The sequence below is a fragment of the Limanda limanda genome, chromosome 16 (assembly GCF_963576545.1).
Source record: "Limanda limanda chromosome 16, fLimLim1.1, whole genome shotgun sequence".
Taxonomy (NCBI): domain Eukaryota; kingdom Metazoa; phylum Chordata; class Actinopteri; order Pleuronectiformes; family Pleuronectidae; genus Limanda; species Limanda limanda.
Genome location: NC_083651.1, coordinates 20,367,859 through 20,656,216, shown reverse-complemented (window position 1 = coordinate 20,656,216; position 288,358 = coordinate 20,367,859). Strand labels below are relative to the sequence as shown.

The window sequence follows — 288,358 nt, the reverse complement described above, 5'->3', positions numbered from 1 at the left end:
GCTTTAATATTAAGTATTGTAGCAGTGTTGCACTTATTATCTTACCTTATTTCTGTGAAAACACATAGCTGCAAATTCCTGCAGCTAATCACTGTCCACAGCCACAAACCAATTGTATCAAACAGAAGTATGACAAATTCCTTTTCGGATAATTATGAGCCATTTATACAGTCTCCTATATCTCAGCTGAAACAGCATGTGCACACTAAGCGATGCACGGGGGGGGGCAGCGCAGCGCAACCCGATACCCACTGTAGGTTTACTTAACCAGCACTATAAGCACAGTGCAATTATACCTGTTTTCGTGTTATAATACCACCTGTAACACTCATACAGGCCTCCCTCAGTCCTTTCCCCTAAAATTATTACCAGACCAAATAGACGCATTCAGGGGAGAAAGGCAATACTGTTTGTTTAGCCTGTGACCAGCGATGGTGGATCCCCTATGCGCCGAGCATGCGGCCACATGAGAAAAGAGTGGGAGCCAACGGAGGAGAGGGATCGCCGACGTGAGAGGGCAGCGTTGGGCTGAGGGCGGACATGTGTAACCCATTTCACAGAACCCCGCCATGGGAAATATCCAGCTTACTCTCAGCTCCGATTTCCATAAGATTAATTCAAGGAGAAATGAAAACAAAACTGCAGCACTTGTTAATTGGGTCATATTTCAGCACTTGCACAAACACGTCCATTAATGATATTAAAACACACAAGAGTTAAATGTTTTTCTCATTTCTCACCAAGGTAGGCGGCTTCCCTTCCACGCGCACACACACACACACACACACACACACACACACACACACAGACACACACAGACACACACAGAAAAGGTTGGTCCAAAACAACCTGCTCAAGCATTACACAAGCCTAAATCCAGTCCACAGAGAAGTTTGTAAAAGCCTTTACATCTTTGTGGGAATTTACAGTAGAAGACAGAGTGGATCACTTGCTCATTTCCTCTTTTCCTGTTTCTTTTCCTCTGGTGCAGGTTTGTGCATATGTGTGTGTCTGACTCCGTTGATGTCTGAGCCTGGGTAGTGGTCATTAACAACAGAGCGCGTTATTGAACGCCTCAGTGGTCATTTCCCTTCCTAAGACCGGCATTTACCACTTGAGCCTTCAATTTCCACCCCTTAGCCAAATACGGGGAAAGAGGGAGAGCAGAATGGAGAAGGAGTATCCCACTACCATTCACACAGAATGAGAAGCAGCTCATAATTTCACACGTTATAAAGTTACTCAAAAGAAAAAAAACACTTTTTACCCACCATGGAGGCTGTTCTCTCAAGGAAAGTCGGCATGGACATGATAAAATGAGTGATTACCCTCCATCAATCACCACCAATTAGCTATTCAACCACCCAAAAAATGATGTTACAGTTATAACCCTGAAGGTTTTCATCATATCAAATTAAGTTTTTGACAATAATTACGAGTGTATTAGCCATCAAATGTATCCACATGCACAAGAGATGCACAGGAAGCAATGCATGTACAGAGCTAATGAAAACTAACAGACAAGAGCCTCTCTATGCCAGTAACGTTAATATATTTGGTCGAGCAGGGATTAAAAAGCTGTGACATACTTGTGGATGGGTAGCTGGGGCTGAGGTTCTGGAATCCATGGGTCAGCCCCCTCACAACAAACAACTGGCCTAAACTCCCATTAGCCATGCAAATCCAATCTGTGGGTGTTGATTGTCTAAATGAGAGGGTGGGGGGGAAGCTGGAAGTCTTTAACCAGGATGCAGTTCAGCCTTTACCCTTGCTTTGCCTCTCTTTCTCTATCTCTCTCCCCTTTTCGGCAGCTCTGTGTTGCTCATCTCCCACATTGCGGGTGTTTTTGTGCTCCTCTCCCCTCGCTGGAGCCCGGTTTAACCAAAGGCTTTGTCCTGGCTCCTTAAGTAATTTCTCTCCCTGCCACTGTTGCACAATGCCCCCCTACCAACAACTGTGTTACGGCTGCTCAACTGTACGGGTCCCGCTATGCCAGGGAAAATTGAGACCGTGCTATAAGAATTAGTCACCAACACACACACAAACATACACACACATACACACACACACACACACACACGTACACACACGTACACAATGACAACAAGTGGTACCTGCACGCACACATATAAACACTCACAAAAAAAGTACACCCATCCTGCCAAGTGAATCGCTGGATTTGCATCTCATTTCACCGGTGTGTGCATTACTTTTAGTGTGTGTGATTTTTTTTTTGTAGCTCTTTGAATACCTTGGTGGCACACAAAGGCTCTCTCTCTCTCTCTCTCTCTCTCTCTCTCTCTCTCTCTCTCTCTCTCTCTCTCTCTCTCTCTCTCTCCTTCTCCCTCTCTCTCGCGCTCTCTCTCGCTCTCCCTCTCTCTCTGGAAAGGCCTGCACCAGTGCAACAGGGAACAGATTTAGATGCGCGGTGACAGCTTAATAAACTGGATGTCTTTGGAAGCCTCCATCTGCAGGAGGAGGTGTCTGGGTGGCTCGGGGAGCTGCTCAAGAAGCATCAATAGGAGGAGGATCTTTCTCTGGTGGTGCTATAGGGCTGCACAAAGCCCACACTGGCTGACCTACAAAATGGTGGTCAAGATGGGGCTTTATGTTGGAGGGCTGAAAGGGAGGAGAGGTCTGATTAGTAGGTTAGGGAGAGTTCAGTGGCTCTGTAAGGCCCTGGAAGACCTGCCGACTGGGCGTTGAATATGCCTGGTGGCATGGTAAGCAGGCTTAATAGGAATCCAAGGCGAGGGGAGGGGACCAACAGTGCCGGATGGGAGGGGAAACGCTTGTCCGGGTTCAGGGAACCCTCACAGGCGCTGTGTAGAGGGCACTGGCCCCGGGTCTGGTGCCCATTGAGGCTGCCGCTGTGCAGAAACAGGGCTCCATGGAACGGTGTTAAACCAATCCCACTTCACAGCTCACCTCCCGTTCATTCACCACAAAGCAGCAGAAGGCCTGGTCAGAAGAGCCAAGTGGAGCCAACTTGTTGTGAATCATATTTATTACACAAGACAGGAGGACACAGAAAACCCTCCACATCAGGGTTGATCACCTTGTCTCAATATTTTAAATCCATTCTGCAGATGATTTTTTCCGTGCTAACCAAGTATAATCCAATCAAAAAATATCATCACTGTCAAGCTTTTATGTTCTGTCTTTTATACTTTAATTCTCCTTTTATGTCTGGTATTAGCCCTCTCTCTCTTTCTCTCTTTCTCTCTCTTTCTCTCTCTCTCCCTCAGACACACTTTTTTTCTTCCACCTGCCCACATTTCATCAAAACTCTGCACATCTCTGGTTTTGCTTTAAACCATTGTCCAACCAAAAATTGGTTTGGGAGTCTCTGGGGTCCCATTTGTGTCCAATGCAATGTAGCGTTATCTACTTTTTTCATTAAATTCAAAATAGGACCCATCCCAGGAGGAGAGGAGGATGGAGGGAGGGAGGGAGAGAGAGAGAGAGAGAAAGGCTGCTTCAAACTATTGTACTCAGCCACATAAGTAAGATGAAATAGCTCTCTCTTTTTCTCTCTATCAGGCATTGTGATAGTTGGAGGGGGGGCAGACTTGTTGTAAAGCTTCTTTATTAGGATGATTATGAGGTGCAGCCGGTCTTGTTCTCCCTAAACTTGCCCATTTATTTGCCTTTTATCAACACATTTTTATTGATAAGAATTAATCATAACTTGTATTATTTTCGAGCGCTTAATAATACCAGTGTTCTCTCCCTGCTTCAAGTCTAACCAGCGCTGCTGCTCTTCATCCTTGCACTTCTGTATCCTCTCTAACGGCCTTACCAAGAGACCCATCCATTCTATTCTCCTCCATCCCAGGGTCATTCATGGAGTTCACAACCAGTCCTACCAGCTCAATCAGAGTGAATTAGGTGAGCTGGAATGGGAATGGGGGGGAGGTTTCTCAGTACCTTCTGCTGTGCCCCGGTGTCCAGCAATTATGCTAATGCCTCAGCAGCGGCCCCCCTATGTGCAGCCCCGGGCTAGTGCAAGTGGACCGGTCCCCCCATTCAAGCGCTTAACCCTAATCTAATGCTTCATTTGAGGCACACTACTATATAGCTCTCTGTTTAAATACTAACTGGCTGCTTTTCTTGTGCAGCCCGGCCAGGAGCGCACACAGAAGTCTGTTTGTAATCCATTCTTTAAGTCTCAACATGTGTTTGGGTGAATGGCTTTCCATGAGAGCAGAGCGAACAATGGTATGATTACCATTAACATTTTGGTTCTGTGCAAATGAGGACATACTGAACAGGGATATCGGAATGGAGTGTAAAGACGCCTATTGTTTCTGTGTCTCCGCGTGTGTGTGTGTGTGTCAGTCTGTGAGATCGGTGAGAATGGAGCTGTGTGCTCAGCGTTAGAGGCATCGTGCCTTTCTATCTAAATTCTGTGTTGTTGTTCGAGGGAGGACGGTCAGCGTCTCACTCTTTGCTGAAATAACTCAAAACACTTCAGTGTCCTAGAAATCTGCTTTAAAAGAAACAACTTCAACAATCTGCTCCCTTCAACACAAAACATCCATTATTCAAGTGAAATCTTACCCAGGCAGCCTGAGTATTAGCACTGTCATGACTCTAACATCCCAGCCATGTGTGGACATCGTCCTAATGACTCTGTCTGGGCCTGTTTTCCCATAATATCATTGAATGCTACCTAACACTGTGACAACACCCGTCTGGAGACCTATCTTTTTCTTTTTTTTTCCTCCAGAGCGAGACGGAGTGGAAACCATTATTAAATTCCAGCAGAGATTCTCATTCTGAGGCAGACTCAGCTCATTTAATTAAAACGACGAGGATCTTTGTTTGCTGCAACAACAGAAGAGCCTGCTAATTGTCTTTTCTGATATGAGCAGCTCTCGATCTCAAAATAAATCAATCCTACTTTTTAAATAAGCCACGGGAGCCGAGAGGCGCCGATTTCCAGCGCAGCATGTGAACTTACAGCCATGTAGAAGAGTAAATTCATTGTTAATGGTGTCTTGTCTTGGGGGGTAGAGAGGTGCACTGCTCGGTTCCTGTGTGAGGTTCTCACAAGTGTCATGTCTGATATTATTCTGACTTCTGCAGCACAGAATAAAAAAAGATGTTAGCCGAAGGGTTAAAGATAACAGAGGATCCACTTGAGGAATATATAAGTCTGATCGAGCCTGCATGGCCTTGTTCATTTGTTTTGGACAAACTAGAGTTCACTGTGGTTGGGCTGAACCCACTAGCCCACATCTCTTGGCTCGCAGGGTGCTCCCGTGTGTGTGTGTGTGTGTGTGTGTGTGTGTGTGTGTGTGTGTGTGTGTGTGTGTGTGTGTGTGTGTGTGTGTGTGTGCGTGTGTGTGTGTGTGTGTGTGTGTGCGTGCGTGAGGGCGTGCAAACAGGATTTATCTAGCATGTCGTTCACAAGGTTGTGGTAACTGGCAATCCGGATGACCACAGTGGGAAAGTAAGCCTCACAATGTAGAATGGACTCTCTCTCTCTCTCTCTCTATCTATCTCTCTCTCTCTCTCTCTCTCTCTCTCTCTCTCTCCCTCTCTCTCTCTCACTGAAATTGCATGCACGCGCACGCGCACACACACACACACACACACACACACACACACACACACACACACACACACACACACACACACACAGACAAACAAACAAATAGACACACTGGGGAGAAAACAGCAAAAGGAAGATGCTAGAAAATCCTATTTGCTTTGTGCTCGGACATGGTATCCTACATCCACACAAACACTGCTAAAAACGCTAAGCCAAGGCTTTCTCCTCCTGTCGTAAAAACACACAAACACACACACTGTGTGCTGGGTCGTGCTCAACAGCTCTACAACACTGTGATTATATGGTTAGCACCACTGATAAGGAGGCAGATTGCGATGAGTAAATGTGAGAAGTGCTTTATCAACATTTGCATTTCCGCACATGTAAACATCAGGGTTGGCGGAGTGGGGTCACCTCCCACCGAGAAGGTTGCCAGTTTGAATCTGAGATATCTGTGTGGAGTTTGCTCTCCCTGTGTCTACGTGGGTTTTCTCCGGGTACTCCAGCTTCAGGCTATTTGGAGAATCTCTGTTGTCAGAGTGTGAATGGTTGTTTGTCTCTGTATGTTAATTCTCTGGCAACGGGTCCTGGGTGTTCCCCAGCTCTCGTCAAAGGTCAGCTCCAGCTTCCCTGTGATGCTCAGAAGAGATACTGATAATGGATCGATGGAGGGATCATCAAATTGTATCATACCTGTTTCCCCCATCCAAGCCAATTTTCAGACATAGATTCTGGAGGATGTCTGCACAATTGGGTCCAGACTTTCTCTGAAGTTTTTCCTTTTACATATGAACAACGCAACAGGAGATTCTCCACACATTCACGTTCACAACAACAATCTTCGGAGGTTCTCCTGCTCTCACATCAGCTCATTCAGACGGAGAATGTCTGAAGCCAGTTTCCTGTATCCAACATACTTGTGCATTTCATAGTTTCTGTATTTCACTGGACTGTCTTTTTTTCTCCTTCTCCTTCTTGTTTTTTCAAAGCGTCCACTTAGCATTTATAAGCTCACTGTATTCATTACTTCCCACAACATTTCAAGAATCCACTCCCAGCTCACACACTCGCTCTCTCTGCAGCTTCACGTCTCTATTTCGCTTACTAAATATATGCTGTGTTTATAAGAGCTGTTCAAACCAACAGTCATCAATTACCACTTCAGTCTTCCCTCTCCTCCTCGCTCGCTATCCCGTCCTTCAGTCAGCTTCTCTCTCTCTCTCTCTCTCTCTCTCTCTCTCTCTCTCTCTCTCTCTCTCTCTCTCTCTCTCTCTCTCTCTCTCTCTCTCTCTCTCTCTCTCTCTCTCTATCTCTCTCTCTCTCTCTCACACACACACACACACACAAAGAGAGAGAGACGCACACACTTTCAAAGGTTTTGGCCAACGCAAGCAGAAATACACCTCTACACAAGGACAAAGTAGCTGTTTTCCATCCCACTGCTGCTCCAGTCAGCGGCAAAAGAAAAATGAATATTCTCTCACGTCAAGCTGTACTCGAGGAGCACGTGAAAGGAGAGGGGTGTATTAATAGAGACCGGTTTGACATGCAACCTTTTCTTTCAGCTTCTTCCTATAACCCTACAGGTCGAATCTAACTATCTATCTATCTATCTATCTATCTATCTATCTATCTATCTATCTATCTATCTATCTATCTATCTATCTATCTATCTATCTATCTATCTATCTATCTATCTATCTATCTATCTATCTATCTATCTATCTATCTATCTATCTATCTATCTATCTATCTATCTATCTATCTATCTATCTATCTATCTATCTATCTATCTATCTATCTATCTATCTATCTATCTATCTATCTATCTATCTATCTATCTATCTATCTATCTATCTATCTATCTATCTATCTATCTATCTATCTATCTATCTATCTATCTATCTATCTATCTATCTATTCAAATGTTAACACAAACAGCACCAGTGGATTGAATTGGGAACAAGATTGCCATTGCCTCCTCTTGTATATTACAATTTAATGGGGAAGACAATTGTGCACTCCTGACTGTCACACTAAAACTGATGACACTAATGCACAGTGGAAATGAAAAAACTTTTGCTAAATAGCTGAGGGCTCCGTACTCAGGCAGAGTGGTAATTTGAGTTTAACACCAACTTCAGCATGTTAACAGGCTATAAATGGAGGCAATTAAGACACTTAATGTATTTGGCACGATTAGTGTAAAAGAAACCAGCATAATCAGATTAATAATGACGCAAATATGAAGATTCATACAGGACACGAACATCTCTAGATTCAGCCTGTCTTATTCTTTTCAAATATACAACATCTCCGAGGTGCTCCTTGTGACTCAAGAACTTGCTTGAGAATGATCATAAATCTTCAGTATCAGTGAAATCCAGAAATAGTTGTCATTTCATCCATGGTGGAATGCTAACAGGAGCTGCTAACAGTTAATTCAGCACATGTTTCATGGTACCACTTTGCCAAAATGTGAACAAATACCGGCTGACAACAGGCTCAAGTTGGAGTCTTCACTTTAACTCACAGAAACAAACTTCCTGTTTATGTCCGCCAGAGCATTATGGGAAGTGGATTTTTGTATGAAGTTGAAGCAGGATCCTTAAAGGTTCAGTGTGTAGAATTTAGTGACATCTAGTGTTGATGTTGCACGTTGCAGCTGAACACCCTTCGACTCCCCCTCCTCTTCCAAACATGTGAACCTGTGGGAGCCTTCAGTCGTTATAAAAACTCAAAAGGTGTTTAGTTTGTCCAGTTTGTGAAAAACGTGGTCACTTTTTCAATATTTTCATAAATATTTCAGAGAATATTTTATGGATAAAATAAGGTTTGTTTTGAAGACTGGGGATTTTGTGTAAATTTAGTACAGATCTGTGGGGCCTTGATGGAGGTAAGCACTCTACTACTGTTACCTCCAGTTCACTAAAAATAGAACAATTAAGACAGAGGAATTATAACAGGAATTAAATCAATTCTATAAATATTAACTCTATAGATGTTTGTTGCATTACGAATGTTTTTTAACAACATTGAGGCAGTGGGGTGCCGATGACAAGGGTTGTTGAGGGCTTAGTAGTCACAGTTTCACCAAAGTCTGTAGAATCCATCAGCACAGAACCCTGAATGTTTCCAGCAAAATTTAGTGCTTCTCGTAGGTGTTGAAATGTTTATCTCCATATGAGCCCTGGCAGCTGCAGGGAGCAACAAAGCAAACAAAGTTGCCCACGTAACTATAACCTCCAATTTAAATTATATTGAAATTCAAACAAATACTAAAATGCAGCAATCAAAGTTAAAACTAGTGCCACAACAAAGCCAGAGTTGGTCAACTTTTGGAAAAGCACACAGGCTTTTGGGGATATGTTATTAGAACAGCACATGGCGTATATATGTTTTAGCCAGTGAAGTGGTATTTTGCGTTTTTATGTGCGTTAAGGGGAGTATGGTAGTTTAGTTTAGTGGGTGGTTCTAAAGTAAATAAAACACTATCGATGCCTCGTTTCTTCTGATGTGTGCACTCTCCTTTTTTACAGTCTAATGCTAAGATTACAGTAAGGCCCTGCCCTTCCTGTGAATGACAGAGGGGTCCACCTTAGGAACAGCTCGCCTAGCTTTAACACACCATGTTAGCAGCTTTGAAAAAAAAAAAAATTGCTGTGAAAAATTAGCAAAAAGGTTTTTCCACTGCAATGATATACTCTTTGGGATAAAGGGTAGAGCTGAGCCGAGTGTTGGTTTGTGTTTGGGAATGTGAGCGGAATGCAGCTGCATCCAAACCAGACAGGGACAAAAAAGAGAAGCGGAAGATTTACGCAGGAAGCAAACAACTGGTGGCAATTTGCATCTATTGTTCACTCTTCAAAGTGAATCATGTATGCTGTGTCCTCGCCTTGTTGCTCCCAACAGCCGATGTGGAGATGAAGACACAGGGAACCAAAGACAACATTTCTCTTTCTCCCTTTCTCACCCTCCATTTATTCCTTCCTTCCCACTTTCTCACAAAGGATGTGACCATTACAAATGTCACGCTGACAGGTGGGAGCTATCCATCACCCTATTAGAGCTCGGGTTAGTGGGATTTGTAGCCCCCCAGTTCACAGTGCTGCTGAAGGGTGGGTGGGCTAAACAAGCAGAAGCACAATCAGACCAACTCATTGGTTGGGAGGGAAACAAAATGCAGGCGGAGAAGTATTTGAGTGCTATAGTTTAAATTCAACTTACGTATATGTCAAATGTCTGATCTATAGGCTGCCTTATTTCGGGGTAAATATTAGCATGGTTCAGAAATTCAACTCAGAGCTTTGATAAACCAGAGGAGAAAGTGTGAATTCAATATTTTCCACTCAAAGCCCAAGAAGGAATTAATTTATTTGTAATTAAAATGTACAATACATAATTTAAGCCACTAGGGGTCACTTGATCAAAACAATAACAGTAGACCTAGCTTGATGATGCCGTGAAGCAGCCTTGGATCATAAGAGTTGTCTTCTCTACCATTGCTCATGAACATCTACCTGCACTTCCAGTTTATGAGGGCTTGGCTCTTAACTTTTGCAGGTCTGGAATTTGTTTCATTGGACCTTGATTATTAAAACATTAGACAGGTGATGAAAAAGTAAGGGTGCATGTGGAACTCCTAATTGAATCGTACACCTGTGTACGCCTGAAAGCATCTGGGAGTACGAGATCTGTGTGTGAACAAGGCATAAGGTAAACATTATTATGGGTTATGATTCCAGAAGCTGTTCTGCTTACTACAGATAGTTTTCAATAAAGACACCCAGAACAGTATTACCCTGATCCATCACTCCAACGTAATTACTGCAGCTCCCTTCCTCTCATGTTGGAGGAAAGAGAGATTGGTACTTGAGGCCACAATACTCTGATTGAAACCAGGTGATGAGAAGGAGCAGAGTGATGAAAGCTAAATGTCCCTGGGTGATGGAGTGAGCAAAACAAACTGAGAGAGGTGGTCAACTAACTTGAGGGCTAATGAATCATCCTGTGGTCCCAGTCATTAGGTGTCAAAGCCTGTAAAACATCTCCATATGCATAATGTATCACATATGAACCATCACAGAATTATTTACAGCCGCCATCTTGCACTTTTCTAATCGACGCAGGAGCAATCAGGAGATGGAGCCGCGGTAGCATCCAATAAGTAATTAAAACCAAATTTATCTTAAGAAATGAGCAGTTGAACATACATTAGTGGGATAAGACCTACATAAAATGACAGAAACTGGCTTGATGATAGATGTACTTTGTGTTTACATTAACTCTTTAGATTGGTCCCTGTCCCATCCGTTTATATGGTGGACACAGGACTTATGGCGTCACCCAGCCAGCCACCAGTTGGAGATCAAAACACTTTGGCTTCACTTCTTCAGCATCAAGATGCCAAAGGTCAATAAGATTCACCCTAAAATGCTGAAGGCTTTGGATGTTTTCATGTAGAACTAATGGGAAACTAAGCTAAGTGTGGATTGGTATAAAAGTACATTTTTGTAGATTATTTGCCAACAAATGCCTCCAATGCTCTGTCATTCATATCTCAGATTCATTTTAGATAAAAACAAATGATGGTCGAAATTCAGAGGAAACAACGTGAACTCCTTGTTGGGGAACAGCCGACGAGCAGTCATGTGAGTTTGAGGTCTTTGCTCCGAGCCATCCGGTCGCTGTACAACTGAAACCCGAGTCTAGTTCTAAGTGGGTGTTCGACTGCAGAGGCTGCGCTTGGTCACTGATTCGATTAGCGATATCTATTCTCAAGGTGCAGCCAAGGAAAGGAGACTGTTGTGTTGTGTTCCCAGTCGTTAATGAGGACCAGTAAAACGGAGAACGAGATGAACGGGGGGGATTTGTGCAGCATCTGCTATAATACAGTTTGGATAGAACCATCGTGATGAAGAGATGACTGGGATGGTAACTTCACTGGCGGTCATACATTCTTAGGAATAAACAAAAGAATAAAAGCGCAGGCACAAGTGTGTGTTCTTACTTTCTCACCACCGACAGAGAATTCAGGATCTGGTCAAGATTCTTTCTGGATGTTTCCCCTGAGTGAGTGAAGTCTGTATCTCACTCAGGCCAATGCTGTAGAGAATGAAGGTTTAGCAGCGAACCAGAGAGGGAATTTAAATATGTAGGTTAGGATCATCTTAAACTATGTCGACCTCACCTAACTCTAATTTTTAATACTACTCAGTTTTTTTCCTTTCCTCTCTTTTTCATCTCCTCATTCAAAACTCTATATTGAACTTTCATTTTTAATCTGAAGGTAATTCACAGCCTATGAGTCATATATAATTGAGTTTATCTGTAGCCTACTATATACTTAATCTTTACGCAGCTAATAAAACCGAAAGAAATTATTTCAACATAATCTTTGAGTGTAAGTTGTAAATCAAATCGTTTTCTCAAAGGCTTTTTTTTTCAATATGAGGCTGTTTGCCTTAAACAAATATCAGTTTACCCACTTTTTTCAATTTAAAACCCATCTACTCTCCATACAGGTCGACAAATCCCTACAATTGTTCTCATTCGTAGTACCCCCCCCCCCCCCCCTTTACACTTCGTGTCGCTGGCCCAGCTGGCAAACACAGGGTCAGCCCAGGGTCTCGTTTCCAGGGATGTGATACTTCACTACAGACGAGAATCACTAAGCTTCCCTCAGGAGGCTGAGACAACCCAGACGAAAGGGCACGGCAAGATTGCAAGGTAATGAGTCCATTAATTAAAAGGATTCTCAAAACCGGCTGCCGTGTCTCGGCCACACGCACGCCGCCGTGCACAGACACACACACATACAAACACACACACACGGACACACAAAGAGAAAACACTGTCCCTCTGGTTTGCAGCTGCAGCACAGGTGACCGCTCAATCCGCGTCTCCCAGTTAAGCAGCAGATTGGTGACCGCTGATTTAAATGAGGTGGGTGAAGTGGCCTCGTCCGTGAGCAGATGAATGAAGTGCAAATGCACCCGGAGGCAGGTGTTGGATCTAATCTGGTCCACGGCCGCCCACTCAAGGAGGGAATTGAACAGCATCAGGAGCCGTAATAATAACGCTGGACTGCACATGAGCCACTTTAGACCCCTGCTCTCAGTGTGGAGGCCAGTGGTGTCCATTCAACTGCTCTCTCTCACACACACACACACACACACACACACACACACACACACAAACACACACACACAAACAGTCCCCAAGGTGTAGGGATTTGGCAGAGGTGACCTGTCATTTCCATTTCTTCGCTCCTTGTTCAGTGTCTGATCAGTGAGCTTCGATTTATCTGCTGCTATAAGTGTGTGTGTGTGTGTGTGTGTGTGTGTGTGTGTGTGTGTGTGTGTGTGTGTGTGTGTGTGTGTGTGTGTGTGTTTGTGTGTGTGTGTGTGTGTCTGTGTGTGTGTCTGTCTGTGTGTGAGCTGTGTCTTGAAGTAATAAAGGAATAGACAGTTAGGCTCCATAGTCATTGATTGGGACCGAGCAGACCTGACCCTCTTAGATCCAGCGACCAAAAATCAGCAAGTTGGCTCCACTGATGTGACACGTACACACACACACACACACACACACACACATACACACACAGAAACCCCCCCGCCCCATCGATCAGTGTGACATACACTGAAGATGACAGATACACTGACAGTAATCAGCACTGAATGTGGAGAAAGACTTTCCAGAGTGCGAACCAATTTATGACTGATTGTGACTGAATGATGGACAGATAGACACTCTGATGCACGAGGACAGGTGAAAAGATGAAAGGATGGCGGGGGGGGGGGAGAGAGAGAAAGATCACAGGAGCCAAATGGCGACATGTATGATGGAGCGACAAAGAGAGGAGGAAGAAGATAATGCATGCTGGAGGTCAGACAGGAGCATTTCCCCCTATTGGTGGTTTGTATCAGCGGTGTACGGTTACACACACACACACAGACACACACACACACACTCGTGCACACGCTCATGTGCACTCTTTGCCCCACAAGGAGACTGAGATTGGATTATTGATCGCTCTGAGACAGGAGGATCTCAAAGGACAGAACAGGTCTCTTTATAGAGGGACTTGTGTGGTGATAGTCACTGCTAACAGGAAAACAATAGGTGACCTTAACTCACAAATGATGAAATCAACACTCACCTTGGTGACTTTTCATTCAAGAAAAAGGTCCAAACACACACTTTTGTTCTTTATTTTATTGCATTGGTCCTCGATCACTGATGAAAAGCAGAAAACTACATTTTCTCAAGTCTTGTTGAGAACAACACTTACATGTAATTCCAGTGTTCAGGTACTTGTACTTGAGGATTTTCATTTTCTGCTACGTTAAAGTTATACACTACTCAATTTCAAGTGGAAAAAATAAGGTTTTTACTCTGAACTGAGCCAGCGGCTTCAGCAAAAGAACTCCAGCCTCTGAAAGCTTGGCTACTTTTCTCGAAAAACCTTTAGTTTCAAGTTACAGGATTGTTTGAAACAGAACAAATGTGAAAATCTGTGACTTAAACTTTAGGATGCAAGATGGTTTATTTTAAAAAAGAATACAAAAATAAAAAATAAAAGAATAAAATCTTTTTTTAAGAAGCCAAAATAACATAATTGCAATTTTATAGTTGAATCCACTTCAATTCATTGTAAATAACCACAAAGCCTTTTTTTATATAAATAAGATTGAAAGACTGATGAGTTTCTACTTGTGCACCAATCTCCAACATAACAACACGCACACAAAAAACAGTGACCGTAAAGAAGCCCTGTCTCCCACATGCTGTAGGTCATCAGGTTATGAGGAGTGTTCACCCATATCATGTAACACACATGTACACAAACATGCAGAGCAGAAGCAGACAGACACTCTCCACCACAGAGACCTGGAGACTAACCTCGGTGATCCACAACCAATTGAGACAGATTAAGTGAACTGAGTTCTGAGAAAGATACGAAGAAACCTTAATCATCCCGGAGGGAGAAGTTGGTCTTAACATCGGTTTCACTCTGAGGTGTTCATGTGCTATGGGAGAACAAAACCATCGGGGTTAACATGCATGTGTGTATGAAGGGTGCGCAGATCAAAGTCATAAACAGAAACAAAGTAGAACTAAATGCTTTGGATCTTTTAATTGCCAATATTAACACTCACATTAGAGTGCATCTCACTCATAACAAACAGAGACATTCCATGAGGATAAGGCTGTGAGACATTGATACCCTGGAAACAGGAGGTCTCCATTTGGACATTTCAAGGTGAGTTAGAGCCTGTGACCTCGCCTGCTTTCCCATGAACAGAGCTTAATGGCTCCTCTGTCCACTTGGTAGCTAGGACCTCTGGTCCAGCACTCAGCATTACAGTAGAACATATGAAGTTTGAAGTCATAGGAATAAAATGTACAATACATGTAATGTTGTTAATTTTGATAAAGATGTTGGATTTGTCTGAAGCAGTCGGCCTAACTGACAGTTTTTTGCAAAAACATATTCATTGATATCGGTGAAAACAAAAGGTTTAAATTTATTTAGGAGACTTGTTTGAAAAAGGCTACTAAGTGTATTTCAGGCTCAATATGTGATATCATGATAACTCTGCATTATCTACAGGTAAATGATATAATGTTATTAAAGCCAGTGTTGTGCCTTGACACACAAAAAGCACAGCCCGTTCTCCCCAAACAGTCTACATGAGTTATATCCATAACACATAACGTAACACATTTATTGCATTACTCCAACACACAGACTTTTACTAACACCAGCTTTTGTAGTGCTTCACAGCGTGATGTTTTCCACTTCAGTTAGTGTTTTAGCCAATATCCCGACTGGAAAACCACAGTAAAACAACTAGAAAGGCACTCAGGGCTGGGCAATTAACCCAAAATGTTTCAAAACCGACGTTTATAACGTCTGACCGAATTAGTCTTGCTGATGGCAGTTAATTTGGTTACTTCTTTCCCCAATGGATTCATTCACAAACTGTCAGGTTTCCGCTACATTTATTTTGCAGCTGCAGTTGCGGTGGCGGGAGATAACGATCCAGCTGTGGTGATGGGAACTGGGGGCATGCAAATAATCGTTCATTGATCATCATCAAGATAAAAGTTTGAAATAATTGTGATATTGATTTGAATCACAGCCCTACTCAATATAATGTTTACTTCCACCTAAGCCCAACAGTCCTCTAGGGAAATCACATTTAAATGAATTAATTCTGGATTTGGATCTGCACCAAAACTGTACTCACTCATAAATATCAATCCCCTAAACATGTCTGATCCATCAATCAATTAATTATTCTCTGGGAAATCCCAGAAAATTATTAAAGACACCACATATTCTGCAATTTTCAATTATTTGGCTTATTCCCCATCCCTCATCCCTCCAAACATTTTATGGAAAAGTTTCTGCACAATGCTGCTAAACAAAAGAAGACAGCAGGTATAAGCTCAAAGTTTAAATTAAATTCATCCACTATCAGTGTGAACCAATTCATTTTAATCTGTGTGAATTCAACTTTAAACCAGCGCTTGTGAAGTGTGAACTTGCACAACACTGATCAAGTGCTTGCTGGAAACATGCAGGATGAGGAGGCTGAGTGAAGCTATGTGGGTCAGTGCTCCATCTGTTTTTCAGTGATGGCTGAAGTACACACAATTGTTGCACGTTGTGTCTCAATTCAGGGGCCGCATCCTTCAGAGGCTGCATTTGAAGAGACTGATAGCATCAGCAAGCGAGGCGAAAACATCTGAAGAAATATTTGTAACATTTTCAGATCTCTACCAAACAACTTATTTGTCTATAGCTCTGTTGCTAGGCAACAGCTGTAGGGACGGGACAAGCGGGTAATGAAAGGGGAAGACCAGACCGGGTCCCCTGAAGGATACGGCCCCTGAAGTGAGACACGGCTGCAGTGTTGCATCTTGTGTTCTTTTGTTTTTTCCTGTTGATCCTTCTCGGTTGATCACCTGATTGACACACACTCATTTGTCCATTTATATCGTACCGCTGTACTTGAGCGTTGTTTTTTTTAAACTGTCAGATTCATTCAGTTCAGTTGAGACAAAGTCAGCATGAGTGGGTCCCTGTGATTTGTTTGAGCCTGAAGACGTCTATTTAAACCATTTAGGGGCAAATCCTGACCTGGTATCGTACTTCAGCAGCCGCCAGACAAAAACAAACCATCAAGGTTATCATGGGATGGTAATGAGGCCCCTTCATCATCATTTACTGGATGTGATACCCTGTTATTTATCAGTATGTCATAATGGCTTTCCTTTGGTCCCCTAACGAAGCAGATGCTATCTACAGAAGACCCCCCCCCCGGACTCTGGTTCACATCACCGGGTGAATGTACGTGGGCTCGGGAAAGATGCAGTAACAAGACATGCAGGGAAATCGGACATGCATTCCTGGGTGGAAGCCACGGCAGGTCTGTGCAAACATGCTCCATGTGGTAGGAATGATGAGCCTGTGAGGGGTCACTGTTTGCCTCTTATCCTCCTGTTTGGACAGGACTCCAACAATCACATTGATCCCAGCTCATTTAAAACGAGGGCCCGGCATGACAAAGCTGCAACCCACATTTGTTAGGTATTAACATGCCATGCAACCATTCCCAACCCCATGCTGTCTAAATATTTAGGAGGGCTTTAAGATAACTGGTGATCTCAAAGAACATGCTGGATGAGTTTGAGGGTGTGTATTTTGTTTAGAGAGAGCGGAGATCAGGGAAAGGCTAACACTGACAAAATGCTCTGATGGACAGCCGTTATTAGTTGACCGCTGACTAATTCCTAGAGGGAAATTAGCAGGAGAAGCCTCGGGTTTTAAACGTGTATCCAGGCTAGTTTAGGCTGGAAAACATGATTAAAGCCAAGGCCTCGGGTGGAACCAAGTTCATTTCACCAGAAGGAAATGTTTGTCCAGTGGGTTAAACCTAGGTGCTCCCGATTTTGGCATTTTTATTAATGTGGGAGGATTTAAGACATATTTTATTAGTAAAAATGACAAATACAACAGTTTATTTCATTGAACATATACTAAATTACAAATATTGTATAAACCGCCTAAATTGAGTCAATTACAACAGTTGTGTTAAGATTTCAAATAAATGTATTTCTGTCTTTGCGAAGAGAGATTCCTAAAAAAAATTTTGGAGCTATTTGGAACTCAAACATGTAACTTTAATCATAGACTGTTTATAAAGATGGACGACATGACAGCTCCCAATAGGGAATCCAAAGCGTCCTGATTGCCTCCTAGTGGCTAAAAAGGTTTCTGTCGTTTAATATCAAACCGATGTTTAAGTAAGTAAGTTTGGTTTAAATTCGTTTCGGGGTGAAATGTAATGATTGACAGCTGAGACAAACTTCCCCATAGGTCGAGTACGTCCATCTCCATCCCCCGATCACTACTGCGAAGACTCTGGCTCCATATGCACAAGATGACATGTATCAGATATCTGAAATTTCTATTCTGCATAATGGGAGGAAGCGGAGACGTGTCATCCATCTTTATATAGTCTATGGATTCAAAGGGGTTCATTATTTAAACATTATGAGAATAATATAAAGTAGGTGAGAGGTCATGAACTTGTGAACTTGGTGTTTCGGGTAAGTGAGACATTAAAACTATCATGGAACCAACTCTCTCTCCACTGTTTACTATCACCCTCCTTCTGTTCTCGTCCTCAAATTGCTCATCTCTGGCATTGATGTGTGTGTTGGTGCTTCTGTCTGCTCCCAGCCAATGGAAGTCCTCGACTGGTGCCAGGCGCTGGCAGAGTGTTGGCCAAGCTGTTGGAGGGGGAAGCTCACAAATTCATTTCAGCGTTGCATCCGCTGACAGAAAAGGTGGGAGCGGGAACCCTTGGACTGTCCTTACTCGGCCATTCAGCTGTGCCCTGAGGCGCCCACTATCCTTGGCCCTGAAATAACCTGCGCCGCACACTGATTATCACCGCGGAGAAAACCCTTCACACAAAAAAGGAGATGAAGAGAAAGAAATATACTCCCTTGCAACAGAGACAGTGACATCACTGTTTATGTGGCTGGATGGAAAAACACCAAGAACCCAAGAGTAGAGACGGCTGAAGAGTAAATTGAGAATAAGATTGTCAGGAAGTGGAATGCAGCCCCGTTTGGCCAGAGTGGAGAGAGGAATCTTTAATTAGAATGTGTTGAGAGATCATAGTTTCCCTTAGAGCTATCGGGGCCTTTTCATGTTTATATAATGCATATGCATGGACTGGAGCAATCATCTGAAACCAGATACCCAATTTCACATGGTGCAGCTCAAAAGGTTTCACTGAGCAGTGCAGTTTTGGACCTGAGACTCCGAAGCTGAAAGGTAAATGTTGAGGTCTGAAACAAACATGTGGTGGACATCTGAGCTCCGAGAAACGCAGGGAATATGAACAATGCGTCTTATGAATCAACCCCACCACCCCCCCGCCTTAGAAAAACAGCATGATCACAGGAAATCAGCAAGTCATGGCAGGATGCATTACGGGATGAGGCTGAATCACAGAGCTGCGCTTCCTCTAAAAAGACGAGCGGGTTTTGTACCACTGGTGTGAAAGCATGTCATCTCACGGCCCCGAGCCTGAGAGCTCCGACGTCTGCCAGCATCGTCAGAATCAGAGCAGATCCCCAAAGACCATCCGACAGCAATCACAGCAACCCCCCCCCCCCCATCCCACCCGCCCGCCTTCCTCATCTAAACCAGCCATAATATGACGCTGGATTAATTTTTGTTCCTCTCCGTAAGCTAGTGAGAAGGGGGAGAGAAAAAAAATGCTTAGTGTCCAAAATAATGAAACATTCCATGACACGTCCTTATCAGCCAAATGAAAAAAATCACATTATCTTCAAAAGGGGTTTTAAATGCCCGCCCACCCGTTTGCTCGCTACCTCGAGCTGCACAGGGAATATCAACTGGGGAGACAGTAATTCGCTCGAGCGCTTAATATTCAGTTCTCAGCGATGTAATATGCAAATGTATAGGGGTCACGTAGAAGTCACATGGAAAAAAAAAGAGATCCTTAAACTTAATTTAGTAGGCGGTTGGAGGTTTTTCTAAGAAAATCAGTCAAGTTATGGATAAGGTTCAGTCGAAGTCAAACTGGCAGACTGTAGCAGGGAGCAGGGGGGGGGGGGGGGGGGTCCCTGCAGCCCTGACACAAGTTGATCTCTTCAGATTGACTGTGTCTGCACTCTTTAAACCCCACAGCTACCACATTAACACCGAGCATCTCCTCCGGTTCCCCCACAGGAATCTGGTGCAGCCGTGTAGAGCTTGTCCAACAAATGAGATAGTGGAGCCTGTGAGAACGTGGAAAGAGAACAACATGCGCTTTGCACAAGGACAATTTATATTTACTCGCACTAGGCAGATTACAGAATTCACACGTTGTTTCATGGGGGGATTCTTTATCTCTCCTTGAACTTCAACACGCACTAATGTTAGGTATGGAAAAACAAATCCATGAAACAAAACAAAAATCCCATGCATGCACTGTAGGTTTGTTTTGAAACGTCATATCTCTCTACTTACCTGTCAAGTGGAAAAATATCATTATTTAGCAGCTGTCCACATGTGATGTGTTGGCTTTTAAAAAAAATCTGCGTGTTAGCGGTCATCCTTCACATGGTTTAGAGCAATTGTATAAACACCCGAGCTTCGACTACACTTGGTCCTATAAAAATTAAAGAAAATTCAAACTGGACATACTCCAGGTGGTTATATGCTGGGTAATCTACTGTCCGAAAAATGGCAGCCTTTCAAAATAAAACAAATTAAAAAAAATATATATTACAGGAGCTGGCAAACAAAAACAGATTTAAGTGCCTGAGCTGTTGTTACTGTGGAATGTCCATGGGTTTTAGTGTCTGAGAATGGCTGTATCGGTGAATCTCCAACAGCTCGAGATGTGTCATTTACTTGTGTCTGCACACTTTGTGAAAATGTATACCACACAGATATCGCATGTCTGGTAACAACCGGGGATTGTTGTCTTGTTGATGGGCCGGTTCGATGCCGCAAAGGGACGGAGGCGACCGTGCCACAGGCCTTGCTAATCGCTGCCAGAGAGGAAGAATTAGCCATTTGAAGACGGGCCGGACTGATAGAGGGATCATGAAGCTATTAACCTCCAAACAAGCTGCTGAGAGCCCAGCAGATGGCAGGGCTGATGGTGAGAGGGCTGCCAGATTGGGTTGTGAGCAGGATGACAGCCCAGACTTCTCATGGATGCTGATAGAATGGTCTTCCCTTCCAGGCACCGCACCATGTGCTGCACATTGTGCGTATATGCATGTACTGCATTCGTCAAGGAGAGCGTATATGTTTGGGTTGGACTGCTTGCATAAATGCATACATTTGTGAGACGTCTCAAAGATATTCCTTTCTGCCCAAAATAGGACTGGCCATTTATTCAAACACCTGACAGTGGGCCTAATGTGAGAAAATGTCTGTGTCCTTATCCAAAATCTGTTTCAATTTAGATTTGAGGTTCCAGGTCGGATTGCTCGATTTTGACGAATTGTTAAATTGCATAAATAACATAAATTTCAGCTTCATACACTTTACTTGTTGTTCGTCTTGTGGGTACATTTGAGCAACAAAATCTTTAACGAATTAGTAAAAAGATGTATTTGACACTTCAGGACGTCTTAGTGTGCTTAATTTGTTGAAGGACCTCAATTTGTTTTTTTTATGGATAAATTGGGCTATATTGGCAGTAATGGGATGTTCTGTTCATAATTACACTACTACAATTCTAAATCTAAAACCTGAGTACGAGTGACTGTGTTGGCTGTCACTGTGACAAGTGCAGTGTCGGAGTTCCTGAAACAATTACAACATATTAATAGTACAGCTCTCACTCACATGTCATCAGTGCAGCACTGAGCAGTGACAGGAGTTATGATTCGACGTCAAAATTAAAAGTTAAAAAACGTCTTTCTAAAGCAAGACATGACCTTAACAGAGATAATGGCAAAAGGTGTCACAGGTGATGACACTGTTGGGTGCAGCAGATGATGATATTTGATGGAGAACTGCACAAAAGTTCCTGATGCAATTTGTATTATTTCATATTTTTTAAGTAAAACCTTACAACTCCATCAGTGAGCTTGAACTATGTTTTATGTGTGTCTGTGTATGTTGTTTTTCTGACTTCTGCTAACCATTTTTTTCTACTCTTCATAACAAACAGACAACAGTAAACCAAGCAGGATACAGACGACCAAAGAGGATTGAGACATTAATGCCGGAAAGACATTACAACTTATTCACGGGGCTGCGTGGAAGAAGATTTCTCCCAAATGAGGACGTGAGAGCGGAAGCTGCACGTGCATCTCTTGAGTCTGTAGTAACCGTACAGAGATAAACAGAGGAACAGCACTGTGCTAATAGACGTTAGTTATGCAGCCTCTGATGCTTGTTGACAGAATTGAAAGGCACAGTGCTGGGATTCAATGGTGACGGAAATAACACACACACAGACACACACTCAAAAACCCACAATGTCACCCAGCAGGACTATGTTTGCATACAAATATTTGATTCGGGTACTAACTGTGAAACATAAACACATAAACACACATGCAAATTAATTCGGATAACTCAATAGTTCCCAATGTGGGGTTTGGGGCCAAAACCGGGCAAAATACTGTATATTTTTACTTTAACCAACTGTGTGTTTGAATGGGTTTATTAATATTTCCATGCACTTTATTCAAAAAAGTTAGCAAAAACAATAGCTGAACAGACAAAATGCTAACGTCAGAGATGCGCTGTCTACAAACCAATCATTGTCGAGTATTGGTAAGACGCAGCCCACAGAGGTCATATCGACAGGTAGCACGTAGGCCATGCAAAAATCTTAATCTCTAAAATTCAATGTGAAACGAAACGAACAACATCAAATGTAAACACTTTAATAATGGCTTGAACCTTGGTTCAGGCCCTGGCGCACATTCAAGTCGGAAAACACCCTCTGTAGGTTCTGCTTGGGGACTAATGCCATTAGTCTTAATTAAAAACTAGCTGATCCATCTACAATTTCCACTATAGGAGAATACTCACTTTTGGTGCTTGTATGGACAAGGAACACCCACATGGTCCCAAGTCGTGATTGCACATCTGTTTAATAAAACCTTTGCATGACTTCTCAATGACATCACACACCAATCCTTAATAAATTGAGACGGGTGTGGCCATCATGTACATACATGTGTTGCAATACGATGCTCGCTTGGGTGGTAATAAGGTCAGGTTTACCCAAAGTAATATTTACAGTTACATCAATGAAACCTTATCTCTCCACCCACGATGTATTACAGTGTATTTGGCTGTTTTCTGAATTTTCCTCGCAAGCACACACAGAGAGACAACCACACACAAAATATGATTTAAAGTTTGTCCTGACCGCTCTCAACTCTCTCTCTCAACAGGATGAGAAACCGTTTATATCAACAGCTGACAAAACGTCCACATCCAAGCACTGGAGGGGATTTTCACGCAGCGAGACAATCTTGCTGGTGTCATGTTTTATTCAAATGAGCCTAACAAGAGACCCCTATTAAAAATTCATATTGCTTCGAAAAAGACAAATAGTGACGGTAAGGCTATGTTTCAAAATGTTCAAAATGTAGGTTAAGGTTTCAACAGAGCTGTAGTTGTAAAGTGAAAGCAGAGAAACAAAGGTACAGGGGAAACAAGTCCAGAGGGACACGGTGCAGGGATTCGTCGTGATCAACGTGACTTGTAGTGGGGATCCGAGAGGCTTCAGCCTTCAGCTACGCCTCCAGGTACATACTGTCGGAGTCAAGAGACATGAATACAGGTTGGGACTTTGTGTGCTTTCAGAACCAGAGCATTACGATGCAGGTCAGAGGGACGTGAACATGGCCGTAGAGTGGATGAATGTTTTGGGAGGGGACAAGTGAATTAATTAACACATACTTGTATAATGGCCTGTGCTGCTCTCATCCCTGTAGATCCCCACAGAGCTCTGGGTAACACATGCAATCCTCACAGCTGAGAAGTGAGTCATCACTCATACACGTGGACACACACACACACACACACACACACACACACACACACACACACAGACACAATTTGCTTTATGATACAGTGAAGACTTTATGTCTGTTTATTCCATAACCCCCTAACCCTAACCGTTCCTACTTGTGCGGCCATAATACTCCACAGATGGTGGCTCCAGCTACTTCACAGCTCGTATTCACAACTGATTTTTAAGAGCACTTTCACAAACTGAACTCTTGTCAATAGAAGTTTTTTACTGTATGGCTGTTGTGGCCACTAGGGATGGGCGATGCACATCTTTTATTTTCAATCCAATACCAGATGTTTTAAATACAGATACAATATATTTTTTAAGTATTTCATGTACTTTTGTGTAAGGTAGAGGTGAAGGATACGCATCATCCATTCAGTGGCTATAATTTGAGGGTCATAGGGCAGCTGGCACCAATCTCACCTGAGAGGTGCAACACCCTCAACCAGTCCCCAGAATAAAGCATTCCGGCTTCAATTAACCTTAGGTGCTTGTCTTTGGACTGTTGGAGGTCAACACACAGCTGACCTTCCCCTTCTCCTCTTTCCACCAGGTGACCTGTTGTAGAACTCCGGCTTTCAGGTTCAGCCCGTCTCTGCCTGCTTATCTGCCTGCATTGTCGTGAACCACTGTCTGTTTTGCCATTCTGATTTTGGTTTCCTTTTCCGACTGCCTGTTATTGTTTTGAAGCCAAATGCAAGTATATTTTACCAATAAGCACAACATCAGCGAGACAACAAGTTAAATATTCACGTCAGCCTTCTCCAGGAGGAAGCGCTGACGAAGGAAATACCTTTTGTTCCTGTTCCCAACCTGCTCATCCAGCCAATCAAACCCTGGAAAAACCACTTTCTTTCTCCTCGGCTACTTCAAACACAGACATCTCTGGACGTAATGTAGCACAACTGAGCAAACACCGTCATTGGTGGCGTCAATACGTCTTCGTGGAAATACACACACACACACACACACACACACACACACATACACACACACACACACACACACACACACACACACACACACATAAATTGTGTATTAATGGGCCCTATAGCATAGGAAATTAGAGTGTGTTTGGGGTCGAGCATGCCGTTAAAAAGGTAAACAGTGCTGGGGGTCACTGTGGGGTAATAGTGCTGTTTATCTGGGGAGACCAACCAGGTTGTCTGTAATGAGATTAAGACAGATGGGGAGGAACTGTCGGAGAAGATAAAGCGAGCCGGAGGAAAGGGAAGTCTTTGCTTCCACTAGGAGCTTAATCTTCAAATGTAGACAGAAAAAGCAGGGAATGAATCCAAAAGAAAAAGGGGGAAAATACGTTTCTTGTGTAAAATAGTAACCGTAGCTCTGTATTACTCTTTAATGACTCGATTGCTCTGATGGCATCGTGGCTTGTCAAAGCAGGAAAGGCACAGGTGGAACATTCATAACAACTGTGTTACACTGACATGTTCCAGAGAGCCAGTTTGCACCAACGCAGATTCCCGGAACTGGCACACATTAACAGAATGCTGCTATTTTTAATCTGGTTGATCGTCAAAACATCTGCATGAAAGAGGATTAAACTGAATACTCTGTTTTTCATATTTGACAGAGTTTAGTCGGAGTGAAGCAGAAATCAATGCTGCAAACTAGCCGTGTTTCCTCAGTGTGGCTTTGCATATCCTCTGAAATACCAGAATCTAACTTTAATTAAATATATATAATGCTCCTCTGTGCTTGTCAGTCAATCAAGTAATGGGAAACAAAAAGTGAGATCAATCAAAATATATATATATATGTGCACAGTCAGTGATGATTTTAGGATGTGAAGTCTCACAGTTTAACAGCTCTAAGAGAAAATACAATAAATGAAGTGAAACAGATGCATGTGCAGGAAGGAGGGCTTGTACTTACCTATGCCAAATAAGTTTTGGACCTGTCTATTGGTTTGTTTTGATGTTTGTCAACAAGATAATGCAAAAACTACTAAGCAGATTCCCATAAACTTGAAGGGACAAGTAAGAACCAATATTAATTAGCCAAAGATCTGGACAAACGGGAAGAGTCAGGGTATTTCTTTTGCTTTCTTTAACATTGCAAGATTTTGTGGATATTTTCACACATTTTTTACAGGATCTTGATGGGCAAAAATAATCTAGGACATTTAAGGGACTTATATTGTGTGTGCATTTTGGTGCAGGCCCAGATAAAAATCTGGATCTAGTAGATTTAAATGGATTGGATCTTGGTTAGTTAACACGAAACTTGTTGGAACAATGGGCCAAGGGACCAGAAAGAACTCTCTGACTTTTTAACGTAGATCCACACAAAAAGTTGGTTCCAAGAATCTCTTTCTTTAGCATTGTGAAATTGGCCATTTTTATTTTACATTTTTACCATCTTACCTTGGTATAATGCATTAATTCTTAAAAATTAAAATAAAAAGCTTATTCTGCAACGGAGATAGCATATTTTCGCTGTAAGACCTGATTGAATTGAAGGAAACCTGTGCCCTGGTGGAGGTGTCCTCTCTACTGACATCTGTCTCTTGTGGCTGTTTTTAGTGTTGAGGTTGTGAAACTGATGCAGACCTTCCCTCGATGTAATTTGATTCCTCTTTTCCTGAAGTGCTAATAAACGCTTTATCGAGAATAAAACTGAAACATTTACAACAAAGTGTGATCAACACAATCCGTTCTCGAGTGTTATGCCAGGTTTAAATTAATTGTGTGTCACATGAATCAAGACCTTGTCAAATTGCGTTGATGATAATAAGTGTTATTGGGTCTGTGTGAAAACTGTGGTTAGTTTCAGATTGATTCTTTCTGTTTGGTGAATAAACAAAGGAATGAATCAGACAACCTTGAAATCACATCTGTTTTCCTTTCTTTGTTCTCTCTACCTTTGAATCACTGTCTCACCTCTCCACCCCCCTCTGTCGCTATTTCATTTCATTATTCTTACCCTCATTTGGGCATCCTTCCTGCGTCTACCTTTCTCTTATCCATCTCTCTCTTTTTCTGCCTGGAGCATCGCTGTATGTTAATCTGTTGAAGGAGGAGTACAAGGTGTGTTGGGTTTAATCATCCTGAGGGCTGGCTGGGTGGCGGCTGGAAGCTCGTCTGCTGGGACTAATTGGAACAAAACGCTGCCTTGTTCTCAGTGAAAAAAAAAGAAGCAAGACAGAGAAGGATAAAGACAGAATCACGTTGGCAACCTCGAGTAATTAAAGGAGCGATGTAAGAGGAGATGGATAAGTGTGTGTGTGTGTGTGTGTTTGAATTTTAGATGAAAATAATAATACACAATTTCATTCATTAGTTCATTCAAAATTTAATTCATGAACTGAATAGATAAATGATAATGGAAAGTAAACACTCGAACGGTAAACTGGCAACAGAATTGACCTGCAATTAGTGTTTGGTTGAATGTTTGCATGAGTGGTGCATTAAATGCTAATATTCCAACTAATTCAACATCTGATTGCATAACTTGGGATGGTAGATATGAAAAAACTGAAATCAGTTACCAGACGCCTTAGCGATTATCAAATTTTGCCCCATTTTCGCAATTAACTATCAATAATGCCAAATTTCCAAAAGCCTGACAATTTCATGAATGAAAGACAGTATAAGAGATACATTTTTCCATAAAGTAAAATATGGCCCCTATGTCTGTGTTTACACATGATGGTTGTGATGATATACGTGAAAATGGACCATGCCCCGGTTTTGTGCGCATTATGATGATCTCTCATTTATGGCAGGATGGTGTTAAATACTTGCTTGTATAAAGTTTGGCGCCGTTTTATTATTTATATTTATAAACAATTTTTATGAAATGTGTAGGTATTGTTTCCTTGGATATATTCTTCTGAAAACACGAACATTTTAACCCTCTGGTTCAAAACTTCATAATTTCCCATCTGACCCAGATAAAATTGCAACCCATTGACGAGGTAAGTCACATAAAAGAATACAATACAAACTCAAACCTAGAGTTAACATTAGAGAGCAGGTAAGTGAAATTAATTGACGTTTGAGTGAAGCATTTTCCCCCAAAATACACTCCAGATAGTAATCGAAACCAGTGTGAAAAGTCACTTCCTTCAAAGAATCTCAGCCCTCTGAAACCTAGAGCCTTGGTGTGTGTGTGTGTGTGTGTGTGTGTGTGTGTGTGTGTGTGTGTGTGTGTGTGTGTGTGTGTGTGTGCGTGTGTGTGTGTGTGTGTGTGTGTATGTGTGTGTCCTGATCCCACACACTGTACCTGTGTGTGCAGCGGTGCTTGTCCTACAGTGACACATTAGCGAGCTTTCAGCCGGTAGCTGTGATTAAAGTAGAGGTGTAACTCTCCTCTTATCAGTGCCTCTGTAACAAGTGCAGCTTGTAATGCCACTCAGGTGTCACGTTCTAAGCTTGCTCTAAGTGGATTTGGACGCAGTGAAACAGAACGTAGAAGCCGGTTCTCACCTTGCTTATAGAATCTGTGTTTCTGGAACACAGCTAAGGGCAAATGGTCTCCACTCCATATGGCATGCTGCTGAGACTTTTTGTTTAATTCAAACATGAAGTGCATCATGGTTATATTAAAAATACCCTACTTCCAACCTCATTACACATTATATGTGATTATGCATGTGCAAGGACAGATGTGGGTTCTTAATGCATCTTTACGAACGGTCTACTCATTCTGATGTCTCCGCTCTCTGTCTTCAGTTAAGATACTCAGATGTGTTCTTGTTGTTGAATAAGGCAAGATTTTGTCAATAATGGCAAAGATCACTGCTTCTCCAATGCCCAGGAATTGGGCATTGGACATGAATATGGGATTGTCTCTCCCATATCCTCCATTTTTATCGATTCACTTTCTTTACTGAGAGGTCAACAGGTCAAGATAGTATAAATTTTAAGAATACTTTCTGAAGGACCACATGGGCCAAGTACTAAAGATGGGCTGATGTGCATATAGAGTGGACATTTAGAATTTGAACCGGTCATAACCGCTTAAATTGTTTCATTGCAACTGGTAGTTATTTTGATGCTTTCCTTCTGGAGAGCCTGGACATTGTTTACCTGGAGTCGTCGACTGATAGAATCTAAGTAGCAAAGTAATTATCAATAGAGGCTTGGTGTTTATTTTTAAAGAACCTCAAGGATCTTTCCAAATGATGCTCTCTGGGTATCAGCTCTGGTCTGTAGCTCCTCAGCCACTCTCTGAAAACAGTTGAATTGCATGTGAGGTTTTAAAGTTGGTAAGCTCATTGCTGCATTGGGCAAGTCGTTATTTGTGAGGTGTGTTTGATGGCGTGATGCAACATTGCATTTGTCGTTAAATAGCAGCCATAACACACATGATATGGGCCAGATGGGAGAATTACATGTTACTAAATAGTAATAAAACTGCTGCTTCTCTGTCTGACGCAAACCAGTCATGGTGACAGCAGCTCTGCTCTCTCATTCCTCTGCTGTATCTTACTCCAATGTTTACTTTGTCCTTGTTTATCCACTTCCTGCTCTTCCTGACCGGCCCACCTACTCTTACCTGCTCGCTATTATAGCACTCACCTCAGTTTGAACCACACACCTGTCTATCCAGCTGCTCCTCAATCCCCACTCGGCCTCTGTTTGAGCAGCTCCCGACTACACTTTGCCAACACAAAACCAACAGTGGAGAGGGGGGGAAATGTGACAGAGCTTCTCCTGTGAGGTATTTAAATTTTCTCTCACACCTACACAGAAACTGGCATTCCTCCTGTGGGGCCTGGAAATGTATGTGACTGCATCAAAATATCGTTCCAGCTACATGTCAAGCTGTGAACTGACATTTTGCAAAGCCAGTCTAGAAAAAAAATGCACAAATAAGGAGTCTTCAGCCTTATTGACGATGAAAATCTACCTGACTTGACTCAAAAATCATGTTCAGAGCTGAGGTAACGTAATTGACTTTTATTCATGATATGCAGCTTTCGGCAATGAATGATCATAAACCATTATGAGTGACCAATACAATCTGTGGAAGGAAGAAACTGCCGACTGGCTAGCAGGGTTTTGTATTCATCATAAGTTGTTTGCCGCAGAAGTTGAAGCAGAGAAAGGCAAAGCAAAGTAACAGGAATATAATTCAATTACAAGACTGGCTTTGAATATTAAAGGGAAACATTTCCGGTAATGTAATTCAGTAAGTCAACCAATATATAATGTAGTTTTAATCATTTTAGACATTTTAATGAAGAATTGTTATGTACTCTATCTATATAAAGGATTTAAGCTGTATTTCCAATGCCTAAAACATTCAAATCCCCTCATACCCGAGTCCACCTGCCCGAGAGCACCTTGAATACAGCATCGATGACATGACAGTGAACTGTGCCACATCCTCTGACTGCTCATAATTGCTCTCCACTTGCCTTTAATTAAAAGACATAATCCCATTAACAAGCAGAAATAAGATTAATACTGCCTCAGACTCCAGCTGCTGCAGTGTAATGAGTGTGTGTGTGTGTGCGGGTATGGGTGAACGTGTCTAGTCCCCTGACTCAGACATATCACGAGTACCACATGGGTGAAGTGAGTGAGAGGAAGCGAGCGAGAATTTGATAATGAAGGACAGAGGGAGAGGGGGGGGGGGGACCATCACGTGTGAAAAGGTAAATGAAAGATGGCAAACTTTCATCCAATGGACGAGCGGCTCAAGAATTATTTATTCTCATTTCAAGTGTGTGTGTGTGTGTGTGTGTGTGGACTCATCAGTGGTTTGTAGTGTTCATAGGTGTTGAACGCACTAATTGTAAGTCGCTTTGGATAAATGACATGTGATGTAATGTAATGTAATTGCTTCTATATTTGTGTCCACTTGAGCACACAGTTATGTAAACAACGCTGTAAATGATAAAAATGGGAATGATATTAAGGATTAATTAGTAATTATAAATTTGGAGCGAGAGAGAGGAGTTAAAACAAACCGAGCGAGTGGAAGCGAATGGCGACTGCGACTGCGTCTTTTCCACGGAGACCTCCTCCCTCGCCGCCGAGCTAAAGGTGAAGAAACAATGACCGTGAAAGAATGACAAGCCAGCACAACGTCACCATTGTGGCAACAACAAAGGCGGCTGCTGAGCCACAAGGATAAGAGGACACGCTAACACGGGAGCGTTCGGTGTTCCTGAGTCGATTATGTTGTTGTTGCCTCACAGCAGCGCCTCCCAACATCTGTAGTGTCCTCTAATGTACCTCACATGCACCCGTGTTATCCTTATTCTCTCAACTGCTTTGGCCTCAGTGCATTTGCTCTGTCCCTCTACAGGACCGCCATGGTCCATGTCTTATGCTGCATGAGTCTAGAGAAAATGTTCTATAATTGTAATAAAGGGGAATAATACAATGTACTGGAAATTCTCAGTCTAAAACTTTATGTATTTCACTTCTTCCTTATCACCACATCTCATCTACATTATGTGTTGTGAGTCCATTTGTCGATGTTGAATTAAACTACTGAAAAACCAGCTCTTAGCTCAGCAATCAAATACAATTTTGATAATAGCTTCCGTGCAAAATACATTTATTTATATCTTTAAAATTGCTCCTGCATGAAGGAAATGAGCAAATTGAGCTTGGAGTTGGAGATCTTTGGACTATACAGCGGTAATATGGCCAGAAGAGCCAACTAATGCTGTTCCATGATGATAATGTGTCGAGTCGGAGACATATCAACAAGTGAAAAGTAAAACAAATGCATGAAAAGCAACAAAGCTTACGTCATTCAGTGAACTGAATCTAATAAAAAAGTAAGTGACCTTGGGTATCATTTTCTATGGTCTGGTCAGTATACTATCAGCTATCTCTGTCAGTCTGTCAAGGTCTATGTGCGTGTGTGTGTGTCTGTGGGTGTGTGTGTGTGTGTGTGTTTGATGTGTCAGGGTTTGAACCAGTGAGTGGTAGAGTTCAGAGGGCTTGTCTGTGCTCTCTCTCTGCGGGCTGGGCTCTGACAGGCAGTGAAGTGACAGCAGCAAAGCACTGACACATCACTGACAAGTAAGGTTAGACTGATAAATGGAACCACAAGCAGCTTTTTACTGGGAAACTGGATACCAGTCAATATCTCCCCTTCACCAACCGACAATTAATACCAATTACATTAGCATTTACTTCACCAGTTGAGTCCCATTGTGTTAAAATATATCCCTTTTACAGGGAAGCCCTCTCCAGGAATGGCAGCAACACAGTTTCAAAAGTAAAAGTATTTAACATATAAAACAGTTGCACATAGACAACTTCCAATCAAGAGATTTTACCACTTGTTCAACGGTTTCTGAGGCTAACAAATAAAAAATATAAAAGCGTCCTTTGCCAATTGAGTCTGGACTCGAGTGTGATCACTTACACTTACTCTATATCACACAGATACTAACATGTCTTTCGGTTTATACTACAAAGTGTAAGCACCAGATACCTTATATTCTGACCTGAAAATGGGCAGATGAAATAAATACGGTATTTCTATTTCAAAATGTCAGCTATCGACAGCTTCAGTCCCGGAATCTTGGATTTGAAACCCCAGGATTCACAACCCCGGGAATCAGAGAGCGATCAGTCAATCGTGACTTCCATCCTAACCTGGGTCTTAAAGCACAGAGATCAAGGATTGCTGATCGCACCACCACCACCACCACCGCATCCCAGTCTGCACTGACTCTGCTCTGTTCAAGTGTTCCTGTCCGCATGTTGTTTTGGATATGATCACATTTAAAGGCCACTGGCGAAGCTGTCGAGAAATGTACAGATTAGCTGTTGTGCTACCTCAATATAAATGAGGAAGAAAACTCCAGAGGGCAGCTGGCGGCAGCTATACATGCTGCAAGAGCCCTGTAAAATAAAATAGCAGAGGACTATAAGCTGATGTAAACAAACATGAATAGATCTCTGGTGTCAGTCACACACACACACACACATTAAAATGGATGTTCCCGAAGGTGTTTGTGTACAATGAAAACAGAATTCATTTTTAAACTAGATTAGCTTCTCCCTGGGAAACCACTGAAGATGTCAGAAAACATACTATCTCGCAATGTAAAGAAAGTGATAGAATAACATTCCTGGATTTGTCCCCTGCTCCATTTGCACCAAAATTTAATGGTTTTATTTTCTGACATACAGTGCATCTTTCCATCAAATTTCATGATAATAGGTACTGCAGTTTTTGCGAAATCTTTCTAACAAACAAACAAACCAACAAATAAGTGGACAGGGGTGAAAACATAACCGCCTTGGAGTACGACACGACATGGAATGTGTGTATAGCAATAAGTGGTATGTGGATGAGTGTGAGTGAAGAACATTTGGTTTTAATGGGACACGAATGAAGGCTCAAGGTCGTGTGACAATGAGAGCGAGAGAGAGAGATGTGAACGTTTCTTGCACTTGGCCGAATCTCAACGAGATAAGAGTCAAAAACACTCAAGATTGCACGAAACCCTGAACAACAGTGCTCTGCCTTGAGATAGAAAGTTAAGATATTAAAACTGTGGAGTGGGAGGAATAACATAACACACAGATAAGGCCCCAAATTCTTTCCATAAGTGAAGACAACCTGCGACAAGAGGGCAGGACTATTCTGTTGTGAAACCGAACTCAAAGACTGAGTGGTGAATGAAATGGACTTAGTGGAGACGTGCACTAGCAAGAAGAAACAGTTGTGGTTGATATAGCAGAAAGTGCAGGGTGATTCACATTGGGCTCACACTGGAGCTTTAAAATATATCTCAACAACCAGCTTTGTCAAAATGTTTAATCTTCCAAAACTGGAAATTTGGCCACATTAGAAGATGACTGAGATCACATACTTCCACTCTAGTGGAATCAAAGTTTGTTTTCTCTGCTTTATACTTTCCAATGTGTGACTTTAAACTCATGCAGCCCTTCCTGAACAACATGAAGGATATTCAACATCTGTCTGAAACACAAATGGTTAAGCACAGTTGTATGCAATGACTTTTTACCCTATATGGATCCATTTCAGCCAGAGAGGCTTGTAAACAACCCTGTAAGTAAAGCCTACGTCAGCTGAGTGGAGGTTGGATTGTCCTTCTTTCTCACCGCTAAGGCTTACGTCTCCGCTGTGAGTGACATGATGGAATATACATCAGCGTGTGTCAATGCATAGGCTGGAATATGAAGTGGAAAAATAAAACGTCTATGCCGTCTGCATAGCAATGCAGCCGCACAGTAAGGCCCTGACACAGAGATTGCATAATAGCTCATGCATAAAACATGAAGCTATGTATATGCAATGCGAGCACAGACAGGCAGGCATATGGTGCAAACTCCTATTTCCTCCTTTCTTTTTTTGCCCAGCCAAAGAACCCACAAGTCCATCATGGAGCTGAATGCACATAGTGTACGTGCATTCCTGGCCTGTATGTGCACATGTTCATGTCAGACCATGTGCCCTTCTTGGAGAGCGGCTTAATTGGAAAGTTTCTCTGCCCGAGCTCTCTTTCTCAATCATCCTCCAGCTCACGTTCAGCGCTCCACCTCATCCTCTCTCTGGACCGGGAGAATGAAGTCCGGGGAGTCGGTTCAGCACATGTTCATCAAGTCAAGGTTTGCGGAGGACTCACAGGAGAAAGGATTAGGATTTAGTTGGCTGCAGTCCGAAGGCAATAGCGAGAAAGGGGGGGTGTGAAGACGCAACCAGGATCATGTTTGCTTTTACTGCAGCACATTTGAGCTGATTAAAAAAGACGGGGGGGTGAAAGTGGAACATAACAGCCAGAGTTTCCTTCAAGTGTTACTTGTAAGTCACTGTGGTGTCTTTTGCACAGATAATGATGGTGCACAGGAAAAAAAGGCCACAAGAGGACTTAAAGACTTCAAGCCACTCAAGCTGAGGTCTGCGGTGGGAGGACGTTGAAAAAGAAAAAAAAAGATGCATGACAATCATTAAAAGTGGGAAAAATATCAAAGTCAAACTTTGGAGAAAGAATAAAGATAGTTTTTTAGGGATAATTATGAAACTTAGAGCGGAAATTTGTCCCATTTTTCATTGCGCTTGTTTCGCTCCTACTCCTCCTCCATGTCCTCGGGTTCACCTCGCCGGCTTGTTTTTCCCAAGCTGTCCTCCTCTTTACCTAGCTAATCCCAGCTACTGTCAAGATTTAAATGCTGCTTTCAGCGTGTGCCATATTTTCAGCATTCAGCATTCAGCATCATTTCCCTGAGCCCGACTGACAAGGAGAGAGAGAGAGAGTTGGAGGGGAGAAACTGGAGAGGAGATAAAGAGACACACTCCGTAGATTACACACCTACGAACACACATAAATATGCAGATACACATGCAGGAACACAATGTATGAGCCTCTGTTTAATTAGCCCGGTGGTTTATCAGGGTGATCAAGAGTTCAACGCAGTAAAGTTTCTTATAGATAAAGCAGTGTTTGGGGAAGCCGGGCCTAATGAATGCTGAGCAGCTCCGAGGAGGAGGAGGACGACGAAGAACTAAAGGAGATGAGAAGAGGATGACAAGAGGGCGCTTCGGTTTAATTGCTTACCTGATACTTTCACTTCCTCCTTATTATTCTCTCCTCATCTATTACAGCAAATGAGAAAATTGCGTCTGACAGACACATCCAACGGTGAAAGGCTTTTCTTTAACTCGCCAGGAAAGAGTTTGAAGGTTTATCATGACAGTTTAACTGTGATTGTAACTGACAGAGCCCTCTTTCACAATTTAGACATCCAGGCTCTTTGTCTCGTTTAACAGTTGTGTTTTTATTGCTGTATGTTTGTACAAGTACAATGAAAAGAGCATCCACACACTCAAATCTGTGCAAAAATATATTTTTTAATTTGCAGCCTGTCCCTCAGAGACCTTATTAAAGTGAACGCAGCAGTAAAAAGGGCTGAGAGAACATCACTTCATTAACCTTGATGCAGAACAATTGTGTCAATCAGTAGAACTTGTGTGGCTATAGACACCGAGGGAATTGTGGGCCAGATATTGTCGACTACTATTCAAACACAATGTCTGCAGAGAAAGCCAGGAAATAAAATAAAATAAGACACAATAGAGATAAATGTGAACATCAGGCTACAGCAATCACATCAAATAGAACAAATAACTCACTGTGGTTGTATGCCTCTACTAACTAGTGCATGTTCACTCTACATTTTCTTTTTCCAGACCATGAGGTCACCATAACCTTTGACAACTTAAAGAGACTACTAAATTTCCCTGACAGCAAACTTGTTACCAAAAACATGATAGATTTGTGAGACCAGCGTGACCTTGACCTCTGACCACCCACATTTAATAAGTCACTCCTTGAGTCTAAGTGAACATTTGTGCCGAATTTGAAAGGATTTTCCTGAGGGGGTTCTTCAGATAAACAGGTTTGAGGCAGGTTAGTTCACACCAACCTTGCAAATTCTAATCAGTTCTTCCATAAGTCCAACTGAACACTGCTCCCAAATTTAAAGAAATCCCCTCAATGTGTTCTTGAGATGTCGTGTTCACAATTAAGGCAAAAATGTGCCTCGTCAGGTCAAAGCATCCTTAAACTCTGATCTTTGAAACAGTCACCATTGAAACCAACTGAATGTTTGCATCAAATTTGAAAGGGAAAAGAAATTGTGGGATATTCAAATTTTCATTTATATGTTAACAACACTTCTATATCTCTCTTTTAGTGTAGTTTATTATTAGGAAAACACAAGATCCTCACTGAGACTCGTGGTGGTTGCAGTGTTTTTTAAAGAGTGGATCCAAAAAAGCTCTCTCCCCTTACTTTCTGTCATCTTCTCCATAGAGAGATTTGCAACCTAAAGGGAGGGATCGAGGTGCGAGAGGGTCTTTAAAGTAACAGGCAATAGGGTCTTTGCCTCTATTGGAGCAAAGACCCTATTGCTCCAATAAAGATTTTATCACATGGGCTTTATACCAGGGAGACAAAAATGTTTTGATTTTCCATGTGATCCTGCGTGAACTCCCTTTACTGGAAATACTTTTCCTGTCCAAAGTCATTACGCCATCAAGAATCATGGCCCAGTTTCTACTGGGGCAATTTTCTTGTTTAACAGGAGCCCAGAGAGTCTTAGCTACACATATTAGACTACTGTATATACAATGCATTTAACTTCTTAAACTATAAATCATATTTTATAAATAAAATTAAATTTGAAAAACACATGTGTGCATATCTATCTATAACAACTAGGGTATAATGTTAAAAGTTATTGGTTATTACTTTTGATACATTATTGACCAGAGTTGTTGCAGAAGTCCCCGACAAATGAATATCAGACAGTTACAAAGGTTGTAAATGTCAGGCCACCAAAATTACTGAGAAGAGAAAAACAAACGTGAAATAAAATATAATCGTGACTACACATCAGGGCCATGGAGGAAAAAAGTTGTGATTTATTTAGAATAGTCACAATAATTGAGTAAAAGTAAGGAAATTAGAAGCAAGGAGAACCCGTGCTCACCAAAGTCCAACTCCTTCTGGATCCAATGATGTTGGTTCTTCAGAGTATATGAAACCATCACAGACCACACAGACGTATAAACAGTCAACCACAACAAAAACATTTCCTCCTACACAAAAGAGGCAATTTCCTCCAAATTGGAGTGCTTCTTTCTTCGGAATTGAAACAATCGCTTATGTAATCTTTTTCAAGTTCTGATACTTATGATGTGATGTGGTGCTGAACTAAAGTATAACTTAACAAGATGCTTCACGTTCTTTATGTTTACTCAGGCAACGCATTAATCTTCTGATATTCAACTTCTAAAATGACCCAAATACTCCGTCATACTTTCTGATATTTGTAGCGTTTGCTGCTCATGTTTAAAGTCATTTAGGAAACTTCCACATTTTGGACAGTGGCTATCATGGCACCAACAAGCGGAGGAGTCATTTTGTCCAGCTTGTGCTGTTCTGTACCCGACAGGACGAAAAGATTGTGCATTTGCCAACACAGCGGCCTGCCTCGACTCAGACGCCCAATTAATGAGTACCCAGGGATGTTGTCGCACCAGAGCTGAAGTCATTTAAGGTAAGCATCAGGCTCATTTTGTGTTGTAGTCTTTGTTTGCAAGCAGCAAATTATCCCACCCACTGTCACAGTTGTGTCCAAATTAAGCATGGATGCTACGTGATGCTGCACGCAGGCTCTGCCAACTCCTATTGAAAGAAAATTAATTCAATGAGAGGTCATTTGTGGCAGAGCAATCACCCCGATGTGCCCCTGCCAGCAAAAGGGATCATTACCCCCCCAGTAACAATGTCATCACATCCAATTAGGGGAATGACTAAGAAGTTGTCAGCCTTTCGCCAGGGCAGAAAGTGTCTTGCTACGCTGTGTCTGCCCCAGAACCACGCACCACCACCACCAACAAGAAGAAGAATATGTGCCAGATTTCCACAGGCTGTCTGGCCAATCATCAGAGTCCACAGAGGGAGAGAAAACACGACCATAATGGCTGTTGGAGAGGATTGTTGGATTTGTCATCCAGAGGAAGGAGAAAAAGGAAAACCTGGGAGTGGGCATTGATTCGAGGATAATACTTTAATGGCACATATTCCTGCGTAAAAGCAAGACCGGGTAGTTTTTATACCTTAAAATATCGGCTTCAAAATCATTTTGAAGGGACACAAACGTATGAAGGACATCAACAGACTCAATTCAACAGACAGAATTCTGGCAAAACTCCGGGCAATCATGGAGACTGCTGCTCACCCGCTTCACGAAACAGTGGAGAGACTCAAGAGCAACTTCAGCAACATTGTGCTCATCTGCTCTCTCAGCCTCTTTTCCTCTGCACTAAACACTCCAGAATACCTGAATGTATCTAGTTTATTATATTTGATCTGATAGTAAACACTATTCTGGAAGGATACACAATATAGATAATATATAATTTCAATATGTTATGGCTGTGTGATTGTCTGTATGTATATTACGTAGTGTGTATTTGATGCTAGTCATAAATACATAGTGTATCACTACATTACTGTTACTGTATTATTACTGCTATTACTACTATTATGCTGTTGTTATTGGTAGTATTATAATTATTATCGTTGCTATGCTATCACTGCAGATTATTTTTAGTATCCAGCTTGTACTCTATTATCATAATTATTATTATTAACATTATCATTATTTCATCAGTAGTCTGTCACCACCATTCTTTGCACAATATCACAACTTTCTTCGCAACTTATTGATTTAATCTCTCTGTCTCATTTGTGTGCTCCACTTCCACAGCACCTTATGTATTTTCTCTCACTTTTTGTGTATTTCTACCTCTGTGTTTTTACTGCATTTTGATATACCTGGCTCCTGAAGTGACAATTTAATTTCCCCTCCGGGATCAATACAGTAATCCATCTATCTAGCCATCCATCCATCCATCCATCTAATGGGGAGAATAGCTTGTCTGTGCCACAGTGCTCCCTGGACACCTGGAACTGCACCATGTATCTGTGAACCCTGCTGGAACATGACAACTTACTTTACGGCCACACACCAGTAACCTGAACCGGAGCTTGACATGATGGCAGAGCCAGAGAAGAAACCGAAGGAGGAGGAAACGAGAAAGATCAGAGCATATTAGAGAGAGTTAAAAGTGGCCAAAGGATGAAAGACAGATGCCCATCTGACAAGTTAGTCATAACTTTTGCTTGTTGGCTATGTCTCGTGCTCTTCTGCCTGCTTGTCATTGTGCAAGTGAAGTTGTCGACTCACAAGTTCATCATCAGAAGCCAGGTAGACCCAAGTTAGCCAAACATTTCGCTAGACGTTAAGCTTGGACATTGACAACCACACGGGCTACTTGCTTGTTGTGTTCGCTTGTTAGCTGCTATGCCATTGCTCTTCTCTGAGTGCAGAGAATGTGCAGATCAATGTCACTACAAATAAAAGCTACCTGTGATATTTGTGTGAAAATCTTGTCAGACGACATGGTTCTTTGGCTCCTGAGGTTTCAAGTTTCTTCTCAATCAGCAATTTCACATCCCACTTTTAGTAGCCTGAGTTCAGCCGAGAGCGAATCTTGGACTGTGTCACTTTAAGAAAAATTATTTTATTGCCAAATGCTAGTTTGCGTGTTGTCATTGCAAATAACAAGTTGCCACAACTTTAGATCTGTTTCAGGATTTAGTCTGTCCAGGCTTTCAAAATTTGCAAACAGAGTCCAATGTTTTAAGGCATTCCATGAATCTGAGCCCGATTTTTCTTTTATTCCTGAAGATATCATTCGACTTTAAAAGCAACAGAAATAGCTTTAAATGTGGAAAAAAAAAAATAAAGTTTGAGAGAGGAAGCCAGTGATGGAAATCAATCAAACAGGTCAATTTAAATCCTCCTGTTGGGTTGTCCAGAAAAACATTGGCCTCAATTGCATTTGAGCTCATACATATAATTTAAAGAAATTAAGAGCGAGAGCCACAGAGCCACGACCAGAAGATCGCTTCCAAAGTAAAAAATAAATAAAAAAGACACTGACTTCCAAATCGTCAGTGCATCGTTAGTGGAGGCTTTGATGAGCAGTTCACAAAAAGAGCCTTGGAAGCTTGAGATTCCTTTCAGACGGAGAACTGGCGCACGGAGGAGGGAAGGAGGGAGAGAGGGAGGGAGGGAGAGAGAGAGGCAGCCAACACACACCGTCTGCTTCCAGCACCGGGCAGACACTGAGCACGCACCAGCGTACACACACACACACATACGTGGTCAGGCAAGGACAACACAAGAGGAATGTGGGTTATTCATGAGTCTACAATATTACTGAACAGCTGGATTGAAATATATCAACCAGAACACACGCACGTAGCACAGGCCTGGCAACCTTCATAATTGATGTGATTCATTGTTCTCCTCTCAGAGCCGCCACTCCATGAACCACCCCGGCCAATAGGGGTGCTGTTTGTGAGAGTTTGGTGACCCCATCTGGCAAGGGATTGGTTAAAACTCGGGGCCGACGAGAATGGAGCACAGAAAGAGGCAGACCACCCACCAGCAACAACGGTCCGGATTGGATAATCCATCGCTGGGTCCAATTGTTAGTCATCTTCCTCAATCAAAGGAGCGGAGGCTTTGTTGGTGAAGGGTGTCTGGGTGTAGTGTGTGGGCTTCAGCGTGCGGCAAGGAGGAAATTGAAAATTGCTGATCTCTGTGTGGTGAATGAAGAGCTGCAGCCCACAGCAGCTGGGTCATGCCACCCACTCTCACATCTCTGCCTCTTCAGTGGACTTTCACTGAGGCTGAATTCGAGGCCTTGGGCAGGAGGTTTCTGGCTGCTCCGGTGTCCAGTCGCACATGTGTGTTTGTGAGGTAATTCCAAATGTACACTCGTATGCATACGTCAGTGTGCTCTAACAGAAATTCTGTGTTTCTTTGCTGAGGTTGGTGGTTCTAGAAAGGTAGTCAGAATAAACTGAATTCTGTAATAACATTCTAATTTAAAACAATTGCAAAATCAACACAAATGAACCACAGTCATGTTGGAAAGGTTATTACGGCTTGTGTCAAATATTTCATACATCGTTAAATGTTTTCGACAGCTCATAAAATTCTTTATAGAACCATTACAGCACAGGGCCACACTACACAGTTCCCTGAAATGACCACAACACTGACTCCGTTTACATGGTTACCAGTATTCTGACTGTTGACCTTATTCCGACTAAGACATTATTTTGATTATGGTGTTTACATGAGTTGCTGATAGAATAAACTAAATCATTAGAGACGGAAAAAACGCACATTTCAAATTTCATTTTTTTCAATACATTTCTTGAATAATATTTTTTATTTAAAAAATATTGACACTTGGATATGTCTACAGGAATCTTTTTTTTTTTGCAGATGAACTATAATGATTATTTACTGCCTTATTTTTCCATAATAATAATTTACTCATGCAGTGCACAGGGAAACTCTTCAAGTCTTCAAGGTTAGATTTCATTACATGTATGTTCAGCCACTATACAGCAGGTACATGTGTACGTACTCTCGATCATATGCACTGCCGTATGTATTTGAGGTTGGTGTGGCCGGTCCTGCCTCTGCACTGAGCTGCCACTGTGACTCTGCCGAGGATCTGGAGAGGTTGTCTGAAGGTAGAGGAAGGATTAGAGCACTTCAAAGCAATGCTCACTTCTAAGCTGGCTGATGCAAAATCCGCTTTGTGTAAATGGACAGCCGGCACTCCAAAAAAAAAAGACTCCGGAGCCGAGGACATTCTGACTGTACTCTTCTCTCAATCCACCAATATTACTTGAAACAGACTCAACTTAAAGACTTTTTGAGAGGATGTGGGTGTGAGGGCACTCCTACTTCAAATGAAACAACTTTGACAGGAGTTACATCAAATGGTTTCCTTACCGCACTCAAGTTTCTCAAAGTTAGCAGGAATTTAAAGTTTCAAGTAGTTTTTATGTCATTGTCTTTAGTTAAAGGTCAAACTTACAGTTACAGTTGTATGATGTTTACTTGTTGGGAAAGGATTTTTTTTTTATACAGAAACTACCTTTAATATAGAAAATCTTCAACGAATATATATATATATTTTTTAAAGTGCTTCATATTCACCAAATCAGACTGGAACAGACATAATTTTGGCCGATATCGCTTCCCACATCCACTAAGTTCAGACTTTTAGAATAATCCGTTCTTCGAATAAAACACACACACCCATAGAGAGAGAACCAGAGCAATGGGCTGAGCTCCTGGCTGTCAGTGCAGTGATATTAAGGCCGGGAGGTGGGCGGGTTGATGGAATGGCTGTGGTCAGAGTACAGTGGCCAGCGGGGCCGCTTCGGTAAATCCTAAATCACCGGGAAACTGGCCCTGCCGCTGTGATGGATGTGCGCGGCACGCCCCGGATCAGGAAACCTCCAATCCGTCTCGGAGAAGAAACGTCTCAATACAGCGGCGGCCCGGCTGGGTCATAAACCCACTATCCATGAGGAAGTGTCCGGAAATGCATGCATACAAATATACATGGACGTGCGTGCAATAAAAAAAGAGCTTGAGCAGATTTATGTAAGCTGAGGTGCTGTGGTCAGGTGAATAGATTGGTTCGCTGGCAAGGTGGGTGGGTTGCACAGCCTCGGCCAAGACAAACCGCCTCATTATTCCAATAGGCCGGAATGATTTGTGCTGATAAATTAAATCTGGGAGAAAAATAACAATCCACAATCTCAGCTGTGCTCAACCCGCAGATATCAACAGTAAAGTTTCAAATCACAGAAAACAAAGGGAAGAATAAGCGGGCCACACAAACAGTAGTTTTTATGTTAGAGAGAAGTCACAAGCGCCAAACTGCTATTATCAGATTGTAAAGCAAAGACAAACTTTACCTCACATGTTCATCACATACATTTATATAACTACGGAGAAATAGATTTCATGTTTTTTGTGTTTTTTTAATGACCAATTTCTGTGCTGCATCCTTTGTTGCAGGGGAAGTGACCTCCATCTTGTCCTCAGTTGTTACAAAACGCTACAGATGAGGCACAAACAAGCTGGTTGTCGACCAGGCCCTCAGAAATCTGTTGTTGTAATTGCATATGGAGTCTAAAATGGAGGAGCACTTGGCGTCTCCACAATGGATGCATGTAGTGTTTATCCAAACAGATTCTGCCAGAGGATTCTCGCCAGCTATTCTTCTCTTTTTCCGCGCTCCGCTCTGCTTTCCCAGCCACGATAACCGGAAACCTAAGTTGTCCCGTCCGGCTGCTCGAGGAAAGCTGTGGTAATTAGTGACAGGGAACCCATGAATGGTTCTGTGAAGCACCGTAGGAAAATGCTTTTACGTATTATGGTGAAGGATAAATAATTGAACTAGACGAACTCAGTAGAGCGTATATCTCCACGAAGGGCCATCACAGTCAAGCTGCACCAAATTTCACTCACACTAGATTTTTTTCATGAGGATCCATGAATTATTCCCTCGGAAAAAAGAGAGTCTAATCTTTCAATATTAAAGAAAGTGAAATAAATTCCTGAATCTGCCCCCTGATCTGTGTTTTGCACGAAAATTGAACGGGTTCTTTCCAGACTCATCCCGCACTCATTTCACACTCATTTCAATAAGTTTTGTGGAAATCCATTCAGTTGTTGTTGTGTAATCTTGCTCACAAACACACAAACACACAAATACAGGGGTGAAAACATAACCTCCTTGGCTATGGTAATAAAACACAAGATGAAGCAAGAATTAAAACCTCATTTACGTTTCCTATGTGTTTTTTATTCTAAATATCAATTAACAAACATGCCATATCTAGTTTGCATGAAAACATGATTGGATAAATATGGAACCATAATTACTCAACAGCCCCCATTAATCATTAAGATAAGTAGAAGCTTGCAGGAAGCACTGATATTTCAGGAGTGTGTCCAGTGTCACAGTGACTGACCACAACACAACCACCAGCTGACTGATGTCGGCACCAAACCTCTCTCGTTTCTCCAGTCTTTTAAAAAATTTGATCATCCCTTAAAAACCAGATTTAACAAAACACATCCCCAGAGGAGAAGATGGTAAACCATTTAGATTGATGACTAATTCAGTATTTAACCAGCAGAAATATTTCAAATATGCCTTTTGAGTCAGTCGCATTCACGAGAAATCACATTCACTTTAGGTTGTGCTGGGATTTTCATTTAAACTGTGATGACTGACAATCAACTAATATTCACACTTATTAATTCCTCTCCTAAAACTTTGTGCATAGGAGTAAGTTTGTTTTCCACCGTTTTGTGTAGAAGTGTGTTTGTGTGCGTGTACTTGTGTGTGCATCCCGTCTGTCCCACCGGTGTGAACTGTCTGAGACAGCTGGCCAGTCTGAAGCAATCTGAGAGATCACTGGGCGTGTCGTCCTATTTCTCTTCACGTCGGGCCGCAGGACGGAGAAATCCCTGGGATTAGAGCATGGTTTGTATCTGCTGACAGACTGGTGACAGGCCAGATCGGGGGGCAGGTTTCATATTCGCTGCACCGCGCCCAGCAGACATGGGCATTATATTTGGTCTTTTTAAAAGCATTAACAACCGCATTCTCAAGGAGAAGCCTTTAAAGCCTGTTGTTGTTTTTCTTGCACAAAATGACGGGACACAAAAGAGTTGGGGACCAAGCTGAAGCAGTTAGGACACCGTGATGTCCATCTTAACATTCAACAGTCAAGTCAACCCCAAAAGATCCATTTCTGCTTTACAGTCACAGGAAGACTGATCCACCTTTAAGCTATGACTTCTAGATTTACAGATTTGTTGATGTAAATTATTTAATTTCCTCTGAACCATTCCAACGTAAGTAACATTTAGAAGTACATGTTAAGAATAAATAGGGATTTATATTAATACACTATGTGATGGAATATCTACATACCCTCCAGATACGTGTTTCCTTTGTTCAGCTTTCCGTCCCCAAATCCTTTCCCTGAGTAGGAAACCAGATAAAACACATTTTTCAGATGCCGAATGTCAGGTTGATGACAACATATCAAAGAGTAATTACACCAAATGTGCTTTTAAATGGTTGCAGATGTCACTTTGCATGATATTGATCCGCGGTGCCGCCCGTGGCCCTGCCTCTCTGCCAGCAGGTAGGCAGCACCGGCCCTTTGCCGAGGTTCCCGTGTGCATGGCTGCATTGATTAGGTGTGACTACTCGGGTCAGGGGCCAATTCGGGGTCGACGGTGGGTCAAGCGTGTTGTCCAATAAAACAGCGGGACCCTCCAGACTGGATCCGGCCAGTCTCCCAGCAACAGGCAAACAGCCCCCCCCCCCCCCCCCCCCTCCAACCGAACCATGAGAGCGTGCACCCGTCCGCTGGTGATTGAGACTGCAGGGCTCCATTCTCTTTTCATCAGCGTCCATTCATCTGCTCCTATAACTCGGCCCAGATGAATTAACCCGAACAATGGGAGCAGGGGGTCTGTAAAGCGTTCACCATTGTCAACCAGGAGAGCAATTAGACAAAATGTTCAGTGTCTACTGTTTTTGGGTGAAAACAATTTTAATGGTTAACCTTTTGTTGCTGCGTGGATCAAGGGAATGAAATTAAACAATTGCAGGGAACACTTTCTGCTTACACTTTAGCTCAAGTGTTTGGCTAACCCCAACCTCCACCCTAACCCGAGCCGTGACCATGCTCTTCTATATATGAGCAGTAATTTAAGTGACACGGAGGGGGGGGGGGGACTTAAAGGATACGAGCGAGGTATTCATAAATATTATACTTTTATATATGTAGCCTATTGTATTTATACTTTTGTGTACGTGCTTGGGAAGGGTTGCATCAATATTTTCCTTTGTGTCCAGGAGTACGGTATATATATATGTGGCGGTTGCTAAGGAGGTAAAACCCGTCTATGTGTTTCACTTAGATAGACTATGAATGTGTGTGTGTATGTGTAAATGGAAAAACTGTTCTGTACAGAGCTTTGAGTGGTCATCAACACAACAGGAGCTCTATTTAACCACGTACATTTACACACATGTATAGATTGCATTTATATTCTGCTTTCCTCACAACAAAGAAATATCTACAGGCCCTAGAATATGCACTTCCACCTCGGGCAGGGTTTGTGTGTTTGTTAGTGTGCACTTGCTCTGGAACCTTTGACTTAAATGTTAATGAACTTAATGCATCGCAGGCGAGTCCAACTCACACGGGATCACAAAGTAAATTCATCTCAGCACCATCAGAACAATCTGTTCCCGAGCTATTCAAACAAGTCACTATATTAGAATAATTAACGACTCTGTATCTACGAATGTCATGTGCATTACAAAGTGATTTGAAATGAAGAGGAGTCAGCGATTCCTGGATTACATGCTTAGTTGAATTCAATAAGCTGCTGCATGCCGTAATAGGAAACCACAGAAAAATCCATACTTACCACATTAGCTGATAAAAACTGTCTGCTCGCTGCTCTGCAGGACCCTGTTACATCTATTAAAAACACTTTGTTCTCCTGCTAATTCCACAATAATGTGCTGATTACAAAAGAGCAATAACAGACAGCAGTGGTAAATCATCTTGTAGCAATCAAAGAGTTATTAAAAAAACATCCCGAACCACGGATCATTAACGTCTTGTGTCTGTAGGGAGGAAAAATATGAGAAACAGACAGAGGAGCAAATGCATTTGTGTAGATAATATTAACATAGGGAAGGTTTGTTGAAGTCTGAGGGAGAGAAATACAGGACTTAAATTGGAACTTCAGATATTGTTTTACTTCACTTGAGTCTAACTTCTCACAGCAGCCTCCAGCTTCATTATCACACAGGAAAGAGACAATAATTAAACCAGTGGAGTGTCTGCTGAGGAGGAAGTGAGCAGCTTCCTGACTAGACACCACAACAACAACAGCATAAACTGTAGCCGAGCATTTTCAATCGATATCCAACACAATGACGTCGGCATTGGGTTAATGTTACATAAATTTGCCATTAACTGATATATGATGCTGCTGTGGTCATGGTGGTCGTGTTGAATCGTCTCCATGGCAACAAGCATCGATAGGCCTACAGCGTTTTAGCCTATTTTATTTGCTTTTAAGTCCATGGATATTTTTCCCAAGGGTCTGTTATGTGTTTTAAATAAAAGGCCAGCTCAGCAATAATACGTCTCAAGCATTAACTGACTATACCTGCCAATTGTCCCTGTTCCAACACAGACGGTCCACAGAGAGCACGCCCAGCACACCTCCAGAGGCCCCTGGGGGGGGGGGGGGGGCCCGCTGAGCGCCAGGCTCCGTCCTTGGGGACTCGTGACCAGGATCGTCCACTGGATCCTGACACTAATGACTGTAATGTGTGTCAAGTGTTTTATATGTCTGTGGCTGCAAAGAATCCAGAGCCTCCGTCCCAAACGCCTCCACAGCTGTAAGGCTCGGCCTCCCTGGTGTCCACTTCAAGTATGCGTGTGTGTGTGTGTGTGTGTGTGTGTGTGTGTGTGTCTGTATGTGTGAGTGTGTGTGTGTTTGCATGCGTGCGCCCACTGGAGGAGTTACTAAATCTACATAAAGACTGTGTGATTTGCACGTCTGGGTTCCAAATATTTGCTCTGCCTGTATCTGATGATGATGATTATATTCTCCCAGTTTTCCCAGAATAGGTGTGCGTGACTGGGTGTGTAACGTGCATATGTGTGTGTGTGTGTGTGTGTCCATGTGAGCTGTAGTAACTGGGCCAGCTCCGCTCTCCCTCGGAGTCCCCTGAGGTGGAAAAACTCAAACGTGCCATTACATCTCCTCCTCCTCTCTCCCTTCCCTCAATTCCTCGCACTCGTCCTCTTCCCTCTGCACCTGAGTGTGTGTGCATGTGTGCATGCATCCTCGAATGTGTGTGTGTGGTTATGAGTTCGTTGAGGCATGTGTGTCCTCCTGCGTGCTGTGTGTGTGTGTGTGTCTCATAATGAAGCCATATGGCCTGTCTGTTAGGATGCGAGCTGCCAGCACTGAGAGTTGTGACGCTGGCAGCGCTCTGAGACGAGACGTGAGTGGCATACTTTCCTCTTCTGTTTTCACAACTCTTCCTCCTTTAGTTTCTCTTCCTCTCTCCTCCTCCTCCTTCCTTCTGTCGTCTCCTGCGCATCCCTCTGTCCCTGCCAGCCTTTCCTCTCCTCCCCTTTCCTCTCATCTCCTACTTTCTTTTCTCCTCTGCCCATCTGACCTCTTGTTTTTTTCTACTCCTCTTCTCCTTCTTCCATTTTCCTCCATCGTCTTTCTCCTCTTGCTTCCTCCTCCACTTATTTTCCTCTCTCCTTTTTATGCTCACATCAACTCCTCAGCCCCCCCCCCCCCCCCCACACTCCTCCTGTCCTTGTCCTCTGCATTAGTCCCTGTTGTTTTCACTTCTCCCTCCCTCGCTCCCAGTAAGATTAACTGGTGTGAAACAATCCATTTCCACATTTTCCTGCGAAGCCCTGAGAGGAGACTGTGGCCTGACCTAAATTTACATGTAAGGGAGGGAATCTAGATGACAGCACATGGAGGAGGGAGAGAGAGGGAGCCTGAGACCGAGAGCTGAGGAGGGGGCGTCAGGGACTCTCTTTGGACAGTAAGCAAAGATTAAACTGTTTCTGTTCAGTTTAAAAAAACTTAAAATTTCAAAAAATATGATTCCAAGTTATATCAGTGACTAAATCTATTTGTTTTTCATTTAAGATAATACATCTGAACCACTGCTGATGCTACATGTGGGTATAACTATGATGCTGGGTAAAATGTGTTGTCAAACATGATTTATAAAAGATATGAATCGAGAAAAAAATAAGAATATAGGTTGTTTTTTTTATAAATAAATGATTAAATAATGAGTAGTAACAGTAACAGCGATGTTACATATTTATAATAATTAAATCAAATACATGATTTATATAATTTGGAAGAACGATGCAGAAATATAAAAAGTTTCAAAATAGGTTTAAGAGAAACAAGGATCACATTTTACTGATTGTAAATAAAGTAAGAAACTAGACTCACACCCAGTGGAGAGCACGGCTCCGGCAAGGCCAAACATGTGTATCCACCGGGTCCAGATTATCATGTGGATCTGCTCCAAATTGTGAAAACTCATAGATCCTGATTCCATAAATAATGTCTGATATTTTAGACTAAGATTGAAACTTTACTTAATAATAATTTCTGAAAATTGTGGGGAAATGTTTATGTTTAGAAAAGTAACTTAAACAAATTCTGGGTCTGCCTCTTTAACCTGGATCCACACAGAATGTCTGTAATTCCTTTCCTTGGTTCAGGCCACATCTCCCGTATAAGTTTGGTGGAAATCGGTCTGATACATTTTACTGTAAAGATAAGCAAATTAACAACGTAACCTTCTCAGCAGAAATAAACAATGAAAAACTATGTGGTTCCATGTGGGTAATAAGATTTATAATTGTATTCTAAAATGTGCAATTTGTATTTTATGTATTAATTACTGAGAGTAGTCGAGATCGAGATGGTTTTATTGACTATATAAGTTTAAATACTTTGTATTTATTGAAACATTTATCGTGCAAAATAAAGTAGAAACAGAACAATAGTCAAAATATATATAAGGATGATAATACATAGGAATTAAAGTTTAGCAAAAGGACAACAACCAGGGTTTTAATACTACGTTTTTTGAGTCTACACTCTAAAAATAGTTTATATATATATTTATATATATATATATATATATATATATATAATTCTTTGTGTTTTACTTCCTGTAAAGTACATTATTTATTATTTATTTTTCCAAACAGTATGTATGTGGTGATGTGATGAAAAACTACACCTTAGATAAGCTAAGTTATTTAGTCAAATTCAGTTTGAATCCCAGGAGCAATTAAAAAATGTTTGTACCAAGGTAAAAATAAATGTAAAAATCATAAAAAAATAATTGAATGTAATTTGGTGTAGATTTATAAATTATATGATTAAACAATGTTGTATTATGCGTGCGAGACAATATAATATAGTATAAATGGTGAAGCTGCTGAAGAAAAAAAATACTTTGATTTATCTAAAAAGTTATTAATAGTTTTTAATGTTATGTTGTGAACCTGTTCCATAGTTTAGTAGCTGCTTATTATCTTTCTGTTCATCAGAAATCAGTTTAAAGGGTTGGGTGGTTAGGGGAACCCCAACCCTAACTGGGACTTTACCACAAGATTTTAAAAATAACTCAGTGGATGCACATGTAAAATATAATAAAATAACACTCTACATTAAATAATTTCCAGTCTTTATCAATTAATATTCAGAATAAATAACCTCCATGTGAAACAGAATACATGTGCCGCATTACTGGCATGCATGAACTATAAAGGTAGAAACTAAACAGAATTTTGATGTATGTGTATATTTTTCATTTCATGTGACTTGGTGTTGTGAGGAAAAAAAAGAATAAATCAGAAGGAGAACTTTATCCAGGAACTCTCTCTCTCTCTCTCTCTCTCTCTCTCTGTTTCCTTAATCTGTTCATCTCGGGCTCTCCCTCCTTCTCTATTTTGGTTTGCCATGTGTCCTCCTCAGGGAGCAGAGGAGCTGGACTGCTTCCGCATGCCCGGGTGTGAGAGGCCGACTCGACACCCCTCCGCTTGCTGAGGCACACACGGATGCCTCAGTTCGGCGTGTGCCTGTGTGAAAAACACTCACGCAATGGCACGACTGGAGTCTCATCAGAAGGGAGTGGGCCTTCCTCTCTCGTGTGTGTGTGTGCGTTGACTAGGTTGTTAGCATGACACTGCGCCTGTGTGTCGAGGCACGTGTGTGTTTTCTGTTCCAGCTCGGTGGCATGGGTTGGGCCTCCGTCTTTGCCAGTGCTCCCGTATGTGGGATGGCAGCAGCTTGCGTGTTCAGAACCAAGCGAGAGAGCATGACAGAAAATCCCTCACTACCCGGCCTTTAAAAAATGCAGGAGGCCAACGCACGCAGAAGCAAGTTAGGTAAATGTATAAATTATGGACCTGAAAAAGTCTCGCTTCAAAAAGAGGGAGAGATCCCCCACATGAGGCAGCAAACTTTATTGCATGTGAGGAGAGAGCGGCTACAGCTGCCCAGCGTTTTGCTGGGGTCTTGCTAAATAATGAGCCAGCATCTTTCTAATAAATGGACCGTGCAGAGCTGCGCTTGGAAATATTTGGCATCAGGCCAGTATGGTTTGAAAAAAAAAGCCGCTGTATTGAGTGAAGCTATTTTCACTTAGTGTTTATTTCTTTTAGCATTATGTCAGGCATATTTAGAGGTTGTGATTAATGATCTCTCATGCATTGTTTTTGCATCCGAGCTGCACATTTACACAAGTTGCAAAATCTTAAAAAAGAGTGGGGGGGGGGTCCCATATAAAAAAATATACAGTTAATTTTTACATGTCACTAACAATTTTTAAAACAAATGTAGCAACAAAACATATCTAAGGGATATTGAGGGAAAACAATCCTAAATTAAATTTTATTTTTGTTTCATTTTTTCAAAATGACCAATGAACTGCTAATCAACATTTAACAAAGGTAAAGCATTACAGAGAAGTGAGGCCATGAGAATTATAAAAACAATGTAAGTATTGCAGTAAATTGTATTTTTTCCAACAGAAGTAACGAGCAGTGTCCTTATCCCCTAGTTTATTATAAGTTGACATTGTTATTAGGCATTAGGAAGTATTTTAAATTAAACAATATTTTTACTTTATATAATATTTTCTTTTTCATGGTCACTTTTTCCCAAACCATATTCTATAACTATAACTGACTTTATCCAACAATTGACCAAGAGCAGTTACTGTGAATAACTCTGTAAAGGATCCACACAGAGACTATGACTATGTTGATGTCCTAAGAGACTCAAAGCCTAATTATTTATTTTTTTGATTTGGTGAATTGTTTCAAATTTATGTAAAATTGGGTTTCAGGGTTTTATCAACACAAAATCTCCCTAAGATTTGAAGTGCACAGCAGTAATTGTGGCAAACTTCATGTTTTATTTTACAGTGGAACAGACACTTTAAAAGCAGAGTCATGAATAAAACAAAAGATTATATGATAAAAAAAAAAATAACACTTTAATTTGGAGCCTTGAATATCAAATTTGTATTTCTCATTCTGCTGTTCTGAAGTCAACTCATAGAAACACGAGACCAGGTTTCATGTCAGACTACCAAATGATGCAGCCGCTTTCCTCTTAGGCACTCAGCGGCTGTGTGTGTGTGTGTGTTTGTGTGTGTGTGTGTGTGTGTGTGTGTGTGTGTGTGTGTGTGTGTGTGTGTGTGTGTGTGCGTGTGTGTGTGTGTTCTTTTTTGTGCAAAACCACAAAACTATGTGCGTGTGTGTGTTTGTGTGCGTGTGAAGCGCATGCGCATGTGTCCGGCTTCCTGGAGTCCTCTTTAAACTGTGCACCAAGGCATGACTAACAGGTCAGCCCACGAGTCAGTCCTCGCCCACCATGACATCACGCCGTCGCTCGGATTAAGACGTCGCCTATCATCGCTCGGGCGGCGTCTGAAAGTCGTCACCACGCAGAGTTTGCATAGTAACACGGGCACAGCCATGCACTTCGTCACTGTAACTAGTTCTGAGGAGATGATGCATCACGTCAACACACAGCAGGTGTCCAACCATAAACATGATTTATATGAAAAAGCTCTCAAATGAAAAAGCCCATAGAAGTAATGAAAACCTTCCAGACAAAGACTATAAAATGTATTAGATACAGACAAGAGCAATGTGTACCTGGAGACAATCCATATTCTGATGCTACTGTGATACATTCAACAACATTACTAGCTGGTGTTATACTGTGTGTTAGAGGAGAGAGGGAAAGTTGTCCACCAGGACATGACTCAGGACATTCAGCAGCTCACTCGTCCACACGTCCGCATGTAGCTGGACACAGGATTATAAAACACACGTCAGCACTTCACCGCAACTTCATCCTTCGCCGGACTGTATAGACGCTGCAGCATTTGTCCCTTCACCTATTTGTCGGTGCAAGTTGTAAAAATATTTGTTTGATGACGAAAGTCGGTGAATTATTCAGGGATTATTTAATAATGCAGAGAAGCGAGGGGGAGAAACTCAAAACCGTGGCAGTGGAAAACCGCTCGGCCGGGCTGCCTGGAAGCTCTCGTTGTCACAGATACAGAACACACCATATGTACTGCCCAGTTTGTTTTCTATCTGCTGCGGCCATACTGTGTCTATAGTCCTCCCTGACACACAGCCGCCAGCCACGCTTCATTTTCCTCCTCAAACGTATATATATCCCATTACGGAGCAAAGTGGAGAAAATGCTCATGTGTTCATTTGCTTTTTCCCAGAAGCTGCAGGCCCCCTTGATGCACCAAGAATAGCACATAACTCAGTAACACTAAGTGCACAGATTTTATGTGTGTGTGTGTGTGCGTTAATCTGTGCATCCTGCAGATAGAGGTTTGACGCACAGACAAGTGGTATCATTTGAAAACAGCTGCACTTGTCACCCAACAGTGACGGAGCGAGGAAAGTAGAACCAAAGCCGAGATTATATAACGTCCCCCTCACACACACACAAACACACACACACATGCACACTCATACTCACACACTCATCCACATGCCTAGTCTGATCTGTTTAGGTGAGTCACCACTTCTTAAAGCCGTAGTGGGTGGTTATGGCACCAGCTTTAAATAGACAGCACATAGGAGAGAATATGTAGAGTAACAGAGAGAGAGAGGAGAGAGAGAGAGAGAGAGAGAGAGAGAGAGAGAGAGAGAGAGAGAGAGAGAGAGAGAGAGAGAGAGAGAGAGAGAGAGAGAGAGAGAGAGAGAGGGAGAGAGAAAGACAGAGAGAGAGAATAAGACAGGGGAACACAGGGAAGTGAGTGAGTGAGGGTGATATTTTGAAAGAGTGTATTTGAGTTGTGCTGAGTGTGTCTCACTGAGCTGGAGGGCGAGGAATCATCTCACATCCGTCATGGAGGCTGGTTGCGGGGGTCAAACGCAGTGCTGTGGCGAATGGCCCTGTTATCACACAGCTTTACATTCGCTGCGCTGTCTTTTCTCAAAGGCAGCAAAACAGGGCTGGACGACAACCAAAAATAGAGACGCCCAATTAGAACTGCTCCCGAAGCTTTGATGGAATTAGCAGTGAAAGGGGGCCTTGCATAACCCACCCTCTCCGAAAAAGAAAACGACGAAATGTGCAGACAGCATATGCGATGTTTGTCCTATTTACTGAACGCAAGTCCCAGGTCAGTTTCCTGGTGCCGTGGTCAGAAACTACGTGAACAAACAGAACACAAAGTACCGTCCTGTTTCCTGCGGTGTCTTACTTTGAAAACACATTACATCGTATGAGGATTTGTCCAGCAGTTTGTTGTGTTGCCTACAGGTTTGCATCCTGCTGTAAATCCTCCACATGAGCAGCAGCCTCAGGCGATACAGACTTCTGTCTCCTGGTGAGAAAAAGTGACTGTTTTAATTAATTAACACAAAAAAATCAGATTTCTGAATATGAATAATAAACATTAAAAGAGCACATTTGAAATGTGAACATGCGGCAGCTCGATCAGAGCTTTTAAAATTAACCTAATGAGTCAGTTGAAAGCTGCTCAGCACTGACAAGCAAACCATTGTGATGTGCTATTGTATTTGTGTTGTATTGTGTTGTATTGTATAGATGGAACTAAGTCTTTCTTCTGCAGTTTTTTCATGCTTCTCTTTGTTTACAGCCCCAAAAAATGCATGCAAATATTCAACCTTTACACACAGACAGACACACACACACACACACATGTGATGGGAATTTTAATTCCCTGGTGAGGAAATAGACCATCAGACTGACTGATAAATTCAATAATATCAAAGTATTTAATTAAAGGTCAAGAAAACAATTTACAGTGAATAGAGTTGAATACAAACAGAGTTTCTGAGCAAAACACCTGGCCAAGTGGGACAGAGCTATCAACACCACTACAGGTATTGAAGGTCTGACAATTTGGATGAAAGGAAGGCTGTCTTAAATACACAATCTGACGTCACAACATCATCTTCCCATATCACGCGGAACATCACAAGTTCAGTGGTTGGAACCTATCAGAGAAGAGGCAGCAGTCATCCTCCTCTCCTGAGGGAATAGACATTTGGAACATCAAATAGTATCAAGTTCATCCATGGCCAAACAAACAGACATCTACTGGTATCAGGCTGACGCAAACATTACTTAGATTTTATAGTGGTGTTCTTTAGGTCATTCCACCTGTACTTTGAGCATAGCTTATGTGAACAACATGTTATTGTAACATTTCAGAAAGAGAACAGTTAGATTTAATAATTTCTGTGACAACACACACACACACACACACAGTGCTGATTTGGAGACAGTGTGTCCACAGGAGTTTGATCAGCTGCTGACTGGACCGAGAGTCAACACAGCGGCAATCCAGCTTGCCTGGAAAACAAACACACCTTCCATCACTGTGGATATTCCACCACTTCATCTCTGCCTCCTCATTCCGACTCATCATATTTATTGGACTAATTACCGGGAAGTTTCCCGGTGTCTCACCATCACGGAGCCAAAGCTGGGATCAATATTTTAGAGGATCTGTTACTTTTTTAGTGGGTCACAGCAGGAGCCTTAAAAAGGAGTTTGACTTTCAAGACGCAGGATTTAGAAAGGCTTTTAAAAAACCCAGGGCCGGTCATTATTTTTTAATTTGTAGTTACATCAGAGGAAGTTAGAACGTAAACAACAAAACAAAACAGGGTGGAAAACAACACTTTTAGTAATGATAAGATATATCATTTAAAAATAATTCCTTTTTGTGGAAGGGGGGGGGGGGCAGACTATGGCATTTAATGGGTTAAGTCAAGGGGGCGACAACCCTCCTCATCCCGACCCAAGCTGCCACAGGGAGAGAGAGAGAGAGAGGCTAACAATGGTTGGGAGCTCCTCCAAGTGAGGAGTCAGAGGGGGGGCGGCGGGGGTGGAGCAAGTCGGGCGGGGGGGGCGGGGGGACGGAGAGCGCCGCTGAGCATGCCTAATCGGACAGGACAGTTCCCGCTTATTATAGAACCAAGCACGGATAATAAAATCTGAATCAAACAGCCAGCCGAGAGCTGCCAGAGAACTTCCTCCTCTTGAATTTTTAAAATCGTGGAAGCACTTGACACTGAGGTGGATCCAATTACACCGGTTTGCGTGCAAATACGTACTTAGCGAGGCAGCGCCGCCCAAATATGCACAGCCGACACGCAGGTGAGTGGCTAATTACGACACAGCCCGGCGACCACCATTCGCCCCGTGCTCGACGGCCTCCTGCAGGTCCCACGCCCCCCCAGCTCGCCCACTGTCACAATCACCCCCTGGATTGGGCGCAGATCATTTCTTTCCATCAGTTTTTCGGGAGAGCACCATGATAAATTCATGTTTTAGCTGCTCGCAAACAAAAACCCAGAAACATTCAAACACACAGGAGAGAGAGGCTGAGAGAGCTGCAGGCCAAACTTTCACTTTTACAATTTAGGCTCATATGAAGCTGAAGCGCATTATCAAAATATGTTTTAAAGATAAATGTACTTTTCTGACTGCAATAACATTTTTCTTCCATATATCAGAATAGTAATATTTTATATCTCCCAAATCTTCACTACTGATTTGTGTTTCCTACAAAATTGCTTGTACTAACATAAGCAAAGTTGGGATATGTTTAAGGCTAAATTAAATTTGTTCACCCGGCCTCTGTTTAAACTCCTGGCCCTCATTTACAATGTTGTCGAGTCACATTAGAAATGACTTACAAGATACACAATAGTGTATTGAGGGGGATTCATGTATTTTTCAACCTGGCTTAGTTCTCAGAATTGTTGCTAATGTGACTCTATGGTTTGTCACCACCTCATTTATAAAGTTTCAGGGAAACAACGACGCATTAAAAACAACATAGTGTATATCAGATCAAGCTGTCTGAGCCTTTGGCAGCTTTTAAAATAAACATCGTTTTTTTTACCTCTCTCGGTCGGATGAAAAGTTGGATGAAAAGCAAACACAGATGGAAGCCCCCTGAAAAATCCATGAACTAACTGTTAAAGCTAACTCTGTCTGCAACAAGGCACCAGCTTTCACTGTGGTTGAACTCAAAATGATAAGAACAATGGTGGATTATCCCACGCCCTACTATGATGAAGACCACCATTCATCGTAAATAATCAAGACAAAGACGGGAGACAGAGGAAGAAACACAACATCATCCCAAAAGACAATAGTTACATTTATGGGAAATGTACCAGGTTTCAATGTACTATATTTTTGTATATGACTTGGGGAACTTGGTAAAAAAGCATTTACATTTACATTAATATTGCTATTGGGAAACTGACATATATCGGCCAGATAGCAAACAGATGTGGGCCACATCAGGCAATAATGCAGTACTGGTCTTTCCTGTGGCTCGGGAAAAGTGTCCAACCTGTAAAATAGCAAATGTGGCCCAAAATATCCCAAGACAAATGTGGACCTTTTTTGAAAAACATGCGGTGCTCTAGATGTGAATCTAAAGTGGTCTTGTGGTGAATGCTGAATTTGGCCCAAATAGCACAAAACCAATTCAGGCCATCTTTGACATCTTTGGTTTACATGTGGTATTGCAAAGGCAAATGACTTGTGGCCCAGATCTGTGCCATCCTTCCTTCCTGGCCATATATGGGGTGGATGACTCTGTGGAAGAGTGACAGCGTGGTGCCAATACCGAGCCAAAACAATCTTGCTGACTCAGCTTAATAACAATGAAACTGTTGAAATCCACTGTTCAAGGTCAATTTATTAAACCTAAATTGAATGTACAGCCTAAGTGTTGCCAGTTTCATCCTCACATAATAGAATTGGTTGCCCGAGCTTCCCAATTGGCTTTGTGAGGTGCCTGTAAAGGGGAAGAAAACCCACAACATGCACCTCTACAACAATGATTACAATCCAGTTACACTTGAACCGATTCATAGAGACATATTAGATCCAAGCCAGACAGAAGTTGTACTGTTGCAACAGCATTGGTGCATATCAAACAATAATTGTGGCTGTGCCAGATAAACATAGTGGTAGCCTTCAAACTATAATCTGTATATTTAAATGTTTGTGTTATATTGATAGTGTATGGCTCGTGATACCTGTTCATTGTGTGCACTAATGAGTCTTTTTCCCACAACAGTGCCAGACTCCCTCGTATCCATACACCCTGCATTTGACCGTCAGTCTTTGCCTACCTGCCAGTAGGTGTGCCATCTGTTTCTGCTGCCCCCCCATCTGCAGCACTCAGTCAGCCCCGCACCATATGGCTGGGCGTCGTTTCTGCACTCACTGCATCACTGTCCCACAAATGTGACTGCTTGTCTGCTAGTCTATGTCTGATGCCTGCGAAACTTTCCAAAAAGAACATAACCCTCATGTATTCAGAGCAGTTTCAAAGCATCTTGCTCACTGTGAGACAGCACAGCATTACAAGCAGATAAGGTTTCTTCCTACTTCGGTGTAGTTCAGTTTGAAGTAGCATGTCTCAAAATATAATGAAGAATCTGTCAAAACCACATTTCCCTTGCCTGCTTCTCCTCACTTTCTCCAGGTCCTCCTTTCTGTTCCCTCTACACAGCCTGGTCAACACTCTGCTTTCCTCACTCACAGACTGTTTGCCACTGGCCACACTTCACAGCAATATGCAAACCAGTGGTTCTAATTTGCCCTTGTTCACTTCCAGAGTTTTGAGGAATTCATTTAGGGCAGGTCGCACATGCATGCGGTTATGATGTGTTTGACACGTTTGTTACAGGGAAAATAGAAAGAGTCTTCAGTTGATAACTCTGTGTATTACTATTACTTCTTTTACGAGTACTTATGGAAAATAATGGTAATGATGATGTATTTTTATATTTTTTTCAACTGAAGACAGATATTCTTCACACACCTCTGATTTTATAATGGTCATTTCATTGCACACCAATTAAAGATGTCTAACACACGTGAGGTGGTTTGTTGGTTGATTGGTTGGTTGGTTGGTTGGGTCGTAGTTGGTTGGTTGTTTGGTTTAATGTTGGTTAAATTTTGATTCATTATGTAAAAAATAGTTAATGTAGTGTTGGTTGGTTGGTTGTTGTCATTGTTTTTTGGGGTTGATTGATTAATGCAAACACTTTCACTCCCTGCATTTGAAAAAGCTTGTTGCATTGAACTACCAAAAGCAAATCAAAGAAATAAGGTTAAACATTTTAACTTGGGATAATCAGCACCAATTAATCTTCATTAAAATTTCCTGACAGCAGACAGCAACAACATTCACTAACATATTAATCTAAAACCCACAGATTCAAACATAAACAAAAGGCCACCAATGCAGGGAAATGTGAACACAAACTCACATTGTGTCATCAGCTCTCAGCAGTACTTTGGTTGGTGTGATGGGATCTAACTGGGCTAGTATGCTGGGGCAAGTATGAGCTGTACAAAAGAACTAAATGGGGTTTTAATGAAAAGAAACAGGTATTTTCCCTCTTTCAAGGTCTCTCTCTCTCTCTAAATGTGTGTGTGTGTGTGTGTGTGTGTGTGGTTTGTGTGTGTGTGTGTGTGTCCCTGTGTGCGTGCATGGAAGGACAGAGGAGAATGTTAATTACTGTGGTAGAGACAACGAGGAGGCTTGTCACGTTAGTCCCCAGGTAGCAATGACAATAGAAGGTGATTTACATGAAGGATATGATGGAGGGAAATCGAGGGCTTATCAGGTAGAAGGAGGTAATTATGACTTCAAAAGTAATGAGTGAGTCTGACAGAGGGAGAGGGAGCCTCCGTCTGGGCATCGCACAAGTTCTCTGTTCATGTCCCTTTCTAGACGTGGTGTTAACCTCTTTGTTACAGTGTCACTGTTTCTACATTGTGAAAAACATGGACTCAAACTGCTTGCATTTTAATTTAAGATGTTACAGAGCAAACCCATTAACACTGAATTTAAGTATAGAGAAAGAGCCGGTCCAAGTTTTGAAGAACTTTAACGGAGATGACTATTTCAGAGAATATTGGTGGAAGTTTTTAAATTTGGATAGTGGAAGTTTTTGAAGTCAAACAGAATGTCTCCATATGAAAATAAAATGTTGATAAACCCTGAATAAAGAATTGGTATGCAAAAATCATTAAAAAGAGTTCCTTTCTTTCAGTTTCTTTGAGTCTATCTGGACCCGTTGAATAAGTGACCAATCATGAACAAGCGGTTAAAGGAATGAGGAAGAATGATCACAAGAAATACAACACAAATCATATCAGAGAGAAATTAGGTGAGAGGTGAGGTTATATTAGATGAGATGAAATGGGGTGAGGTGAGATGATGAAATGAGATAAAGTGAGATTAGATGAAGAGAAGTGATAAGGTGAGGTCAGATTATGAAATGAGATGATGAGACGAGATGAGGTGATGAATTAAGATGAGGTCGGTGATATAAAGTGATGAATTGAGATGATGGAATGAGATTGAGATAAGGTGAGGTAAGAGGTGAGATGAAATGAGATCAGATCATAGGAGGCAACATGAACCAAGATGAAACAAGAATTGAAAACGTATGAATCAAGGCAAAATGAATTTAAATGAGACTAAATGACAATGAGATTGTAACAAAATGCAGTATGTGTGATGACACTGAGACTGCTGAACAAGACAGAATAAGATTAAAGTAACCAAAAATAAGGGAAAATAAGATGAGCCGCAGAAAGAATCCATCAAATGATAAGTGATGCTGCATCTTTCTGAAACGGCCTTCTACCTCTCTTTGGTATCCTTTCTTCTTTTACAAATCATACTTGATGCAGTTACATGAGATGAGATGAGACCACATTTCCATCATAAAGGACGCTGTTCTGGTCTTTGCTTCTCTCAGTGAGACACAAGATGACTCACAATGACATGAAATGAGACCAGATGAAGCAGCAGAATGTTGATTGTTCACAGATCCGTTTTATAAACGAGGTGAGACCAGACAAACCAGCAGAAACGAGAACAAAATCAGCATTAACCTAGGTGTCATAAAAATAGACGGAGGACATCAAACAGAAGACACACAGTGCTGAGACGGCGTATTTTCAGCTTCTTGACAACGGCACAGTCTCCAAGGAGCCGCAGATCCTTATCGGCAAACCGCGTCCTGTCCCTCTAATCACCGCCGATGTGATAAGTGAATTATCTGTCTCCTCTGATCTTTCCATCTGATAGAAAGAAAACCACACTTCCTCCTCTCCGGGGCACAATTCAACTGCAGTGAACTGCCACCCTGTCCCTGCCTCACATCTGCACCCCAGCTCTGATCATATCTCCACGGTTTAGCAGGAGGAACAGGAGAGATCACAGAGCCAATTGGCTGTCATGATACATTGGTTAAGAGCCAGCCATGGAAACCGATGATTGTTAATGTGTGTCATGGCTCATAAGCAGCACAAATTTGAATCCGTAGTAAAGCGGTCGGAGGAGAACTGAACGGGGAGCGAGCGAAGGCATAAACACTCAGTTTGTTTAACACAATTGTTGGGACATGGTTTTTGTGCAAAAAGGCAGGTCTCTCTTTCAGGCCTGTATTCGAAGTAAAAACCTGAAAGCACATGTCCTTTGTCCTGACAAGCCGCATGGGCTGGAGAATACTCAATCTCCCAGAGTGCAATGTGTTCTCTTTGTCCTGAGAAGGTCAAATAACTCCGTCTCCCAGGAGGCAACATGTCCCCTTTGTTTCAGCATCTTCGCACATAGGTGCGAATTTCTACCAGGATCAGCTGCCAATTGGTCAAATCTGGCCACAACCTGGAGGCCACTGGGCCTATATAATAGCAGGCCTCCCCCAAAGTCTTTCTCTTTCTCCAATCCCTCGGAGGGCCGAAGGCTGCTCCAGCAGCGCTCTTCTCCACCTACCACCACTGAGGACAGCAGGCCGCTGGCCTTTCCTCCTGCATCGGCGAGTGGAGGAACCGGATTCCTCCAGCTCAAATATTCTCTTTCCAACAACTGGAGGTCAAAGGTCGAGCTTCCAGCTCATCTTCTCAAGAAAACCTCCACGCATCTCAAGCTTCTTCTAAACTCCTTGCAGCGACTCGGTGTCCTGCAGGTAAGAACTACAGATTCAATAAGCAACTGAACTGCACAGATCAACAGAACCGCGGAAGCAGAGACCACACGAACCAGAGACTTCAAAAGCCAGAACTGCTAACCGAACTGCACAGCAACTTTCTCCCTGTCCTTGGACTGGTAACCTAATCTGGACTTAATCATTTTACTAGGCTAAGCAAGACTGTTTAATTGATTCTGTGTGGTGTTTATAAGTTTGATATATGTGGTGATATTGTGTTACAAGTTAAATCAAGGTTAATGTGAGTTGGGCTCTACAAAGACCCTGCCATTTTCTGATTAGCATTCTCACAGACCCCGCATATCTCTTCACCTACTTAGCTACGTCCCCCGACCAGAAGGAGGGGGGGGGGCCTGCTAGCTTAGAGATCTTAAAAGATCACAGGAAGGTGTGACTCTCTTTGTTAGCCACCAGAGAGACCCTCACACACACACACACACACACACACACCCACACACACACACATCTTTATTAGTTAGTATATTGTTTAGTAATTGGTGTTTTATACTTATGTTTATAATAAATGCTTTCTTTTAACCTTGTCCTGTCATTAATGTTGCATGAGTGAATTTTGCCAACCTCTACACTGTCAAGAACTCGATAAACCTTAACTGTTCATTATATAATCTCTAATAGTAAATATTAAGATTTCTAATTGAACTAGATCTAAATGAGACTGATCTTAATCAATAAATTGGCTATCTTTTCCCTTCTATGAAGGGTGGTGCCCCGCGAGAACTTAGTCAAACTAAAGTTATGATTTAATATTAATATGTTAAATATGAATGTTTTATTTTCTATTTTTTTTAACCAAATTTATTGAACGCCTAAAGGCACACTAGCTTATGGTATAACTCCTAACCATTATTGCACAACATAATTTACATGAGAGACATACTTGAATAAAAAAGATGTTTGCTTTCCCCAATAAAATGTTAACTACAGTTTATTCAGTGATAGTTGGCATAAGACAACTCTCCCCCCCTAGTGTTTCCAAGCGGCATTACTGGTAGCAATGCCGTCTCTGCTGGTATAATTCAGACAGCACACTCATGAATCATGATACATCATATTATTCCAAATATTGCGATATTGACAATTTGAAAAGGGTGTTGTACATACCATATTCCATTTAGGCATTCCAAATTCAGCAGTTAGCTATTTCCAATAAAGACATATGGGTCTATTCTGGTATTAGCTGGGTTTTAGGAGCATTTGTTGACATGTATGCAGCAGATTTATCAGAGTATGTGTTTCAGTTGGGGCTTTTGTGTCAGTTTGCAACACAGGGGCCTGTTTATGTTCAGCTCTGTGCATTAGACACATAAACAACTACACAACAGAGTGCAGGGGCCGGAGTAGAGCTGCATCACGAAATGAAAAAAATCTATACTTGAGAGGAAAACACAAAAAACCTCTCAAAGAGATTTTACAGCACCAGAAAGAGTTGTGAATTATTCTGTCCTCTTTCAGGTCCAGAAGTTCACTTTGTACTGAATCTTATTCAGCTCAGCTCAGCTTGATCAAAATGCCGCCGTTGTGCTACAGAAATATTGATCATTGCCACAGCCCTCCACCTTTCTCTTCCCCTTCAAAGGAGAGATGCAAAATGATAACAGATAGCCAGTTAATGAAGCATGAATGATTAAAGACCCCCGCAGGTAGAGGTTGTCCGACATTTTCTTCTTTCTTTTTGTCATCCTCTGTTCACTTCCAGCTGGGGGCAGAGAATATACTGAGATGCTTTTCCACACGGGGAACTTGAAGGTCACCAGGTACATTTTAGACAACAAGATAAATAAAGAAAAGCGTTAATCTAAAACAAAATGACAAAATGAACATCCTCATGGTTCTGTTGTTTGATGCTGTCTCAACTTCCTGTGATTAATCTGCAAGTCCACACTACCTTGGGCCGATCTGATTCAAGACCAGCTCTTTTAGTCTGACTTAATTTTAGCCCGTTGGTCCGTGGTCCACGGCACATTATCTTGTTCTGGGATTAAACTGAACCAAACAAGGTAAATGGTTTGTATTTATATTGAGCTTTTCTGTTCTACTATGTGCATCTATAAATAGCATATTCTGTATCATCATCAATTTGTGGTTAACTTGACCAAGGACACTTGGGCATGCGGGAGGGGGGAGACTGGGATAGACAGTTTGGCTTTTTTTCGACATCAGACTTACTAGATCTCGAGATTTTGTGATGTGCGTTTAATCACAATGGAAAAACCCCAACTGTTTAATGGTTCTCGGCTTGATTGCCATCAAGTCTTTTGTCGCATTGGACTTCTAGCATGATCATATTCAAGTGTTCTAACAAATGGACAAAGGAAGTGATTCAAAGGTTGTGGGTTCGAGTCCCACCAGAGTCGTTGTTATATCTTAATGAGCGGGAATATCAAGTCCTCTACGACACCTGTCTGACTTGATCTCAAGATTTTGTGATGTGCGTTTAATCACACTGGAATAATCCGAACTGTTGAATGGTTCTGGGTTTGATTCTCATCACGTCTTTTGTCGATAGTCTTACCGTTACAAAGTCTCAAAAGACCGAAACGGACAAACTCAAACATTAAATGGTTCTCGGTTTGATTACCATCAAGTCTTTTGTCATCACTGTTACCGTTAGAAAGTCTCAAAACACGTAAACGGACAAACGCAAAACATCAACATGAGGCTCTGTGGTGCAATGGATAGCGCATTGGACTTCTAGCATCATCATATTCAAATGTTCTAACACCAGCACATAGCATAGGAAGTGATTCAAAGGTTGTGGGTTCGAGTCCCACCAGAGTTGTCTTTATACCTTAATGAGCGGGAATATCGAGTCCTCTATGACATCTGACTGACTTAATCTCCACAGTGTGAGATGTGCATTTAGTAACACTGGGAAAATCCGAACTGTTTATTGGTTCTTGGTTTGATTCCCATCAAGTCTTTTGTCGATAGTTTTACCGTTACAAAGTCTCAAAAGACCGAAACGGACACACTCAAACATTAAATGGTTCTCGGTTTGATTACCATCAAGTCTTTTGTCATCACTGTTACCGTTAGAAAGTCTCAAAACACGTAAACAGACAAACGCAAAACCTCAACGTGAGGCTCTGTGGCGCAATGGATAGCGCATTGGACTTCTAGCATCATCAGAATTCAATTGTTCTAACATCAGCACAAAGGAAGTGATTCAAAGGTTGTGGGTTTGAGTCCCACCAGAGTTGTCTTTATACATTAATGAGAGGGAATATCGAGTCCTCTACGACATCTGACTGACTTAATCTCCACAGTGTGAGATGTGCATTTAGTAACACCGGAAAAACCCCAACTGTTTAATGGTTCTAGGTTTGATTCCCATCAAGTCTTTTGTCGATAGTCTTACCGTTACAAAGTCTCAAAAGACCGAAACGGACAAACTCAAACATTAAATGGTTCTCGGTTTGATTACCATCAAGTCTTTTGTCATCACTGTTACCGTTAGAAAGTCTCAAAACAACTAAACAGACAAATGCAAAACATCAACGTAAGGCTCTGTGGCGCAATGGATAGCGCATTGGACTTCTAGCATCATCATATTCAAGTGTTCTAACATCAGCACAGAGGAAGTGATTCAAAGGTTGTGGGTTCGAGTCCCACCAGAGTCGTCTTTATACCTTCATGAGAGGGTGTATTGAGTCCTCTACGACATCTGACTGACTTGTTCTCAAGATTTTGTGATGTGCGTTTAATCACACTGGAAAAATCTGAACTGTTCATTGGTTCTCGGTTTGATTCCCATCAAGTCTTTTGTCGTAAGTCTTACCGTTACAAAGTCTCAAAAGACCGAAACGGACAAACTCAAACATTAAATGGTTCTCGGTTTGATTACCATCAAGTCTTTTGTCATCACTGTTACCGTTAGAAAGTCTCAAAACAACTAAACAGACAAATGCAAAACATCAACGTGAGGCTCTGTGGCGCAATGGATAGCGCATTGGACTTCGAGCATCATATTCAATTGTTCTAACATCAGCACAAAGGAAGTGATTCAAAGGTTGTGGGTTCGAGTCCCACCAGAGTCATCTTTATACATTAATGAGAGGGAATATCGAGTCCTCTACGACACCTGACTGACTTGATCTCAAGATTTTGTGATGTGGGTTTAATCACACTGGAATAATCCGAACTGTTTAATGGTTCTGGGTTTGACTCCCATCAAGTCTTTTGTCGATAGTCTAACCGTTTCAAAGTCTCAAAACACGGCAACGGACAGACTCCAACATCAACTTTAGGCTCTGTGGCGCAATGGATAGCGCATTGGACTTCTAGCATCATCATATTCAAGTGTTCTAACATCAGCACAGAGGAAGTGATTCAAAGGTTGTGGGTTCGAGTCCCACCAGAGTCGTCTTTATACCTTCATGAGAGGGTGTATTGAGTCCTCTACGACATCTGACTGACTTGTTCTCAAGATTTTGTGATGTGCGTTTAATCACACTGGAAAAATCTGAACTGTTCATTGGTTCTCGGTTTGATTCCCATCAAGTCTTTTGTCGTTAGTCTTACCGTTTCAAAGTCTCAAAACACGGCAACAGACAGACGCCAAACATTTTTGAGGCTCTGTGGCGCAATGGATAGCGCATTGGACTTCTAGCATCATCTATTCAAGTGTTCTAACATCAGCACAAAGGAAGTGATTCAAAGGTTGTGGGTTCGAGTCCCACCAGAGTCGTCTTTATACCTTAATGAGCGGGAATGTCGAGTCCTCTACGACATCTGACTGACTTGATCTCAAGAGTCTGGGATGTGCATTTAATCACACTGGAAAAACCCCAACTGTTTAATGGTTCTAGGTTTGATTCCCATCAAGTCTTTTGTCGATAGTCTTACCGTTACAAAGTCTCAAAAGACCGAAACGGACAAACTCAAACATCAAATGGTTCTCGGTTTGATTACCATCAAGTCTTTTGTCATCACTGTTACCGTTAGAAAGTCTCAAAACACGTAAACGGACAAACGCAAAACATCAACATGAGGCTCTGTGGTGCAATGGATAGCGCATTGGACTTCTAGCATCATCTATTCAAGTGTTCTAACATCAGCACATAGCATAGGAAGTGATTCAAAGGTTGTGGGTTCGAGTCCCACCAGAGTTGTCTTTATACCTTAATGAGCGGGAATATCGAGTCCTCTATGACATCTGACTGACTTAATCTCCACAGTGTGAGATGTGCATTTAGTAACACTGGGAAAATCCGAACTGTTTATTGGTTCTTGGTTTGATTCCCATCAAGTCTTTTGTCGATAGTTTTACCGTTACAAAGTCTCAAAAGACCGAAACGGACACACTCAAACATTAAATGGTTCTCGGTTTGATTACCATCAAGTCTTTTGTCATCACTGTTACCGTTAGAAAGTCTCAAAACACGTAAACAGACAAACGCAAAACCTCAACGTGAGGCTCTGTGGCGCAATGGATAGCGCATTGGACTTCTAGCATCATCAGAATTCAATTGTTCTAACATCAGCACAAAGGAAGTGATTCAAAGGTTGTGGGTTTGAGTCCCACCAGAGTTGTCTTTATACATTAATGAGAGGGAATATCGAGTCCTCTACGACATCTGACTGACTTAATCTCCACAGTGTGAGATGTGCATTTAGTAACACCGGAAAAACCCCAACTGTTTAATGGTTCTAGGTTTGATTCCCATCAAGTCTTTTGTCGATAGTCTTACCGTTACAAAGTCTCAAAAGACCGAAACGGACAAACTCAAACATTAAATGGTTCTCGGTTTGATTACCATCAAGTCTTTTGTCATCACTGTTACCGTTAGAAAGTCTCAAAACAACTAAACAGACAAATGCAAAACATCAACGTGAGGCTCTGTGGCGCATTGGACTTCTAGCATCATCAAGTGTTCTAACATCAGCACAGAGGAAGTGATTCAAAGGTTGTGGGTTCGAGTCCCACCAGAGTTGTCTTTATACCTTCATGAGAGGGTGTATTGAGTCCTCTACGACATCTGACTGACTTGTTCTCAAGATTTTGTGATGTGCGTTTAATCACACTGGAAAAATCTGAACTGTTCATTGGTTCTCGGTTTGATTCCCATCAAGTCTTTTGTCGTTAGTCTTACCGTTTCAAAGTCTCAAAACACGGCAACAGACAGACGCCAAACATTTTTGAGGCTCTGTGGCGCGATGGATAGCCCATTGGACTTCTAGCATCATCTATTCAAGTGTTCTAACATCAGCACAAAGGAAGTGATTCAAAGGTTGTGGGTTCGAGTCCCACCAGAGTCGTCTTTATACCTTAATGAGCGGGAATATCGAGTCCTCTACGACACCTGACTGACTTGATCTCAAGAGTGTGTGATGTGCATTTAATCACACTGGAAAAACCCCAACTGTTTAATGGTTCTAGGTTTGATTCCCATCAAGTCTTTTGTCGATAGTCTTACCGTTACAAAGTCTCAAAAGACCGAAACGGACAAACTCAAACATCAAATGGTTCTCGGTTTGATTACCATCAAGTCTTTTGTCATCACTGTTACCGTTAGAAAGTCTCAAAACACGTAAACAGACAAAAATGCAAAACCTCAACGTGAGGCTCTGTGGCGCAATGGATAGAGCATTGGACTTCTAGCATCATCATATTCAATTGTTCTAACATCAGCACAAAGGAAGTGATTCAAAGGTTGTGGGTTTGAGTCCCACCAGAGTCGTCTTTATACATTAATGAGAGGGAATATCGAGTCCTCTACGACACCTAACTGACTTGATCTCAAGATTTTGTGATGTGGGTTTAATCACACTGGAATAATCAAACTGTTTAATGGTTCTGGGTTTGACCCCCATCAAGTCTTTTGTCGATAGTCTAACCGTTTCAAAGTCTCAAAACACGGCAACAGACAGACGCCAACATTTTTTGAGGCTCTGTGGCGCAATGGATAGAGCATTGGACTTCTAGCATCATCTATTCAAGTGTTCTAACATCAGCACAAAGGAAGTGATTCAAAGGTTGTGGGTTCGAGTCCCACCAGAGTCGTCTTTATACCTTAATGAGCGGGAATGTCGAGTCCTCTACGACACCTGACTGACTTGATCTCAAGAGTGTGTGATGTGCATTTAATCACACTGGAAAAACCCCAACTGTTTAATGGTTCTAGGTTTGATTCCCATCAAGTCTTTTGTCGATAGTCTTACCGTTACAAAGTCTCAAAAGACCGAAACGGACAAACTCAAACATCAAATGGTTCTCGGTTTGATTACCATCAAGTCTTTTGTCATCACTGTTACCGTTAGAAAGTCTCAAAACACGTAAACAGACAAAAATGCAAAACCTCAACGTGAGGCTCTGTGGCGCAATGGATAGCGCATTGGACTTCGAGCATCATATTCAATTGTTCTAACATCAGCACAAAGGAAGTGATTCAAAGGTTGTGGGTTTGAGTCCCACCAGAGTCGTCTTTATACATTAATGAGAGGGAATATCGAGTCCTCTACGACACCTAACTGACTTGATCTCAAGATTTTGTGATGTGGGTTTAATCACACTGGAATAATCAAACTGTTTAATGGTTCTGGGTTTGACCCCCATCAAGTCTTTTGTCGATAGTCTAACCGTTTCAAAGTCTCAAAACACGGCAACAGACAGACGCCAACATTTTTTGAGGCTCTGTGGCGCAATGGATAGAGCATTGGACTTCTAGCATCATCTATTCAAGTGTTCTAACATCAGCACATAGCATAGGAAGTGATTCAAAGGTTGTGGGTTCGAGTCCCACCAGAGTCGTCTTTATACCTTAATGAGCGGGAATGTCAAGTCCTCTACGACATCTGACTGACTTGATCTCAAGAGTGTCTGATGTGCATTTAATCACACTGGAAAAACCCCAACTGTTTAATGGTTCTAGGTTTGATTCCCATCAAGTCTTTTGTCGATAGTCTTACCGTTACAAAGTCTCAAAAGACCGAAACGGACAAACTCAAACATCAAATGGTTCTCGGTTTGATTACCATCAAGTCTTTTGTCATCACTGTTACCGTTAGAAAGTCTCAAAACACGTAAACAGACAAAAATGCAAAACCTCAACGTGAGGCTCTGTGGCGCAATGGATAGCGCATTGGACTTCGAGCATCATATTCAATTGTTCTAACATCAGCACAAAGGAAGTGATTCAAAGGTTGTGGGTTTGAGTCCCACCAGAGTCGTCTTTATACATTAATGAGAGGGAATATCGAGTCCTCTACGACACCTAACTGACTTGATCTCAAGATTTTGTGATGTGGGTTTAATCACACTGGAATAATCGAACTGTTTAATGGTTCTGGGTTTGACCCCCATCAAGTCTTTTGTCGATAGTCTAACCGTTTCAAAGTCTCAAAACACGGCAACAGACAGACGCCAACATTTTTTGAGGCTCTGTGGCGCAATGGATAGAGCATTGGACTTCTAGCATCATCTATTCAAGTGTTCTAACATCAGCACATAGCATAGGAAGTGATTCAAAGGTTGTGGGTTCGAGTCCCACCAGAGTCGTCTTTATACCTTAATGAGCGGGAATGTCAAGTCCTCTACGACATCTGACTGACTTGATCTCAAGAGTGTCTGATGTGCATTTAATCACACTGGGAAAGGCCCAACTGCTCAGTGCATGTTGGAGCTGCCAAAAAGCAGGTGTGAAAGCACCCTCATATAAATATACTGTTCTCAGCTCAACGCAGGCCATCAGACCCCTACAACCCCCCCCCCCACACACACAAACAGTGTTAACCTCACATAACATATCAGTGACTCAGCTCTGCAACTCCGCAACTTTCTTTTTATTCCGCGTCTCTGTCTCAGCCTCCCCCTCCTCCCTTTGATCAGGAACTCTCAATAAACACAGGCAGGATTTACATCAGTGGCGGCAAGCTGCTCTCATCACTTTGCTGTGCCAAAGCCGTTTCTGTCAGTGGAGCATCTGAGGCACCCAACGTGGAGGAGAATTACATCAGCTCTCGGGGTGCAGCTTTTCCGTCAGAGAGACTATGACGGCGCCTCAGAGCTATAAGTAATCCCTAAGTGCTCCTCATTCGACCTCAGATTGATTTCGGCGAAAGTAAATCTCGCTGCACAGTAAAGTTAAACGCTGCAGTGGAAGTGTGAAAACAGGCTGTTGTAAATTAGTCATTTAGTTGATGTCAACAAATCAAACATTAAGAAAACAATACATCACCAGCTTTGTAAATGGTGTTTGCAGAAATTAATGCTGGCGCCATGTGACTCAGAGAAATACTCAGATACATAACAGCAGCACTTCTTCCCGCTCTCGATTAAATTAAAACTTAAATTAAATTTATATCTTGATTTGTAGGTGTAATTGACAGCCATGTTTAATTTCCTCATAGGATCTTAGTCACCATCAGATATGGAGCCTGCAAATATGAATAACAAGCCAAAGACCTGTCTTGTAATCTGGACAGTTTCATTTTGGCTTTAAGTGTTTTATCATTAGGGCTTCAGCCATCCAAACAACAGTCCCTTCATTCATCCATTATCCTTTCATTCTAAATTAAAGCTAGGGTTGTTAATCCTGGAATAGGCAGCAGGAGGAGGCTACACTATGAAAACAGGAAACCGATACATCCCCTCCCATCAGCCGTTTCCTCAAAGCTACGTCCCTAAAACACATGAACATGCACTGACTGACAACTGGTAGAAACCGACTTACACGTTCGCTGACGGCTCGCTGTCGTCTGTGCTTCGACCGGGTACGTCTCCCTGGCTGAAGGTCGCACACAGTGAGAGCACAGACAGTGTGTGCACAGGCAGGCAGGTTGGTCAGTGACAGACAGGTGTGCCAGCCAATCACATCATCTGGACGTGAAGAAGATTTTATCAAAAGAGACAAAAAGTGTTTCAAAAACCACTTACCAGCCCTTTAAGCACTTTTCTTTGTGTGTGTGGACACAGTTCAGACCCAATCGAACTAAATTAACATGAGTATAATACAAATGTATCATAGCTTGTTTAATTTAAAGGAAACGTTCAGCATTAACACAGCTGCTTTGCTGAGAGTTGGAAGAGAAGATAATTTACCACTTTATTGTGGTTCCAGCAGAAGCTACCAGCAGCAGCTGGCTGACATTAGACTGGAAACCGAGGGAAGCAACTCTCAGATGAAACGCATAAAGAAACACACAGAGCTGTACGCGTGGATGGACACTGCAGACTGACGGCTCGTTGTGTTGCACCAACATGTTGTGTCACATGAATTTCTTTGCAGTGTAGTTGATCCTTTAACTTCCTCTTACTGTGATTGTTTGTCTCTGTATGTTGGACCTGCGACACACTGACGACCTCTGTGACCCGCACGGGATAAGTCGTATAGATAATGGATGGATGGACTAATGAATGGACATTTTATACAACACAACAACATAACAACAATTTAAGTGCACATTTGCAAGAGGAACGGAAAAGGAAGTTGTTGAATCCAACTCCTTCTCTATGTTTTTTCTTCAAAATGTATATTAAACGTCTTCCTTTAAGCTTTCTGCTCGAGCTGATTTGATTGTGCCCACACAGTTGTGACTTAAATAACTATAATAATGTAATAATAACTTTTAAGGACTTTATAATCCATTGAGTTACAGCGTGATGAGGGCAGTACACAAATAAAAAAAGCTATGAAGGTATGACATAAAAAAGAAATGCATAACCAGCATCATCTATCACCCACAGCACATTGCGATTATATTAATAACATACTAAAAAGAGGAGTTGGGGTTATTAAAATGTGTTGCTGATCCAAGCTCCTGTAACACAGATGTGCCCAATTAATATAAAATGTTTAAACAGACTTTCACATAATGGAGGTCTCCTAATATAAATACTGTACATGAACTACGACTGCTATATTAAGAATGATCAGAATGTGTTCCTAGCGCAGCAGATGGCTGCAATTCTGCCAGCACTAACTAGCGCTGAGCGATTATGGAGCGACGATAAGTTGCTTCTCGGTTGAAAGCCTATCATTAGAGTCTTAATTAAAGCGGTAGCCAGGGCGGGTGACACTGTCTGCCGTGGATTCCTTTTACCCATGGGTGAGGGGGTTGGGGGGGTCTCGTCTCACGGTCTCTCTCTCTCTCTTTCTGTCAGCGCCACGTGGTGCCCATGTGTGGCACATGAATCTCTTTATCCCTGCGTGTATGTGGCTTGGTATACACAAACTTGGCAGCACACAAACAGACACTCTCTCTCTCTCTCACACACATACACACGCACACACAGATGGCAGTGTCTGGACCGTGGGGCAACCAGTGTCGCCTTGTGTGGTCGAGTGTCTAGACTAAGTGCATGCTCAATGGCATTTATAAATGGGATGACTGGGGAGCGGGCGATGACGAGTCTTATGAATTGAAACAGCCCTCCACTGTTTTTTTGGGACACAAGAGCACATCAAACCCACTGCAAATTCTTTTTGGTCATTACTTTGTCCCAAACTCAAAACACAGTCGTATTGACAGCGTGCGTTATGACACATTAGCTTGTTCTTACAGTAATGACATCTGTACACAGCGCCAGTGGTTGGTTGGGCTCTGTGTGACAGGCTTAGTTTTGGGGGATGTACGTGAAATATACTATCCAGTAGAGACAGAAAGTTGTGGACCTCGAATGGCTTGTGCAAGTGGCTTCTTCAAGTATTTTGTGGTAGCTGCAGCTTCAATTGTTTACTGTCTACATAAACCATAAACTAATCAGAAAAATTATCAGCTCAATGTTTTTCAATGTTGTCATCCTGCTAAGTCACATTGGATTTGATTTCAATGCTGACTTTGAGTGAGGTGTTCATATCCATGATGGGTAATCAGTGTTGGACTTATGTTCCTTCATCCTTCATCTTTCCACCAAGTTCTGTGGTAATCCCTTTAGGAGATGTTTGCCTAATTCAGCTAACAGACAGACAAACAAAAGGAAAACACAACTTCCTGCGAGGAGGTAATTGTTGCTCTGGAGAAATGGTGCCACTGCTCTGACCTGTCTTTGCGACTCTCTCCTTTCCTCTGAAACTCTTTAAGAGCACTTTGAAAGCACTAGGCATCAGCCAGCCGCCTTATTAAAAGAATATACAGTTAAACTGAATGCCATCAATATCACTAAACTGCAGCCGCTGTATAAAATGTCAATCAGTGTCCTTGAGAGGCCAGCCATCGACTGCTGCTCGAGCATGCTGATCGGAATGGGCCTTCAGTGGACAGGGTCGCAGGATCGGTAAAGGCAGGGAGGAAAGTTCTGTGTCAGATAACCAAAAGAAAAACACACTAGAAACAACGGTTCCTCTCTTCCACCAACACAGAGGCATTTCAGAGGATATAATTTCTATTGCAAATACAAAGTTTGCAGTGCTGTGTTTGTTATTTTTAATTGGCCTCGATAATCTTAAACCGCTCATTAGGTTGTATTCGATTTATCTAAACTGCTTCTTAGTTTGATTTCAATCTCAAACACCAAAGTTGCTATTGATGTTTTAATTTGTATTATTTAGAGTGGACATCTTTTCAACACCTTTTCAATGGGTGAGCGCACTTCTGTTAAATGCAAATGTAACTGACTAATGAGCCAAACATTTAAAAGGAAAAATATTTTTTTTGTAACTACTACATCTCCATTTCGCCTAGTAAGTGAGTGTTTTCTGTGGTGCCTCCACATCCCTCGAATCGTTTCTGAAAAGCCTGTTTCCACACTTTCGGCAGCTGAAGAATGTGACCCCTGAGAGTTCATATACAGTAAGTGATAACATGAAGCTAACCCGATCCCTTATTGAAACAAATCTGACTGATGGACGTCATTTCGGACGTCTTGGGTGTGCCTCCTCCGACGGGGCGAGCTATCCAAACACCTCGAGCTGTTTGAATTAATGCTGGACGCGCACTAACCACTGGGAGAAAATGAAGATGGATGACCTGGCTATGAAAAACATTCCTCAGTCAAAGGTCACACACATCACATCGCATGCGGCCTCTGATTCTCTCAGCCCGTAATCCCATGTGCTAGAATCAGCGTATATGCAATCCTATGTATAAATCAGCGTTGGAAAATATCTCAAATGTTTTAAATCCAATTGGACCTAATACGTTTAAGATCATCCTCGTTGTCATTACCGCTGCTGCTCCTGAAATGAAATCTCTGAGTCATCTTGCTCCCTATTAGCTGTGCATTACATTGCAGCCGAGGGAAGGTCACTGCAACATGTGTGGACTTGTCCTGCTCTCGTCTTTGGCTCGTCATCAACTTCATCACAATATCTGCAAAGTTGCAAATTCCTGTAATCTGCGAGGAGAGCGCACACTGCTCTTTGGGGAGAAGACAGCCGTCCATTTTTTCCCCGTGTTTCTTTCTCAACGACCCTCAGTAAATGCACTATAGACAATTACCATCTGATGCCTGATGATATGAATCCCACAAATGTCCCACTGTGCATAGTTATGCTCTCCAAATGACTCTGATATTGCTGTAATTTCCTGGCTTTTAGCATAGTGCTTCATATTTACCGTGCACCTTCTGGTTGAAATGAATAAATATTGTTAAATTCTGCATAATGTTTCTGTTGTGGACTATTGTTACAGACCGTAAAAGGTCTCTGTGGAGGGATGGACTGTGACTGCGGACTAGAGGCTTCCATACATGCTTTAAAGATTTTATATAAACAGAGGAAACTCTTTCCAAAGCCTCACATCTTCCCTTTGCAGCGCCACACACAATGATAACAAGTAAACAAGTCATTTTCTACTTTTGTATTGAAGGTGTAACATCCTTTATGCAATGGTCGGTTTATTTTCCAAACCAGGATAGAATTGTGTTGTCAGCACAGGCGTGAAGGACCAGAAGTGCATCCGTCTGCTGATGCGGTCGCCTCTTGCACCAAACAAACGCTCCCCCACGTGTCTCTTCATCATCACAAATACCCCCCCCATGTCGCAGGCACGGAAACTGGGCTGCCTGAGTTATGCCCTATCACTGGTGAAGTTTGTTTACTGCAATGGATATTCAGTGGAAAGAAATGATAATAAAATGGCAGCTATTTTGCTGACACATCTGCGGCGGGTTTCGACAGTGTGTGCTGCCAAGTGGCAGCTATGACGATGATGACATATTGACAAAGGCTCCACGGGATACTCCTAGCTCCATCGCTTTTGCCGGGCTCGGGGCAAAGGGATTTCTGCTTTGGGGTTTCGTCGAGGGAAATCTAGACAGGGTTGATGACGCCTGCGGGCCTCTTGGATCAGGATGGATGAGGACATTTGGCTGTCAGTGGTGAGGAGGCCTATCTGGCTCTGTCACAAGGCCACAAGGGAATGAGAAGACACAAGGGGCCTGGTCTCAATAGGCAAATGTAGCCTTCCTTACATGCTTTACTCATCATCCTCATCTTTCAAAGGCTGGAAATTGTGGTCTTTTGTGTCTTCGAGTGGATTTCTGATGCCAGGGTGTCAATATTTTGAGAGAAATTAGTCTGTCTTCAGTCATCAACTTCTGCTTTAGGACAGAAGCTGCTTTGTAACCCTTCCTGAACTCTAGTATCTTTAACAAATCAGGCTATTTGTTTCAGTGGAGGTAGGCAGGGGCAACTGGCAATCAGGAGTACCAGGAGGGGTCTTTCCTCCCCCCTGTACCCGTCACTAGCATCAATTAATGGAACATCCCATCAGAACCTCATCATGAGAAGCATGGACAACAAAAAATTATACAGAGAAGTTGCCTGAGGCAGGTGCGGGAAAGTGCCTTAAATAACGGACTTTTCTTTTTTTTGGCAACTGCTACGATCATCGGTGAAGGCAGTGATGATGCCAAACGATCCCAGTAGGTGCAAGAAGGAATGTCAAGGGAGGGAAGATCCCCAAAAACAGTCTATATGAAATGGAGACTTCAGAGTCTCTAGTCTTCCTCTGTATGTATATGTAACCCAGAACCCACACACTGGGGGGGCTGCGGTCCACAGCCTATAGTCCGCAGGGTGCGTTATCAATCAATATGACCTTCTTGGGCTCTCCTCTGTGCCTCCACCCTCCAGCACCATCAGCCCACAGCCTGCACTGCCTGCTGGGTAATGTAGACACTTCGCACCCCCAGAGCTGATGCAATCTGTGTTCATTATCTGGACGTCCTTACAAAAAGATAACATAAAGTTAACATAATAATGTGAAGTACTCTGGCTTGTCAGCGTACAGAGCATTTGCAAACCACTGGCATGACATTGAGTTGCTGAGTCACTCCTGGGTGAACCATTAAACTCAGCCCCTCGGAAATCTCAGGCAGAGGGTGAAGCAAGGACTGGATTTAATAAACGGAAACAGGCGACCTGGGAATTCGCGTCCGGAATGTTTTCATTTTCTCCGACTGAGGACTGGTTGGCTAATTGGGTTACGTGGGCTCGGCAAGGAAGTTGTCAGGCTTCAGGGCTTTTCATTTGCTGCCTGGCTGTCAAATCGCGGACCCAGGCGCTGACCTCTCGCTGTGACGCCCCCATGAGGGCATTTAAGGTACAGCTGTTTGATGAGTCAGTCTGCAAGCCCCTGCTTTCCCAGAAAATCCCAGGTTCTGAGGTGATAGGGTGACAGAAGCCAAGAGGCCACACAGCTTATTAAGGGAGGGTTTTACCGCTCCTCTGGTCGGCTTAGTGGCTGCAGAGGTTTGTCACTCTAGACCTTGAAGGATCAAAAGCTCCACATTAATGATAGCACTGAGGATTCTGTGAACATTACCTGCAAACAGACACACATTTTGAGACAGGTGATCTGTTATCATAGATCGAGTTCCTGTTTGAAATATATAAATTCCCTGATCATTTGTATACAATAGATAAATACACTGCACAAACTCAGTTATTTATATGTTTGCTCATTAAGAACAGGTTTCTTAAATCTCAGATTATTGTCAGTAAGCTGCCTAACTTTATCTAATTAGGCTCCATTTGCTTTGTGGTGGAAATGTTTGCGTATGAGGTTGAAAATTTGATGAGTCAAGGATAATAACCAAGCTTGACGTTGATTTTGTTTTTTCCAAGTCAATTCTGAACAAAGTCCGTGGGACTACTATAATTATGAGGCCACCCTGCCGGCCCAGATGTTGGGACTTTAGCAGATGTGCTCCACCTGCTGTAATGAGGACACTGACTTATGACCAGCGGGTCAGAGCATCTTTCTTCTTGTCCCCTGCCTTACAGAGAGCGACCCGCCCGGGTGGAGTCAGACACAGACCACAGCTGCTAATGACATTCACAGGGCCGGCTACTGACAACACAGAGGATGTTTGCATCTGTGCATTAAAAACAGGAAAAAAAATATTCACAATGACGGATGTGAGGGTTAATAAATAAAAGACAACTGCACATATAGGTATTCTATTAAAGCATAATGAGAGTGTTATGTTTGTCAGCGGAATGACTGGAATCAGCTTAAACAAATCAATAAAAAAAATATTGGCTATTTCACACTATACATAAATGCAAGGATGTGTGTGTCCAAGTGCATGTACTCCTGTCCATGCATGTTTCTGTGTGTGGTTGTACGTGTGTGTGCCTGACTAAAGGCAGCTCCGGCGGTGGTGGCTTCTTGGGGAATTGAAATTAATGAGTGTAATCAGAAGCAAACAGCGAGCCAGGCAAGGGCAATTAATAGAAGCAAGGCGAGCAGAGCCGCTGGTCTGCTCGGCCAGGCATGGTTCGAGCCGGAGAGATGAAGGATTAAGATGCAACCACAGGCGAGCTCCACAGCTTTACCACAACGCAGCAGATGTCCGCGGAGGGAAGGCACTGGGAGCCTGGCACGGACACGCATCCACCAAAGCGGCCACTCGGTCAACGCGGCCCAAAACGAGCTGACAACCTCCTGGCAGCGCTCAGATAACACCATCTTCTCTGTTCAGCTCGAGAGCCAAGGGAAGGCCCTCACTGGGGGCCCCACGCTGCATTGGAAAAGGGACACAGAGGAGCTACTATGTGCGAGAGAGAGAAACAGAGGGACGTGAAGAGATAAACGGAGAGAGAGACGGGGGGGAGGGTATTGTGTGCAAGCTCAACTCAAGTACATTTCAATGTGAGGGACGTTGTTTTTTTTGTTACCTCTGTGTTCCCTCCATGTTTGTCTGATTGAAACGTCCTTGCGTGCATGCATTCCGTCAAACATACATACATATTTGCTCGGGTATAAATAAACACATTGAGCCCAGCTGCCTTCAGAAAGTGCTCTGCTTGTTGTTTTCTTTAATTGATGCTAAACGAGAGTGTCACAGCCCAGGATCCTTTCACTGAGCCCGCGCTTTGTTGCCGTGAATGGCGTCCGTTCCCCCGGCGGTCTCGCGTTTCCACTGTTTACGCGAGATAATGATGCATGTGTAAGGATACACCGCCAGGCCAAGAGAGGGGCTGATATGAACTGTGACGGCCGCCTCGTCGGTCCAAACCAATTTGTGTTGAAACGGAACAATGATGTCAGCTCAGACATTATGGGGGGGGGGGGTCTAACGAGGAGACTGTGCCATAGAGACGTAATCTGGGATGGACGCAGAAAATAAGAGCTCAGGCCCACTCCCAACCAGGGCTTAAAGGTCAGGTAAGGTCAAGCAACCATGAGGCCAAACCTGATTCCACAAACAAACACAATGATGTTGAACTCATTCCCTCTTGGTGTAATGTCCTTAAAATGTAAATGTTATTACTTTACAAGCATCGTGGAGTCCAAAGTAGAACTAAACCTTTTCAGGAAATGACAACTGCTTTGTGGCAAGAAGCAATCGGACGAGAGGCTGTGATGTAACGTCTCTTTCTCCAGGGTATTAAAAATGATGTTTGGACACTCAGGGCATCAGTATTTAAACCCCATTAAATGACCCTGCAGTAATTCACAGCAGAAACCCCCCTCCTCAGCAAAAAGATAAAGTGGAAGAATTCTGGCTTTAACACCAGCCGAAAAACTCTGTTGACCTCATTCCCTCCTCCACGAGTTATACGTGGTTGTTTCAGTGCACTTTTATTGTGTTCTGGTTTATGAAACACTGCTGGGTTGGAGGACCAGCAAAGTGACAAAACAACTCTGTCAATCTTTGATTGAATTCTCCTCCTAACGTGTTTTGTCAGCAGGAGAAATATCATTGCCTATTGATTGATTCTCGTCCTGTGCATAAATCCTCTGCTTTATTGTTCAGAAAAGTGCCGACTGTACGGAGAGAGCATCGTGTTAAAGGCGTCTCTGACACCGTCAGGGTGCCGATAAATTACTGACACTTCAATAACTTGTGAAATACGCGCTCTTGTGCCTATGAAAGGCAACAGTTTAACGCGTCTCTCTTTTAGAAGCCCATTACTTTAATGGAGGACAATTCAACTTGGAAAAATTTACAGTTTTTCCTTGTGGCTGTGGCCAGATAGAAATTGCCCGGTAACATCAACTCACTCATATTGCTCTTAGGAATTAACGAGTTTCCTCACGTAATAGTATTAAATGGATTTTTTCCCACTCTTTTTTTTCTTGGCCAGGGATCAGAGTCTTTCTTTCTGTGTGGTGTAGCTTGTCTGCCCTCTTCTGGCCTCATGTTGTCATGAGGTCAAGTCATGTTGGCCCATCACTGACAATATACATAAACATCTATATATTTATATAGATATGTTTATGTATAAATAAATGTTACTTTGTATAAATATTAGAAAAAGGGAGTAAATAAGAATATTACTTGTAAATCAAACAAGAACCTTTCAATCCTAGGAGGAGGTTTAGAGTGAAAGTGAAATAAAAGAAAGTCCCAACATGAAACGATTGCTCATTTTGAATGAAATGCCACTCAACCACTTCAAGGACTCCTTGAAAATCCAGACAAAAACCCTTGGGTGTCCCAAAGACCCACTTATAGTATGACTGCTGTAGACATTTACAGAGTTTGGCATTAACAGCTCTGTAAAGCCATCAGATTGTCAGAGAGTGAAAAAGTGGCAGTGGCATGAGGCGCTTAATAAAAGAATCTTTGATAAGCAACGAAGCTGTTTCTGAGAGCAAAGCTAACTTCCAATCAGTCACACTCAAAGTAAGCAGTGGAGAAAAAAATGGATTGATAATTAGAGGAGAAGCCTCCATGGTTCACCACCCATAAGCTTTTCCAAAGAGGCACGGATCTGAGTTTTCGCATGTTTCTTTATGAGAAACACACTTTCCTATTAGAGGAGGGCAAGAAAAAGTAGGGGGGGGGGGGGGGGCAAGCTCTTCAGAGTCAAAACCATCACCAGACGCCACTGCAGTGGTATTTCTTAACCCGTGCGTCAGAGCTGTGCCCGTGCGCCAAACCACTTATTAAAACGCAGAGAAGCCAAGTGCCATAAAGACAGGAGGCGAGCAGCTTGTTATTATTCTTTCTGAGAGGTGAACAGGCCGAGATCAATGGTTGCAGTTCCCCCCCCTCCTCCTCACCACAACCATGGCCCAGTACAGCACGGAGGGCCACGCTGCGCCGACTTATACAGTCTCAGATATTAACTGTTCCAGGGGCCTTTGAAAATGGCTGCCAAGAATAATTTCCCACATGTAACATTTCCCACCAAAGCCACAGAGCTGTACCGGCATCGTTCAGTGCCTCACCAGACCCTGTGTGCCCCGACTGGGATGACGGAGCGGAATCAATGGAAAACCAGAGCTGCTCCATTAATAAGGAGTTCGCTCAGAGCCTGTGAAATGTATTGTAGATGAATTATTTTGTTTTGTCACATTAATGGGCCTGTGAAGAATATCAGCTAAAATGCTGTATTTTGCAGATGACACGCCGCTAAAAATACCAGTTAGTGAAAGAGGCAAAGCTGCTTTTGGAATGCTTTTATTTTTCGAAACTAAAAGGAGTCAGTCAAGGCTTCTCATTGGTCGGTGCTCATCTTTTTCCATTAAGCTGAGGTTAATGATGGAGAGGCTGGCTCCTCCCCTGAATCTTATTTCCCCGTATCAGCCTAACGGGGGGGTGGACCTCCTGATTTGCACTGAGCTCTCAGGAATGCACTGGGGAGAGAAGACCTGCCTCTTACCAGTAAAACCCCAAACCCCTGGAGTTGGACACGCACGTGTGGTGTGCACGTCATATAGGATTTTTGCGATTCCAAAAAATAATGAAAATCCGATTGTCAAGTCTGATATAATGTTCATTTTCTTCGGAACCCCAGCTACTGAATGCGTTTATTTTTATATAAGATGTCTGAAATTATTTGAATCTGGTATTAGAGGCTGCCAGTCTATAATTACACTCGTAATCAAAACAGTCTGAGGAGTATGGAAATGATCAAATATATGAATACTGACGACAGACAAAATCGCAGCTATCAGATTTGACCTTAAAAACCTACGTCCTTATCTATTCTTACATTCTGAAACCACTGACAGCGACTGAGCTCCTGCTCAAGAGGACCCTGTGATCATGACCTAATGCAACCAGACAGTTCATATATTGTGACTTTAGAAACCATAAAAAATTACATCAACACAGTGCAACAAATGTTGGATCTTTGCAAAAGCTTTGAGCTCGTTTCGAACCTGGTGAAGAATAAGTGATCTGTTCTTCTTGATGATCGTGAATATCTTCAGGAGCTTCAACGAGAGCATCAGTTGAACTGTGAGGAGCCATAAGACTCCACTGCATTCATAAGTAATGGAATTCAAAGTAATGCTAATTCTGTTCTAAGGCACATTTACAATTTGTGGCCAATTACACTTTGACCCACTCTGTAGAATGCGTCTTTCTGCCAAGGCCCAACTGTCCCCTTATGGAACCACATATAAATTCACAAGGTCCGGCTTTGTATTTGGATCTGCATCGAATTAAAAAGCTCATAAATATACGTTTTCCAAATCTTTCATATTGGTTCTATGAAGCGTTCGCTGAGAAATTAATGAAAATATTGCAAAATGCTCCATCTCACAAAGTAAGAAAATAATATATCTTTTGATTAATCCTCCTAACGAACAAACATGAACAAAAGAATAACCCTCTAGGCAGAAGTAACAGACCAAACATTTCCCCCACAGCTGTTAACCGTGCCATTAAAATGTAAAAAGCTGCTGCATACTGATACAGACATTACTGCAATGTAATCACAATAATTCCCCTGCAATAATGGCAATACCAAAACATAACAGTGATTTACCAACATGCAATGCTCAAATCACATTCATCATATTGGTGACAATTATAATGATTATTCTAACAGGGCGCGATGAAGAGGAAAACCATTCTGTCTGTGGAACTGTGAAGATAAATGAAAAAGGAATTTTAAAAGTGGGAAACAAAATCAAAGAACATAGTTCAATGAGAGCCACAGGCCAACAAAGCACAATACGCTTTGCATCAAGGTGCAGTATATTTAAGGTAAAAATGTTTCTATGTGCATCAGTGTCCACCTGTACCTACCTGTACATGTACAACCTGACTGGAGTGGTAAATATAAGTGAAGAAAGCCGTTTCTACCAGTAGCGTGTTTAAGTCTCTGCAAACAACAGCTTGGTTGTCTGTGTTTGGGCATTTAGACAAGTGAGGAGTAAGAGCTTCATCAACTGCAGAGAAGCTGCAGTTCAGTGGAGTTGTAAGTCAAAGCAGGCGCTGTGGCCTCTGTCCCGCCCAGAGCTTCCTGCCCTCGGATTTTCAGGTTGATAAACTTGATCTTCCAGCTGTTATTTTCCAGCGGGATGCGGATGAGGCCAAATATTTGCTCGAAGATGCCCAGGCAGGCTGAATCTCTGTGGATGGTCCCGGCCACGGCCACCAGCACCATGCCATGGGGGGAGGCAAGTGTCCTGAGGCCAAGGGGCTCCAGGTTGGGGTTGAGGAGAAGGCGCTCTTCCTTGGTCAAGGCTAGGAGGCGGAGGCTAACCAGTTCAGCTCCCAGGAATTCCTCAATCTGTACACTGCCCGCGCTGAGGAAGACAAAAGAGAGAAACAGCTTTGACATGTGAGGTTGGTTTTGAGTTGTTTTTCACTCTGTTAACATGTTCAGTTCATCTGTAAGAAAACTAAAATTCGGAAAATGCTGATAAAAATACAAAAAATTATATAATTCTTAATTTAAATTAAGTCTCCATCCATTTAATACTGATGTTGTTACCTAGCGAGGAGACGCAGCTTCACATCTGGCCAGAAGTGCTGCGGCCCCCAGTCCTGAGGCGACTGGCCCAGTGAGGGGTTCTGGCTGTTCAGGAGCTGGAAGAACCACTGGCAGAACTGCTGGCCCAGGAGCTGAGGGTCAAAACCCACCGTCACCTTCATGTTTAGGGTATCAGATGTTGTCTCGGAGGGCTCTTTCTCTCTGGTCCCATCTTTCAGTCCTTGAGGTCTTTTATCAACCACGGCCTTAAAGGAATGATAAGTTAGTTAACACAAACAAAAAAATGTATGCCTCAAGTACCTGTCAGTAGACATGCTCCAGTAAGACCTGCCACACAGACAACACGTACATTTGCAGCTGCAGATTAATTACTTCTGCCAAAGATCATATGTTTTTATTTGTTTTCGTCTGTCAGTAAATTAGCAGGATTATTCAAAAACTACTGAACAGATGATCACATAACTTGGTGGAAGGATGCTGTGTGGGCCAGGAAAGAATCCATAAAATGTTGGTGTAAATCCGGATCAGGTGGCAGATCCAGGGTTTTTTCATATTATTTTAAAAAGCTTTCAATTTATGCATTGTCTACGCTGCAAGTGTCTCGACCTCCTCTCCCTGTGTACCTTCCAAAGCTCCAGCGTCCTCTTCACCAGCTGGTGTTTGTCACTGATGGGGGCCATCGCCACCCCCTGTTTGGCCAGATACCTAAAAATTAGGTCCCGTTGAACTTTCTTCCTTCTCAGGAGCTCTTCTGCATTTTTACTGAAGATCAGGATCGTTTCCGTGGCTTCTGTTTGAACAGAAGAACACAAGGACTATGGTTATTTGATGTTACATTATATGGAAATCATGTTTTTTAGGCAGAAGTGAATTTTAGAATATAGGACAAGATGCAAAATGTGCCTTTTATGTTCTACCGTACAAATTGATGCCTACCACAAGTATAGTTATATGCAAGATCACATGTTTTATTCCAAAAGAGATCTTCCACCCTGATATCTTCCAAAAAACCTACTCAATAGGGTCATATTTATTATTTTAGCAATTTCTGTAAAAGGCTTAATGTACGAGCATAAATATACACAAAGAAAGGCAGTTGTGCAACTTTATCTTTTCAATGTACAATATTCACATCAAGATCAATTCATATTGACAGCATCTGTTCAATGCACCATGTTGAGCTTCTCAGTTCAACAATATGTTCTGCAGAGGAGCTGCTACTGCAGCACAATGTATTAACATAGGCTTTGCATGGATTGTGGCTATAAATATGACTATTTTTTTGTATAAAAGTCGTCCTGTGTACTCAAATAAATACCATTTATTACTAGTACTACCAATACGAACCCGTGATTTTTCCGCCTACAGAAAGTGTTGCAACAATTTAGGTTTGAGACATAAATTCATCAAATCAACATTAAACTCAGATGAAATAACATTTTCTCTGTTTACTCTGCTCTGAACCACAATGTTTTTCTGTCTATGACACAAATGTATATTTACAACACTTCCTGTTTCAAAGTAAAAGCACTCTGGCGTTTCTGGATCTATACAAGATCCAGCTAGAAAACTGGCAATTTATGTAAAAAAGAATTGTGCAACTAAGTATCTCGACAGAGATTTTCTTTGAGTCACTGACAGACTTACACAGACTTTTGTGACGTATATATATATATATTTATTACCCCAAAGGTAAATGTTTAAGTGACGTTTTTGAATTAGGCTAGGCAACTGTTTACCTCTCACCACAGTTCGTGTTAATGGGAAAAGACGAGAGCCAAAAGAGAAATAACTACACGTATAAACTTTTAATGTGTGGGATATACAACTTGTGTGAACGACATCAACTTGTTACGTCTGGAAAACCAACATAGCGGTAGCCTAGCTAAATCGCTCTTTGCCATCCGGGTACAGATTAAAAAACGTACCTGAGCTATTCTCCACAACTATCACCTTATTGGTCACCGTGTCACTGAGTGACAGCAGGTCGCTGTTTGACAGGAGCTTCAAAATCTCTGTGCAGCCGAGCCGCTCCGTCTCTGACAGCCCAGACATCTTTGATTCCCACTCGTGTCCTGCTGTGTAGACAGACCGGGCGGGAACAAGCGTCAGTGGGACACAAACGTTCCGCCCTGAGCCGCAGTTGCCACTGTAGGCAGGACAGGAGGATGAGCTGTGCTGCCTTTGAGGCTGTAGGAAATTTTGCTTTCTAGAAAATGAAACGAACATTAACTGCACGTGTACGACTCATTTACATTCCTCTGGTCATATATTCATGGATCAATGTTGAGACCCCTCGGTTGCATATGAGGACAGGGCATTGCAGTTTATACACTTTGTGGAATTTGGCTCCTTGTATTGAAAGTACACAAAACACAAGTAGCTAAGCGTCTCACTTCTATGTCAAAATGAAACTGCAATCAAAACCTAACAATTCCTTTTTAAAAATGGGATTTGTGCAACAAAAATCTCGCACAACCATAAAGACATTCTCATTCACAAGAAACAGCAGTTTGGCACACTGTGCTTTCTCACTTGCAGTTTTACAAATTAAAATTTTTTTTTAAACCCTCGTTTGCATTTTGCGATCTGACCCTTGGTCACCTGCATTTCCAAGGTCCACCATCCAGCAGCGCCAGACATGTATAAAACGTCCGAGCAGCTCGTGAAGGCACCACGGGGACAGCAGCCATGAAGCAGTCCCTCTGCTCACAGCCTCAGTGACAGTGATGATGAAACACTTTGTTCAGCAGCTTCTTCATGTCGCTGCAGATCCTCACCAGGCTCGTTCGATTCGCTGCTGCATGAACTGAGAGCTGCAGATCATCCGGAACTCCGAGGATCTGCGGTGACCCTTCATTTTGTTTTCCCGTATCAAGCTGCGGAGCCAAACACCGAAAGGTAACATCACTGTTGTGGTCATCTGATGATATATTCGCATTAGCACAGTTCAACTCCTTCAGGGAACAGATAACACTGATATTTAAATGGTAACATCTCGGGTTTTATAATGTTTTAGTTTGTGTTTGTGTTACCTCTTAAATTCCCGTTCAGTCCAAATTCAGAACTCCATTAACAAAGTTGGCATTTTAATTTAGAGGTGCTGTTTATAAAGGTTCATCCTCCTTTATATTAATTTACATGCGTTATTTCTGCAACTATAAATATCACTCTATAAATCGGGGTTACCTTTTAATCTTCTAATTTAAAAGCCTTATTTGTTTCTGTTCTGTCATCTACCATAAAATCGCGGTCAGTTATTATTAACTTTATCTTCTTAATTTAATCAATTTACAGGGGAGAGCTGTGATATTTCTACATGTAGGAAGCAGTTATTCACGAATTCCAAATAAGTTTTGCTCAGGAATTCCCATGCATGATAATTAGTGAGGTATTGGATACTTATTTTATTACAAAAGCTCATAAACAACTTCATCAAAAGAGCTAAAGTGTATAGAAGTCAGGACACAACCTTTGTTCGTTGTTTTGTTTACATTCTGAGGGGCAGCACAAGGAACTGTTTGATAAGCCCGGACTGATAACTGACTTTTACTCAAAGGAAATGTTCAGAAATTACCGGGAAGGAAGTTGTGTCACTCATTTACCAACTGCTCTGTATTATTGCCTCCATACAAGATAAGAAAGACAGTTACGTCCTCGTGAGTGAGGGCAGAGAAAACAGTCCGTCACTCAGGAAGTGTGTAAATACCAGACATATAAGGGCACAACTATTTTTATTTTTATTTATGTCAAAACTTGGTTAAACTGTAAATTAGCAAGCCTCAATTACATTCATATGTCACAAGGGTTTGATAACGACATCTTAATAACGTTGACATGCACATCCACACAAATACACATAAGAGAACCAAGTTAAGTTGAAGGTGTTGGCAGTATGCTCGTCCTGTTTGCTCACCATTGCTCCATAGCTCAGGTCAGAGAAAACAAGAGCAGCCGATAGTGACTGAAACACATGGAGCTCAGCAGACCATCTTTGGAGAGCCGGACACTTAAAACTCTTTGCTCTCTTGACTTGTCAGGTTTGCTGCAGATGGGGGAGTTTACAAGCCATGCTCTGGGACGGGTAACCGTGTACTCCATCCAGGGCTGCCCACACTGTGTGCAGGCTAAGGCCACCCTCGGGCGTTTGGAAGTGCCAGTATGTGACGTTGACTTGGGGAGGCATCCGGAGCTGAGAGCGGCAGTGAAGCAGCTCACCGGACGCAGCTCAGTCCCTCAGATCTTCTTCAACAATGTTCATGTTGGCGGCAACGATGACCTGCAGAAATTGGTGAGGAGGAAGAGGAGAGACACCCGTGAACTTAGTGCTCTGTACTGTGTATTCATCAACAATGTCAAATTCCGCTGGTATTCAAATTTGTGTCTAAACTTAGTTTGTGTCCTGTATCTTGTTCCATTTGTTCAGGCTCCTGAGGAGCTTCAGAGATTGGTGAGTCTGGTCAAGGAGGAGCCTCTTCCAGCAGATGCTCCGCCTGTGCCAGAGAAGAGCCAATCAGAAGAGGCAGCTGGAGAGACCGATGGAGGTGAGAGGTTTAATTACCCTCACAAAAGAGTACCAACAATCTGTTTTTTCACAAATAGCTGATGTATTATGTGAATGTGTTCTGCCTCTTTTGTTCTCCACATGGACTGTTTACGTGTGGACAACCAAAGTTTGCTCAAATGTGATTGGCCATTCTAGAAACGGAGACCAGACGTCTGGCTCTTAATCCTGTCGCCCTCCTACAGAAATGCATATTCCCATCTAGAATCTGTTATAGAGATCAGCACATCTGCAACTCATTCACCAAAAAAGTTGTTGTTCCGAACTGAATTGGCGTTAGACGGGAACAACTTTCCTGATTATTCCGACACCACATGAATGCACAGTTACAGTGAACCATAGTCAGGTGGGCTGGGCTCCCACAGTAAACTTTGCGAGGAAGTGAAACAAGAACAGTTAGAGATTATATAATAGGGGCATAAATGGACAGGTTTGAGTCACAGATTCATCTTCTCCTGTTGCTATTGCCAACATACCCACTTGATAAGGGAGAACTTGGCATTCAGGATGAACCCAGCAGCAGCAAACTGTCTCAGTGCCTCATTATATCTGATCCCTAAGCTCCCTACTGTGTAAACACAGTTTATCTCCTGGGGCAGTCACACAGCTCTCTGTGGAGAAATATTTAAATTCGATGTTAGCTCAGATCTAGTATTTTGAAACTCATTGTCACTTGAAGGAAGTCAAGATCAAATAGTGATTCTAGTCACATTGCTGTCATTGTTGAGAGGCCATCAGCAGCAGCCTATAATTTCAGCTCCGACTGCCAGTCACTTGACAATGGGTGTTGACAGAAGCAGCTTTGTCCTGTAAGTGAGGCGCCTGTAAATTATGTTTGCCCTCATATTGATATTTAAGTAAAATCTATATTTGGTCTTCAGTATTGGTTGACAGTTCAGCCTAATATTTCAATTTGTGACAATAAATTATTAAATCAAGAGCACAAAAAAGGTAATCTGTTCCAAACATAATAATTTCAAGGGCACAATTTAGTTTTTCTTTCCTGTCATGAAGGAATTGTGCAGAGGTCAAGCTCTATATATAATTTAGAGACGGTCTTATTTCGATACCAGCCTCGGAGAAGCCTCTGATACTGCTAAAAATACCAGGTGGGGCATCGTTGAGAACATGAATCTATGGACAGATCAAATACCACGTCTTAAATATAGCCTGAAGGAAAATATACATAATATGTAGAGCAGCTGTGTAAAAACAGTTGACCCAAATCAGGTCAACGTCCAAAAAAACAGATACATATTTCCCTTTTTTTTATCATGATTGACTGCATTAGTTCCCATAATCTCTCTTTCCTCCATGTGGGTTTTGAACATGTGTGTTTTCTGCTTGTTTGTACATGTGCGGCTTCTTATATTCCTGCCCTCAAAGAGTTTATGTGTGAGAAAGATGAGTTGGCCGACCTGGTACAGGACCTCAAACATGGCAGTGTTATTGGCAGTCAAAGGAAGGGGCTGTCTGTTTACAAAAAGAGCTTCTCCGGCGATCAGCTGGTAGACTGGCTGCAGAAAGAGAAGGGCATGGGTAAGTACGGCTGAAGTAAAACCGGTTTTCTTTGTTGTGGTTGTTTTGATCTCGTAGACGTCAAATGAAAACAATCCGGAAACCCTTTGAACTATCTCAGGGTGTTTCTGATTCATACTGAGATCTATGCACTTACCGACTGTGGTCATGTGTGTGGTAGCCCGGGCTGAGGCCTGTAGCACTGGACAGGCATTGTTGCAGAAGAAGTACATGGTCAGTGTGCGTGGCTGTGGGCAGCAGGATGGCGGTTTTGGAGAAGGGGAAAACGTCACTGACGCACTGTACAGGCTGCTGGAGGATGACCCTCATTCAGCCCTCAACGCAGGACAGACTGCAGGCTGCAGTGTCAAACCGGGTAGGTCAGGACTGGACCGGGCTTTGGGCACAAACACACATCGCACTCCATGGATGAAGGCACTGAGGGCGTGGCCTTTTATGGCTCCTCTAACCTCTGTCTCTCTTGGCTGCTGGCTTTTGGGTGCGCTTGGGTGTGCGTGTAATGACTGTAAAGGTTATGGCGGTAAGAGCTGAAATGGGGGTTAATGATATACATGATGGCCGCCTGACATCCTTCTATGAGCTTCAACTTGTGTATGGTGGCTGTGTTCCAGCACGAGCATGAATGTCTGTTCCTAACATTGATATCTCTAGAATTTAGAAAATAAGTACATTAATAAACTTTAATCAGGGTTAGGGTTCAATTTGATTTGATCCTATAATTATGTTGTTAAACCTTTAGAAATGAGTTACGAAGTCTGTGTCCTACTTTTTTGCAATAATAAAATGTCTTTGCATATAGTATTGGCACAAAATATGATCTAGTCTTAGCTTAAGATATAAAAACACAACAAAAAAAGCTACAACCTGATCATGTATATCATTCAATCCCCATTTCAAACCCCTATTCTGTCAGATTACTACATGTTTAGCTTTTAAATCATTCTTAAATGTTGTGTTTTCTTCTGCAGTGGTGATGAGGCATTTTTTCTGGCTCTGGCTCTGTGTTTTTGTATTTGTTACTCAGTGAATGGTGCACCCCCTCCAGCAGCTAACTAACAAGCTAACCTGGGCTTTTTCTAAGTGTGTTGTTTCCTCTTGAAATGTATCAGCAACGCTCTCTCTTCTCACAGGTCATGTTATCTAATAATACTACTTCATGCTCTTGAATATGCAAAACATTTTAACCATCCCTCTCTCTCTCTCTCTCTCTCTCTCTCTCTCTCTCTCTCTCCCTCTTAGCTGCGGAGCTCTCTCTGCTTTTACGGGAGTTGATTCTGAAACTGTTCTCTGAGCATCTCTCTGCCGACGGCAAGGTAATGACCTTGTTGACTGTGGAGAGATTCTGACTCACTGAGTGTTTTCATCTGTAAATTTTCTGTAACTGCAAAGTTTATGTTTGAATCTGAGGAAACAGCAGAACATTATCTGCAGGATTCACCATGAGCCAGTTGGCCTTTTGCTACCATTGCTAACACAAAAAATATTACAAATATCTCTGGATGAAAAAGAGGTGTCAAACAAGTAGAAGACACAGATGGAGATGTCAACAAGATTCAAGAGCTGGTCTAGTTTGTTTAACTCCTGAACATTTGGAGACACTGAGTGTGTATATGTGCTCTTACAGTCTGTGGACTACAAAGGCATGTCGTCGAACCCTGCGTTCAAGCGTTACTCTGAGCTGGCCATACAGCTACAGAGGGTGGAGCTGCTGTCCCTGAGCCGGGAGGAGAAGCTGGCCTTCTTCATCAACACCTACAATGCACTCGTCATCCACGGGTTCCTCCGCCTGGGGGCCCCCACCAACATGTGGTCAAGATACAGAGTAAGATGAAAAGGCTGTAATCAGAGTTGCCACACTGTTTTCAAAACCCTCATATGTTTGGAAATACTTGTTGTGTTTCATAATACTTGTTATGCAAAAATCATTTAAAGAAAACAAGGTTCAGCGGATATTTCGACTCTTTATTGTTTTTTGGACTGTCTATTACTAATTGTCGAGGAATTATTGAATATCCTCACACATTACTGTAAATGCGACTATATACTATATATATTTTATATTACACATTATATCTGTACAGGATAATAGTGCCAGTCTAAATTCCACAGATTCTCCCTTCTCTCTCTAAGCAGGACCCAAGGCCAGGTTATAGATAAGAGCCAAACAACAGTGCATTGTAGTGTCTATGTTGAAGGACTTTCATATCTAACTCAGATGTGCCAGACAGAGAGACACCAACTTCAGCTCTTACCAACGTCAACTCTTTTGCATATTTCACCAGTGGCAATATGCAAGGACACAATGTGATTGAGTTAGGCATGCTTTAGACATCTTGAGAGTTGGGGGTGACAATTGCTCATGCTACTTTGGTAGCATTTGTATATTGTTCCACCTTCTGGTCTCCTTGATGCATCAAGTCTACATTAAAACCTTCTGCATAATACATCAGCTGCTGCCTGAGTTCCCCTTTCACCAGCTTCCAGAAAAGTTCCATTACACTAATGACAGTATAAAATAATTTATATCCTTACAGAAGTATAAAGATAAAACATGCATTCCTAACTGCTTGAAATAATGACATAAATGGGCATGTTATCATACGTGTATTTCATTTTTTAAGATATTCCAAAATCTTATATTTAATTAGATTTTAGCTCAAATAGAATTGATTGTATTGAATTCAACATATTTGTTTCTGTCCCATATTATAGTTCTTCAACTATGTGAGCTACCTGATTGGGGGAGAAGTGTTCACATTGCAGGACATCGAGAACGGCGTGCTGAGAGGGAACAAAAAGGGTCTGGCACAGTTTCGAAGGCCCTTCTCCAACACGGACCCAAGGCTTCAAGTATTCAGACATTTTGTTCAATCTCAGCTGAAAATATAAAGTTATTCTTTGAAATTACTCATCTTTACTTCTCCTGTCGTCCACCAGGTGGCTCTCCCGAACGCAGAGCCCCTAATTCACTTTGCCTTGAACTGTGGTGCAAAGGGCTGCCCGCCTATTAAAACGTACACTCCACAGGTGAGATCCAGTGCATCCGTTCATTTATTAAATAAAATGTTTATTCAAGAGTTTGGTCTTTGAGCCGGAAAGCAGGACTTATTGAGTCTTAAGTCATGAGCAGTGAATGAATCAATTGTGATCTACTGAACCGTTCCAGGACATCGACAGTCAGCTCCGCATATCAGCTGAAGCCTTCCTGGAGAACGATGATGGCTGTGTGGTAGATTCTGGGAAAAGAGAAGTGCGACTCAGTCAGATATTCAAGTGGTACAAGGCCGACTTTGGAGGCACCGATGAGAACGTAGGTTTAACTCCAGCTGCTGATTTCTGTTGTGATTTTTATTCTGTAGCATTGGAACTTTTCAAAGTTTTATTTAATTATCAGCTCTTGTGTCGATCTACTAAGCTACATTCAGAGTACTGCAAATTCCTTCAGAAAACCCCAACAGGTTTTTTCAACCTTTTACCCATCTGTTACTCTCGCTCTGTTTCCTCCTCCCTCTCTCGTAGCTGCTGAAGTGGGTGCTGGAGCACATGGGCGCCTCTCCGAAGAAGACCAGCCTGCAGGGCGTCATGTCTGAAGGCAAAACCAAGGTCACCTTCCTCCCTTATGACTGGAGCTCCAACGGCTCCCACTGAGCATCTCCCTCACATACACAACAAACCCAGCTATACACTATGTCCCTTTGCATCTGTCTACTTTCTCCTAAGCTGCATCTCCGTAAACATCATGCAATTATTCTTATGCAAATCAAACTGTAAAATCCAAAGGGAGCCGTCTTCACTGAACTCCAAAATTGTATTTGTCTCGTACGTTAAATGTTTTTGTTTCAGGTAATGCCAAAAACAACAGGATGCCGAGCGAGCCTATTTTAGAAAACAAGACGCTCGACATTTTCTACTGCAGCGGCATATTTAATATGATGAAATGCACTTCGAATGAGTCGTTGACTTTTCGTATTGATAAAACTAATGAAACTCTAAAAAACAGCACATACACATCTCAAATTATTAAAGATGAAATGATCACAGAGAATTCTGCATCCGGTATTATAGGTCTTTAAACAGCACGTCAGCAACTCAGGACTAATAGAGGATTATGATCTTCTCAGTCCACTTCGACACATATTTGAGGCTACTTCACAGTGAGATGATAACTTTACTGATCTAAATACTCTGCCTTGATAAGCCATATCAAAATACCTTAAACAAAACACTCATTCGAGTGTAGTGGTCTGCAGATTGTCCATAGAGCTGGTCCATTATTCCGACAGCGTCTTCAGTAGCCACATCTCCACCTTCGTGAACTGAATCCAGGCCCTGAATTAAAATACTGTGTCTATGTTTTCAGAGACACAGAAAGATGCAGTGCTCAGACTTTTGCATGTCTTGGATCTGTTTTTATTCCTAACCCCTGTTGGCATTTTGGTTCTCCCTCTCTTCCACATCATCGTCCACCCTCCCTTTCTAATCCAGGTCTTCCATTTGAAATTGCAGAAGTGCTATAACTGTGTTTTTTCAGCACAGGTATTTATTAAGAAATTTAATAATTTTGTGAATAATGGAAACATATGTCCAAGCTGCACCCACTCGGGATGCACTCTATCAATCTACACGTGTATCACCAACTCTGCTGTTGAAATATATTTGTACTTTTTCACAAAGAAAAATGTTGTCGCAATAATGTTCTGTGTGAATTTGACTATTTATTCAAGCATGTCTGTACTTTTTTTTGTTGTTGCTAAAATCAGAAGCAATTAAATGTAGCAGTTTAAGACTTAATTCAGTTTGAGTTTTTCACTTGTCTGTTTAGTTCCCACTATTGACTGTATATCAAGATGGACAACATGTCTCCATTTCCTCCCACAATTCAGAAATGAAGCTAAAATATCATGGATACCAATGTAACCATCTTGTGTCTGCACAGTAACAAACAGGGAAGAGGGAGTATCTATGGCCTATACTGCAGCCAGCCACCAGGGGGCAGTCCAGACACTTTTCGTTACAGTCTGTGGTTTCCACCTAAACACTGACGTTTTACTTTATTGGTTTTCCATTTTACCTCGCCTTAAAACAATCACTTGTTTTCAACATGATGTTCTCCTCATTCTGTATCTTCTACATTTGTTTGCAAATAATTGTATGCACGCCTGCACATGACTGTACATGTTACTGTGCATTAGTTTCTGTCTATAGGCTACAAGCGTCACCAAAGCGAAACAGTTTACTGAGCATGTGTTATAACTGGAATGCATTAGCTGCATGACATATTGTAAAAGCCTCGGAGCTTGAAGGCCTGACGCAGGGCTGCCTCTGAGTCTTAACACTCTTTTTTTTTTTTCTTTCTCTGCGATAATGGACCTTTGACTTTATTAACGATAGACTCAGATTAACATATGAAGGGAGGACAAAATGGCTAAATTGAACAGAAAAAAAGGTTGTACTATAGGTCAGGGGTTTTCAAAGTCTGACACTGTCGGCCTTCCCTCAGACAAATCATGGGGAATTGCGCCCCCTACCTCTCATCTTTAGTTTACTTGCTTCGTTTTGCTCAATACCTGGATGCCAATAGCATCATGGTTGTGTGTTTTGATCCCACAGACACTCAACAGCTGAGTCAAGAAAGTCTAATATTGCAGTTTAACACAACTTCATATTGCACCAAGTACATACAAGACCCAGTTATTAGTTTATGACTGGGAGAGTGGGAAAAACGACTGAACTACTGAATTGAAACTGTTTGGAGCCCACCTGTGGAGGCCTGCCTCACACATTGAAAACCTCTGTACTACTTTATTATTGATGTTATTTATGATATCATTGTATTTTTTTATAAATACCTTATGTAACAGGTATTTGATGCAAAAACTGTTTTCTTTAACAAAGCAATTCTAATTTAATCATTCTATTTTCCTCTAAACGGGTTTATCGAAGCAATATGTTTATGGTTAGTAAATATGCAACGCGGAACTATACAATAAAGTCTATACGGAGTTAGTTTGCTTTCTCATGTACTGTATCAGCTCATTGCCTTCACTATTACTGCTACTGAATTACGAGTAACAGAATATACTAAAATAACTAATAATTCGATATAGGGCCTCTTAAGTCCAGGGCGACGAAGTTCAGAGAGTCAGTAGATATACCTATAGTGAAAACATATATTTTTACAGCCGAGAACTCTTGTCATTTTAAGTAATTATTAGAAAGTATATTTATCTTTTGGTGTCTATATCATTTTTCATGTATTTTGGTTCTTGCTGATAGATACACAGATAGACAGACAGACAGACAGACAGACAGACAGACAGACAGACAGACAGACAGACAGACAGACAGACAGACAGACAGACACGCTTGTAATGACGGTGCCGGGTTGCCAGGTTGGTCTTGTGTTGCTGAGGCTGATAGGTCTGATGGGAGGATGCAGCCACACGAACCTGGCAACTGGGACGATGCGCTGGTAACAGCAGCCAGTATGGCGGACAGCGAAAGTGATTTGGAAACAGACGGACTGGAATCGGCTCTGGACTCACTGTGGGACAGACACTGCAGACACGAGTCGACCCTGAACAGCAAAGACTACTGCTCGGAGTTCTGTGAGGTAGGTCGGACTCCATTCGGCTGCGTGGTTCACCCGGGACGGTCTCTGTTTATAGCTAACGCTGCTAGCTTGGCTAGCTAGCATTAGCCGCCAGACTAGCGTTATTAATGCACTTATGCAGCTAGCTCCGAGTGAGCCTTAGCCCACCGGAAACCCGACAGAAAGACTCAGCAGAATGTGAAGTTACAAACCTGCTGTAAGTGGGTTCAATAACTAACTCTGCTATTAGTTGAAGCTGATATTTGATCATGCACAGCTTTTTAGCAAGTCCGTGGAGCTAAGCTAACTATCGGTCTGTAGTTTATCTGGTTATCATGTTAACTGGTGACATTTGTTTACATTCAGCATCTCTGAACTCATTCCAGGTTTTCGATGTAGATGCAAGTTACACTTTCGTCAGATTCATCAAAATTGTGGTCGTCAAAACTCGCGTTAAAAAAAACAGTGACAACCCTCAAAACATCGACCTGAATCCCCTGCGACAGGAATGCGCATTTGAGAGAATATGAAGTCAAAGCAACAAGTTATAAATACAGCAATGACTTGGGATGCGAACCCATCGTTTTGAGAAAAGCATGTTCAATGTTATCTATGTTTAAACGTCTCTCTCAACTTGTAAACAGGATTTGGCCACTTGAAAAACTTGATCGGATGGATGCCTGTCATAGCTCAAACCCTGTCGTAAAAAATGCATAGATGTGACAGGCAGCAAAGTTAAAATACATGTTGAGAATAGCAAGTCTAAACAAAAGTATTGCACACACAATTTGTTTGACATGAAGTAAACAATCACTGTGGATCCCACACATACTAATCTATCAGAAGATAAAGAAGAAGTACATGGTGATTTAATCGTCAGTGGGTGCTCCAGATAAGCTTTATGTTGACCACACACCAGATGCAGTTCATACAAATAATAAGTGAATACAGATAAACTAGGTGAAGAGTATTTCCATTCTCTGACCGAACCCTGCTCATCATCAGGAACATCCACCACCTCAACTTTAACAAGATATAAGTGGAGAGGACATGAAAGCTTAAATTGGAACTTCGATTTTGCAACCTGCTTTGTCATCTTACAACATCTCATATATATCTCATCATATACAGTATAGTATATGAAGATGAGCTATGTTAAAGTTCCCACTCAGTGTTGCCTGGACAGAGATGTATCAGGTCATTTGTTGCCAAAAGTCAGCCTAGAGGATTTTCCCTCCCTGCTGGATTTGTCGCATCAAGACAGGTTGTAGCAGAATCAAAGCGTCTAGTTAGAACAACTATAAGATAATAATCCAATAGGTAAGGTATGAAACTATATTGAGAGTTTATTAAATGAGCCACAATACACTGTGGAGAAACTGTGCCATAGGGAGGAGGACTAAAAAGTTTATCTGACTCCTATGAGCGGTTTATGGACCCCTGCTCTACCGCTAGCAACTGTAAACATACCTGAAGCTCACGTCAAGTATCGCATCGGAGAGAGAAATGAAAGCCTGTCCCATTATAGATGTTGAAGTATTTCTACCTTTTTGGGGGGAAAGAATATCAGTTTATACACCATGTTCTCTCTTTGGCATAATGAGTTTTGGAGTGTAGCATATTGATCGAAATGGCTCTTCCGTTCCTTCCGTCTATCTGCCCATGTATATCTATATGTAATGTTATAAGTATATCCATCAACAGCAGTAACAGGTGTTTAATGTGTTACAAGCCTAGAAGAAACATTGCAAGTTTATTATAAGATTTCATTACTTTCTTCGCCGAGAGCTGTCTCACTGAAAGGCAACAGCAATCGTGGCTTTTGTTTTGCTATTTCTATCACTTCCTTTCTTCTACTGAAGTCAGAATGTTAACCAGCTAACCTCATCCCGACTGGCCCATTTCCTCACTTTTGTACACTAAGTCCTTGTAGCATCCAGTCTTCCCCACAAAGTATTGCTGCTCAGAGGGTGTATTATAACTTCCTCTTTTGTAAACATAAGAATGGAAGAAGCTCTTGGCAAGTGAAAATCATTACCATCCGCTCTGGGCAAGAAACCACAGGCAGAGAGAACTTACAAATAGCTTGGATTTAAAATACTTACTGTGGTGACCCAACTGCAGCCAAAAACATGTTTAGTGTTTGGGTGTAACACTATGTAAGATTAACTCTTGTTCTTTTGGTTTTGTGTTGTTCCATGTTTTGCTTCCCAGCTGGTTGAGGACTACACGGGACAATGGCAAGTTCCTCTTCCCCAGCTGAAGCTGCTGCGGACAGCACTCAGCAGTTTCACCAAAGCCACTGCTGCCTTCCCCGATGACTGTCAGCACATCTACCATGTCCTCAGTAGCCTGGCCCTGTAAGTAGTTTATTTGGAAACTTTCTGGTGATGAATAGATGCAGAGTTTTTAATTTGATTAACTGGCTTGTAAACTTCAGCTTCAAACCAGTTGCTGCCATGTGTTCATGATGTCTCTAGCAGGAGATGAATTTAGAAATGAGAAAAACAAATACAAAAAGAAGACAAATATCTCAGGATTAAAAAGAGGAGGCACACATGTAGAAGAAGTCGACAAATATGTGAACAAGATTTGAGAGCTTCTGACGATGAGGCAGACGCCTGTGTCAATGTGCTGTAAACAAAAAAACATGTTATTTCCACATCGGGAGTTATAGGCAAGGGTTATCTACCCTGGCACCACCCTTCGCCCCAATACTTTGAACGTGTTCTTGTTGTTTTGAACGCATTTGACCCGAACCATCTGCTGCTGTATTATTCATATGTGAAATGGAAAATGTCTAGTCCCAACTTTCTTGGCATTATCCAAAGTTCATGTCTGAAAACAACTTTACCGTGAACAGTTTTTTTCTGTTTGTCTTGCAGGAGCTTCTTTGAACTCATGCTGTTTTTCAGCAAAGAAGAATTTGTGGAAGCGCCTTTAAAAGACATCCTTGATTCCTTTCAGGTGACAAAATTTACTCACAGCGACTGAATTGATTTTATTTTCAGGCTATTATGGACCCAAGGATCTTGACAATCATGCACTTGGTCATTTCATAAAAGGAAAACTTTTTACCACTGTTTGCAGGAGTGTCACTTTCAGCTCCTAAGGCATAGGAATGGCTACTTTCAGCAAGTGAAGCAGACCATCAAAGCAGGAGGCCCATGGGAGAATCCAGTACTGCAAAGAATCCTGAAGGAGGCAGACTTGCCACCCAAAGAGGGTAAGCTCATAACCACAGCTGATTAAACAGTTGAAATGAACACATAGAGCTCTTCCTTGTTATTCATTGCACCCCAACCCCAAGAAGTCTTCAGTTATAAACATAACCATCTTAATGGAGAGGTACAGGTAGGACAGAGTGGTGAGAGATTAATAGAGAAATAGGGACTGATTGATATAGACTTTCCTGTCTGTCATTCAATTATCACTATCACACTGCATGCTGTCAGTTTTTCCAAAAATCAAGTTCGAACGAATTTGACTTGAAAAATTGTCATATATTTGATGTTTCATAAGATGTTATTATCAAACACTTTTCACAAATAAGTGTAATTGAAGCTTGATATTTAACAGTTTAACCATAAACGATTTTACATTGGCGCATTTCAGCAAACAAATATAGATACCGCGATGAAAGGTTTGCAGTGGCTGATATTATATGGGCCGACCGATATATTGATCGGGCTCTACAAATTCCCCTAGCCCAGTTTGTACGAAAATACCCCAATATCATTTAAATGAACACATGCAATTCCCTCCCATGCAGTTGATGAATTCCTGAGCTCAGAGTTGCCGGTGTTCCTGGAGCTCCGGGTTCGGTACCTGCAGGCCTGTGAACGGATGCAGGAGGCCATGGCCCTGGCTAAAAGCTGCCTGGAGAATCGAGAGGCTGGAAAGCATCTGTTCTTCCATCAGGCGTACCTGACCTGTCTCCACAAGGCCTCACTGCACGAACATCTACACAAAGAGGTGAGAGAAGAAGAGCAGCACAATTAAACAGAAAAGATCAGCAGTATAAAAAAAAGATTAGGGGGTAGCATACATTGATGTGTTTGTCCCTTAGGATATCTGAGGCTGAGATACATGGAATGGATTACACCTGCCGATGATCATTATGAAAAATAAATTCTGTTTCTATGTTAAAATAAATAGTTTAACTAAGTATGGACCTCTACATATCTTCCTCCTCAGATGGCAGAGATAGACGGCCGAGATGCAGTGGAGATCATCTGCAACACTGAGAGTGTGGAAAAGGACGAGCTGCTGTTGTCACTGTGTAAAGCTTTCCTGACTCAGCATCTTCACAATGGGGACATGTATTACATCTGGTGAGTGTTCAGACAACGACTTCACACAAATATACACTGAAATATCGCCTCAGTTTTTACAGTTGTATTTTTCTTTCAGTAAATTCTCTCTTGATTTTTTGTTTTATTGCCCATATGTGTGCAATGGGAGTTGTTGGCATGATACACACATTGATATCTTAATTTGGTTCAGCATCCCTTTGTGTATGTATGTTTTCTGTTTGATGAAAACATAACTAAATATATGTTTTTGACTCGTCCTCTGCTGTCTCCATGCAGGGACCTGGTGTTCATCTGGAGCAGGCTGCACCTGCGGGCCCATCCGTCCAGACAAGGCTTCCTGGCTGAGTGCCTCAAGTTAGCTTCCTCTGCTACCAATGTCAGAGCCATCTTCCCTTTCATCAAGCTGCTCACCACAGAGGTGCGACAAGACTCAACACATTGTGCTCTGGAAAAACATTTCTTTGGTTTAGATCAAGTTAACGATATAAAACATTTTCAAAGCTTTGACTGTTCAGGAGCATTGGCTTCAATGATAGTGAAATAAAAAAATTCTATTACCCAGTAAAGTGAATGAGCAAAAAGACAAACTGTCTGAAGCTGCAATATATTTATTTCTTTAATTCAAATAAAATGTGAACAGTGCAGGTGTGCAGTCAAAATATATATATTTTTAAATTGCTGTTTTCCCTCATTTGATTCTTCTATCCACTATTTTACCTTATTTCAATGACTGTGTCTTTCCACCAGGTGGGTAGTGAAGGGATCCAGGTGTGTGTGGAGCTTTGTGCCAGGGCCCTGCAGCTGTGTGACATGCAGGTCGACTCTGTGACCTGCTCTCTGGTCTGCAAGACCATCGCCTTCCTTCTGCCTCATGACCTGGAGATCTGTCGAGCTTGTTCTCTGCTCGTCTTCTGTCAAGAACGCAGCCTGGAGGCTTACAGAACTGTCTGCCTGCTTTACACGCATCCCGACCAGGAGCCACATCCAAACAACAGCCCTGTCCGGACCAACATCCGCTTCCATATTCTACAGGTATGAGGGACTAAAGAGGGGAATATCTTCAACCTCTTTTAATATACCGGCTATATTAGCTTTTGGATTTTTTCCCTTACATTGTTTCCCATCTTTGTTTTCCAGATGATGAAGCAGCGCTTGTGTTTTGACCCCGAGTTCTGGAACCTCCTAACCCTCAGGACCCATTGCATGGAGCTGATAAGTGACACGGTCATGAAGGCGGCTGTTATGAATGAGATGCAAGAAGAAGAAAGGGTATACAGTGAAGAGCTGTCAACAAATTGTTCAAATGACTCATGTTCTCAAGATCTCAGTTTGTGCCAGTGCACTGAAGCTACAGTTGTGAAGCAAGAACTTCCAGAAAAGCCGATTGTAGATGAACCGGCAGAAAAGTGTGTTCCTCCAACAGATAAAGTTCCCTTGAAGAGGAGAAAATGGAGGAGAAGGCAACGAAGGAGAAAACATTCTGTGTCTGATGATGAAGCAGAGCCTCGTGATGATCCAGAGTTCAAATACAATCTCCAGCCCACCTCTTTGGGCAATAAGCCCATGTATTCACTAAGACGCAGTCACACTGACAAGGAAAACTCTGCTTCTACAAAGTTCCCTCTGAATCGCAAAAGAGAGTATCTGTCTCGATGTGTGAAGAGCCAAATTTTGAAAAGGAAAGGCCAGAAGAAAAGATGGCTGCAAGGACTTCCAAGGCTGGAGCAGGTACAGACTGTTAAAGAGATAAAGGTCAAAGTTAAAGGGAAGAAGCGAGGTCGGAAGCCTTTATTCAGATATGAACTCTCTTATCCTGATAATGAAATATTCCTGACAGTAGACAGATCTGTTTTGGACGAGGAAACTGACACCGAGCTGGAAATGCCTCATCTGGTGAATGAACTTGAACAAAAAAGGGAAAACGAAGAGACTCATCTTGAGCCGGTAAATGATCTTGAAAAGGTAAATACTGTGGTTGTGCAAGAAACTGACATGGTCTGTGTGAATAGTCTAACAGAAAAAATCCAAGAGGAATCTCAAACACGGCTTGGTTCAAAGCTTAGTGAAGGTCCGCCTTCAGAGACTCAAGCTTCCATCTGTGCCGTCGAAGCGGATCCTGAGCTGGATGGACCACTCTTGGAGTTACTGGATTGTCCAGTGGAGCTGCTGCACAGCTACTCCCTTAACTCCAGAAAGCCTGACAGTGAAAAGCTGCAACATGAAGAATCCTCCGAGGCTGATGGGCTGAACGGTGATGCAGAGGAGGAGCCTGAGTCCCAAATGGAAACAGAAGTCTCAAAACTCAGGGTCAGTTGTTTGTTTTTGGTCATAGTTTGTAATTTTTCCACAAGGAACTTCACAATGCAATACATTACATTTTGAATGAAATGCTGCAGAGGAATCTGTATTTTTACACACTGAGTACAGTATTTCAAAATGATGCTGTGTTGGCTCTTATCACCACAAACTCTCCAGACATCTTCGCCTGTGTCTTCAATGTGTTTGTCAACGGGTTATTTTTCCTTTCAGGAGATATTGGTTTTCTCTTCGTTTTTCGTTCATTTTTGGACTCAATCTTCCAGAGGTCATGTCTGAAAATGGACTGAATGCACTTGTTTCTTGGATGAAACAAACTTTATTTGATATTCTCCTGACTTTTTTCTGTGTGACTTTCAGCACTGATTTCAGTGGTTTGTGTCTTTGTCTTTTCTCCAGGTGAAAACCACGAGAACATGGAGGGACAGAATGCTCCGTACTCAGCAATACTCTCATTTGGCTCACCACTGCACCATCTGCCGTAAAGACTATAAAGGCTTGAACGTTATGAGGCATGCTCTCTCACACCTCAAGAGAAGGAAAATCAGATGTATACTCTGTGGGAAACGCTTTAAACAGTTCCATTTTGGCAAAAAGCATGTTCTGGACCACTTTGATGAAATGTGCAAACAAAAACCCAAGGAGCCCTGCACCATGGACACTCCAGCTGCTAATGGAGTAGCAGAGATTGCGGAAAATCTGAACCAGCCTCAGAACGAAATTCAGACTCATATTTCTGATGAGGACATTCCTGAGCGGAAAACTAGCAGCAAAATCAAAGTTTCCAGCCTCAAGAGAGAAGATCGAATCATCAGGAACCTCCGCACCCTCATCAAAAAGACGTCCGTGCTTCACAAGAAGTGCAAGAACCCTAATGCAAACATTTTCAAGCGGGTCGATTTCAAGGATGAGCAGGTCGTCATTAAAGACGGCCTGGTGATCGTACGAGAGCCGTCTGTGATTGAGAGGGAAGGGGCCGACGGGGGGGAGGAGAAGCCAGCAGAAGAGAATGGCTTCGGTGTGGACATCACGTATCACCTGTGCCCGTCGGTGTCGTGTGATCGAGTATTTCTGAAGGTCAGCACCACACTGACGAAGCACGCTCTCAAATGCCACATAAAGGAAGAGGACGTGCTGGAGAAGACTTTCATTTGGGCCAAGCACAAGTGCACCCTCTGCCTCAGGTAGGAGGTTCGGTCTATCAGGCATCACAGACAAACCTATCAACACTTTAACGTGATTGTTAATGACTATCTGCACTACTAGCCTAAGATTGTACCTGTACCTGGATGTCTTGTACATTAATGCAAACATACTATTGACTTCTGGCATTTCTGGCCACTAATACAGAGTCCTCAATCTATGGTAATTGATACAATTCACAATGAAATTATAGCATTTTTATCCTTCTCATATTGTTTCCCATACGTCAAACTTAAACACTGACCACCTCATATTGATTTTATATCTCAGCTCCTCTTGATTTTCCCTCTCTCAGTATTTCTTACTCATGCCAACACATACATACACACACAAATGTTGACAACAGACATATCTATAAACTTAGACCGGGTTTAAACAACATGACTTGGTCTTCGTGAAGAAAGAGTTTAGGAAGTGAGATCTGATCACAAGTCGTCGCAGGAGACAAATTAAAGATGAAGTCGAGCTTAAAGCTGTCTACTTGTGATCAGATCTCTCAGTGTTGTATATGATATCAGGTCTGAACAATGGGCCAATGATAAGTTAGTATACTACTTAGTTACTTGATATGCTAAGTTCTAGAACAGTCTCAAACTGTACAGAAACCTAAAATTCTTTACTCCCTAGGTGCTGATTTTACAAAAAACTGGATCTTTAATTTCACCATTCTTTTATACGTTGTTTTTATTCTTCACACTGCTGCTAAATGTTGTCACTGCACACAGTGTGTTTTAGAAGATGTTCACTGTGCTTTCTTTCAACAGGCAGTTGCAGTTTCTCCAGAATTATAAGGACCACATGAAATTCCATGATAATCCTCTGCAACACTTCTGCTACCATCAAGAGTGTGACCAACGTTTCTTGATGCAGCAGGAACTGAAGGACCATGTGAACACCCACAAGCCTTTCAGGCCACAATGTCCCTTCACAGACTGTGAGAAGCTCTTCTCAAGCCTTCAGGGCCTCTACGACCACGAATGGAGACACTACATCCCAGCTCCTCAAAAAGAGGAGTTGGAGTTAAAGGGCGACAGAAAGATAAAGCAAAATTCGGAAGCTCCGTGGAAGCAGAGGGTGAAGGTCGAGGAGTTGTGGCTGCAGAATAAAAAGGGGCCGAGGGAAAGTCCTATCCCAGATCCTGTCGAGGACTCGCATGTTGAGGATCTCGGAGAAATTAGCCAAACTGAAGCAAATCTTTCAAACAGCAGTGAAGACTTGTCGAAATCAGATTATTTTACAGAGAAAACAGTTGGTCATGATGACAACGAAGCCACCATCAATGGATTTGAGGATGTGGCAAGTTCCCATGCTGGAAGTAAAAAAACCACTCCACCTAAGAAAGTTCGTAAAAAGAAGCCAGTCCAGTTGGACCCTCTGAATGTCAAAGACCTTGAGGATTTGTCCACTTTAGCTGAGGGAGTCCAGCAGAAACTGGGAGAGCCGCACATCACCGAGCACAAGACCTTCAAACCCGAGGATCCGGCCTACGCCACGTTCGTCAAAGCCCCCTTCATCCGGCCGCCGCCCTCCACCTACCTGGACGAATCTCTGCTCTCCATGCGCAAGAGGAGGGCCCCCGAGGAGGTTGTTCAGAAGAAGAATGTCTACTATAAGAAGAAGAAGGAGCCCGAGCTCCAGAAGGAGCAGAAGGGGGACAACACAGCCCCCGAGCAGAAGAGCAGACAACGCTGTGACAAATGTTTGTCCTCCTTCGGCAGCTTAGAAGAACTAAAGAAACACCAAGCTCTCAACACCTGCTCTTCACTGTTTGGCTTTGATTCTGACGATGACAGTAAGTTCACACTTGAATCACTAATTCTGAAATATATGAAGTCATTATGATGTGAATAATTCTAACTCTTTTGGATCATTGGTTAATTGTCTCTCCTATGTTTTGTTCTTATTTTTAGGTTAGTGCTTGAAGAGGAGCTGAAGCTGGAATGACCATTATACTCTGTCACCTGGCTCAGGGCGAACCTTGAACATAGATCAACACTGGAAGCTTTTCTTAACACTCAGATACAGATAACACTCAGATTATTGCATTCATGGACACCTGTGTGTTAACAAAGGCAAGATATGTGCCAAAATGGTTATTTGGAGGATTGTATTTATTCATAAATCTCCTTAAGCAATAATTTAGACAGTTTTAATCAGTTTTGAATATTCCTTTTCGGTCAAATCATTGATAAATCAAGAATTTCCTTCAATATTTTCTCAAATTTTCAAACGAAATGGGACTTTTTTTTTCTCGTATCTAAAAGTTACTCTGGAAAATGTGTGATAACAAGAAAACCAAAAAAGCCCAGGACAGCCTCTCGAGAGTAAAAGTACACAATAATATCTAAAATATAACTTCACACAGATAAGTATTTATTTTTAGACCATAGAATGAATGTGTTGTAATGACAAAACGTTTCTGGACCCAACACAACGCTGTTAAGTTATAGTGCCACATTATGTGTTACCTTCAAAAATAGGTTTATGAACCTACTTGCTTATCAAAATATCGATTTCAATCAGGTTTCCCAAATAGCTCAGAAGAAGCAAAGCTGGCTGTACGGATGAATTAAATATTTTTACTTTTCTAACAGAGGTAGACATGGTTTGGTCAGTAATCAAAAACAAGACAGGATTAATTAGAAGTCCCAGCCTGCCTGGTTTATTATTGGGTCTTGTCTTCCTTGGTCATACACTGAACAGACAGGAGATGTGAGCCTGAAGTAAAGATTTTCATTTGAATCATGTTTTATTAAATTTGTTTGCATCACAAGATTTTTGAAGAACAAAGTCCAACTAAATCTTCTTCTTAAGAGAGGATTTCTGATCTGTATGTACTCGGGGGATGTATTCCTGGTTTGAATGGTCTGAGTTTTACCTGCAGTGCATCACGAATAGTATTCTTCAGCTTCATGAAACATTCTGAAAAGTTCTGTTAATTGATGAAAAGTTGAGCAGCACAGAGAGTGCATGTGCTCTCTCTGTTTCGAATGTACAGTCTTCCAGATGAATCATGTGCCACTCTGAGTTCTGTGTAGAGGTCGTATGAGAAATCATCAATTATACATGACGATAATTGTGGATATGTGTTGGTCATGTTCCTTTTCCACGTCTCTAAATTACATTTTTATTTTCAATAAATCCTCCAAACCTTTGTCTAATAATGTTTAAAAACTGAAAGAGGAAGTGTTTCCAGTGCCTGTGAGCTGCTGCTTGTTTTAAACGAGGCCCAACAGTGTTTACCTTTTGTTAACTGGTCTTCTGGTGATGGCATGTCAACACTGATCAAAATGTTTGATACTGTGTAAATTGCCTTCGTACTGTCACAATAATTCTCTGTACAGCATAGGAGTTGTTCATAATTCTATTAGTGCCAATACTGAATCAGTGTTAGACTGTAGGTGAAGATTGACCATTGAGACCGGTCCTCAGTTGTGTATATACTTATGAAAAGGTTGATCTGTTTGATAACTTTTTAATGTAATGTTTTTATGGGACTGTGCACTTAAACCTGCTTATTTATATGTAAAAAATGTGAATAGATTGGATTTGTACAGGTAATGACTCCTCATCTATTTTTCATAAAGAAAAGGTGATAAAATTTGTTTGAATAAACAAACAGTGAAAGTAAAGTCTGTTGATCAAAGTTTAGAATGTTTTGGTTTCTCATTCATGTTCATGACACAGTTTCGTATAATTCTTATTAGGGCCAGAGCACCGTACAGTGGGAGGCCTTATGAAATTGTAAGGATTATTATTAGCTTAAGGACTCCCTGGGTAAAGTGTATTCCACAAATTGGTTAGCATGAATTTAGGTCTTTAGCTTTTCCTTAAACAGCCCATAAGACCGAGATGACTCGCACTTCCAATTTCTTAAATTATATAGTCTGCAATTTATATTATGTAAAATGCTATGTATATAAAGTGTATTTTTATTATAAATATATAAAAAGATTTGATAATCTCAAGAGTGGTGGAGTTTATAACAACCAGCTTGAAAGTCTGCAGTTTCTCTGCTGGCCACAAGGGGGTGCCATTATTACAATATGGTAGCTATCCAGATGATGATCTGGGAAATGCACGAGTTACTGTTTTTCTAGATAAAAAGAAAATAAAACTAAAATATTAAGTTAAAAGGGAATTAAATAATTTATATCCTCTGTCGTTTGCCATTTCGGTTGTGTGAAATCAAACTTAGTTATTCATTCACTAGGACACAGAACACATTCTTACATGCATTTTGAATGCACACTGGTTTGTGGTGAGAAACCTTTTGAAAACACTAGTTTCAACTTAATCACCCGTTGGGAAATATGCTGCGATAGTATTCAAACAGGTCTCCTGCCACCTAGTGGCGTTAATTCCTCATTCCAACATGACCTGACAGACACTAGAGTGTAAAACCTGAAATGTGAGCAGGCTGAGGAATGTCAAAAGGAAACCAGGAGAATGTTTATGATCCAGTTTGTTTTTCTATCTCCTGCGTCTCGGTTCTTCCACCACCTTGTTTATGATGCACCACAGGCCTGGTTTCATAAAGTCTGCATTTACAGAAGATACCATTAAAGTGATAATATCCAAACAACAACTTGAAGGTCTCTCTTCCACTGAGGTGATGTGAACCACTCACACAACACCTGCTGCAGTCTCAAAATGAAACTTAATTATTTGCTCTCATACAGTTGTATGCATGTTGAACGGATTTGAAAGCAATGCGCACGTTCCCCAGAATACCTTTCCACACACATTAAAAGTACGAGTCACTGTGTGAACCCAATGCAAAGATCTGAAGACCTCTTTCAATTCAAATCCAGAAACAGGAACAGTTGCACAACCTTCTCTGCTACTACTGGAGCAAAACAACAAGTCATTGGAGAGTAGTTAAAATGATGAACAGGCAAATATTTAAAACTGAAGAAAGGTCTGAAGTGGTAATGGAAGTTTTTTTATTAATATTTTGCTTACAACAAGTTTGATTTATAAAAGTACATCAAGTTCCATTTATAAATGGCTATATGCCGCCACCTAGGGACTGTTGCTGCCTACTGCAAAAGAAAACTAAAGAAATTAAGTACAAGTCTGCTATAAGCTTCTATCATGCTTTTTTTTTTTTTATTAAGGCTAATAAGTGCCAAGCAATACATTGTTTTTTAAACAGTCCCAAAAGCCTCACCTTCAGCCCCCCCCCCCTCTCTCAACATGCTGGTACCAACCTGCCATCGTTCATTCCATCAGCTGGAAAACACAACTCCATCGTGGGTTTAGAATAATCTGACAATCAAGCAACGCCTGAAAAATAAAGGCAGCCTCACTTTTCTACAGAGTAAACAGAGAGCTTGATGTGAGCTCTCTTTCCATCAACACATCACAAACAACCTGTCAGAACCCCTCGTGTGTCTAACACCTCATGTCCCTCTTTCACAGTTGACTCCACGCCGCCCCCCCCCCCCCCTCCGGGCGCAGTCGGAAACACGCACGCCGTTCAAAACTTCCTCGGCTGCTGAATGGGATACGAGCGGCACAAGTGGGTCTTCTCAAAAGCCGGGCGCAGCTTGCTGTGCCTCACGCTCACCGGCGTCTCGGGGAAGTCGTGGCTCAGCTGCAAAGAGACGTAAGGAGAGAGGTTAATGATCCGGCCTCCCTCAGAGCAGCTTCACTCAACATGCAAAGAACAAGAGTGGCTTTTTAAAGAAAAAGGGGCAATGTTTGTGTTTACCTTGTCGAGAGTTCCTGCCAGGAGTATTCCCACTTGTTGCTGCATCCTGTTGGCCGAGGCAACGGACCTGAGGAAAGAGTTTAGCTCAACTTTAAAGCAAATCTCAGGAATTTACAACAATGCTGCTGGACGTGTTATCGTAAAGTTTGAAGCAACATTCGTAATTCCGTCTGTAGGAATTAAAGGAATGTGTTGACTGTAGTTCTGCTAAGCTGAAACACAACTGATCACTGGATATTACCCATGATCCCCGGCTTCCTGAACCAAAACAGCTGCTGTTGTAACAAATAAATCAAACCCTGTTAATAATTCTTCACATTTGAAAATGTTACCCGCTAAATATCAGAGATGATTTAATCTATTTTAAGCTGCGACTGTCACAGGAGATCTCACCTGCTCACTAAAGTTAACAGAGCAGGTCGGGGAGAGAAGTGGGAGTGAAAGACACTTTGTCCTTTTTGCAAATCTGTATAATTAAACTAAATATGAAGCTGTTATTTCAAGGTAGTAAAAGTTACAGTGTTACTTTAACACCTCAAACCTTTCCTTCAGCGGTGCTACATGCAGTCTGCGGACCTACCTCAGTTTATCAGCGCGCTTGGGATCCTTCTCCTGGCTCCCGTGGCTGCTTCCATCCTCCATGCTCTTCTTGGCCACTCGTTTACCTCCGGCCTTCACTGTTGACCCCGAACGAAGGAAAGGTTAAATATGTTAGCTTGGGGGGGGAGATTGTTTGTGTGCACTCGTGCTTTGCAGATGTATAAGATTAGTGTGTTTTCAGTATGCATGGGATCCTGACGCTTCGAAGGAAAAAGATAATGAACAAATTGTTTGAGAAACTCAGTGAACCACCTCATGACTGTTTTCAGTGTAACAACTTTACATGGACAGGACTGGTCCAACAATGAGGTCATTCTGAAGCCGACATGTTTGTTCATGTTTACACAAGCTGCTAAGAGAATATTGTGCGTTCATTCTGCCATTGACATGTTACAGAACACATTCTGATTAGGACTCAAATCTACATTAAAACCTGCTACTTGTTTACACTAGCAAAATGCCATTAGGGTTTATTTCTCTGGTTGATATTAGTTTCCATGGAGACGTGATGTTGATCTGGTCACATGTGAATCTGATGAGGCTGCGTTTTATCCCCACTGATGAACTTCATCGTTTACACCTGCGTGTTTCCCACTGTGACCAGTCTAAATGTCTGCTGGGGAAAAACACCAGACGGTTTAGTTAAAGCAGCGGGGTCTCGAGTCTGAGTCCAGCTCGAACACTGGGTCCCAATGGGTGGGGGGGGGGGTAAATCTGAAGGGTCCCACAAGATTAAAAGGGGGAGAGAGAGAAAAACAAATCTGTTACACAAACTGTTTTTCCTCTACAAAAGGTCAAAACTTTCTTTATGAAACACTTTTACCTCTTCAGGACTGAAATCATAAAAAATAAAAATCTCTAGAAAAAATAAAAAGGATTGATCTCCAGTGGTCTTTCCTATAGTCTGGTTTGGGACCTTAAATCAGGGCTGGGCTTAATAAATGATTTATCACCACAATATAAATGATCAACCTCAGATTTAAAAAAAAAAAAAAAATGTTGCTTTTTAAATCAAGTTTTTAAAAACACAACCTTCACATACAAATCTTTAAAAGTTAAAGAAATGCGACATTAAACCTGAGTACTGTTGATTTTGACAGATATGAACAAAGAGTCCTAAAACTACATCATTTAAAAAAAAAAATAAAAAACGTATTTAAAAAAAACAATCCTCAAACCCCGGTGATTCTGTTACTATGCACCACTCAGTTTGCACCTGCGATCATTAAATAACACGTAAAGACAGAAGGAGCTGATTTTGCGATGCGCACGTTTTGGCACACGACGGTATTTTTGCATCGCACGCAGCTTACAGAACAAAAAAAACACTGCGTTCTTTTCGATGTTTTGCTCTCACGCACCCGAGGCCTGTGAAAGAGATCCGTGCAAACAACTAGCGAATCTCAGAGAGAGATAGAGTGAAGAAGATGAAGAAGAAGAGGGTGAGGTGTTGTTGAGGAGAAAGCATGAGCAGCAGGAGCATGAGGAGCAGGAGGAGGAGCAGTGGAAAACAACAGACACACAAAACGCATGAAAAGGATTGTGTGCGTGTGTGTAGCAGCTTCACCTGCAGGCGGGTGTCCGGCCTTCAGCAGCGGAGCCTCCTTCGCTCCGGACTTGTTCAGATGTTGCACCATTTTCTAAAAGTTTTTCCGTAGAGAAGCACGAGGCAAGCAAAACAAACTCTGGTTCTCTGCAGCGACGCCTCCTCCCTTGTTTTTATGCTCCCACGCTGATGACGCCACAGGAAGTGTGCAGCAAGAGGCACGCCCACTTTTCAATGTTTTGAATTGATGCTGAGTTGTTTTCACTCGTAAAGTGGAAACAACACGTCTCGAGTTTTCATCGACGCTTGTATTTGAAACATGTGTTTAATGTTTATTTGGTTTGATTATTTCGGAACGATTAAGCCGTTTTATTGTGAAAATCCTTAAAAAAACATTGATTAATAATATATTTTATTCCTAATATGAAATCTGAAGTGTGTAATGGATGCAGGCAGGTTTTTAAACTCCCTGATAGAAACAATGCAGTGTGAACAAATCTACTAAAGATTAAAGTACATATCAAACAGTGCATTTGCAATCAGGGATGCATGGACTTTTGTATAAATATAAAATGTGGTTTGTATTTATTAATAAGTGTTTAATTATAAAGTGTGACGTGCAATTGAATAAATTCACTTTTCCCTCATATTTTCCATCGGGTCGAATTGAACGTCTCTGTAGGAAGGAGTGCACATCGTTCAGTGATGCATAAAACCAACTTCCTCAATGAACATGTGAAAATAAGACTTTCTACACTGCTGCTACAAGTGACACACATTTTGACAGCCATTTTTGTTTTGTTTTACTGGAGTAAGGCAGATGTTTTGATTTGTAGAAGACAAAGAAGAGGCCGATCTCATCGACTGTGGGTTCGCGGGCACATCAGACTAAAGCAAGTCTCTGTTAGTAAGTTAATTCCTGGCTTTACTCCAGAAGCTCTGCAGAGGAGAAACCTGCTGATCGCCACAGCAAAGAAAATGTTTTAATCAGCATCTCTGTGCAACTAGTGGATGGATTCATGTGGAACTGGGTGGAAGGATGTGGTGGATCAGTGGAGAACCCCTTACCTTGTGGTACAGATCTGGTTCAGAACGTGGATCCAGGATCTTTAACACTGTGATGTAAGTTTATTTTGGTTAATTTCTTCAATCTGTTACATCCAGTTATGTTTGATGAGACAAATCTGGCATGTTGAAAGAGATCGGTATCAGAGAGTGGGATCTTTATTGTGCAGATCCAAATGAAAATCTGCATCAAGTGGATATAAAAGACTTTCATGGGTTGTGTTGTGTTTTGTTGTAACAAATGGAAGAAACCTGCACCTACCACTAATGAGCAGCTGAGATCATGTCAGTGTTTTTTTCAGGAAACTACTATCCGATTTCCACCAAACTTGGGAGGCTTGCAGTGGTTCTGGAGGTCATCCTTTCACCAGAAGGTCGGTGGTTCCATCCCTGTCCCCCCCATTCTGTTTGCCAAAGATTCCTTGGGCAAGACACTTAACCCCAAATAGCCCCTGACACCTGTGCCTGCAGTGTGTTGCATTGATGGCCACAAAAATAAGTGATGCTATATGGATAAACTGTAAATACAAACCATTTGGTATTTGGGTTCCAAAAGAACTCATTACATTTTGGTGCAGATGCAGATTAAGGATCAAATACAGGATTTTACATATTTTGTACGACAAACAAATTATTCAGGCTAACGGACCACTTCCCTTTTTATTTCATGTTTCTATGATAAAAACTAGACAATCACATGTCGGCGGTTGGGCCTTGGGCGGGGGTGTGCGCTTCACCGAGCACACGTCTAACATGTCTGTGTCCACTTCTCTCCACCTGTTGAATGCAGCGGTAAACAACTGCTCGAGGGAACAGTTTGATTTCATGTTCAAACTTGTTTCATGTTTGCTTGTATAGAAAGTGGCAGTGAACAGTTGGTGTGAAATGTGGTTGGACTGTTCCTGTGAAAACATTACGATCACACGGAGCGCTTAAAAAACAAAACTGACCTTTTATTATTTTTAACACGTTTGTGCTATGATGCCATCTTTGTCCACATACTTCTTCATATATTTATTTCTCTATAGATTTAACATGGCACAAAGTTTGTCCTCTTTAGCCAATGCTGATGAGTTTAGAACAGGTGATGTGTTTTGTGTGTGTTTTTTTTTCTGTATTTACAATACGATGAAAGAAATGTACAAGACTCCATGGCATTACACAACTTCAACATTAGGTACAGACACAACTTGATCCCTCTGTACAATCTAATATCTTTAGGTTACAATGTTTCTTAAAGTTCATCTTTTGTTTTGTTTTTTTACAGATATGAGTTCATGATCCATTTTGGCTTCAGCACATACATAATCCCCCTCTTGACCCTTTCCGCAGACCCTTGCTCACACGACTCACACCTTTCACCATGCTAGCACTCGCTAAGAGTTTCATGAAGGAAATAAAACTAACATCTAGACAGAGCAGGACGCACGTCTCGTCACGGTAGTGTCCAGGTTCGTCCCCCAGCATGATTCCATCTTTCTCTCCTAAATAAAAAAATATAATAAAAAAAACTAAAACATTCCTTGATTTCCTTCTTTGGCACACGTTCCATCATTCCATCATTTCATCGGCCATCGCTCGGTTGAACTCCCTCATCCAACACACGCACATCCACTTTAAAACAAACACACTTATAAAGCCAAGTTCATGAAAAATAGTTCATCAGGTTTTTTTTGTGCATGACTGGATCTTTGCCTTTGCTGCAGGGTGGAGACACGCCCCCTCCTCCCCCCGCTCACACCCCAGGCATACACAAGGTTCTTGATCGTAACCACAGAGCGTCCGCGGGCCTACACCCAGGAGTCGGGCGAGCCGGGGTACTGCTCCGCCCGGTACGAAGGCCTCCGCGTGCTAGCGTAAAAGTCCACGTAGTTGGTGGTGGATTTCAGTCCGTGAGGCTGCGTGCTATACTCCACAGCGGGGGGGTAGGTGATGACCTCCTCCAGGTAGGGGTCGTCGTAGCCGTGGGGGGGCTGCAGGTACATTCTGTACGTGTCGTAATTCCTCCTGCCCGGCTCTTCTGTATAATACACAGGCTGCGAGGAAAAACAGAGAAGGTTAACAATTATAATACTTCCATATTATATCAACAGAAAATTCCTCACAAAACCTCTCAGGAAATTGGACGAATGGCCTAAATGAACACTTTGCGTCATTGTTACAAATGTTTAGTGTGATTAAAATGCTTGATTACAACAGCAGCTCGTCTGTGTCATCGCTCGACTGAAAAAAAATAATCCCTTCAAGTCGTTTTAAAAGTTAAAATAAAATGATAAAGCAATTCCTGGATCTGCCGCTTTGTCTGGATCCACGGCAACTTGCTTTAAATGTAACTATGCAATATTCATTCTGTGTGTGCAATCCATTCACTGGATATATGAGTTTTTATTCCATTCCACTCTAATCCATATTTTTCTTTCATAAACTTAAGAATGATTATACTAACACCTAAGTTTTGCATTGTACTTACTGATGCCTATTTTGACTCTTGCTGCTGTAATATTGCAAATTTTTCCTCTTTTTTTCCCCCGAGAATTTCTCTGGGGCATTAAACCTTTATTTGATAGGAGAGAATTAGTGTGAAAGTAGGGGCAGGGAACAGGGAAAAAGCAGAGTCAGGACTTCTGCTGCCTCATAATAAAAGTCTAATATTAGAAGCATTCACAGGAAATGCAGTGTATTTGTCGCTGAGATTTGTGCTGACCACGGCAGTTCAATACAATAGGACCGAGTCAGAGGAGCAGTAAGATGGAGACAAGCAGGACACCTCCCGCTCCTCAGCACAGCAACTCTACTGCTGTATTAAACTACATTCGTCATTTCGTTAATCTTGAGGATTATTATTTTAAGGACAGGTTTGAGCTTCTTGTGTTTTCTAATAACATGTTAACACTTCCCCTCAGTAACGTCTCTAATGTTTGCCCGACAAGTGAAGACGATGATATCAACCATCTTGTTCAATTCACGGCAAAAAAGCAACTAAAAAGTGTTTTCTTAACTATTTCTTTATATCAAGTTTTCTTCCACTACTGTCAACTAACTACACATAAAAGGATAAAAACACCACAAATCAATGATCAACATGATTGCGATAAAATATCATAACATATAGTTACATCCTGGAGAAGTGAACTTTTGTTTAACTGCAATATTTTGTTAATCAATCCCCTTCTCGCCCACAAGTTTGAGAGCACTAACACAACAGGTACCAACCCAGCAGTTTAATTAAAATTCTCTGTCTGATGTAAATGGGATAATGGCTGCCTTCACACGTTAGCAAATCTAAATGTGATGTGATGAAGGACACGAGAGAAACTCCCCCGTCTCCTTCCTCACTGTCCCCTGTTCTCTGGCCCGGACGGACGTGTCCCGGAGTGACAGATGCCTGAGATGCACGCAGACTACCCCAATCCCAGCAGTCACATCCACTCTGGCTCATACAATAGCTGACGTGCAGGGCTGTTCCCAGCGTCGCCATTTATCTGCAGCCGAATACGTGTCAGTCTCTTTGTGTTAGTGAGGCGGGTCGGAAGAGCTGCTCGTCCTCGCCAGCTTGGTACAGCACGATGAGAGGATCTCAATCTAACAAACTTGTACCTGGACTGTTAACAGTTTCCAGAGAGGAAAATATTAATTAATTAATTAATAAATTAATCTATTTATTAAAAGGTTCATACCTGCAGTTACTTTCTGTGTTTTAACATTGAAGCAAATTGGATCTCAAACGATTAACTGATGAATCGATTGAGCAATTTGATTATTCTCTGTTTTATTTCACCGAAAATCGAATTAGTGGCTTTTGGACTGGTGCTCAAAACAAACAAACAATCTACACACATCATCTTTGTGTGTGAGAGTTTGTAACATTTATTTTTCTCTGTTTCTGGCATTTTATCAAATTAATAATTATAATAATAAAAATAAACATCCATCAGATTAATTGATGAAAAAAATAAGCATTAGATGCAGCCTTATTGCTAATGATGTTTTGAATGTGTGTAATTCAGCTGATGCCATCACGTTTTGCGTTGCCCTTATCATTTAGTTACACTGTTAACATGATAATATTTATATAAACAGTCAGATATGGGTTCATTTCCACCTGATTGGCTACTTGAGCAGGTGGAATAAGAGCAGAAATACAAGCAGCAGATGAGAATTCAGAGCATTTGTATTTACCTGTGTTCTCCTGGGCTCCTCTCTCGTGGGCGATGGGTAGTAATATGAAGAAGGCTTTACAGACCCTGGAAAAGAGTACAAATAAAAGGTGTGTTAGTGTTTATCAAACAGTTGGACTTAATGCAAACCCACTTCATTTGGTATCAGTGAAAAAGTCAGATCATCCCCAGAGGGCAAATGTCTGTATTTAGCAGACATTAGTTCAAAAAGTGTGACGCTGATCTGGAGAGAGAAATAACAGCGAATAATAGAGTTGGCCACAACTGGTCTGTTGTTTACACAGCCCATGGGACGGGATTTTGCTTTGGCACTCCATCCATCCAGTGGAATCCTGAAACTCAATTTCCACTTTGCTATGTGATGTGGAGGCTGCAGCTCATTCTGTTGACTTTGCCCTCCCCCCCATGCTCCCACCGACCAGCGGAGGCTGGCCAGAGCGCTCGTCTGATGTCCGGGTGCCCACTCAAGCTGCAAGCTGCAACTTGGGCCCACTAACAACGGCAGTATTGTAGTGCGTGTCTTTGTGTGTGCGTCCGCCACTGGCTGGTCAGTCCACATTACTGCTGTGCAGCACAAAACCAGCTCTGAAGTGCTGTGAATCAAACTGAGTGACTGTCTCAGGGCTGCCAGGCTTTGGTGGGGATGATAAGGGAGGGCTGCACTGGCAGGAAGAGGAGGCCGGCTGTGGAATCTGCTGGGTGTTATGAGGGATAAAGCAGATAACGTTCTGCACAGGGGCGACCAGAGGGGAGCTTGTGATTACTGTCTGGTGCAGAGAGGGTATCTGGTTTGAACACGATTGGAAAGAGCAGCTGAATACAAGATGTTTGCAGTTTCAATGGCTTCCAGATGTGCGCTCTTCCTACCTGTATACTGATTTTTATGAATACTGTTGTCCCCTTGGAAATTATAAAATTGCATAGTTGACTGTGCTCTCTGGTAATCTTTGATAGTGTCTCTATGCTCTTTGATGCCCAGCGCTGCCGGAGACGACGTGGCACTGGCAGCTGTGGAAGAGAGAAAAACATTTGGACATTAAATTCCAGAGGTTTTCCTGTTTCGCCGGCGGTTTCTATTTCCATCGGGTTGCAACTGAGGCTGAAAGAACATACCAGGGTGGTTGACTGGGGACATCTGAACGGCGCTGGTGGGGAGGGTGGGCTGGGACTTGAACCTGTCCCTTTCAAGTGTCGACACAGGAGTGAGGAAGTGGTTTTGGTTCCATCCGTCCTGGAAGGGAAGAACAGAGACGAAAAAGTATGAATAGTAAGAACAGTGCTGGATGTTGTACAACAAATCTGTGGTACATTTAAATATGTCCTTCCTTTGGTCACAGGGGAAACTTGAAAAACTCCTCTGCCTTATGGTCCTCAGTTCGTCCATATTGCTAAAAGGTACCAATGATTAAACCATTTGAATCTGCTGTATTTTTTTTACGACTGTTTCCAGTTGAAACCTGTTGCACTCATGTTACAATATTACTCATGAAAAGAAATTAAACTGGCTACATGAGTTTTAACATAATAAATCAGTGATTGAACACAAGTAACATCACAACGTCCTTACTTTTTTATAGATGATACGTAGATCCCGGTACAGCCAGAGTGTGTTCAGCACCTGAGCAGCTGCCTTCACCACCTTCATAGAGTACCTGGAACACAGGCAAAAAAAGAATCCTTTTCAGTGCTGATTAAAACAATTCAGCCACATCATAAATAACACAGTAAATATTGTAGAACACTACAATTAGCTTTGGGAATTGAGACGTGGATAGATGTCCATGCATGGATAACACCACAACAATGTGAAACATGACACATGAGGCCCAGAAAGAAGGGAGAGAGAAGATTAAAGAATGAGGTAGAGAAGAAGAGAAGAGAGGAAGTAACTGGGGTTGTATTTAGGGTCCAGTTCGGGCTGAAGACACATCCGTTTTCATTGACTGTATCATGTCACTGACAAAAAATCCACCAGTCCATCAATTTCATATCCTCAACAGTCCTGAAGACTTTCACAATCTATTTCTAAAGAGTTTTATGCAGATGCTTTTTGCATCATGCGATTTAATGTATATAGGAAATAGTAAATACTTTTTAGTCTGTGATTGTTGAGTTACTGCTTAAAAGATATAAAGATCATTTTGTCATTTCAACATTTGACCTCTTTTGGAGTTGAAACAAGGAACAGATAAAAGAACTAGAATCGATAAACAGATGCAGAAATCCAACCGGACCCTGAGAGTGACTGATGGAAGAGAGTGTCCTCAGTGTGTTTTAACCTGGAACATTACTGAATATATAGCAGGCTAGAAATAGACTGCTGCCATCAGTCCACAGGGAAACACACGCTCAATGCACACAAACCACCTTCCCTGTGGCTACAGCTTCTCCTTCTGCAAGCATTTAAATGTATGAGTGTGTGTGTGTGTTAATGTAAACCACCTACTCTCCAATGTCCAATACAGTGTGTGCAGCCGAGCCACTAACACATTTGGCTGTAAACATGTTTGTGTGAGAGTTTGAATCGACGTTTTAGCGAGTCTTGTATCACTGTGTACAAAAAAGAAAAAGCATTGGGACAAATCCTTGCTGCTGTAGCACACCTGTCTCCTCTGCCCTTGGTGATGTTGACCAGCTTCTCGATGCCGCCCGTGTCGGCCAGGGCCTTGGCGTTCTCCATGTTTTTGCTGGTCACCTCGTTCAGGGTGCAACAGATGGCCGCCACGGTCTCATCTGACAGCAGGGTGGTGTTTCCCCCGGGGAGACGGTTGACCAGGTCCCTCATCGCATACTTCCCTGAGAGGGAGGAGGGAGAGTGAGACGTGCAGCTCATACATTTTGACATATTGTAAATTGGGCATGTGGGCAGAAGCTTAATACACAGAGAGGAGAGGAGGAGGTCAACACACGTACACTGCTGTTTTTGTAAACACGTTACATAATGTATAAGTGCACATCGCAACTACATTAAACAATTCCTGCATTACGAGTGACTTTGCTTGAAACTGCAGTGAGGTAGGCAGTTTTCCTGAATGACATTGAATCACCACTACAAGGGCGTCTTCTGTTAAAAGAGGATTGCTCCCCCTATCTCTCCCTCAGCCAGGCAGCCCCACTTAAGGACCTGAATGCATGCAGCACATGTAACCCCCCCCACCTCCCACCTACACACAACACAAAGCGCCTCAGACCAAAACTGCAGCTCATCCTCAGGCGTTTCTCCCTGCCTTGCTGGAACTGTCCCTCCTCATTAATCCCACAGAGAGAGAAGAGCCTTGTTTTTTTTTTAGATTAGACTGTTAGGTGGAATGGAAAATAATAACCAGCAGTTAAATGGGATAAAGAACCACCCTGGTTCTGTTTCATGTTAAACACACAGTTCAACATTGTTCTTTTTGTCAGTGGACATATGCAAAATAGTTTTAGATGAAATATTGAATAACCACTTCAGTTTATATTCAAAATCTTCACAATACTGTCCTTCACTGTGTATTTGGTATTATTAGAATTTTCCCTAGGATCCTTTATAAGGAGTTGATTGAACAGTTCTAAAATGAGATAAGAGCTAATTAATTTGAAATGTGAATAAAAACAAAAACAGCAGCCTTCCATAAACCAAGTGACACATTAATAAATGTAAAAACATTCTCAGTTCATTATGAAACTGCATGAGGCCTGTACTTCACCCCAGAGGGATTTTTATGCCAGTGTTGGGTTTTATGTTACTATAAAAACATGGTGGTGCAACAAAGTGGCTTCCATGGAAAAGGACAAGTCCCCTGTGTAGATATGAAGGAATCATTCTGCACTCATTACACAATGATTGTTAGGTTGAGGCGATTAAACATTGATGAATTATGAATATGTTTTTTTCCTGCCAAAGGATCCCCTGAAATCCTGCACACTGTACCTTCATGTTTGCTATAATTTCCTTCAGAAAGGCAGAATTCTGAAAAAAGTTTGCGGTTTGACAGCGTCATTTCTCACCTATGAGTTCCTTGTTCCTGACATCCAGTGCCATGTTTCTCAGCGCGGTGGCAACCGAACACACCACCCTGTCGTTATCCATTCGCAGCAGCTCCACTAGGATGGGCAGTCCCTTCTCCTTACGCACCGCTGCACGGATGTATGCTGCAAACTGCACACACAAAGACACACACACCAAAGGCATTCAGACAGTAAAAGGGTTGAGACGACAAACACAGGGAAGTGCACGTTGCACTTTGAGTGATTTCAAGTGTAAAACAGACGTCCGCTTTAACTGAAACAAAGGACGTGAGCTGTTAAATCCTGATGCTTTACTCCCTCAGATATCACATTAAACAGTGTATATACAATCAGAAGAGGATGTGTGTATTACTTTGAGCGCACACACATACACAAGCACTAGTATTGTACCTTCCAGTTGCCGGCTGACAAGTTCTGAAGAGACCCAGCCGCCCCCTCCAGAGTGGCAGGATTTGAGCTTTCAGCCAGTAGTGTTAAGTATGGTTTAACCACGGCAGGGTGCCACAACATCTCTGCTCCCTTGGGAGACTTGGAGAAGCCGGGGATGGGTCCCACACCGTCCCACTGAGCACAGAATCAAAGTGTTTAGTCCATAATATACAATGTACAGTGGAAAATAGCCTTAAAGCGACATGATAACCATTTCTCTCTGACGGTATTAACATAGATTTGCCCAGTCAGCATTTTAGAATACTTCCGCAAACGTTTGAACTTTGTTTGTCCATATCTATAATGTGTATACCTTTGACCAAAATCATCTAATTTTTGAGTGCAAGAGAACATCTGTGTGAAATGTGAGGAAATTCCCTCCAGATTTCTCAGATTCACAAATCAGGAGGTCACCGCGACCCTGACCTTTAACCTCACATGATGAAAATCAATTCATCCTTGAGTCCAAGTGAACTTTCGTACCAAATTTGAAACGTAGTGCATCCAGTTGGGCTGTCGCAGAGGAAAAGAATAATCCAATAAGTTCCATTGACCTTGACGTACACATTGATTAAATATGAACAGTGTGAAGTTTTTTGCCTATGTTAAAACTCTGGGCCTCTATTAAAAAGCACCTCACTCACCGAGTCTTCCTGCAAGCTCTTTTTTTTCTTCTTCTTCTTCCTGCCCCAGCAGCTGGAGTCCAGCTCTTTACAGGGCGACTCGTTGCCCAGTAAGCCATCCAGCTCTTCCCCCCCGATCAGCCGGGACGGCGGCATCTCCAGCTCCAGACGATAGGACAAGTTCCTTAGAGTGCAAATACAGTTCTCCACAATCTGGGGGGCCGGTGGAGGGAGAGAGAGAGAGGAGTTTGGGTGGTACACAGACCTGCTGTTCGCTGCCTTACAAATCAATTAGATACGGTGCCCATGAGATTTCAGTTCAAAAGAATATCTGGACCAGAGCAAATGGATTTAATTCCACGCTGTGTGAGCTCTGTACAGGCTTTGCCTCACAGAATGTCAATGAGCATATATGTTTGACAAAATTAATGGGCTCTATCCCACGGGAGATGATCTCCACAGTGCAATGAGCGTCTGACTTTTTTTTACAGAGCACAGATGCATGTCTGAGAGGTCTGATCTCCTTTCTACCGCTACCACAGAAGAAAGATGCTAATATACTGTATAACAGGTGAATGAGCTCATCTTCTGCATTGGATTCTGAATGTCAAACATTGTGCAAGTATGGCTCGTGCATTGGGTGAAAAAAAGCAGATGAAACAGTTGCTGTTGGCTGCGGTGAGGGTCATTTAGACTCAGGCAATAAAATGATTCAAACAGGGGTAAGTAGGATTATTCCCCAGAGCCTCTTATCATGTGGCAGCATGTTTTCCTCTCGGCTGAGTGTGTGTGTTTGTGCTGGAGCCTGAGTGGGTGCGTACCTTGCTGTCGAAGTCAGAGGTGTTTACACAGGCTTTGATGACGTAGAGCAGTGAGTCCACCAGGCCCTCGCACACGCGCATCTGTTTTCTGGCCTCCTCGCCGGCTGAACTCAGGTTCCTTTTAAAAACAACACACACACACACAAATTGAGCCTTGGAGTTGAGTCTTTGTTCAACAAACAAATGAGCATATACAAACACACAAAATGACAGCTGTGTGTGTGTGTGTTTATTCCACTAGAATCAGTAATGCCATCCCCGCACACCATAAATAATGTATGAAGTGTGTGTGTGGAAGGGAGTCATTATAGCACTTAGCTGAGTAAATACCAAACTAAATATAACTAGATAAACACAAACCATAAGCATAAATGTAGCTATACATAGATGTGACTACAGCAATTTTGTCTATAGAATACACAGTTAATGATCCATAATGTAAACATAGATTTTTGTTTTTGAATATTAACAAAAAACTATTTATGACAAAGCAAAGACCATTCTGGAGCTGTTAGGAATGTAAGTGTTACTTTTAATAGATCTCTAAAAATGTGTTCACTGTTAAATCCTTAACACAGTACGAGCTGATTGCCGACTGGATGTAATAGCGTCAGAAGTCCACAGTGAGGTGCTAGTGTCCAGCGGGTTCATCAGGTGGTTCACCTCAGACAGCCTGTGGTGTTCCTCAGCACCAGTGACGAGTGGAACTTCAGCTTGTGGTCGTCGTCGAAGGTGGAGCTGCTCCACCCGGAGTGAGGGATGATCACAGTGTTGGTCAGGGTGGTTAAGGCGTCCCGGATGATTGTCATCTTCAACGCGTCACACGACGACAGGTTCCACAGCACCCCTGCAGAGACACACGTGTGCAAACACAGACACTGAGAGACAGGCAAGAAAACCTACAATTGTGTCAGCTGTCATGTGCAGTTAGAGGAGCCAGCAACCTGCCTTTTAGTAACTCTGTGTCTGGGGATGTGTTCACGAATAAACGCATACAAATACACAGAGACAGATCCTCAGCAGAAATTAACCACGACTTCAGGATCAAGGCTTCAGACTGTTCATATATCAATCTACATCTAAGCAGATAGTCCTCAGGGTGAGAGATATTTGCTTGTAATGAAAAAAAAAAGAGGACTCCACTGGGATCCGAACCGCTTAGACTCAATCATTTGATATTAAGATATAAATAATGGAAAGTCTTTCTAGCATTATTTCACTGAAATTCAAATACACTTTTAGTAACCACTGATAATCAGGCACAGACCTGGCAGCCTTTGATGCTTCATCCGTCTAGGATTAGCCAGCATGTAGCATGTTCTTTTAATTAGATGGCTCTTGGTGCTGCTGGGCTTATAGTAATGCACTTCTGTGGGGCACCAGTCACCTTGGACGAGGCTAATGCAGCACAGGCTAGAATCTGCTGTGAAGCACGCAGGACTGAAACACAGCGACTGATACTCACGTCCAACGCTGCTACAGCAATAATGTTTAATGTGCATGTGCAGCGTGCATGCATGTTAGTGGCCTGAGTGTGATTACGTCATGACTTATGCACGATATTTGCAGTTCTGCTTTTGTTTCTGCTAACCTTGGCTTGTAAATGCAGACCACAGTGACCTGACCTCAACAGTGCAGTATTACATTGAAATCTGTTGGTATATGTGTTTGCATACAAGGACACCTCACTGCAAATAATCATCAGTTTTCCCAGATTAATTTCCCTCTGAACCTCATTGTTTCTTCTCTAAACACACTATTCCTCTTTTTTTGCTGACAATTCAAGATTGATATTTGGGCACCGGACCCAGATTCACACACAGCTGGCGAGAAGCTTCACAAACACATACACACGGCTGCCAGACAGTGTCTCTGCCAGTTATTTAATCAAAAGTCATTTCACTTTCTATTACCCTTATTAAGACTGGATTCAAGTTAAATTATTCAGTGTAATATAATTATCAACATATTGAGGCAAAGCTGAGAATGAGGTGATAGTTGGAGCTTGATCACAGCATGTGTGTGTGTGTGTGTGTGTGTGTAAAGTCCCCATTGCAAGAATTATTATAATTATTGTAACATTTTGAGGTGAAGACATGTTTTAAGGTTGGTTTTAGGTTTGGTTAAGGTGAGGGTTAGGTATAGGCAAATAGTAACTATTGATACAGTTCGGGTTAAGTCACCAGAAAATCAAAGTAGGTCAATGTCATGTCTTCTTCTTATTCTGTGTGTGTGCGTGTCTGTGTGTGTGTGTGTTTGTGTGTGTTGCTGCGTGCCTTAACTATAGATTCTGATTTCAAATCAAATCACTCTTTGGCGATCAAGCTCTGCTCCTTGTGCAAGCACATTCAGGCCCGTGTTTGTATTTCTCACGGGATACTTGGATCAGTAATGCAGAGATAACAGAAATTCTCATAGTAGCTGACCCTACTTTCCCTTTTCACTCTGCCTCTCTCAAGTTTCCTCCACACCCACTCGTATGTCAGTTTATAGAAGAGAAAATTCTTGGCAGGATTGCAGACTCCAGGTCCTGTAGCGGCGGCATCGGCGGCATGCCAGAGGAATCGCCAGGCAAATTCACTGAAGTGTGACTGACAAGGATGTAACACCTGCGGTAAATACCTGCAAGTCAAAGAGGAGAGTCCAAAACCTTCCACTCTGCTCAGTGGGGTGTTCTCTGGTGCCTTGGTCTAGTTTCGAGACACAGATCTAAGACCAACACCTGGGCCAGTGGTCTCTATAGAGCTAAACTCCAGAGAACACAAGGATGCAGAGGTTCAACCCAAGAGTAATAAAAGATACAAAGCTGGATGAGAAAGACTCTGAGGAAGCATTTATCCATGGGGTAAAACTGGTAACTAGATGTTTCTAGCAGCTGATGGAATAAAAAGAGGATGAATGTCAAAAGATCACAGACCAGGAACTGACTGCATGCATTTGTTTTTCTGAAGACCCCAACAACCTAAGCCAGGGATGTTGAGCCATCAATGAATGTCTGTGGAACGTTGAGTTTCTTCCTGGCACCTGGGGTTCTTATCAGCGGGCGTTTGCCAGATTTTCCTCTGCTCTACATTGTCATATTTGTTTTTAATTCACCAGAGGCAAAACAGCAAGCTAACAATGTCAGGAAAAAAGCAAACCCAAACCTGACAGGGATAGTTGCAACTTTTTTAATCAGCCACACTCTCATTGACTTAATGAGCATATAAAGTGCTTCGAAAGGTTCATAGACACAGTTAAGACCTGAGGGATCGATCACATCTGGTATTAAAATGTGTCCTGAATGTGTCTCCTGTGACCACTTGTGATTGAATGAATCAATGAAAGCAGAGCACACAGATCGACTCTGAAGAAAGATTTTGCCTACTTGAAAAAACTGAAATCATTCTGTGGTGTGATACCATGTGGCTACAGACAAATCCCTGTATGGTCAGTGAACAGACTTAAAATAAGTTTGATTCATTGTGAAACTGTAGCAGGTCAGAGGCTCAGGTAGCATCGGGGTTCACACAGCGAAAAATAATGTTGCAGCATGCGTGTATTGATGTGATGTGACATGATCGGCTCTCAGGACGAATTGAGGACATATTTGGGTGTGTTCACACTTCATGGTGTCCACTCGTAATCGGATGTTAATACCAGGTCAGATGCTTTGCAAAGTGTCATGAAAATGGTTGAATGACAGATAGAGAAAACTTCATCCAACGAAGGAGCTGAATGTCAGTGGTCAGATCATTTTTGGGACATTTTCCCCTTGACTTCACTAGTTTATATACTTCAGCTTCGTTTGTGATAGGCCAAAGTTTACACCATCAATCCAACAATCTGTCAAAACTAACAATAAAAAAGATTTCAAACTTGAAATACCAGTATTTTCCCTGTAACTTGGCGCTGCAGGTATGATTTTAATTATTCTTTGGCAGAGAGAGGTACCATGCCTCTGGCTACTCAGCAACAACAACACACCTCATGTGCTAGAACTGACAATTGTACAAATACTGACAGTTTAACTCCATATTATTATCACAATGATTACAACTACTTGCTTCACTTTTATTTACACAGATCTGTGTTAAGCAGCGACTAGAAGCAGATGAAATAAATAATGACTCATTTCCAAATGTCTGACTGGTCATTTTACAGTTTCATCATCTCTTATATCCACAGGTCAGGATGTGATTGACTTTGTCAGGTGTAACAGTTTCTGGGTGGTCATTTACTGACCTTTCAGTTTTTGGGAGTAGAACTGGAAACTTTGTCGACGCTGCATTGACTAAAGCTCAGGCAAACAGCTTGGAGTGAACTTCTGAGGTTAGTGGGCGTTTCTCATTTTCTCTTTCATGCAGTGGAAGTCAGTAAACTGCTGCTTGTAGCTTTCACAGGATTTATCTCATGAATCAAAATAACTTTCCAATTTGTTTTGCCAACATACACAGCATTTCTTACCATTATTTGGCAACTAGTGCTTTGATGCTTGATGCTTTTCTGTTGCATGTGAGTGGGTGAGTTGTGTGTTAAAGTTATAATTCGGTTCTATGGAGTTGGTCTCTTAATTGTAAAGGCTGTTAGAGGACAAAGCACTAACCACAGCAGCTGCTGGAGGACAAAGTAAGATAAAGGAGCAGAGACTGAGTTTTGCGACACAACAACACGACCCCTGACCCTAAAGCAACTGGTGGTCGACTATCCCAAATGAAGCATAGCCGACACCTGGACCTCACAGGGGAGTCGAGACGGAACCACTGACGCAAAGTCCTAACAACTGGTTGGCTTCATCACTTCCTCTGAAAAACCTGCTTAATTGCAATTCAAAATGCTAATACAAGAAACTATGTTTTGGTTTTCCACAACGGTGTGTGGAAAAAAAACACCAATTAAATCACATGTGACAAAATCTTCCATGTCCAGGAAAATGAAAGTGCAGCAACGAATCACACTTGATATTCACAATCCATTTTTGCAAAGGTCACAGATAACATGATCAAATGTTTCAGAGTATGAACTTTTTTACTTGCTGCTTTTGCATTTCTTGGGGAAACACTGGGGTTGTGTTAAGGTTAGAGCTGCCGTCTCAACACTCTCTGATCCCGCCAACAAAACTTCCGTTGTCACTGCACTTCCTTGTGTCCTTAGCAACACACCTGCCTAGTCTGAAGTCGATCGCATGAGCAGTTGTCGACACACACCCAAAAAAAGACTCCTGGATAAATTAGGGTGATCTGCGGGTGGGTGAAGGATCTCCATCTGCCGCACTTAAACTGATGGTCATCCACTTGAAAGCTCATTATGTGGAATGTTGCGTTCAGATGTAATTAAGCAGAGGTGATGCAGCAGGACTGACCTTTTCTAATTGCTCTCCATCCTGGGGCCTGCTCTACCAATTAGCCACAGCAGGCTGCTCTAGCCAGTGGATGGAAGAGGGGAAAAAACAGAGCCCTCACTTTAAAGCTGCTGTCTCTGACTGTGCAACCCACCTTTTGAAATGTGTTTGACATTTTTGGTGGTTTCAAGGCGTAAACTCCTGTGTAGTTAATTGGGTTTTGAGTAGGAACAAATATTCTCTTCTGCTCTGTTACAATTACATCTCATGCAGGATGTGTCGAGCGAAGGAAACAGACTCTTATTGAAACTAGAGACACAAAACAATCTCTTCCTAAATAGTATACAAATGCTATTCAGTGTTTGTATTTTTTTCCCTCAGGAGTGCTGGTCCGTAACCCGAGACCATGTTCGAACTGCCGCTGAATTCAAGCAAAAACAACTGACTCAGCCACCTGGGAGCCAAATGTCTTGGCTCGCTTATTTCTGTAGCACTCCACCCTGATCAAAAACAACAGGGATTTGTACCCTTTTTTCCAGAGCTCAGACAACACATGCACAAACAGATACCTTACGAAACCAAGCTGCACTAGATCTGATGAGAAATGAGACTGACATGCAGACAGTCGGGGGACGATTGTCAGACAAGAGGATTGAGCTAAATCTCTCTGCAGCCAAAGTAATAAAAGAATATGAATCCTGTAGAAATGTGGTTTCATTTCTTTGCCCATATTATATAAGCAGAAGTGAGGACAGAAGAACTAAATTAAAAATCAGCCCCCATGACCCAGTTACTGTGACATTCATGGTCCTACACCCTGGGCCCCCCACTGGATGAGTGTGCAGCACGTGGCGGTAGTGTTGCAGAGGGGGCGTGTCTACTGCCAAGTTGTTATGTGAGGTTTCAAATAAAAGTAGCCTATGTACTCATCTAAATGCCAGGACTATACTGTATGAAGCCTTGCATCCTCTAGTCCTGCGATTATAACAATAAAAACCTTTTTAACAGAAATTAATTGATTCAGCCATCGGAAAGACCAGAGTACTTTTACTTTGAAACAGCAACAGGAAGTGTTACAACATACTCAACAGAGAGACATGGAAACTGTCATGAAAGATCATTTTCATCGTCTATTTTTGCAGTGAACCGAGCACGAACTGTAACAATCAGTGCTGCTGTGACCTCATGATCTTAGAAGCACTTGAATTGTATATTCCTATCATAGATCCTTTAGCTCGAAAATTATAAAACCGAGCAACAACTGATTCAGTGTCATCTCCAAATTGCTCCATAAAGTATTCATATGACAAATTATAATAAAATGATGACTGAATACTTAATTAGTCCATCCAAAAATCCCAAATGTTGGACAAAGATCCCTTGTTTTATGTATTACCAATGCAATATCTTTATCATTCTCTCGTTCTTGTTTCTTAAATATGATGTTTTGCTCCTTTTTTCTTTTTAATGTGGTTGAAATTGAAAAATCTGCTTGCAAGAAGAACAAACAATCCCCAAACCAATCCATTATAAAAAGAATCATCCGTTGCAGTCATTTAAAAAATGAAATGCTGTTTTGCTTTCCGTCTGTGTGTGCTAGAAGAAGATAATGCTTCATTTTTAGGAAAAATGGAATGCATTACATTTTATCGAAACTATCAATTCACTCCATTTTAAAAACCTCTCACAAACAGTTGTCTTACCTGTGACAAGCTCCCGCACTTCTGCATCTACGGTCTTTCTGAGCAGGCGGAGCAGAGCTGGGACGCCTCCAGCGTTCCTCACAGCGATCTTATTGTCGTCCATGGCTTTGCCATAGACAAGGTTCCTCAGGGCTCCACACGAGTTTTTCTGAACCTCAAGGACCTTGTGGTCTAGCAGGTCCACCAGGTGTTTGATTCCTCCCATCCGACACACCTACAGACGAGGTGAAGATCACACAGCTTAATCAGATGAGAAATGGTTCAGACTAGAGCAACCGACATCAATTCATATAACAGGAGGAAATACCACACAAAGAATTATTTGGAAAAGTGATGCCATTCTACGAGGGCATGAAAAACAGGAGGTGGCAGTTTGAGAAGTTACAGTTGATATTTTCTTCTGGGGTAAAGAATAAATTCTACTCAAAACAAATTAAAATAAGAAGGCTTCCTGCTTTTCATAGTCTTGATGTCCTAATGTTGTTGTTTTGTCATCTGAGAATAAAATTACACTCCCTCTACTTTTACACAAATACTTAAACATCAACAAGTTCTTAACAGCTCAACCAAACAGTGATTATTCCCTCTAAACTTCCCACATGGTTTAATTTCAATAAATGTCCAAATAATCCCATATCTGACTAAAAACATAATGATTAGAGGGAAACTGAATAATGCATTATTACTATATACTTTGGTTTTTCTTATTTCCTCTCCCATTAATAGTTTCAGGATCCCTCAGATTTATTTAAAACTGTAAACAAATTAGTTTAAACTAGCACGACTTCCAGCAGCTAAAAGAGTAAAATATTGCTTAAGCACTGATGCTTCAGTACTCATTATCTACTGATGGCATTTATAGCAATAAATCCTTTCAGAGGGACCAGGCCAGTTTATTTATTTGCTATAAATCTCATTGCACAGCTAAAGCCTTTCTTTCCGTTTCTCAAATGAATATAACTTACTTTGGGATTTTGTTCACAACTCATCTGATCAATTTATAGCTACGTTGCTGCATTTGAGTGCAATAAAACAAATGGCTAGAGCTTCCATACTCAAAATAATGTAGCATGAGTCAACATAACACATGTAATAATTATCATAAAATACAATGGCTGAATAACGTCACACTAAAAAAAAACACAGTGAGGGGTCAGAACAATGCCTACCTCAATCTTGATTCGATTATCGCCAAAGCACAGGTGCTGCAGATAGGCGGCTGCGTTGGCCTGCACCGAGGCGAAGTGATGCTGTAGCATGTGAATCACCTCCGTCAGCTCTGGGTCGCGCCAAGCAAACTCTCTAGAAGCAGGTGAGATAGAAAAGTGTCAGCATGAAGACAGAGGTAAAAATATTAATAATGGCTCAGGAGGAGGTTTAGAAAATTACACATACACTTCTACAATCAGTTATAAGTTACAATCCGCTTGTCATAATTGAATTACTCCCTTTTTGTTTGCAGTTAAGAATGATTATGCAATCTATAATTTCTTGGCTGCTCTTGAATTAAATAAAGACAGAGACAGACTCCAACCAGCCAAGACAAAAACAAGGAACTCGTACTTAAAAGAGGAGCTGCTTCTATTGAATGGATATAGTTTGAGTATGACAATAAAAGCCACACTTCAAATAATGCCGCAGACCATACTTCAAAACAGCCATAAACTCGACAGACCTCTTTTTTTACCAACTATGCAAGAATCATGTCAAACAGGATGGAGAGAGTCCAGGAAACGGAGCCACAGAAGGTGCAGTCGAGTGCACAAAACAAACCCAATACTCAGAAGTTACGAGAGGTGTTTGCTCACAACACAAAAATGAGAAAGTATCAACTTACATCTACAAAGACACAGCCTCAATTTACACAGTTGAAAACAGTAATAGTGAAATGAGTAACGATATGTGTGGTTATCTGGAAATGAAACCATTTCTATCAGGATATTGGATTTTCGGTCACATCACACAAACCGAATTACTGATGCTTGAGTTGTGTGAGAAATGCTTTTAGCTCCTGGAGTGAGCACCCAGACAGAACCCATGACAGACCAAACTGCTTCCAAAGATTGAAATTACATAGAAATCTTTTCCTGGACAAATATTCTAGAGGATATTTAATAAACCTGAGTCATGGTTGTAACCCTGGTGCAATCACGTCAAGTAGTAACACTACAGCGTGTAAACAAAGCTCCCAGTGTTCAAGATCAGGGGGGTTTACTGAAGGGGTCAACCTGGTCTGTACACTTTACACAGGTCTATACAACAAAAGCAAACACAGCACTTCACTGCATGTGAGAATCTATTGTTAAATGGCCAAGGCAGAGCTCGAGCCAGTTTAATGGCTGGAGCTGCATGCTACTATCCGCAGGGCTCTGTGTTTGAATAGTAAGTGGACACCGCTGTTCACGCAGCAGAACAGGGATGCTTTGTAAGCAGAAGCAGTCCCTTTGGGCGGCTGGTCTGTCTATAATTCTACACAGGTTAAAACCGAGATTACATCAAGCAGTTTGGAAGCAGACAAAAGTGAGCAATGCTTACCTGGGGTCCTTCTGAATGCTGTCTATGGAGGGTGAGCGAGTGGCCCCATCGTCCATAACAACAGCCTGGCGAGCGTAGTTTGGGTCGGAGGGCCGGTACTGTGCCGAGCGATACGGATCAGCATAGGTGGCCGTTGTGTTAAGAGCATAGTTGTTTCTTTGGTAGGTCATGGCACTGCGCTGGCTCGACGTCCGCTGGAGACTCCCCACCCCTGAGGGCAAAAAAAAAAATACCAAAAGAAAAAAAACAGCACCGTTCAGAGGGAGGGTTTAAACAATAACACACACGTGAGCCAACAAAGTGGAGATTAGCAGCATTCAGACCTTTTCAGCTCGACTCTGAGCTTTGCAACACCGGGAGCAGGCAACTTTTAACCAAGCTGAAAATACAAACATGCAGCGGACAGACTCAGCAAATTCTCAAATCTGGAAGCAATAAATGAGGAGGATAAAACACGGCTCCCATGGTTTCCACAAAGCAGAAAGCAGTCCACTTCAAAGGCCTGTTTGCTTGTTGTTTAGCTTTTACAAGACTCTGTTTTAGCCGGAGGGATCCTGCTGCTTTTTTTAAGAAGAGGACAAGGAGGACTCAACCTGCTCGATGATCCAGAAATCCTTTCCTCTCACCGCCTTCTTGCTCCTTTGCGCCACTGGACTCTTTGGCTAACTTCGCCAGACACAGCAGAGAGACAATGGTAGACCATGACCAGCTCCAGAGATACCCAGAGAAACACTAGTCAAATGGAGGCATCCTAAACACGCAGAGACATCAGTGCTCCAGACAAGGTCCAAAATTCAGCCTGACAGCATCTTGCCATGTTTTTTTTCCCATCCGCTCCAAGTGATATTATGACCTAGTTCTGCTATACAATGCGTAAAAAACACAGAACTGCATAAACAAGCTGGTTGGATTTAGCCCTCCTTCTCACCCGAGCCACGTGATGTGTGGCAGCGTGACTGCTGCGCTGGTCAGATCTCTATCTGCTCTCCAACAGGACTGGGCATGTGCGTGCCCAAACTCTCCTCCGACCGGGAGCCGAGACATCAACTTGTGGGGCTGCTCCAAAAACACAATTTCTCACATCGGTGCACTTCTATCTTGGGCGGCAGCACGAGCCTGCAATATGGTTACATCCCAAAACAGGTGCCCCGACAGAGCCAAAGACACAGGAAGTGAAACAACACAGTGTCGCCTTGCAATTTCAAATCTGGGGTTGAAACTCCCCGTCTTTTTGCTGGTGATCAATATTTCTATTTAACTTAAAATGTAAAAAATCTAAATTGTTCCCAACTGCACAAAAAAAGTCAAAGATTGCACGAAAAGCCGATGGTAGAAAGGGGCCATTGAAATATTACTTTACAACCCAACAAAGAATACTCCAGGATCAAATTGGATTTTTCAAATGAGCCTGCTCGTACAAAGAGTCCATATTGAACACTCCCCCCGGCTCCACCCCACTTGTATTTTCCCAATATAGCCGGCGTAAACACATTGCTCATTGTCTGCTGGGGCTTCTTTGCTGCATCAATAGCATTTATTAGTGAACTCATAGGTCTAGGCAGGTCGCCGGTGTGCTGAAGGAGATAGGGCTGAATGGTGCGTGTGCGAGCGTCGGTGCAAACGAAGCATGTGTGTCCGACGCAGGCGGGATGATGAGAGGAGAATGCCAACATCAGGAGAGCTGGCGGAGAGGAGACAGTGGATGTGGGTAACCAAGCTGTCCCCTGGCCCCACATCCTTCTTCTCATTCTCAGTACGACACACACGTAATGGACCTCTTTGTGGCAGGATGACATATCAGTACCTGCCTATTAACTCATGTCTCACCCTTTCTGTCTCACAGTGGAGGGAGGGAGGGAAGGGCGGCAGTGAAGGAGAGAGTGACTGAGACGAAAATAGCAAAAGCAAAAAAATAAAGAGATAAAGCATGTTGCCCTAAAGGACGCTAAATGGTGCTCCCCAAGACAGACAATAAACCAATACATCAAGGGTCCCTAATTAAAAAGAAGACAAAGGGTTTATCTCTGCAAGATGAATAAAATATAAGTACTTCTGATTCAAAAATGTGTCTGCTTAAAAAACAACAAAAATTGCGAGGGAAGAATTGCTTTGAAAAGGGTTTTATCTTAACCTGCATGACGGCCCTGCATGAAGATTTAGAGACAGCACCAGCAATAAAGAGAGAAAATGGAGGTAAATAAGGAAACTAAAATGAGTTTCTGGTGGGTTTGGGAATAATTTACAGTCTGATTTGTCACACAATCAAAACAAAACACTGTGTTGTTTATTTCTCGACAGCAACATTTTCCTCACCTTTCTTTTGCACTGCGGAGCTTTTTTATTCGACAGCATATATCCAACCGGGGGAGAGCAATCACCAAAGTTAACCTCATTTAGTGAATCATGTGACTTCCCCTGAAAACAACACCTCTCCAACACTCAAATTCCCAACATATATATATTTGTATTTAATACAAATGTCAGCCTTGCAGTCGCAGTACGATGTAGCATCCAATGAGATAATGAGTATGTTGTTTACTGAAGATGAAGTTAAGATCAAAATCACACAGACAATATCAAGTTCAAAGTAATGACCGCACTAACAGGCAGCAAATGGTACAATTTGACTATTGTGGCCTGGCACTGGTCCAGAAAAATGACTGATTGTTTGACATTGCATATTTTGGATTAAATCCTCCAAACATACAGTCTTCTGATTATTGTTCAATATGATCGTGCAGACAGATTCAGGGAGCTCACTAAAGAGCTTTGTAAGGTACAGATATGTCCTTTCCTCGCCTATGTGGGCCACATCTACCTTCACTTGACATTCATTGGTTTGTAGATGGGCGTACATTTGACATTGGTGTGTTGTCAATTTGGCAGGTGGTTTAAATTGAGAAAATGTATGAACTGCTTCACTTTTTTAATTCCTTCCAATGCCAAACATATCTTCAGAAGTATGAAAGCAATTCTGTGTGCTTCTTCCACTTCTATCCCTTCACCACTTTTATTCTGACTAAAGTCCAACCAATCCAAACAAATATTCCCACACTGTCAACAACCAACTCAGTTGAATCCAGACCAGGACAACCTCTTTCGTTCAGACAAAATGTTGTTCTGTTGGTCCAGACCCCTGAATGGTCTGTCATCAAATAGTAAGGCGGGACCAACCTGATGTGCTCCTGTAGAGGGTGCCCTGCTGGGGGTGGCTGGGGCTACGGTACAACGGGCCCTGGAAAGTCCGATCCTCGTAGATAGGCGCAATGTGGCGATCTGGGGACATGGCGGACCTTAAGTCCTGACCCAGCTGGCTGTGTTGACTTGCGTATGAGCTCCGTATTCCTGAAGAGGGGCATGGAAGAGAGGTTAGTGGATATGTAGTTAGTCACAAAATGGTCCAGTGATTCCACAGACAGACTGATAAGTGAGGTTTAAATGGTTTGGAGCCTGTGAGACAAATAGATGTTAATCAACTGTCTTGTATAATGTCAAACTGTCAGTGAGCAAGACATTGAATGACTTCCAGCTTATTTGCTCCAATTCTCTCTGGCTAGCAGCATCGATTATAACATGGGGGTGGAGTAGGGTTGTTTTGTATCAAGTTAATTTATTAAATGAATATGATATTTTAAGAGACTTGATACTTGCATGAGTTAGGTTTTCAATCATATTAAGCAAAACGTCTCCTTTAATTGTTGCCACTCTAGCATGGTAATGGAGTTCACCTCAATTGCAAAGTCTGCACTGCATTATCATACAACAGTAATGCAACCCTTCCAAAAAAAAGAAGACTTGATGTTCACCGTAACCTCTCTCAAGCAAGGATCAGGTTTAAGAATTAATTTTAATAAATTATGGAAATTAACAGAAACAAGAATAGAAGGTAAGAAAATAAATAAAAAGACAATATTGCATCGCTGACCCTTTACGTGTATGACAGTGAAGTCTGATGTCGAAAACAACTTCTGCCAAATCTGATCAGTCAGCCAAGTTAATTAGCTTTAATAAAAAATAAAACTAATTACAAATAGCATGTATCATTTCTAATTCAGATAACATGGAGTTGACATGAGAACGACCCAAACACTATAATCGCACTCTAGTGGTAGCCAGTAAGTATGAGACCGTAGAATAACAAACTATGTCATTCTCTTCTTGATTTTATTTTCTCATCCTAAAAATATATTTTTTGTTTATTTTCCAATTCCCTATCTGGTTACATGAGCTTGACACACAGAGATAACTTTGTTCAAGACCATGCACTGTAAATGCTGGGAGGCTGAGTAACACAATATGAGCGGAAATGAACTATAACTGTCATGGAAAATCTTTCTTCTTAAATTCTTGACACACAAATTGAGCTTGCGTTTTATAAAGACCTGCACCAATTTTGCATTGGTGTGCTCTTTAACATGTGGGGAACAAATAGACAGGAGCAAATAGTGAATACTGGGCCACCAAACCAGAGCAAACATGAATGTGAACCAATCAGAGCAGGTGTTGGTAAATGTGCGATACAGGAAGCAGCCTGAGCCTCTAATCAGCAACAGGCTGATCTGCCAGGGCTGAGAACAAGCAACACACAGGTGAGTGCTGCAATTAAAACCCCCCTCCAGACAGATCACTATAACAACAGGCTGTGGGGACAGCATGAAGCAGCAAGTCCTGTCTGACTCAGACTCTGGGCAGATGTGAGACACACACAGCAAAATGAGGTAACAGCATTATTGGATCCTCGGAATACTTGGATGTAAAGAAGCCAAGACAGGCAGTGACTCCACACCCTCATCTCTTACCAAAGCAGAATATAAATAATAAAACTAATTCAATGCACACAAAGCACATACTGCATCGGTGTTCGCTTTTCACGAGAAAACATCTTCAGATGTTGTCAGTCTTAACATTGAGTTTAGGTCAAACCTCAAAGTACTGAAATCACCATTTGTGTATGTCTAAGAATAAAAGATATTAACTGTAACAGCCAGATACTGTAACCACAACATAATTATTTTACATATAGTCTAATATTTGACTCAAGTAAAAGTAGGACTGAATGTATGCAGGCGAGTTCAAATGTACTCTGAATTACCGTGCTACAGCTTTAAAGAATGGGGTCAAGGAAAACACATGATGATGACGACAATGTTATATGATACAATTAATATACAACTTTAGAGTACAAAATGAAGTGCATCATCATGTCAACGTATTAACTTGCATACTTCAGCATTGGCTTTTGTTCTTATTCAAATTAATTAAAGTACTAAAAAAACTTACAAGTAATACTAGTGATGAAAGTAAATGTGATTAGCTTTCTTCCACCCTTTCATAAAGTAGCATGTGGTGCAACACCCACACCGATCATTGCAGACACTCTGCGTTGATTACCGACATTCAGCTCATCCATGTGTTCCTAAAAGCCCATTTAGCTGTGACTGTGTGAACGTCCTGCATTTTACAGCTTACAAGTGAAGCCTGTTGCTGACAGGATGAAGAGACAATCAGTCTCCACTCTCCTCGGATCAAGGACTGGAGTACACAGGGCATTTCAAATAGGTTGAATAAAACTGCAATAAAACAAAGAAGAATTAAGAGGAAAAACAAGGCGTAAGTGGATGAAAATGACCCCATTCATTGGAGTACTGCTGTGGAGGAGATGGATAATCAGCTGCAAAGTTTCTACCAAATTAACTAAGGGCTAGTGCTGGAAAAGAGACCACATCCTGACTAAATAATACATTCAGCCCAGATTAAGGGCTCAGAATGTCATTCCGACTTGACAAAACCCCTTTTTATTAAAAAAAAAGCATTATGTTGATAACGTTCTACAGGTGGCATGAATGGGCTGTGTACTACATTTTTAATTGAAGCTGAAAAATAACTAAAGACAAAGAGATTTTCCTATTTCTTCAGTTCCCTTGTTTGTCAAACAAAGTTGCAGATTTTCTTGATCAGCGCGCCCATGTTTGTGTAAATCCTCACATTGGTGAAGATCACTCAAGAGTGAATCCCAGTGGACCGGTATACAGTTGGCAACTTACTGCTCATTGCACATTTCGCGAGCCTCAAACATCGCTTGGGTCCTCTCCAGCTGCATGAGCTCAGGCGCAGACAGATGCTGCCATGCAGAACCAGCTAAATGAGGGATTCTTGTCACAGTCTGAGACAGAGGAAATTAATAAATAAGCATGTTTGCCTCCTTTGGGGCAACACAGGCCTTTGGGGGCACAGCAAGGGAAGAATTTAGATGTAGATAGTGAGCCCGCCTGAGGCTGACCTTTGAAGCACCAAGTCTTCGGTGGTTAAGAAGCCAAGCTCTGGGCTGGCATCAAGCAGCTGGTCAAAGGCTCTGCTAACCTCCAACTACATAATGAATGGGTGAGGGAATCATTTAACTACATTAATGATTAATGGCTATTAAAAATAGGCTGTAGTCCAAACTAAGTACTGATTTCTGAGGGAATACAACAGTTTAGAGTATAATGGTACTGAATATTTCCATGACCAAGTAGTTGCGGAGTGGTAATAAGGAGGCCGTGGAGAATCTTTGGGGAGAACTTAGTTGGTCGAGCTTTCTCCTAATTCAAATATACACGCAGCATTCCCTTCAAAACATTACCTTGACCTGAGGTCTGAGCAGTGATGCTTGTCAGGATTTGCTTTAGTGCGAACAATTTGATAGAAGTTATTGACAACATTATAAGGGATTTCAAACAAAAAGCTTTCACTTCATTGCAGCCGTCACAACTGCTACAAGGTTGTTTATCCATTGTTTGGGAATTTAAAGGTAAAATGTACTGTTATAACTTTTATTAGTCATTCGGAATAAATTCAATTCAGTAAGAGGAAAAATCCCTGTAATGCTGCTTTAAGAGCGGCTAACCCTAGTTTGAGGCACTACAGTGTGAATATCTGTGTTCCCTCTCGTAATTTTTAGCAAAACTTAAACTACGTTCTGCGATCATCTACCTGCACGAAGGCAACTGCCTTACCTCGCTATGTTAGAGAAAGTGAAAAAAAATAACATTTCTGGATCAGCTCCAAAATTCAAGGGTAATGTCCAACCCCTACTCCAGATTTCATGGAAATCGATTCAGCAGTTTTAGCATAATCGTCCAATCAAACAGACACATAGGTAATAAACCATTTTGACTGACACAAATATACTGTAGACTCACAATGGAGGTTAACAGGTTAAACTTAACCATGTACAACAAATAAACAAGCAGTCTAAAACAGATGGTATGTTGTTGTGCACGGTGGGGGCTAAAATAAAGTAAAACAGAATGGCGCTGCCAATGTGAGCTGTGGTGACACACACTCAATAGCCCAAGAACCCATTCATTCTGTGGCAGTGCGCACAATAGCCACTAGCAGCGGCTTGGCAAGAAATCAGTTCAGCTTCTCTCGTTCAAAGGTTTGAAGGGGGCGAGGATATGAAGAGAGATCGGGGGGGTGGGGGGTGGAAAGACGCAAGAAAGGGCGGGAGACCACTGAGAAAAAGAAAAAAAAGCTGAGATAGAATATAAGAGGGGGAGGGAAAGAAAGGATGAAAATGAAAAGAGGGTTAATGAGCCAGTCCCGGACCACCAGAGACTTCGAATCTCATGTACAGCTCGGCCACATGAGCAGGGGGGCTCTTGGCACAGCTGTGACCGAGTGCGAGGGACAGAATCTTCCAGGCACAGGAGCCTTCATGCATACTGTATCTCTCCCCCTCAGCAGCCTGCTCCTGGAAGTAACAAACATTCAAACAACCTTAGAGGAGACTAATCCGTCTGCTTTCTTTATGCGGCTCCCCTGATGGAGGGGGCTGCAATCACTTCTAAAAGCATCTGCAAATTGTCAGGGAGAAATAACACACTGCTGTCTATTGAGAGTAAATGGCCCACATTCCTGATGCGTTATAGTCATTTAATTCTCCCCCTCAGCCGTCTCACCGTGGCTTTAACAGACTGTACTTGGCAGAGTCGGGATGAAGGGCGGTGGCGGCGTGGTGCTCGCTCGCTCTGGAGAAACAAACACTTAAACGAATGCAGCTGACTGCATTCCTCAACAAAAATAATTTTTCAAAAACCCTTTACAAACAAACTGGAGAATCGGCGTGATAACCGGAAAATTGTTATACATAAATGTGAAACTAGCTGTAAAAATAGAGTTGAAGCTATCGTGGTGGCTTGGCTGTTAGATTGAGAACTCAAACGTGCAAATGTGCCATTTCCCCTCGTTCCACTGGGCCCTGAAATGGACGTTAAGCACAATGAGCATATTATTTGGCAGAATTTGTCTTCATTTTTCAGCAGCAGAGGGAAGGCATGACTGCTTGCCAATGGCCAGTGCACCTGGAGAGCCAGGTGGGTGGTTGCAAAAGAAGGAGGGAAGAGAGAGAGAGAGAGGAGGGAACTGAGAGGAGGAGAAGGGAAACACGGGACAAGGGATTCAAGTCTTTTGAAGTGAAAACAGGAAACAAAAAGTCCAGGGAAGGAAGTAAAACGTCTTCTGATAGATACTGACAGAAAACAACCAACAGCTACAATATAAACGCAAGGCTGTCGGATGGCATTTGCCAAATGTTTGCCATTGAGCCTGATCGTGTGATCATCCCATTTCCTTCTACTATGGCTCATCAAACACTTGTGACAAATTATTGTGACAGAGACAAAGCTCCAGTGAAATGTATGCGAGAGGAAGGGGAGACAGAAGAGGGAATGGAGGGAGGCGGAAATACGGGGAATAAGGGGAAGATAAGGGAGGCGCGAGAGAGGGAGAAAACGAGGCTGGTGTTTCAGTCCAATCAGAGGACGGGGACGGAAAATCCATTTGTGACTGCTGTAGACATCATCTGTCAGAGCAGCAGCACGTGTTTGTGAGCATAGTGGGTAGAGACAATAAAACAATCTTAAAAATTCTTCTACATCACAACATAAGATTCAATACAATAAAAACTGTATTTTCAGATGCATGTAATTATTCATCACTGATCTGATCGGGCTACAACAGTCTGTTGCTGATTTTTTGTACTTTGTAGGAACTATCCAGGAAGAAATAAAGTGAACCTTGTCCTTGACACCCACTTGCAAGAACCTGGGAAATTATGTGAAAACGAGTGACTGTTAAGATGCTAAAATGACACAAAAAGAGGAGAAACATCTGGAAGAGCGAGTTCACACAACGTAATTTAAACATGGTTCACGTTCAGATAAAGAGCCGATTGATATCTGTCCCCGACAACCTGTGTCAACAAGGATGGGAAACACAAATAGTCTCTTCCAGTATATGAGATAGGGACCACCCCCCCCCCCCAAGCAGATAAAAAGTCAATACAGTCACCAGTGTTGCAGCCTTGAACAGTTAGTAATGGACCTAGCATGACACTGCACATTGGGGTGACTCAAACAGAAGCAGGGACGCTTTTGTAATTTATTCGTTAAGGTTGAAAAGTTGAAAGCTATAAGAGAGGAACAAGCAGAAGCATTAGAATGCGTATTTGGACCCTAATCAAAGAGTTGGTGAGTGACAAGTGTCCTCCATGTCATATCAGACCCCTTTTCAGTTTCTCCCACAAAACTTATCTTTTGAATATAACGCAACACTATCAGCTCTGTGCATAATACAATACAGAGACAAATCTTTTAATTGTTGCTATACGCACTAATTTTTCATTGTTAAATAATCCAGCCACCGAAAAATATTTAAATACAACGAAATAGGAATTATAGGATAATTTTTACACTTGGAATATGTCAATTTGGCATTTAACAATGTAAGGGGATGTGTAACACAAGTATCCTGGCCAGAGCAGAGCAGAATTGCAATTTGACTTCTGTTTAAGTGTAGCACAATTAACTGTGATAAGAGAAGAGGAGTCTAAATGTAGTGGTTCTTAATTGTCCTGTATAACCACTATGGTGGCTCTGTCTCTAAAATGTTTTACTGCATTGTTTCAATTAAAAACACATAGCGGTATTAAATGTGTATCAAGGTAATTGCTAACAGATCAATAACATAAAACATACTGGGATAATATTCCGGCCCATATTGCCATACCCTAGCGATAAGAGCCCATAGTAAACCTTTAATGCTGATAACACAACAAACTAAACGCGTGCACATGCAGTGGTTATTAAGGAAGATCAGGTTCAACCAACAACAAACAAAAGGCACACATGCGCATGCAACACCAAACACACAAAGTACACCGAGGATGAGGGAAAACCCATGTGACACAACAAATCAAAGTGTTCACCTTGGATGGCGTCATCAACCAGGGCATCTGAGCATTTCCCCAGGCAGCATGTATTCAAGCAGAAAACAGCCCATTAACCTTGTAGGTCTTGACATTAAGGCTTGTTCACTTCAGGGTTTTGTATTGAAAGTGGAAGAGACATTTACTTTCCCCACCGATCAAGTGTAATATGTCCCTCATTCATGGCCGCACCCACCACTGAGGTCACAGAAGTTAGAACCCATGTGTTTTTTATGAGGTGTCTATGATGAAAGTTGTGAAATAATGTCTTTAAATCCACTTTACTGTGGCGCTGCACTGATATTGTGAAACACCAAGATGACCAACTTTCTTATCATTCCCAGCACTTGTTATTGTGTGGTGGAGTAAATGATCATGTTGTTATAAAAACAAAATCTTTCCGCAGCACAGAGGTCCTTTGATTATGTCAACACTGGCAGCGGAATCTACCAACTAAATGTGCTTCATGTGACTTCATAATTTTACTTGTGGACTGCTCGTAGTTCAAAGCCTTTTTATCTGCAAATCTAATCGGACAAACAAGATATGTGTTTGGCAAGAAAAACAAAACTAAAAAACATTAGCCAGTGTTTGTTTTGGGCTTTGTCTTTTACTTCAAAAACATGACAGCTTGGTCAAGCATGATCCCCAATACTTATTCTATTTCCAGATCTTATCTTCTCAATTGTTCTAAATAACAAATCCCCAATCCTTACACTTACCTAAACCTAATTTTTAAGCTAACACTAGAACCAAATCAGAATGTTTAAATAGGTATTTGAAGTTGTGGGATCCGGGATCGTGGACTGTCAAACCAGTAGAGAGGGCCCCTGTTTTTCAGACCCCACCTACATATTACAGTCACCTCATTTTCCCTTCCTGAGTGGTCATAGTCTTCGTAATGCACTCATTAAAATAATGGATTTGGAGGAAACTCATTATGTGTAGTGGAAATGATTTCTTCAACCTTTTTCTATTTTTCTACACAGGTACACATGCTCATGTATTTATTGTTGTATTGGTCATACTTATCTAACCTGATAATAGGGTAAGATAAATGACCCTGAAGTTATCACAGATTCATGGCACCTTGATGTTTCACAGGTAAAACGTCTCTATCCTCTCTGTACCTTTAATTCCCAAAGCCAAACGAGGTGTGTGAATTTATTTGTGAGTTTCTGTATGGGGTCAGGCCGAAGTCATTGAGTGTGTGCGTTAGTGTATTTGTGTAAATCAGAGGTTAATGAATGCAAAGATAATGCAGGAGTAGTAGTTGTAGGAAAGGAGTAACCACAATTTGTTATACTATGGTAAACTGTGACTCTGGTATTCTGCTGCAACCCTCAATTCAAACCAAAATGATCTCTGAATAAGCATCAAACACTATGAACTTCTCACCTATCTTCAGAAATGTGAAAATGTCGTTATAGATACAGTAAAGTCACTTGTGAACTGAACTGGACGACAATGACAGTCAGAGTAAGTAGTGTTACAATGTCACATATTATCTCAAATATAAACTCCTACATTTGTTTCAGAGTCTATTCTCAACAGAAAAACTAACTACGATCCATAGTCTATTAAACTTTTTGAGCTAATATTTGTCTTCTCTCAGAAACTATGTTTTGGCTGCCCTCCAGCAGAACCACTGACCTCACAATCTGTGTTTCCTCTCTGGTTGAGTATGCTGAGCAGCGAGCCAAAAAAAATTGAACAATGTATCACTGTCCAAATATTTACAGCCTTAAGTAGAAATCCCCTGCTCAAGAAGTCAGAAGAAATGTATGTAAACTGAAAGCGTCTTACACAAATCACTTGAATTAAAACTATGTTGAAGCTCAGGCTTCTGGAAAAGGTCTCTTTTCAATGTTAATTATGAAAATAACTTGAGGAAATCATTTGGAGGATATTTAAACTTTGTGTTCCTCCTGTGGTGATGTTTTGAGTCCACATGAGTGAGCTTGGCCTTGGCACACACACACACACACGCACGCACGCACGCATACAATGACACAGTTATTGTCAGAGCTCTGTGCCAATGGGGAAAAAAGGACAGCAGGGCAAAGAGCAAAACACTATGAATCATTTTTTGACAAAATGTGTTTTCTTTAGCTACTGCAACTGCTCTTACAGTTTTCTGCAGACAAAATGCTGCAAGTCATTTGAGAATAATACCCTATTAAATTATGAAACAGTCTAATCGAGTTTGAACAGGCTGCTGAGGTGATACACTCTGATTAGTGTGTGTGTGTGTGTGTGTGTGTGTGTTTAAGCACCTGTGAGGCTGTCAGGTCGCGTCATCCTCTCGTAAATGTCGTAACTCTGGGGTCCATAGGGGTCAGTGCTGTGGAGCATGGAGCGGGGAAGGGTGGAGCTGTAGTGCTGGGGCACAGCGGTCATACTAGCCCTGACTGGAGATGACGAGTGGGTGGGCTGCTTATTTAGCGGAGGGTTAATGTTGTCCATCATCGTAAGAGGAGAGCCCATGCGGCCTGACGAGGACCCTGCGGACGCCTGATAGGGCGAGGTGTTGTGGCTAGCGCTGCCCGACCGCGAGTTCGTAGAGCCCACGCGTCGCAGTGCAGCGGGGGAGTTCTTCTGGGTCGAGTAGGGTGAGCTGCTTCCACCGCAGGCTGTAGTGGTGCTGATGCGCTGGGCAGAGGGCAAGGTTGTGGAGAAGATGCTGGAGAGGGGTTTGGGTTCAGTTACGATGGGTGAGCCATAGGCACTGCCGGGTGAGGTACGCAGGGAGCCGCGGGAGGGGGAAATACTGCTGGCGTAGGCTGGCGAGTGAGAGCGAGAAGGCACTGAGCTCACCCTCCGCATGGCACGGCCAGGCACTACTGCTGTGACTGCTGGAACCTGCAAGTGAGGGACGAAAAAACAATATGGCTTCATGCATTTGTTTCTTCAGTCCTTAAGGAGCCATAAAAATCATTAACAATCATATTGTACTTCACTTTACCTGAGGAATGGGAATGACATGCTAAGTAACACAGCATTAAATAAACCAATTCATTACAGTGAATGACTTTACTCTAGGCCATAATCATTTTCTCTTTTCCATTTGTGTCTACAGCGTACAACAGAGCAATTTGGTTTCCCAGTGGTCTCTGTGTACTTTGCCATATGAAGCATCATTATGTTGTTGTGCTCAGAACACTGTGAACATTCTGTCTCTTTAAACTTCACATTGCTATCTTCACAGGAAACATCTCTATTTAATTCTGGTGTCTCTCTTTTTTGTCATTAATTTAAAACTTCAATCAATTATTAATTCAATTCAATGAGCTCTTTAACATTGTGAGCCCTGTCTATTGAAAACATCATGCTCATACTTGATAGCAGGGGTCTTCCTCTGCTGTCAACACAGCTTCAGTTCTTTGTTGCACGTTGAATATATCCATTCTTCATGACCGCATAACTGCATCAAATCATTTCTGCAGATTTGCTTTCTTCACAATCTCCCCTTTTGCCACATCAATCATCGGAATTAAATCTGATGACTGGGAAAAGCGCTGATGTGCACCGATCTCATTGTAATGTTCATGAAACCAATTTGAGATGACTTTGATTGCTTTGTGACATGGTGCATTAACAGGCGGGAAGTAGCCATTAGCCATTGTGGCATCAAATGTAATGCACATGGTCAGCAACACTTCTCTGATTGGCTGTGGGATTCAAGCGATGATTCCCCACAGCCTATCACGTCCACCAACCGGACACAAGGCAGGTCGTAGAGATTTGGAACTTCTGACCCGACCATCTGCTTGTCTCAATCCAGATTCATCATTAATCAAAATTCTGTTCTTGGCGGACAGACGCGGAACCCATCATGCTTTTCTGCTACTGCAGTAGCTCATTTGACATGTTCTGCACCCTGGGAGTGGTTATCTGAATTATTGGAGCCTTTCTGTCATTTTGTAACCTCTCTCATCAACAACTCGTTTCTGTCTGCTGACCTGCCGCTCACTGGATGTTTTGTTTTTCCACAGCTTTCTTAGTAAAAACTCTAGAGGACTGTTGTTTATGCAAATCCCAGGAGTTCGGTTTCAGAAATAATCGAACCAGCCCGTCTGGCACCAACAATAATGTGATCAGTTCACCTTTTTCCTCTCTTCTGATGTTTGGCAGACCGTTAACTAAAACTCCTTACACGTATCTACATGATTTTATACATTGCTGACTTGTTGTTTGGATGGTTGCATGAATAAGGTGTACACCTCTTCCTAATAAAGAGTAATCCAGATAATAACTCTTTAAAGATATATTTTATATTCATGACGACAGCAATATGTTGTGGATGCAGTTGCTGCCAGTACCTGGGTGGAAGCCTGGCCTTCAGCCCTGGCATTCCTCATCAGGGTGCCAGCGCCAGGGAAGGAGTGCTGCATCCTCAGCTCAGCCTTGCCCGGGTTCTGGCCGCTGAAATAGCCGCTGCTGGCATCCTGGTAGCCACTGTCCGAGTACGAGTTAATCTGAGTGGAGCTACGTGAATTCACTGCGGACCCTGAGAGAGAGTGACAGAAAGCGAGGCAGAGAGAGGAGGACAAAGGGTCAGAGGTTTATGAGATGGACATCACAAGTGGTTTCATAAGAGATGTGACATTTACCTAGACGACATCACTAATGACAAATGGCACTGCAGGAGGATAAATGTTCTACCACCCTGTGTTTCAATGTACCATGGCACATTGTTCAGCAAAAAAGTGGAAGACAAACACACATTTTATGGAAAGTGTTATCAAGAGACAAGTAATAAAACAGTTTGTCGTCAATTAATTTCCATGTTAATGTCGTGGGTAATGCTGAGGCAAGGAAACAAAGACGTGAGTCAGAAGAAGAAAAAAACGCAGTGCAGAAGATGGAGAGAAGGTAATAACAGACCCTCACTTTCATGGAGGGAGGACTGCTCCGGGGAATACAGAGACACCTGCTCTGACTCAGTCCTGATGCGGTAGCTGGGCGACTGGGAACTGTCAGTCACCCGAGACTTTGTGTCCCCGGAGGCGGAGGCATCTGGGAAGGCAGAGCAGAGCAGGGGAGTCAGACAAAGAGAAAGAGCTTGGAGTGTGAAACGTTTACAGAGTTTTGAGATAGAGAAGATTATAATAGTCATTAAAGTCACCGGCGATTTTTTTGGAGTTGAGAAGAAACAATAACATCCAATAATATCTGCAACATTAGTTCCACGCCTGTGTTCGAGTCATTCAATTTTACTGCCATACTAAGTTTGGGAAGCGAAATTGTGTTGGCGCTGTAGTATGCGGCCATGCTCCGAATAGTTTAACTGCTCTAACGTTCCCCTTCATCCGGCCCTCTGTATGCGTAGTGGCAACAACCAGTTTGGCAAACAGGAACCTGATTTGGACCTCTAATGTGCCTGTGCACAATGTTTCCCCATAATCACAATTAAGCGTGACTACTGTCAATGGGTTACTCTGCAATCACTAGAACAATGGCAGCAAGCGGAGGGGCACAGCTGGAGGCAAACTTTGGCTGCCGGGGTCTTTCATATCCTGCCCGCTCAGGTGGTGATTGAAGGTGGAATTCTGTAGATATGGGCCTAGTACCTGACATCCCGCATTTTTACATCTGTATATCGGAGTGTTTAACCATTTAAAAATATTGCATTGCCTGGTGTGAGCAGGTCATCAGTGCAGGACACCTTGCCAATTACATTTCAATAATAATATTTTCAATTTAATACATAACACTGTTGAGGTTAAAGGGTAAAGGCAATTTTTTTTCTGGAGCCGTCAAAAAGCTTTGGAATAGTTTATTATTTATATTTTTGCTGCTAGCAGACATGCACGGACCTCTGGACATTTTGCTGAAATTTCCATGTCAGCCCCTTAGTAAAACTTAAAAATAGGAGCCATACATATAGAAGACGCCTGCTGTTTTCTTCATATTTGAAACAACATAACCCAATTGTCTGAGTTGTTTGTATTCGCTTTTTTTTTTGCCTAGAGAGATTGCATTTAAATTCATACAAATTTGATGTGTGTAATACAAGAGTCCTGTTTAAGTATTTACAGTTTACATGAAGCAGCATTTGTGTTCTTTAAATGTAACATCAAAAGGTCTTTTGTCTCGTTATATTCTAGCAGTGTCTCTGTGCGTCCTTTAAGACCTCAGGGTTTTCATACTGGGCCTTGACCCTGTTTGATAAATGAGATGCCAAGAGGCCGGAACAGAAGAGGAAAATAAATAGGAGGGAGAAACACCAGGAGGACAGAGAGACACAACCCTTTTTCCCCCAAGCTGACGATCAAACATTACTGGCCTCAAAAAATAATAACAATTTCCCATTTGTAACAACTCCATGTCGACTGTTCTCAAATGAAATTAACACTCCTGAAACACAGCAAGGATGAGTAGTTGTCGCAGCACCGTGAGGGCCCTAATACATTTTCTTGTCTCTTAATAATTTATTATAAAACTATATATAGTGTCCAGTTCACACAGACTTCCAGCACCAGCCATACAATCAGCTTGTCTGCGTCTCATCTGGACTTGAATTCCCATTTCTCTCCCGTTATCTGGTCTGTGCTTTACTTTGTTTTCAAACCACTTTAAGGTTTGATCCCCTTCTTAATTGAAGTGTTGGAAAATAATGCAGAAACCACATTTTCAAAACCGTTTTTCGAAGCATATTTTCCAAAAGAAATCTTAAGTAGAATTTCAGTAATCAAAATCCAGTCAGAGGGCTCTTGTCTTGCACGTCTTTGTATGAAAAGGGATAGAATACATTTGATAAGAAGGAAGACGGCTGCATTTGCTTTTATTAAATTGGCAGGGTCCTTTTTGAACATGAAGCTGGCAGTGTGGTGAAAGAATGCACGTCTGTAAGAGAAGAAGCAGCTAAACAAAAAAATACAGAAAAGAAAGTTTTTCTTTCGGGAGGTTTGTCCTCTATTCTCAGTGGACGGGGGTGTGTGACTGCATTGACATTGCCCGGGGGGCAAACATGCTCGTTTCCACAGTAACGCTTCTATCCCAAACACTCAGACAGTGGAGTCATATGCTTGGTGGCTTATGAGACCAATAAGCCTTGTAGACAAAAACGTGGCCCATTACGCTCTGCGCCGCACATTTAGACTTATATTCCTATAGATTGGGGGAAAAAATGCATTACCACATCTGACTATCATTTATCATCTACAGTACAATGAGAAATCAATACAAAGCGATTGTGATTAGTCCTCAGCTCTGTTCCAACACTAATGAAATACATTCAGCAAGGAAATGGGCAGAGGGCAGCAAATGAGAAAAGTGTGTAGTATTAATATTCCCAGAGCATATGTACAACTAAACCCCCCATAGGCTCCTCTGATGGGATCGACAATAAAAGATTAATGACCAATGCAGAGATTCACTAAGTTCCAGAATCAAATTAATAAGCCATGAAAAACATTAGTAAATTCAATTCATTATCCGTTCCCTCCTGAAGATCCTTCAAGGATGCACGCTAAACAAACACACCAAAGTGGTCGGTGAGAAATCCTTCAGCCCCCAGTCACCGACGGTGTTGTGTGTGAGTGGGCAGAAGTAGCTTAAATAAATATTAAAACAGGAGTACGCCTCAGGCTGTCCATTACTGTAAGTGTGCTTAAAAAGGCTCCTGTTAGCAATGATAACTGTGGTAATATAAAACATGTCTGTATTGCAACACACACACACAGAAACACACTCTCAGCCAAACCCTGTACAGGAAAACTAAAGCACCTCTCTGCAAATATTAAAAAAGTATTGAGAAGCACGAAGCAAAAAAGTTTAGCATTCCAGATGTTTCATGTGTATATTTTATCACTGTGATGCTGAGCAGTATTGTCTATGCCAATTTCAGCTGCCTTTACATGTTATAATGCATTAGGAGGTCTGTATATTTTTAGGCTGAGGAGTAGCATAAGGTGTAGAGCGAGGTGGTAAAAAAAAAAAAGCTTCTGACAGACATGGGGACGGGCAGAAGGCTGTTGTGTGATAACTCTGCCTGAGCGAAGCAACATCATACAGATGCTAAAGTTCCACCACGTTGAATTGTCTTCCTTGTGACTTGAACTATTGGCTACACTGCCCCCTGCAATTAACTGTGGTACTGCTTCATTTCATGATCTGAATGCAATGCAAAGCATGCTTGTGTTAGGAAGAGGGACAGCTATCCATCATCTTAGTGTTCAAGTTGACATACCTGCATTTCTCCAAGGCAGGGACTTCTCAGAGGAGCTGTGAAAACAAGAGATGAAAAAGTGAGCACACACACCACACTGAATGACGTGAGTGAAATCATGTGGAAGAGACGCCTTTGGGACTCAACTGCTCTTTCACAACCGTGTATATACAGTTTAATCACTGTGTTGGAGATAGAAAATCCAGAGGTTCAGAGTATACTGGCAAAGTGGAAATTTCAATGTTTACCAGGACTTAAAGGTGCCTTTGGTGACAGATTAATGATTTTGTTTGAGGGCCCTTCACCACTGGACAAAAAACTATAAATGTGGAACTGAAATCCTTTTTTTTCACACCCTAAGTTGAAATGTGCAAAAAGCCAGGGGATGGATTATAAATAAATAGATGTAGTTAATTGATCTCAATTTGGGAAATGATAATGATCAAATGGAAGCTGATACTTAATAGACAACGGAGACAAGCCCCGGGAGTAAATCAAAGGGGATCATTCAGTACATTAACAAACACTCGATGTGATATCCTGACATAATCCTGTATGGCAGTGAATGACAAGCACAAAGAGAATCTGAGAGAGGTACTCAGTCTCCAGGGAATAATGCAGGAGAGTCATGGTCCAGTCAGAAAGAAGGTGTGTGTATATGTCAGTGTTAGAGGTGGAGAGAGCGAGAGCAGAGCCAGGAGGATCTGAGAAAAACCCATGTGTTTGAAGCAGCTCTACTATGAAGTAGGATTTCATTCATTTGAAAGAAAAAAACTGAGAATCAATATCTGGCAGTCAGTGTTAATAGTGTGGCATAGGGCGCACATTAATCAATGTATGGGAAACATTGAGAAACTGTAGCATCCTTCAAAGTGGTTGCTGGACACATTTGTTTTCACATAGCATATGTGAATACGTGTCGGAGACCACCTCCAAAGGAGTGTTTGGATCTCGGAAGGTTCCTGAATGTGTCTTGAATGTGTCACACCGGCCATTAAAGCTGTCCACTTGTGATCTGATCAACGGAGATGGATGTTTATGCCAGGTCTGAACGGGGCCGCAACACTAATGATACGTGTCAGAAAAAACAATGCTAGTGCTGGTGCGTTGTGATTAATGATGAACGCTCCTGGATCAGCAGAACAAGGATCAGAGTTATTATCAAGCTCATTGCAAGACGACAGCAAACCAGGCATCAAGTACACAATGGCACAAATATCAGAAGGATCTCAAATTAATTCTCAGACGCGGCATATTGACCCTTGGTTTTAAACTCCAAACTTTTCCAAATGTGACCAGCCTCCACTGGGTGCATTACAACATGGAATGCATTGGTATAAATCCATCTTAGGCCTTCACAACAGAAACCTTACACTTAATTATTGCAGTTAAGGTGTTAATGTAGACAAGAGGCAAGGAGGAGGCAGGGAGACAATTATAGAACAAACTGTACCACAGTTTCATCCCAGTGCTACTTTGAATGGAGCTCTGATGCACTAGTTTAATATAATGTTGTTTGTACATCTCTTAACTCAGACATTCACAAAACAGCCTTCTTCCTTTTCTTTTTAGAAAAATTTGGAAATTCAAGGTCAAAACTGATTGATCAAGAGAGCACTATGTGTGTGCAACACATCATGCATCTGGTTCCACAAAATGCCAGAAAGCCATCATAAAACCACACACAGGTCAGCATTATGGCAGGCAGACTGGGTTGTTCCCTGTAAACAAGGGAATGTGCTGCACTGAAATGGTTACAGCTAAGTGCAGAGCAGGCCTGAGCTATCGTACATGAACATCTTAATAGCCACCTAATCATTTCAGCTCACGTAAGTACCTCTGAAGATACTTTCTGACTGAAGGGGGAAGAAAGTCACACAGAGCAATTTTTTTTCCCAAGACTGGTTATTATGACAGAGGCCAAGCAGGAGACATCAGAGATGTGTTCCAACTCTTTTCATTATTTGTTGGACATTGCTATCAAACACCAAATGTCTAAGGTGACCCTCAATGAGCTTTAAGAAACCCCAGCTCTCTGAATTTAATGAGCACGAAGGCAATTAAAAAAAAAGACAAAGTTGGGCGGGTTGTGCTCCACTGAACCACGGCGGATGAAGTAGAAGAATGGATACCATGATGGTGATGCGCTGCCGTGCATGCTGCATATCGACAGGCTGCCTGGGTAAAAGGCTTTGTGGAGCGACTGTAAAACTGAAGATGCTGATAAAGAACTGGTCTGACCCTGTTGGGATACTTAATTCCCCATCAACCTCTCTGGCTAGCCAGAGACGGGCTGGCTGGGAGGTTGCATCTTTTAAAGAGTTTTGCCAGAGGTCATGACCACCTCCCCTCTATGTGCTTGCAGAAATAAAAGGGCGGTGGTCAGCTCTGGAGGTGTCATGAAATGTAATGACTTCCATCACAATCCTTAAGTGTCCTGTCACCTCTGCCGTCATCCTGCTGAGCTATTGAGCCCAAACAGTGGGACCTCGGCGGTTAAGGCTAATCTCTATTCACACACAAATCTCCAGTGCTAGCGAATTCATTTGTCCGTCTATAGCTTTAAAATAGGTGTGAAAATGGTGTTACATGTTTTCTTTATAGGATCTGTGGGAGATGGTGGGGAGCTACCAGCCCCCCAGTGAGAAGAAAAGATGCGTTTACATGGATTTGACACGTGATTACAATTTGATCTGCAGGGGAAACTTAATCGTACAATATGATTAGAATAAACCTGGATAACAAATGAAGATTTCTATTGGAGATCACTTTGCCATTATTCAAACTTTACCAGTGTTTCTGAAAGCTTTTTCAAGTGTTCCCATTTACATGCCAAAGATCCATGACACAAAGAGTACCTCTCTCCTTGTGGTAACAGTAAAACTTGGTGAAATAAACATACATATAACTGTGTTGTTTATATCTAAAACAAATAAATACAAACTCAACTTTTAACAGAGAAAGGCACGTCATCTTCTACAACAAATATATGAATGACAACAGAAATCAGATTTCAGGGCTACATAGTGGATTCTGAAGCTAATCTCAACAAAAGTATTTACTGCAAACCCTGTTTTTGCATCAGCAACAAGTGTCTCGATCTGATTTGGGGCCGCTTTGATGCAATCACACTCTTATTATAGTTCCAACAAAAACACCAAGAATTATTTTACCTCTGATTCGTCTGCCACCTGATTCTGATACGGGTGCTTACTGTGGGAATGAACGCTGCACGGCCTCAAGGCTTTTGATTTACTAAGCAGCTCTGAACAACAAATTGCACTCAGATAATTCCTGGGCCAATAGAAAGCAGGTAGGGAACTTTGGCTCAGGAGCTATATTTAGATGCTGGTTCTTCCAGTGGCTAAGTAGGTAAAGCGTCCAAGTTCCTCAATTCCTTATAAATTAATTTAAATTGAAAATATTCACATTTCAACCATCAATCATTTTGTATTAGTACTTGCCAGACATATTGTTAAAGAATAATCTTGGGAATACAACAGACAATGCAATCCATGACATATGTCCAGGTAAGGCATTTGCAGTATTCTGATCTCTTTTCAACAACTGTGTGCAGCAAGCTTTACCTTTTCTAACAGATCTTACAACTTGGTGATAAAGGTTGTAATGACAAAACATTACATTCCAAAAATTAGGCCAGATTTAATAAATTCAACAAAGGACCTAACACTAGACCTGTATATTGAGAAAATGAACTGAACACTAGACAAAATACGTTTGACTGCTAATCTTTATTGTCACATTTATCATGGTATTGCTATGTACACTAACACCATGGGCTCAAACAAAACAAACTTTTCTTTCTTAAGAGGGAATTGAAATAAATAGGCTGTTTATTATTTTCAGGTACGTGGTGTTTAGACCTTTGCCACAGCACTTTACGCAGCTCTTTACCTGCTCTTCTCCCAAAAAAGAAGGAGAAATGGAATGCTGTAATTTCTGAGAACTGCAAACTGATGGTATTTGATGGGGTATTTTGCAGGTAAACAGGCTGAAGAGCAAGAATCCATCATGTGAGGGCATTTGGGCTTATTATCACAAAGCCAGACAAAATCTCCATTACAGACCCTTTTTAGACCAAGTGTCATGTATCCACATATAACCCAAGCGCATCCAAGCCTACTTGAGAGTGAATGCAGAGGGCCATTTGTCACAATATGAAAATAACACAATTTCTTGAGATACCAGTCCATGCTCATAAACAAGTGTATATGTGAAATTTTCATGTATCATATTAAGTGTAGTTGTACCACTGGGCTACAAATTCCTACCTCACAAAGACCCCAGTTGAATAAGTAGTAAAAAAAGAAAAATACATACATCAGCATGGAATCTGCTGTCTGATGTACACATCCCAAGATAACATCCACTGGAATTAGTCGGCACTAGAGAATGGCTCAGGCTGCAATTTTCTGTCTGATGCCGAGTGAGCCAGAGAGAAGACCAGCCAAGCCCAACCTCAACCTGATGTTTTTTCTGATGCAGGCAAAATTTAAGAAGATAGCCCAGCCAACGTGATAGAACACCGACCCAAACATCATATGAAAACGATTGTCCAAACCCGGCCCGACTTATCCACTCTCTACTCTGCACATAAAACTCTCCCTTCTTCTGCCTAAATAAGTCCAAACGTCATACACACCATCTCCTCCAAAGTATTCTCTCGTTATTGCGTTGCAGCAATTTCAGTAAAAGTAACTGTTTAACTTTTATAGCTCCAACTCCAACATGATGTGCTCCGTTTCAGTCACTATCGTTTGAACTACAAGCACAGTGGTAATTGCAGGGACATAGATAAACCAGCACACAATTATTAATGCTCACAATGGCGTTGGCCACTTGCATACAACAGAATGCATGAAAGAACGTTATCAAAACCATGCATATTGTCTCAGACCATTTTACTATGACGCTGGGAGACCTTTCTTAGAGTTGCAGCCATAGTAAATCAATTTTAGTTTATCTAAAATCGCTTTGTCAATGATACTTTTACTCTGGATCAAATCTTACAGAGGCATTAGGTGGCAAATTAAATTGGAAAACCATTAGTAAACATATGAGCAGTATAAAAGATGCTGTAGAGATACTGTAGATAGATTTTCCGAGCTGTTATTGGTCAACGTCAACACCCTGCTTGTATATCAGTGCATCTTCACATCAGTTGTGCCGCTGAGACAAACCACCAGACTATGCGATGATACAAAACTGGTGTCAAACCTGCTTCATGACAGGCCTGTGAAGCCCACTGGTATTGAGCTTTCACCAAACGAACCTGACATGTCTGAGCCACAGTAGATCGGACAGAATGTGTGGTCACTGAGGTGTGATGATCAGGCAGCCTGGTGTCTCAGCTGATGAAGTGGGAACGAATTCCCGGAGCAAACTCCAGAGCTCTTTCACTCTGACGGCAGTGCTTCACTGAGCAAACAGCACTATGCTATCATGCACATTCACTTGCTGTCACTAATAAACATTGGCTTGATATATTGACTACAGAGTCGGTTGTGTATATGTTGTATTTTGTATATGCTTGGGTCAATTTGCTTATTATATATATATATATATATATATATATATATATATATATATATATATATATATATATATATATATCTGCTTATTTAAATTTAAGACAATGTTTGTTATTAGCTTACAACACTGAAGCAATTTGGTGTATTTTAAAATTATAGGACAGATTTACGCACACTGGGTTGCTCCTCACTATGCCATAAGGTTACACTACGGACTATGGCCACTGCTGTGAAGGATGAAAAAGCCATGTGTTGGACTGCAGATTTGTGTGTGTTTGTGTTTGTGCGTGTGTGTTTGTGTGTTTGTGTGTGTGTGTGTGGGTGGGTGTGTGGGTGGGTGTGGGTGTGTGTGTATGTGTATGTGTGTGTCTTCTCATTACCTGCTGCTACCATCACCTGGCGACTCAGCCCCAAGTCTGCATCTTTCCAGCTGATTGGCCACAATCTGCCTCTCCACTTCCAGCTCCCTGGTTAGCCGCTCAAACTGGAGCTCCTGAGCACAAACAACAACAAAAAACATTTATATTCTCCTTAGAGAGAGCTTTACGGATTTCTATTGACAGATACGACAAATGTGAAGTCAATGTGAGAGCGGCAGGTTGACAGCTTGACAGCTCCCTCTGGGCTGCTATGTGGCCTGTGGGTTAATATTTGCATAAAACAGAAGCTAAAAGCACAGCAAACAAGCTGAATCTAAAAAAAATGTTTGCTCAGAAGTACCTTGAAAACAGAGAATATTTACATCCCATAACTTAGGAGTAGACACACACGCATACAGTATATGGTACTGCTATTATCCAGCCCACACAAAGAGACAAGCACCACTTCAGTTGGTGCTATTTAGCCTTGGTGGCACTGCTCCTATGGGAGTTGAGCAGAAATCAGCATTTGACTAATTATCTGGCCTGAGCGAAGCAGTTACTTGCACAGCTCCATCGCTGCAGGTTCTGGATCATAACATTGATAAGACAAGCAAAGGGTCTTACATGGAATAATGATACTCATACACTTAAACCTTTTCAATTCACCTACACCACCACTACCTTGGCAGTAAGACCTCACTCACCATAAGTCCAGGTACAGATGGTAGAAAGCGGGCCTTGCTATCCTTACTTGTCCCATGTAATGTCCATTACCACGGTCAATTACATTCACAACCGCCGCATGCACACACACACACCAGCGTCTTTTGTAACCTGTCTGTGGAAGTTTAGTCACCCTACAGCGCTAGAGGCCAGCCTACTTTTCACACTCACTCTCCCAATGTTCCCTCAGGGTGAACTGAGATTTCCCTCCAGGCTACAGACACGCTCTACTCACCCCTCCCCCAAACTTCTGCGTTTATACCCTCCACCGCTCTCCTCTGCCTCGGCTGTGGATATGTGAATCTTGACTGCAGTGAGAGGGAGCAGGGGCAAAGAAAAACCGCTTTGACCAGTTTCCTTAATGTAATGACATCTGTTCATGTGGCTGGGATACCCCTGCACTGCCACGAGCCACCCAGATAACATCTTGTGCTGTGTGCAGGGTGCAAATGAGAAAAGATAAGACTTGTATTCATAACAAAAGGAATGGTAGAGTAAAAGACGCCTAAAATATATTATTTTTATTATTAAACTACATATAAAAAGGAGGGGAGGGTGCAGTAAAAGTCATTGTTACCTTCACGGTGTGGTGGAGGTTTGATGTTGTGATGACTTGCACAAACCTCAGTAAAAAGCCTGCAGCTCACTGTGGCTGTATCCTCTAACTTTCTCCTTCTGAAATATTTAAAACCAACCCGCTGACAAATTAGCACAGAACATGTCCACACCTTGTCTAACAAACCAAATATTGTTGTCAACTGTAGTGCAGCTTACAGATGTATGGTGATCCATTCAGGACAGATACAATGTGCCTCCATCTTTTGTGAATAAATAGTAAAAAGCCTCCGAGGGTTAATCGGTGGAGAGCCTTTAATGGAAAGCATCTGCAGGAAATGTTAAGTATGCATTAACAGCAACTTACCACAGCAGATACGGCACTACGGTGCTGATGTGGTGAGGCTGGAATCAGTTAGAAAATGCCAACAGAAAGTTTAAATGAGAAACGGCACTTGAACCGCAGTGATTAACTTACAAGCAGCACAAAGCTCTATACTGGGGTTCATGGGAAAAATACCATTAGTTTGTGTTAGTGCAGGGCAATTAAGTCTTTTATTCAATCTGCACAAACAGAGATTATGCGTTTGTAATATAACATTGTTAAAATATACAAGTAAACCCACACAATTAACAAATTAAATAATTAGAGCAACTACTTTCGTCACTGTCACTTTCTTTCATTTAAATTCCACAATTTCATAACTTAATTCCTTCATGATGACATCAATTGTCTAATACTTAAAGGAAAACCTTTTTTTGCGTGTTATAGGATATTTGTGTATGTAAAAGATCAACAAAGTTAAAAAGCCCAATGTCTGCAGAAAAGGTAGCTCCGCCCCCCAGAAAACCCTGCTCTTGAAGGTCCAGTGTGGAGGAGGGGATATACAAGTCCTTTTAAATGTACATCTGGAGCAGTTCTACAGTAGCCCAGAAAGGACAAACAGATTGCTGGCTCTAGAGATCCCTGATACAAACACCAACAAGCTAACAGTGCACATACTGGGAGCAGGACAGAGACAGAGCGGCCACACCACTGATAACTTACAAAAAGAGATGATCAATCAAGCCTTCTTGTGACATATATCCCTGCTGAGAGATTTAGTCACACGAAAATTGCCAATTTCAACCCTTCATTCCAACCAATCCCCCGTTTCCATTCTTACTTTCCTTGTAACAGATGCGTGTGAATTGTATTTCAACAGTAGATATGTGCAAACCAAATGGGGGAGAAGTACACGTTAAACTCAGGGGCTGTTTTTGACAAATAATTAATTTTATGATGGGCCGTGGTAACACATTTTCTTAGCTGCAGTTTTTGAAATCCGAAGTCTTTAACATATTCAACCAAAATGTCATAAAATGCACACACATCCTGAAGGTCACCAACAATAGGTATCGTTCTCTCACAAATGCAACCGTAATTGATGTACAAAGTGGAGATGCAAGTTGGATTACCGTTTTCCACCAGAGTGAACAATTATAAACAATTTCTGCAGACTTGGTGTCTAGAGCGGCATGGTAAAAGGGTGACTTTACAAAATAAATTACATAAAACAGGTTATGCCTTAAGTGTACTGTACTAGTGAGAAAGGACACAGAATAACAGTGAGGAGAGGGAGAGCTGCACATGCATGCAGAAAGAGATTGCAAAAAATGACATGATTCAAAAATAATCTTCCTGATAGAAATCTGAAATCACTCCAGCTACAAATGTGCAAAAGAGAGAACATGCTGTGAAAGTGCAAAGGGAGGAGGGTAATCCATATGGAAAGGCACATTAAAGGAGGGAGGAGAGGACAAAAATGTGAACATTTAAATATGTAAATGCAGTTCACGCCCACTGGATGTATTCCGGGAGCAAAAGGCCCCGGTCTGACCCAAAAACACTCACAAAAAATGTGCTTATATGGGATTGAAACAGTAAAACACATGGAGAAACATATGCATTTCCACTCGTTTACCACAGAAAAACACATACATACGCCTATAAGATTACCATGCATACGTAGCATATGCTAATGAGATCTGATTAAACATTTGCATAGGGACAGACCAAACGGTTTTGTTTGCTTTTTCAATGAAGATGGAGATTTCCTGTGCCTGCAAATGTCACTATTCTTGGCCCACCATTTATACGTCTTCTGTCTTTTAATCTCATAATCCAATTGTTTTGTCTGGCAGTGTGTCATCTTCTCGAGTCCAGCGACTTCATCTTGGGCTGCAAGCTTCTCATTATACAGCGGCACATCCGGGCAAGGCAAAAAACAGCTAAACTAATTGCAATGCCTTTTTTAATACTGATTAGACGGCCTATGATCTCGATCAAACACAGCAAAGAGAGACATCTGCTGCAGCCATAAGTCACAGAGGTCTCCGTCTCTTCTGATATTCAGAGCTGCTCCGAGCTCATCAGCATAACCCTGCTGTTTTCTTTACTATGGAGAGGCAGTCCAGAGCTCCTTGCATGGAGCACTCTCCTCAAGGTCTTGCCCATGTCTTGACAAATTGGTTGCAGCTTATACTCAGTTCTACAATCATTGGGTGATTCACACTCGTTTTTCGATTTATTGTTATTGGTCCATTTATCAAGTCAATTTATTGAATTACATTTTTTATTACTGGAGCACTTTATTCTCTATCACTCATTAAGACTATTATGATTGTGGATTCAATATATCCATAATTAGCTTGTGATAACACAGGGCTGCATGCCAAAATAGGCCCTGGACTAATGAAACATTTGTAAGTGGGGCCCACATTAGCCATGGAGAGGGAGTGCTCACTGCTCTGTGTAATTCATTGCATTTTCCATACTTGACCTCTACACAGAATGTGACACATCCATTCAGCATAATGATCCGCCACGTCAGGCACGAGCACAACAGCAGTGACCATTAAACGAGGCCCTGTGCTTATTTAGCGGGTGTGGGCCCAGCCTTGGTCGGTACCAGGCTTACTGTGGAAGGAGAGGACGGGGACAATGTGCGACTGGCTTCACTGTACCAACAGGGCCTCCAAAGCCTTTATTTGCTATTACAATGTGCCTATAGGGTCTGATCTGCCCGTGGTCCCACAGCTGAATCAGATCCTGTCCGCTTGTGTCTTTACTCGGGCCCAAAAGAAACTGATGACACACGGCAGCAGACCCCACTACCAACATCCCATGTCATCTGTATGGGTGCTGCTGACAACACAAGACCTATCTAAAATGCCTGGAGTGGCTTCCGCCTGCTGCTGGTTCAGCACAGATAAGAAAGGCTTGAGCCCACATAAACCCCGAATGTCATGCAGCTGTATTAACACACACTGACTTACAAGTGCACTCCAAACAGCCTAACAGGCATAAGTAAACAAATTAATATACAGTATACTCGGAGAGCACGCAGAAACAATATTGTACTTTTATCACTGCAAATAAGAATGGTACTATTGTATTAAATTCTCTAATATTACCAAAAACATAAGAAACATGGTGACAACATTGACAAATCACAGTATAATAAGAATGTTGCCTATTTAACATCTTTTTAACAAGGGTCTTATTTGACCAGTTGTAAAAGATGAATTCCCCTCTTTGCAACAAAACCTTTTTAAAGTAGCATCCTTCCAACAGAGAGGCTGCTGACTAAACACAACTCAGGCCAAGCTCCACAGCCCACACAGGACAGATAATGTGATGTAATGAAAAGTCTCTCCAACCTGCAAGTTTCTTACATCTTTCACACACAAACAGGTCAGCCAGCACACCCATGGGAATTGATGTTTCCCACACACACACACACACAAACACACACACTTAAGCTCATTCAGCTGGACAACCATAGGGAATGTTAACATATGTCAGCATATTTGCTGTACTCTGAAAGAAAGCTTGGTTTATTTCTACTAACAGCTTTCAGCTCTGGGAAGTTGAATGCATGACACAATACATTTAATGTAATGCTTTATTGGGTAAAGATTGATTATGGAAAATTAAATGTTACGAGTGAAAGCACAGTCTGCTACATTAAGGGATTTTAGAGGAAATTAACATTTATATAAAATATTCTGATTTGGTAGCTCCTTTAGGGCTGCTTGAATTCATGGCAGAAAATAAAGTACTATAATAAAGATCCAAAGTGTGACCAAATGACTGGCTTACAAGGTACATTTATGCAAGACTTGGTAAAAGTCAAGTGTCTGAAATAACTCCCAGATTTGTGAAAATCACTCCCCAAAGGTCAAGTTGAAGACATGTGAAAGTAAAGTGGCAGTTCAAAAAATGAGCTTATCTGAAAACTATAAGGGATTATATATGTCTTTCAAATGCTTTCTACTAGGACTGACATTAGTGCTACCTGCACACCCTCTTTAATGAAGACATATTTGGCTTTTTCTTTTTCTTTTAGTGGGATATATAAAGTTGATTTGTGTGTGTGACAGGTCTGCAAAGCAAATCATCCAAAAGTTTGTGGTACAGGGAGCTCCTCTTCCCCTGAAACCTGAAGCCCCTGAAGTCTGGCAGATAATTCAGCACTACTATGATGTCACACAATGACCCACATTTGCATAATGCAGACCTAGCGGCTCGTTGTTCACGCCTTCTTACAAAGCCAGGGAAAAAACTGGGGTTTTTTGCGAGGGGGGTCGTAAAGAGACAACAGCTTAAACCAAGATTTCAGACAGAGGCTGAGAATAGGAGGCGCAGCATTGTACAGTATGTGATGTGTTTTCTGAAAATCAACGCATGTGCATGTTTTAAAGCAATAACCCAAATTAAAACCAGCCCTAATCCACATCTACAATTACAAACTATTCTGAATAATTCTACATACTTAAAAACACATTTAATACACCAAATTATTTGTAGCGAGTCTGGTTGCAAATTTTCCTGCACATATTCAATTGCAGACAAAAAATATTCAAAGATTTGTGATGCCAAGTCATGTGAGCTTCATGACGGATACAGCCTAGTTACCACGAGCAAATTCATCATCACCTTGTGAATAAAACAAGAAACCTACAGCATCATACATGCCACAGTTACTGTGTGATGATAATGTGATGCAGGTGCAGCGATGTGTGAAATTATGGTTGGATATTCTCGAATACTCAGCACCTTCCTTTATATGACAGAATAATAATTGCGACTTATACATCAGAGGAATCTTTGCCTAATCCTTAACAAGTGCCCAAATCCCTCTATTAATTAAGGCTTGAAGATTTTATCCATGAAAGTGCAACCCATGTGAGTCTGTGGTAAAGTGTGTTTTGGTGCTGCTGTGATTCGGGCTTGCACCTGGAAAGAAAGGGCTACGTGATCAGTTGGGATGTTCAGATCCATTTTGCATAACGGGTGCAGATGGTTTTTCTTCTTAACCAAAGATGAGAATCTATCAGAAATATGTTTGTTCATTAAGTGGCAATGAGGCTTGACAGTTCTGCAGCCGCGCGGCAGCGTGGCAGATGCATTCCAACGAGAGCTAAAGTCTGCGGCGCAGGGGGAGAGTGACAGTAGAGGTTAAAGGATTTCTGCAGCAGCAGGGACAGAATAGCAGGCCCGTTGTGTGAGCATAGAGGAGCAGGCCCCAGAACTGGCTGTGTGTCCAAACCTGCAAGAACCACGCAGTGCAATTACTAACAAATAATGCCACAATGTCACCCTGTTTCTACACTCGGTTTTGAGGCTGCAGCATCATGCACACCAGAGTTACAATAACCACACTGGAGAGGGAGGCATTTAAAAAATACAGTGAAGGTGCTTGCTGAGGTAAGAGAGTGTAAAGCTGCAGGCGTAGCTATAGGTGGAATCAGAGGGTGAAAATTGCTTTAGCACCCACAGCAACGCCAGAGCTTTGATACTGTATAAGCTGATAATGTGATAATGGGAAAGCAAGTTACAATAGGACATCATTTCTGCCAGGTTTTCTAATGTGGCATTACAAGCATTCATTGCAGAGAACTTGCAGAGCAATGAAAAGGATTTTTTTGAAATTCTGTTGAGAGCAAATTGACACACAGTGAGTTTGAGGTGAAAGCAGCATAAATCCCGTTGTAGGAATTGTGTTATATTTCTTTGGGTTATAGTGCAGATCTGAGTCCTTGCAATAATGTCTACCTCTATGGTGAATTGTACCATTAGATACCGCTGGATATGATTTGGTGCTGGCCAAAAACAATTACAATGTGAACACACATGGCAAATTGCACATTACAGGACACATTCACCCATTTACACACACATTAATAGGGCACTTCTCTACACACTGATTTTCACACCCGGCCAGAGCAGCCGTCAGGGACAAGTCGGGGGTTCAGTCTTGTCAATGACTCTCTACACCCATCAGGAATTTTAAGGTTGAATTGATTCTTATTTCATCACCTTCAGGCCATCATAGTAAAGGCAACAGTTGCAATATTAGTTTTTTTAATTCTTAGTTGTATTAAAAAACTACTAACAAAACCTATAATGTAGACCTCATTGCCTCCAAAACAATGTCGGTAGCATTTCGTATTCAAGATGCGTAAGATGTCGAAGATCATGCTTTTTCTTATATTGGAACATGAAAAGGCTGTTGAAATCTGGCTTGACAATTAAAGCGGCGTATTATTTGTGTGGTGAATGCTATTACAGGAGCTGTCATCTGTATTGGAAAATTGCAGCAGACGGTGCTTGCCACTCAAGAGATTGACGACAAAAGAAAAACTGTCAATAACATATAAAAGACGAGTGGGAGGGTGGAAGAAAAATCGTGCTCGTGCTTGTGAACAGATCAGACAAAAGCTTGAAAATTATTGGGGAATTATCTGTGGAGGTTAATGAGTTTAGACACACAATTACTACGTTATGAGTAATTGTGAATTGAAAGTTTATAATTCAGCACAGACTCAGTTATCTAAAATGTTGAATTCCTTGGTATTGAATTTGCTGGCTAATTGTGACTGATACAGGTGGTTTGGGCAAACAAAAAGAATATGTTGGCAACCGACTATATACAAAGGATTATGGGTGTTCTTTTCTCCAACCATTTAAATCACAGGAGCAGAGCATTTCTTCCTCATTAGCATTCAAAACGTGATGCACATAATTGCACTTTAAAAAGCACAAGCTATGCACCATTACAAGTTGAAGTGAATCCAGCGCTATGTGGCATCATTTAAAATAATTTCAAACACAGGTTTGTCTTGAATTGGTCACAATTTATCAAACAAACAAAAACTGAGTGAGTGCTTCAAAAGCACTAGAGCTTTCACATACGGTGGAACTGGAAGGCTTGAATCAAACATCGTGAAATACTTGATACCTTTAGGGTTTGTAAATGTGTGGATTCAAAAACCTAATTTCAGCTGCAAATTACAGAAGCATTACCCATTTTTTATCTTCGACCAAATGCTCAGTGTGGCTGCACCTTCTTGTTCCATCATTCCCTGCAGTACTGAAACTGATCAACTCACCAAATGAGTCAAATCATATTTTGTTTTTCAGAGAAATATAAAACAGTACATTTTGCGCTATAGGCTCAGTCACCACTGTGTTATCCCTTTTAGTGATAGATGATGAGTTAACAAATAATAATTTAAATGAAAATATTTGAGATTGTCACTAGAAAATCCCATATTTTCCTTCATCCTTCACCATATCTCAAAGAAGACTTGCAAGAGATCCACTGTGGTTTTTTGTGCAGCTACAAGCAGTGGAGCTTCAACAAAAGCTAACATGATAATAATGCCATGACATAATGCCAATAAATATGTGTAGCGAATAAAAGGTATTCTGTATCTCCTCAATTGCAAAAAAAAGGAAAAATGCTGCACTACAGAAATCACCCATCCAGCGCAATTCATGTGGCATTGTGAACATACAGCTCCACTAAGAGATCAATGGCATTGTGTCGGACAAAGAACTTGCTTCAGGTCAAAATGAGGAAAGTAAGCAATCTAGAAACTGTCAGTCTGGAGGTTGTGAAATAAAAAGTCTGAAGTGACTTACACAATCACCTCAGGATCGGTCATTTAGAGACACTCATCTTTAAGATGTTGGGGAACAGAATGAACCAGAGACTCCTATAAACGTCATTGGTGATTCACCAAGTCAATGTCCTTTACTTCCTCAGAAGACACGTCCCATGCCAAGGTCATCAACAGTGTTACTCTGCTTCCACCTTCCCAAGTACAGCTACTGCTCCCCAATGGCCTCTTCCTGTGTGTGTACTGTTGACATCAGCAATTATTACAGTGATTATGATGATGATGACAGTGATGGTGATGACTATTAACAGGCTAGTTGGGGGTAGATGTCCCTGGGCTGGGTTCAAAACGACAGTGCCAGCCCAGACACACACGCACCCTTCAGATATCACATCACATGAGTAGCAGATCTCCTTTTCCTCTTTTCCTTTCTGTTTTTGCTCCGAGTTGACAGCCTCCTGCCACAGCGCTTTGGAGAACCATTCACAGGTGACAGCCCGTCTGACTCTGCCTCTCTCCATCATGCTCTCACACCTGCACTTTTTGTCCTTTTCCCTTCACTCACCATCCTCTGTGCGTTCCCTCTATATCTGAGCAGTTTGTCTCTCCTCTGTATATCTGAGCACTCTCCTTCACCTGTATCCCCCCCCTCTCTGAATCCGTCTCTTTTCCCTCTCATACTTGTTCAGCTCCCCTATGGGGTAATTGCTCGGAGCTAGCCTTCCATTTTTATGAGTACAATCGAGGCCAGAATGCTTATGCCTCTAGATTTCTCCTTGCCTGTGTCACAGCGGCCACACCAGGGAGAGGAAGGCAAATAAGACCCTGGGGATTGGGGAGTGGAGAAAATCGCTAGTCGATTGTAATTAGAGTCCTTATTTCTCCCATCGAGGAGCCGTATGCAACCTTTCTGCTGCGCTTATGGCTTGGAAATGCATAATAGCAAAAGCTCTGTCTTGTAGCTTTGCCCTGACCCAAACTATTAACTCCTCAAACTGGGTCACAGATTGAGTGTGGCTTCATTAAAACAAGACAGTGGCTAGCATCACTTTCACTTTACATAATTTCAGCCAGCTCATCAAGTCTTGAAGAGGAGGCTGGAGTTGTAGCCCTCACAGCAAGGTCAGCTGGAGCCTGCCTGTGTATCTGGGCCTGATTTAGAATAAAACAAGGTCACAGAGTCTTGACTCCTCTTTGCCGGGGCGAAGCGGTAGGCAGACAGATTTTTCATGTGTAATGGACTCCCTGCAATGAGGGAAAATTCCACTGTGGTGTTTTTCCGGGAGGCACTGTGTTGAAACACCATAGTGCAGTGACGCTAAGAGCCCCTTTCGCCAGTCGTGTGGTACATATAGGCATGTTCAGGCACAGCTAATAGCAGCATTACTCTGAGGGCAAAGCCTCGTAATAGAGGAGGCACAGGATCAGAGACCAAAACACAGCGTTTCCCAGGGCAAAAAAACAACAATCTGATACAAGAAATCATCTGCTCAACGGCCCATTTGATTGCAAGAACTAATTTGACCACATAATTACTTTTATGTTTGAAGGGTCAAAACAGAACAGAAAGGATAAAGAGCGAAATCAGCTGCAGCATCCTCTGCATGTCTAAAGCTCCTACTGCTATAAACACATAAGGGTGTTTTCACTCTTGAAAGCCCGGTCCAAGGTTGTTTTTTTTGGTACATTGTAATATTTGATCTGGTTAGTTTTGGTTTCACATTGTAATTTAGGGAGTAGACCAAAGACGTCTCTTTGACGTACGTACGTCCTGTTGGCTGTGGGCTATTGTATTCACAAACTTTTTTTGAATAAAGTGCATAGAATTGTTTTTCCTTTTCTGTTTGAATGGAGAAAATTAATCAGTGATAAGTTGGTCCTTAATGTGGTCTAGACGGTGAGAAGGCTCAGACAAAATTGCAGTAAAGCATTCCTTTCATCAAATAGTTGTAAACTACTAATGACCTTGTGGTTAAAAGCCACTTGGTTGAATGCAACCATCAATGCTCTTCAGCAGAATTGAGCGCTACACCGACACTCCATCTGAATTACTGAGGCATATTGAAGACGAGGGAAAAGACTGAAATGAAAAATGTAAATGTAAGATGCAGTGATTTGCAGTTTGAGCAGTTCTTCAACTGTTTCCAGTACTACGGTGTGGATAATGTTAAACGAAATCGGAAAAAAGTATATGCTGATGGAGATTCTGATATTTAACGATTCATTTTAATAACAAACAGTTTTCTAATGTAATACAATCTACAAAAAGAAGGACACTGAGAGCACATACCTCCGCCAGGGCTGATTGGCCACTTTATCATCATATTATGTATTGAGATCATGCAGATATCTAAACCATGCAGAGAGATATTTCCTGCAAACTGAAAACATGAAACACTGGCAAAAAATCCATACATACAGTTATTATGAAGTTTTTGCTGTGCAGTAAATAAAGATCAACCCCCATAAAAATGTACTGATTTCATGTCTCTCTCTGCAATGGTCTTGTGAAAAAAAGTTCATGGGTTCTTCCTTGGCCCAGACCCAATCCTTCACAAATCGTTTTTTAACAGTCGACAGCAGTGAAAACATAATTCCGTCAGCCGAGGTACAACCAAAACAAAACACTGCTTCATTAGCACCTTTCTTGCTTTGTTTACCAACACTGCATTCCCCCCCAAAGTCGGCTGTCACTAAATGAGGAGTGTAAAATAATTAAATACAAATTAACCAAACACTGAAAATAGCATGCCAAAATAGAAAAAGCTTCGCTCTTGTGCTATTCTATTTCAGTTAATAGGTCGTTTCTTCTACGTCTCTCTATAATTGCGTGACTGTGATTTAATAAGGAGCATTACATTATAATTAATGACAAAAAAAATTCAGAATCCTTCTTTGGACAGCAGCATTTTGTAAAACCGTAACAAAACATGTTCATATTACTGTGACTCTATCCCACTGAGAATAAATACATGGTAATATAGAATTATCATCAAGCCAAATCCCCACCCACATCTGCCATTTTTTCAGTCGATGAAGCAGAAGAGGGCTATGATTCTGAGGACATGAGACACATAGTCTGTGAATGATGAGTTAAGAAAAAAAAGGCTGTCACGTTTAGTGTTGTAACATGCAGCTGTGGTGTCACAACTGAAGCAGCAGCTGACGTCTAATGAAGCAGTGTCTGCCATCCATGTCAGATCACATTAAATCAATTACACTCTCACCTCAAAAGTATACAGCTTATTAGTCATAGTTTTCATAGATTAGCCAAATACTATCAAAATGAGAAACATTATTTTATAATCACATTACTTTCCCCACAAGACACACTTGAGCGTTGTGATTGCTGAATCCTTACAAAAGCCCGTCTGATCCGTCAAAATGAGTGCCACAGCCTCCCCCTGCTAAAATTACTCTTAAAATGAAACAGACAAAAATCTAGTTCTTAGATAATCCTTGATACGCGCCCTTAGGTTAAATGAAATTTGATGAGATAATAAGCACTGAAGAGGGGATATATGTAAAGTTTATTCTGAATTACCGTACCGTTTCTTCTGAGGTCAAGTCAGGTTTGAGAAATGCTTTGTGTTCTGAAGCAAGTAGGAACGTGCAGCAGGAAAAACACTGACATTTAAACACTTAAATGGGCTCTGGAATAAACCTATGGCTGTGTCATTCAGACAATGGATCGATGCTATTGAAGCAGCAGAGCAAAGACAGAACCTCAGCCTAAATACACTTGGCAGCACAACAGAACCGAATCCTCAAAATACTGGCTAAAAGGACGGGGACTTGTTAGCAGAGAGAAGACAAAAGGGGACAGAAATTCAAGCACATGAACACAGGGAGCTTGCAATGATAATATGTTGAGGAATCCGTCCTTGTTTGGGCATCTGGGCAAAGCTTGTGCAGCTGTAACTACAGCAATGACAGCGACAGAAGTTTGGAATGAGAGACGGAGATGAAAGAAGGCGAGGAGCGACTGAACGGAGGGAAACAAGCAAGGGAAAAGACATAAATATAAAACATTTAAGATAATAGAGCCACTGAGTAAACACTTACCAAACACCCAGTCTTCCAAATCCCCAGCCCAAACTGTGGCCACAGCTGGAGCACAGCAGACTTGCATGTTTACATCAACAACTGGATCCCTCGAAGCTCTGCCGCTCAACAATCGCAGGAAAACCTCACTCAAACGCAGAGGGAAAAAAAACGCACTCGCATTCAGCGCAGCCTCTAACCTCCTCCGATTTCCGCTCACCCTCTTTGCTTTGATAAGTCTGTTAAATACTTAGAACAGTCTTTTTACAGTCTTGACTATTTAGCAGGAATCCCCTCTGAGGCATGTCTCCGGCGAGTCGTTCTATAAAAGCAGCAACCCAGGAACAGCACTCACTCTTCCTGCTTGCCTGCAAGGATATCTGCTTGAACCGGACTAACCGCCAAGGAATAACTCCAGGGAAGGAAGTGACATCGCCAGGTGCTCCCTCCTTCCTTCCTTCCTTCCACGCTCGTGTAAACAAAACACACTTTCCTGCAGTAAGCCTCAATGGGATTAATGTCGGATGTTTGAAAGTAAATACCAGAGAATGCATTTAATTCACTTTAATGAGTAACTCAACTTCTTCCCATTCAGGGGGAAAAAAAGGTATGCGAGAAACAGAGTGAGAAATTACATCATTAATAATGAGCAAAATCTCTTGAGCCTAGTGTGTATGTTGCTGGTTTTCCAAGAATATGGAGGATTGAAGCGAAGCCACAGAGGAAAGGAAAGTGCTTGTATCTGTACGTGTAGTTGTGTGTGTGTGTGTGTTCTAGAGGCGTGTGTGAATGAATCACACAGAGCCGAGCAAAGATAGGGTGAGTCAGAGGGCTTGTCCCTGCACAGGCTCACAGTCCCTGCAGGAGATGATCTTCCTGGTCATCCACTGAGGCAAGCAAGGCCATGACTGCAGGCCATAAACAAGCAACAGCTCCTACTCTGGCGTATTCCACTTCAATGTTTGCACAAGACACAAAATAAACACAGTTCACTCTGACCATCTGATTACACCACCCGCTGAAAAAATGACAGTTTTCTGCACTGTGCTCTGTGTCGGGACAGGTTCGACCAGTGGATCACACATCTAGAAATACATTTGCAATATAAAAACAAGCAGACAGTGTTAGATTTGTTGACATACTTGAGTTGGCGTGCCTTATGGAACAATAACTTCACTGAACAATCAACAGAATTAAAAATTCACCAAGGTGCACATTAGCTACAAATACAAGCTGTAAAGGAAATGAGAGCAGACAACCACTCAACCACCAATGAAAGAGCAAACTGGGTATTGTAATGAATGAGGGCCCCCCTGTGAGGCTCTGCCAGCCTGTGGCACTCGTCGACGTTTGTGGAACAGCATGAGTCCAGCAGCCTGCTGATTGGACCAGCAGAGACATCACCACTTCAGTATCACCATTCCCAGAGACAAGGTGTCTAGTACATCACTTGGCTTTCTGAGACATTTTAATGGCCAGGACTTCCTTTCAAACTTCGTTTGACGCTTTATAATCAGTGGAAATGTTCATGTTGCCATACAATGGTAGATGTACTGCTTCTGTATAGCACTTATCTAGTGTTGGTGACCAGTCAAAGCTTAGGCTTTTATACTACATGTCACATTCACCCTTTCACACACATTCATTCAGAGGCAATTTGGGGTTCACTGTCCTGCCTAAGGAGACTTTGACATGCAGACTGGAGGAGCATGGATTCAGACCACCAACCTTCTCTATAGTGGACGACCCCTGAGTTATGATACAGGTCACTGCTGAAAACATTAAGGGTGCAAGGCCAATGCTGTAAGCCCACCAGCGGTGCAGCCAACGCTCTGTGCCACAGAGGTATGATGTATCACTACCGTGAGGACAGGGTGCTTGACACAAATGCAACACATTTGTCATACTTATTAGCTCACCACCCAGGCAATTTTAGGGTTCGAGACCGGTCATTGTGCATGAATGGTTCATCAAAGCAGAAACAGTTCCATAATGTGAAAGATTTATCATCAATCAGTTGGTGTCTTAGTGCAGTATGAATGGAACAGGCACCCTACCTGTTCCTTGACAGAGGCCAGAATGTTGTTGGCGGTGTTATCAGCCTCCATGTTGCGGCCAGTTGAACTGTCGCGGATGGTCAGCAGAAGCCCCTCCTCCGTCACTGGGCTCTGCTCAGGAGCTGGCATTCCTCCTAAACAGACACAGACACAAACAAACAACAAAAAACACACAATGATCAGATCAATACAAGCACTCTGCTGAAAAAAACACACAAAAAACACCACAATCTTTTACACACGCACACCAGACTGTACGCATTGTATGTGCAAACACTCTTCACTCGGAAAGATGCTCTTTGTCAACCCTTCCCTGATACACATAGGCGAATGATGCAGGGCAGTGACTATCTATGGTCACACGCCACCACCAGCAATACACAAACACACCCACACATGCCATATGGCCCAAAGAGGAAAAAACCCTATCAATGTTTCATGTCTGTGACAGTGCAAATCAATGCCATATGGCCTTGAGACAACAAACGAGTTAAATAATGATTTGTGTATGTAATTCAGTGACATAGAAAAATATGGAAAAAACACCAAGAAATTCATATCCAAGCAATGCAAAGCTGATAGGTGAAGTAAATGCATGTCTAAACATATTTTTGTATTTTAATTTGGACAAGTGTTATAAATCTATCGGGAAAAAAACACACAATCTGTCGACAGGGGCGAGGATGCCAGCAATGTTGGTGTCCCCCGCCCCCCCCCCCCCCCCCCCCGCCCCAGCTCTGAGCTATAGAGGCAGAGAAGAGCAAGGGGTCTGTTAAAACAGGAAATATGTGACTGAAGGGAAACAGGGATTTTACTATGACATTTACTGCTTTAAGGAGTCACTGCTGCTGTAATCTCCAAGATAAGAGCACAAAGACTGGATTCTACATCACTATATTTTGAGGGGTGTGTGGCATGATTAGTTAAATATTGCTTTAGTCAACTTGCGTTAATTTCAAGTTTCCATTTAATCTATTAAATGCAGCCAAAATGGTGCTTATACAAGAACCTTTTCACATATGAATGAGTGGGGGAATATTGCCGTTGAAACCGCCCTGAAATAACCATATGGTAATTTTCTAAATATCCCTGCTGCTTGAACTTATCACTTCCTCACTCAAAGTGTCTATTATAGTATTCCTCAAGCAATATGGCAGCCGGGGGCGAATGGATAACCTGATATACAGAAGCTTTACTGAGGGAGCCAATTTAGCGCAGACAGACATCATCTTTTTGGGGTTAAAAGGGTCATATATTGTTATGGAAATGCCCTCACCATCGCACACGAGGGAAGCATTCTTAAGCACTGTCAGTCTATGTGAGTTGGTTTGGTTGTTTACAGTGAGATCATAAGGTTTTTGGCCACAGATGAAGTTCTGTGTGTGCAAGCTCGTGTGTGGGTGGGTTGCAGAAGCATGTGGGAGCCCCCCCTCACAGACAGTTACACAAAATGTGACCCTGAGGTATTCTGGGAGACTGTCATCAAGGCAGCATGAGCATTTCAAGGTGTCTGAGCTGAACCGAGCCATGGTGTCACATGAAAGATACGCTTTTACTACTAGCAAGTATGTTAGTCCACACTGGATATTTCATGTATCCCCTTGTCAAGTCTCCCAAATTCCTTTCCTGCTCATTCATGGTATTGCAACATCCCGCCCTGAATCCCTCCCACCTCCACCGCAGCTTTTGAATCAAGGACATGGAACTTTATTCTCAGGAATCGTAGCGACGGGAAATGGGGAAAAGCTGTTTGAATTTGGCAGAAGTCCTCCTCCCTGACAGACACAGACGAGAACAACACGGACAGGACTGACTGAGCACAAATTTTAAAAACTGTCAGACGTTGCCGACCCGGTTGGGGCGGAAAATTGCTTTCTCTCTCAGGATGTTCACATAAATAGGACCATGACAGCCAATTAAACTCAAATAATTCACCCTAGATTAAGAGCAAATGGACCTCATCATATTTGACCCTTCTGTGAACCTTTACCATATCATTTGATACAAACCAACCTCTTTGAGAAAAAAAATCTGAACTTGCTATATCCAAAATCCGTGTATATAATCAGCCTGAATGAATAACTCTCTGCAGTCTAAACATGCCTGTAAGGAAACTGCACACGAAGCAGAGTGTAGGGTGTAGAACCACAGAAAAAACAACATACAAAAAAGAACACATAGCCTAACAAAGACACTATTAAGCAAAGAAAAAAACTGCGAGCCTACCTCTGAAGTTTCCCCTGAAATAATTTCACTCTGGTTTGCTCTCAGCGGCTTTGGGATAGGAGTAAAGACAGCGATACTGCTGCCAACCTACCACAGTCCTATAAGCACATGGCTGACTGGTTCTTCAACATTTCTTTTTTGTGTTTCCCTCTAAATGCTGAGGGGAATAATGGCCTCGCTGAACCATCAGGCAGATAAAAAAATAAAAATACTTAAAGAGACAGATTGGGGAGCAAGCACGAGGCCGAGAAGTAGGTGAGAAGCAAAGGAGGTGAGTCCAAACTGTTCAGCTCCCAAGGCTGTCATTACGATGATGCCTAACTATACATGCGTAGATCCAACAGAGTAAAGATGACCTCATTCTGGTCTGAACTAAACAGAGGCAAACCAGTGTCTAATTATTACCATCAGGGTTATTTTTCTTGCCTAAGCAGAGACAAAACAAACTTTGCACAACATCATCTTGGAGCAAGAAGTGACAAAGTCAAATCGGATTGTTTTAAACAATATTTATTTTACTGACAGCTTTCCAGCTGTTCTACAAGGAATACTAAATCTCTTTTATAAAATACTATTTTGAGCTAAATCTCTTCTTCAAAGTATCATAATCCAAGTCTGCCAAGAAAAGTGTAGTGACCCAATCCTGACTCATTGGATCACATGGTCTGATCTACTGACCTCAGACTCCAGCCACTCCTTGGAGATTCTTACACAACCCAGCTTTCCCTTGAATCTCCCTGAGTCAATGCAGCTCACAAGGCAAGGAAGGAAAAAAGAAAGTAGAGGCTGTGCAAGAAATGTGAAAGGCTCCGTTTATGCGTAAACAATCTGAATGGCAGAAAGGAAATGGTGCCAAAGAGAGTTGAGACAGTTTCACAGTCTCAGAGTCAGACAGATTCTCACATCACTTTCCTCTGCAGACACGGATTCACAAGTTCTGTGATCCATTTGTAAGACACCTACGCCTCGTGTCACCAACCCTGAGGACCATGGCAGCGGCATTTCTTATATTAGTAGTCATACAGGCCATGTTAACATACACACCGGGTTATTAAGATAAACCAGGCTGAAGCAGGGAACAACCTGCAGCAAAACACTAAAAACTTAATTTATCTTTTTATTTCAGTTTCTTTTCTAGTTTTACTTCCACTTACGTTGATACTACCCGTCTGAAGTATATATTTGCATGTGCTCTTATAAAACAATATTAGAAACCTGATTTAACACATACATTGCTTAGCAGCCACCCCCCCTCCAAAGCTCTCCTTAAAAGTTCTATCTGAATCTCTTATTGCCCTATGTGACCTGACCTCAAGCATTACTGCAGAAAGCAGAGGGAATACTTAAATGCACAGAAATGCCTGATGACTGGCATGTCCCTTAATTTATGACTTTCACTTCAAGATGAGATAAACTGCCCTCATCTGAATGCAGTGTTCCCGTAAGCCAAAAGACTCATTGTCTGTCAGAAAGCGGGATAAAGGTTTGTCTTCAGGAGGCTGAGTGACACCGGGTCACAGTCATTCAACACAGACAAATGAAGAGGAGCTGAGTGCCAAGGACTCTGCAAGAACAAACAGAGCTCAGAGCTGCTTAAGTTAAACCCACAGCAGACTACATCTCTTATCTACAGCACCTCGATTTGGGACGGGAAACAGTATAGGTAAATGTTAATAACCATCCTTTTAAAACAATTTAAATTCTATGCATGGAACCAAACTTGAGAATACATGAAACAAGTGTACATAAAAATGTCTACTTGTTAAAATGTCTACTTGTTAAGATTTAACACCTGTACCTCCAGCTCATCCAAACACACAGGGTGTTAAAAACAAACATGAAGTTGTGAAAGAATATAGTAAAAAAATATTTAGATTCTTATCCAGTGAAATCCAGACATATCCAGTGTAGAAATGAACTGTCTTCTGTGACAAGAGGAATAAGAAGTTATGCAATAGATGGTCTGGATGACAACGAGTCCTGATCTCTTAAGGGATTGCCATTGTTAAGGACTTCCGATCTAAACGTGGCTTTATCCAAACTACTACCTTTGTTTATTTAATGCATCATTTTGTCAGGTTTACACCTAGCATTCACAGTCAACTGGCAGTGGTGGACAAAGCGTTGCTAACACTTACTGTCAGTAACAGTTCCACCCTGTCATTGGTGAAAGCAAAGAAATCCATGTCCGTAATGGTGATAGCCGTATCACCATTGCTGTGAATCTTTTGTAGGATTTGGAATCACTGGATGGAGATCCAGACAGAGTGTTTAAAGCTAACACTTATGGATATAGCTTTACTAAATCTTCAGAAGATTTGTTGGTAATTCTCCAAGATACTTGAAACAACATACATGCCTTGAAAAGGCACCTTGAAAAGCTATGCAGAGTTGGTGCTGTTTTAAAAGGTCGTGTCACACACAGACTCTTCCGCCTTATTTTGTGCTCTTCATATTGACTTAATTGACTCAGTATAGTATAAACAATTGATTTTGAAAGCATTCTCACTTTATAGCACTTTTCGAAAGCTTTCATGCAGTACTGGATTTGCTATGCGACCTAGAGAGGGTAAACAACATCAGCCTGAGCAGAGCAGGACTGATCAATGAAATCTGGTGTATTTGGCTGAGCTCAGTCCCCTGTGACACATGATTGCTTATAAATCAACGGTGAAGTGGGAGCATTATGTTGCATGTGAAAGCTCTGTAAGGAGACAAAGTCCCATGACTAATCTCTCAGGCGACACAACAGCATCCCCAAAGAGCCAATACGCTTAATTGCTACTTTTAAAAAACAGCATTGAATTCTCTGAGTAAAAAGAACATGGTCCTGTAAAATCTAATCTATCACTTTCACAGTTACGAATTTCAGTCTCACAAATAACCAGAACAAAATCAATTTTTGAATTTGCTAAAAATCATTCACAACAGCAACAATATGTTTTTAAAGCAAGAGACTGAATTGCAAAATTACTTCTAAAATCCCCCACTACACACTGCTGGGTTGAACACATTGTAAGGAAGACCTGACCGAGGTCCTGACAAGTAATTTCTTTCTGAGCTGGTTTCGGAGTGTGGGTAAAACTAATATACAAACGGTTCTCTTGATACAGCATGTCCCTGATTAAACTTAACCTCTGCTTACTTCTCTTCTCTAAGTATCAGCATACTGTTACCTCTTAGTAGGTGCCACACGTGGAAAACTCTTCTAAGGAGGATGTCAGATTCTGTGTAAAAACAAAAAGTTATTATTAGATCCCTCAAGGTTTGACTTTCTGCTGCTCTCTCCAGCTGAAAATGCCCTGCTCATATTGACACACCCAACGGCAAAGAAATTTCTCTTTTCCAAAGCTAAAACAGAGTTTCACACACACACACACACACTCACTCACTCACTATCTATTAATCATTAGCCGGACTAGGCAGAGAACGATGTTGTCTCCTTTAAAACAGACACATTCTTGTCCTCCATTTGATATAGGATAAAGCAAGGTAAGATGTATGGGGTGAAGACAATAGTCTGACACCAATCCCTCCAACTTCTCAACAAAGTGGACATGAGAAGAAATCATTCAGAGGCTGCACCCAATGCCCGCCTCACACCTCCAACCTTACCCCGACAAATGTTGCAATAACCTGCGGCCAATCTGAGCATGTGTATCCACGGGGCAGGGCTCGCCTCGCCGCAGAGGCAGGAAACGCAGTCATTGAACAGTGTACACACAAACCTGCCACACACCAATGCCACACACCACATCCAAACTCGCTAAGCTGCACTTTATCTCACCAGATATGTTGACTCAAAGAGGGCAAGGGGAAGACGACTGCAGACCGAATAATCCATGTTTGCACTGTGCAGCAGTACAAACACATGGCCAACTTTGCGAGAACAACTTCCCGTAGTGATCATTCACCCTCAAAATAATTTCCTCACCACAATACCTCAGCTAATGGGGAGCGAAGAGGATCATCAGCTGTTTCCACCATGGCATCACCAGTAATGTGTTGTGACAGAACTGGACATAATTATTCCGATTGGATGTAAATCCCTTAAATGGAATCAGAGTTTGTTCAAGACAGACAAGCTTTATCCTGTCACACATTGTTGGACGAATAAATTTAACACGCTAATGCTTTTCTGCATACAGTTACAATCCAAACACAACAAAATACCACAGCAATCTCCCCAGGAGGAATTGTCGCATAATACTATGTATACAAGTCAATACAAAAACTCATTCGTTGTGCGACAGATGCAACAGCAGACAAACGTAACGGGAGATTTCATGCACTAAACTCATCGTCTACGCTGAATAAAAATAATTGGATCGTGGCTTGGGAGGTTTATTATCTAACCTAAACAAATCATCTAATCATTCAGTAAAAAATGTGTTTAACCCGTTCTGCAGGTTTTAGCACCACTCCACACTCCATCTGCCGTGTCAATCCTTTTCTCACTGCCGAGCGTATCATATGCTTATCAAACGATCATGTTCAAATTTGATGTCATGCAGGATTCTGCGGGAGATTATCCGGATGATGAAAAGTGAAACGTGAAATTTGCATAACATGTGTCCAGCTATTAGAAGTGTCCTAGTTCTCAGAGTATAAAATGTGTCCCTGAGGTGAAAAGCTGAGCTCACTTAACACTTTTTATTGGGACTGATAACAGCAGAGAGGAACTAACCCCAGAAAACTGATCAATCGCAATCCTATTGATTGTATGAGACCAGCTTAGTTGAGTGCTTTGTCGTAAAAATGACAATGTTGTAGGTGACAAAGTGGAAGATAAAGAAATAATGGCTTCTTTATTTATTGCCATACATACAACTCAGCAGGGAGCTGAGGGTGTTACAAGCCTGTATGGAGTTGAATTGAATAAAGTGTACATTTTTATTTAGTTTAGCACCTATCCTTACAAATATCGGTCTTGAAGAGCCAAAAGGAGGATTACCCCTGTAACAGCAGGGATGGGTCACAGCTTGTCCTTCGATGAATGTCTGGGTGGGGGGGGGCATCAGAAGCAAAGTGTGCTCGCATCCACGCCGATATCTCCAGTTTGGTATTTGGCTACTTTGGTCTGACTATGGTCTAGCTTAGGTTTCAGAAGGCTTTATAAAAGTTGTTGATTTAATGAACTTGTCTGTCCTGTCTGTCTGCTCTGCCTAGTGTCACTGCAGAGGTGCTGAGACACATACAGGGTGAAACTAGAAAGCAGAGGAGAGAAATTAAACCATAAATGACAGTGTAACGCTCCAGGGACTCTCACCCTGAGATGAACTCAAACAAGTGTACATACACTACGTAAATAAAATGAATGAAATATTTAGTTTGGCCTGAGGCAATGGTTGGGGAAACAATGTGTTGTGTTTGCAAGCTGGCAACCGTCAAATAAAAGGGACGCTTATATCCACTTCAGTTCACGGTTGATGGTGAACTGAGATTAATTCTAGGTACCAAACACAACAATAGAGAAAATCTTGAGTTTTGAATCCCCCTAGGTTTATATGTTCACTTCAATTAAGAATAATTTGACGGGGGTGGAAAATTAATCTTTGACAGTGACGAGTGCCGTTTTCAGGAAATTATAATGGCTTTTCTGCCTCAGGATGTAAACATAATCAGTTTATACTGACACAAAGCGTCTTTTCTTTTCATAATGATTAACAAGATTCCTGCTATGCACCTGTATGCTTTGGTCTTCTCAAGCTTTGCTTCAATAGTTCTTCAGTGTATTGAACAAATTGATAGAAGAAAAACAAGACTAAAATATTAAAATTGAAAGATTGAATTCCTCTGTGCTTGTAACACTGACTTCTTGGTGAAGTAAAACCAAACAAAACTCTTAAGTCTTATGACACCAGCTTCAATACTAAAATGGATGTGCAGAGGCCTGGTCTTGTAATTCCTGATCGCTGATTTGCATCTGGACATCCAGCTTAGTTCTCAGAAGGGGCAAACAGGGGGCATATAAAAATGTCCAAAATGTAATACTTCCACTGATAACTGCACAAAAAATATTAAGACAGGAGTATTGGAATTGACATTGATTTATTGCAATGATAAGGTTGTATGTAATTACTCAATAACTTGACTCAAAATAAAAAAAAATATGCAGCAATGCATTCTTTAGTAAATATTCTTTGCTTTCGTCTAGAAATGTTTTTATAGCAAGCAAGTCCTTAAAATATCCTTCAAGTTATATGCCTACAATGCCTGACATACATCTTATGTCACTTCATCTGATGATACATCATTACCTGATGCCAATTTGTGTCTTTATGTTAACAAGGGTGATAATTTAGCTAATCTAATAGATCACAATTGAATTGACCGATCTTAATTAAGTACAACGAGCGGCTCAGCTCACTGAAATAACACTTCTTTAGGCCACTTCTAGCTTTGGCTTGCAGGTTGGAACGTGATCCTTGAAAGTCCTAAGAAAAAACGAATCTAACCTCAGACCGGACGAGTCTGTTATTTCCAATTTTTCATAAAATTGTCTTCTCCTGGAAATGAAGAATGAAGAATAATATTAAAATGTACATAAATAAAGGATGGACAGATTTGTTTTGAATATTCATTGTATTGCAATATCAATTCGATGGGTAATAAAAATGTGACATCAGATGTTTCATACAGGATAACAAATACACCGAAGAGCTTTTATTGCTGCTGTGAACAATTTTTTACAGCGCAGCATTCAATGATTTCACATAATTATTGAACTCAAGCCTTCAGGCACAGAGCCTGACTCTGAAGCTATTTTGATATAAAGGCTGCATGGGGGGCATTGCAATTTTCAGGTTCATCGTGTGACGCAGATTGACCCACAACAATCAGTGGAAAAGATGAAACGGCGGATACATTTTTCGAATTAGTTTGGTCCTAAAACATTTTGAAAGTTTAGAAAAGCTGCACAATTGAGCATTGCAGGAAGCAAACAGAGATTCAGTCAGGTCAGCCAGCACAAGACTCGGACACATGATCTCAGCAGCTTGGAGAGGGAAGGACTCTATGTGCAAACACTATGAAACCCAAAACACGGTCAGGCACAAGGAAGCCTGGTTTCTTTTAGGTGCATGCATCCAATCAGAAATGTTCATAGGAATAAATGGGGCACCATAAACATACAGTTCTACTAAATACATCTATGATTGAATTAAATCTAAAATCTAAAACAGTCCCTTTTTTAAAGATGTTAAAATGTTCATCTCAATAAAGAAATAAAATAAATCTTTCAGTGACTACTCCATTTAACAACACACTTGAATTATGTCAGGTGTTGAAATTTACAGCCAAGGACTGTTATTTTGCTTTAAGGAAATCAACCATAAGATTTCAATTATAAAGAGAAAAATAAATAATCTTCAAGATCAAGAACAATAACATGAATGACAACCTGGGAAAGTAGTACTGGAATACAATATGTAAAATCAGTTCCTCTGCCTTTAGAATAAGGACCGATGCACTGAGACATGCTGAGAGACACAGGGATTTTGTTACTTAAAGCTAAAAGTACTTAAAGTAAATGTCAGGTCAGCCAACCATCCCCAGCTGGCCTTTTGGAACAATGATTTTGTTCAGCTGAATATATGATATATGTGATATCCAAGCTTTTTTTTATGCGTTGGCGCAGTTCATCAGAAATTCCTGGGGCTTACTCGAATATCTCTGACTGCAAAGTCGTTGCATACTGAGGGATATGCAGGTGTTCTGAGATGGCACCATATGGATTATAAATCATAGGGAAATTTAATTGAAAAAAATAAATCCTAACCCACAAGTTAGTAAAATAAATTCCCCTTAGTTGTCCTCTGTAATGATTAATGGAGGAGGTGTCTGACTTTGCAGCTCTACAGAGGTACATATAGTTTTATTTGAGGCATTTTATAGAATTTATATCCGTAAGGTGCAACAAAGGCCACTGTGTTCATCATATCCAGAGTTACTTCTGCAATTTATTTTATGTACGACATATCAAAACACAATTTCTCATCCCGGTAACCACCAAACTGTGTGTAAGTCATGTTTTTTTAGTATTTCTGGATTTAATTTAGCAGGAAACCTCAAATGATGTGTGCACACCTAGGAATGAACATCCACCCAAAAATAAAAGGGATTGACATTGTTCAGGATTACTGATGCATGCAGGGGAGAGAGAGCTCTTCAGGAGCCAGAAAAACACTGTTGAGACTGATACAATCTCTTTAACAAGCTGGATGGGTTTGTGAGCCGGACACATAACAGCCAAAGTCACGCTTCAGCCAAATATCAACACTATGAACATTGCAGAAAAATGTTGGCAATAGCAATTTTGGGATATTTTTTTCTTCTTTGAGTAAAGCTTGTAACAAAAAGAGCAGAAAGAAGAAAACTTCTACTTCGAGTTGTATCTTATTGGTTTGAGTTCTATCATCCTGTACACCATTAAAGCCACAGGCTCGCCAGCTTTGACGTTACTACTATACTAAGTTACTCTGACAATGAAAGAAGAGACAGTATAAGGATCTGATACCACATTCTGCTAATGCCTGACAACTCCAAAAACAAAAGCTTGGGATCTATAAAAATGCCATTTCAAGTGCTGCATGAAATGGGTGAGGCAGACAAAGCCCACAGTTTCAGTTTCCTCGTGTGGGAACAGGCGCAGCAACACTCGTTCTCACTAGAATGTAACCCGCCGTTGGGGGAGATGCCTTCACCTTCTGACTAAATACAGCCACCAAGTGCACTCACATACCATGCTGGGGATGACACCTGATCCCACAAACAAGCAGTTTGAGCTTTTAAAAAGTCTAAACTAAGAAGCACACAGCCTAAGTTTAGGTTTCGAGTGGTGTGTGCTGAAATGGTTAGTCAATTAAGAAATCTGTCAATCGACTGAAAACTAAATCACTCAAAGAGAACTAATTGAATCGTTAAAAAAGCTGGAAACAATTAGTTGTTCCACAATGTCAATCAGGAGGGTTTGTTTTGGTCCTTTGTATTAAGTTGCACTCACCCAAAACCAAACGCATATAAAGATTGTCCTCTTTCACACCTAAATTAGGTATATTTAAACATCCCCCCCCCCCCCCCACCCGTGAGTCATGTTTGACGCAAAAAGTGTCATGCATCTTGCATAACGAAGAAAAAATAACTGTTGCACATTGTGCACAACAGTCATGGCTATTAACATGCCAATGATCAATGTGCGTCACGCCAGAAGAGGTCAAGCTCAACATCTAGACGTCCAAGATGCAGAAGAAATTAGTGCATTCATCTCGGTGTCATGTCATCTGAACCGATAAAAACTTTGTCCTCTACAGGAGTCATTTGACCGAATGTCGATTGTTTCTTTTTCAGTTGCATACAAAAGAAAGATGTTAGTGGGTGTTAGTGGGTTTTTTGACTAGTTGAGAATATTACATATTTATATGACTGTAGAGGCTTTAGTAGTGTTTGTTTATTTTTGTCATGTACTCCCCTGGGAAGAAATCCTGTAGCACTCTATAACCACCAGCAGACAGAGAGGTTTAGCCTGGGGTGATAATGTGAGTAATTTCAAATATTCTACCAGGTATTAGGTGCCCTGTTGAGAAAAATCTGCGGCCAAGTATGGCTAAATTGCTGTAAAGGTTTTAGGAATAAACTTGCAGGAAGACTTCAGTAGTAAGGCAACGTAGTGTGAAGCACAGGGACAGTGGAAAAGTTCTGCCCCACACTGCTGCTGCTGTCCACTGACGGGGGGCAGTCTCTCTGACTCAGCACATCGGGTCCGTGGAGGGCTATTTTACTGGACAAAAATCTATTGTGCACCTAATCTCTGAAAGCGCTGACATGCTTTGTGTTCTGTATTATCTTTAGCTGTCCAGGATCCAGCCAAAGCATGAAATCTGGGGCTCTTTCAGGAATCTATCTACATATCCAGTTAGAGCAACAACCTGCCAGCAGCCGCACATGTCAAGGCTTATTCACACATGCCACCACAAGACCACTGAATGCCCTGTATTTGTGACATGTGGTTCTTCAACTTTTTAATGTGATACGATGGCACATCTAATGTAGGAATCTTCTAGGGCAATTATAACTTGAAACTTTTCGCATAATTGCAGTGCTTGTTGCTTCTTTTTGAAAATCTCTTGAGAGATGTGACTAGACAGATATAAAGTTCATGATGGGAATTCTCTGCCCTATTATGTGTGGTCTGTTGTCAAGGGGAGGCTGCAGAGTAAGATCAGCTCTCTTCAGACCACACCATGCAAATGTGCGATGGGGAAAAAAAAGAAGGATAAATAGAACCTTCTCTTTTGGTTGATTTTCAACTGCAAACTATTATTACCAGCCCACATTGGAGACACAGCGGAGGGGACTTCCAAGAAAACACATTGATATCTTTTGAATACCTACCATTTTAAAACAAATCTGCATCATTGTGTGTAATGCAAAGTATGTGTATTACAAGGTCATGTCCTTGCATGTATGAGCAGTTGATGGCTCTGTATCTGTGTACGTTAGGAAAACAGCAACATCATAAAAGACACACTCAAGGGCTGGTAAATTACACACATAAGGCTGACTGCCATTCTGTAAAAGCTCGACCATTAAGAGCACCTGACTGGCTGAAGTGTACACAAGGGATGCTGGCCTTCAGCACTTCACTTTCAAAACATATGCAGACACAAGGAAAATATCGAAACATGCAGGCTGCGAGGCAGGGACTGGAAATTCTTTCCCCTTTGGAGGAGGGGGGTTGATACTTCTTGATGGTAGCAGAAAAAAGTAAATCTGACATGCAACATAAGGCTGAGGGCTTAAGCCTTGATGTTCGGCCAGAATTAGGGAGTGAAAATAATACGGAGAAGAAAGGCCCGCCAAAGGGCGCTAAACTATTCAACCGTTGTCAGTTCCCATTAAAGGAACTCACCGTGAAGACGGGGTCGAACAATGTCACCAGCACACAAAAGGTATTTAGCAATAGTGGCTGTGTTTTTTTCCCCTCTGTGGGTTGTACTACCTGCAAACAATACTTTTTTAATCAACTGCATCACCTGCATAATCGATACAGAAAGTTTCCCAAACATGCATCGCTGCCCAGTATGGAAGGAGTGACACACACCAAGGAGCAGGACAAATGAAACTGACAACTGGTTGGCTGCATGTCCTCCCTGCTGTTGCTGCTCGATTTGTGACCACAGCCTCACTGCTTTAGGTGCAGACACAAACTACTGAAGCCAACACACACACACACAACAAGAGGGCAAGTTGGACTCTACAAACCAACATCACGCTGTTGTTTCAATTCACCAGCAAACCAACCTCAGCGGCTGTCAGCTGTGCAGCTCTGTTCGTGTGTGTATCTAGTGCAGTAATGTGAATCACGAGGGGACTAACCCAGAGATTCCTCGTGTGTGTGTTAGACTAAGTGAGTGTGACAAAGAGTTCACGTATGATCTCATTTTCAATATGCATCCCTACTGTTAATTGGCTGAAAACCAAATTATCTTGCGATATGGTCACAATCGGGGGCGAGGGCGGAAGCCTTTCCACGTCTGCATGGCAACAGCATCTTTTTTTTTCCATGCATCAAGTATGAGACTTGACCTTTGGTGAGAATTCATCCCAACAAAATGAACGGCTGCTTATACAATCTCCTGGGTTTTCCCTTCCTAGGTTGTAACCGTATACTTAAACATAGCAAACAGGAGGATGCAAGTTCATTGGTAAACTCCTCTATTCTTCATCATATTCCTCTTGCAATGTCATCTCAGTCACAGCCTCAAATAGACAAGCACTGGGTTGCAGAAACTATATATTGTTCATTTCAAATCACTCCTCGATCCAGAGTGAAGAGGGACGTGTGTGCTCCCCGGTGCTATAAATTCTAAATGACAGAGTTTGCATCTGAGACGAGCAGCAACCCAATCAACCACACGTAATGAATGCAGCATTAAAATGCATTAGCTCAGGTAATGTGAGCATTTCTCTCACAGCCTGCGGGGCAATGATAAAAAGGTGAGTCCTCCGTGTCCTCAACAAATAAAATAAAAAAAGAAGTAAGTAGTTTCTGCACAACACCAAAGCAACGAGCAAGTCACGGTTCACGTTAAAAAAAAGGCAAAAAGAAACACACGCCTAATGCAGGTTATAGGGTCATTAAATATGGCGTGGTCTGTGCGGAGCGGAGTGAAACGTGAGGGTAAAGGTGAGTTTATCTCTGCGGGCGAGGAGTGCCTGGATCCCGGGGAGCATTCCAGAGATTCCCGCAGTGAAAAGATCACCTGGCTCTTCCCCTTCGCAACTTGGAGCCACACGAGGGGGGGGAGACACGGGGCCAGTTTGTGTGTTTTACGTGGTTTTACATGGTTTGTGTAGCAGCGAGCAGTTTCAGGACGGAACACTCGTAGTTTTCATCCCGACGCTTTTCGGCGGAGGTCCCTGGTTCGTCGGCGAGGAACCCGGTCACAAGACCCAGATTACCGGAGCTTTAGATCCCCCCCCCCCCCCCACTGGGAAGGAACAGCCACAGAAGAGCCCGCGGTGCCGCCGACACTTTCTTTTCGAGTTTCTGAGTTCCAGAAACAGTCCTGCTTTCATTTCCCCCTTCACGTCCCCCCCCCACCACCACCACCTCCTCCTCTTCCTCAGTTACTCTGCAGTTAGTGAAGCAGCAGGAGAAGAAGAAGCACGTTAAATACCTTTGCTGTGGGAGCGCTGGCCGGGCTGCCGGGAACATCGGGAACAGGTCAACTTCAACCGGTAAAGTCCCGCTGGTTAGTCCCATGCATGTGGAAGAGTGGAGCTCGCCTCCATAGCGGAGGAGGAAGAAGAGGAGGAGGAGGAGAAGGAGGAGGAAGAGGAGGAGGAGGAGAAGAACGCGACCCCTCCGCTGCTGCTCCAGCGGCTCAAGTCCCAGCCAGGCTGTGCTGCGCGAGCGGTGAATGACGTCAGCGGGAATGTGAGGAAACACTCCCGATTGGATGCGACGGGAGCCCGGGGGCGTTTCCCGGCGAGGTTCGGATTGTTGAATCAACCAATGGGAGAGGAGGTGATAGTTTCCTTGGTTACAAATTTGGTCAACACAGTGCAGAGGACAAGGTAAGCTAGGCTCTTAAGCTAAATGCTAATAGAACTCGGCTAACATACTGTAAACTGGTCGCATGTGGCAGGTTATATTACATTCTCTTGTGTATATTGTGACTGCTAACGGTGCTTTTTGTATTTCAATGTGTCTGATGTCATTGAACAAGCAACAAGTAAACAAGTCATAATGAACATAATGAACATGGAATTTAGAGGAATTATTGACATCCTCTTATATTACTGTATATGCCAATATATATTGTGTATAATGTATATTACAATATATCTGTACAGGAAAGTAGTGTCTGTCTACTTCCACAGATAATCCCTTCCCTCTTTAAGCAGTACCAAAGGTCAGGTTATAGATAAAGTTCCAACCAACAGTACAATGTATTGGCTGAGGTGAGGGATTTGCATATCTATCTCAGCTCTGCAGGACAGAATTCAACTCTCAACAACTTTAATTATTCTGTGTATTTCACCAGTGGCAAGATGTAAGGACACTATGTGATTTAGTTATGCATACTGTAGGCTTCCCTATCCAATGGGATGTGAATTCTTTCATTTCACATAGAGATTGACAGCAATTTTAGCCATTTATGGATGTGCTGTTGGAATGGCTAGTAGAGGAAGATATATATATGCTGTGGGAGACCTCTTCAGACTTGCATTCTAGATATGCTTTTGGTGTTGATTTAAGTAAATTATAAAGATAAGAGGCTGCCCAGTCCTTCCATGGACCCTTCTGTTCCTGTTTCCCACTGTCACGCAAGGCCTATCACGGGAGGGAAAAGTGGGGATCAAGGAGATAATAACATCACAATGGTTTGCACCTGTCATCCCAGACATTTCACACACTTACACGGAAAGATGCATTACCTTTCAGCAAACTAGGATAAAGTACAGCGCAGTGAAGTACACATTGATGACACCAAGTGAGCAGCATGGAGGCATGTTATGTTTTTCTGTTTGTTTATTACGTCTGAAGATAGGTCACTATTGTCTTCAATAGTATTCGGCTGCTACACCGTTTACCCCTGAAACTCCAAAAGTGTTTTGTGGACTCAAACACTTCATTCACCCCTCCATCGGCACAGGGGTGAGTAGATAATGAAAAATGCTTCATTTCTGGGTAAACTATCCCTTTTAGCTGAAGGAATAACACTTGTTTGTGAGTTACTTTTTAACTCCAGCCAAACTTTATATGATAGAAACCTTCAAAGGATTCATTAAGCAAAGAATTATTTGTTGTCAGTTTGCTTTAATGTCCCAGTGTCAGTGGTCATATATTCCTTTGATATCTTAGACTGTTGCAAAGGTGAAATATTTATACGATCTGAAGACAAATACGATTTTTTTTTTTACCTGAATAAATCTATTAGTTTGTATGCAGTGATAGTGATAGCACCACCTACTGCCAAAACGAGGTAAGCCTCGTTTTACAACTTAATTTAGATTTACATAAAATTTTCATCATGTGGTCGACACTTGATGGCGCGGACCGTAATGTGTGATTAGTGGGCGTAGTCCAGTGCCGCATGAGGGACGCAGGATGTCCCGCGTGTTTCGTTCCTGCACACAACACTGAGTTTCGCCGGGTTCCCAACCGCCCTACCCCAGGTCCAGAGTTCGCAAGTGCTTGGGCCCGCACTGACAAGATAATAAAACTATTTCAGCAATGTTAACAGCTAACTTACCTTGAATTAGGCCAAAGCAAGTGATATTGTTTTGGGTAAAATGGCTTTTACCATTTCATGAAGCTAACGCTTGAGATCAGATAAAACTAGATACGATAAAATAAGATTCAACAAGATTTATTGATCCCACCCTGGGGAGATTCACTTGTAGCAACAGATACTCAAAATGCATTAGCTCCGGTAATGTGACTATTTCTCTCTCAGATGACGAGTATTATACTATTATACTATATATACTAATATAATTTCAACTTAGCATTGGCTGAAACTATAAATGTACAATCAAAATTGTTGCATAATGTTGTTATTTAACCAGCTAAGCAATTCTTTGATCAGTAGGTTTGATGGTGCATTTGCCTCTTTCGTATTAAAACCAGAAGACAAAGTTAGGGCTGCTATTATATCCTGAATCCAAACAATATTTTGCATTTGGTACTAATCTTGCTCCGTGATTAAAAAATCCTCTTAAGGTCTCCCGAAGACACTTGCAGAGAAATACCAATTATCTTCAGTGGGTGCAGAACAGAGCGTCAGTTTTCATTTCATTTTCATAGATTAAATCCATTCCTGCACACTTCACATCAACCCTGTCACACATAGCCAGAATTTCTCAAAGCTTAATCCAAAACAAAGACATAGAGACGTTCCGGCGGCATATCTGATCATATTGGGTGCACCATGTGTCCCCCGCCCAATCCCTAAGACTTGTGAGAGTTGATTGATATTCTTGCAATGTCATGCAGACCTTGATGGCAAAGTTTGGTTTTGATGTGCTTTATTACTTTAGCTGTAGACCCTATAGTCTCCTGTTAATCATTTGAATGACCCTGCTAAAGTCAGGTACCTGTGAAGCTGAAATCCGTTTTTGCACGTCTGCATATTTCACTTGCATTTATTCCTTTTTTAGTTTGCAGTTTGGATCTAAACAGAGCACTACTATGATGAGTGGAAGGGATCTACATCCACCCATCTCCACCCACAGAGCCGATGATGTCGGTAAGTAAGTGTGACATGGGCCCAAAACATTGCTGACTTGTGACATAGTGTCCCTCTTCTCTGTTGAACAGATTTGCCCCCGAAGTCCTTGTGTTGAATTCACCAGGTGCTGTCAAGTCTTTGATGCTTTAGGCTGAGACGGCATTGCTCATGTTTATTCACCTGCCCTCTTTGAGCCACAGCTGAACTACTCCAAAAAACTGCCTGACACAGATAGTTTGCACCCTGACCCCCCCCCTCCCCTTCTCTTGCCTTACAATGACCCTTCAAGCAGTCATTTCTGAATTACCCATACAATCCATTAGCACTCAGCTGATGCTGTTCCTCTGCCTTCACCTCTATTTCTTTTTTTTGCTGAAGTCAGCATAAAGACTTTACTTCAGACATCAAACGTGATGAGACTTTCAGCAATTCCAATGATCCTAATTCAGCCATATCATTTGCTTTCATCCATGCAGAGAAAGTGGCACTGTGGATGAAAAATGGTCTTGGCAGCTCAAAGTACATTCCAGCTGACTATAAAAAACTGCAAGCTATTGTTGATGCCAAACGCCAGGAGTCTGATGTAATTGGACAAAAGGTAAATTGTGATCTTTGTCAGTGTCCTGTCTGTGCTGTGCTAGGCAATGCTATTATAAAATCAATTCCTGTTACATTTGATGCCAACACGATTCAGGAGCAAACAAAGAAGAGAAGAGAGTTAAACAGTCCCCATCAACCACCACAAGAATAGCGCAAACTGACAAAGGCCTGATTTTAATGTGAGTGAAGTGTAGTTGCTTTCTATTTGTCTACCTTGCTCTACTCTTTCCTGCAGACCAAACAAGTAAAGGGATTTCATTTCATACAAATCAGGCATTGCATAACCTTTATAGTTAGTCCAACATGAAACAGTAATGTTATTGCCATACACAATATCGTAATCAGTTTCATGAATATTCATTTGGTTGTGTATAAAACTGTTTGAAGTTCATCGTCAACTGACTCTGAGCGGAGCAAAAAGTTAATACTAGGGGCAATAGAGATTAGGCTGTTCGACCTGCGGTGTTTTAATTGGTACACTGTGGCAGAAGCCTTTTAGTATCATTATGTTGCCTGTGGCTCCTTACAACCCTGCTCTCTGCATAACCTAGATAAGACGGGCTGTTTACATTCAGTCACCCTGCTGAAAGGCAAGCTTTCTGAGCATCTCCCGTTGGTGATGTGATACAGAGAAAATAAATGGCCGTGAGTCGCCTGAAGCGCGGGATCATTTTTGCTCTCCAGGAAGGGACTGGCAGCATTAGATGCTAAAACCTTAAAAAAAAAAAACACGTCTTGATAAGATGTTCTTAGTGGCACTGTTCACAGATTGTAAAATGAAACACTAAATGTATACACTGAAATTAGTATCTACATTGCACAAGAGTAAACATCATTTAGCAATGAAAATGAAACAATTAGAAAAGGAGATACAACATAGATAATATTGTTTTATATAAAATAGGACAAGATATAGATGAGCGCAATATATCAACATTGTTTTCTATTTACTTTATATATTTAGCAACAGATATATTTCTGCATCTTTGCTGAAGCACCTTGGCCTAATTAGAAAATATGAAAGTATGTAATTGAAACACCAAAATCCCACAGGAGATTATAATTAAATAGCTACCTTGTCCATCCCTTTTTTTGATGCACATACACACAGAGATTATTTCTGTTTCAAGTTCTGCGTACAAGGTGACTTATAAAACAGCGAAATACAAACAAGCACAATTCATACACATTGATCTTTCACAACTGCTGCAAAGTTTTCAAATATTCAAATGGAGCAAGAGATTTCAAGTTTTTCTGTCATTGCATGTATAAGTAACATCATATTTAAAGGCCACCCACACTGTTTTTTTCCCACTCTTTTTGCCTCTCAAGCATGTCAACACTGCTTGATTGACATCTCTGACCCTCCTGTTTTTGTTATCCAACTGAGTTATTACAGAGCCGATGCAAATTGAGATTCCCCTACTCTGACTGGAAGAAGCACAGAATTACATCAGTTTGGCCTATTTCTCTCAGAACAGCACTTCTTTCTGTACTGTACTGTACTGTAGATTCCAATAACTATAAAATGGACGTAACCCTCGGGGTAAATGTCCACCACAATACATACCAACTTTCTTTGCAAGAGCAGCAGCAGCAACTTGACATGTAGATAGACAGTCATCGCATAAATCAATATCCTAACTCCTATGAAATAGATTGTAACAATGTAATAGTTTCGTGAGAATTGATTTTGTGCAATTATCTGAGCCAGTGGCCTGTGTGTTAAAACACTAATATAAGGGCCTTGTTCTTCGATGATGAAAAATAAAAACAGGAATAATAGATAATAGATTGAGACTAATTATTTTGATTTGCTGCTATTTATTTTGCTCTCATGCTATAACTGTAATACTGTTACAGCTGAATTGTCTGACTCAAGGACACAATGATGCTAATAAAGACTGAAGCACATGCCAGTTATCTATCCCTAGTGTGCAGAGAGGGAGGAAGCTATAAGTAAACTGTATTGCCCTACCATCCCTGCAAAGTTATGATTTAGTCACTTTTATTGTTGTTATTCTTTAAGAATATTATAAAGTGATTCGGATAATTGATGCACTCAAGCATTTCAGATGTGGTTTTGTTCAGGTAAAGTTAAATGTAGCTGAAAAGAAATGTCATGGCTGAAGTGCATTTAAAAGAAAAATCACCCCAGTGGTTTGTGTGTTTTCAGTGCTTACGTAAATTCGGAGAAACTGTTTATTCCTGCTGTGCATTAAACCTTGTCCTTTATAGGTCCAGAAAATTCAGTGTGCAGCCAAGGCAACCAAGGAGAGTTCAATTTTACGGCAGCACAGACAGGTGTGGAGCAGCGAGTGCCCCAGGCTGCAAAAGGCTGAGTAAGACCCCCCTATTACTCCCTGTCATTATCTGCTGCAGTTTTCTGAATCTGCTATTACAGCCTGCAACCGCTCCATTTAAGCCCCATTGAGCCCGGACAGAAACCTCCTTGAGAAATATAGGGTGTAAAAATGGGGGACAAAAGTCATCCTGAAGAAAAAAATTGTCATTGAGAAAAAATGAGAAGAAGGAAGATTTACATGTAAGCCTTTTTCCTACAATCATGACATTGAATTACGGGAGACAAACTGATAAGTGGGGGGTTATAGCTGTGTGGAGACAGAGGGTTGGACTGAGCGGAGGAACACTCTTTCTCTGCATGCTGAGGCACAAGTGTGAGACTGGGGCCTCAGTGGTGTCATGCCTTGTGAAGTGAGAAGGGCAGCATTAGCTCTGGGGTGCAGCTTGTTTGCCTGCGTAATGACTGTGTCTGAGCCACCCAAGGTTAATGATGTACACAAGTGTGAGCCTCAGTAATGAGCCCAGTCATAAAGATGTGCCACTGCTTTCAGTTCCCTACACATACGTCTTGTTAAACTACCTTGGGTTTCAAGAGCCACCTTGTAAAATGGGGAAACAGGCGACTGCATCTCTATGGTTACTGTTGCTTTATTCACAATCATGTTGGTCTCTGCTATTAAGACGTAAGTAATTATTATGGCTCCCTCCATAGGCCTATTAGTGCAATGTTGCCCACAGTAACATCATTTATTTACAGTTTTTCTTAGAAAATATCGCCAGTCTGAGATTGTGTGTGTGTCATAGTCAAGCCACTTCCACGCCTGCTACACCATTACTAGCAGTACCTGTAGGTATTAAATATCATTCTTGTACCATAACAGCAATTTTAAATGTATTATATTGTATTGTTCCATTCTACAGAAAGAGTATTTGTTTTTGCTTTTGGTTCTTTAAGTGTATTTCAATGCTACTACTTGGGTACTTTAATTTAGAATGCATACTTGTAGTGTACTTCTTCCACCGCTGGTTGATTGACGTCATTAAGGAGAATGCGAGGTCAACTTAACACTGCATTATTAGTTTAATTATTAATGGTATTCAGGTAGGGAAAAAACCTCTGTACAATACTACTGTAGCAGATAGACACATCAACTAGTGTTTGCAGCACTTGGCAGCTTAAGAGATATTTTATAGATATATCAAGTAATATTTCCTTTAGGAGTTGGTAAAAGAGACATGACTTAGCACAACGCACAAATGTGTCCAATTCCCAAGACTACCAGGTGCTGTTATGTTGCTGTCTTCATGTACTCTCTAATATTGTGAGTCATTAGCGTAACTGTGACTTTCTCTTGTCCCATGAAACAGGGAGAAGGCTGTGAATGACCTTCATGATTTTCTGGAGCAGATCAGACCCTCTAGTACAACAGACACTGCCATCTTCTCCCTAAAGGATTATGGTGACAACATCAACAGTATTCAAACAGTAACTGTGTATCAGCGCCAGTCTCTGTTGTCTATGAGTACTGTACTAATATGCGTCCTTGTGTGTTTTGGGGATTAAGAGCTTTTCCTTGAGAGGGAGCGGGAGGCATTCAGGACAGCCACAGTGGAGCCTGTTCTCCAGCTCCGGGGAGACCTGCGCTTCAGACTGGAGGACGTACAACATCAGCAGAAGCCTGTCGAGCCATCAAACTGGGAGCCAGTAATACAACAGGTATCTGTAAAATGAAATCAACACATGATTCAATGTCCACTGTTATAAACCAGAGTAAGATTTATCGAGACAAGCTTTAACAGTGCTTAATTGGTAGAAAGCAAGCAGAATGGCAGGATTTTTAAATGTAACATAGCTTTTGAGAATACTATATTACATTTAGAAATTCATGCCCTCCTTGGTTAGCAAACCATTAGGCGATATTTTTATCGTATTCACACACGCAAAGTTTGGACAAAGAATCTTAGGTGTGCTCACGCTCTGCAGGTGTTAAACCAAATCATTTTGTCCTGCACATCCAGTAGAAATTTCAATGAAACCAATCCCCTGCTTGTTCGCACAATAATCACAGCTTGCACACAGTGTTGTATTCACCGTCCGTGAATCTCCCGTTTGTTAGATAAGTCAAAAATTCTGCCTCTGACTCTCAGAAGCTTTTCGCAAGCTTGAGCGATGAATGGTGAGATTAGGGAGTAAGCAGGGGTCTTTAAAGACTGACCATACTGGGAATGAAGCGTCTGCCAGCCATTTTGTCTCCTCTCTGTTGCTCGCTCATTCTTGTTTCTTTCCCATGACCCCCTCTGCTGTTGCTGGCCCACAACAATCCAACTGATTGCATTGGCACACTTGTAATAACACAGACCCACACACACACACATTTCTTTTTTCCTTTTTTTTTTTTCTTATTTCACCATTTTGCTTCACTTTGACTTACGACAAATCCGCGTGAGACCCTTTTCCGGTGCTACATAATTAAACTTTGATCCCTGGATGTTTTTAAATGAAAACTTAAGAATCTGATGGACACTTATGTTCTTATGTGAGTTTTGTTTGTTTTCTTTAGCCTGTATTTTAGACACATCTTTATGGTTTTATCTTTGAATCACCAGATTCAATTTGTGAAAGACCAACAAGAGGACATTACTGCAAAACTTCATTCAGATTATGTAGAACTGGAGGACCAGATTACATGCCTTGGATTAGAGGTAAGGTTCTCGCTGCTAACTCCAAATATCCTGCTTCTGTTTCGGCAGTTTCAATAAAAAGTGGTAACTTATCTCAAAGATGATCGTATTGTCTGCTGCAGAATTATCTTACTAGTTCTTCAGACACTCTGGTGGATATGGAAATTATTCCAGAGGAAGTTTTGAATTCAGACTGCCCTTACCCAGAGCTGAAGGACTCCCTGATCCAGGCCTTCCTCTCCATGTCAGAAAGACATCAGAGCAGATTGCACAGCCTTCAAGAGCAGCTGGAAGGAACAGACAGGTAAGCCTGAAGATTACAAATGTTCAGCTTCCTTTGCTTTTCATAACTCAAGTTCTTACATGTTGAAAAAATGAGCTTATTGTTTGAATCTAGATTTTTGCAGCTAGAAAAGAGGTGAATGAGGACAAGCCATCCTTTATCTTACTTTGTCTTGATAAAAAATAGGCTTTGATTTTCAGTCTTTCATTTTGATAAATACACACAAAAGCAGATGTGAAAATGACTGCCTCTGAGTCAAAACTCAGAGGCAGTCACTTCAATCCCCAGAAGCAGGCTCTTGAACAAAGTCAAGTCTTCCTCGCCAGGAGTTTGATTATATCATTGTTTAAAGGCTACTTCACAATCAGCTATTTAGTTCCATATGGTCGCTATACAGCTCTGTCTGCTTCTATGAATATTATGTAAATTGTCATAACTTACTTTTGGAAATAAAGTGAAGTGAAAGTGCTTTATGATTGTTTTATTACTGGGTTATATTCTGTTCCAGGTTCTGTGGCTGGGCTCCGAATGACCATCTACGCTACCAGTTCACCTTGCTGCAGTACAGCCATGGCTTACCCAACCACAGAGCGCTCTGCATGGACATACTGCAAAGACTCTTCCCGAAGAAAAGTAGACAAGAGCTGGTCAGTACAAGGGCAAAGTGTTTTGAAGCGAAGGATAAAGATTTAGTTCTTTATAAAAAATAGAAAAATGCTCTTGGTTTGAATCCCGATTTCGCCAAGGTCTTTCTCTGAGTTTGCATGTTCTCCCCATGATTGCATTGAGAGAATGGTTGTAGTCTCTTATATGTTGGCCATGTTCTACACTGGTGACTGTCTAATCTGCCAGGTATCTGCAACAGATGTGAACGCACATCAATCGGCCTTGACCTGGAACATATATGCTTACACCATGTTGTTAACAGTTTAGAGTACCATAACAGAGTACACACCAGTCCCCCCGACACACACACACACACACACACATACACACAAAGTGATGTCAGTCTCTACAGAATTTAAAGAATTCATTGGTTGATCATGATGAATAAAGAGAGGACAATAGTTGATTGTTACAGACATACTTTAGCTCCATCCAACACTCACTTTAAAACATTCACACATGGAAGCTACTTAGTGCACAGTCTGGTCTGATGGCCACTGAGCACATGAGCATTAAGGGCTTTGCTAAAGAGCTAGAATTATCCTGTGGCACACTTTCACACCCTGTATATTGATACACACACACCCACAGACACCACTCCCCACCCTATAGCAGCTCTTGGGTGTGTGAGTCCCAGACTCCCTGATCAATATAGTACGCTGAACCCGGGCACAGACTGACACACAGATAAGCTCGGACAATGATCTGCCCAACACGCTGCAGGAAGTGCCATATCACCCATTGTGGACTATTCCCTCACCCTGCAGCCTCACATTGCCATGACGACCGCCAGCCTCTCACTCCTGTCGTCACCCACACCCAGAGAGAGACACCGTCCTTCTATCAGTTCCAGCTGGGTGCTGCATTTAGAGCTGTGATCTTTTAGTGCAGGAGGGAGGCTGCCAGGAGGAGAGAGGTGTTTCTCAGCCGTCTTTACTCCCCCAGAAACCGACCATGAGATGATGTGCTGACTCTATTCAATTAACCTATTAGTCATTATTGAGACGGCGTGTGTGCATTGAATAATCAGTGCGGGTTGCAGCTTGGTTTGCTGAAACCCCACTAATTAAGTGCGTAAATGCTATTCTGCTATCTGCTCGGGAAAAAAAACCTTGATTTTTCACAGGCGTTTTGCATTTTCTCTGACTGAATTCCAAATTAAGTAAACAAGCATGACAGTGATTAGTATCCAGTACGCTCGGATGCCTGTCCCCTCCTTGAAATGAGCTCCATGCAGGGAAATGTTTGGCTCCATTTGCTATAGAGAGAAAACATGGCTTCTGACTGGCAGTAGTCTGCGTGCAGCACATATTCCCCTGGCATTTTCTATGGGGGTGAAATAATTCCCATTACTCTTCTAAACACATAGGGTTTAAATTCTATAGCTCTTCAATTCCAAAATCATTTCCTCGGAGTGAATGTCATTGCTCTAAACTTCTTTTATGACGGCTGTTCCTGTTTGAACTGTACCTGTGCTGTAGTTCCATCTATGTGCAATCATTTCAGGATGATAGCATCGTTTTTCCATTGGTTTATCTCAAGCTGCTGCGTTTCATAGCCAGATAGCAGGTGTGACATATTACCACAGTTAAAGGCTATTTGCAGTGTAACAATGTAAGAGCCTTGGTTATAAATCAGCTCCTATGCTCCTCTCGAAGCATTGCAGGAGCCACAGGTGTGAATATTTGTCCTATTCTTTGGGGAAAGATTGAGAAGAATCATTTGAGAGAGAGACTTTTTTTTTAAGTTTCACTTTATGCTTTGTGAGAATATTGCTTCTGTGAAATTTTCCTTTCAGTTTCTTTCTCTGATCTTGCAGAGGTAAGTATTAAATGGGCGGCATTTTTATAGCTCTTTTACAGTTGCAGCGACAAAGTCACATCCACCCATTCAATGATACAGCCCCAATATGCTACTGCTGTATAGTGCATATTTTTTTTATCACACATTCACTTTCACACTATAAAGTAATAGCCATCATGGCAAATTATAGAGTTCAGTGTCTTTGGCAAGAACACTTCTGCATGTAGAGTGGAGGAGCTGGGGATTCAACCACCTACTGTCAAGTTAGTGGATGACCCACTCTACCTCCTGAGCCACAGCCACCCCAAGAGCAGACATAAGGTTTGACTGGAGAGTTGCATTAGTGCCACTGACTTACTTTGTACTATTAATCACATAACATTTGAAAAAAGAAATACATTTCTTGACAATAACATGCAATCACAACCCAAACATATTTCTGTCGGAACTTGTGGACATGGTTTCTGTGTTCTTTTGATGCCCTCAAGTGGAACCAGTTTCTCAGTCAGACAGTGCCACCTCCATCCAGCTTAATGTGGAGATCTCCCTCTGCTGGATGGGGCTCTTTATTCCCCATCACTCTTTCATGTACTCATATAACAAACAGGAGGCCAGCAGAGTACCAGCAGGATCTCAAAGTAATACCCTTATTATATTTCACTCTTCAATAGTGGAAATAATCGTATCTTTTTCAGACAATATCCAGGGAGTCGTTTTTATTTTCTCGTTTCATTTCCTTTGTACCGCTCACAAAGACAGCACTCTGCAGAGGAAATGTGGTTGCGGCAGCTGAACCAAGTGTCGTGGCCACTTTAAGTGTGCACTGCAGACACGGTGCAGTAGATGTTTCCACCTACATTCTGTGGCCACAGTGCATCCTTGGTTGTGTGTGGACACAAATTGCATGTGGAGTACAAACATGAAAACATGTAGACACAGTGCTCCATCCCTTTTAACATGCATACAGAGCGAAGGGAAGGGGTAATGAAGGAAACGACAAGAGGAAGTGAAGAACAAAAGGGTGGATCTTTCCTCAGGTTCCAAAGTTGTGCATTAATAAACAGGATTTGCTTGAATGCTGCTGGCACTTGTGTATCGCAGGCAGCTCCGTCAGCTCACTCATTTTCAATAAAACCAGTCCGCCGTCTAATGCCTTCCCACCGTCAGTTAGCCGCTATTAGCCCATAGACGAATATCATTCCTGCTGTTCCAATGAGGCAGCCAAGTGATGCAGCCTCTGTGAGTGATGACACAATGATGAATGGCTACAGGCAGCCCTCACACAGAAAATAACTGTTTTCCTCCAGGACATAGCACAGCCAGGAGAGGGGGAGCATTTTATAAACCAGCTGAGCTACACCTGACATTGAGTATTCTCTGTGGTCCTGCTGCAACTATTACAGACAGTGTGCTGTGTCATGTAGTGTTTCTCTTTGCATGTCATCTGTTTGGCACAAACTTTGTTATTCTCAGTAATATTTCAATTGTTGCCATAATTAAGGATTTTAGTTAATTATGCACAAGAACAAGTAATAAATATGGCACTTAATTAATACATTAAGAAATGCATTAAGTCACTGCATGTGCAATAACATCTTCTTCCTTCATGTTGTTCTTTCAGATGGACCATGAACGTGTTTGGGACTGGCAGCGCTTCACCCAGGTGCAGCTGAATGTCGTGACCCAGCAGAGGCAACGGGACCAGGAAGAGCTACTGGCCAGGGCCCTGGTCACATTGCAAGAGGCAACACATGCCCACCAGGAGGAGCTGGAGCACCACAAAGGCCGTCAGAACCAGCAGGAGATCTGTTCAAATCTCAGGGAGAAGGTTAGTGCCTGCATCGGACCTCATCAGGAATTGTCACATATTCAGGCTCATTTTTCACATTATGAGGTGGCACTTTTTCACGTTGGAAATTATGCTGAAGATATTTGTGTAAAACCCCAAACGATCCCATTGGGAAGAATGTGTATATCTTTCATATCTTACTTGCTGTCAGACATGACAGCCGGGCTGGTATTATCACAGTAACACAGCAGCACTTTTTAGTACTTTAATAGATACTTTTATTTCTGTTGACAGGTTTTGTCACCATGATAGAGTCAAAACAGTGCAATATGCAGTCACACAACTTTACAGGTGTGTAAGTGAGATCGAAACAAAGACGAGTGTGGTCCAGCCATGAGTAGAACGTGCTCATGTGCATCGAGCTGGTTTCCTTTTCCCTTTAAAGAATGTCTGTGGATGTTATATTTGCCGCGAGGGACGTTGGAGGCACCACACAGGAAGTGTCATCTGACTGCCTGATTGTTTACAGTATATCTGCTGACGAGGCTGCATATTACACCCGGCCGCCTGACAGCATCGCTCGCTTTAGCTGCCACTTGGGATGCTCTGCGAATACAGACAAGCTAATGAGGATGATCTTGCAAACATGATGCTGCCGTCTCTGAGGGCTGCTAGTTCACATTTCACACAACAAACAAGTAACTCATCTGAGCAAATGCCTGTGCTACTGATGTGGTGCCATGCAAATTGAATTTGCTTTTGCCCGTCAGTGCTTAAAGAAGCAGTGTACTGTGGCTGATCAGATAACTAGACAGTCATCTGTGCTGAAATTTATAACATGTCACAACCCAGCATGCTGGTTTAGTTATTGCACTTTATTTGCATTTAATAATTATCTTAATCAATATATTATGAATCTTTCTATTTGGGTGGCACAGCGATGTGGTGGTTGGCACTGTCTCACGGCAAGAACTCTCCTGTGACTGTGTTCGGCTTCATCTCACAGTCCAAAAGCATGCCGATCGAGGTCAGGTTAATTTAAGTCTCTAAATTTATAGTAGATGAATGTGAGTTGGTGAAATACTTGTTTGTCTCGGAAAATGTGGGGTTGGAAAATAGAACGATTTTCCCATCCGTTATCTATAGTGCCCTGTCTCAGCCTGCAATACAGATTTACTCTCCTAGAGTTCTTCTCCCTGAAACAATGACATCTGGACATATTATGCAAAGGATTTCTTTGTGTATAGCAATTTAATTATTAAAGAATACCTTAAACTACCAAATGTGCATATTCCACTGTATGTGAAGCAAGTTCATTGAAAATTAAGTTGGATACTAACAAACCAACAATACCTTTTCCTGCGTCCCCATGGTGTAACAATGCAAACACAATATCCTACCTGTACCACTTGCATTGTACATTAGGTGATTTTTCTCGTCAGTGTCAAAATTAAATGTTCAAATGACGCTTGGATAAACAATTTTAAAAAAAAGATTAGAAAGCCAGGTGGAATATGTCTTCAGGCATTAACTGAAAGTACTGCTCTCACACTATCAGCCCTCAGGCAAGACGTGACCTTTATTTTGTAGCGAGGCTGCAAAATTGTGGCTTAGAAAAATTGCCATTTATTTCACAATCTGTGTCCAACTGTGCAGCTTGTGAATGCAAACATTTAGAATAGCATGACACCAAAATCTCTTTCTTCACAGCTAAAACAAATGATGATTACTGATCCATGGAGGTTAATGCATCCTGCCCTGTCTTCAAGGAGAAAGGCACCATATTCAAGGAGTGCCGTCTCAATTGGACTTAGTCTATTAAACGTGCAGAGCAGTTTGCTTGGTACCGGGGAGAAGAGAGAGAGAAGGGCACTCTTCTCATGTCTGGGGGGGAATATAGTTTAAATTTATTGCTAAAATCACTGAAGGTTATTATTCTTTTGTTCTTGTCCTCAAGCAGTCTCACTGGGAGAGAACATCTTGGCCAGTACCAAGATAACATTATTGTATTATTTATTACTACCATAATTAACTATCATTAAGTGTGTTGCCGCAGCGAAAAATATGTTATGCGGCACATTTGCTACAATACCTGAACGTATTAAGCTCCTAGAGTTTCAAATTGTCGGATGGGACTTGCTAACTTTACTTTTCACGTCTACTGCTGAAAAATACATCACAGTTTTTTTTAAATGATGGAAATGTTGTTCAGGCAGCAGTATGTTTCTGCTGGCTTCTCTCAATGTATTTTGGAAAACACAAGGGGCTTTTGACTTTCTGTACTTTATGGTAAACCTGCATCAACCCCACACCTCTGACTATAGCACATTTCTGAGTTTATTCGCTTTTTGAGCCAATCAAGAAAAATAAAATCACACAACCTTTTCATTCTCATGACTTTTCCACATCAGCATTTTTTCCCTCTGGTTATGAATTGCTTGTGCACATATTTGCATTTGGCGTGTGGAGCCTCAGATGGATGCCTGCTTGCATCCAATTTTTCTTCCGGTGCCGTTATCACCGCAGCGCAGCAGCACGGTGGAGAGACAAGATGGATTTAACTCCTGTTGCATCGGCTTCTTTAACGCTTTGTTTTCTGCAGCTGCTCCCTGTGACCCTAGCATCTCTCCTGACTCCTTTGTGAGTCATTCACTCCTCTTCACCTCTAATTTCTACACTCTACATCTCATTCTTATTTTATTATATTACTGTGTAGAATAATATTATGTTGTAAAAGTAAAGTGGAATGTACCTAAGAGTATCAAAATGTGAAGATTTTATTTGGTCATCATCTTTATCCATATTTCTGCAGCAGTTTACTTTCAACAACCTTTTTATTCTGTACAGTATATTTCATTCACAGCATAGTGGTTTGGAACATGGGGGTTGAAATCACCCACCAAAATCGCCCAGCTGTATATAGTACATGCAGCCTGATAGATTGTTTCTTGTGCCTATTAAAGTAACATAATAGAATAATCATGAACAAAACCATTTCAGAAATTTAACTTATATCCATGCATGGCAGGAATATTTTTGTAATTTGTTAAACATATTAAATTCATTAACTATTGTTGTGCAATAATGGTTAGGAGTGATACCATAAGCTAGTGTGCCTTTAGGCGTTCAATAAATTTGGTTATCAAAAATAGAAAATAAAACATTAATATTTAACATATTAATATTAAATCATAACTTTAGTTTGACTAAGTTCTCGCGGGGCACAACCCTTCACAGAAGGGAAACGATAGCCAATTTATTGATTAAGATCAGTCTCATTTAGATCTAGTTCACTTAGAAATCTTAATATTTACTATTAAAGATTATATAGTGAACAGTTAAGGTTTATAGAGTTCTTGACAGTCAGACAGTCAGAAACTTCACTTATGCAACATTAATGACAGGACAAGGTTAAAAGAAAACATTTATTATAAACATAATAAAGTATTGAAACACAAGTCACTAACAATATGTGCTAACTAACAAAGATGTGTGTGTGTGTGTGTGTGTGTGTGTGTGTGTGTGTGTGTGTGTGTGTGTGTGTGTGAGAGAGGGTCTCTCTGGTGGCTAACAAAGAGAGTCACACCTTCCTGTGGTCTTTTAAGATCTCTAAGATAGCAGGCCCCCCCCCCTCCTTCTGGTCGGGGGACGTAGCTAAGTAGGTGAAGAGATATGCGGGGTCTGTGAGAATGCTAATCAGAAAATGGCAGGGTCTTTGTAGAGCCCAACTCACATTAACCTTGATTTAACTTGTAACACAATATCACCACATATATCAAACTTATAAACACCACACAGAATCAAATAAACAGTCTTGCTTAGCCTAGTAAAATTATTAAGCCCAGATAATGTTACCAGTCCAAGGACAGGGAGAAAGTTGCTGTGCAGTTCGGGTAGCAGTTCTGGCTTTTGAAGTCTCTGGTTCGTGTGGTCTCTGCTTCCGCGGTTCTGTTGAGCTGTGCAGTTCAGTTGCTTATTGAATCTGTAGTTCTTACCTGCAGGACACCGAGTCGCTGCAAGGAGTTTAGAAGAAGCTTGGGATGCGTGGAGGTTTTCTCGAGAAGATGAGCTGGAAGCTCGACCTTTGACCTCCAGTTGTTGGAAAGAGAAGATTGGAGCTGGAGAAATCAGGTTTCTCCACTCGCCGATGCAGGAGGAAAGGCTGGCAGCTTCCCCCTTGGAAGAGTTGTGGAAGAGAGTGGACCCCCCTCCCTCGGAGTTGCAGGAGAGACGGCTGGCTGCCTGTTGTCCTCAGTGGGGTTCGATGGAAAGAGAGGAGCAGCCCTCCGCCCTCGGAGGGATTGGAGAAAAGAGGAAGACTTTGGGGGAGGCCTGCTATTATATAGGCCCAGTGGCCTCCAGGTCATGTGGCCAGATTTGACCAATTGGCAGCTGATCCTGGTAGAAATTCGCACCTATGTGCGAAGATGCTGAAACAAAGGGGACATGTTGCCTCCTGGGAGACGGAGTTATTTGACCTTCTCAGGACAAAGAGAACACATTGCACTCTGGGAGATTGAGTATTCTCCAGCCCATGCGGCTTGTGGCTTTCTCAAGACAAAGGCCATGTGCTCTCAGGTTTTGACTTCCAATACAGGCCTGAAAGAGAGGCCTGCCTTTTTGCACAAAAACCATGTCCCAACACTATAGTGAGCAAAATGTTTTCACTCTCATGCCACGTCTGCAGACACATGGGGGATGTGATCATCCACATCAAAACCAATCCCAATGCCAGAATTATATCCTCATTTTAGCACCACACATAACACTCTCTAAGCCAGGCTTGCCAAGACATGTATTTACAATTTGTTTAAGGAAATGGGACCAATTAACTTGTGAATATTTTATAGAAAGCAAAACATAAAATACAATAGCACAACATGCTGTTAACGTAAAAATGAATATTTAATTTTCACACTAGAGCGCTGACGGAACAAGTCAATTTATGATTTTATTGTTTACACCATAGACTGGTCTTTTTTAAAACAGTGAAGTTAACTAATAAAGTATCTCTCCCAAAGACAACACTGCTCCTGGAAAGAAAGGAATGCAAATTTAGTAATGCAGTTCATTCTATTCAATTGTTACATAGGAAATCTAAGAGGGCTAATTAAATATAAGCACACCAGTATGGTATGATGAATAATGCGTATGTATATTAAATTACTGATAATAGGGACTCTATATATATTCAAATATTTGAAGTAACAAAAGCTAATTAACAGTTGGAATAGTTACCTTAAAACAATTCTTTATTTTATTTATATGAAAAATGTAACTGACAGTGTTAAACATTCAGTTTATAATCCCCTCAAAAGAAAGTATTTGAATGTGCCACTAAAGGGGAACTTTAGCTCATCCATTAGGGCTGTGGGAGTTTCTTAGCCAATAAATCCTGGAGCCACTGGTCTGGATGATGCTTCAGTACAATGATATAAATGGACCAATCTAATAACTAGAATGACACTCTGAGTGCATAACTCTGCCAAGGCCCAACATTCTGCTCACTAGATCCGGATTTTTTATTTGAATCTGAACCAAACGGCACACACTTGTAAATATCAGTCCTCTAAACATGTCAGATTTTTATATTAAGATCATTTAATAATTGTCATAGAAATCAGTTAAACTGTTGAAAAGATTATTTTAAAAATTCCTGGATCCACCTCCTGATCCAGATCCACACAAGAATTGACTGTGTTCCTCCTTCACCCTCCTTGTCATGGTAATCCATCCAGTAGTTTAGTGTAATCCGGGTATAACAAACAAAATACCTTGGCAGACATAAAGACGCTCTTGCATAAGCTTATACCAATGGTAACTGGTTTAAGCTACAATATTTTAAATAGGTTATTGCAAAAGACTGCTGCTGTTTAGGCAGTAAATCACCTACTTCTTCTATTTCCTAGTTGTGATTGTACAAATAACCTCCCTCCATACCTCATCTTCTCTGTGCCTCCGTGGGTTCACATGAGAGCAGACTATATTGGAAGATTTATCTTGGTCAGTGCTGGTCTGGTTTTTGACCTCATTAGGGAGGGAGGCTGTGTGCTCGCCTGTCCACTCAGCTTTCTTCTGAGGGACGTGTAGTTGGAGGAAATGCAGGGTAATTGATTTCAGAGTTGTCTCGTACCCTTCTGTTTGGGAAAGGGCAAGCGACTGTAAGACAGTTCACAGCTTCTCCTGGAGAACCTCCGATTGGCCATGCAGGGATGACTGGCACGGATCCTGGACCCGGATGGCAGATCCTACTGATCATGCAGCAGTGGTTCAGTTTCTGGAGGCTCCAGGTTATGCGCAGGAAATGCAGAAAAAAATCAAATGGATGATTAATATGACGAGTTAACATTTCATGCATGAGACGCGGCTTATTTTATTCCCATTTATCACTGAGCGACAGACGCTTCTTTTCAAATCATCAGCTGTTTGTTCTGCGGTGTTCTGGCGGCTGTAATTAGCTGGCATTGTTCTGGGTGTTACTCCTCATTCCAGCCTTTCATTCTGTCCTTGCTTTCATTTTGCCTCCCACTTATATCTCACTCCCGGGCATCTTTGATGAGAGACTGTGTTTTTCCACATGAGTAAATAAAGCCTGGAGGGATGGCACATTGTTCCAGGATGCTCAGGTGGGGAAGAGAGGAGCCGACCAACTGGAAAGATGACATAACCATCGAAAGAAGAAAAGTTTTCATAAGATGGGTTTTTCTTTTCATTGCAGGAGCTCATTTTTCATTTCCTGTACTTTGACATATAAAAAGCGCTATCGCATGTGAACTTATGCTGACTTGATCTCCTTTCCTGCAGCATTCTCTTGAGGCACTGGGTGTTTGCACATCCTCTGCTGCTAAGTGTTAGTGACCAACAAGAACAGCTCTTCATCCCTCTGGTGGCCGAACGGACCAGACTGATATGAGTTGGGCCACGCAGTTTCTTTCAGCTGACAACTCTCTGAGAAAGTAATTGCCCACAGACTAGCATGGAGTATGTAGGATGTTTTCTTCTGATGGTACCTTATGGCCTCGTGGGAAATTCTTATTGAGCCGAGAAAATGTAAAGATAATTGCACGCTTTCATTTTTCCTCGTCTCCGTTAATGGACAGTAGTTCTTCCCCCTTTCAAAGCCTCAGTCGATTGCATGTGTCATTAATGCCACTCAGTAGAGAGGCCGCTCTGATGGAGGAGTGGCGCTGCTCTTATAAATACACCTCCCGTCCTCGTCTGTTTGCTGCTCTGATTCACAGCAACGATTCCGGTTTAAGATGTGTAGAGTTGCACTCGTCCGTTACATCGCTCAGGTTTGTCATTAAACGACCTGCAAATGAAAGATGGCGGATGCTGCAACCACCCCACCCCCCTGACAGAAGACATCACTGAAACTGTACAGTTACATTAACAAAAGGATTGGAGGCGGGCTGCAGAGTGCAGATAAAAAGGCTATTATTCTTTTGTTATTCTGACATCTCTGCAGTCGTTTCTGTGCTGCCGCGGGAAGGAAAAAAAACTGGATGGTTTCCCATTTCTAACTGAACTCAGTGAAAATGAGATTCCAGTGACAAATTACTGCAGACTGTACATAATGAGCATTTTATTCCCTTTGTGCTCCAGCAAAACGCTTTTCATCTCCGCTGAAAACAAGAAAGACATACAAAAAACATTTAGCAATCATTATGGATCTCACTTTTCTCACAGCGAGCGAGGATTTAAGGATTTGTTACCCTGTGTGACCTGAGTTTGCAAATGAACTTCGCTTTATGGGACTGTGGAAAAAAAACAAAAACAAGAAAGTGTTATCTGTCACATGTGTGTGTGTCGCAAAGTCTATGCTTCACATGACCCGCCCACCAGGTTGTTTGCATACTCCAGTGCTCATGGTTTGACTACAGCAAACATGCAGGTATCTTATCTTCAGCAGACCCAAGCTTGACGGATGGTTTTATTATGTAAGCGCCTGTTTTTTCTGTGTTTACAAATAAGAAAAAAACAAGGCATCTCTCATATAAGACATAAAGGTCTTGTTCTGGTTACATACATTATAAAAGGCTGAATTGCCACTGACCAGTGGAGATATAACAATTATTTTTGAAATTTTAAACCTATTTCTTGTCCTTCACCCACTTGATAAGCCTTATCCTCACTCTGTTTACTCCAGAATCATTTACCTTTTAATGTTTCCTGTAGATTGACACAAGATTATAAACTGTGCTATGGGGGTTATAGGGACATATCTGAGCAAATAGAGTATATTTAACATTTAGTCTTTTCATTAATCTTCTCAATGGCACGGAAGTATGTAAAGAATGAATTCAACGATAATGTGACTCATAATATAGGCTGTCATCACCTTAACTCAAAATATGGTCAGCCCAGTGAAAAATACAAAAGAAATATTCAAGTATAGGGTTGATGAATGTGTTGATGAGGTTTATATAGTTCTGATGTTTTGCCCACACAGCAGTAGTCAACAGAATGATCACTGTGACCTTTCACAATCACAGGTCCATTTTGCATGAGGCAGTAATAGAATCAATACCAACATGTACAGGTGAACATAGCATATTAACACAGTTTAAAGGAAAGAGCAGCAGAAGTACAAGGAAACTGTAAAAGCATGTGTGTTGCTGCACAGACAATAATGTCACCATGGTTTCTCAGTTTTTCATTGCTCATAGTTCATGTTTGGTCCTCGTGTCACAAAGATCACATAATGAGCTGTGTTTCAGGAAAACAGAGCCGCTCAGCATCTGCATTCTAGAGCATTTTGATTTCTAATGAAGACACATGTTATATCTGCAGCTTGAACGCTGTCAGACTTTAGTAGAGGCTTGATTGTTTTCTTAATAATAATAATAATAAACTTTATTTTTACAGCACTTTTCAAAATAAAGTTATAAAATGCTTTACAAAGTTAAAACTGTCAATAATACATGATTAAAAACAAACAAGACCCCCAACAATAACATTTGATTAATAATAACCGGAATTAATAAAAATCTTTCCTAAAAAGATGCGTTTTGAGAAGTGATTTAAAAGATGTCACTGAATCTGCAAACCTCAAATCCTCTCTCAAACACACACCTGCTGCTTCTTGTTGGGCAGACGTGGAGGATGAGGGACTTGATGATACCACTGGTGCTGACGTGTTTGAGACCTTGTTAATTTGCAGTTTGGTCCCTCGGGGATTCCTAAGCTCTCCTCTGATTTAGATCTGTGAGTCCGCCCGGTTGAAATGCAACACTTTAAATACTCGGCTCACCGCAGAGAGGCTGCTGCATTACCAACCTGTCACTCACTCACTGGCTCCCTGGCAAAAGTTGGGTGTTGGGGCCGGATGTGTGTGTATGTGTGTTGGACTCATTTATTTTGTTTTCCAACATGAGGACCAGTAGACTGGGACAGAAACCTGGTCATTTCTGAGGCCCTAATTAAGGTTTTGGGTAAGGTTTTGGTTTGGCTGTCCACAATGAATGGAAGTCAATGTAACATCCTAGTAAGACATCCAATAGCTGCACAAACCTTGTGTGTGAGTACATTTAAACTAAACGTTAATAGTTTTAATCTTTTCAGTGTAAAGGCTGGATGTGAATAAAGGGGATGTCTGTTTTACTCGACTCTTTGGGATTTTTAATCTGATGCATAAGGACAACATTTTCCTCACAAGAATAAGTCCTGCGTGTTAGTGGGCTGAGACACAAAGACTTTCAGGATGATTCAACGCTTTAACAGGTCCTGAGGTCATCTACCACAAAGTGTGAAAGGCAGCTGTGACACCTCTAACAGTTCATGCCACATCTTGGCACCATGGCACTGGGGCTCAGCTGGTTGTCCCCCAGTCAAAGATTCTTTCTAATGTACAATAATCTGTGTTCTTCCTGATGTGTATTTGTGTGTGTGTTTGTGTGTGTTTGTAGCTGCAGCAGTGGCGGGCCCAGCAGGAGGAGGTGACGAAGCTGGAGGCAGCTATAGCTGATAGACAACAAGCAGAGGAAGAAGCGAGGTTAAAGAGGGAGCAGGAGAAGTCGGCCTCCATCAGGTCACAGCAGAAAGCGAAAGTAAAGTCGTCTTCATCGCACCCATCACAAAGTTTAACCTCATCGTTTAGCGCTAGGAACTTTGTATGCATATATTTGTGTGCAAGCTAAAAGCTGTGTCTCAATCTTCCATGTATTGGATTTCAAAAATTGTAATCAAAAAGTAATTTCAGTAAATACATTACCTCTGCTAAGGGGGTGCATGGATCCAAACAAAGGGGCAGATCCAGGAATTGTGTTTTACATTTTAATAAGGAAATAATACACGAGTATTGATTAAATGAATCTGGCATATTTAGGGGACTGAAATCTATGTTTTTGTGCAGTTTAGTGCGATGTTAGAGAACCAGTGGCCCTTGGTGAAGGTATAAACACCTGCATTCTAGAGCATTTAGAATGCAGGTGTTTAGATGGTTAATGTTTACATGGATGTTAAAGGTATTCTGGGAAAATAGCCTAAAAAGTACAAAAATTCAAATAAAAAAGAAGAAGTACGATCCATACTGGCTCAGCACTCAGCAATCAGCTAGCAATGGAACAGAAAAAACTCCACGATAGCAAATTAACGTCAGCCCACGCTAAGACCTTTTGGTGCCGGTACAAATAAGTGACTGCTCACAGAAAGGTTGATGCCGACTGTGAACACATTCCAATCACTTGAATGTGTTGGATAATAAAAACATATTTTAATTTGTGACACCGGGAGCTTGTGTCTCAAATAAAACCTGCTGCTGCATCATAAAGATTCAGTTTAAATTAGATACAATTTTTGGCTTCACTGTTTTAAGTAATTTATTGTGGATGGAGATCAAACTGAGAGCAAACATTGTTGCAATGTTATATTTTGAAAACTAATTTAGTTATTGTCCTCACAGGTACAACTACACCAGAATGTAGTGTTTGTGTGTCCGTGTTTGTGTGTGTGTGGGTGTGTGTGTCTGACTGTTTAATTAACTCTCCCCTTAGGGGTCTGCCAGCAGATCATGGGCATCCTGAGACACTGATTAATGATAGCATTTAGGTTGCATTGCATTCCATATGATTTAGCACAATAGTCTGCCAGACATTGAAATATCATCTCATTCCTTCTAGTTACACTTATCTGATTACCACTCTGTCACAATCAATAGGACAAGTCATTAAGCGTTTGTTGTTTTTTCCTTCAGGTCAAGCAGTTTTATTTAACGCAGGAGAAGAGGAGGGAGGAGCTGGAGCACAAGGATCAGGAGAGACTCGCTAATCTGAGGAGCGTCATGGAGGAGCAGGCGAGGAAAGATAAAGAGAGGCGAGTGTTGCACCAGGGACCTTGAGTATTGAAATGTTGATGTTATGTCCCTTCACCAATCATTTACTTTGTAACAATTACATTTTTTGCTTACGGGCTCACTGGTGTGTCACAAAAACGTATTTCAAATTTGTATCCATACATCCAGTATCAGCCTTATTATACTCTTGTGATGTAACAACAATGATACAGTTATTTGTAGTGCACGCCACTGAAGAGCTGTTTTAGAACTACAGGGTAATCTAAAACCAGATTGAAACTTTTGATAATAGCAGTTGTGGCTTTTTCTAATTGGAGAAAACCACCAAGACTTTGAATCATCGTTTCAGTTTGGCTCAAGGACCCACATGTTTGCAGCAACAAGCAAAGTTTTAAAGATGTGGGCGTTTGTAATCTGCCCATCATGAGCAGCCTAACTTTAAGGAAGTGCAATGCTAAATAGTTGGAATATTCTTCTCACTGAAATGCTGAACAAGGGAGATTGATCCCCTTGCATTAAAAATACCTCCTGGATTACAAGGAATATCTCAGATTTATCACATCAAAATGTGTTTAAGGGCTGAATTTCCACTTAAACCCTCTCAACAAAAGGTGCCTGTCATCATTATGAAACACTCAGAAATATAAAGAGAGTGCCGGTGTCTCTGTGCACTTTGCTCAGTCTTGTCCTTTCTATCTCTTAAGTGCAACACACTTTCAACCAGAAACATTGTTATTCAGTCTGATATGAAGTTACCCTTGAAGAATAAAGTCTTCTGGGGGGAATAAAAAATCTCCCATTTGGTTTGATTTGCTGAGTATTTCTCTGCAGAGACTGCATATAACAGTGTTGACTTTGGCTGTGAGAGCGAACTCTGGCAGGAATGAGAAGGAAGAATCATGAGAGCGATAAAAACAGATGATGGGAAAGGAGCTATTCTCCGGCAGCTCCATAAAAAAACCCCACAGCCCCGGAGCCATGCAGTGTCAGGAGCAATAGAAAAATGTTGGTTTGTGGCAGAGAGATGAAGAGCAATGGGGCTGTGTAAGGTCTGACGTCTACACCTTTTGCTGTCCATCCAGGGTGCAGTACAGGGCAGACATGTTGCAGCGGCGAGCGGAGGAGAGAGAGGCTCGGGAGCTCGAGCATCAGAGAGAAGAGGAGGAGAAGCAGAATCGTCTGGAAGCTCTCAGAAACCAGGTGGATCATTATGTGCTCTTTCTGCCACTCTAATGGCTCTTGTTAGTTTTATAATGACCCACCAGGGAAGACTCGTCTGCCATGAGGCATCACTGCCCCCCTATGGCAGACATAAGGTGTATTATCACTTTTTATTAAATGCTTTTTCCCCTGTTCGTCTCAGGTTGGGGTTGTGGCCGAGGCGGACCCAGAGAGGATGATGGCAGATACTGAGGCCTGGAGGAGTCGCCTCTTGAATGCAAAGGAGGGCGAGCTCCAGAAGCCTCTCTACAGTATTAACACATACACAGACAAACAGGTGAGACGTCTCCACACAAATCTCCACAGTTGCATGATTGTTTGCCCACGAACTCCGTACCTCTCTCCCTCCCCTCCCTCCCCCCCGCTCCTCTTGAGCATATCCAGCGGTTTATGTTTCGTTTCATCCTGGGTGCAGCGGAGCAATGACCCGTGCAGTGGGAGAAATTATGCAACCTCGTCAAACAATCTTTGTCCTGGTCCCACAGACCTGTGAACATAGCCTTGATCTCGAGCTCACCAAGTCCATCAGTGCACTGTTGAGACAGCTTGTCAGGTGTTGACACCTCTGCACAGAGCAGGTTAGAGTGTCGCTATTGTGTAACGCCGGCAATGACTAATGATTGTCAGACTGGGATCATCTACCAAACCATGAAGGAGTAGTTATTCATCGCGTTTTCAAGAATTGAATGTGTAGTAAACCACAAACACACACAATTGTAACCTTGAGGGTGTGATCTCGAGTGAAACAGCTGGAAAAGTAGTATTTACTGTGTTTTTTGACATTTGTTTTCCAGATTGTGTCTGATCCGAGAGTGCGGGTGGAGCAGGCGCTCCGGCAGGCGGGTCTGCACCAGAGCCTTTACGCCAAAGAGGTTCTGTCTGTTATACAGCCCGCAAAACCCCCCCGCCGAGACACTCAGTCTGTGATCAAATTCTGACCAAGGACTTGAACAAAGTCGCACCAGACTAAGCATTGTGTGTTAACATATATTACATTTCACTGAGATGAATGTGTTTGTATATTCACTGTTCACACAGTTGAGCTGTACAAAGTACAACTGGCAGCTACAGTATTGACCAACACACGACACAGTGGAATTAGCATTGTGAACTTTTGTTGTTTTTATTTAGTTTTAGTTTAATACACTACAGAACCCATTGAGAAGTACAGTATCACAGACTTTTTCATAGTCATAATAAACATATATATCCAACACATTGAAATGACTTTCCTGCACATTTATCAATGTTTATTCACCTGTTATGTCACAGTCCGTAAGTTCATATTTGCTTAAACAAGCTTATATTGCACAATCTTTACTCTTGAGTATTTAATAACATGTTCAAATTACAGGAATGTCCCTTTACTCTTCTTATATTTTAAGTGCAAATCACTAAGGAATACAAGTGTTTCTCATCTAATGAGCATATAACTAGGAAAACAACTCTCTAAGAGACTACAAACCAATATGCAGATTTTTATTCCAAATGTTCAAATCATTTGGAATCAAACCAACTAGAGGAAAATTCAAGAGTCAAGTAGGAAAATCTACATGAAGTCAATATGAAGTTATTTATAGCCTACATAACTTTTTATTTTAGCATTTTTTATATCATCAAATAAATCATAGAAATCTTAATAGTTTATCAAATAAGTGTCTAATACACATATTAACATGTTTTACAGTACAGTTTATACATTAATATATACATATCCACAGGTCAGTCAAAGCTATATACATGTTTTGAGGAATGCTGGGTCAGGGATGGGGGAGGAAGACGTCTCAGACAATGAGTCCCAGGCGTTTCTTGATGAAGTGGGACACTAAGACTTGAGGTCTCTGCTGGTACTCCGTCAGCACATCATGAGTGGAGGTGATCTGGTCTCCGTCGAAGCGGTTCAGCAACGTCACACAGATCACAGCCGCTGGAGAGAGAAAGGAAATCTTTCAGTGTGAGCCGTGAGACATTGAGATGTGACATGTCCCTATTCCTTAAATCTGTTTTCTTCAAATGGGGATATCATTGTTTTCACCATATCAAATTAGGCTTATTAAAGAAAGATCTTTCTGTGAGAATATGTGTTTAAAGCCCCCAATGAGTCTTGCCACTGTTCACAATGTTCTACGTTTTAAAAACAAAGAACATTACCTTTGAGACCACAGACGCGGCACATGGCAGCGAACACAGTGGACTCCATTTCAATATTCCTGACTCCCGCCTCGTAAGCTTTCCTCAGATACTCCAGCTTTTCAGCATGAGAGAAGGAGCACAGCGCCCCGTCCAGTCGACCCTGACCTGGAGAGACACAATACAGGAAGCTGTCAATACCACATGTGTGTGTGTCCTGCAGGGATTGCTTCCTGTGCCGTTAAGTGAATACCAAATATGAGCATTGCATTTTTGTTTGTACCTTCGTAGAAGTCGCTGGTGCACATGGTGTTTCCGATCACTGATGGAATGTTTTGCAGCTCGGAGGAGCATTGCAGAAGCTCGCTGGCCACCCCCTCGTCCAGCTCGGTGCTCCTGGTGATGACTTTACCCAGAACCACCTGCTCGAACTGGGCCCGGAAGGAGTAGTCCACCGCTTTGTCTGTGATCACCACGGTCCCTGGAGCCAGACCTGGAGACGGCAGGGAGGGGACATTAGTCTCGTCCGAAGGTTTAAGACAAATTATAACCTTTCACATTTAACACACAACAAATTAAACAAGTTCTTACCGATTCCACCGGATGTTCCGAGGCGAAAGAGGACCACGTCACGACACTGGGCATGGTGCAGCAGTTTGATGAGCTCGTGCAGCATGATGGAGATGGAGGGGACGCCCATTCCATGCTGTTAGACGTACAGTGGATGGAAAAAGTTTAAAAATCCACTACACAATTATCACAATTTAACATTTTAATTCAGCAATTTCTGGCCTCTAGTGTACGAACTGGTTATGGATCACTTACGCTTATTGACAGCACAGGTCCCACTTTGTACATGCAGTAGCGATCAGTTCCCTCACAGATATCTGTGATTTCCTCTGGGTTTCCTGGCAGCTGCAGCTCCTGGTGGATGAACAGGGCGAAGGCTTTCATGCGATTCGCGCTGCCACCAACACACACAAACTGTGGGAAACAAAAACAGAGAAAGAGGATTGTTGAATTTAGTTTCCCGTGTTTCCCCAAATTCGTTTTCTACTCAATCTGACCCTTATTTCACTAACCTTAATGTCTCCAAACATTTCTGGAAGGTTGTGAGTCTTTGTGCCCAAGCTGAAGTGGTAGAGAATATCTTCCTCCATGCCCTCCAGGTAGGGATTATTCACGTGGACGAGTTGTCTTCAAAAACAATTGAGTGCTCGATATTAATACATGGACACGAGCTTAAGTGAATCCAAAATCAGTACATAAAGTCTGCTCTGAATTGACATTGAAACACGATGACATGAGGCACATATTGATGGAAAAAAATGTTTTTTAAGAGCAACACATCTTGAAAGTCAGTTTAAAAGCTTAGTGGAGTCTTTCAGATACTCACTTGATAAACTCATTGTGCTCACTCCCCATACAGTTCAGTAAAATCGGTGCCATGATTGCAGGAGTTGATGTGAAACCAAGAAAAGTCTTCAAAGTTGATCTGGTGTTAAAACCTCCAAATGTTCGCTGCTGCTCGTCGCTGAGATTCGAATAGGAGTTGTCGGACGGCAGAGCAGATATAGCAGTTCCCTCTGACCTTGCAACTGATTGGCTCCAGGAAGGAGGAGTTGCACCTGTCCTCAGACTCACAAAAACATCCAGCGGCCGTGAACAAACAGAACGAGATCGATCAGATGAAAAGGCGATTGGCACAGATCCAAGCGCGGAAGGACCTATGGGGAAATCACGTGACGGCAATGTAAACAATCCATGTGACCAAAACAGCCATTTTGTCTGAACCTCACATAAACACGAGTGTTGTAATGTCATAACAATAACCAATCAGGAGGTAATGGATAACTTCCCCCAGAGAACACTGCGATAACCTCTTGACGTGGGCAGGCAACTCATGGGCGTAGGAAAAAACACGACACAAACATGACCAAGTTAGTGAACAGCCAACAGAGACGCTGTTTGTTCAGGGTTCATGTTCCGAGCAAACAAAATCGAATTAAACATCGTGTCATTTGCTTTAAGAGCAATTTTCCACATCTTACATGTCCCAGAAAATGTGCCATTGTTTGCTGTGTTGTCGGGCAAGTCAAGAAGATTATGAAACATTTGAATTTTGTTGAAATTCTTAAATTTTTATTCCTGAAAACTGCTTTTTTACAGATTTAAAAACACACACCAAAAATAAAACCATGTAACACAGGACCTTTCCATCTGGCGCCTTCCTAATTTAACTACTAACATTCATGAAAAATAGAAGGTCCTAACATTATTTCAGTGATGCACCTTCACACTTGAGTAAAAGACACAGGACAAGTAACATATTTGGTGAGGCTCAGCGCGACAGGGAAAGAGGTGAGGGTTGTTAGAGGAGAGGATGAGATAGAGGTTAGTTTTCCATGCACTGGCAGTCTTCTAATCTGTTGACATGGGAAAACATACATGAAGTTATGAGTCAGTCTCCGAATCATTATCACATATTTCACTTATCATCTCTTTAAATGATGCACCATAAATTCCTAATGACCGAAGCCTCAAATCGTCACACCTCCGATTTTGTGAACATATTTTCATTACATTCTATATCCAGAGAATGAGTCTCGTAAAAATCAATAATTACAATGCTCGGCAGCTAAGTTTAATTTCCTTTTTATTAAAGGTTTAATAGCGCCGTGAAAAAGCAATAAAAGGAAGTGATTTATGGCGAGCAGGTGGATTTGAACTCTATTAGAAACACTGTGCTTACTCACTTGACATGTCAGTGTTGGTTATTAGGTTTGACTTCGTCTGCGTAACCAAAGCTCAACAGCTTTGACATGTCGATCGGAGCTGGTTTCTTGTCGTGAACCCTGTGAGAGAGACAGGAAGTTACAAATATGTGAAGCATTTAAATGAACATCAGACCAGATGGCTCTTCTGTGATTCGAAATGTAACGCAAATGTGTTTTGCCATTAAAGTTTCACATTAACCGGAGAAAGATGACAACAGACCCAGTTTAAACATCAGACATGGACCCTATCCCTCTGACTCTGTATATCAACACAAACTCTGGTTACTCATTACAAATGTTTCCTGCCAAAAGGTCATCAAATGATATTTGCATTAGTCAGATTTCTGTTTATCTTATACCGTACCTTCAACTCTAGCAAAAACTAACCTAACATTTAATCTGTTTCCTAAAATCTAATGAAAATGATGATAATAGTAATGATGATAAATCTATCTTTTAATTCATGGCACCTCTCTAAACACCTAAGGACACCTTACAATACATTATATATGAACCCTGGAATAATTAAAGTATAACCAAAGGATAAAATCTAATTAGAGTTTGATATCATTATAATTAGATCATTGTTTTCAGACAGTCACTTGTCTTTATTAAACATTCTACACTCTGTTCTCAAGCTGATGACTCGCATACGATTGTTTTGAGTCGATCCTCCTTCCTGGATTCGGTGAAATACAGCGTCATAACCCTTCACATTCCAGGACCACTCTGTTTACTGTCTTGTCTCTTTGGAATCACATCTGAGGTTTTTTTAGTTCATTTTTTTCCTTTTGTCGATAAGTCAGTGACATTTCCCCAAAGGTGCAAGGACACACAGACCAGACCAGCTGTTCGCAAAAAACAAACACAGGGGGGAACATCCAGGTTTGTCTACTGCTCTGTGTGCTGTTCACTTTGACCTGAGTGTGGAACCCGCCCAGAAGCTTTTCTGCTTAGTCATCACAACATAGAGAAATATGGCCTACAATTTACCAATAAATAAAGAATAATCTAAAATATGGATCAATCATATTCTTCATGTGCTGTAATGGTAATAAGCACTGACTTACACTGATACAAATTTCAAATCATTTGGAAAACACCAGTAACCATGTGCTTATTTAAGGACCTCAATTGAAAATGACTAATGTGTTTTGACATACTAAGATCACAGGTCTATGATTCTATCTCTATTTTGTGCGATGCGGTTTCTGGTCGTTGTAATTTCTGAGTCACAAGCCACAGAACAACAGCGCCACCTTGGGGCCAAATTAACTCACATCCTCCTGAATTTGCTGAACTCTAGATTTTGCTTGTCTGTCAGCTTCTCCTGCTGGTTGTAGTGACTGTTGTTGTTCTGTGGGAATAAAAAACAAAACAGTCACAGTCTGTAAATGTGAAGATAAGTGAGTGGGTGGGTCGACAACGTTTCTAAAGCATAAGAGACACAAAACAACAAAAAAAAGAACACAAATATCGTGATGGATGTGAACAAAGATGTCAACTTGGACAGATAACGATATTCCAGCTTGGTGACAAGTCCCGAAAACTAGTGTAATTTATACATTATATCTTGCCTCCTGTATGCTCTGCCCTGGCACCTGGTATGTTCTTCATGTGTGAAAGGCTAACTCCAGAAAATGTCTGGACCCAATTTTCCAGACATTTTCCAGAGTTCATGTGTGAAAATGGCTTAAATGAAGTGTGTATATCAACAGTATATCATCACTAGCAATCCTTTAACTATGCCATAGAACAGGGGTGGGCAAACTTTTTGACTCGCGGGCCACATTGGGTTCTAAAATTTGACAGAGGGGCCGGGCCAGGAACAGATGGATGGAGTGTTTTTGTGAACTAATATAAATGACATGGAAAAATCATTACATGAAAGGATTTGGCCTTTACCAAGTAGCAAAGCACTTATTTGCAAGGCCATTTAACAAAAACTCGCCTTCAGAGAAAGGCTTGCTAGCCTTTGCTATTTCGAATGCCCCCCAAAAAACACGCCTTGGTAGATGACTCTTTAATTGCAGTTTGTCTGTGAAATTTTTTTTAAAACCCAGAACAAGAATCAAGAAAGTATGATTTCTTCCTGAATAAAGCAAAACTACAAAGTGCTATAAGTACGTGCCATTAAAGTGCTACTAAATTGATGGTTTCAAAAAAAATAAATAATAATTAATATATTTTTTTTTTTAATATTTTTTTTTTTTTTTTTTTTTTAATTATTTGGACAAATTCGGCGGGCCGGATTAAAAAGCCCAACATGGCCCGCGGGCCGTACTTTGCCCATGTCTACCATAGAACATGGGTCTATGCCATAGAACATGGATAAGCTGTTTTTGTGGTGACTCAAAGCTGAATTAATTTGCTTTATGACTTTGGCATTTCTCTGTTTACCTTGTCTTTGCGACGGGTTGTACCGTTCCTCTCCCAGGCCGTCATGCTGTCGGTCCCGAAGGGAGGCTCCAGTGGCTGAAACACTTCAGGTAATTTCCTCTCCTCAGTGCTATTGAGACTGTTAGAAAAAAAAAAAACACTGGGCTATTATATGTGTCCTTCACTTAATTTTGGCTGGAATATCTAATAAAGAATAGACACTAATCATCAGCCATTATAGTGTCTGATTGTTACTATTTATATTGTTCATTCTGTTTAAAAGGACTTAAGCAATATTGAGGAAAATAAGCAAGTCAATAACAAAGGAGGAAAATGTTTAGTAATGTGGTCAGAGAGCATTATAATAATAAAACATATGTAACAAGTACCTTGGGTTGCTCTTGTCTTCTGGATAGAAGTTCCAGCTCGGAGGTGTGTATGGGCTAGGTTTAGCAGCAACTGTTGGCTCGTGCCTCAAAAGTCCTGTCAAACGAGGATGGGAAGGACATTATAATAACATAAGGTGAATGTAATTGAATAACCAGGTCGACATATGGAGGTTATAAGTCAGGGGGTCGGCTTTACCCTTGTGACCTCCTTGTTTGGCGAGCTTGATGTACTCAGAGTCGGTGTCACGGACTGCGTTCCTCCGTCCTGCTGCGTTGCCATCGGCGGGGTAGCTATCCGGGGGGGACAGACCAGGAATCTGGGAGATGTTAGCGGTCAATGGATTGTAGGCTGGTACACCTGTAGGCCACACACACAGACACACACACACACACACACACACACACACACACACACACACACACACACACACACACACACACACACACACACACACACACACACACACACACACACACACGGATACACACAGTGACAGAGTGAAAAGGGGGAAAAGACACAGTTTCTATGATTTGTTAAATTTAAACCTCCCCTGCTCTTTGCCAACCAGTGATGCAGCATCTCACCACCAGGAGGCAGCAGAGGCAGCAGACTATAGTCCTGTCAGACACACAAACTATAACTGAGTGTAAACTAAGTCAGTGTAAACAGTTGTACTTGCCAGATTCTGTCTCCTCGACATCATGAGACACGAGTGTGGGTGATGTCCTGTGGAGATGGAGAAACAAAGCCCATCACTGAGAGGATTCACCATTAGCATCAACGGTTATAATTGAGTTTAGCAGTTAGCTCGCTGACGTCACCCGAGTGGAGACAAGGCACCCCGCAGCTTGAGCTCTAACACAGAGTGCAGGCGGCGGGGTGCAGGGAAAGAGTGGAAGCTCATGAGTTCAGGGTGAATTCAGAAAGTGTGGAACTTACTGTGAAAACATCTTTCTGGCAGCGGAGCGGAAAGTGTGGCGGACTCTGTTTGGGACTTCTGACCGCGTTGCTATGGAGACGGATGCAGCTCGGAGTACAGCTGCTGCTTGGGGATGACAGGAGCAGGTCATCACTTCGTATACATTATTTATACTGTTCCAAATACAAGTGTACGCACGTAATAACTAGGAATCAAAAGATCAGAGTTGGTTTTCTTATGAATAAAGAATTTGGTGGAAAGTTTTATAATGCAATTCATTTTTGAATTCTTAAGAAATATTTGCATCTTCAATATAAATAGATATATTTTTTTTTATATGTACATTCAGAGTCTTTGAGATTCCTTCTTCACTTGGTACAATGCACCTACTCATATACTCCACCATCTCTGACAATAACTCCTCAATTCATTTGTCATTGCCGCTCCCTTCATCCCCATCTGACATTTTATTATGTTCAAATACTGTAAACGTTGACATATTTTTCCATAATGTTACAAACTGTTTCTTCTACTCAGTGTTGTAAATGTTGTTATTTGGTTTCTATTGCACTTCTGTTCGCCCTGGGAGACGGATCCTCACACGTGGGTCTCTCTGAGGGTTCTAGGGCGGGGAGGGTGAACAGGGACCGGGCATCGTGGGAATGATAAACACGCGGGGCTTGACCACGCCCACTAATCAAGCATTATGGTCCACGCCATCAAGTGCAGACCACTTTGTAAGGAATTTATTTAAATCAAATTGAAGTTGAAAAACGAGGCTTATCTCCTTTTGGCAGTAGGTGATGCTATCACTATCACTACATACACCTGAACATCCTGTTGAGGTCAAATGTGATGTTCAGGTCAGAAACACTCTTGTTTGTCTTCAGATCGTAAATCGTTCACCTTTGCAACATCAAAGGAATCTATGACCACTGACACTGTGACATTAAAGTTAACTGATCACCACGCATTATTTGCTGAATGAATCTTTTGAGGTGTTATTCTATATAATGCCTGGGTGGAGTTAAATAGTAAGTCACAAACAAGTGGCGGTAATGCACCTTTAATGTTAGGTGCCCTCGCCGTTTAACAAGAAGAAGAAGAAAAATAATGGTTCAGTCTTTGAGGCATTCCACAGTCAACTTGTTTTTGAGCATCACAAATTCTTATTTATTTTTTTCCGTTGTTACTTTTTGAATAAAAAACATTTTTGTATCACTACCCTTCTACTGCAAAACATGGGTTACAAATTACCCATATTATTTACTGTGTTATTTCATGCATATTAGTTGCTATATGTTTGAAATTAATGTATTTTCTCATTCAATATTCTAAGTACTCAATAAATATAGTCTGTATTCACTACGGACCACCTACCATTGATTTCACACAGCTGCTTTTGCACGTCTGGTGCATGTGAGTCTTATTTTACAATCCAATATAGTGTGAAAGAGAGATAGGTACAATACTAATTCGCTTTAGCTAGCTAGCTTTTTTTCTGGCAAGCTAATCATAGCTAGATCAATAAAATAAAACTCCAAATATAACAGTATATACTTAATAGACTGATTGATATGCATTTGAAAATATGCATTTGATTTTCTTTATCCAGTATGGCTGGTTGCATCATTTCAGACTTACGGTTGTTATTGGTATTAATTCTGAGTCAGAAATCTTTGATGCTGAGGACCTCTAGGAGCTGTGTTCTATAGGATCAAGCTGGAATTGTGGGTGTGTTTTGCAATCCAGCTCTCCCAAATGAAGATGGCCCCTTTGATGACATTGACAAAGATTCATCTTCTATGTCATCACAGGTCCCTTGATGACATAGAAGACATTGCAGAGTCATCTTCAATCGAAGACATTGAATGAAATCTGCGGCACAGTGGAGTTATGACAACCTTGTTTGTCTCCTTGTTTACAGTTTGAGGAAATGTCACAATTCTGACCATGGTCTCATGACTTGTCTGAGCTCATTTGAGCTGTATATTGTAAAGCAGCCAGTAGCAATGCATCAAAGTATAAAATATGTCACTTCTTTTTGCCAGCAGATGGCGCTGTAGCCATGAGTCAATATTGACATGGATCTGTTCAGGGTGGGACTGTAATCGTGTGAAAGAAGTTTGAGGCTGATTGGACAATGAACAGAGGAGTTATAATAAATCCCTATTTTTTGGCAATCATCAAACTTAATAACTTTTAATTTCCATAGAGTTGAGATGAAACTCGTTGAATTTAAAAGTGATCAGGCAGGAATACAGATATTTAGACAGACAGACAGACAGACAGACAGACAGACAGACAGACAGACAGACAGACAGACAGACAGACAGACAGACAGACAGACAGACAGACAGACAGACAGACAGACAGACAGACAGACAGACAGACAGACAGGCAGGCAGGCAGACAGACAGGCAGATAGTTACATAGATGGATAGACAGTAAGATAGATATATTTAACTGAATAATAGTTATGAGCAAGGTAGATCTATATTTTCTTTGTACCTTGTTGTATAATAAGCTGGAAGACAAATATTGAAGTAATTCAACAGACTGGCCCTGCTCACTGTGAGACATACCCAACATTTTTATTGTCTGAAATCTGCCCAAAGCCTGAACTCTTCACCCTGAATGCTGAGTGTGAGACATGCGCAGAGCGCAAAGAAGCAGAGAAACAGTGGAACACGTCAAACACCCAGAGAGAACAGGTCTGTGTCAGGAAGCCAAGACTTATGCTTCAGAATAAAAGTGTTAGAGGAACTGAATTAAAGGAAGAAGACCAACATCTCGTTTAACATCTCAATTCTTTATAGCAGATCTCAATAGCAACACTCAGAATTAGCTTAAATGTTGCGTACACGTTAAGATATTATTGATGATATAATTATATATAATACACACACAGTATGCAAGTGGACGTTTCAAATAATTTTTAATATAAAAAATATGTTTTAGATATAGTCGACTATATTTAGAAGTGTTGTAATAAACAGATTATATACTCAATAAATGTAGCAAAGCTGCAATGTCAAGATAAGTCTTACATTGAAATGTTAATTATTACCTAAAGTAATCTCAATCCAATAATATAATAACAATACTATTGAAGTCTCAGTAACTGATGCATTATTTTTATACTAATCAGCATCTACAATACAATAATTTAATTATTTTGTTGTCAATAATTAAATGAATTGCTTGTTGCGTTCAATACTTTATATGTTGCCTATTTAAATATTTAAACTGTATTTCAATCCCATCCATGTCTTGAACATAAGGGCAGAATTGAAAATAAAGTTGACTTTTTGAATCAATAAAAAATTAAATTAAATTAAACTAAATTAAATTAATAACAAAAACATATACAAATAAATAAAAAAAAGAATACGTACATTTTCACCACTTTCCAACTTTCTGTAAATTTTGGTAAGAATTTGAGCATGTTAAAGCCCTCAAAAAGCCCATTAATTTGCCTGAATAATAATAATAATCATTACAATTTCATAAAAAATATGGTTTTCAGTAACTTGAAGTCATAGTCAAAATCCAGCTGAACTTAATAGTCATTCAAAACTTTATTGTTGTCATCGATAACAGAAAGAACAACATAATTGCGCTCCATGCGGAAACGTAAAAAGGCAAGCACCCTTAACACAAACAAAACAGACATAATAGACAAACAAAACATATATGTAAACACCTAAAGACGAGTTAAGCCATGATACATTGTTTGAATGATTGGATTATTACGCACAGTGACAACATTAAACAGAAAATGTAACATTTCTGATCTCAGCTGGTAAGTCATTGCAGAGAAGTATATAAATACGTCATCATTTAAAAAACAACCACATCTAAACTGAAACACTCGTTGGTCCCACCCTGGAGTGAAGAGTTTTGCTTGATTGTGAAAGGTCAGACCGGAAGCTCTGTCCCTCTGGCGGCGGTGTGACCGGGACTCTCCAGCTTCCTGCTCGCTGCTGCTGCCTCGTCTCCTCCGCTGAGTTGAGAGAAGTCCGGACGGAGCAGAGAACGTGTGAAGAAGCTTCGGGTCCAACATGTGTCTCCGTCTGTCCTCTGTCCTCCACACGAGCACCGAGTGACCCGAACACCCCCCCCCCCCTGGTTCCTCCGAGCAGCTCCCGGACACAATGCTGGCGTCGCGTCGGCTCCTCTGCGGCTCAGACTCGGGGAAACAAACCTCGTAGTGTCGGTGGATCCTCCGGAGATGGAAGAGTAGCTGTTCCTGTGTCAGCGACCGAGCCTCCGTTGAAAAGCACTTTGAAGAACAACACACGAGGTGAGTTGAATTAATTTAATGTTTTAAAAACGTGTTAAATCAGAGCCAGACTGTAGTTTGCGGTGTTTTGTAACGAGGGCGCCGGACGAGGAGAAGTTTGCTGATTCAATGGAAAAAAGCTTCGTGACGTCGCTCAACAGAAATCCTGTCTGCCCCCCCCCCCCCCCTCAACCTTTTTCCTTCTAAAATCCTCCAGTTTCTATATCAACGCTTAAACACATTTTTCAACTCTACCTCTTTTTTAAAAATATTTTTGATAATTTCCCCTCATTTTTTCTTTGAGTGTGCGAGAAGAGCAGCTTTTATTTTGAAATGATCGGGGGGTTATTGGTGTTGATTAATGGCGACGCTCGCCAAAATAAGAGCCTGCGACTTTCTGGCGTTGCCATGTCCAATCTCACAATCTAATCAGATCCGGGGGGGGGGGGGGCAGACATCGCGGCTACTTGAGACTGAGTTTGGGGGGGGGGCATTGTCATGTTAACAGTCTTGGGGAGGGTCGCTCCTGCTTAAAAAGTGTGTGTCTCATCATCTCCCGCTGAGCACCTTAAACATCACAATCGTCCCTGCAGCAAGGAGGGGGGGGGTAGCACACTGTATGTGAGTGTTAGACTTGTGTCTGGTGCCATTTGATTTTAGATTTTTTTTAAAACTACTTTAATATCCACCTTTTGTGCAAAAGGTTGAAAATGTGTTTTTGGAGATGTGTTTTGCTCTTTGAGGGACAATAGGGGGGGTGGGGGGGGGGCAGGAAGTGCTGGTGAGAGGGTGCAAACTTCATTACTGAGGTGTCACTGCTCGCTGCAAACATCCAGAGATAATTGAGCCGATTAAAAGACGTGTGAATAGGGGGGGGGGGGCTGTCTCACACTAAACCGCCCCCTACTCAGAATCTACCCAAAATCCCACGTACTAATCAAGTTTGATCTGGTGATAACGAGTGGGGGAGCACTTGATTGTGCATTATTAGGAAAACGATCACGATAAATTTCACCATATTTCTTTCTAAGCTAAAAGACAGATTTTTTAAAGGTTTTATTTAGAAACTCTTATTTATGAGCAGAGAATAAACACACAAATCATTTTGCTCGTCTACTATTGCTGAAAATACTGCTATCATACAGTTGTGGTTACTGCTCTATTATCTCTTCTCAGGCACTTTCTCTTGTATAAAAGCATCAAAGAACGATACATCTCTCCATTTACGTTATAAACCGTCTTTTCATATGAATGTTATGAATATTTTTATTTTTCACCCAACATGTGAGGATTTTCCCTATACGTTTATTTCTTGTAATTTTCCTGACTCTAGTTAACGGTTCAGGTCAGTGGATGTCTCACCTCAAGCCCCCTCAGGCAGATTGTGATTTGTGAATATGAGCTATACAAATAACATTTGATTTGTTAATTATTTTACAAATCACAAATGTCAAACAATGGTTGTCCTTGTTGTAGTCTGTGTTACCTGAACGCAGCATGGCCAAAGTCCTTTTTAATTGTGTGGTGCATTCAAGGTGACACGTCTCAACCTGTTCAGTTGTCCACCCATGGATGTACATGCATGACAATCTGACTGGCAAACATATGCAGTAATAGTGTCTGGCATGGGGGGGGGGGGGGTTAATCAACATGGATTAGCCACTCAGTGTGGATTTGAACACTAATAACCTCCCCCCCCATCAGTGGGTGCTGCAGTAGCTGCCATATTAACACGTTGCTCACAGAGACAAACGAGCGTTGGTGGAGTCTTGTATCGGGTGTTGGGAGGAGAGAGACTCCAGTCTGTGAAGGAACAGACGTGACAGCGTGAGGAGCGTCACAGCTAAGGTTACTCGCTCCGGTTGTTAGTGGCGGCAGATTAAGTGGCAGTTAGTGGCCGTGTGTTTGTGTGGTCGCCTGATGATCTGGACAGTGTAACCCCAGAGCCGACCTGTTGTCCCAGGTCCCGGCCTCCTCCTCCTCCTCCTCCTCTCTGCGGGCGCCTGGCCTCCTCCGTCTGGCTGATAGTGAGTGGGATAAAGGGACGTCAGTCAGTCTGGGCCGAGCTGTGGTTCAACTCAAGGGGATCTCAGAGATCCTGTTCCTTTTAGCCGAGGTAACGGGCACCAGCCTGTTTTGTGGTGACTCAGCCTGCTATTGTGACTGGCCTCCTCCCCCTCCTCCTCTGCCTCCTCCTCTGCCTCCTCCTGGTCTACACAACAATGTTATTGTTTGGAGCGGGTACAGTGTCATTGTTTCAAGAGCCAATCTGTGGTAACTCAGTCCTCGATCAGTTTGGAGGTTATCTGGGTCTCAGGGACCGACAATATGTCCCCAACAATAGGACTCATTTGAGATTGTGTCGGGCAATGTTGTTAAACACACCTGGAATATTGTGTCGTAACTTTAAGGCCTGAAATGTGTCTCATAGCAGGAGTTAGTGGCTTTTGAGTAATGTGTTAAGGTCATTTTAATAACCTTTTTTACACAGTCGGTTCACGTCTCTGATCTCAAACACAGACATGCTTTCTAGAAATCCCACGCTGCAGTGACAATATCCCAACTCTCTTTAGCTCAGTGTAAACAAGCAAAGCCAGTGTAAACAAGTATAGTTGGATCTCTGTATAAAAGGGGCTATTGTCACACAACGTTATCCTATAAGTCAAAAAGTTTCCCATCAAGATAGCGGGATGAACGGGGGGTTTTGGGATATAAACCTTTGATATAAATCATTTTTCCATGCTCAGATATATAGCTGTAAGAAGCAGCTGGCAGTTCAGGCAGTGTAAGTAGAGGGAGATGGAAGAGCTCTCTCCAGAAAACCCTGAGAGAGTTTTTGGGGGTTGGGTGCTGTGTGTGTGTGTGTGTGTGTATATATGCATATGTGTGTGTGGAATCAGGTTACACAGTCTGTCATTAACAAGAGAACTGCAGTTATGAGACCAAGATAGACTGCTTCAAGTCTGAGCAAGAGTCTGAGGCTGGCTGCTCCTCCACGTAGGTGGCTCTCCAGAAAGGGAGGGAGGAGGGAGGCAAGACGGAAAGAGAGCGGGATTTGGCTTGAAGTCTATAGCACCAACCCAACCCTCAGCTTTGGGCCGTGTGTGTGTCTGTATGTGTGTGTATGTGCTGACTTGCTAAGTTTGACCAGCAACAGACAGGCATCAGATGAGGCAGCATGCTCCAGAGGAACACTGCATGTGGGTGGAATCTGCTTCTATCTCTCTGCTCGTGGCCTGCTCTCTAGAAAGGGACCCTCTGTCTGCTGGTGTTATTTTTAGTCAAAAAATACCAAAAAAAATCCTTCTTAATAATAACCAGCCTTATGTAGCCCAAACATATCACGATGAGAGAAGCTGTCTGGGCCTGGCGGGCACTGCAGTCTCAGCAGGACACGGGAAGTTAAGAGGGAGAAAGGCGAATAAGATAAAAGAGCGCCTGTGCGCCTGCCAGATTTTTTTGTCTTGTTTCACTTGTTTGCTGTTTTGGAGCTTGCTCTCCACCCTCCTCTTCTTCTGGTGGCTCTGCACAGACTTATCGATTCCTCCCGTTCTGGTGTTGAAATGTGGATGAGGACCAGTGGAGACAGAGAGAAGGGAGACAGACGCTACTGTCTGCACAGATACACACACACACACTTACGCACACACACACTCGCTCACACATAAATCTGCAGTGCTTGTGGCTCCTCTCTCCACGCTAACCCCAGACTGCACTGGCGACAGTCTGCAATACACATTTTATGAGCCCTTCACTTGCTCCAGTGCTCTTGTCTTATCGTTCCACTGTGAGAGGGGAGGGGCGGGAGGGTTATGGCTTTGTTTCAGTAGCTGCCTCTCACTGATCTCATTCCCAGTCACTGGCATGGGCTCTAAATTTGTGTGGGCACTTTGTCCACAAATTGAAAATGATACGTTTCAACTCCATGATCTTGGGGTCGTAAGCTAAAGGGATTCTGTTATGATGTTACTACCTCAGTGTCACATTGACAAGACCAGCTTTAAATTGTCCAGTCTATTCTGTACGTTTGTTGCATTTATTATTGTCATCATTGTGAGTTGTGTTCAACTACATCCAAGTATGGCTGAGCAATATGACTGAAATCTATCTCACAATATGAACATTGTGTGATCCACCTGCCCTAAGAACCATTAACATCCTTATCTCACATTAATGACCTTATGAGAACTTGTTTATTACGGGTCTGTTTCTCTTAGAAGTCTTCCCTCTCTGGAAGACCAGGAAACTCCCGACCAATAAAGACTCCCGTTGGCAGCAGGATGTAATGGCCAGGACCACAGCCCTGTATACACATCCATTGTTTTGTTGCAGGTTGTTTGCTTAGTGCTTATCATCATGGTGGCGACTGATTTGGTCGATGTAGCGAGTGGTTGTCACCATAGACCCCCCCCCCTGACTCTTCGCCTGACCGGGAGCAGAATCAATCAAGACTAAATACTTCCTGGAGCTTTTGAGGGTTGGCTCACACCGGTTGTCTGATTTTCTTGTTTCACGATGGGGTAAATGCGTTTAAATGCTGCGCCGTGTTACAAATCAAGGTGTCCTTTGGAGAGAAGGATGGCCCCGGAGCAGTGGACTTTGTGAGGTGGTCGTTTGGAAGGAGTGTTTGTGCATTCCTCTATTGGCAAACACAGCTCGGGGGCCCTAAGGACAGTGTTTGAAATGGCTGTTTCAGATGTTTTTGATGGCGGTGTGAAAATGAATGTCTAATTGCTATGGCGACCACTGCACTGAATGTATGTTAATAGTGTTTTCACAATGCGGTTAATCCCACCAAGTCGTGTCTCACAAGAATAGAGAACAAAGCCGTCGTAACCTCACTGGAACCTGAACAACCACTGTTCTTTTCCACAAATTTAAGTGTGTTTGCTGAAGTTTAGCTTCTCTGTGCAGGTGATGCTCAAGTTCTAAATAATCACCAGACAGACTGTTCTCCACATTGCCTTCATTCTAAACTCTCCCCGACCTTTAGTATGTTTCTGTCTTCAGGTGTCCTCTGTTTTCCCCGGGGGATCTTGTCCTTTCTGCAAAGAAAACAGCCATTTTTTTGTCAAAGTTTTGCAGCAGTACAAAAAGCACTTTGATTCAAAATCAAAAACGCTCGACTCGACCTGGCCGAGTGTGTCTGAGCGGTGTTGATGGTGCAGAGGTGGAAGGTTGGGTGGGACCACAGCAGGAAGAAAAGGTGGCTGTTGTCTCTGATTACATTTGATCGAGGCTGAATACAGAGTGTGTGTGCGCACACACTCTGGGTTGCTCTGTATCCAAGGAACAAAAAGCTTCTATGCTGTTGCCTACGAAAATGAATGTGTGAGTGAGAATTGAACATAAGCAGGGGGGCATTTGCATTTGAGAACATTCCTCACTTTGTGAAAGGAGGCAGCTGCTCAGATACTGTAGGGCTCTGAAAGACGGAGCCTCCGGCTCGACCTGACGGGACACTGCAGATTGCACACATTATTCCAGAGGGCCACAGTCCTTCTTTCACCTCCCATTTGATGAGGCCTCTGGCTAGGGAGGTGTGGTTCCAAAGGTCAGTGAGATTTGCATTTGCGTCATTGGAGAGAGCCATGCATCTTCACACACACGACCACCCTGTATGACACCAAATGTTCAAGAGGGTTTTTACATTATATATGTATTGACTCTTCTAACAATGCGGCCAATTTAATGTTTGAGTTTGGTTTCAAACTCAAACTTTTTCACCCCAAACTTTTATATAGACACAGTGTTTTCCCCAGAATATTTACTACAGTGGTGCACTAAGAGGACACTTCCGACCTGTATATACGCACATTTGGAGGAGAAACGTCTTAAAGCCTGACTGAAGGACTCTGGAGGCCCAAAAAGATGTAATAAATATTGAAGAATGATTTACCTCCACACAGAATGCTACTTAAACTGTTTTTATTATTTTATTAACCACTTTTATGGAGCATAAATAAAAGTGGATAGAATATGAAATGAGCCAGTCTTTCAGCAACATCCTGAAAAGTCTTTGCACAAGTTGCATCAGTTTAGCTGAAGTTTGTAAGTCTTTGAAGTTGGAACCCCATACGATCAGGATATTAATAGAAGGATTTTGATTTGTACATTACGTTACATTTGGAAACACAGGTCCCAGAACCCCATTACATCCCAAAGAACTTCAAAGTGGTGACTCATTAATTTGAAAATCTTTTGTGCAACAATAACAAACAATTTCGCCTCATTAATTCTCAATCTATGAACATTTCACGTCAGAAAAATAAGTTGTTATAACTTGAGAAGAAATAACGATGCACAGATCTTTGTTTTGCTTCACAAACGATGAACAAACCAACGAGACCATCCAGGAGTTATTTGAGGCTTTTATTTGAAGCTGACACAATAAGCCTAAGCTTAAAATGTTCATCTTTCTTTTTTTGTCATTAAACTGAAACACTTATGCATATCCTAAGTGCATGAGGTTTGTACGAGCTTTAGGAGTATTTCTACAGATATTTGTATTTGCAGACTGTCTTGCATTTCATCTAAAGAAAGGTTCACTGATCAGACGCACAGCTTTGACTCCTCCTGACGTCTCAAAATTCAAAGTGTCAGAAATGTGGGAGCCGTAGTGTAACAGTGGGTCTGCTGGTGAAAGCCATATCTACAGAAAATCAGACTATACTGCATCAGTGCAACATTGTTAACATCAATCTTACTCCGAAGCAATCATTTGTGGGGAAAGGATAATATGCATTGCTGACAGGTCTCATTTGTTATTATTTTACACATTAGCACCGAAATTTACCAGAAATTCATTACACAACTTGCCATTCCTCCAGACTGAAACAGTTTAGTTCAACCTGACGCAGGTTTTATACCAAGTCTGTATTAGACTCATCTTGCACAGCGTGACATGCAATGACTGTGCTGGATTGCTGCTTTCTCACAGTGTGTAGGGGCCATCAGCCAAACGGCAAGTTGGCCACTAGACAACACCTTATCATAATTGTTTGATATTGTTTTGCTTCAATATATTGCAGAGGTAACAGTGTGGGTTCGGTATGGCCTCAGACACAGATAGAAAGGATTATGCCTTGTACCTTAGTCATCTACTTCTAAAATTCAGCTTTACATTTGATTATTCTTTCTGTATTATGAGATATAATTTCATTTAATTTCTGTTCGCCCTTCTATTGAAGGTAAAATAAATTTTTCTACTAAGACAAAAACAGCACAGTTATATAAAGTGTGTTTATTTCCTCTTACTCTTGCAAAAATGTAAGGTTGTGTATTATTCATTTAATGTGGTTATCATCCCAAGCGTTGTATCAGGCTGTCGGCAGAAAGAGGATTTTAGACGGAGGTGAATGTGTTGATTTGCTGAGCTTTAGTGTGAATATGAATTTGGGTTGCTGCAGTAAGAGTGACTTTAGCCCTCAGGTCTATATTACACCCACATCCACCTAGGAGCGAACCATCTGTGTGTCCCTGATGGCATGCTGGCACCTCGGCTGTCTGGTCGGGGACGAGCACAGGGACACACACAGCAAGGCTCCGCATCGCCCCAGTCGCTGCCTGCTTCTTCCCTGGCCTCCCTGCAGTTTTGCTGCAGTTTCCTCGGTGCCCGGGCTATTTGTGCCATGGTAACTGTGCCAGCCTGCCTGCTCAGACACAGATTCCACCTCCCGTCTCCCTCTCTGCCAGCATGATGACTCAGCAGCTCCTGCAGGGCTTCCAGCCTCCTCCCTGCTCAACCTCAGCGATACACCGTGCTCATCAGACCGAGGAGTGTTTTGTCATTCTCTCCTTCGCCCTGACCTGAATACAAACCTGACCACAAATACTAAAGCAACTTAACTAATATTCTTAGTTTGGTGTTTGAATCAGGTTTAAATGATTATACCACCTTGAATTTATGAATTGGTAATAAAATGTATGATGAATAAATTTATCATACACGTTTTTTTTAGTCCATAAGCCAATGAAAATCATCAGGCACAGCGACCTTACCTGACTCTGATTCGCTTTATTAATCTCTGCGTTCTGAAAATCTGCAGTTGTAGATAAAATGGAGACCAGCGGGGGATCCATCCAATCCCGAGAGGCCGTCAGGAAGGTGAATTTCATCTTCTGATCAACAAGCTGCGAAATTATCCAGATCGCTTCCGAGTCTGTTACAGGATGGCAGTGGTCCAGCTCGATATGCTAGAAAGAAATAAAAAGCAGAAAACTTTCTGCAATCAAATTGATTCTGAACCACTTTATCAAATAATCAAATGATAATCCTAGTAAATCTGACCTTCTCCAAACGCTTAAATGGCGAAAAAATGTTTTTGTGTTAACATGATTGACACAAGGCTGTACATGTTTAAACATCCAACCATTTTGGGAAAAAAAATCGTCTTTGATGTGCAAAGACCTTAAGTGTTGTAATTAGGAATGTTTACCAATCACCAGAGCATGCTTCTCTTTAGCTTCAGTTGTACCATTCACAGCAGTTGAGTGGCATGTTTAACCATCATCATCTAATCACTTTAAAATCTGCTGGGCGTCTTAGAGAAGTGCTGATCAGTGAAACCCTTCTGGAGTCTGATCCCTGGAAAGAGTCTGGTGTAAGAAACGCGGAGTCATAAAATGGGAGCCTTGATTTGGAGGATCACTTTCATGTCCCTCCAGCAGCGCTCAGCGGGAGTCGAGTCTTAACATACTTCTCACTGGGCCGCGTCTCTCTGGGCTGTACACACTTTGGCCACTTTGTGTGGAGCTCAATGTGGACTTTATGTTTCCACACACAAGGCCAGCGCTCCTACGCATATCAGTGGTTCTGATGTCATCAGGCAAAATACCTGTGGTGGAAAAAGAGTTAAGATTCTTAACACAAGTGAAAGTCTATATACATTAGAAAATGGTCAATTTAAAGTAATAGTACTTACTCATAACTTGACTGAAAAGAGCAGAAGTATTAACAACACCATTGATAATGCAGAAGGTCACCAGAGCTGCTCTGGAGTCCAGACATTTCTCAGACATTTTCCAGAGGGGATGTGTTTGGAAACGCCAAGACAACGCTGGGTCTGGAATGTTTCCTCCCAGCCCCCTAGTTACATTCCCAGAAAATGTGTCAGTGAGTCCATGTTAGAATACAAAAGGGCGCGTTGATGGCATTTCTAATATGTGATGGCTATTTGGTTAAAACCAAAGAATACAGATATCTCAAGATAAGTAAAGAGAAGCCATACACATAAAAGACAGCAGTGAAAATGTTCACTTGGAAAGGTTTTAATGTGCTCTGAATAAAAACACTTGCTTTCCCTCTCCTGCATGCTCGACCCAGGCGTTACCACTCACCTGAATGTTCTGGACAATCACAAGTGAGAGGCAAATTCTGCAGTCCCAATTTATGGGACATTTTCCGGAGTTCATGTCTGAAAATAGCTTAGAAGACATACACATAATGACATGTGACACGCCACATGATTCTGTCACTGTTATGATTCCTCAGTGTGTTGATAGCCTTTAAACGTTGCTTCTTGGTAATTAAAGCACAAGTACCTTAAATTGTACTCAATTGTAGTACCTGAGTTTCTTACAACCACAGCTCAAGACACTCGTAAATGGAAACCAATATAAACTGCTTGACCTTCACAGACTGAAGGAGAGAGTTTAAATAAGGGATCACCATCATCGATGGGAAAACTAAAAATGTACCCTTTGTTCATGAATATATTAATATTACAGTCTATTCAAGCTTATGTAAAAGCTTGTTCTGTGTTTTAGTTAAGACCCATTATGCTATTAGCTTCAGCAGCAATAAAAACTGAGATTTATATCTAAAGCTATAATTGCAATGTAGTATTCACACCACATCAGAGGACACAGGAAGAGGGAATAAAAGGAAAGGATGGGGGTTGAGACAGATAGAGAGCGGGGGAAATAAGAGCACATCCTTGGCAGGAAGTCAACTCTGTAAACACACTGCAGAACGCTGCCAGAGAATTCAATACGCAGGGAGAGAGGGCTGCAACACACACGTTCACATGCAGCGAAACAAACGTTGGCTGCTCGGATCGCAATTGGTCCTGCAGATGCTAGCCCGTGCTCTCTCCTTTCCAAAGAATCCCTTCTGTGGTTTCCAATATCAGGATGAGTCCCGGCCACGTATTCATCAAGCAAAGCCCTTAGCAGGCGTCATGATATACGAGACTGGCTGGCCATGCTTCATATGTTTACAAGATGTAGTAGTTTCTTTTTCACTGGCTGCATACTGTAAATCTTACAGGCCAGACGACTCCTAAGGCATTTGGATTGGCTGAGCATAGACTGACATATTTGCTGTTTACATACATAGCAGCACTCGCATAACAGGAATGCTTTAGTGCTTGGTCGTCGTTGTGCAACTCGCAGCTCATGAAGGCTTATTGAAGACAAAGTGTCTGCGTGGGAGAGAGGAGATGAGACCGGGATGACTCCAGCGGCCCGTTGAGGGTCTTTCAGCAGCAAATGTAAACAAAAATGCAGCAAATCATTTACCTACACTAATTGAAGCCATTAAGTGGAGCCCCGTGACACGCTCTACTTAGTTAATTGTGGTGAGTTATTGATCCGTCAGCAGCGTGTGAGTCAAGATCCTCAGCTCTCTGTGGCGGGGGTGTTTGGGTATTTATCAGTGGCACAGATGCACTGAGGCGCGCACACACACACGCGCTGTCTAGATAACGGCCTGCGGTGCTCAGTGCGGCATAAACAGGGCACGCTCCGGGCCATGATGTCTCCACAAAACTCACACATCATCTTTATAAAATGGGTAGTTAGAGGGGATTCCCCCCCCCCTAGTGTGAGCTAAACTGGTGGTCTGTTCAAATCTGTCGCTGAAAGCAAACAAACAAACATAAGTACACAACGTATGTTGACGTAGCTCGAGACACATTAAATATTGAAGGATTAAAGCGTCTCCAGGTCTCTAAATGATAGTATTTGGGCACCCACGCTCTTTCTCCCTGCTGTGCTCCTCTTTCTCCTCCTCCTCTCACGTCTGTCTGCTCCTCTCCCCTCACTGCCAAGCAGCCTGTCCCTCCAACACACACACACACACACAGGCACAGCCAATAGGAGAGAACCAGTCTCCCCATTGCTTGCCAGTCAATGCCTTGTTGCCAGGACAACAGGAAGGCATGAGACCCACTTTACTTGAGCATTTTAAACTTGATGTTGACTCTTTTTCTGAGAAACACAAAAAGGTCTCCCTCTGTAAAGTTGCTCCCAATAATATGCTTAGGTCGACAGCTAATCCTGTTGTTATCCGTTTCTCACTTTGTCTTCTGTCGCACTGAGTGTTGTCAGAAAGATTATTTGCAACAAATATGAAAGTTATTCTATGTAAAAGTCACCATGTTTTTTTGCCCCTGTGTCGCCCAGGTGTTGATTTGTTGTGTTCCTCCTCCTCCCCCCCTCTAGGTCTACGATGACGGCTGGGGACATGTTTCCTTTGGTTTTGATCGTCCTGGTCCTTCGCTGTTCTTGCGTGGAAGGTAAGCCTCACTGCCCTCCACATCAGACCTGAAAGTGATCTGTAGCTAAAGGCAGGATAGATTTCTGCTAGTGTAAAAGACAGGAGCTGGTTGGAATTTTCACTCACGCTATCTCTGAATCTGCAACGCCACCAGTTCCTGCATGATAACCAGATTACAGTAGGTCACACGCTGTCACTGGGGTCCTGAGTACATGCAGTAGCTTGAAAAGTGTTTAGAGACGTCTGTCCCCCCCCCCCTTTCCCTTTTCCTCAAGATCACAGACACACAGTCTATCAGCCTCTGTGTCTGTCTCTGCCCGTCTCAAGTCTCCTCAACACACAGACTAAACATTCGTACTTTTTTTTTCTTTTCATAACCTCCCCATGTCTGTCTCCCTCTCATCTGCTGTCTCTGTGTTATTTTACACAACTGCAGTGGTGGTGGAATGCAGTTGATAGTGGAGTTTTTTAGGCACTTGTCCCCATACCTACTCACGAAAGCCATATATGTCTGTCTGTGTGTGTGTGTGTATATAACATCTATTCAAAGATGAATTCTAATTGTTTGTTTTTGTGTGGTATTTTGCAGGTGAGGCCAGCGCGGGAGACTTTGTATGTTTGTGCGACGGACCGTCTTGTAGCAGTGGGGACAGGTGTTTCGGCCAGCAGTGCTTCACCTCTCTCTCAGTACTGAACGGGACATCAGTCCTTGAGAAGGGCTGCATTGTGGGTAGTGAATTGTCCCTGCGCTGTGGAAGCCCGCCGTCTCCTGAGCTGCTGGTCGAGTGCTGCAGTGGGGACTTGTGTAACATGAACGTCACTTTGCAGTCACTGGTGAAAGGTGAGTTCTTAGCAGCATTACATTGTGTTAAAGTAAAAAATGGACCTTCTTATAATTCTGTTTTAACATAATACAGGGAAATGGAAGAAGTTATTGTCCCATCCATCTACTCTTAACATAGTTCTATATTTTTAGCTGTCTCAGTTTTTTCCACAGACTGGAAAGTCCTATAACAAATATGTATAGATGCCCGAGGAGCATTCTTGTAGACTTACTAAGCAGTCATCAAGATCAGTTGTATTTCTTTAAGGTCAGGGGAATGTGTGTAAAATCAATAACACTATATCAATACCTTTTTCTTTAACAATATGTAACATGATGGCAAAGTAGCATTTAACAGTTTTCTTTTATTGCAATGAACTGTTTTCCACTGTTCTCTTATACTTCTTGTACATCAAAACCTACCCAAAATGGCTATGTCTGGAGTTTTCAGTTTCTTTCTTCAGCAGTGAGTAATGTTCAATGTCACAAACCTGCCAGATACCAAGAAGCTCTCTTACCTGCTGTCTTCGGAGTGAATTCCGATTCTATCCATTCCAATTGCAGCCATATCTTATGTTTTTTTTGACTAGTGTGAAACTTGGACTCATACATTTTAAAAACTAAAATGATAAACAGATAAATTTACATCATTGTATGATGGCATGTTGTTATTCCTCTAAAAGTGATAGATTATTGCCATTAAATAATTTCAATGGAGAAAAAATTAGGCTTGAAAATCTGTTTGAAATGTTACCTTATTCAATTCTATAAGTGAAAGAGATTTTTATACAAGTAGGTGTTGGAAAATATTTTCTGTCGCATTAAAAATTGAGCGGCTGTTTCAATAGCTGGCCAACACCAACATTTTCAACCAGCATGTTTTCTGATCTGAGAGAATGCCATTTAATTTAATGGGATAATAATGCTATCGCTCTAATGGGTTTCCCCCCGTATCTCTGTTTCCTCTCATCAGATACAGAACTGTCTGCTGGCAGACCAGTCCTCAGAGAGCAGGAGTGTGTGTGTCAGGGCGGCGTGTGCGAGCGTGACCGCCGCTGCACAGGGCAGCAGTGTTTCTCCTCTCTGAAGATGATTGATGGGGGGGCCGTCCAACAGAAGGGCTGCCTGAGGGACGACGAAGAGGGCAGAACCACCTGTGCCATGCCACCCTCGTCGGCCCATGTTGTCAAGTGCTGCCAGGGCCATCTGTGTAACATGAATGTCAGCGTGCAGGCTCTGGGGAAAGGTGACTTTGTCCACATTGTACACATTTCTCTTGGCTGACGTTCACGATAGACCTTCTGTTACTTTATACCGTGCAGAAATTGAGCTTATGTCTCATATATTTCCCTTTTAATGACAAAACTGCCTTTATATTTGCCATTTTAATAGACCATAAAAAGCATCAGTCATGTTTATAGTGATAGGAGTTACTTATTAACCAGCCCTTTCTTTTTCCTGAATCTTTTGCAGAGGAGGAGGTGAAGGCCCTGAGCAAACAGGAGCACGAGTGTGTGTGTGAAGGCAGCTCGTGTGTGACAGGCCGTCGCTGCATGGGCCACCAGTGTTTCTCCTCTCTGACGGTCAATGGCGGCTCCCTGGTGTACCAGAAGGGCTGCTTTAAGGTTTACGAGCAGAGCACATTGACCTGTAAGACCCCACCTTCCAGAGACCAGATTGTGGAGTGCTGCCAAGGGCCCCTGTGTAACATGAACAGCACTGTGGCGCTGCCTGTCAAAGGTACAGTACCAAGAATGCAACACAGATACAGTATTAGAGATGTTTCTGTTCCGTGCTATGAAAGAGGCTTAAGAACCCCATCCTTTGAGTTCAGGGTTCAACTCTTTTAACCAAAATGCGAATGCTATACCAGACTATGTGCTGCCCTTGATTTCATGTATTCAGAAGAGGAACTGCAACACATTCATTCCACTCCATCATTCTCTCTACTCAGAGGCTGTAGAACTGTCTGTGTGGTTTCTGTTGTCCAGAGCTACACCTCTGTGTGGGCTCACTCCTGGCACCTCGTGAAACAGAGCTGGGGGAGACAGTGGGCAACTTGAATATTATTTAGTCATGGTCCACTTCCCACCTGTCCTCTCGGAGGCTGTCAGAGCTGGCTGACACGAGCCCAGAGGGTGAAGCCACATGGGACTGAAGGAGGTGCAGGCAGCTATACACAGAGCTGTTGTTGCCTTCTTTTGTCTTTTGTCTCTTCCACCTTTACCTTTCCCTCGACAGCAGTCTTTTATATTTATATATATACCTCTTTTGTCATGTTACAACTACAATAATCATGTAAAAATGTTTTTTTTAAACTGTCTGAGCGACTTAATGCATCACTTCCAATGTTTGAGTCACGTCCAGTGAGCTTCTTGAATTAGTTACCAGTTTTGTGTATTTGAGAGAAAGAGTTCATTATGCGAGTTGAGAAAAGGGGATCATTGTCTGTGCTGTAGGCCGAGCTGAGCACTCTTTCCCTTGGAATGTTAGGAAAGTGTGAATGGTGGTCAGTTTAGGCTGAGGTTGTGGGTGGGTGTGTGTGTGGCTGTGTGTGTATCGTCACACACAGACACACACAAATGTTCTGTGTGCACCCTCACCCTTAACTGGTTTCTTCAGAAAATCTGCAGTGTGTTGCAAAGTAGAGTGCCTGACCCCTACTATACAAGTATTCAGTTTTTTGTCTGAACCCGAGCCCAATGTTTTCAGAGATTAAAGGCCCTTGCAGCGAAGAAAAAGGAGTAGATAGCCCAGGCAACGTGACTGAACCTGACCCAGACCCAACCATCATTTCAAAAAAATTATCTGAACCTGGGTCTGGACAGTTCTGCGATGGTTCCACAGGTCCGGTGTGCTTGGGTCAAGGATCCACACTCTACTGCAAATTTCATAGTGTCGGTTGTTTACTTTAAACATCTATACTCTATACAAAAGCCAAATTCAATGGTTAAGCATCAAGCTTAACCTTGTGTTCTAAAAAAAATGACCCACTAATGGTTTGAAGAATCATCTCACGTTGTTTTTCTTCTCTCTCACAGCCGAAGAGGTGTCAAGCTATAGCGTGACCACACTGGTTGTAGTCATCGTGGCACCCATCATCGTCCTCATCGTCCTCTCTGCTGTCGCCATCCTGGTGTTCAGACGCATCCACAACAACCAAATGGAGAGGCTTACATCACGAGATGCTGAGTATGGGACCATCGACGGCCTCATAGCATCGAACGTCGGGGAGAGCACTCTGGCGGTGAGTAGTGGATTCTATAAAGGAGGTTACTTAGCACAGTGTTTGAAAGGAGAGCATCTCCTAAGCTCATTAGGGAAAAGGCTCTAAAAGCTCTTCCAAGTGTATTTTAATTGTTTTTGCGATACTTTACAGTTCACCATCTTTAGTCATCGTGCTGCCAGTCTAATCTTAAAAATGTGTAATTGTCCCCTTTTAAAAATTCACAATCGGTGTGTTTGCTTTATTTAATTCAAACATTTACAAGGACCTGAAAACCTGAATAATTTCAATTTAGCTGCCGCCCTTTTGAGTTCTTGTATTAAGTCCCCATCAGTCATTTCAAGTGTGACTGTGTGCTTAAAACCTAAATCACAGAGAGTCTGTAAAGTCCTTCCCTGCCCCAGTTACAGAAGTGGAAAACCCCTCACAAAATTATGTGTTGTATAAACTTGAGGGATTCAGCTGTTGGATTAGGGGACTTCTGCCTCTTTTGTGTACACAACTCATCTACAACGAGATGGTATACAACACAAACACAAGGGTATGCTAAACATTGTTTGCGTCTTTTTAATCCAGATTTGTGATCAAAGCAGTCATCTGGTGTCACTGTAATCAACAGTTAAATCTGCTGTGATTGACCAAACATGGCACAAACACAGAGTACAATTCCACTTGCAGCTGTTTAAAGACAATCATTTTCCCTTTCACTAAAATGCTTGTCACATTTATTCTTTTATCCTTTTGTCAAAGACATTTAAAATACAGACCTTCAGTTATTTTCCTTAGCTTTGATTCGTAATCTCAACAGAGAGGAGGAAACCTCAGGTCGAGACAAAATGATACCAATCATCTGGGCCTGTTTTTATTGTGAGTAGCGATGCCATGATGGTGAAATTTTCCCACTGGGTGATTAACTTATGACAACACCGGTGTTGCAGATTTCACCGGGCGGGCAACAAGAAAGGATGTGCGTTGGTTCAGTGTCTGTGCAACATTTACTGAGTGAGATCTGTAACAATAGATTTCACTGTGATCAGCTTCACTCTTCTGCTGCACTTGAAGTTGTTGCTGTGTTTAATTAACCAGACTGACGGTCCACTTATCATAATAACATGAAATATCTTCAAGAAGTTTTGCACTGTTGGGTCTTGTTAAGTGAACCGCACACTTCTCTTTCAAACACTGTGTAGCTCCAGTTACCATGGCAACCCCAATTATGATCCTTAAATTTATACGATTGATGGCTTTTCCATGTTTTTATATTGGTTTTATTTTGACTTTGCATCACACTACATGGCTGAGGAAGTTACAGTACTAACTTTAAATCAAATTAAAGCAGTAAAACCATTAAAAAGGGGCAGAAATATTCATGGCCTCTTCTTGTTTATGTCAGTAAATGTTATCAACATATAAACAGATAGCTGTTATTGTTTATGTCTTGACTTAAGGTATTTTGTTTAAGCCACAAGTATGGGAGTGGCTCCTTCTGGAATAAAAAAAAGCCTTAAATTAAAACTTTTCTCGGTCATTCCTGCAGTCGGTCAGAGGAATGTCTTCTGTTATTTATTTTCAACCGTGGATTGTGAGTCTTCTGCAGAGAGGTTTATGTTTTGAGGCCTGCTAAACTGATCCATAGTTTAGGTGGAGCCTTGTGGTTAGAGTTGCCTCTGAAAGACAACCCAGAAAATTACCGGCTCGCACACTGTGTAATCAAGTTGTGTGCTCCAAGTCGAGCTTGTGCCCCAACAAAAATACAAGACTGTTAACCTCCATTTTGTGATTCTGTGTCCTGGTAAAAGTTACATTTGTACTCATCTGTAGCCAAACTCCAATCCCAGATTTTCAGTTTATCTTTAATTATGAAACATTTAAATGAACACGTGCAGCTGTTAACATATGATCACTTATGTGTCGGGGAGACACACAGCTGATTTTGGCTCTCTCTCTCAAGCTGTTTCCAAAGTCCATCAATACACTTGGCACTGAAAGGCCCAAATATGGAGCCACAGAATGTGTTTGTTTCAGCATAATTAAAAAATGCTTGGCAGCACCATGAGAAATGTTATTAGTAACAGTGGTTTAGCTGTGAAAAGCAAATCGGTCTGAAACACATGTGCCTAACCCTCCACAGACTGCTGCCCAGAAGTCGTCTCTGATTATAATGATATTGCAGCGTTCTGATTGCATTCAGCTGCTGTCTAACGCCTTGGCCCAAATATCCCCTCCTCAAAAACAACCCTTCCTCCGCAGAGTTACTCATCATTCATTTTATGGCCTCTGTCTCACATTTTTGTGTTGTGATTCCAAATCGTCTCTCAGGCAGCTCCTGCATTATGCATCTGTTTATCTGAGGCATCACTCTTCTGTGTTGTTTTTCAACCCTCAACCTTCCCCCTCCTCAGTTTAGTCATTTGTTTTTGCTCGGCACATCCTGACTTCGTTGCTGTGTACTGCCCCCCTGTGGTCGCACCGGCGCTCTGCACGTGTCAGAGTGCGAGATAAACATGAAAGGCTTAGCAGCAATGCGCCTGTTTTGGAGTCTGGCTCTTGGATTAGATCAAATCTCCAGCGCCCACACCAGTCATCAGGGAGGGGGGTGGCACTTCTGTTGTTTACTCAGCAGGGGGCACTCTGCACCTCCGGCACTGACACACACACAGTTTACCCCCCCCCCTCATCTCATGTGGGTGCCACATCAAAAGGAGGCCTGCTTGTATTAGCATTATTTTAGTCCTGCATGCCCCTTATTTCATCATTTTTTCGGGCTTGAGCCACAGGATTCCTTTGGGAAGGTTTTCATTTCGACAGTTCTCTCTCTCAAATTATACACTCTCATGCAAATACACAGGCCCTCACTCTTTGTTCCTGTTTTTCTCTCCTAGGATTTGCTGGATCATTCCTGCACTTCAGGCAGCGGCTCAGGACTCCCATTCCTTGTTCAGAGAACCGTTGCTCGACAAATTACACTCAATGAGTGTGTGGGTAAGTGTCCCCGACGAAGGCTGTTTTCATATTTACAATAGCACTGCTTCAAATAAAAAATAAAAAAAACAAAACCTCCTCATTCATTTCACTGAGGCACTCCCACTGTGCAGACAAAGAAGACCCAGACAAAAAGATGTGATTTAATCCTGAAGAAAAGGTGGTCCTGGCTCAGTTTAAGCCCCTGAGCAGCTGGGCTATTTGGAAAAACTGTTTTTTGTATATACCAGGTGCATTAGCATGTTGATGGTTCTCTCCCCAGCCAAGTGAAATGGAAAGTGGTTTCAGACTTTTGACAGAGCAGCAAAATACAAAGCTATTGGAGAGTATGGAGTAAAAGGAGTGTACCCTGCTGTGTGGTGTTTTTTGTCTCACTCTTGGATAATCCTACAAACTGGATTTTCCGGTTCACATGTTCACTGATACTGGTTCTCTCTCTTCTGCCTTTATCTGTAAGACTGGCAAATCTCAAATTATCATCCAACAAAGGCAGAACAAGTACTGGTTTGAAGAAGTTGCTTAAGTTGAGCCTTTGACCTCCCTGGAGACAAAATTGCACAAATTGTAGTTTTAACATCACTTTCAATATTTCAAGTGTCATATATTCACATTTTCTCACATATACAAATGTTGCCATCATTGTGAGTGTGTGCAAGGTTGAAACACTCATGTTGAAATAAGAGGTTCACTCATTGTTCTGCATCACTGTCACTGTTGTCTCTAGACTCCCATAGAAAATCAACAAGTTAGATCAGTGTGAGTTTATTTATGTCCACTAGGGGGAGATAGAAACAAGTCGACATTTACTTCCACAGAAATGACCACACCATGGGCGAGATGTTTAGGTGAACCTGTCCGCAAAGTATTTACTTATCAAGTTGTGGCAGCTATAGCAGTCATCAGGAACAGACTCTCTACACATTTAAAGAATACAAATCCAAAATCCACTTTGCTTTTAGCTTTTTCTTGTTTCCCCTAACTTCTTACATAGATATCTAGGTCTATAGCTGCTCCATGTTTGTCTTTCTTCGTTTAGCTCCCAGTAATCATTTGTAACATGCAAATTTGTGGATGCTGAACCATATCAGTGTTCAGTGTTCTTTCCTGGAAACTGCCCCCTACAGACAGATGATGAGGGAAATTAGGCAAAAAACAATCCTTTGAGGCAGCAGAATTTCAATTATTGTAATTCTGGTTCTATAAGCAGTCACACAGAGCCCTTTCTTATTATATTACATGTTCAAACACAAACTTTACTGTTTGTGATTGTACCTGTCTATTACAATTTATTCTTATAATTATTCTTCTTATTCTTATTCTTGTACTTTTATTTATCGTATAATGTGTTTTGGGGGAATTCAAAAAATGTGGGATTTTTATTCAATCCTTCCTTTTTGGAGCAAAGACTCCAACCATCACATGTTGAGACCCTTGCACTTTTCTTAACAATTCCCTTCCTGTGTTTGTTACTTCCAGGTAAGGGCCGTTACGGTGAAGTGTGGAGGGGTCAGTGGCAGGGGGAAAGCGTCGCGGTCAAAATCTTCTCCTCCAGAGACGAGAAGTCCTGGTTCCGAGAGACTGAGATCTACAACACGGTGCTGCTGAGACACGAGAACATCCTGGGTATGTAGCATGTGACCCACAGTGCGGATTGGGCAGGATGTGAGAGAGCTTACAGCAGGACACAAGAAACATCATGATCATTGCAATCTTTCACTTGTTTCTTGTGAATCACTTTGTAGCTGGGTTTTAAAAAGCCCTACATGTGGTTCATTATTATATTTACAGACACTGTACTGCATTGTGCAAACATTCTGACAAATTGTATTTCTGTATTTCTCCCTAATGCAGGCTTCATAGCTTCAGACATGACCTCGAGGAACTCCAGCACTCAGCTCTGGCTCATCACTCACTTCCACGAGATGGGCTCCCTGTACGACTACCTTCAACTCAGCACCCTGGACGCGTCCAGCTGCCTCCGCATGGCTCTTTCCATCGCCAGCGGCTTGGCACATCTCCATGTCGAGATCTTCGGCACACAGGGCAAACCGGCGATCGCCCACCGAGACCTCAAGAGCAAAAATATACTGGTTCAAAAGAACGGCCAGTGCTGCATCGCTGATCTCGGTGAGAAAACGATAGATATGCTTTTTATTTTTCTCTCAATTTGTGAACTGTGGTTCCTAACGTTTAAACTTAAGAGCTTTAAAAGTTTCCTAAACTTGTTTTCCTCTCGAGATGTGGCTCGCATGTACCCTTCAAATCCCCTCACAAGCAGAGGTGGACAAACAGACAAAGTTTAATCCCTCAAAACAAAATTTCAAATTCTAGAGCTCATAGTTTCCAAAGATACAGATTACATAAAGCAGAATTTTTAGACAATTATAAAAAGACGCTCGGTCTATTCCTAGAGTATTTATATTAGATTGAATAATGCAGGTTTAAAAATCACTGAAACTTGGATTTTAATATTGGTTCCAGCTTTAATGATGTGCTTTCACATGGAAATTCACGTTAAGTGAAAGGGGTTTTAAACCACCTTAAATTAACTTGAATTTAGCTCAATATAACAGTTAATGGGACTTACAGAGGAGAAGCATCTGCAGTGTCATCGCTCAACTCGCATCTCCCCCCTCTTTATATTTGTTTTTAATGTCGACACGAACAGCCAGTACCAAGAACCTCCTTTCCCCTTAACAAAAAACAACTTTCAGGAATTCTGTCCACTTCATCTATCAAAATGATGTTCCATTAGCAGATACGTCTAACTCGGGTACAAGGCACAACCAGACATCAGGCCTGACATGTTTACAAGCTCAATGTAATAAATTCTGCTTCGGATGACGCAGTTTGCGAGTCGTCGGTCTCCTGAGAGAGTTGTTGTTACATCGGAGAACATCCTGTATGCGGGGGGGTGAAAAAAGGACTGTTTACAACCAACAAGTAGTGATTCAGCATTAAATCAGCTGACGGTGTATTTTTACACTCATCTGCTGAAAGGGGGGAAGTTTTCTGTGTGCCCACTTAAAAATGAGAAACTTCAGGACACGGTCGAACCAGCAGGATGTTCCGAGTTCACGACCCAATGATGAGGCAGCCAAATGTGAAGCTTACACTATTGTGATGTGGAAACCTGAAGCCTTCTATGCACACACACACTGAGACAACACTTCTCAGTGACGTAGGACACAACTCAAGTCCAAGTTTTAAAAAGTACATTATTTGCATATTCAAATATTCAAAATCGATGTGTGTTTTCATGTTAGGCCTGGCAGTCATGCATTTCCAAGACACCAATGAGCTGGATGTGGGGAACAACCCTAAAGTGGGCACAAAGCGCTACATGGCCCCCGAGGTGCTGGACGACTCCATCCAGATGGACTGCTTCGAGTCCTACAAGAGGGTAGACATCTGGGCGCTGGGCCTCGTCCTGTGGGAGATCGCCAGGAGGACCGTCAGTAACGGTCAGTCATGTTTTACACCAGTAGTTCTCAAACTATTGTTACATCAAGGACCAACAATTTTTTTGCCTTTTGAACAGTACAGAATTCAGGTTGGAAATAGTTGTACATTCTGTCATTGTGTAACCAATAGATGAAATTACAGTGAAAAAAATGACTCAAGGACCTATGGAGTCCCCTGACCCAACTTTGAAAAATCTGTTTTACACAACACTTATGATTAAATGTAAGCCTGCTCATCATAAACATTCATTTTCCTTAACTCCATCAACTGAAGAAAAACTACAAAAAAAGAAAGAGGTAGATTGTGCATTTACAAGGTGAGGAAACATACCATCACTATTTCAATGTCACATTGATTCAGCTTTTCTGCTTCCTTTCTTCATAATTAAAACAGAGTCATTGCTTTAACGTGAACTTTGTTAAAGCTTTTCTGATATTGATTAAGAAGATACACTTGCCTCCACCCACAGACCAGTCTGTGGAGAAGCCAGAGGCCTCTTAGGTGAAATGAAACCCACTCTCTCCCTTCACTGTCAAATTAGTTTATTGCTCTATAATAGGGTTTGGGCTTTCAGCCACACTTAGGATGTTGATTTACCTACAACACAGTAACAGTACACCTTTTTTAAGTAAGGAACAAAAGAGTCATGCCACAAAATGAATCCTTTTTATCCCCCTGCTATATAATGCAGGGCTTATAAAGTGATCATAATGTCCGTCCATTCATCTTCAATCATTTTGTTTACTAAATCAAAAACGGTTTGGAGTATTCAGGCCTCTGCGCCAGTGACAGGAATGATATTCTCCGATTGTCCGTCCATCCCATACTTATGAACATGATGTGTCAAGATCGAGTGTTCACTTGGACTCACAAACAAACTGATTAGATTAGTGTGATCAAAGGTCACGGTGGCCTCACAAAATGTGTGTTTGGCCTCTCGAACGTGATATGTCAAGTCTGCTTTTAGTGAATTTCTTAAAATTTGGATCACTTGTCATGGTGACTTTTAGCGTCTGAATAATTTTGTTTTAATGTAGACTGAACCTTTACTGAATGATTGAGCCATACAACCACAGTGCAATATTTCTAGTTTCATGAAATTTCACGATTTTTTTTTTTCCTTACTCTTGTTATACACCTTGGTCTATTTATGCTCATCATCTGTCAGTATAACTACTATATACATTTTTTTTTAAGTGCTGCTAATAGATGCACTGTATGATTATGTGTGTGAATGGCAAACTGAACTGTAAAGCACTTTGAGTGGTCATCAAGACTAGAAAAGCTGTATATAAATACAAACCAATAATTATTTTACTGTTTGTATCAATTGTCATGAGCTCAAACCTCCCTGTGCTCCCTTTAGGCATCGACGAGGACTACAAACCACCTTTTCATGACGTGGTCCCAAGTGATCCCAGTTTCGAGGACATGAAGAAGGTTGTGTGTGTGGATCAGCAGAGACCCAACATCCCAAATAGATGGTTCTCAGACCCAGTGAGTAGAATTCAAACGGTCATTAAGCAGTGCATAATTCACGTCTGTGTCCTTTGGAAATCCAGTAATAACATTTGAAATTCAATGTCACTCTAATGTTGACATTGGACACGCTGATTGATTTATGTCTCCAAAACTTCCTTTTCAGACTTTAACCTCCATGGCCAAACTCATGAAGGAGTGCTGGTACCAGAATCCATCAGCCAGATTAACGGCGTTACGCATCAAAAAGACTCTCACAAAGATCGACAACTCCCTGGACAAAATCAAAACAGACATTTGAGTCTGCCGGGAGAAGACGAGAGTGGACATTTGCGAAAGACCTTTTGAAGACATCCAGAGGGTGGACCAGCCTGGAGAAATGTCAGGAATTAAAAAGACTTGGATGGGTCCGGTGCCCTTATAGTGGCACAGACCTGTATTTATTAAAAAACACTTGGCGGGGGACAAATTTTGGCATCCAAAGATGGTTTACCGGGCATTCCTTAGACTGCAAGTGGTCTTGGAAATAGGAAAAATATCTACTCTACTTATAACACTGTTAGAAATGTTCTTCAAGGAAGAAAAACTGTTACCTGGGCATTTGAGTAGGTTTGCATTTGTTAGAACCACAGATTTGTTTTGTTAAAAAAATGTCAGAACGTAGAAGCAGTTTCACTTTATCTCTGTAATTGTGCTGCATTGTTTGTTTGATTAATGGTGAATTCATTTGGAAAAGAGGTCCACTTGCCAATTGAACTTGCCAATTTATCCAGCGTACTCTCTGAAACAAATCAAAGTAGTGTTATGTTTTACTTAGTGAGTCATGCACCGTTGTTTACTACGCTGTCAGAACAAGTTACTCTGGATCTCGACAATCCTGTAACATCTAGTCCAACGGCTTCTTCTCCTGATATATATATATATGGTCCAGTCCAAGATACTCTGTTGCAGACTTTTTGTATATCACCATGGATTTTACATTGAATTATATTACCTGTTCTATGTTTTGTTCTCTACAGCTTTACAGACACAAATGCTAAAAGAACAAATAAAATATCTACTAGACAATGCTGAACTCTCCAGAGGCCTGTAAGTAAGCCTGTAAAGCCTGTATACTGTCTTAACGCGTGCATTGTGGTCTTAATGCATTGTCAAGTAAATGAAGTCAAACTTCAGCCTTTTTTTATTTCTTTAACATTTTATATCAATTAGCGATTTATATTAATTAAATAGAAAAACAATGTATTTCACTTGTGTCATTTGTCTTGATGCTGTGTGTAGTAGGTTGTTGCTGTTAGCAACCATGTGAGTGACGTGGCTGCAGAGACGATGCTTCTGTCAATTAATACAACACTTTGGTCCATAATCATGTATTTAAACTGCGTTTGGATTTGCAGTCGGAGTTTGTATGATTTTGGTTTTGAGTGAAATATTTTAACTACTTAATGGGTCACTTAGGAACTTGTGTACATATTCAGTACCACCATTATTAGCATTTACAGTTCTACTTGGTGTTTAGTGCTAATTAGCAAATGTTGGTGTGCTAACCAGCTTTTCTACGATGGAGAACCCCGACAAAAAATACCGTCTAAATGTCTAATATCTAAAAGTGTGTTTGCATCGTAGCTGCTTTGAGCTAAATGCCAACACACCATCATTTAGCTCAAAGTGCCACTATACCTGAGGCTGTAGTGTGGCTGTGGACCATAGACTGTTTGTTAAGATGGACGACATGATGACTCCCCCAAACTGAAGCCAAAGCTTATCGTTCACCACCTGATGGTTGGCTGCAGTATAGGTCGTACACCTTGTTTCCTCCATGTTTGCAGATTGGACATGGAGCAAACTAAAAAGTAAAAGTACAGGTTGAATACATTTTTTTCAAAGGTGGTTGCTGTCATTTAGGTGGTTCTGTTTGGTTAAATGCTCATTTAATAAGTTCAGTAAGTTTGGATTTAAATACTTGATTTTACCAAAACGGAGTAAAACATCATGGTTGACAGCTGAGACTGACTAACGATTGGTTGTGTGTATGGGCTGGACCTCGCTAACCTGATCGCTACTCCAAATCATGTCTACGGCACAAGATGGCAGTGCCGGTATCTGGGATATTTTGGCTTCATTTCTGAATAGTGGGAGGAAGAGGAGACACCTCGTCCACCTTCATCACACAGACTATGCTGGGAGCCTTTATTTAGACAAACTCGGTGTGTTTGAGTGTCTTTGCACATTTCAATTAAGGTTCCTGGACTTTGGCATTAAAATGCTATTATTGCATCTTTAACTTATACATTTTGGTCATGTAGTCTTTATTTCACTTCAGTCTTTACCAACTATACCTTCAAATCCAACTCCTTGGAAGTCCAGTACTGTGTATAGAGTTCACTAAAAGGATTTTTTACATCAAAACCTTTTAGCCGAAACCCAAATTCCCTATTTCAGCAGCTGCCTCTGTTCTACAGCACAGACAGAAATGTTAATTTACCCTGGTTTCATATACTTATATGCTCTAGACTGCACAATGATGTATTTCTGTTCTGTAAAATGCTTGGTGTCTGCGCTTATAATGTAAGAAATTCATTAATATTAACTTGGACGAAAGGTCAGAGGCGTCAGGCATTTTCATAGCCAGCTGTCAAAGTGAGACTTCGTACACAGCGGAGTTCTTGGCAGATGCCGAACAGCGATGAGGCTCCTGGTGGTTGGTGGTGTGATTAATATGCCAGGAGATTTACGGGCCAGATGATAGAAGCACCACAGCGGGTTCCTGCCGGGTGCTCAGACGCCCAGCACGCATGTGTCAGCAGCTGCCAGACTTCATACGTGGACAACTTTATATTCAGAGTCATTCGATCCGGAGTTTCACCCAACCTGATTCAAACCGCCCTGTGGTTCTGTACTTGATAGAGAGGGAGGAGCGGTAATCTGTGTGATTAATAACTCATTATGAATGAGCTGATGAATGGGAGATAGATAGTTGGCACTGCTTAATGTAGTTGTTTACATTCATTTAACAACAAATTAAATCGAGACACAAAGTCCAAGGTCTGTAAACACATGATTATTAGACAGCTGCTTTTTCAGAAAGTCAGCATTATTTTCACTGGGTCATTTTGAGCTGCTTAATGGTCACCATCACATCTTCCACTCACTGTCAGTGCCAGTTTTTTTCATTCCCTGTGTCCTGCACCGGTGCCGTGTCCTGATATTCATTTATTGACAGTGCCTGGATGAAGATTACTATTTGCACCACAGCATTTGGAGGCCAAAATCTCACTTACATGACTAACCTTTTTCATTACTGCACATTTCACCGGTTTTCTGGTACATTAGGAGCGGAAGTTACAGTATAAGTGGTGTTTTTGGAACCAGTAAAACATCTGAGGTAACTGGATCCAGTGGAAAGCATCAGAAAATATTTCCCCCATGGTTTCTGAGGCTGTCCTCTTTCTCCAGAGCACTTAATCTGCCCCGGAGAATATGCAGTAAATTAGATTTGAACCCTCATGTGTTTTTGCTCGTGTAGTCTGTGGGATTACGCACAGTTCACTCCTTCGCCCGCCCTGGTGACACTGGCACCTGCCGTTGCCATGGAGCCCCCGAGCAGCAGAAACACGACATATTATGACTGGCTGTAAATAGCTTATTGCACACAGGTGAGTTGAGCTTTGCACACAGGTGAATGTACAGTGTGCGCTGCTCTCAAGTGTTCGCTCTCTTGTGTGGAAGGCAGCGGCCTGGCCTGGTTTTCTTCCAGTTTGCTGACGTGAGCTGAGTGCGCCTCCCAACCCGGGGGGGGCATTGCTGCAGCCACATGGGAGCAACACAGGCTGCTTAGGGCTAGATTACCAAACAGGCAGAGCAAAGAACTGCCAGGAGACACAAAGGTGTTGATCAGTTATTAAATACAAATTTGTCAGAACTTCCACATTTCAAGTTCAGTAGGTAGGTCCTGCTATATTATCCAAATACTGTGGCCGTCTCTGTCAATATCCACATTGCTTGAGGATATCATGGACTCACATTGTCATAAATATATTTGTGTAATGTCAAATTATCCAACCTTAGCTCAACAACACACAGGGAAGGTGTTGTCTCAGGCAACAAGCAATATTTCAAATGTTCATGATCAAGACCTTAAACAGGATTATCTGGCTATTTATGACATTGCACAAAAACAGTATATTCGAGGCTTACTGCAATGTAATAGAAGTATTAATAATACAATTTATTTCTATAGCATTTTGAAGAATGCTCAGATACACTTTACACAGGATTTTAAAAGCAGAGGAAAGTAAAAAAGCATAAAATACACATCATAATCAAACAAATCAAAAAGTGGCTTTTCTGTAGTTATTATGCAGATGTGTCCTTTTTAACATTTCTTTGACCTTTTAATATCTTCACCTCTTTCATTCTACTCATTTTAGTATTTATTTTGCTTGAACAATGCTGCTTCCAATTTAGATTTCTTAAAATGTTTTCTCTGTGTTGTTTTGTACAGAAACTTTAATCAACCAATGCACCGAGCGTGCTTTATAAATAAAACTGTCTCACCTCACTTAGCGTTTAGAAGGTGGACAGCTCAGTGTCTGATTTGTGCACGTGGAGTTGGAGAAAGTGAATTTCTGTAATAATCCAATTCACATTTTACAGTATGTGTCTTTTATTTTGTAATGTGTCCTTTAAAGACCTCTGGATTATGAACCTGGTCTGAACTATTTGACCTGGGTTAGGGTAAGGGGAGATGAGGACAGAGGTCAGGTCCATGTTGCAGAAGACAAGACAGTCAGGAGGTGTGTGTGTGTGTGTGTGTGTGATTGTGTGTGTCTGTGTGTTTGCAGCACTTATGGCTGTGACACACACACACACACACACACACACACACACACCCACACACACACACACTTTCTCTGCTGCTCTCTCTCTCTCTCTCTCTCTCATTCACATGTCTTTATCAGAGGTCTGCAGAACTGATCCTCTCACACTCCAGTGAGCAGAGGCGGAGCTGGAGCCCTCTCCTCTCCTCTCATCTCCTCTCCTCGCTTCTCTCTCCTCTCCTCGCTTCTCTCTCCTCTCCTCGCTTCTCTCTCCCCGGCCGGAGACGAGCCTTCACGGCCCCGCGATGTACGACAGGCTGCGGTCTCCCTAGAGGAGCTCTGCCCGGTGGCTGCGGTCCGAGGAGGCGGAGGAGGCAGATGCGGCTCTGGCCATGAGTTGTCCCGGGAAGATGAGCGTTCAGGCGGCGTTGATCCTCGTGTGTGTGGCCCAGCTGACTGCAGGTACAGATCCCCGGTCGGTTACTGTGTGTCTGTGTCTGTGGCTCCACGTTAGCAGCTGCAGGGACAACGTGTGCTGAAGTTTCCTCCACTTTGCAATCACCTGTTTTCTGTTCATCAAGAAACGACCTGACAGCAAACCACGTGTTTATTTAACTTTGACAGGCTCATAACCTTATACAAAGGAACACTTATATACACACTTATATACATACATAAAATCTAAGTGGTATTTGCTGTTGCTGTTAAAGTTCTGAATTTAAAAGACTTTAACACAAAAGTATTCCTCCATATAAAATATCTTCTCATGAAAAGTGTATAATATTGTCACCTTTATTCCTCATTGACAGTTCAATGTCAGGACTTGTGCTGTAAGATCAGTTTCTTTCATCTTCATTCCTATAAATATTGTATTTTCTATTAGTGTTTGATTTGTTAAGGATTGTTGTTTTTTTGTGTTAAATTCAAGATACACCTAATTGGCTTTTTGCTAATTTGACTATATTCTTTGGATTTCTTCAACGCTGCTTTAGACTAAATGAGAATTTTGAAGTTGTCATATTCGTCTCTCACGAGTTTTCATTCACAAATTTTCATCATTTTCAGACATTTTATAGACAATTCATTGGGAAAATAATTGGCGATCCTGAAAATTACACAAACTCTTAACAAGCATTGTCATAAGATACACTGAAGGTTCCCTGGTGGTAACGCTGTATTTTATGTGATATTATACCTTGTAAATGAAGTTCCAGTGGTTATTTAAAACTCAAATCCCTCCAATGCAAACAGTCACATAAATGAGCAGCCGCAGTTAAAAGAAATCCACCACAAAATATGTAAGCTGAAGTGTTTGACAGTGTGTGGGAGCTGTTTTATCATATTTCCAATGCAGCAGGTCTTTTGGTTAATCTGTTTCATACTTTTCTTTATTTAACATACTTGAACACATAAATTCAGCTCGTCAGTAGATTTGCTGATTCCAGGTTGTGTAACGCAGATGAATTGATATAGTCTCGCATTTATCTCTCATATTGCTCCCTTTTGCAATATGGGCTAATTTCTGCTTAAGAATAGATTGTTTTATACGTATTATGATTATATCTTTATAAAATAATAAAAAAAACTCCATTACAAAAATCTATTAAAAAAACGAGAAATGTTAACATGAGCAGTAATTGAAAAACTGCCTGTTGTCGGCCTCTTTCAAACGTTCCTCTATTATTGGCAACATTTTGAACGTTAGGAATCCAAAGGCCTCAGGGACGGGCTAACCTGTTGATACTCTTTTTGCATCATATTGGTTCAGTTTAATTACCAGACATCACACAGCAAGTCTTCCCCCTCAAAGTTCACCTCAGCACAAAAGCCTCATGCCTAATCTACAGAACATCTCAGCGTTCAGCTCCAGCTCACTCGATATTCTATGGTGACCCATATTTGGTTGTGTTCAGGAGCACAAGCAATTAATCAGCTTTGTTCCTTTAGGAAATGACTCATCGTTCGTAGGACCGGGATTAAGGGGAGCTGCAGAGCCGGATCTGTTAAGAGTTCTCAGGGAATGATGTGAAATGTGTGCGATTCTATTCCAGTATCTGTTTTAAAGCACAATGCCTCTCATTGCTTTTAGTTTGAGCGTCACTGATACATTTTGTAAGTGAGTAACAGTTTGAGTAAACAACTGTGTCCGCCATAATCAAAACAAGGTCTTAAACCCTTCAAGGACAAGCAACCAACAAAATAAAAACAGTGATTTTAGAACAGATTGCGGTTATCGCACCTCAAAAGTACAATTCCACAAGAGGTTTCATCCATATTTTTAAGTGCATTCGCTTTGCTTTTATCTTTAAAAGTCTTTTATACTAACAGTAACTCTGGAAGGAAGGAGCATGTAAGGAGCATGTAAAGAGGCCGATCACCTGCTGCCATAAAAACTCAAGCAGAGACACTGGGAAATGCAGCTGTGTGCAGATGTAGGGGTGTGTTGACTATAACGTTGGAAATTCTACTGGTGTGCAACGGTTTCCCAGTTGTGTTACAGTGTCTCATCAGTGTGCGGCCCAGTGAGGCTGCAGTGCAACAGTCAGGCAACACTCTCCTCCCATCCAAGGATTCAAAGACCTTTATTCCACAGTGCTCATCATTTTGTCAAAAGGAAGCAAGGGATATTTGATAGGACGCTAGAAGGTCTACAGATATAAATTCATATGACACCTGCAGAGGCCAAAGAATTCACTTGTCATGTTAGTACTGCAGAGTGATGCTGAAGTTGTTTTCTATTCAGGTTGTCTGATTAGCAAACATATTACAGTGGATCCCATGTGACTGCAAATCGGTGGCGTTATATCGACATTCATGCAAGGAGCTGAAACACAGTAAAATAATATCGAACTTTAATTAAATGTATTCTAATTCTTATTTTAGAGCATTTTTCAGACACTTGTGTTATTCTCAACAATGGAGAAAACTTGTAATCACTTCTTCCCTGACAAAAGCCCTTATTAGAAACTATTAAACAAACACACACAGACGCTTTAAAAAAATACCATCCCTTTTACTCCTCAGTTACAGTGCTACAGAAAAAAAAAAACTTTATTTTAGCAACATTGTCCTTGAGGATGTTGTTGCCAGGCAACTCTCACGTCTGCGGTAAAACTCAAACACATGTTTGTCACATTTTAGTCTTCCTCAAAAGAAATCTGATCTATACTTTTTCTGTCTCCTGATTTTTCTTAGTGGTCTGCTTGACAAAGCCCCTGAAAAGATAAAGTGGTTTATTATGTTCTAAATCTTTCTAATTGACTTTAATTCTGATCAAAAGTTATCTCTTGAATCTACAGGGTCGTGCCACATTTTCCTTTATTTCAATGAACTCTTTTAAGCCATTTGACCTCAGTTCTTGCAGATTTCTTTAACAGCTCTCAAGGACTGTTATCTTTAGAAATCATTTTAAACTCTGACATAAAGAATTACAGCTTTCACCTGCCAAATCCATGCATTGCATAATTCAAATCAAATTCAAAGCTGAGTTACCAAGGCAGGAATCACATCACGAGTGCTGACCATATCCTGAAAGGTTCCTTATGATCCTTCCAGTTGTGCAATGAATAGTTTGATATCTTTTCTTGTCTGCCAAGATTGGCCTATAGGGGCTAAAAATACCACTTTCACACATCTAACAAAATGTACACAGTTCAGTAAATCTAAGAGTTTTTTCTATTTTGTTTGATTGTTTTTTAAATGCAGGTCCAAATCGAAAAGAGCTGGTGGATTTGAGAAAAACCCACGAGGATGAACTGTATCGAAAAGTCCTATAGAGTCAGATGTTGATTTGAAACATGAACTTCATCTAAGCATCTAAAAAACATTGTGTGGATGAAGCAGATTCTCTTGAGTGTTATTTCTCTTTTTTTATGCAATTTCACAAACTGCTGGCTTAACTACTGGAAAGTTTCCTGGAACGTAAGCAGTTACCCATCTAACCATCTTCACTGATGCCGTGTGTTCCAGGTCTGAAGTGTGTGTGTCAGCTCTGCGCCAACCACACCTGTGAGACCAGCTCAGGCGGCGCCTGCTGGAACTCGGTGATGCTGATTGACGGGACGGAGGAGACGGTGAAGTCCTGCCTGTCTCCCACCGAGATGAAGGGCCAGGTCTTCTGCTACAGCTCCCGCAACGTCTCCAAGAGGAACTGCTGCTTCACGGATTTCTGCAACAGTGAGACTCTGCACCTACACACAGGTAAACCCGGGTCCAATGTAGGATCGTTATTTTTATTTCTATACAAGGTTGGTTTAAAAATAGTGTTGTGCCTCTGCTGCAGTAATGATCATCTTTAAATAAACATGGATTCATCCATTCAGACAGACAGCGGTCTCTGCATTCACCTCAGTGTGGGATTTCCCACTCATTCTGGCCCCGGCTAGACGAGGTGGATGCTGATCCTTCTAGATCCTGTGACATAACAAACCTGGCAGAGGCTGTGGAATGGCGGTTAGTGATCCTCACCCGCCCTCACCTAATTTATAAATAAATACTTTGCCAGGCCTGTCGTCCTGCAGCATCTCCTGACCCCCCTTGTTGGTTACAATTCATATTTCGAGTGTTACACATGTTTCTTAGAACCCATGAACCTCTTTCTGCATTTTGAAGCATCGACAATATTTACCCTCGGTCAACGTGCAAAACAAACATTCTTAATTCTTGACACCAGATAAACTAGGAAAACTAAGTGTTTTTCCCTCTGCTGATGTATGCATCTGAAATACTTTAAGTTCGACGGGATTGTCAGAGAAAGGTCACTTTGATAAGATGCAGAGGTTATCCAGGAGATTTAAAGTGAGAGGAGCTGCAGACTGTTGATGAGACGAGTCGGGGGGGGGGGGGTGGGGGGGGACACAGACAGCCTGGAGCTGTGATGGTGCTGACTGTGAATGAGAACACTGAGTCTGTTCGTATATTAGCGCATGAGCTCCTGCATGCGCTGTGTTCTTTATTGTTCATACATGGAAACTTCATGTCCGTCAAAGCTTCTCTGCAGGACTGAACGGAAGTGTTCACTTGTTTTGTAGCTTCTGTCTCTTTCTATTCTTGTCATTTCCAACTATTTACTCAGATGAGTCGAACAAATAAGTTGAGAAATTGATGCTGAGCTTCCCTCTTTGTCCCAGACAGTCTGTGAAAAAGCTTTTTTTGTCACTCGGCCAGAGAAGAGTAAATCCTTTGCACCATATCTGCCGAGCTCCAGTTGGACACATGGCAGGATTTGTTTTTAGGTAAAAGGCTAAACATGTCTTAGGAAACTGTGGTTTAGTTCAGGACGTGTTGCTCTCCACATTGGGTCATCTGCGGATGTCTCATGTTGGTCTCCTGGGGAGGACATTTCAGGCTTTGGAGATTTAAGGAGAAAAGGCAACAAATTAAATAATACTTGCTTATTAAAAGAGTTATTAGTTCCTGCATCATTTGTCAAAAAAAAATCCAGGTGTCTTCCGAAGTTGGCATTTTGCTTCTTATTTTGCTTTTTGCATTCCTTGGGTTTCCCAGCCGTTAAACAGTAGTATGTGTCTCAGTGCTACTGTTCACTGTGAGCACCTTAATAAGAATACCAGTAAATCTCATATTATTACCACCGTGCCCACCAGCTCTGCTTTTAGTGTTTGTGTCGAGTTCTCCTTTGTCCGCCCACACAGAGACAATGAAGGTCAGTGGTAGAGATGCCAGGTGCCAAACCCACAGTTTATTACAGGTCTCACTCACAGTGCACCTGCTCTCCATCGGCCGAATTATTAAATCCAAAGGATAAAAATTAGACAGAAAAACATCTGACTTTTTTGAGAGGACTTTAAATATTATTGGCTCGTTGCCTCTGTATCTCTTAATCTCACTTTTGATTAATGATATTTACCGGCTGATTGTTATTTGTGGCTCTCTGGGGGGGAAAAAATAGTTTTTCTGGCAGCCATAACTGTTAAATTTCAATTTCTCAAAATGTTTAGATTGCCAACTGGCTGCGTCTGAAAAGTGTGATACAGTACGCTAGACAAGTCTGTCAGCACATTTCAGCCCTGAGATGAAACACCAATAAAATATATTGTTTACTCAAGTGAATGATTTCAACCCACGATCTGTATGCAACTCACTTAATGCCATAACCAACAATGACCACCAGAGGCTGCAACAATCACAGGGAGGTCAGTGACCAAAAATCCCTCCTCGACCTACTGATTGTATGAATTTATTCTATAAAATATTACTTATGGATTTGATTCTCATTGCAATGTTTTGTCACGTATGTTTATTGTCAGAGAGGCCTTTGGAAGAACCTGAAAGCTGGAGCCGGCTGCAGCTCTCGGTGCTGATCCTGGTGCCGTCCTGCCTGCTGTGTGTGGGCGTGCTTCTCGGCGTATTCGGCGTGCCGGGCCACTACTGTTCCTACAGTCGAGCCCACAAGCACGACCCCGAGGAGCCCCTGGACGACCACATGATCACGGCAGTCGACAAATGTCTCCAAGATCTGATCTACGACATGAGCACCTCGGGCTCTGGATCAGGTGAGAGAGAAGCTGTCTCAACCGGTCAGGGCCCTGCAGGCTGTGATGGTCACTGTGTGATTTATTCTGGGCTGGTAAAGCCACTAAGTAATATGTAATGATAGCATATTTATATATATTAATGTTTTAATGACTTCTACTGAGACAGACACATTTTCTCTGGTGCTGGTAGTCTTCCTGGTGGTCATATTTGCTCTGCGTCTCACAGGTCTGCCACTGCTGGTGCAGAGAACCATAGCTCGGACCATCGTGCTGCAGGAGACGATTGGGAAGGGTCGGTTCGGTGAGGTGTGGCGGGGCAAGTGGCGAGGGGAGGACGTGGCGGTGAAGATCTTCTCCACCAGGGACGAGAGGTCCTGGTTCCGTGAGGCCGAGATCTATCAGACGATCCTGCTCAGACACGAGAACATCCTGGGATTCATCGCTGCAGACAGCAAAGGTGTATAATGAGCTCTATAGCTTTAATACCTTGATGAGTTCAACAACACAGTTATGTGCTGCCACTGTTCCCAACATGTGACTGTGTTCTCGACTGTGTGCTGCAGATAACGGCCTGTGGACTCAGCTCTGGCTGGTGTCGGAGTACCATGAGCACGGCTCCCTGTACGATTACCTGAGCAGGCACACGGTGTCGATGGAGGGCATGGTGGTCCTGGCCTTATCGATAGCCAGTGGGCTGGCACATCTCCACATGGAGATCATTGGCACCCAGGGTGAGACGGCACTTAGTAAGATGAGGAGACGGAATCCTGGGACAACGACGTCATATCAGAGAATTTAAAGGACACTTGTTAGAAATGTGAAAATCTCCTTGGACAAAAACAGAAGAATTATCATAACTCAGATTCTCACTCCGATGGTCCGTTTGATAAATTAGACTAATTTAGGGCCGCAGCTATTTTATGTTTTCATTAACAATTCATCTGTTAATTACATTTTTAAATTAATCTATTTGCCCTTAAAGGGACTCTTACCTTTGTTGCATTTTTACACTTTTTGTGGATAAGGTTAAATTGGTATTAATAAGGTAATGACACTCTAAAATGCAAGACAGACCCACCAGGAGTTAAAGCAAACAATTATGTCACTCTCGTAATATTTAGTGAAAACTTCAACCAATAAAATTCTTCGGACCGAAGGACCTTATTGGCCGACAGACCTGTCTGTTTGCTGCATGGAAACAGACAGGAAGCCCGTCTGCTTCTTGTGGCGCATTCGGGCCCGCGTCATCAAGGCGCGTCCTCAACTATAGGGTTTGTTTTGATTCCACGGCAGACAGTAGCGACCGTATCGACCGTATCGACCGTAGCGACTGACGATGGCAGACCAAAGTGGTCCACGGCGTACTGAAACAGCCGCTCCCAGGGGGAAAAACAACAGTTTAAAACACCGCGGATGGGAACGAGGGGGTGGGGCATTGGAGGAAGACGGGATGATTCGAATGTGCTGTAATTCTCAAATGCAACAAAGGGAGTCCCTTTAAGTCTAAAATATAAAAAAGTAGTAAAAATGTCCCAAGGTGGCACAAGAGAAAAGCAGAAAACCTTCACTTTGGAGAAGCTACAATCGGAAAATATATCTTTTTAAAACTTGTTTTCCCATAAATTCTGTCATGAGTGAGTCTTCAGCTTGGCGCTTTCATACACTTTATTAATTACACTCTATTTGCGTTGAGAATTACCAACCCACCTTTTCCCTTCCCTTAATCCATTCAACCTTCTACTTTCCTTCCTCTGCTCGACCTCACCCACATTCACTCATCCTTCGCTTCAACATCCAGTATATCAATTTCCATTCAAACCTTTAAAGGTCCAGTCTGTAAGATTTAGGTGAAAGGGATCTATTGGCAGAAATTGAATTTAAAATTTTTTTGGTTTTCCTTACCCTAGAATGGATCCCTTATATTTATATACTTTACATTTACATCGGGAGCGGTTCCTCTCTACAGAGGCTGCCATGTTTTTTTACAGTAGCCCAAACTAGACAAACTTAACCTTTTGAGTTTGAATGATGATTATAGCTGTATTTCTCACCTTGTTGATTCTTCAAGGGAAACCTGCCATCGCTCACAGAGACTTAAAGTCCAAAAATGTCCTGGTGAAGAACAACGGCACAGCGGTAATCGCAGATTTGGGTATGGCCGTTAAACACGACTCCAACACCAACACCATCGACATACCGCCCAACCACAGAGTGGGAACCAAAAGGTTTGATCTGCATCCCACGGCAACACACACACACACAGAGAAAGCTCTTTGCCATTTTATTTGATGGTGCTATATTTTCCATTCATCTAATAGTTTACATTAGCTTTTTTGAATTTCTCTGATGTCACCATGTTTTGAATTAAAACAAATAAGTAAAAAACAGGCACCCTGCTGTCTGCCGGGACGTTACATCTGATAAATGTTTCTTGTTTTTCTGCGGCTGCTCCATATTTAGAAGATGATAATGTGTTGTGTAGTTCAGAATTAAGAGAACATGGAACAGAGATTTACAACAAACCCTCAAATGAATGAAGGAAATGTGAGAGTTATCGGGCTTTTTTTTTTTATTACATTAGACCTTAATCAGTTTGTCCTCTGCAGGTACATGGCCCCAGAGATTCTGGACGAGACGATCAATATGAGCAACTTTGAATCGTTCAAGCGAGCGGACATCTACTCGCTCGGCCTGGTGTTCTGGGAACTGGCCCGAAGATGCTCTATTAGGGGTATCTTAACAACACAAACACACACACACGCACAATTGTGGCTCTAACAGTACATCTGTGACGCCACTGATGCAAATGTACTTGTCACAATAACACTCAGTTGTTATGTCCGTTTCTCACCCTGCACGCACTAATCATCAAGGTGCAGGCGTGTGTTGTTTTTCATACACCGGACATCATCTGTCTTGTGTGTTGAACACGATCGTAAACACATTTTTCATTTTTACTTTCCGTTATTTTAACAGGACTTAATGAAGATTTCCAGCTGCCTTATTACGACCTTGTGCCTTCAGATCCGGCCGTGGAGGACATGAGGAAGGTGGTGTGCGATCAGAAGCTCCGACCCAGCATTCCCAACCAGTGGCAGAGCTGTGAGGTGAGAAGGAAAACTAATCTATGTGTGTAGCCTCATGGGAGATACTGTCAGGAGCGTATCAAGGAACTTTGGGGGCCACAGGGAAAAGGGACCCTTGGGGCCCACACCAAACCAAACTGACCCTGTTATTATACACAAATAATAGTAAAGAAGTTTTAAGTGCAAGCCTCCGCCCCCATACCAGACCCATTACACACACATTTATTCATTCTAGTCTTCAATCAAACATCCCCCTGGCAGTGTGGCAGGTTTTCCACCCCTGTCCATTTGTTGGTTGGTTTGTTTGATTTTAAGCAAGATTACGCAAAACCTAACGGACAGTTTTCCACGAAACAAAGTGGAAAGATGTCGAATGAGTCAGAAAAATACAAAATGTCTGGATCCAGATCAGGGGGCTGATCCAGGGATTTTTTTTCCACTCTCATTAACATTGCGAGATCGACTGTTTTTAAACATTTCCGTGACTGATTTTTATGAGTGTGTGAAATTTGGTGCAGATCCAAATAAAAATCCAGATACAGTTAATTCAATTGCAATATCTTAAGGCGACAGTTTGGACCTTCGTGGAGGGATGCACTTTAATCTAGTTGTGTATTGTCAATATGTTATTTTCATAGATTTATCTTTGTGCTGTTGTTGTTGTTATGTGGTATTGCAGAACACCTGCAGTAAAATTGCATCAGGCTCATAGTTAGTTGTTTGTCTGAATTTCTAGTGCAAATAGGGTTGTTTAAATGGTACAATCTGAATAAATGTTTCCAGGGTAAAAATACATATATTTGAGAGAACAAACGCACATATTCAGATTGATGAATGAGCTTCAGTTCATCCAAAAGGCCTTTTTCAACATTTTGACCTTGGTATCTGTTCTACTACATGATATTCGAATTACCGATGGGAGAGTCTGTGTACTGTGTAATTAAAGCTCTTATTATACATTTTATTCAAGGTCTTTAGCCTGTCGTCCATATGAGATAATATGTTTATCTTTTCTCCAGGCGATGCGTGTAATTGGCAAAGTGATGAGAGAGTGCTGGTACGCCAACTCCGCCGCTCGTCTCACTGCGCTGCGGGTCAAGAAGACCGTCTCTCAGCTGTCCATGATCAAGGATGTCAAAGAATAGCTGGGATTTCGTCGCCCTGGTGATGGAACCAGTGCAACACAGAGGAACTGGGGGCAAAATGTCCTCTCTCTCTAACGGCCTCATGCTGCCCTCTTCAGGACGCAACCACACCGTTCACCCTCAGAGAGCTTTCAGGTTGTCGTCGTTGCCAAAGTCTTGTAGGAGGTGTCTGATGCTGCTCTGCACACAGACAGCTAAAGCCACCTATCTGAACCAATCAGCTCAGCCCTAGGTAGGAAGAGCCATATGTAATGAAAGTGTGTTTAATGTATATATACATGTTAAGTTGCTACCTCACTCATTTAAGTCGCCAAAGCTTGAAGTTGCACATTGTGATGTTTTGTTTTTCCTGTGCCATATCTTGTAGCAAACACAGTGTTGCTGAGTAGTTAGTGTGCGAACTGACAATCACAAAGGACACTGGATGATACAGGAAATCCATAACTGGCTCTGACTAGTTGTAAATGACACACATTGAACTCTAATGTACGGTTTGTTGAGAGCTCCAGAATGTCTGTAGGAATACAGCAGAGCATTTACAAGTGGAAGAAGTCCTTTAGCTAAATATATACAATGATTTTATTTTTTTTAACTGTGAGCTAGTGCTGATTATTGATTGTCTGTCACAAGCAGGGCTTTGTTAATGTCGGTCCAGTGGTCAGTCGGTCCAAATACCTCCACAACTGCTGGAATAACCTTTGATTCAGACGTTTATGTTCCCCTGAAGATGAACTTTGGATTCTCAGCCTTTTCATCTTGCGCCATAGATAACGAGAGTACAGTAGAGGTTCATAAAGAACAGTGTCAACTAAAGAAAGTAGAGCGTTTGGACCAAAACAACTATTTTCTCTGGCACAACCCTCAGGCCGAACTCTTGTGTTTGACTGACTTCTAGTAACGATGTAAGGACTGCAACGATCTCTCCAAGTTGTAAAAGCCTCATTAGACAACTTCTACTGTAAGAATAATAGTGCTGTGTAATATAAAAAAATAAGTTAAAGCAACACTATGTCACTTTAACTGAGAAACAGCGCCCTCTGCAGTCCCACATGGTGATCTACTCTGTTGGGTTCTGTGTTTCCATATAGAGACAAAACTAAGTCTATCGATCTGTGGAGTGTAAACTGGAACACAACTGAACAGTAGATATTACCCATGATCCCCGGCTTCCTGACCCAGAAGTGCTGCTTCTGTAAAAGCTACACTAAACTCTTAATATCATTGTTATTTAATTAATTCTATGTCTTTTTAACAGATCCACGGTTCAGCATTAATCTTTAACTCACTGGACCGGATCCTGACAATTTAAAGGGATAGATCCCCCAAAAAGGAAATTCACTCATTATCTAGTCACCACTAGGCCGATGGAGGAGTGGGTGAAGTGTTTGAGTCCACAAAACACTTTAGGAGCCTCAGGGATAAACAGTGTTGCAGTGACCTTGTGACCAAAGCTTCAGACGTAATGAAATAACAGAAATAAACCATAAATGTTCGTGTGGTGTCATCCAAGTGTCCACAAGCCCAGATCTACACCAAGTTTTAAGCCCATAAAGTCCTCTGATATCTAGAGAGGTGCATTCAGCGACGTTGGGAAATACTATCTTCTGCTAGCTTTAAGCCTAAAACACAGTGGAAATGACCTAGTTTCCAGTCTAATATGAATGTCGGGGCTTGTGGACTCTTGGATGACACCAGACGAGCAGTATAGAGGCATGTTGTGCCACCCCACCCCCCTCTCCCTCCATCATCATAGTGGTGAGTAGATAATGACCACGACTGTCAGTCAGTTCCACACCTCTCACAGGAGATCGCACCAGCTCACCAAAGTTACATAGAAATAAGACGGGTTCAGTGTGATGAGTGGGCGTGAGACTGACTGACTGTCTCTCTTTTCCAAGTCAGCATGCCATCAAATTCATTTTGAAACTGCTACTTTGAGGTAAAAAGTGCTGCTTAATCTAGGAACTTGTGCATTGAATCTTTGCACATTTACCAGTTTCAGTTGCTGCAGAGAGCTGCTCTCTGACGGCTGATGAGCTGAAGCTTATTCATGAATGTATAAATGTGTGTTGTGTTTCTCTTAAATATATATTTTTTACCCTTGAACCATTTATTCAAATTGTACAATTTAAACTAGATTTTAAATTATATCCTATTAGCCTGATGCAATTCTACAGCAGATTGCTGTAAGGCCATATGATGAAGACAACACAAACAAGATAAATCAATGAAAAATAAAATAATGACAATGCATAACTAGAATGACGCTCAGTAAAGTGCACAATCAGTCTGCTTATGTTAAATTCATCATCAATATGCTTTAATTATTCTCTGAGAAATCAAAGAAAATGTTGAAATACCTAATCTCGCTATTGAAAGTGAAAAAAGCTGCTGTGTGCACTCACGTGTGAAGGCTTGCGCGTATGTGAAGTGACCCTTTATTTAAAGATGGTGAATTTGATTAATCATTGTAGCGTTTGTGAAACTGTGAAACCGGTGCTGTGGATGAAAACAATACTTTCCATGTTTCCTATGATTCATGTCCAGTATGTTCCTATTTTCTTTAGTTACATACGTTCACATTGCTGCTTAGAATCAGTGTTGACCACAGTCTGTATTTTCCTGTCATGAAGGTATCAGAGGTACTGGATGATCCATGACAGGAAGCATTGCCTCTTGAAAAATAAGCTTTGTGCAGTAGAATGTGGCTTTCCTTGTGAATATCGGATCATGTGCAAGTTTTTAAGGTTTTTCTTCTTTCTGTGAAATGATAAGTCGACTTCAGTGATGGAATAACTGTTCGACTGTGTTGCAAAGAATAGGAAATATTGAAAAATGCAGTATGTAAGCGTTCAGCTCTGCCTCTGCCGCTGAAAACACCTGCACTGTAAACTGGCTTTTCATGCAGAGCCAAGCTTCTACCTTGTGTGTTGTTTCCCATCTGCTTCTTCAAGAATCAGACAGCAACGTCCAAAAGAAGTGAGCGCACACGTGTGTAAAAGACTTATACGTCCTTCCAAAGAGAAGTGACTACCATGTGCAATTTCTGACTGGTGTCTTTTTTTATATATTGTGTATGATACGGCTAAATATGAATAAATGTGATACTGCTTTCATAAAACCAGACCCGCTCTCCTTTATTTCACTCCAGTCATTTTGATTCTACGTATAAAGCAGTTCTGATGGGGATTTTACGCCACTGCAACAGATCTTATCTCTTGCACTATTCATTCTGTGTAGAGCTGAGTGAGGTCAGTGTGTCGATCAGGGGTTTGCGCGCTGCTGCACGTAGCACAGATTTCTCGGAGCGTCCCTCTCTTACTTTAACTGACATGACTCATCTTATCTTCTGATGCTCCGTTTGCTGTGTGCGATGTGGATTTGTCCGTTAGACCGAGGAAATAAAGCAGGAGCGCTGAGGCCATCAGCTCGACACAGATGAGTCATTCCTGTCAGATTCTGCTGCTTTCACATATTTTACATACGCTGCTTGTCACCTAAGAGAAGGTCACACAGTTTACTGGAAGCCAACTGCACTTACCCATTGATAAAACACTAAGCAAAGTTTCTATAATGTATTGCTTATTAACAATCAGCAACAAATAAAGTCTTCCATTAGTTATGTTTCAGTTATATAAATATATATAACATGGTGTAAATGGATGACACCACAGCAGTATGGAGGCATATTGTGTGAAAGGGATCCCCATTGACTTGAATTGTATTGGATTTGGCTGCAACACTGTATACCCCTGAAACTCCAAAAGTGTTCTGTGGACTGAAACACTTCACCCACCCCTCCATCGGCTTAGTGCTGAGTAGCTAATGAGTACTTTTTCTGTGAACTATCCCTTTAATGAAAGTCCATCCGAATGCTTCTCCTCCCTCAGTGTGAGCTGCTTTCACCAAACTAATTATGACGTATCAGTTCATAAAGTAAGAGAAACATGGATGTGGATTTGTCATCTGTAAAAGACAAACCTGGATTGATCTGTCAAAAAATCCAAGAGGATTCTCCCTACCCTGTCTAGTGCCCCTGAGCAAGGCACCTTACTCCCCAAACATCTGCTCCCCGGGCGCCGTACATGGCTGCCCACTGCTGTGTGTGTCCTGCACCAGATGGGTTAAAAGCAGAGGTTACATTTCCCTACAATTGCATGAGTGTGCATGTCTGTGCATGTGTTTGGGACAAATAAATGTATCTTAATGTATCTTAATCTTAATCATAGTCCTGTGGTCATTTCAACATCTCTGCCGAGGGTCAGTGGGGCAGAGGGGGAGTGCTGTGATCTGCTATAGTTTCATTGTGTTCATATGTACAGAGCTGAGGCCGAAATTTCTCCTGCCCGACAAACTCTTGGATTTTTTTTTTGCACGGTGAGAGGTGATATTCTTTCCCCACAGATTACACAATGTACCTTTTGAAGGCACAGGTCCTAGTGGGAGAAGCTTTTTGCCCTTTGGTTTAGTTTTCTTTGACCAATCAGCCGTCGTCTCGCCGGCTGCCGGCCTGTGTATGTGTGTGCGTGTGTATTTGTGTGATTTTTCTTTTGATCCAACCATGTCTGATGCCTTCAGCCCAATGACCCATGCTGTTTGTGTGGGGAGCGTGACAATGGCCCTGAGCTAACTCAGCCTTTTGTCTGTCTTCACAAGACAAGTCTCCCTGCCCGGCAGAACGCAGGACCCGGGGCTCAGGCTGAAGCTTAGCCCATTGAGAAAGTGAGAGTGAGACAGGCTGGGGGCAGGTGGCTGTGGTGTGGAGGCATGAGGTGGCAGTTTCTCATGCATTACTGATTTCTGACAGACCATAAATCGAATTGCTAAGACTGCAGAAAAGGAAAGGGACTGTTTGAAGGGGAATTAAACATTGTACTTCCTTTTCTTTTCAAAACGACCGACCAAACTTTCTCGAGAACAGGTGTTAAAATTGGTGAACAGGAAAGAGCGTATGTGAGGCTGTGTTTTGCAGACGCGGGTCGACCACAATCATCACATGACGCGGATTTCCGCTTTGACACTTTTTACCCTTGGCTGCACGGCGAGGCAGGGCCACACAGTCAGAGCTGCCGCGGCAGGACAGGATGGTGCTTTGAGGACTACTCCACCATGCAGTCCACCATGAACTTCAATGGGCTTCAGCGCCAGGGAGGTCAGGAGATTGTGGATAACACTCAGAGGAAGAAAGGTTCTCTGTGGTCCCGGCGTTCCCTGAGGGGGAGCAAGGATCGACTCCGGCAGAACTCAAGCTCACTGCCCCGAGACTGCAAGGTGAGACCATCACTCAAGTGTAGCATATGATTTTAAAAAAAGATGTAAAGTGAACAAATTAAATCAAAGGGGATAGTGAACTACTACTGAATAAAGACATAAGATTGCAGCTAGATTTTTCTTTTACATTATTGTTTTTAAAACGAGAAACATTTCCCTGATTGGCACAAACTGTGAAGGATAAACACAGCAGCTCCCTGCAACTGCCCAAAAGCCTTTTAACAATTTTAATCTTTTGAGTTGTGTAACACTATAGGATCAACATGTTCTCACTTACTTAGCTTCACCAGGCTTCAAAATGAATCCCATTTTATTGTTTTAATGAAGAAATTTGCATTTCTCTGTTTGCAGCCCAAGCGAACCAACTCACTGGTCGACTACTCTGACCCACAAAGGTAAATCTATCAAACCCCATGTGCAATTCGTCTGGGTCACTCCCGTGGCTTAACTGCATGTAAAATAATATATATTGCATTTTTTTTTTTTTTTTTTACTATTTGTTTTTTGATTAAAAGGAACATTGTACGTATTGCAGAGAAGTTCCTAAGTTCCTTCCTTGTTCATTTGCACAGGACAACAATTGTACTGGAAAAGCAAGACAATGAAACATTCGGGTTTGAAATTCAGGTAAGCTTCACAACATTTTATAAAAACTGTAATCAAGCGTAAGTTTCATGCTTTCTCAGCTCTACTTTTAGGATCATTTGAATGCTCATTCTATGTTCAAAATCTCTATGTTCAAGCTTTTTTGTGGAAATTATTATTTTGGCTCCTTTGTGACACGCTTGTTTTTGGTTGCAGACCTACGGACTGCAGCTGAAGAACATCTCTGCAGTGGAGATGTGCACGTCTGTGAGCAACGTGCAGGAGGACAGTGCGGCAGAGAGCGCAGGCCTGACCGCAGGTGAAGTTTCCACGCACATAGACAACTGTCAAACCTCATTGTATATTTCTGGTGTGCATAGATTGACAGAAATATATCTTGCAACGCATGTAAACTGCCGCCCTACCCACCCACCAACACCCTAGCTGATGCTCAAAACAATATAACACAAACTGGTTTTCTTGTAACTTATTACTTCCCTTTTTTTTTACATCCTCATTCCCTGTAGGCGATGTGATCGTCACCATCAACGGGGTCAGCATCGAAGGGTCGTCTCACCAGGACATACTTGCTCTGATAAGAGAATCAACCAACAGTCTGAAGTGAGTGACAGCAGTGATAGGAACAGCCTGATAGCAGCGTTTGTGGTGAAAGTGCGTGTGTAACCTTGTGTGACATGTTGTGATTCCAGGATGGAGACTGTCTGTGGGAACGTGGTGAAGCAGATCGAGCTGGAGAAGAGGGTGAACCTGCTCAAGGTGCGTCTCCTCAGCCCTGCCTTTCTTAGATGGACATGATGTGTATGAATCCTTACATTTTTATTTAACCAAGAATATTTTTTTAAAGAAAAATGACAATTAATAAACAGTGCAGAGGCCATCAGGCAATCCAACAGGCCCATTTTAAAGCCTCTATAATATTTTAAACAATTTCAGTAAATTCTGAAATACAAAATTAACATGCTGAAATTAATATGACTACCTATGAGAGTCAGCAAATTCACAATAAAATGATTAGACTTAAGACTAAAACTATAAAAAAAAACACTAATATTAAAATAAAGATAAGTAAGACAGAAAACAAAGTCACATATACACACTTAAAATGATAATATAGAGTCCAGTAAGGTGCATAAACAGACACACCCTGTACACATAAACAATACCGTGACAATAACATGGGCCCCAGAATGGAACCCTGTAGAACCCCCCCCCCCCTTGACCTTTACCAAATTATAAAAGCCAGACATTTGTCTACATGAGCAAAACCGCAGCACTGCATTTAAATACCAGTTGACCTACTGCATGAATATAACTCACATGTCAGACTGAGAGATTGTATTTGTTGGGGAAACTTCTGAATGCATCAGTTAAAGAATGACTTAAAATTAAATCATTGTGTTTTTTTTCTTATTTTTTTGCCCATACAGCAATCACTACATGAGAAACGGATGGAGCTGCAAGCGCTCACATTACAGGAAAGACGCCTGATGCGAGGTGAGTCTTTGACTCAGCTGTCAAACCACACGTACTTCCTTTCTCACAGTCAGTGTCGCTTGTTTCTACTGCGAATTGAAGTGCGTGCTCAAGCTAAATTGGATGGAGGAGTTCCCCAGAGATATGAACTGTTGAAGCTGCTGACAAACTTCCTTTATCAAACTTCTCGACAGCTGGAGTTCTCACTAACTGGGACTTGATTGTGTTTTCAGGTAACTTGAACGACAGCAGCTTCCACCTCTCCACGGACTCCTCTCTGAGCTCCCCCACAGGCCGAGCACATGGCCGGCGTTTCTCCAGTGACAGCAGCTACAGGAGCGCTGCCACCGATGACAGTGACCAGATCAGCGTGTTTGGGGACATGTGCTCCCCGAGCCCCTGCAGTGCAGCCAGCAACCCAGACGACAGCTGCTTCTTCTCCAGAGATTTCCTCTCCAAGGACAGCTCCAGCAGGTTCTCACTGAGCTCCGGCCATCAGCACCACCAACATTCCATCGGCCGCTCCAGCAGCTCCAGTTTCGCCGGCAGCAGCAGCTCCCTCTCGCCCTCGTGGGATGAGACCAGGATCACCTCCTTGTTCGGGACCCTGCCCAGGAAGGGCCGGCGAGCCAGTGTTCGCAAACACATCCTCAAGTTGATTCCTGGACTCCAGCGATCCGTTGAGGAGGACGAGACCAACACTCAGTGACTTGTTGTTCACACGCTCCTCGTCTCCTCTACAAACTAACAAGGGTGTTCATGCTGTGAGACTTTGCAGTGAAGTGTTTACGCACTCAAAGAGGTTCTTTCAAAATCTCAAGCATTGGCTTTAATGGAGACAGACATTGTGAAGGGTCTCCTGAACTTTAGAGATGAGCCTGGCACAAAAGCATTATGAAACTGTGAAGTGATTGAATTAAGGTTTGCATCAGATTGTAATGTCTAAAAAACAAAATTATTTACCCATATAACTTTAATAAATGTAGTTTTTTCTCATGTCCTAATCATGGTTTGTATACTAGAAAGCATTCAGCAATGCACAATCCTCTACCAAGGCCAACAGTCGACTTTGACTCCATGAAGCTGCACCAAATTTCAGAGAGTTCCCTAAATGTGTGGATCTTTCTCATCATTAATATGAGAGAAATTGAGGAAATGTTGAAAAACTACTTCTGGATCTGTCCCCTGAACAGGATCCGCATCAAAACCCACCCAGGCTGTTTCCTTCCACCAAGTTGTATCTTGCTTGCAAACAAACAAACAAACAAACAAACGGACAGGGGTGAAAACATAACCTCCTTGGTGGAGGTAAAAATCACCTTGGACTTTAAAATGTGAATACTGTGACTTGTATAAATGAGAATGACTCTTTGTACGTGTGCTTGCGTTGACGTCTGCTCGGCTCAAAACAGGATGTGGGTTTGGGTACAACTTACCTGTTTTCATTTCTACAACTATTTTCATACGCCTCACTTTCGTTGGTCGGATGAACTGAAACCGCTTCTTGTAAATGCATATGTTTCACATTTGAGTGTTAAGTAAATGATTGATTCATTCTGTAGCATTTTTACACACGACCATGATGCAACAAATTTGTAAATGCATCCAAATACAATATACTTGATAAGTTTTATAAACCTGCCTGTGTTTTCTGTCTCTAACTGATAATAATGCAATAATGCCAGTTATGGTTTCAACAGTAAAGGGTTGACTTATTACAACTTAGCTCAAATAAAACATTTGTAAATGATGCAGGTTATTTTGGAGAAATTACGATTGTTTTCAAATAGAAGCTATAAAACGTATGCAAAGCAGCCCACCATGTTTCCTGTAATAAGTTGCACTTCTCTGGTTTCCTGCTGCAGAAGGAGAGAGAGACATAGAGAGAGAGAGAGAGAGAGAGAGAGAGAGAGAGAGAGAGAGAGAGAGAGAGAGAGAGAGAGAGAGAGAGAGAGAGAGAGAGAGAGAGAGAGAGAGAGAGAGAGAGAGAAAAGAGAGAGAGAGAGAGAGAGAGAGAGAGATAGTTCCATGCATCATTACCTTTTGATAAATTACCTGCTTTCTTACTCTTTGTTACTATTCAAATGTACTGATGCACTTTATTTTGATAGAGAGATCATTTATTTTTCAGATTGCATTTTGAAGAAGAAAATTAAAATTAAATGTTTAAATTTGTACAAAATATAATATATGTTAAATTGTTTTTTAATGTATAAATATAGATTAAGCTTGATATACAAAAAAAGAAACAAATATCTGTCTCAGTACAGAAATGACCTTAAGCAACAAAAGTACCGGTACATGGTCCAGAAAAATGTCCCCTCTCCAAAGACAGATGCTTCAATGTGTATGAAATGTTAATAATTCACTTCACTTGAAATGTGGCAAAGAGCCTCATGAGACACAAGAGCTTTTGCAAGATAGTACAATCCCAAACAATTGGGAACCAATGATTTAACCTCTAAGAATTAGTATTTACAAGAAAATCAAATTTCTTTTGTAAAATCTTTAACTAAAAAGATAATGTTGCTTCAGCTCTCAGATAAATGTGACTTCTTCAAAGTAAGGTACCTACAGTACTCGAGTAAATGAATTCAGCTAATTTACTGCATCCACTGTTTTGACAGCCTCTCAGGCGCCTTACTTAAGATCTTTATCACTTTTATAACTTATATTTGTATAGCACTTATCTAAACAAGGAGATTCACACAAAAGTCCATGGCAAAATTAAGATTTGATTGTATTAAAAGATATTTTCAGTCCAATTTAAGTGCCAAATCATAACATAATAATGTCAAGACCTTAACTTTATGTAGAAACCCAACAGTTCCCATTATGCATTTAAAACTCAAGACCTAACAGGGCTTGGTCTCAGGACGTGCACAGACGTTACTGTTTCAGTCAGTAAAATACTTAGAAGAAAACCTATGTGAAGAATGTTAATCCAGACTGAAAACGTTCCAGAGGAGAAGTGGTCACCCAGCAGAGATTAGAGAATGAGTACAATCGCTCTATATGCAGAGGCCAGAGCAACAAAGAAGCTTTGTTGGGTCCACAACAAAACCCCTGTTCTTCAGTCATTTCAGCACGCACACAGAATGACATGGTACAGAGCTGGACCTTACACACATTCTTTTCCAACTTTAAGACAATGCTGGACAAGAAACCAGTGTTTTGATGACACATTTGGAAACGCTGGAGCAGCCGAGTCTGAGGATGTTTAACCTCTGATTGTTACCTCTGCAGAGATCAACTGAGAGCATCAGAGCTGGGGTTTTTTTAACATCACAGAGGAAAGAAAACCAGACGGACGGAGATGGATTCAAGCCAGCCACCCCCAAAGCCCCCGAGACTCACGGTAGAGGAAAACGCCCTGGTGTCCCAAGTGCTGGAGATCATTGGGGGGTTCACGGTGGACACCCTGCAGACCCTGGACCAGCCCGAGGAGAGAGAAGTGTGGTCGATGGAGGAAGGAGACGACTCTGTGTTCTACAGCGACGAGGACCAGACTCATCAGGATGTGAAAGGCGACGCATCTTGTGATGCTGGTGCAGAACCCGTCCCTCAGAGGGAGGAGGGCAAGGACAATTTAGAGATGGAGAAGCCAACGACTCTCCTGACAGAGCGAGAAGAGGAATGCCAAGAGCTCCAGAGTCAAAAGACTGAACTGGTGCATGAGTCAGATTCTACACATGCAGGAGCAGAGGCTGATCCCAGTTCAGAGACTGATCCCAGTTCAGAGACCTTCATGAGCACTAGCGGAGAATCTCTGCAACCAAACTGTACAAATGCAGACGTGCAAACACGGGCTGGGTCGGAAGTATCATCAGACACAGGTAAGAGGGAGTTTGGTATTTTGTGTGGTGAAATGTATTGATAGTGAAGGTTTTTATTTACAGAGTACAAAAGGTTTTTCTCTCTTCCTTCCCCTTTCAGCAAATCTACAAGTCAAAGATGAGAAAGAGGCTCAGACACCAAACCCTGAATCTGTACATGTGACTGAGGAGGAGAGTTGTTCGAGGCTGAGGGAGGAGGCAGACGTCCCTAAGGAAACGTCCGATGCCGACCTCCAGATATCAGGTGATGGAAGAATGAAGGACAAGCAGAGGCCTGAGCAGGACCCCAACTCCCATGATGCTGTGGGGTTTCGTCAGGGCTCCACCTGTCGGGGCTACTCCACCCTGCCTGCACAGAAGAAGCCCGCTGACCCGAACTCCTTCGATCACGTCAACTTGTCCAAGTACAGCACGGTGTCCTACCGCAAGATCCGCCGAGGCAACACCCGGCAGAAGATCGATGAGTTTGAGTACATGATTATGAAATTGTAAGAAACTTCTGGATATACCCCAGCAAAGAATGAGTGTTTGAGGAAACTGATTACATGTTTCCTATATCACACATCCATATTTATTATTAGAATTAAAATCGACTTGTATAATGCATTGAAGTGTTTGATAAAACTCTCCAGGACAAACAGAACTAACTGTAACTATCTGTTTTGCAGTCATTAATATTAGCGGAGTCTCTTGGCTCTTCATTTGGTTTCAGCCTGGAAACATCATTATGTAAAGCAGGTATTTAAACAGCAGATTAAATAAATAAGAAGCTCTGAGATTTATAATCCGACTAACTGTAATAAGTAAGATGTTGTTTGGTATTAGAGCTTCAGGATCTAAACCTCTGGAGAGACTCTGAGTAGTGAAACTATTAGATGAAGCATTGTTGAGTGATTAACTAAGCCTGCTTACTTATCCACACAGAAGAAGAAAAAATTATAATAAAGAGATATGCACTTAAATCTTTATCGTCATCCGTTTTACTTTCTCAAGAAAATGCATTTCCATCAGATAATCAGGAAATCACAGCACAGGTTTGTTCGGGTGTAACGATCTAACACTTCCACCTAGTGACAAAAAATAAAATCATACAACAGACAATAAAAAAAAATCTACAGCTGAATGACACAACATTAGAAACCAGAGAAGCAGCCATTCCACCCGAGAGCCTCATTATACAAAACACATCTAAAAAGCAGATGTGACACATCTTATACAAACAAATAAATTGTACTTTACATGCAATTGAATTAATTTTTTTACTCAGCTTCTCCATCGGGACATTTTTTACAATCTACGAGGCACTCTTTCATCTTTTCTTATTTTGAATCTTTGGTATAGTGAAGTGACAAATTAATGTTGGAGTGTTCTTCCATGAACTCTCACCTGTAGCCCAGATTTGACAAAAACTAAACAAAAATAATAAATCCCCCCCACATACCACGGTAAAGAATGTTTTTGTAAAACATTTAAAAACTTCCTGTGCAAACTTCCATAACCAGATAGAAAATCCCTATTATCTGAGGCGTATAAATGTATAAACTCGAGGTCAGTCCACGCCGATGAATTAAAAGGGCATTACAAACATTGCACAACCCCCCCCCCCCCCCCACTGTCTGCTTTACACCACACGTGTCACTGCCATGGAAGCGTCTCCAGCTTCCTGCCGGCAGTCCCGTGTTTTGAGGTCAGACAAGAAACCGTTCTGCAGAGTCCGGCCACTGAACGTCTCTGTAGTGCTTGTTCTACACATTCAAAGAAGACCGAGGTGGGTCCCGTCACTGAATGTGGTGGTAGTGTGTGAACTGCCACTTTTGGAGGGCGTTGGTGGGCATACACGGCTTGAGGCAAATGGCGTCACCCTGAGGTCCCGCCTCCAGGCACATGTGGTGGGACACAGACTCCGATATGAGGTGCTCCGCCTTCACAAAGACAAAACAGGAAACGTGATTACCGAACAAAGCTTTAGCCTCTAAATACTGATCCTACAACACGGCAACATTTAGCTTCTGCTGGATTTGAGGCAGGGCAATCCTGACCTTTGAATACAAAGAATTCTTTGGAACAGGGGAAAGGGAAAAATTCAAAGATAGCAACAAAGTAAACAGGACACTCAAAACCAGCCTACCAGAGCGGAGTTGGTGGATTGATGGAACCAGCGGATGTCGAGCTTGGCATTGTCACATGATTTTAAAACGACGCCGTTGCCTTTGCCTTCGGGAGCGATGCACACGTCCTGCTGGCGAATGTGCCTCATCCAGGTGTGATTAAAGTGCTGACTCTGAAAACCACAGAGAAAAACATGGGAGTGCCAAGAATGTAATCAGGCTCTGTGAAAAGCTGAAAGATGTTGAAAGATGTTGAATGATGGCTCAGAGGAGCGGTTTCTGAATCCAAGAAGACCACATTTAGAAAAGCCCAGTCCTGTTTTGAGCTCCACCCTTGTTTATGGTGGCTTCGGTCCTATGTTGGACTCTAAGTCTATTCCTGTTTCCACAGGACACTAAAGTCTGCCTGCTGTCCTCAGAAGCACCCAGACAAATCTGAAATAGTACATTTGCTGTCAAATAATATGTTAAATAAAATAAAGACACCTACCTGTCTACTGAGATCACATATCTCAAAGGACAGGGAGCTTTTCTGCAGACTGAGACATTTCCTCAAGCCAAGGTTGAAAACCTACAGGGAAAATGAAGGAGATGGAATTTTTAAACAAATGAAACAACATTGCTGAAAACATTTGTTGACTTGTTCCTGTTTTATTACTTTGATGAATCCTGACAGAATAAAGAGAACAACCACAGTCTCTGTTTGCAGGGTTTTCTGCAGGTTTCAACAAGTTAAAATTAAGACTATTTAAGACCTTTTTAGGACCATGATGAATGATATGTAAGACCTATGTAAACTGGGACAGATGTAGGGTGATGTCAGAATTACTTACACAAGTAGTCTACAGTAGCAGAGAGTAAAACGATAAATCCTGACTGGAGTGTTTGTACCATCAGAATGTTGGTCTTATTTGTAGTTTTATTACAGCGTGCTAATATCTGTATCCTGAGAAAGAACTACAACACACAGAGAGATTACTTACCAAGTAAGCCACCAAAATATTTCTTATTAAACTTAATTTAAAACAGGACGGAAGCAGTGTTAAATGAATGCTGACAGATTCAGATTATTGAATTGTAGACTTTTTAAAATCTTTTTTGAAGACCCAGAGGAAACTGGGAGTTTCTTTGTTTACATTTCCCTAAATGATTGTGAAGCTGCTATTATCTCTTCTGTCAAACTCCTTATCGAAACTGACCCAACGTGTGAACAAAACACAGAGACAGAAACATACGTGCAATACAAGCTGCTGCAGAGAATCCACATACCATGCCTTCAGCTTTGACTAAAGGAGCCACCATGTCCGGGTACACGTTGTCCAGGTACCACTTGAAACTCTTGCATTGCAGCTTCTGCCTCAGCTGGATCTGGTCGGTGAGGTTGCCGATGTGGATGGCCTCCTTGTCCAGCAGGTGGTGGTAGCCGTGGCCGTAGAAGAGGTCCTTGTAATCGTCCAGCCAGACCTCCACCACCCGGGCGAGGTTGCGCTCCACCGTCTTCTGCCTGTCTTTGGGGAACTTGTACGGGTTCTGTCCTCGGAAGATGTGCCCGACTCGAGAGCAGGGGATGATCTCGATTTCCCCCCCGCACATCCAGATCTGTTGGAATGTCAGATGAGGAGTCACGTCAGGGAAGACCCCGAACAACTGAAGTCAATATTCATGAATAATAATTTCAGAACTATACCTTAAAAGAAATCTCCATGTTCTCCCCACCCCACACATCCAGGCCTGGGTCATAGGCACCCAGCTCATAGAAGAACTTTTTGTCGATGGAGAAAAGGCCTCCAGCCATAACTGGACACCTGGAAGATTAAAAAAATACATATATTAAACTCAATGATACGTGAACAAAATGAATGAACAGAGGATCAGCATAAAAACACTTAAAGTACCTGATGGGATCTGCAATGGTCATGTTGGTTTCCTTTATGTAGCTGTCTGGTACTGGGCTCCAGCCGAACACCAGAGGCCATTTGAAAATACCTCTTTGGAAGTTGTCGACCAGATTATAACTGAAGAGAAAGAGCCAGAACAGAAGCTTAGTCAAAGTGACAGATCTTCAATTCAACGTTCAACATTAGTCTCAAAATCACGACTGCAGGCTCTGTCCGGTTTGTCACGTGCGGTTTCATTCACTCACCTCAGGTCCTTGTCGCTGATGACTTCGATGACGGGACAGGGAACCTTCCTGCGATCCTGGTACACTCGCTCCAGGAGCGGCTCCAGCCAGCCCACGTTGCACTCCACGTGGGAGTCCAGGAAGGTGAGGACATCGCCTGCATGAGGAGAGCAAACATCCTGCTGCAGTTATACAAACAACCTTATCTGCAGTTTAACACTGGGACCCATTAACACTGGAGGGCAGCTGCTTGTTGAGGGAATAATAATATGTATGACAGGAGAGTAGTAGAGTTTTTCTACAATGATAATAAATACAATAATAATATTATGTCGTATATGTCATATTGCAATGAAACTAAATGTGCGAGTTTTTAATGCCACTGCTTTAAGATTCATTCATTTTTGCAGACTGTTATAACTCTTTTCTGTGCATTACCTTGTCTTTGTCACCTTAAATGTGTCTCTCACTTAAATATGTAAAGTGAGAAAGACTTAATTAAAGGACACTTTGGAATGAAATATAAAAATGTACGTTTTAATTACTATTATTATAGATCTTGATGTTCGACAGTGTAGGACTGTTTTATAACAAATGATTCATTTAAATTACCATAACACTTCATTTTTTCTTTTATATTTCTACTCTAAGAGCTCGACAATCATGCGTAGGATCGTGTGCCCGTGGCAGAGGAATGTGCTCTCCTGAGTTCCATTGTAGTTACATATATGAACTTTCAGAATCTGTTACTTTGTGTGTTTTGTGTAATCGAATGAGCACGTTGGGACAAACGTAGCTGCAAAAAGACAAGAAATATTTTGGATTTGCAAAAGACACAAAGTCACAGGCTTTCTGTAAATGTATCTGTGTCTATTTAGAGTTTCACAAACAGACGAGGGTACCTGAGATTAAACTCAATCGACCAAACCAGAAAGTGAGGATCACACTGTTAATGTTTGTAATGATTTCACTGCCTGAGAAAGCATGTTCTAATTGTATCTACACACACACACACACACACACACACACACACACACACACACACACACACACACACACACACACACACACACACACACACACACACACACACACACACACACACACACACACACACACACACAGTGCTGCCAACCAACTGGTGGTAACTAATTCTAAAATATGTACTTGAACAACAATGAGGTACTTCATATCTGATGAGCTGCAGACCTGTATGTCCGGTTGTACAGTGTCTGTGTCCAACTCACGTGTGTTAGTGTCACACAACAGCAGCTATAAGCTTGTGAAGCAAGGAAACCATTATTTGGAGTAGACTGAGTATTTTCAGTTTCAAAGTCCGACCATGACGTATTTGACATATTTATGTGCTTTCTTATCCACACCCTCACTCACTCCTGATCACCTGTGTGTGTATGAACCATTCTGTAAATGATATCTCTACCTTTGGCGACAGCAGCCCCGGCGAGCCTGGCTCGGATCAGACCCTCACGCTCCTTCAGACGGATGATTCGCACTTTGGGAAACTTGGACATGTACTTGTCCAGAGGCTCCTTCAGATAATCTACAGGGGAACAAGAGAGCAGTGAAAATACTACACACAAGGAAAAGAAAACGTACACGAGCACTCCAGAATATTAATGATCATTAGAAACATAGAGGTTAAACATCCAGGATTGTTATCTGAAGACTGTGTTTGCTTGTTATGCAGCAGAGCTAAAACTACTTAACATTCTTAAATATAATAATTTGCTAAAGTTTCATATAATATTATATAGAACCTGTGATGGGACTCTCTTAATATATAAAAAGACATTTGTTTATTAGGAATACTGAAGAGATTAATCCATAATAAAAATAACAGTGAGCTGCTGCCTTAGTGTTATGAGCAAATAAAGAGGGGCGGGACTCTAAGACACACAACGTTCCCTTTGGTCACCTTTCACTTAACCACTGTTTGTATCGGTCACTTGTAATAGATCACGTTTATTCATTGCATTTGCTGAGCGCTCTGTTGCTAAAGCTCAGCATAAAAGCAATGGGGGTGAAGACAACAATTCCCATAATCCCACGCTGCTTCACAACACACTTGAAGTAACTGGGGGACAGATTCTTCAAATGTCAAAAAAACATGCTGCTCGTGTGGTGTCATCCAGGTGTTAGGAAGCCCAACATTCATATTGGAATTGAAATTTACATCCTGTTTTTAGCCTGAGTGTCCTCTGGTCTCCTCCTCATGGTGTAGAGGACACTTGGATGACACCACACGAGCAGTATGGAGGCAATTTAAGCTTTTTTTCTGTCATTTTTTGATGGTTGAAGAATCTGTTCCTCTAGTTACTCCCATTGCATTGGATTTGGCTGCAACTCTGTTTACCCCTGAGACTCCTGTTGTGTTTTGTGGACTCGAACTCTTCCCCCATCCCTCCATCTTTTTCAGTGAATTACCCCTTTAATATGAGTTTTCTGGTGTCGTCAGTATTTGAGACCCTCTTCCTTCTGTGAGACCCTCAGGACACCGTTACCTCTGGTGCTGAAGTCGTCCACCAGGATGATCTCCTTGAGCAGGTGCTCTGGAGACCTGTTGATCACGCTGTGCACAGAGCGCAGCAGCGTGGACCACACCTCGTCCACGAAGCAGAAGATCACGCTGGTGGTGGGCAGGTCGTCGTGGACCAGGTTGCGTGTGCACCTTGAAGAGCCCAAGCAAGAAAGACACGGGTCAGATTTGGCGGTTGAAGCTGTTTGAGAGGCGAAGACGTGCAGGGGGGGACACACACACACACACACTCACATCTCAGGCCTGGTCTCCGGGATGGCGCGGTCCAACGGGATCCGGTCGCTCAGGTAGACGTTGAAATGACCTTCATCCCATCTCCTCCTCACCTCGACGTCTTCCTCTCTGCCGACCAGCGCCGCGTGACCGAACTGTCCCAGAGCTTTGTCGTCTCTGGGACTCTGGGTCACGTCCAGGGACAGAACTTTGTGGACACCCCCTGGTTTCCTGGGGGCCTTGACCTTTGAACCCTCTCCAGCTTCAAGCTCTACTGGTTTATGTGGGTCCTTCGGTGGTCCTACATCCTTCTTACCAGTCTCCTGCCTCTGCTCTTTGACCTCCTCTTCGACCTCCTCGGGTTGGACAGGATTGGGTGCAGCTGGGTGCGCCTCCTCAGGCCGGGCCACTTTGTCCCGGACTTGATCTGAGTCGGATTCCTCCACAATGGCTCCAGCTTCTTTCTTTGCGTCGGGCACCTGGATCTCCTCAGACCCTTCAGCAGGCAACGCCACTTCCTGAGGAACATCTACCACACTGTTTCTCTCTAACTTGGCCTCATTCACATCCAAGTTGACCGCTTTCTTCTCCACGGGCAGGACATGCTTTGCCCCTTCCTCATGTTTAGGACCACCCTTGGGCTGATCCTCCACAGACTTCCCCTTCTTCACCAGCTGCTCCTGCCTCCCTCCTCTTCCCCGTCTGTACACCTGTGCCAGGTCGATGCCCGGGCCGAGGCCGTCCTTCACCGGGAGCTTTAGAGCCGGGTCCACCTTCTGCACCGGGTGTCTGAACTTCCTCCTCCCCGGCGGCTGGGTGGTCCTGGCCTGCAGCCTGGAGAGCTCCCTCTCCTTCACCATCCGTTCCTTCAGCAGCAGGCTGCTCGGGTCGTTGAAGGAGAGGCGCAGCGCAGCCATGTCGAACAGGAGCCACACGACGGAGGCGACGAACACGAAGGTGAGGATCCTCCCGCTGTCCCGCATGTACCTCCTCATCTTCATCATGCTGCAGCCTCCAGGAAGCAGCGCGAACCTCGGGGGGATGAAGAGTATGGGAGTGACGTCTCTGGTGTTGTGATCGGGAGGTTCTGTGGAGGTCAGCTGCCTGCGTGGCATGCTCCACACATGAGAGCTGTCACACACACACCCACAAAGACACACACACACACACACACAACAACACACACACACACTCCCACCCACACACACGCTGTGGTCCCAGTCTCACGTCCAGCCGCCCGGACCCATGTTCGCGTGGCACCAGCAACTTCTCCGAGAGACAAAAGTTGGTTCTGAAGTTTCCTTGACACGCGGAAGTTTCGTCTGAGGACGTAGAGCGTGAGTCCTGGCTGCTGCGCGCTGATTGGTCGAGCGGACAGGAAACGTGTCAACGTGAGCCCAGTCCAGAGTAAAGTCAGCGAGAGGAAGTGGAGGCGGAACAGGAAGTGCAAAGTTCCGCCTTCAAAACAAAGCAGTAAAAGAGGAAAGTGTGCGAGAAAGTTAGGTCGATGTGGAGTTCACACAATATGCACTATAATACACTATATACCTTATATACACAAAACACACTTTTATTCACAATATACACTTTTATACACAATATACACTATTATTCACAATATACACTTTTATACACAATGTACACAATATACACTATTATACACAATATACACGATATACACTAAGGGGCCTAGTCAAACCAATGGCAATGGGATTGAATGAAACACCTGCATTCAAAATACATTCAGATATGAATATGTCATCTTCACGGTGACGAACAGGGTGTAAGCCTGAAATGCTGCAGCTTATTGTTTGCTCCAGTCCTTTTTGTTAAGAAGTAGCTCTAAAGTCATTAGATGCAGGTGACATCTATTGTAAGCAAACTAAACCGGCAACCTGCACACACCTTAAAATGTAAGGAAGGGCAGGGCGAGTTTATTAATACATTACAATTCATACAAAAGGTATTTCAAAGGCATGGTTATATAAATACAATGAGGAAAAATAAATATAAGTTAAGATTTTAAATTAAAAAAAGACCATTTAAAGTGATATGTGTGCTTATACATCAAAAGCATGGTGATAATAACAATGATAGTGACTGAAATGACCTGACAGTGTTAGGTAGGTTCATACATAGTAGTATAACTTGATTTACCAGTGTGGTGAACCTGTAGTGTGTGTGTGTGTGTGTGTGTGTGTGTGTGTGTGTGTGTGTGTGTGTGTGTGTGTGTGTGTGTGTGTGTGTGTGTGTGTGTGTGTGTGTGTGTGTGTGTGTGTGTGTGTGTGTGTGTGTGCTAACACACCCATAGTTGACGCAGTGAAAACAACTACACAGATGTTGACATCAAAAAATATGCGCTCACACTCATGTTTGTCTCTTTGAATGAATTCATCACATATTGGGCTAAATAAATGAACACAAAGTATTCAGTTAATAGTCCTGGTTTGTAATTAATGTTATAGAATTAAGGAAAGGTGAATTTACATTATAAAAAAAAGAAAAACGTTTTTCCTCTGGTCTAAAAGGGAACTACAGACCTGTGTTACTACTTTTTGGTTAATAATTGATATTGTAATCAGGACTCTAATATAGTAGTTATTTATAATAGTTATTTCCACTATTGTTTTTTAATAGTGAAAAGTTTACATTCAAATGACCTTCCAGCGACCTCTTGTTTTGTCGAACCAACAGAAAAAGATAGTTTATTTACAATCATACATGACAGAGAAACACAGGGAAACATCACATTGCATCAGGTAGAATCAGAGAAGTTTAATTTCAGATTATTTTTCTGAAACTATTATTGATTTGTTGGATTATTGCTTCAGCTGTAAATCATTTTTTAAGTTTTTTTTTGTTCCATTGTCAGACACTTGAACCCATTTGAGGTACCGGTCAGATTAACATTTGGATCATAGATTTTACCTGTAGTGATAAAAAATAAAATGAATGTACTCTTCATTTTGTGGTGCTATAGTGAATATTCCATTAAATGGAAAAGGATGATAACCCAACAGCATTTTTTGGTGACAATTTATGCAATTGTTACGTGAATCCCATTTTTACCAAACAACCGCATACAGATATAAATATGAACATTATCATGAACATAAGCATTCAAGCAAGATTATCAACATCCGCAAATAACACACACAACACACACACACAGGCTCAGGCACAAGTGTACAATCACATTTGTAAAACCTGTGTTACTGCGGCCATTAGGCAGTGATTAGTGAAGACGACGACAGGTTTTCCTCTTCATCAGCACACCTCTCCTGGGACTCCCATTGGCTCCATCCAGCCCATTAACAGCCCCCAACAGGAGGAGGGAGGGGAGTGGTACCTCCCATGGCGGCTGCCCTTAGCCACACTACACACGCTTTCATTAGTGTGTTAGCTAAATGATTGGCCTCAGGACAGCCCCCGAGCCCTGCAATGCATGTGTTAGCTTATACGCTCCATCCACCGGGCAATTTATTAATTTATTCTCCCACTTCTGCATTCACACTCGTTGAGGCCATCGTTGGCTAAATCTGATTGTGTTTCTGTAAACTGACCGGGCATAGGGTCAGAACACACACAGCAGAGGGGACAGAGTCAGTCGTCAGTGTACAAACGACCTGAAACAATGTGTAATCATAAAGGTGTATTTTCTGCTTATATGTTAACAACAAAGCTGGAATTCAATTCAATTTAATGCATTTATTTCCATTGGACTGTATACAGGGATATAAAGTGTCCATGTGATACAGTCGCATACAGACATGTAGATACATGACAGTCTAATGAATTATATATAGTGTCAGAACACATGAGTACATGCAAGTAGGACACATACTACATGCAGGTAGGTTTGGTGCACATAGTGACATTGCACATGATAAATTTGCACAGTTACAATGTTATTGCAGTTGGTTAATTCTCTTATGGTGTGAAATTATTAGTTGATAAATGTCAGCAACACTTCACATGATATTTGAAAAAAATATGATACACAAACCTTTTATAAAAAAAAATTATAATGACCCCAAAAAAAGTTGAAAGGATTAACCGATAAAATAAATAATTTTACATTGCAGTTTTATTACACAGTGCAGTAGTAATTTGAATTTCATTATATTTCAACAGTTTACAGTGTATCAGGTTGATATGAACCATGTACATGGTGTCCCTGCTCCCCCTGGTCCTTCAGAGGTTCTATGAGAGGAAATTATTCTTTTCAAATACCATCCTTCTGAAAAAAAAAAACCACTTCAAAAATAATCATAATAACAGTCCTTAAAGATCATTAACGAGGCCTTATTTGAACTATGGGGCCTTCTCTCCCTCTCACATTGTGCCTGTCGACCTCTATACAATAGAGTGAGAAGATCTAAGAGGTTTTTAAAATGCCTTCCTATCTAAGAAAAACTATGTGAACGCTTTAGGAATGAATTCAAAGTTTCTAATGCTGACATCCTTTTAGTCACTCTGACAGGAAGTTCAACACTTAATCCAACAAGCATGAGAAATAATGGCCTTTTTGGGGTAATTGACGTCTGCAACACAAACTGTCAAGGGCGGTTTCCC

At 41.9% G+C, this 288,358-nt stretch overlaps 11 protein-coding genes and 13 non-coding genes across 26 annotated transcripts; 19 read left to right on the top strand and 5 right to left on the bottom strand.

Moving 5' to 3' along the window:
* Window positions 1-64,941: 64,941 nt before the first annotated feature.
* Window positions 64,942-65,063, top strand: trnar-ucu (transfer RNA arginine (anticodon UCU)). Its single transcript has 2 exons — window positions 64,942-64,978; window positions 65,028-65,063. It is a non-coding gene; the product is annotated as a tRNA-Arg (tRNA).
* A 303-nt stretch (window positions 65,064-65,366) lies between these two features.
* On the top strand, window positions 65,367-65,484 carry trnar-ucu (transfer RNA arginine (anticodon UCU)). The gene is made up of 2 exons: window positions 65,367-65,403; window positions 65,449-65,484. It is a non-coding gene; the product is annotated as a tRNA-Arg (tRNA).
* A 303-nt stretch (window positions 65,485-65,787) lies between these two features.
* Window positions 65,788-65,904, top strand: trnar-ucu (transfer RNA arginine (anticodon UCU)). The gene is made up of 2 exons: window positions 65,788-65,824; window positions 65,869-65,904. It is a non-coding gene; the product is annotated as a tRNA-Arg (tRNA).
* A 303-nt stretch (window positions 65,905-66,207) lies between these two features.
* trnar-ucg (transfer RNA arginine (anticodon UCG)) lies at window positions 66,208-66,321 on the top strand. The gene is made up of 2 exons: window positions 66,208-66,244; window positions 66,286-66,321. It is a non-coding gene; the product is annotated as a tRNA-Arg (tRNA).
* Window positions 66,322-66,530: 209 nt separating this feature from the next.
* Window positions 66,531-66,647, top strand: trnar-ucu (transfer RNA arginine (anticodon UCU)). The gene is made up of 2 exons: window positions 66,531-66,567; window positions 66,612-66,647. It is a non-coding gene; the product is annotated as a tRNA-Arg (tRNA).
* Window positions 66,648-66,855: 208 nt separating this feature from the next.
* Window positions 66,856-66,971, top strand: trnar-ucu (transfer RNA arginine (anticodon UCU)). The gene is made up of 2 exons: window positions 66,856-66,892; window positions 66,936-66,971. It is a non-coding gene; the product is annotated as a tRNA-Arg (tRNA).
* Window positions 66,972-67,274: 303 nt separating this feature from the next.
* On the top strand, window positions 67,275-67,395 carry trnar-ucu (transfer RNA arginine (anticodon UCU)). The gene is made up of 2 exons: window positions 67,275-67,311; window positions 67,360-67,395. It is a non-coding gene; the product is annotated as a tRNA-Arg (tRNA).
* Window positions 67,396-67,698: 303 nt separating this feature from the next.
* trnar-ucu (transfer RNA arginine (anticodon UCU)) lies at window positions 67,699-67,816 on the top strand. The gene is made up of 2 exons: window positions 67,699-67,735; window positions 67,781-67,816. It is a non-coding gene; the product is annotated as a tRNA-Arg (tRNA).
* A 1,355-nt stretch (window positions 67,817-69,171) lies between these two features.
* Window positions 69,172-69,287, top strand: trnar-ucu (transfer RNA arginine (anticodon UCU)). Its single transcript has 2 exons — window positions 69,172-69,208; window positions 69,252-69,287. It is a non-coding gene; the product is annotated as a tRNA-Arg (tRNA).
* A 305-nt stretch (window positions 69,288-69,592) lies between these two features.
* trnar-ucg (transfer RNA arginine (anticodon UCG)) lies at window positions 69,593-69,706 on the top strand. Its single transcript has 2 exons — window positions 69,593-69,629; window positions 69,671-69,706. It is a non-coding gene; the product is annotated as a tRNA-Arg (tRNA).
* A 207-nt stretch (window positions 69,707-69,913) lies between these two features.
* Window positions 69,914-70,034, top strand: trnar-ucu (transfer RNA arginine (anticodon UCU)). The gene is made up of 2 exons: window positions 69,914-69,950; window positions 69,999-70,034. It is a non-coding gene; the product is annotated as a tRNA-Arg (tRNA).
* A 305-nt stretch (window positions 70,035-70,339) lies between these two features.
* trnar-ucg (transfer RNA arginine (anticodon UCG)) lies at window positions 70,340-70,453 on the top strand. The gene is made up of 2 exons: window positions 70,340-70,376; window positions 70,418-70,453. It is a non-coding gene; the product is annotated as a tRNA-Arg (tRNA).
* A 207-nt stretch (window positions 70,454-70,660) lies between these two features.
* trnar-ucu (transfer RNA arginine (anticodon UCU)) lies at window positions 70,661-70,781 on the top strand. Its single transcript has 2 exons — window positions 70,661-70,697; window positions 70,746-70,781. It is a non-coding gene; the product is annotated as a tRNA-Arg (tRNA).
* An 11,285-nt stretch (window positions 70,782-82,066) lies between these two features.
* c16h3orf38 (chromosome 16 C3orf38 homolog) lies at window positions 82,067-86,413 on the bottom strand. The gene is made up of 4 exons (XM_061088691.1): window positions 86,280-86,413; window positions 84,975-85,141; window positions 84,352-84,596; window positions 82,067-84,163 (listed from the first exon to the last, which is right to left on the bottom strand). The coding sequence occupies exons 1-4, from the start codon at window positions 86,404-86,406 to the stop codon at window positions 83,800-83,802; spliced, it is 903 nt and encodes a 300-aa protein (XP_060944674.1). The 5' UTR covers window positions 86,407-86,413; the 3' UTR covers window positions 82,067-83,799.
* Window positions 86,414-87,052: 639 nt separating this feature from the next.
* zgc:152951 (uncharacterized protein LOC569013 homolog) lies at window positions 87,053-95,225 on the top strand. The gene is made up of 11 exons (XM_061088580.1): window positions 87,053-87,252; window positions 88,392-88,642; window positions 88,778-88,895; window positions 90,302-90,454; window positions 90,615-90,809; window positions 91,694-91,767; window positions 92,079-92,276; window positions 93,167-93,304; window positions 93,392-93,481; window positions 93,621-93,764; window positions 93,974-95,225. The coding sequence occupies exons 2-11, from the start codon at window positions 88,403-88,405 to the stop codon at window positions 94,100-94,102; spliced, it is 1,479 nt and encodes a 492-aa protein (XP_060944563.1). The 5' UTR covers window positions 87,053-87,252; window positions 88,392-88,402; the 3' UTR covers window positions 94,103-95,225.
* A 1,716-nt stretch (window positions 95,226-96,941) lies between these two features.
* Window positions 96,942-108,472, top strand: LOC133022211 (zinc finger protein 654-like). The gene is made up of 12 exons (XM_061089248.1): window positions 96,942-97,067; window positions 99,261-99,406; window positions 99,932-100,013; window positions 100,137-100,272; window positions 100,819-101,021; window positions 101,244-101,380; window positions 101,639-101,780; window positions 102,110-102,394; window positions 102,500-103,669; window positions 104,078-104,862; window positions 105,646-106,673; window positions 106,792-108,472. Exons 1-12 carry the CDS (start codon window positions 96,942-96,944, stop codon window positions 106,794-106,796), a joined length of 4,245 nt encoding a protein of 1,414 aa, XP_060945231.1. The 3' UTR covers window positions 106,797-108,472.
* A 1,338-nt stretch (window positions 108,473-109,810) lies between these two features.
* LOC133021590 (death-associated protein-like 1 homolog) lies at window positions 109,811-112,931 on the bottom strand. Its single transcript, XM_061088500.1, has 4 exons — window positions 112,765-112,931; window positions 111,178-111,274; window positions 110,598-110,664; window positions 109,811-110,480 (listed from the first exon to the last, which is right to left on the bottom strand). Exons 1-4 carry the CDS (start codon window positions 112,832-112,834, stop codon window positions 110,364-110,366), a joined length of 351 nt encoding a protein of 116 aa, XP_060944483.1. The 5' UTR covers window positions 112,835-112,931; the 3' UTR covers window positions 109,811-110,363.
* A 1,809-nt stretch (window positions 112,932-114,740) lies between these two features.
* On the bottom strand, window positions 114,741-188,171 carry pkp4 (plakophilin 4). 3 transcript variants are annotated; one of them, XM_061088112.1, is made up of 23 exons: window positions 178,713-178,825; window positions 178,493-178,543; window positions 173,091-173,224; window positions 157,780-157,892; window positions 151,869-151,903; window positions 148,562-148,693; window positions 147,997-148,184; window positions 145,951-146,536; window positions 136,600-136,770; window positions 133,426-133,636; window positions 132,060-132,192; window positions 130,891-131,104; window positions 124,531-124,714; window positions 123,868-123,985; window positions 123,068-123,259; window positions 122,385-122,558; window positions 121,974-122,124; window positions 120,590-120,782; window positions 119,554-119,638; window positions 119,100-119,217; window positions 118,854-118,994; window positions 117,988-118,052; window positions 114,741-115,844 (listed from the first exon to the last, which is right to left on the bottom strand). In XM_061088112.1, exons 3-23 carry the CDS (start codon window positions 173,217-173,219, stop codon window positions 115,599-115,601), a joined length of 3,579 nt encoding a protein of 1,192 aa, XP_060944095.1. In that variant the 5' UTR covers window positions 173,220-173,224; window positions 178,493-178,543; window positions 178,713-178,825; the 3' UTR covers window positions 114,741-115,598. The 3 variants fall into 3 exon arrangements, with proteins under 3 accessions (XP_060944095.1, XP_060944094.1, XP_060944096.1); XM_061088111.1 differs by lacking the exons at window positions 178,493-178,543; window positions 178,713-178,825 and adding an exon at window positions 187,997-188,171; XM_061088113.1 differs by lacking the exon at window positions 178,713-178,825 and having other exon boundaries at window positions 148,568-148,693; window positions 178,493-178,546.
* Window positions 188,172-191,004: 2,833 nt separating this feature from the next.
* LOC133021312 (coiled-coil domain-containing protein 148-like) lies at window positions 191,005-215,221 on the top strand. The gene is made up of 14 exons (XM_061088093.1): window positions 191,005-191,074; window positions 191,533-191,654; window positions 193,895-193,998; window positions 195,329-195,420; window positions 195,526-195,677; window positions 196,568-196,663; window positions 196,765-196,946; window positions 197,434-197,572; window positions 201,016-201,222; window positions 211,092-211,232; window positions 212,378-212,496; window positions 213,559-213,676; window positions 213,840-213,974; window positions 214,492-215,221. Exons 1-14 carry the CDS (start codon window positions 191,017-191,019, stop codon window positions 214,633-214,635), a joined length of 1,809 nt encoding a protein of 602 aa, XP_060944076.1. The 5' UTR covers window positions 191,005-191,016; the 3' UTR covers window positions 214,636-215,221.
* Window positions 214,796-217,395, bottom strand: upp2 (uridine phosphorylase 2). The gene is made up of 7 exons (XM_061088092.1): window positions 217,224-217,395; window positions 216,910-217,024; window positions 216,653-216,811; window positions 216,419-216,533; window positions 216,111-216,320; window positions 215,849-215,995; window positions 214,796-215,624 (listed from the first exon to the last, which is right to left on the bottom strand). The coding sequence occupies exons 1-7, from the start codon at window positions 217,274-217,276 to the stop codon at window positions 215,482-215,484; spliced, it is 942 nt and encodes a 313-aa protein (XP_060944075.1). The 5' UTR covers window positions 217,277-217,395; the 3' UTR covers window positions 214,796-215,481.
* Window positions 217,396-226,293: 8,898 nt separating this feature from the next.
* On the top strand, window positions 226,294-252,340 carry LOC133021654 (activin receptor type-1-like). Its single transcript, XM_061088600.1, has 12 exons — window positions 226,294-226,598; window positions 238,023-238,096; window positions 238,667-238,918; window positions 239,874-240,146; window positions 240,374-240,640; window positions 241,942-242,147; window positions 245,009-245,108; window positions 246,585-246,731; window positions 246,960-247,235; window positions 248,375-248,572; window positions 249,940-250,070; window positions 250,219-252,340. The coding sequence occupies exons 2-12, from the start codon at window positions 238,030-238,032 to the stop codon at window positions 250,351-250,353; spliced, it is 2,052 nt and encodes a 683-aa protein (XP_060944583.1). The 5' UTR covers window positions 226,294-226,598; window positions 238,023-238,029; the 3' UTR covers window positions 250,354-252,340.
* A 2,924-nt stretch (window positions 252,341-255,264) lies between these two features.
* Window positions 255,265-265,597, top strand: LOC133021589 (activin receptor type-1C). Its single transcript, XM_061088499.1, has 9 exons — window positions 255,265-255,334; window positions 258,842-259,072; window positions 261,139-261,384; window positions 261,593-261,823; window positions 261,930-262,097; window positions 263,435-263,591; window positions 263,973-264,097; window positions 264,343-264,473; window positions 265,472-265,597. Exons 1-9 carry the CDS (start codon window positions 255,265-255,267, stop codon window positions 265,595-265,597), a joined length of 1,485 nt encoding a protein of 494 aa, XP_060944482.1.
* A 5,086-nt stretch (window positions 265,598-270,683) lies between these two features.
* On the top strand, window positions 270,684-274,564 carry cytip (cytohesin 1 interacting protein). The gene is made up of 8 exons (XM_061088865.1): window positions 270,684-270,868; window positions 271,220-271,263; window positions 271,441-271,495; window positions 271,670-271,772; window positions 271,981-272,074; window positions 272,164-272,230; window positions 272,902-272,968; window positions 273,181-274,564. The coding sequence occupies exons 1-8, from the start codon at window positions 270,707-270,709 to the stop codon at window positions 273,654-273,656; spliced, it is 1,068 nt and encodes a 355-aa protein (XP_060944848.1). The 5' UTR covers window positions 270,684-270,706; the 3' UTR covers window positions 273,657-274,564.
* Window positions 274,565-278,389: 3,825 nt separating this feature from the next.
* On the bottom strand, window positions 278,390-285,119 carry LOC133021348 (polypeptide N-acetylgalactosaminyltransferase 5). Its single transcript, XM_061088153.1, has 10 exons — window positions 283,805-285,119; window positions 283,536-283,702; window positions 282,455-282,574; window positions 281,035-281,170; window positions 280,787-280,906; window positions 280,579-280,696; window positions 280,161-280,490; window positions 279,382-279,462; window positions 278,912-279,064; window positions 278,390-278,705 (listed from the first exon to the last, which is right to left on the bottom strand). Exons 1-10 carry the CDS (start codon window positions 284,896-284,898, stop codon window positions 278,562-278,564), a joined length of 2,463 nt encoding a protein of 820 aa, XP_060944136.1. The 5' UTR covers window positions 284,899-285,119; the 3' UTR covers window positions 278,390-278,561.
* Window positions 285,120-288,358: the final 3,239 nt, after the last annotated feature.

Bases quoted from the DNA above. Each gene is read 5' to 3' on its own strand.
- c16h3orf38 (XM_061088691.1), bottom strand. From the start codon at position 86,406: ATGTCTGGGCTGTCAGAGACGGAGCGGCTCGGCTGCACAGAGATTTTG. The intron at 85,142-86,279 runs GTACGTTTTTTA...CTGTTCAAACAG, and splicing joins AGTTGTGGAGAATAGCTCAG to AAGCCACGGAAACGATCCTG. The intron at 84,164-84,351 runs GTAACAACATCA...TGTCTTCCTCAG, and splicing joins AAGCTGCGTCTCCTCGCTAG to CGCGGGCAGTGTACAGATTG.
- zgc:152951 (XM_061088580.1), top strand. From the start codon at position 88,403: ATGGGGGAGTTTACAAGCCATGCTCTGGGACGGGTAACCGTGTACTCC. The intron at 91,768-92,078 runs GTAATGACCTTG...GTGCTCTTACAG, and splicing joins ATCTCTCTGCCGACGGCAAG to TCTGTGGACTACAAAGGCAT. The intron at 92,277-93,166 runs GTAAGATGAAAA...CCCATATTATAG, and splicing joins ACATGTGGTCAAGATACAGA to TTCTTCAACTATGTGAGCTA.
- LOC133022211 (XM_061089248.1), top strand. From the start codon at position 96,942: ATGGCGGACAGCGAAAGTGATTTGGAAACAGACGGACTGGAATCGGCT. The intron at 99,407-99,931 runs GTAAGTAGTTTA...TTTGTCTTGCAG, and splicing joins GTCCTCAGTAGCCTGGCCCT to GAGCTTCTTTGAACTCATGC. The intron at 101,381-101,638 runs GTGAGTGTTCAG...GTCTCCATGCAG, and splicing joins GGGGACATGTATTACATCTG to GGACCTGGTGTTCATCTGGA.
- LOC133021590 (XM_061088500.1), bottom strand. From the start codon at position 112,834: ATGGTGCAACATCTGAACAAGTCCGGAGCGAAGGAGGCTCCGCTGCTG. The intron at 110,665-111,177 runs GTAGGTCCGCAG...CTCTTTCCTCAG, and splicing joins AAGCGCGCTGATAAACTGAG to GTCCGTTGCCTCGGCCAACA. The intron at 110,481-110,597 runs GTAAACACAAAC...GTCTCTTTGCAG, and splicing joins TGGCAGGAACTCTCGACAAG to CTGAGCCACGACTTCCCCGA.
- pkp4 (XM_061088111.1), bottom strand. From the start codon at position 173,219: ATGCCAGCTCCTGAGCAGAGCCCAGTGACGGAGGAGGGGCTTCTGCTG. The intron at 146,537-147,996 runs GTACTGGCAGCA...CCTCACTTGCAG, and splicing joins AAGGCCAGGCTTCCACCCAG to GTTCCAGCAGTCACAGCAGT. The intron at 131,105-132,059 runs GTAGGCATTGTT...CCTCGTCTGTAG, and splicing joins ATAATCGAATCAAGATTGAG to GTGTGTCGGATGGGAGGAAT.
- LOC133021312 (XM_061088093.1), top strand. From the start codon at position 191,017: ATGATGAGTGGAAGGGATCTACATCCACCCATCTCCACCCACAGAGCC. The intron at 191,655-193,894 runs GTAAATTGTGAT...TGTCCTTTATAG, and splicing joins CTGATGTAATTGGACAAAAG to GTCCAGAAAATTCAGTGTGC. The intron at 193,999-195,328 runs GTAAGACCCCCC...CCCATGAAACAG, and splicing joins CCCAGGCTGCAAAAGGCTGA to GGAGAAGGCTGTGAATGACC.
- upp2 (XM_061088092.1), bottom strand. From the start codon at position 217,276: ATGGCACCGATTTTACTGAACTGTATGGGGAGTGAGCACAATGAGTTT. The intron at 216,321-216,418 runs GTAAGAACTTGT...TGCCGTCTCCAG, and splicing joins CGGAACATCCGGTGGAATCG to GTCTGGCTCCAGGGACCGTG. The intron at 215,625-215,848 runs GTAATGTTCTTT...TTCTCTCTCCAG, and splicing joins CCGCGTCTGTGGTCTCAAAG to CGGCTGTGATCTGTGTGACG.
- LOC133021654 (XM_061088600.1), top strand. From the start codon at position 238,030: ATGACGGCTGGGGACATGTTTCCTTTGGTTTTGATCGTCCTGGTCCTT. The intron at 242,148-245,008 runs GTGAGTAGTGGA...TTTCTCTCCTAG, and splicing joins TCGGGGAGAGCACTCTGGCG to GATTTGCTGGATCATTCCTG. The intron at 247,236-248,374 runs GTGAGAAAACGA...TTTTCATGTTAG, and splicing joins GTGCTGCATCGCTGATCTCG to GCCTGGCAGTCATGCATTTC.
- LOC133021589 (XM_061088499.1), top strand. From the start codon at position 255,265: ATGAGTTGTCCCGGGAAGATGAGCGTTCAGGCGGCGTTGATCCTCGTG. The intron at 259,073-261,138 runs GTAAACCCGGGT...GTTTATTGTCAG, and splicing joins GACTCTGCACCTACACACAG to AGAGGCCTTTGGAAGAACCT. The intron at 264,098-264,342 runs GTATCTTAACAA...TTATTTTAACAG, and splicing joins CCGAAGATGCTCTATTAGGG to GACTTAATGAAGATTTCCAG.
- cytip (XM_061088865.1), top strand. From the start codon at position 270,707: ATGCAGTCCACCATGAACTTCAATGGGCTTCAGCGCCAGGGAGGTCAG. The intron at 270,869-271,219 runs GTGAGACCATCA...CTCTGTTTGCAG, and splicing joins CACTGCCCCGAGACTGCAAG to CCCAAGCGAACCAACTCACT. The intron at 272,969-273,180 runs GTGAGTCTTTGA...TTGTGTTTTCAG, and splicing joins GGAAAGACGCCTGATGCGAG to GTAACTTGAACGACAGCAGC.
- LOC133021348 (XM_061088153.1), bottom strand. From the start codon at position 284,898: ATGCCACGCAGGCAGCTGACCTCCACAGAACCTCCCGATCACAACACC. The intron at 282,575-283,535 runs GTAACGGTGTCC...GTTCCCCTGTAG, and splicing joins GGACGACTTCAGCACCAGAG to ATTATCTGAAGGAGCCTCTG. The intron at 279,463-280,160 runs GTATGTGGATTC...TTTTCCCTGTAG, and splicing joins TAGTCAAAGCTGAAGGCATG to GTTTTCAACCTTGGCTTGAG.